The sequence below is a fragment of the Heptranchias perlo genome, chromosome 36 (genome assembly GCF_035084215.1).
Source record: "Heptranchias perlo isolate sHepPer1 chromosome 36, sHepPer1.hap1, whole genome shotgun sequence".
NCBI lineage: Eukaryota > Metazoa > Chordata > Chondrichthyes > Hexanchiformes > Hexanchidae > Heptranchias > Heptranchias perlo.
In genome coordinates this window covers 16,678,028-16,959,950 of record NC_090360.1, presented here as the reverse complement: position 1 = coordinate 16,959,950, position 281,923 = coordinate 16,678,028, and the positions used below count along the sequence as shown (strand labels likewise).

Sequence of the window (281,923 nt, the reverse complement as noted above, 5' to 3'; positions counted from 1 at the left end):
CCAGCAGAATGATCATGGGAAGGAATCATAGCAGAAATCGAGGTGGCCAGTTCTGGTGTGGAGTTTTGGCTGAGGTGCCCTGCCCCACTTCACTTGCCAGACCGCTACCTAAAAGTGAGTGGTTTTCATAAGGAAAGTCCAGGCCTTTATGTCAGCGGAAGTTGTGAACTGTCTGCTGCTCAGACCACACCTTAACTCCCTTGTGCAGTGCTGGTCACTGAGGCACAAGGGAACTACTGATGCGCTGTAGCCAGTGCATCGAAAAGCCAAAAGGAGGATCACTAGTTTAGGAGAAAACAACATAGATTCAATTGTAGTAATGATAAAGAAATCCCTCTTCACACAAAGAGGGATCAGTACTTGATTCAAGGCGAACCAAATGGCCTTGCTCATCCATAGTTATAAAACATAAGAAATAAGAGCAGGAGTAGGCCATACGGCCCCTCGGGACTGCTCCGCCATTCAATAAGATCATGGCTGATCTTCTACCTCAACTCCATTTTCCAATCCTATCCCCATATCCCTTGATTCCCTGAGTGTCCAAAAATCTATCTATCTCAGTCTTGAATATACTCAATGACCGAGCATCCATAGCCCTCTAGGGTAGAGAATTCCAAAGGTTCACAACCCCTTGAGTGAAGAAATTATTTCTCACCTTGGTCCTAAATAGCTGATCCCTTATCTTGAGACTGTAACCCTCTAGTTCTAGACTCTCCAGCCAGATCTCTTGTGATTTTTTTTTGAATGAAGAAAAGGAGCAATGGAAGGAGGATGAGCAGCATTCATAGGTGCACATAACCCTGCACGGGACAGCTGCAGGAGTGAAGAGAAGGCACTGCAGTTTTTGTTGCCTGTAATTCCCAACAGCTGTCGCCTATATTCCAAAAGACACTGTGCGTTATCTGCAGCTGTGGAGCAGAAGGCAATGCTGCTGACCGTTGGCCCCATACCTGTCTGTTATCTTTCCTGCAACTGTGGCTGTGGGTGCACTATTCCTACAAATCTTTATTTCGGTAGTCTTGAAACATGGTTAACCACACCATCCATCTCCAACGCCTCTCCTCCATTGTCCAGCTGAGTGGGAATGTCCTTGCTTTGTTCCACTATTACCTATCCAGTCGTAGCCAGAGAATCTCCTCCAATGGTTTCTCTTCCTGCCCCCGCACCGTTACCCCTGGAGTCCCACATGCCTTGGCCCCATCCTATTTCTCATCTACATGCTGCCCCTTGGTGACATCATCCGAAGACATGACCTCAGGTTCCACATGTTTACTGACAAAACCCAATTACCTCACCACCACCACCTATCTCGACCCCTTCACTGCCTCTGTGTTGTCAGACTGCTTGTCCAAAATCCAGTCCTGGATGAACTGCAAATTCTTCCAATTAATCACTGGGAAGACCAAAGACATTTGGCATGATTTTAGCTGGGAACCGGGAACCCAGCCCGTCTTTAGATATTCGCATGAGGAACCCGGAAGCCAAATGAGTGTGTTGCAATCTGCAATCACAACTCCACTGAAGGTAAGTATTTGTGCTTCCAGGTTTCCCACGTGCCAGGCAGCCAGATTGACAGGTTGACTGTCTGTTGGGAGGGAAAGGAGACACAAATTGGAGACGGGGGAGGAAGGGAGAGATCGTGGGCCCTGGAAGAAATCGGAGGGGCGGGGGAAGGTGAAGGGACGTGAGCCTTGGATAAGATCAGGGGGTCCAGCATTGGTGGTGGGGTGGGGTGGTTCCACCACCGGGGGAGGGAGGGAGGTTGGGATTCGGCCGTTCGTGGGATCATGTGAGCTTGTTGGGCCTGGAAGATGCACTCCTGCTCCTCCGGGCCCACAAGCAGTGCAATAAAGGCACTCACCTCATGGATCCGGCCCTTCCAGCCTGCTTTCACCTGACGTGAATCAGAAGCGATGGGAAACCCAACCAGGTAAGGTTAAAGTTGTTTTACTTTTGTAAAACACAAAAAATTAGGTACCTCAACTATCGTAATGAGGTGCATTGCCCCTTTAAGTATCGGCTTGCCGGCTTTAAGTGGGGCTGGGACTTTCGGGTGTCTGATGCGCGCATGCATCCAAACCCGGAAGTGAGGGCTTTGGAGCCGGGTGAGGACCCGCTCCAAAAATCCACTTTTTACTACCCACCCGCCACCAACCCACCCATTCTTCAGGGTTACAATTACCCCCATTGTCTTTGATCCCCACCACAAACTCCAGTCCCTTGCTACTGATTCCAACCCCTCCCTGGCCACTGTCTCAGGCTGAAACAGACTGTTCGCAACCCCGGCATCCTAATTGACCCTGAGCTGAGCTTCCAACCTTCACAAAGACCACCTGTCTTTCCCAGATGAGTGCTAAATGCTTTCTAGCAGCTGTCTCATAGTATAAGTAGCAGAGGTTTGAGAGCAGGTTGATTGGTCGTCCTCTCAGCTGGTGGGAAGTCCAGTATTTGGGAAGAAAACAGAGGGTCTTGATATAAAAAAATTCAAACGAAACCTATCTTTTTTTGTTTGCTGTGGCTTCAATCATACATGTCAGTTCTTGCTTGTCACATTATTAAAATAGGTGGCCTAAATGTATAAGGGAATATTTTATGTCAGTACAAAGGTGGTCTAGATGAATTGTTCCTACTGACAAACTGTTCAAAATTTAGGGGAATTACTATAAACATTTGGAAAATAGGAGTAAATGGGGAAATCTGGTAGAACTATTTCAGACAAAGGGCAACTGTTATATGGAGTAAATTACTATGGAATAGTATAAATAGGTTCAAGAGACAACTAGAAGTGTTTCTGGAGAAAACAGTGCAGGAGGTGAGAGAAAAAGTGATACAAAAGTATAGAAGGAGGAAAGTGGAGAAACACGTAAAGCAGTCAAGAGAAAGCATGAGAGAGAGAGAGAGAGAGAGAGATAAAGAGATATTTTTCCAGACATGCCAGTAGCATGAGAAACTGAGGTTTAGATAATCTACCCTCTTTCTGCCCAAATATCTGTGCAATCCTGGCAATTAGGGATGGGCAATAAATGCCGGCCTCGCCAGCGACGCCCACATCCCATGAACGATTTTTAAAAATGCGTGAGGGATGTGGTCCAATGCAATACCATCCAGTTTTGTATCTGTTGAGATTACTCTGCATAAGTGCTGGGAGCAACCAGTCATGTGCTCCAGCCACCATGAGTGTGGGCAGGCTTGATGGACCATCTGCCCGTCAATTTGTATCTTCATATGTTACACATACATCACAGCAACTATATTTAAATGAGGATGGAAAAACATTCTCCTCTCCCCAACATCCAACAGAAGACTCACCGGTAAAAAAAAATCGGCAGCCACAAACTCTGCAGCAGCTATAAAGACAGAAATAGCACTGGGGCTCCAAATTCAAAAAGAACTTCAGCTCAAGGTGAGAATACTTTGCCATTGGTACTGCTATTTTGCTTCAGGACTGCAGTAATCATGGTGGGGGTGGTTGCAAAAGCTGCTTTCTGTATCTCTTAAATGGAAATTATCCATAGCCAACAGGGCAAAATGTCATTCCCTTTAAGCTTTCCTTCATAACTATCTTCCTGAATGAATGGAAGAAGCCGTAGAGAAACCAGAAGAGGATCAGACTGCACGAGCGACTAAGGAGTGTCAGATAGTACACAGGCAGCAAGATATCTCGCAGCTCCTTCCTTCAACTTTCACAGAAGCAACTGTTTTCCTAGGGAAACCCTGCATAAGTTGAGCAAAATGCTGGAGCTGGACCTCAGAACATCCCCAAGCAGACCAACCGCACTGCTCGCAGAAGTTAAAGGGACATTGCATTGACTTTCTATACCTCTGGTTCTTTCCAGTCTGTAAGATTATACCGCCACCTGTGAAATCTGTATCAAACATGTAGTTTGGGCAATTCACCTTTTGTATATCTGATGATTGTTAACCAATGTATTGCTACAATCACATATGTACCTTGACTCATTGTACCACATGTATTTGGGACATGTACCTGTTGCTATCCTTATATGAATACATTTCTCTCTTTAATACTAAATAAGCAAGTATATAGTAATTAACCACTCAACCTAGAATCTATCAAGCTTTGCAAAAACCCTTCAAAATCCTTTATTCATAGAAACATAGAAAATAGGAGCAAGAGTAGGCCATTTGGCCCTTTGGGCCTGCTCCACCATTCAAAATGATCACGGCTGATCGTCTAACTCAGTACCCTGTTCCCACTTTTTCCCCATATCCCTTGATCCCTTTAGCATTAATAAATATATCTATCTCCTTCTTGAATACATCTAATGACTTGGCCTCCACTGCCTTCTGTGGTAGAGAGAATTCCACAGGTTCACCACCCTCTGGGTGAAGAAATTTCTCCTCATCTCAGTTCTAAATGGCATACCCCGTATCCTCAGACTGGACTCCCCAGCCATCAGGAGCATCCTCCCTACATCTAGTCTGTCTAGTCCTGTTAGAATTTTATATGTTTCGATGAGATCACCTTTCATTCTTCTAAACTCTAGTGAATATAGGCCTAGTTGACCCAATCTCTCCTCATATGTCAGTCCTGCCATCCCAGGAATCAGTCTGGGAAACCTTCAAACTAATAAAAGTATGAAAGTTGCTAGCAAAGCACATACACTGTAACCATAGCTACGTAAGACGTCCATATGAGGCAATAGAGTCTTAGGCTCCAATATTAGTGGGGAGGTGGGTTGGCAGCGGGGGGGGGGGGGGGGGGCGGGGGGCGATTGGGTGCATGGCATAAAAGGAGCACCCCTTGCTGGCATAAGGTTGTAGAGACTTAGCAGGAGTAACATAACTAAGGCTGACTTTGGAGGCCCACCAAACAGCTACTTGACAAACGATCCGGATCGACAGAAATAGGACTGAGGACAAGGTGTCCAAGAGGTCACCCCTGGCGAGGCTAAAGAGACATGTGAATCAAAATGGATGAGGGACCCCAGGCGGGGTGGAAACGCTTTCTTCTAGACTCCTGAGGTGGACACAACTCTATCCAGTGCGGAGCGGCTGGTATGATCTCTTGCTCTGTGCTGTAAACTACTGCCCCAACGCTACTTGTGTTGGTTCTTGTGTGAAATCTAATAAAGTATCTTTTTGCTAAATTGGGGTGTCATGTCAATCATCCAGCAACAGGGAATAAATAAAAATCCCTACAAGTCAAGTTCATGGGATTTCTGCAATTTCTTGCAGGCTGCTGTGCTCTGCAGCATCAGGGCAGTTTATCTTATTTATTGACTCAACATGAGAGGGCTGTAGGATTTTTCACAGTGCTAGGAGCTGTGGATGAGACCAATGTAGCCATATTAGTGCCATTCGTTGATGCAGTATCATGCATAACAGGAAGGGGCATCATTCCTTGAACATGCATCTGATTTGTGACCACATGCATGGAATTATGTATCTGGATGCACTTCATCCTGGCAGCTGCCATGATGCCTTCAGTACCAGCTCCCCTCAGAAACCAGTGGGAAGCATCAGGATAGCTTCTAGGTAATATAGGAAACCCCATGAAAATACCGATCATGACCTTGGTTAAGATTCCCATACTGAGGAAGCGGCAAAATATAATTTTTAGGTAATCATGGAAAACACTGGCGGGATCCTGAAGGCTTGTTTTTGCTGGTTGGGAAAATCTAATAATGCTCTCCACTTTTCTCCCACAAGTGCTGCATTCTCTATTATTATGCCTGGGAAAGCAGTAACAGGTTGCAAGAGGATGAAGTAGCAGTCCAGGCAAGTGAGCAGGATCTGGAAGGAGTCTACGAACCTTAGGAGCAGGAGGAGCCTGTGGCAGCATGCAGAAATGTTAGAAGTGTTCTCATGAAAGGACACATTCTCTTAGAAATCACAACTCAACATCCCCCATCCCCAGTGGGCCCACCCCAGTAGAACCATTTTACACAGCCTTCCCACTCTCCACACACACACACACACACACACACAATGGCCACAAACAGCATAATTTCACTTAAGACCCACACTCAGTCCTCATGTTTCCTCACTGCCTCCCCCCACCACCATCATGAATTTCTCCCAGCATACAAAGGAGCAATTTACGGTCAAATGCATTTATTGTGCTGTTTATTCCACGTGCAGAGAATCAGTTATATAATAATACAAAAGCAAAATACTGCAGATGCTGGAAATCTGAAATAAAAACAGAAAATGCTGCAAAACACTCAGCAGGTCAGGCAGCATCTGTGGACCTGAAACGTTAACTCTGTTTCTCTCTCCATACATGTTGCCTTACCTGAGTGTTTCCAGCATTTTCTGTTTTTATTTCAGATTTCAAGCATCCGCAGTATTTTGCTTTTGATTAGCTGGTGTGTTTGCCGAGTCTAATTTTTAATTGCTTTAAAAAAAATAAAAACTAACAACATGTTCAGGATGGTTCATCATTTTCAGCTGGTACGATCTTGACTATTAGTGCTGGTGACTGAGAAAGCTGAAAGCAGCGTCCTCAGGCAGCTGTGCTTTAGTGAGCAAACAGCACCTTCTAGAGGCCATCTAACTCCATTTAAAATCTTACTCAAAATTGACACATTCAGTAACAGCCAATCAAAATCAACCAAGTCTAATCAAATTGCAATAGGGACAAGTTTAATGTAATATTGAAAGCTTTATTCATATCTTCTAAATTCACATCAACAATTCGTTATTATTTTAGGGATACACAACAGTATATTTTTTCTCAGGGAATTGCTGACTTACAAAAAAAGTCATAGTTAATTAATTTGCAAGAAAGGACAATAAAATCTTGCAGCACAGAAGGAGGCCATTCGGCCCATTGTGCCTGTGCTGGTTCTTTGAAAGATCTAAGCAAATACATACGATACCCAATATCCAATACGAAATGCGAATTAAGAGCAGGAGTATGCCATTCGGTCTCTCGAGCCTGCTCTGCCATTTGATAAGATCATGGCTGATCTGATTGTGACCTCAACCCTACTTTCCCGTCTACCTACTATAACCTTTGACTCCCTCATTCCCACTCCCTTGCTCTTTCCCCATAGCCCTGCAATTTTCTCCCCTACAAGTATTTGTCCAATTCCCTTTTGAAAGTTACCATTGAATCTGCTTCCACCATCATTTCAAGCAGTGCATTCCAGATCATAATAACTCGCTGCTTAAAAAAAATTCTCCTCATCTTACCTCTGACGCTTTTGTCAATTACCTTAAATCTGTGTCCTCTGGTTACCGACCCTTTTGCCACTGGAAACAGTTTCTCCTTATTTACTCTATCAAAACACTTAATGATTTGAACGCCTCTGTTAAATCTCCCCTTAACCACCTCTACTCTAAGGGTAACAATACCAGTTTCTCTAATCTCGCCACATCACTGAAGTCCCTCATCGGGATCGGGCGGGAAAGTGAAATTGAGGTTGAAAGTCAGCCATGATCTTACTGAATGGCGAAGCAAGCTCGAGGGGCCGTCTGGCCTTCTTCTGCTCCTATTCTTATGTTCTTATGTTCTTATCCCTGGTACCATTCTAGTAAATCTCTTCTGTGCCCTTTCCAAGGCCATGCTATCTTTTCTAAAGTGTGGTGCCCAGAATTGGACACAATACTCCAGTTGAGACCTAACCAGTGATTTATAAAGGTTTAGCATAACTTCCTTGCTTTTGTACTCTATGCCTCTAATTATAAAGCCAAGGATTGAGTATGCTTTTTAACAGCCTTATCAACTTGTCTTGCCACCTTCAAAGATTTGTGAATGTAAACCCCCAGGTCTCTCTGTTCCTGAATCCCCTTTAACATTGCACCATTTAGATTATATCGCCTCTCCACATTCTTCCTTCCAAATTGCAAAATTTCACACTTCTCTGCGTTAAATTTCACCTGCCAGATATCTGCCCATTTCACCAGTCTGTTTATGTCCTCCTGAAGTCTGCCACTATCCTCCTCACTGTTTACTACTTTTCTGAGTTTTGTGTAATCTGCAAACTTTGAAATTGTACCCTGCACACCCAAGTCCAGGTCACTAATATGAAATGCTTTATTGTTGTAGCCACAGACTAGTTAAAGTTTGAATAAATATTGAATAAATTGTTTGAATTGCCTTCTAAAAATGATGTGTTTGTAGCCATCATTGAAGACCATACCATAGAATTGTGGAAAGAGTCCTTTGCATATTTTATGGTTATTGCCTATTTCTAAATGGGTATAATCTCATTTCCCAAGTACTTTACTCTGTTTACTTCACCAAATAGGAAATCTTAAAAGTGGATTTTTTTTAAAATGCAGATGTTAAGGGGACTCGGTGGTAAATCATTGCTAATATCAGGGATTTATTGCCCAAGTTTCTGTTAATGCGGTAATATTACTAGTCAAGATAAAATCTTGTCAGCTTAATACATGAGAATGAGTTGCTTGCCCTTTCTTCAGGTGTTTTTTATACCAGCAGTAAACCAGAGAAAAGAGCAGGAAAAACTCTTTAGATAAAATCACACTTCAGGGTGGATAAACTTGACATTTCAGTCAAAAACTTCATTAAAGAAAAAGAGGCCTATATGTTCCTTTAGAAGCCATACACCTACACTTAATGACAACCAGCATCCTGAGTAAAACCTGCTCCAACTGCAAAGTGTTGGTAACCAAAAGGCTGCTGAGGACTGTAGGAAATAAACTGAAAAGGGTTGCAAGTTATAAGGAGTGGGTAACAATAGCCTGAGATTAAAAGGCAAAAGGGAAGAATTAGATCAAAAATAGTTGCTGACAGTTACACAAAATAAGGGGGCCCTAGCCTTCCAAAGAATAAGGGGGGAGGAGACCACAGCTAGCTAGTCCTCAGAATCTGGTGAAGACATTGAACACGGTTATTACATTTAAAAATATATATTTTGGTAAGTTAAAAGGCAAGTATATTCTACTGAATGGCTCTATAATCTCTAAATGTTATAAAGAGTAAAGAGGAATAGCCATATACATACTGGTGTCTCTCAATTACGCATACAGCTGCTGAGATCGCAGTACAGCACCAGGCTTTCACTCATAATTAATTTGTTTTGAGATTCTTAAAGACCTTAAATCAGAATTCTTTAACTGAGGTTATATGCCATTCATGGGCTCTACACACACTGGAGTTTTAGTGTGCTGCAATGTGAAGTTAAACTGTTGAATCATGTGAACTAATAAACTGGCCAAAGATTGCTGTAGATATCTGTTAGGAGGCCTCTGAGCATAGAGCTGTCAGAGCTATCATCAAAGATATATTGGAGCATCTCCTTTGGGTTTTGCACACCCAATTAATGCCTTGACAAGGCATAATCAGATTAGGTGGAGATTGCTACCTGACCTGTGGAATAAAGCATCGGGCATCCGTTCTCCGTATCTATAGCTCTGCCATCAAGTTCTAAATAATAGGGACTTCCGTCTATTATAGATGGTTAAAAATCATCCATATTTCCTCAAATATAATTAAAGTAATCAGAGGAAAAACCACCGTCCTTTGAAAAGATACACCATTAGCTGTAGTTGAAAGGGCTGCTAAAGCTTCAAGCCAGATGACCAGGCGAGGGAATCGCTAGCTGAAGTCTATTATAAAACTTCATAAGCATTGACCTTGCTATCAAAAGTTTAAAACATAGAAGTTTGATGAATTAAAATTGGATGGATCTTAGATCCACCACAATCATCAACTATCCTACTATCATTGGTCTAAAGAGGAGGAGAAGGGAGATAAGTTCAAGGAGGAAGTGGGGGTGGTGGGTGCGGCAGCAGCATTGAAACACTGGACAACAATTCAGTTTAGTGAGAACAAAGTCTGCTGAATGAACTTAGCACTCCAACAAAGCTGCCTTAAAAAAATGAAGTCATCTTGGCCTTCACCTATAAAACAGAGAGCAACAAATTAGCTACACTGATCAAGAATTGCCTCCTCAATTTCTCTTAGCAGCCTTGAGGCAGGGAGTTCTCAAGGCTCACGACCAGGACAGTAGCCCAGAGTTAGAAAGTTTACTGAAGCAAAGATGGCACTTTAAGTATGCAAGTACGTGCATGATGTGCATTGATTGTTAACACATAAACATGCAGGTGTAAACCGTCAGTACAGATGCATAAGCGCATCAAAATTTACTATTTTGAGACACCACTGTATATTTTGAGACACTTTGTATAAAATGCCCAAAAAAAAAATCACAATTGCACTTTCTTACAAAGAGAAGAAGAAAGCCGAGTCATTAGCCTGTAAATGACCTCAAGATATGCATATTTACAGGAATTAGACTGTGGGCTTAAAAAGGATAGGCCAAATCAAACACACTCTACTATAGCAGCAAAATAATTATGTGTTGCATGGGGAAATGATTCTGTCTTCCTTAATATGAATAATACCATGAGAGACCTATATCCATATATAAGCTTCGGTTTCCTTGGACATCAACCAAAATAAGTTAGTGGGAAAAACTGCTGCACAGTGATATAAACCAGCTGAGTCAGGCAACAGGAGCTATGTTGTCTACTGCTTGCACGATTCAGGCAACTCCAAATTCTGGTCCACAGAGTCATTCAATATTATAAAAAAAAGTCAAATTCAGTAAATTAATATGAAAATCCAATCACTTTTGCAATTGTGTCAGCCGTTGCTTGGTGGTAGCATTCTCGCCTCTGAATCAGAAGGTTATGGGTTCAAATCCCACTCCAAAGACTTAAGAACAAAATCTAGGCTGATACTCCAGTGCAGTACTGAGGGAATGCTGCACTGTCTGTGTTGCCACCTTTCAGGTGAGATGTTATACCAAGATCCCATCTGCCCTTTCAGGTGGATGTAAAATATCCCATGGCAATATTTTGAAGAGTAGGGGAGTTCTCCCCGGTGTCCTGGCCAATGTTTATCCCTTGACCAACATCACGAAAAACAGATTATCTAGTCATTATCACATTGCTGTTTGTGGGACCTTGCTGTGTGCAAATTGGCTGCTGCATTTCCTACAATACACCAATGACTGCACTTCAAAAGTACTTAATTGGCTGCAAATCATTTTGGGACATCCTTGAGGTCGTGAAAGGCTCGATATAAATGCAAGTCTTTCTTTTTTCTTTTTACTAGACACAATAGCAGCATACCAGAAACAGTATCTTTATTTCCACCCACCTGAAATTCATTTACACTCAGTTGATGCCACCTCATCCAATTTTAGCCAGAGTCTTTGGGCCCGATATTAGGAGGGAGGTGGGTTGGCAGCGGGGGGGTCGACTGGGCGCGTGAGTAATGCGCCCAGTGAAATCGGGGTGCTCCGCACGCGATCGCAGCCTAATTGAAGGTACTTCCGGGTTTCCCGTTCCAGACCTACGCAGCGGACACACTGCGCACCCGCATCACAGGCTGTCAGCAGGAGGAACCCTATTTAAAGGGGCAGTCCTCCAATGCTCCTCCTGCAGCAAAGAACCATTTTGGAAGCATGGAGCTTCTCCAAGGTTCTCTGACTCCTCACTCCAGGTGCTGCTCGATGAGGGGTGAGGAGTAGGAGGGAAATTTTTTTCCTATCTAATGGGAGGAGGTGGCCTCCCTCTGCCACCAAAAAGCCCTGGCTGGAGGTGGCCGAGGAGGTCAGCAGCAATGTGTGCCGAATCTGGATCCAGTGCAGGAAGCGCTTTAATGACCTAACCAGGTCAGCCAAAGTGAGTATACTTACACATTCTCCCACACTCCATCTTCAACATCACCTCCACCACCACACAATTCCTTCTGCACTGCCACCACAACGCTCTCGCATCACTCCTCACATCCACTCAACCATCATCCTCACCTTGCCTGCACTTACTCACCGCCCCAGTTCCCATTCGAACACTACCACGCAACCCAATCCTCATACAATCTCATGGCTATGTCTCAAACGCACCCTCCCGTGCATCTCTCTCATGGTCACTCCCACCCACACCAATGCATGCAGTGGGTCATATGCAACCATCACTCAATCACGCCTCTCTGTGTTTTGCCTTGATAGGAGAAGAGATGCCAGAATGCCCGAGAGAGGGCAAGGACCAGAGGGGGCCCACCACACCAGGTGATCCTAACGGACGTGGAGCAGCAGGCATTGAAACTAAGCCGGACGCTGGAATGCCTGTCCGTGGTGGACGCCGAGACTAGGAGCGCACAAACGGCTGGTAACAGAAATCTAACACTCAGCACTCATGATAGAGAATGATCTTAGCATCACTTGGCATCTGCAGCACCTCAACATTTGTCCACATGCTTAATATTGCTTTCTGTTCTCTTGCAGGGCAATCTGCGACCACCGTGACTGCGGAGGGCGATTCCTCAGAGGGACTGCCGGCCTCTGAGGGTTTATCATCACATCTGAGCCAGCCATCCACCAGCGCAGATACACGCACTTCGATGGGTCCCCGTCCTCAGTTAGTTGGGCTTGCACATGGTGAGTCACCACGCACATGTGAGCACGAGCAGACCCTGGTGGCAGGGGCAGCCGTGGAGAGTCCACGTCGGTGTTAGCACTCTTCTCCAGGCTCGACTCAGCTGGACCCAGATGCTGAACCCTGGGGGCCAGTCATGAAAAGGAGAGTCATCAAGGGCCAGCAGCACATTGCCGAGGTACTGGAACAGTTGCCAGGCACACTCTCCACAATCGCGCAGAGGATGGAGGAGTCCAACTCCTGCATGAGTGGAATGGTGGCACAGGTACAGGAGGGTATCTCCAAGATACTGTCACAGGGACGTGAAGGCATCTCTCAGATAGTGTCGTGGGTAGGTGCGGGAATGTCTGCGATGGAGGAAAGGCTAGCCTCCATCGAGCTTCAAGCATGGCACAACAATGAGTCCATTCAGGCCCTGACAACGGCCATTCGGATTCAGGGTGAGCAACATTCTGCCGCCTTAAACAGGCTGACAGATACGTTACAACTGGCCTTCCAAGGCTTCACACAAGTCCTCCGAACTGTCGTCTAGCAGGGTGGAATGAGTGATGTGGGCCTGGGCCTGTAGAGGGATGATGGTGAAAGGGGATATGGAAGTGGGGACGCCACTCAAAGCGCTTCCACGTCTCACCCGTTGCCCCCCTCTCAACCAGTACCCGCAATGCTGCCTCCTCTCCGGGTGGCCGAGTCTGCTCCTGCACAGATGCAAGTGGAGCAGTCTTTGGAGGGGCCCTCACGGGCACCGAAACCCAGAGGGCGTCCGCGCAAAGCATCTCATTGGTCAGGGCACGGACAAGAGCAACCTGCCACTATCTCTGCTGAAGCCACAGTGATAGCACCACATAGGGGTTCCCGTAAACGTAAGGCGAAGGTTTAGTGAGTACAAAGGGGATGCACAAGAGTGTATGACAGAATGTTATGTTTTTGATTTAGTTTCGTTTGTTTTGCAAAGCACATTAAAATTTGTTATCACCACTACTGCCACGTCTTTGCAAATCCTGTCTGGTTTGTGCAATAATTCCCTTTCCTGAGGATCACCATGAAGATCCACACCTGATGCCACCCATTGTGTCACTGCAGAGTGGGTGTAGGTGTATTTGCAGGGCTCTTTTGTGCAGACAACTGAGAATTGCCGGCAATGTCCCCGGTGGCACGCTGGAAGGATCCGGAGGAGAAGTTGTTGAGGGCAGTGGTGACTTTGACAGCGACAGGTAAGAAGATGGTGCTCGGGCCAGCCGGGAGCAGCTCGGCATCAAGGAGGCTGCAGATGTCCACAACTACATGTCGAGTGACTCTGAGCCTCCGTGTGCACTGCTGCTCAGAGAAGTCCGGGAAGCTGAGCCTCGGTCTGTAGACCCTGTGGCGAGGGTAGTGCCTTCTGCGACGCATCTCTCTCTGCGGTTGCCCTCCCTCCTGCTGTGCAGGTGGATGTGTCACTGTGTTGTGGAGCTCCACATGTCAGAGGTGGATGGCACGGCCGGCGAAGCTGGTGATGCTGTTCATCCTCCGAGGAGGTCATGATTGCAGCTATGGCGGCCCCCATCCGGAAGGTGTACATTTGAGAGGGTCCGCACATGGGGGTTGAGGTTCTAAGTTGGTGAATTTTAGTGTTAGGAGGAGGGTGGTGCAGGGCAAACTTTGTCCAAAGTGACAGAGTGCCCTCCTGCAATGAGTAAGGGTCTCCCCCCGCCACCTGTCAAATGGACCTTTGCAGCTCCCACAGGCTGGTGGCTGCAACACGTCTGTTTCCCCAGTATGGGAAACACGCTCAGTTGATATGAAAATCCCACCCCTCCTAAAATATCTTCCCAATCAGGTCTGCAAACAACCTGAACTATCAAAATAATTGCTTTAAGTGGGATCCTGCCAGCTTTAATTGCCGGTGGGAGTCCCGCATGCGGGGGCTGCGCGTGCATCTAAGCGCGTCATTGGGGAACCCAGAAGTGGGCGAGTTGGAGCTGGGCTCCGGACCCGCCCCGGGAATCCCTCCCCGCCACGAACGCACCCACTCGGCCATCCTAAAATCGACCCCTTTATTGCCCTTTCACCTCGCTGCTGAGCCAGTTACTCAATAGTGTTGTGCACTGTCTATGGCATTTATCCACAATGGATAACTACCATGCATAATGCATTGTTAACTGTGCTATGAGATCTGTATGTTGGTGGCGTGAGGAGGAGGGGAAAGCCAGGTAGATTAGCTGGAAATTGTAATTAGATATATTTAACAGGTTGTTTTGTATTGCAGTTTGCATCTCATTCTCCAAGGCTGTCCTGGAGATATTATTAACTCTTTGCCATTTTTGGAATTTTAAAAATAATTCTTTCTTTGTCCTCCAAAAAATGACCTAATCCATTTAATATAGAGTGGCCTAGAATTTTCACATGGTTTTCAATGACAATAGCAACAACAACTTGCATTTATATAGCATCTATAATGTAGCAAAACGGCCTAAGGCGCTTCACAGGCGTGTTATCAAACAAAATTTGACAAGGAGCCACATAAAAAGATATTAGGACAGGCTGATCAAAGAGGTAGGTTTAAAGAAGCACCTTAAAGGAGGAGGTAGAGATAGGCGGAGATGTTTAGAGAGGGAATTCCAGAGCTTAACGCTTAGGCAGCTGAAGGCATGGCCACTAATGGTACAGCGGTGAAAATGGGGGCTGCGCAAGAGGCCAGAATTGGAAGAGTGCAGAGATCTCGGAGGGTTGTAGGGCTGGAGGAGGTCACAGAGATAGGGAGAGGCCAGGCCATGGAAGGAATTGAAAACAAGGATGAGAATTTTAAAATCGAGGTGAGCCAATGTAGGTCAACAAGCACAGAGGGTGATGGGTGAACGGGACTTTGTGCGAGTTAGGATACGGGCAGCAGGATGAGCTGAAGTTTACGAAGGGTGCAAGATGGGAGGCCGGCCAGGAGAGCATTGGGATAGTCGAGTCTAGAGGTAACAAAGGCATGGATGAGGGTTTCAGCAGCAGATGTGCTGAGGCAGGGGCGGAGACAGGCGATGTTATGGAGGTGGAAGTAGGCAGTCTTGGTGATGGAGAGGATATGGGGTTGGAAGCTCAGCTCAGGGTCAAATAAGATGCCAAGGTTGTGAACGATCTGGTTCAGCCTCAGACAATGGCCGGGAGAGGGATGGAGTCAGTGGTTAGGGAACGGAGTTTGTGACAGGTAATAAAAACAATGGCTTTGGTCTTCCCAATATATCATATTTACCGATATAAATATAGTCACATTCCTTCAAAAAGTAGTTTATTGTACAGAGTGCTTTGAGTCACTTTGACATGAAGAGGTGCTATATACATACAAGTATTTTGTTCCTTTTGTTACCTAGACACAGATAATCTCCAGGCTGTTATTCAATTACAGAAGCTTTCATCACAGTATTCAAGGCAGCTTGGGACAACAGAGCAGGTTACATAAGAACATAAGAAATAGGAGCAGGAGTAGGCCAATCAGCCCCTTGAGCCTGCTCCGCCATTCAATAAGATCATGGCTGATCTGATCCTAACCTCAAATTTAAATTCATGTCCAATTTCCTGCCCGCTCCCCGTAACCCCTAATTCCCTTTACTTCTAGGAAACTGTCTATTTCTGTTTTAAATTTATTTAATGATGTAGCTTCCACAGCTTCCTGGGGCAGCAAATTCCACAGACCTACTACCCTCTGAGTGAAGAAGTTTCTCCTCATCTCAGTTTTGAAAGAGCAGCCCCTTATTCTAAGATTATGCCCCCTAGTTCTAGTTTCACCCATCCTTGGGAACATCCTCACCGCATCCACCCGATCAAGCCCCTTCACAATCTTATATGTTTCAATAAGATCGCCTCTCATTCTTCTGAACTCCAATGAGTAGAGTCCCAATCTACTCAACCTCTCATCATATTTCCGCCCCCTCATCCCCGGGATTAACCGAGTGAACCTTCTTTGTACTGCCTCGAGAGCAAGTATGTCTTTTCTTAAGTATGGAGACCAAAACTGTATGCAGTATTCCAGGTGCGGTCTCACCAATACCTTATATAACTGCAGCAATACCTCCCTGTTTTTATATTCTATCCCCCTAGCAATAAAAGCCAACATTCCGTTGGCCTTCTTGATCACCTGCTGCACCTGCAAACAAACTTTTTGATTTTCTTGCACTCGGACCCCCAGATCCCTTTGTACTGCAGTACTTTCCAGTTTCTTGCCATTAAGATAATAACTTGCCCTCTGATTTTTCCTGCCAAAGTGCATAACCTCACATTTTCCAATATTGTATTGCATCTGCCAAATCTCTGCCCACTCACCCAGCCTGTCTATATCCCCTTGTAGGTTTTTTATGTCCTCCTCACTCTCTACTTTCCCTCCCATCTTTGTATCATCTGCAAACTTTGATATGTTACACTTGGTCCCCTCCTCCAAATCGTTAATATAGATTGTAAAGAGTTGGGAACCCAGCACTGACCCCTGCAGAACACCACTGGCTACTGGTTGCCAGTCCGAGAATGTACCATTTATCCCAACTCTCTGCTTCCTGTTAGATAACCAATCCTCCACCCATGCCAGAATATTACCCCCAATCCAGTGATTCTTTATCTTGAGCAATAATCTTTTATGTGGCACCTTGTCGAATGCCTTCTGGAAGTCTAAATACACTACATCCACTGGTTCCCCTTTATCCACCCTGTACGTTATGTCCTCAAAGAACTCAAGCAAATTTGTCAGACATGACTTCCCCTTCATAAAGCCATGCTGACTTTGTCCTATTAAATTATGTTTATCCAAATGTTCCGCTACTGTCTCCTTAATAATAGACTCCAAAATTTTACCCACCACAGATGTTAGGCTAACTGGTCTATAATTTCCAGCCTTCTGCCTACTACCCTTTTTAAATAAGGGTGTTACATTAGCAGTTTTCCAATCTGCCGGGACCTTTGCCGAGTCCAGAGAATTTTGGAAAATTATTACCAAAGCATCCACAATCCCCACTGCCACTTCCCTCAAGACCCTAGGATGTAAGCCATCAGGTCCAGGGGATTTATCCGCCTTGAGTCCCATTAATTTACTGAGTACCAATTCCTGAGTGATTTTAATCGTATTTAGCTCCTCCTCCCCTAGAGCCCCCTGTTTGTCCAGTGTTGGGATATTCTTAGTGTCCTCTACCGTAAAGACTGAAACAAAATATTTGTTCAGCATTTTTGCCATCTCCATGTTTCCCACCATTAATTTCCCAGTCTCATCCTCTAAGGGACCTTTGTTTGCCTTAGCCACCCTTTCTCTTTTTATATAACTGTAGAAACTCTTGCTATCTGTTTTTATATTTTTTGCTAATTTATTTTCATAATCTATCTTCCCTTTCTTAATCAATCCTTTAGTTACTTTTTGCTGTCTTTTGAAGACTTCCCAATCTTCTATCCTCCCACTAAGTTTGGCTACCTTATATGTCCTTGTTTTCAGTCGGATACTATCCTTAATTTCTTTACTTCGCCACGGATGGCTGTCATTTCTTTTACACCCTTTTTTCCTCAGTGGAATATATTTTTTTTGGAAGTTGTAAAATAACTCCTTAAATGAACACCGCTGCTCATGTACCATCTTACCCTTTAATCTATTATCCCAGTCCACTTTAATCAATTCCGCTCTCATACCATCATAGTCTCCTTTATTCAAGCTCAGTACGCGTGTTTGAGAACCAACCTTCTCACCCTCTAATTGGATATGGAATGTAACCATGTTATGGTCACTCATTCCAAGGGGATCCTTAACTAGGACATTATTAATTAATCCTGGCTCATTACACAGGACCAGGTCCAAGGTTGCTTGCCCCCTTGTAGGATCAGTTACATACTGCTCAAGAAATCCATCCCTAATACACTCAATAAACTCTTCCTCAAGGCTGCCCTGCCCAATTTGATTTGTCCAGTCAATATGATAGTTAAAATCCCCCATAATTATAGCTGTTCCCTTATTACATGCCCCGACTATTTCCTGATTAATACTTCTTCCAGCAGAGTTGCAACTATTAGGAGGCCTATATACTACGCCCACTAGTGTTTTATTCCCCTTATTATTCCTTATCTCTACCAAAACTGTTTCATTATCCTGATCCTTTGTCCCAATATCATTTCTCTGCATTACAGTGATTCCTTCCTTTATTAACATAGCCACCCCACCTCCCCTTGCTTCCTGCCTGACCTTCCTGATTGTTAAATACCCTGGCATATTTAATTCCCAGTCGTTGTCACCCTGCAGCCATGTTTCTGTAATGGCCACAAGATCATACCCATACGTAGTTATTTGTGCCGTTAACTCGTCCATTTTGTTACGAATGCTATGTGCATTCAGATAAAGAAATTTCAAATATGTTTTGTGACACTTAGTTCCTGCTTTTTCCTTTTTTAACACTTTACCTTTTACTCCATACCTTCTGTCCCTTCCTGACACGCTTTCCTCTGTCTCCCTGCTCAGGTTTCCAACCCCCTGCCACAGCTTTGATGCTGGGTTAATCGCCTTACGTCTTCTAGTTTTTATTTTATCTGTCGTGCCGAAAGTACACTTTCTTTCCGCTGCTCTACGCTTTTCCCTTTCACTTGTTCTTGAACAACTGTTTGTACTATTTGTATTGTAGATTTCCCCTGGGTCTTCCCCTCTCTTGCTGCTCTCAACTTTATTCCCTTCTGACTCCCCGCTCAGGTTCCCATCCCCTTGCCACTCTAGTTTAAACCTTCCCGAACAGCACTAGCAAACACCCCCGCGAGGACATTGGTCCCGGTCCTGCTCGGGTGTAATCCGTCACACTTGTACAGGTCCCACCTTCCCCAGAACCGGTCCCAATGTCCCAGGAATCTAAATCCCTCCCTCCTACACCATCCCTGCAGCCACGCATTCATCCTGTCTATTCTCCTGTTCCTATACTCACTAGCACGTGACACCGGTAGTAATCCTGAGATCACTACCTTTGAAGTCCTGCTTTTTAATTTATCTCCTAACTCCTTAAATTCACCTTGCAGGACCTCATCCCTTTTTTTACCTATGTCATTGGTACCAATATGGACCACGGCTACTGGCTGTTCACCCTCCCCCTCCAGAATGCCCTGCAGCGGCTCCGTGACATCCTTGACCCTAGCACCAGGGAGGCAACATACCATCCTGGAGTCACGTTTGCGGCCGCAGAAACGCCTAACAACAATTGAATCCCCTATCACTATAGCCCTGCCACTCTTCTTCCTCCCCTCCTGTGCAGCAGAGCCACCCGTGGTGCCCCGAACCTGGCTCTTGCTGCTTTCCCCTGATAAGCAATCTCCCCCAACAGTATCTAAAGCAGAATATCTGTTTGAGAGGGAGATGGCCCCAGGGGACTCCTGCTCTACCTGCCTAGTCCTTTTACTCTGCCTGGCGGTCACCCATTTCCTTTCTGCCTGCATAATCTTTACCTGCGGTGTGACCACCTCACTGAACGTGCTATCCACGATAGTCTCAGCATCTCGGATGCTCCACAGTGAATCCACCCGCAGCACCAGCTCCGAAAGACGGTTAGCCAGTAGCTGCAGCTGGACACACTTCCTGCACACATGGTCGCCAGGGACACTGGTAGTGTCCATGACTTCCCACATAGTGCAGGAGGAGCATATCACGGGTGCGAGCTGTGCTGCCATGACTTGCCTTAGACTCTCAGACTCTCCTCCTGCTCAAGGTCTCTCCTTTTATACTGTGCTCACCTCTCGGACTCTCCTGCCTCACCTGTGACGTCGCACAGTAGTTGTCTCTTTTTGCAGGTCTGCTGCTGCTTTTATTCCCCAATCTCAGTCTTCTACTCTCAGGTCCACTGCCGCTCTGGGGAAAAAGCAAGGCAAAACAGCACCTCCTTCCCCCACTTCACCGAACTCCCACACTTACCAAACTCTCCGTTCACACTGTGTTGTCCGCACACCGCCCAGTAGGTTAGCCTACTGATTGAAGTAATCCGTCCTTAGCCACTCTCCACCATGCAACAAAGGCATGTTATCAGTTAGACTTTACTTGAAATTCCAAATCACCAAACAAAACTATCAACCGTAATTGCTCTAAACTGGATATTTTCCTCTACATCTCTCCACTCTCTCACACAGTAACGCACAGAGTAAAAAAGTCGACAAATCATTACAGGTTTACCAGTTTCTCTTCATTCTCAGCCTCTCTTCTGCAACAAGATATGTAGCAGACCAGTAGGGGTGAGGATATCTCCATTCATAGCACTAGTGCAAGACACTTATTCCCTTCAGTGGTAACAATGGTGCCATAATAATCTGCTACTTTGAGGCCAAAAGGGAATGGTAGAACAAGTACGGAAGGAACATAAATGTGAGGGCATAGTGGGAATGGTGGAGGCAGGTAGGGAGTGGACAGGTGAAGTGGTAACAGGTATCAGCTTGGCTCAGTTTGGAGCACTCTTGCTTGAGTTAGAGCTTGTGGGTTCCAGCCCCATTTATGGACTTGAGCACATAATCTAAACCCACACTTCAGTGAAGAGCTGAGGAAATGCTGCCTTGTTAGAAGTGTTGTCTTTTGGATGAGAGGTTAAACCTGTACCTGGTTTACCTGCTCAGGTGGATGTAAATGATCCAAAACAATTATTCAAAGAAGGGCAAGGAATTCTCCTGATGTTCTGGCCAACATTCCTCCCTCAAACAACATCAGTAAAAACAGATTATCCAATCATTCTTTCATTTGTTGTTTGTAGCACCTGGTTTTGCTCTGTTAGCCTCGATAAGAGTGACTGCACTTCAAAAAGTGCTTTAGGTGTCCTTAGCACATGGAAGCTGTTATGTAAATACTAGCTCTTTCTTTCTTTCATGTAGGAGAAGAATTTGAGAGCCATTCTGTATGTGGGAGGAGTTTAAGGCTGATATGGGCAGACAACATAAAATAAGAAAATGGAGTGCTCCATTGCCAGATGTTTCCACGTTTTAGTTTATTTGTTCATGGGATGTGGGTGTCACTGGCAAGGCCAGCATTTATTGCCCATCCCTAATTGCCCTTCAGAAGGTGGTGGTGAGCCGCCTTCTTGAACCGCTGCAGTCCGTATGGTGAAGGTTCTCCCACAGTGCTGTTAGGAAGGGAGTTCCAGGATTTTGACCCAGCGACGATGAAGGAACGGCGATATATTTCCAAGTCAGGATGGTGTGTAACTTGGGGGGCAACGTGCAGGTGCTGTTGTTCCCATGTGCCTGCTGCCCTTGTCCAACTAGGTGGTAGAGATCGCGGGTTTGGGAGATACTGTCGAAGAAGCCTTGGCGAGTTGCTGCAGTACATCCTGTAGATGGTACACACTACAGCCACAGTGCGCCGGTGGTGAAGGGAGTGAATGTTTAGGGTGGTGGATGGGGTGCCAATCAAGCGGGCTGCTTTGGCCTGGATGGCGTCGAGCTTCTTGAGTGTTGTTGGGGCTGCATTCATCCAGGCAAGTGGAGAGTATTCCATCACACTCCTGACTTGTGCCTTGTAGATGGTGGAAAGGCTTTGGGGAGTCAGGAGGTGAGTCACTTGCTGCAGAGTACCCAGCCTCTGACCTGCTCTTGTAGCCACAGTATTTATGTGGCTGGTCCAGTTAAGTTTCTGGTCAATGGTGACCCCCAGGATGTTGATTTTGGGGGATTTGGCGATGGTAATGTAGTTGAATGTCAAGTGAGGTGGTTAGACTCTCGCTTGTTGGAGGTGGTCATAGCCTGGCACTTGTCTGGCACAAATGTTACTTGCCACTTATCAGCCTAAGCCTGGATGTTGTCCAGGTCTTGCTGCATGCGGGCACGGACTGCTTCATTATCTGAGGGGTTGCAAATGGAACTGAACACTGTGCAATTGTTAGCGAACATCCCTATTTCTGATCTTATGATGGAGGGAAGGTCATTGATGAAGCAGCTGAAGATGGTTGGGCCTAGGACATTGCCCCGAGGAACTCCTGCAGCAATGTCCTGGAGCTGAGATGATTGGCCTCCAACAACCACTACCATCTTCCTTTGTGCCAGGAATGACTCCAGCCACTGGCGAGTTTTCCCCCTGATTCCCATTGACTTCAATTTTACTAGGGCTCCTTGGTGCCACACTCGGTCAAATGCTGCCTTGATGTCAAGGGCAGTCACTCTCACCTCACCTCTGGAATTCAGCTCTTTTGTCCATGTTTGAACCAAGGCTGTAATGAGGTCTGGAGCCGTGTCGTCCTTGCGAAACCCAAACTGAGCATCGGCGAGCAGTCATTGGTGAATAAGTGCCACTTGATAGCACTGTCAACGACACCTTCCATCACTTTGCTGATGATTGAGAGTAGACCGATAGGGTGGTAATTGGCCAGATTGGATTTGTCCTGTTTTTTGTGCACAGGACATACCTGGGCAATTTTCCACATTGTCAGGTAGATGCCAGTTGAAAGCTGGAACAGCTTGACTAGAGGCACAGCTAGTTCTGGAGCACAAGTCTTCAGCACTACAGCCAGGATGTGGTCGGCGTCCATAGCCTTTGCTGTATCCAGTGCGTTCAGCCGTTTCTTGATATCACGTGGAGTGAATCGAATTGGCTGAAGAGCGGCTTCTGTGAGTGTTAGTCTTCCTAAGCATATGAAGATAATAAATGTAAATATGTAATATATTTATTATTTTCAAATTATTATGTTTATTTAATTAAAATGTTGATTTTCCCTCCCAGAAATTGGGCATAGCAGGAGTTAAAATGTAGCGGCTCAAATTCATGCCCCATTCCTAGTCTGTGGCGATTTTAATGCCACTATTTTTTCAGGTGGCCTTGGTGCCTGACTGAATTAGGTGGGAGCTTCATAAATGTACGTGAATCGGGGTACTATGAGGTACATAGGATCCTGATGGCATTTTAACTACGAACTGAGTGGGACTGCCACCATGGCCACTCACGGTGAAACGTGGTCTGCAGGAAGAAAAGTTTCTGTAAGGTGAGTATTAAACTTTTCTTTGTGGGGCCAGAAGGAGAAAGATTGATCCTCTGGGCCTTACAAGGAAAGTCCAGGCCTCAGCTGCCCTGGGATCCTCCCGCCTCCTCACTTTCCCACCCACGAGACCCCACTGAAATACCCACTGTGACTTACCTGAGTGCCAGCGGGCGTCTCTGGATTGCCTGATCGTCACCTGCTGGCAGTTGGATCTTTCCACCCGTTTCAGGCGGATAACTGACTGGCAGGTTGTAAATGAAGTTAAGATGTTAAAAATCAGCCAGGCCTCTCATTGCCGCTCCTAGGCCGGCCGCCAGCTTGCCCAGCCAGCTTCCCGCCTGGGAGTTAAAATTCCCCCTCATGATTTACATACCTTTGCCAGAGTTGTCAGCAAGGCCTGAAACTGCTTTAGGGTGCATGACAAAGTGCTTCTGGGGCAGAACATCAGACGATCAAGGGTCCGCCCCAAATTTCTGCCCCACAAAGGCACAAATCTAAAGTAATGCTCTCCCCCCAACTCAGAAATGTCAGGGCCAGTGAATCTGTTTCAAAATATGCTCACCATTTGAAACAGAATGTTAACAAGAACTGTAAACAAAATGTGTTTTTCTTTGAGGTGTATTCACATAAAGAAATCACATGGAGAACTGCGGCTGTATGAACAGCACTATATATGCTGTACTGTAGTTAATTTAATTACATCATAGCTCGCATAAAAACAGGCATTGCCTCACAGTCATCAAGAATGATTTTGTATAGGAAGTTAACACCCAGCTCCATTACGCTTACTACCAGCAGCAAAAAAAATGTATTTGTGAGCAATGTGGTTGAAAATGGAAACTGACCGCCCCCTTAATTATTGGTTAAATTGCTCCTAAGCTACGAAATTACTGCCATTACTTCCCACGTTTAACTTACAGTGCAAAATATGAACTGGTGCTAAATTTGGAGAATATTGAATTTCTGCTGCAAATTTCATATTATATCAGGCACTGTACCTTCCCAAATGTTACCTTACTTAAAATAATTTGCTTTGTTATCATTTTATATGGCTAACAAAACACAGTATATCTTTAAAAATATGCTCACCATTTGAATATGAGAATGTGAATAAGAACTAGAACTGGAAATTAGCTTAGTTTATTTGTTTTACTTTGGGGTGTATTCAAATAAAGCAGTCACATGAAGATCATAAATCATATATCATCACTGAACTTTGGAATCGATACCAGAGTTGATTTTAGAACAGCAGCTTTATGTTTGTCTTGTGCACAAAACTGAAATTAGATCAAGAAAATGATTTTAATGGATTAAATACCATCCGATTCCTTGGGCCTGATTTTAGCAGGCCTGCGGGTTTCCGGCGGGTTGGGTTTCGGGTGCGTGGCCTCCGCGCCCGGTGATATTAGTGGGTTGCCTGCGCGATCGTAGCAGGCAATCCACTAATTGGAATCATTTACCTGCTCCTCCGGGGTCCGCGCTGCTGGTCTGCGCGTCGGGCGGGCTGCGCATGCGCAGTACGATCTGTCAGCTGGAGGGTCTCTAGTTAAAGGGGCAATCCTCCACTGACAGATGCTGCAACCAATGGAACAAATTACAGCATGGAGCAGCCCAGGGGGAAGGCTGCTCCCAGTTTAATGATGCCTCACCCCAGGTATCATCAGATGGGGTGAGGAAGAGGGGGAGGACAGAGATCTTCCACCCGGCGGGCGGGAGGAAGCAGCCTGCCTCTGCCAACAAGAAGGACTGGCTCGAGGTGGCAGAGGGGATCACCTGCACCACCAACATATCGCCCACCTGCATACAGTGCAGGAGGCGCTCCAATGACCGCAGTAGGTCAGCCACAGTGAGAACACGTAGTCTTTCCCCTACACCCCTTCTGCCACAACACTGCCCCCACCCCACATCTCCTTCGGCACCGCTCATACCCACTCATACCCACTCAAACCTCATCCTCATCTTACCTGCACCGACTCACCTCGCCAGTACTCACCCCGCCACGAACACGCAACCCAATCCTCATACAATCTCATGGCTCTATCCCATACTCACCCTCTCGTGCATCTCCCTCACGGCCAGCCTCACTCAACCTGCCACCACCTGTGCTGCAGCCACAGGGCATGCATCGCATATGTGCAGTAGGCAGCGTACGGCAAACGTGTCGTGAGCATGAAGGGGATGCACAAGGGTGTCTGAGGGTTTGCCATGGGTGTTACCTATATTGAATTTCGGAGCAACAAACATCACACATTATATTGGCACCACCACTGCCATGTCTCCCCGAATCCTGTCTGTTGTGTGCAATAATGCCCGCTCCTGGGTATCACTATGAGGAGCCACCACTGATGCCACCCATTGTGTTACTGCAGAGTAGGTGCAGGTGTATTTGCAGGGCTCTTCCGCGCAGACGACTGAGAGACATCGGCGGTGTACCCGGCTGCACCCTGGAAGGATGCGGAGGAGAAGTTGTGGAGGGCAGTGGTGACTTTGGCAGCGACAGGTAAGCAGATGGTGCTGGGGCCAGCCAGGAGCAGCTCGGCATGAAAGAGGCTGCAGATGTCCACGACTACATGTCGAGTGAATCTGCGCCTCCGTGTGCACTGCTGCTCGGAGAGGTCCGGGGAGCTGCGCCTCGGTCTGTGGACCCTGTGGCGAGGGTAGTGCCCTCTGCGACGCGTCTCTCTCTGCGGTAGCCCTCCCTCCTGCTGTACAGGTGGATGTGTCACAGCACTCTGTTGTGGAGCTCCACGTGTCAGAGGTGGACGGCGTGGATGGCAAGGCTGGTGATGCTGTTCGCCCTCCGAGAGGGTCATGACTGCAGCTACGGCGGTCCCCATCCGCAATATGTACATCTGAGGGGGTCCGCAAGGTAGGCACATCTCTCCGGACCCCGGGGTGAGTGTGCAGGTTGGTGACTGTGACCGTCCGGAGGGGGGTGGTGGAGGCCACACTTTGTCCCAAGTGGCAGAGCGGCCTCCTGCAATGGGTGAGGGTCTCCCCCCCCCCACCTGTCAAATGGACCTTTGCAGCTGCCACAGGCTGACGGCTGCAACACGTCCAGTTCAACTAGGACTGTTTCCCCCAGTGTGTGAAACAGTCCCATGTTTCCCCAAAATCACACACAGTCCCTTAATCAGGTCAGTTAATGACCTAAACAAGCAAAATAAATAACCTCAAGTGGCATCCCGCTGGCTTTAATTGCCTGCGGGATTCCCACCAGCGGGGGCCACGCACGCACCCCCGCATGTCATCGGGGAACCCGGAAGTGGGCGGGATCGTGGCGCGATCCGGTCACGTGACTGGATATCGGGATTTTCGGGGCCCCCCCGCTGGAAACCCACAGGAAACCCGACGGTAAAATCGAGCTCCTTGAATCCCACAGGGCTTCTCAAGGGAGTTTTGAAAACTTTTAGCTGACGCTAGAAGGGATGCAACAAAGGTTCACTAGATTGATTCCTGAGATGAGAGGGTTTTCCTATGAGGAGAGATTGAGTAAAATGAGCAAATATTCTCCGGAATTTAGAAGAATGAGAGGTGATCTCATTGAAACATATAAAATTCTTAGATGGGTTGACAGGGTAGATGCTGAGAGGCTGTTTCCCCTGGCTGGAGAGTCCAGAACTAGGGGTCATAGTCTCAATATTTCTTACGTTCTTATGTTCTTATTTCTGTATTGTGTATTTATCCAAAAGTGATAAAGAACAGTTCAAATATTAGATTTAGGTACAAGGACATTGAAACTTTTTGTCAGTACTTTGTGTTCTGACTGATACAAAATGAAGCAAGAAGATGCCTGGATTCACCATTCTGAGGAGCACCTTGCAGTGATCTGGTAGTAACTCTTGAGAAAAGTTTTCAGCTATTCTTTAAGAGGGAACGGGAGAGTTAGAGCATTGGTGAAATCTGATTTCTCTGAACTTGAAATTTTCACTGTTAAAAGAATACCACTACATTAGATGCAACTGACAAAGTATGGTTGTGATTAGAGTCAAGTAAATGGGTGAGAAATATTATTTGACCAACGAGCATGCTGAAATAAAATACTTCTGGGTGACAGGTGCAATCAGATTTTTCTTGTATGTTATATACACAAGCCATTGAATTCTGCATGTTCTCCTGATCTTCTGCCATAACAGAAGATCAGCGGAGACGACCATTTACATCATTTCTCCAGGGTTTCTGTAGATCTTCTGCTGAATTTACAGCAGACAGAGAACCCCTGCTGAAATTCAACCCCACAGTGCTTTTTTTCACCTCAGTTCCTTGGGACATGTACCAAACAATGCAGTGTATAAAGCATGGTCATGAGATAACAGAATTCCCTAAATAAAATGAGAACTTTTGCCACCAACAATGCTTTTCAGCCACCTATTATCATTTTTAATGGCAGTGCTAAGGAATTTCCAGCTGTGACGATCAGCGGCAGTAGAAATTTAACCTAGGAAATAGGGCACTCTAGGACATCAAGATATCCCATTATCTGAATATGACACATGTTCACAATGTTTACAGTAGCTGAAAATAAACTCAAGGTGACACAATTTTACTGTTTGTAGTTAACACATACAAGTTACAAAAGACTCACAGCATTAAAGCTTGAACATAAAGTGAGAAAAATCTTTATTTATTTTGTTCCCTCAAGTTTTAGATGAAAAACAAACCTTAAATGAATGTATTTACTGCATGGAATATGTATTACTCAGGAAAAATTTGGTATGGCGATGAAAAACAGAATTGACAATAAATTGAAATAGCTGTCTAGGTGGGCAGTGATAGGAAAAGTTTAGCAGGAGTCTTTTCTGGGTCTTTCACTCTTCATGTTATTTATAAATGATATGGAGGAGAGTGTTTATAATAATATAAAATAACTGTTGACACCCAGCTATGTAATGAGGAGATGGGTATAAGGGAGATTGATAGCATTTAAATAAATCTGGACCAGTTAAGACGATGACCTAAGGAATAGCGATGGATTTTAATGTGGATAAATGCAAAATACTACACATTGGAACAGAAAATATGCACAAAGTGATGGTGTCCATTAGCAATGCTGGAAAGGAGAAGAGGATTTGGTGTCATTTGACCTGTCAATTTGAAACTGTTATCAACTAGGTAAATCATGTATTGGGATTCAAGCTCATTTGATTATAAGTCAAAACAAACTTTGCATGAGTCTTTGGCAAGGATGTAATTGGAATACTGTACGCAATTTTGAATGCTATCTTCAAAAGGTCATTCCTGCATTGGAGAAAGAATTCAAAGAAAATGGTAAGGATAATTCTGGATCTTCAACCACCAAGTTATGAAGACAGAATCAGCGAACTAAACTAATTTCCATTAAAGAAAAGAAAACTGAAAGGGGCCACAACTAGGTTTTAGGAGTACAGAGAGATTTGGATAATGCAAATGTAAACAATTTATTCAAGTTGGACGGTGATCATGAGGATTAGTGCAAAATCAGCAAACCTTATGTGAGGCTAAAGATTAGCAAAATATTTCTCCCCTCCTCAGAGTATTGATTTAAGGAACAGACTTAGTTAAACGACCACATTTTCATGAAAAAATTCCGTGGCAAAATTTTGTTTAATTTGTTTGCAAACAAATGAGTTAAATTTCGTCAAAATGCATTATCACATCATTTGTGCATGATGCCATTGTGACAAAATAACACTCAGATCTTTTGCTCTCCTCTCTTTCTCCAAACCATAAGGACAGTGCTTGTTTACTACTATTATGAACTACTATTATGAACACCACCTGAGGAAGGAGGAAGCCTCCAAAAGCTTGTGGAATTTAAAATAAATTTGTTGGACTATAACTTGGTGTTGTAAAATTGTTTACAGTTTTCTATTGAATAAGGTTAAGCAGACTGATGTAGGCAAAGAAAATCAAAACACTCTGTAGAACACAATGACTCCTGTGCTGTTGCGACCATGGAGATGTAATTTATGGAAAGCAACCAACCGATGTTGAATTAGATACGTTGTAAGGTTTAACTGATATCCAGAGTTTCATGCAATTTGAGGCCAGTGCAAAATTTTAGAGGACTTTCATTCAGGACAGTAAATGTATTAGGCAGAAGCCATGATAGTAGATGGTCCATAAAAGGAATGAGCCAAATTGCCTTTTCTTATTCCATGCTTTCATATTTTCAATGTGTGCTTTATTTATCCAATTGTGTAAATTTGTGCATATCAAATGACAGTAATTGACTATAAATAAATATTTGGATATAAATATTGTAATTACTAAAATATTAAATTTGCAACATCAATATCTTTTGTGGTTTATGTACGTTTACTTGAGTGTGACCCAATTCTGTGTCCTTATCATTCATTGCTGCCCTTTTGTTTGGCAAATGGCATCATGATTGTTAAATAGAAAACTGAGCCAGGCTGATGCGCCATATTAATCAGTGGTAAAATAAATAAGTTGTATGAATATACATATCTTTATCCCAAATAATGAAGTAAGAACACAAGAATTTCTGCATCTCCAAAGTGACATAAATAGAGACTGGAATAAAGAAGTTGAAGACCATCATGTAGGAGAGAAAGTTGGTAAACATCTTCACAAGCTTGTTGGGACACAAAATCTTCTGAAGCACAGAACGACATGCATGTATCTGCCTCAGCAGCTGGGTTGAAATGGACTGGCAAACCATTCGAAAAATGCTCTACACCCACAACCAGCTCTACTAATAAACCAACACTGATTTTCACATAATTAGTTAAATCTAACCTGAATTGAGTCCACAATTCTTTCACTTTAACTGTTCAAGACCACTCCAAAAGGACATTTATTCTGCCTTAAAGATGCTATATTAATGCAAATTGTTGTTGTTTAAATCAATACTCTAGAATAAGGCCTGACAGTAGATTCAAGTATTCTTATAGAAAATACTCTCAATGTAAGACAGAGAATACAATTATTTATATAAATTTTAGAAATGTATAAAATTTACTATGGTGTGAATGATGTCTAACTTGGAGGCATCTTCACTTAAGTTTCTGAGGCTAAGCACGTAAATTTGATGTTTGCTTAGTATCAGATCTCTGTAACCTCCTTTCCCCAACTCAGAATTGATACTATGTTATCATTACTCGTCTATTGAATGTGTGGCATCAAATCACAAATAGATTCTCATCAGTGGTTGAACAGTATTCTTTAAGATTTCATAAGTACTTGGCAATACTCACTCAAAGATCATTCTTCAGAAAATGTTTGAGTACACATTGCAATGCATTTTTTTCAAAAGTACTTGTCCAAACTAAAAATTTCTCATTAATATATGCACAATTCTTCCACGGGTTAATTTCAATCTTTTTTGTCTCTTTCTTCAGTACTGTTTTGATGGAGCTCAGATTGCTCTGATCTCCATTTTTCTGACCCTTCCCTAGTGATTGAGGGTTTGGTTTAGGATTAGGTTTACAGTGACAGAATACCTTTACTTCATTGCAAGAGGAAATGTTTCTTTTGAGGGAGGGTTTACTTTGAGGGAGGAGATATTTTGTGGCCCTCGTGGTGAAGGGAAACAGTAGCAACCCCATGTTCAGAATAGATTCCAGGGAGGCAACAGAGTCAGCATGGAGGAAAACAAGTGCAACAGGATGGTCAATGAAAGGGGAAACAAGGCATTAGGATCAATTATCTGCAGTAAAAGGGAAACGCACTAGTTTGGAAACATGCAGAAATCAGCACAGAAGAAGCAGAATTGAAGCAAGAACTTGCTAATTACATGAGATCATACTTAAACTTGATTGCTGTAGGTGAGTGGGGATCTCCCTCTTTTTTCAAAGGTAGGGTGGTGATCCTTGCCTCTTTCCTTCCAGAAAGTTGTTGACTTGCACACCTTGTTATTGACGCATACCACAAATGTTCCATTTTGGGGTGGAAAAAGTTCTGAATAAAGTCACTTGTATAGTTTGAAATTTGTAGATTTAGCTACTCATTTGCATTATTTCCTGCCACTCGTTACCACAGCCTCTACCTATAGAAAAGTTTCTCTAGGCTTCTGTACCACCAGGTGATGGGATTCCAAGCAAATACACGGAACTAAGTTTTCTCACAGTTCCAATGAAAAAAATCTAAAACCAGAAACTTCCTGAGAAGATCAAGAAGGGGTACTATAAAATACCCAGTTTGCCAAGAAATGAAACAATGTCCCAAACTGTTGCAACCCACTTTAATTCCTAATTCCAACGCTGTTCCACAGACCAAACACACAGGAAAATAAAGTCCAAGTCCATAAAATCTATCTTTTAGTCTCTTGGCTTTTTGACCAGTTTACTTTATCTGCTTTGAAATCTGTATCTCCAACTGCAAGCTCATTTCTTTTTCAACTTCTCATGTTACTTATTTGAACTTCTTGAATTTACTCCTCTGCACTCCACCTGTATTTCATATCCCCACATGTTTCTATTCTAGTTGCTATTCTTTTTTTAGCCGAACAATCTTTTAAATCAATAAAAAAAACCAATAATATAATTTACATCATGTCTTATTGCTTAAAGTGCAAATACATTTGAAGTACACTAACTGTTGTTACACAGGCCAATCTGCGTCCAAGCTGCCACACAGTATCATATGATGTCAGTGACATATCTGTCTGCTATTGCAGAAAAAGTTAATCCTCCTCAAATAAACCATGCCTTTGATCCAACCTTAGAAGAACATCCCTGACTGCAAAAGTGTGACAAAACAAGTTCAGTCTGCAGAAAGATACTTTGATTCTGGCCTAGACAGGGTCTCTGAGTTGAAAGGCAAATAGTGTAGACCACTGCACTGCACAATTCCGCCGCCCCCCCCCCCCCCCCACCCTCACCCCCACCTTTTAGATCTCCATTAAATTTTCCAGAATGCTGTCCTGTTCCAGTGTCAACAAAAATTATATTTTAAAAATATGTTTCTTTGAATTATATTATATAAATCTAATATTTTAAATAGTGACGGCAGTAGAATGTCATCTCTGACAACATACCTAAAACAGAGTTTTCAAAATTGGGATGTATGGGATTATAGATTGCAAGTTTTCATATAATCCTTTTTTGACTGTACTAAAATGAGAAGCACTTGAAAATATAGTGACTCTCCCTTTAGAATGAAGAATCTCGATACCAAGTCCATATTATACAGCTCAATCTTTGAATGGGAAAAGTCCCATATAAGAAACCTATCAGGTTAATAGATAGCCTGACTTATTTTTCCTGCAACAGTATTTACTGCTTTATAATACTATTCCACATTAAATATTTAATTTCACTTTTTAATGCTACTCTAGATTTGGGGTGACCACTTATTTTGTAATTTCTAGGGTCTTCCTGAATCTAGTGTTTGTGTCAAACTCTGAGCTGGCCTCTTGCCATATTGATGTACCTGGTTCTAAGAGCCCATAAGGGTAAGACCTAGCTTCCAGAAAGAACTCATCCATCTCTCATCATTTTTTAAAATTATCAGTTTAACAATGTTTTATGGGATGGTTTCCCTTGCTCCATGCATGAGAAGCCTTTAGGTGCAGTGAGGATCAGTTAGTACCACATTGTGCCCAGATGTCATTTTGGAGTTACAGTCCTTCAATTGATGTCTTTTCAGAAAATAACCACATTTACATATGGTTAAATATGCTTACAATCTCCCTCTAGCATTCCCTCTATGTTGAAAGTACTGACTTATCTGCACCCATTTCTGCCCAAGGATGGAACTGCTGATGCCAGTAGTTTGGTAATGACCTAGCTGACCCAAATTATAATGCTGGCAAAGTAAAATAAATTAAAGCATTCCTAATTTAAAATTATTGCACAAAGTGAAAACCCAATAAAACCACAAAGAAACAAAACCTGCATTTGTATTGCTCCTTATATCCTGAAGACATCCTAAAACACTTCAAGCATTATGTTTGAAGTGCAGTCATTGTTGCTTTGAAGGCAAACAAACCTGCCAATCCAGTTAATCTGTTTTATTTTTGGTGGTACTGTTGAGAAATTAATGTTCAGTCTGCAGAAAGATACTTTCATTCTGGCCTTTCATTCAGAGCACTCCTCTGATTTTCATCAGATACCACCATGAGATCTTTCATGTTCACTGGAACAGGTAGGCAGGTCTCCAGTTCAATGTCTCACCTGAAGAAGAGCACCTATGACAATGCAACACACCCTTGGTAATGCACTGAAGCTTAGATTATGTGCTCTAGTTCTGGTTGGGCTTCCACCCACAACTTTCTATCCCAGAGACGAGAGTGCTACCAATGGAGCTAAGCCTATACCTAGAGTTCGAAGCTCTGCTTGCAGAAGCTATCTGGGCTTGTGGGCCATATAGCTTGGATTTGCAACCTTCCTCTAGCAGTGCGTAGGACCTAGGTCACTTGGCTCCTGATATCCATGTCCCATGCAAGAGCTTTAGTTATTAGGGGATCCCTGCAGTTTGCACCTGTAATGAAGGCATTAACTCTACCTCTATTATGGTTTGTACTTAGTAGGAGTACTATATACTCAATAATTGTAGAACTAAATTGTATAGAAATGTTCTGGAAATTGTAAAGGATTTTAAACAGGTGCTCCTTGATGCTGGATGAGAGCCCTGTAGTATATAATAGATCAAATTGGATGGATTAATAGGATATAATACAGCTGACTCAGTAAAGGGATTGGGGTACAGGAGAAATTAATACAACACAAGCACTTCCTGATTTCAATCCTAAATGGCCTAGCTCTAATTTTAAGGTTATGCCCCCTTGTTCTGGATTCCCCCAGCAGAGGAAATAATTTATCTGTATCTACCTTATCAAATCCCTTTATAATTTTAAACACACATTGGATCACTCCTCAACCGTCTGAATTTAAGAGAGTCCAAGCCAAATTTACTTTACTTTCATTTACTTTAAACCCTGGTATAATTCAAATGAATCTGCACTGTACCTCCTCCAAGGCCAATATATTTTTTGTGACGTGCAGTGCCCAAAACTGAACTCAGTACTCCAGATGGGGTTTGACCAAGGCTTTGTACGACTGAAGGATCACTTCCTCCCCTTTGTATTCCAGCCCACTTGAGATAAAGGCTAACATTCCATTAGCCTTTTTGATTACATTTTGTACCTGTGCCCTAGCTTTTAGTGATTTGTGTACATGGATACCTAAGTCCCTTTGCTCCTTCACAGCTCCTGGTCTCTCACCATTAAGAAAATATTCTGATTTATCTTCTCAGACCCAAAGTGGATTTCCTCACACTTCCCCACATTCAATTCCACAGTTTGGCCCAATCACTTATTCTGTTCCTGTTCCTTTATAACTTCCTGCTCCCATTTACCCACATCTTACTGTGTTTCCACATTTCTGTCATCATGTAGATGGCAGAAGTACCAGTAGCTGATGAAAGACACTGATCACTTTGCAATTAATTTTTGAAAAGTTCTTTATTATAGAAATGAAGCATATTAGAGATATGGATGCATTGGACAAGTGTAGAGAAGAGCAACAAGAACGATCCCATACATAAATGGGATGGGCCATGAGGATTACAGAACCTTAAACTCTACATTTTAGAGAGAGGTTAATGGGGTACATAAAGTATTAAATGGCATAGATAGGATGAACCTGGAATATTATTTCAAGGTCAGTCAGACCAATAGGAGCAGAGGACATTAATTTAGTTAACTTAAAACAGAACTTAGAAAAAAACATATTTATTCGAAAGGGTGATAAAAATTTGAAATAATCTACAAAACAAGACAGTGGAATCAAAGATATTCTGCGAATTCAAAATGTAGTTGGACACCAGGCTGGGTAAGTTGCAATAATAAAGGGAGGAGCAACAGGTCCTTTCTTATCCTTGACTTTTTCGTTTCTTTTATGTTCTATTTTCACGGAGGGTTTCAGAGAAATTACATTTTAAACCATTGATATACATACAACACTAGTTTAAGGAGGCCCTGTGGCTTCACTGGGGAGTGTTCCATGAACAGCCTCCTCTGAAACCTTTAATAACTCCATAATAGCAAATGTGTAAATCAGCAGTCACTATCAGACCTGACAAATGAATGACAATCACGTGGTTTGGTTTAAAAATATTGTGTTTTTCACTCTTAAGATAAACATTGGCTGGATATGTTTAAGTGGTTTTGCAACCTGTGTGCCACTCTTACATAAATATAAAAAAGCATCCATCAAGGAAAGGCCATTTGCACCGTCGAGCTTATTCCTTCCAAAAATCACATGCAATGCAGTATACACAATGCAGTATGCACAATCTATCTCATCTCTTAAGAAAGGATTCTCTAAATGGTGCCATGTACTGGAAAGGTAAATTAAGCAAAACTGCATATTTATTGAATCTTATGTTATTCATTCCATTTTATATACCCAAGACTAGTTGGTTTCCTGGCATTTCATTTACCGTGTCCATTATGCTCTGCAAAGTCACCTCTATCCGTTTATATCCTTATAATCTTTGATCCTTTACCCGAGCAAATATTCATCCTTGCCAATTTCAAAAGTATTGATTAACACACATTAACTGCTTTAAACTATGAGTCTGTTTCAAATATCCACTGCTCTGCAGGGAAAAAAAATCCTTCTAATCTCAATTCCTGCTGGAGGCTTGTTAATTTTGTACTTGTGTCCTCTAATTTTGCCTTCATAGTCCAAACACAATAACTGGCTCGCATCTAATTTATTCATCCTTTTAACATTCGAAAACCTACATGTAAGATGAAAGTAAGTGGAGAAAATTAGCTTATTTTTCTACTTACTTCTGTCTTATGACACAAGTTAATAAGGTTTGTAATGAAATTCAATCAGAAGCAAGGCAAATATCAGAACTTACGCCATGATATTCCACCTTCTGCTCTCTGTCAAGTGCCAGAAATGGGATTATGGCCTAGGTTCTAATGTTTGCTTTGCTGTGGTTTGAATTTCATCACAAATCTTATTCCGTCTTGGCAAAAAGGGAGAACCCTAGATGTGGCAGTCTGTTTAACACCCCTTTAAGGACCACTAGTTAGGCCACTCCACATCTGGTACAAATTGGAGGAGCGTCACAGAACCCCTATTTGCATATTACAGGTAGCTTCCCACCTGAAACAGGTGTGCTTTCCAGCCACCCATCTCAGGACCCTAACCAAGTTGGCAGTAGCCTGAGTGCCGGTATAAACGTGATGGTAAATGATTCAACACCATTTTCGGGCTGCTACTGCCCCATTTACAGCAGGTAAAGCAAGTTAAAATTGGCTCTATTCAGTCAGGTGATGATTAGTGTTATGGTTATGTAGGGGCAAAGAGAGCTGATATGTTGTCATATTGTGGAACATCCACTAGATTGAAGGGATGTACCTTTATTTGAAGGTGGGGGAGAAGGAGATAAGTCACTGGTGTCAAAGATAGACTTTGTTACACAAGAGAAGATTTACGTGATAAAATGTGCTCAGATACCCCTTGCAGTAGTTACTAAGGTGTCTGCGAAGTGCAAGACATCATGTGTTCTCCTCTATGTAGTTCTGCCTCTAAAGCATCTAGGGTTGCCTTACTAGCATTGTCCAAATCCAGATCTTTTTGTTTGGTGAAGTTGTGTAGGGCATAACAGGCTATAATTATGCATTACACATGAACTGCAGTATTCTGCAGAACATCTCCCTACCTGTCTAGGTACCTCTTTAAAACTCCAATGGTTCTTTCAATGACCCCTCTTATAGAGGCACTTGCCTCATTATAGTGCTTCTCTGCTGCTCATAATGGGGTCATTATGCATGGAAGCAGGCGGTAGGCTTAGTCACTCAACAAGTCATTTGTTGACATGATTCTCTTTCCTAAAAAGGTCAAGGAGGGCCAAATTGTGACAGATGAATGCATCGTGAACTTCCAGCATATCTCATGTGTAGGATCCTTTGCTAGTTGTCACACACAATCTGTACATTCAGGGACTGGAAAACCTTCTTGTTGAGGTAGTTGAGATGATTTTCTGCCTGAGCTCATAAAGCAACATTGATGCCATCGATTGCACCTTGGCAACTCTGTAAAACTGGATGATCCTATCTCACTGCTGCCTTGCTGTGATGCCAAAGGTGATGAATTCCCCAGCTCCCCTACAAAGTGCACCAGTCACCTGTTCCCATATTGCATACTTACTCTTATTATATGCTAAATTAAGTCAAAAAAAGCATGAAAATTAAGAGCAATGCTCTTATTACTGACCCCTGGGGACACCACTGTTTACATCCCTCCAGTTTGAAAAACATCCATTGCCCATTACTCCCTGTCTTGTGTCCTTTAACCAACTTCCCATTCATGCTGCCACACTCACTTCAATAATATCACGTGCTTTCATTTTATTAACAGGTCTAAACAACACGTTCTCATGTGGTTTTTGAAAATCCATATACAAAACAGCGATTGCATTTCCTTCATCAACATATCCATACTTCCTCAAAAAATGTTATGAAGTTTGTCTACCATGCCTTGCCTTTTACAAATCGATTTTGGCTGTTCTTAATTAACTGCAGTCTTTCTAGATGTTTTCTCACCACATATGTTAAGCTGATTGATCTATAGTTACTGATGTATATCTTTCTCCCTTTTTGAACAGAGGTGTTCCATTGGCAACCTTTCAGTCCCCTGGCACAACCTCCATACTTTAAGACGATTGAAAGATTGTAACCAGAGTCTCTGCTATTTCCTCTCTGATTTTGAAGCTGTTCGGTTGGCGTGCCTGGATTAGGTGCTCCTTTGGGCGCCAGAAGTTTTGGATTGTCACAAGCCCTTCCTTTTGTTTGATAATACATTACAACAGTGATTACATTTCAAAAGTACTTCATTTGTCGTAAAGCGCTTTGGGAAATCCTGAAATCATGAAAGGCTTATAAAAATGCAAGTTCTTTCTTTCTGTTATTATCTCAATGCTGTTTGTGGGACCTTGCTCTGCGCAAATTGGCTGCCACGTTTCCTACATTACAACTATGCCTACACTTCAAAAAAGTACTTCATTGACTGTAAAGCGCTTTGGGACATCCTGAAAGGAGCTAGTTTTCTTACAAATTATTACCAGTAACAAATGGGATAAGTCCACAAATATTGAAAAAGGTGGGTTATACTTCAGAAATAAGGGGAGTTGGAAGGTTTGCCAACAGCAGTATGGAACGAGTTAAAGACATTACTGCTGACTAAGGAAAGTTGTCCTCTATGTGTGTGTTTTGAATGGGTGTATTTCCGCTTCCGGGAGAGGGGAGGAGCGGCTGGCAGCGAGCTCCAGGCTGCCGCATGTTTTCCTGACACACGCTCAGTCTGTCAGGTAAAAGGAGGGGATGCGCTACTTGCAAGAAAGAATTGAAAACACCAACCTGAGCTCGGAGGGGTTGCTGTCGGAGAGAGAGACGGCTTTCTGTTGAGGCGTATTACCGTCAGCATGCTGTCAGCAAGGTGGCATTGACGGGGAGGAAGAAAAGAAAAAGAAAGCCGGCGGCAGTGAGGGGAGGAAATTGTGTTTTTTTTTTTTGCTTTCACCTCCCGAGAGGATGAAGAAGTTTTTTGACGCTCGGAGAGAAGGCGCGGCCGCGGCTGGAGCGGTAGCGGGTGGCCAGTCTGGAAGTGCCGGCGGGTGGTCTTCCTTCCAGGGGAAAATGTACACGGTGGGCCGCTACCAGGTCACGGTGGAGGAGTTGATAGCGGAAGGTAAGGGAGGTGACCGGCGCTTGGCATCCGACTGTGAGGAGGGGAGAGAGAGGGGGGGGGGGGGGAAGCTGCCGTTAGACGGGCGGCGCGAGCCGCGCGGGTTTAAACTCGAACTCGAACCGAACGTTCCAAATTCGCGTTCTAGAATCAAGATTCGTTAAGTGTTGTCGGCTGGTCATGAATTGCGAGGCAAGGGAGGGCACATAGATTCATAGAAAGGTCACAGCACGGAAGGAAGCCATTCGGCCCATCGAGTCCGCGCTGGCTCTATGCAAGAGCGATCCAGCTAGTCCCACTCCCCTATCCCCCTAGCCCTGCAATTTTTTTTTTAACTTTCAGGTGCTTATCCAGTTCCCTTTTGAAGGCCACGATTAAATCTGCCTGCACACCCCCACCAGGCAGTGCATTCCAGATCCTCACCACTCCCTGTGTTTTAAAAAAAAAAGTTTTTTCCTCTTTTGGTTCTTTTGCTCATCACCCTAAATCTATGTCCTCTGGTTCTTGACCCTTCTGCCAATTGGAACAGTTTCTCTCTATCTACTCTGTCTAGATGTGGAGATGCCGGTGATGGACTGGGGTTGACAATTGTAAACAATTTTACAACACCAAGTTATAGTCCAGCAATTTTATTTTAAATTCACAAGCTTTCGGAGGCTTCCTCCTTCGTCATTTTCACATCGTTCACCTGACGAAGGAGGAAGCCTCCGAAAGCTTGTGAATTTAAAATAAAATTGCTGGACTACTCTGTCTAGACCCTTTTGTGATTTTGAATACCTCGATCAAATCTCCTCGCAACCATCTCTGTTCCAAGGAGAACAACCCCAGCTTCTCCAGTCTATCCACATAACTAAAATCCCTCATTCCTGGAATCATTCTAATAAATCTCTTTTGCACCCTTTCTAAGGCCGTCACATCTTTCCTAAAGTGCGGTGCCCAGAACTGGACACAATACTCCAGTTGTGGCCATTGTCAATCTAATGGAACAATTTACATGTATTCATCATGAATTTAAATATTCTTGAAGTGATACTTAGTTTGGAAGGGGTAAGATTTTTGAACGCATTGCTTTTTTTTTTAAAGAAAAGGACTGAACAGGCTGGGGCTCTTTTCTCTAGAAAATGGGTGACCTAATAGAGGTCTTCAAGATTGCAGGGTAGACTTAGAGAAGATGTGGGGGAGTACGAAACTAGGGGCTATAAATATAAGATAGTTAATAAATCCAATAAGGAATTCAGGCAAAACTTCTTTCCCCACAGAGTAGTGGAACTTGCTACCACAAGGAGTAGTTGAGGCAAATAGTAGAGATGCATTTAAGGGGAAGCTAGATAAGTACGTGAGAGAGAAGCAAATAGAAGGTTATGCAGATAGCATTAGATGAAGTAGGGTGGGAGGAGGCTTGGGTGGAGTATAAACACTGGCATAGACCAGTTGGGCTGAATGGCCTGTTTGTGCTGTAAATCTGTGTAAAACTTCGTTATTGTCTTTTTTTTAGTGCATTGCATTCAAAAATTCCCTCCTTTCTAATTTGAAAGATCACCAAGAATTTTGAGAGTGGGTGAAGGAAATAAAGTATTTTACGGCAATGCTTTTTAGAAGATATATTTCTGGTTTCTACTACCAGCGTCTCTAAAGCTGGGTTTGGTAACAGTCAAACTAGCACTGCTATTTTGTCAAAAAATGCTGATCTTGGTACGTTCAATGAGAACAATCCATACCTAAGTAGAAATAAAAAGAAAAGTGAATGCTGGAGGTCTGCAATTTAAAAACTGGAAATGCACAGCAGGTCGATCAGTATCTGCCCAAAGTTGAATTTTCAACTTTAACCCTTCATTGGTATTGGTTTCCAAGTAGTTTGGCACTATTTCTTTTTACTCGTCTGGTGTTTTGCTGATCTTGTTTTGTTTCTAATGTCATAACAGAGTAAATGGTGCCAGCAAGCATATCATTGCATCAGTTGCATGTGATAGTATTTGCACATGACTCTATCCCAAACCAAAAATTTACCAAACTCTATTTTTGTTAAACACTTTTATTTCAGATTATTTGGTTATATATGATGATTGCCATGAAAATTCAGTATTTTCCTTAATTTAGGATTTGTTGGACGGCCTGTGTCGGAATCTGAAATTTGTGACTTTTTTTAACTGGAACAATAAGTATCATGTTTGTGTTATCAGTGACTATTTGTGAAATTCTATTTTGAGTGCTTTTTTTTGTAATACTGTAATCCTACAAATGTTAAATTCTGGGAAACAAGCTTTAAGCTATGAATAAAATCTTTTCATCTTATCTCATCCACTCACTTAAGATTTCAGGCACTGTTGTTCATATTAATTTAATTATTTTCTTGTTCAAACAAACTTGATCCCAGCTCTAACAACTTTAGTCTTGTGTTTGTTACTTTTTATTAAAAGCATGTGATTGATAATTGCATTGCCCACATGAGCATGGGTTCACAGGTGTGAAAAAATGTGCCTTCTGTCGAGTACACAAAAAATGATGCCATGACAGCAGAGATTAATGGTTGGTAACTATTATCTGCTAATGAACATTCCAGCATGTTTAATCAACTCAGTCTCCTGTTCTGACATGAAGCTTGCTGAAATGCCATTGGTCAGTAAGTTTAAATATGCTTTCAACCTTTTGCTTGATGTTGCATTTAACTTAGATGCCTTTGATGGCATTCCTGTCTCTGGGGCAATTTAGACCCACCTTGAAATGTGGTTTCTCCAATCTCCTTAAGAACAGCAATGTGAACAGCCATCATAATTTTTCTTGGCAGAGTGGGCTGAGTGCTCAGCTAACCTCTACAGGCCAGCAATGATTCTTTCACATTTTTGGCCTGCATGGACCTTTGCCAGGTAGAGACAATAACAGTAGTTTTGGATACAAACAATAGTTTGTTGCCCCTGCAGCTGTGAAATTTTGTTTCATTAGTGACTGTCAGGCATAGGAAATGGATCACAAAATCAGCACTAGATTGGTAGTCATTAAATAGTCAGAAGGGTGGCTACTGTTGGGAGATGGCACCAAATCAGTGGTGCAGTAATGTGCTTGTTGGGGTTAAAGGAAACTACTGGGGCAGAGTAAGAGGGAGCATTTCATGCTCTACTTAGGAATGCTTGATGGCAAAACTGGGTACCAAAAGTTTTCTGTTCCCAGTATCAACGTTCTTCCACTAGATGAGTTCAGAGGGAAAAAAAACAGATCAGTACCATTAGTAGTAATTTCAATATGGCAGAGTATATTTACTTCAATGCTTTTGAAATGTCCAAATTAACTACATGGCAAGCTAACTACGTAAAAACTACCGTGCAGACAATGATGCCCTACGACTTGGTTGATTTCTTGCTGTCGATGGCAGCTTGTCATTGTATTTTCATTTAATGCTGCACAAACATTCTGGTATATAACTATAGCTTTTTTCCTTTTTTTAAGGAATGTTTTTGAAATATTTTAGATGAGTAAAAGTTTGAGTTCTTTTCTCAAGACTTTGAATTTCATTGGATCCTTATTCATGGGACACAGCTAAAAATGATATTGCACAACTTTCTGGGAGTGAAAATCTGGAGACATTTTACTGAATTATTATGCCACACCTGTTGGGTTACAGTGTTTCGATGTAAACATAACCCTTAACCCTGCCCTCTCAGGAATAGTACAGTAATTCTTTACTTCCGATGAGAGTATCCACAATTCTGTGTGATTGAATTACCTAGGAATCTAAATGACAAATGTATAATGTAACACCAACAGTCTATTCTAGTTTGATCTGGAGCTCATTCGAATATGCACGAGTTCAGCCAGTTAAACAAAAAAACTTGCATTTATATAGCACCTGAAATACAACTTAAAAAATGCTGGAAATACACAGGTCAGACAGCAGCTGTAAAGAGAAAAGACAGGTTATGGTGTTTTGGTTGGGGATTCTTTGTTAGATTTCAGATTTGCAGATTTGCTTTTTTTATTTTGTATGCTTATCACTTTTAATATGTGTCCCAAAAGTATCAAGAGCTTCAGACAGTGGAATACTTCAGAAGTGCAGTCTGAATGTGATAGCCATTTTGCTTGCAACAGGATGTCACTAACAGTAATGAGATGACTGACCACTTAAACAGTTTGGGTTTTGGTTGAAGAAGGAATATTGACCAGGGCACCGAGAAAACTCTTTCCTTTTGGAATAATGCCATGGGAGTGTTGGTATGCTATTCCATCACGAGGAACCACAGCTGAACCTGACTTTGCCCCTCTCTGTCCACTTGCACACTTCTGTTTGCTGTCCAGCAACTGCCAATATACATCCTCAGGGAGGGAAGAGACTCATGTGGAGCATAAATGCCAGCATAAGCCAGTTGGGTTGAATGGCCTGTTTCTGTGCTGTAGTTGCAATGTAACTCAAAGTAACCCAGCACAAATGAGAGATCAAATCTGGAACAATCTTGATCCGTGTGGCTCAGCTACTCACTGAACAAGCACTCAACCATTGAGGAAGTCAAATTTGATGTTTTGAACGAAATGCAAATCTTGTTCCGATTGTATGATTTGGACAGTGATTGATTACAATAGAAACATTTCATACATACTAACGATATCACAAGTGAGGAAGTCCAAGAAATAACTTGCAGTTCCTCCATCAGAGCATCTGATTTTTTTTATATGTTGCATTTTTGGACACATAACCCTCTGTACTTTGTTTCCCCTTATAAAAATGTAGTATGTTGAGAACTAGAAAAGGGAAGTACGTTTGAGTCCAGAGGAATAGGAAGTGAAACCTCAACCTGGTTGAGTGCAAATGGTGTTCCAATACAAGGAGCCTATTTTCCCAGTACACCACATGCGCTTGCTATTTTTCCCATAAATCTCATCTGTGGAAAATAACAAGAGGGAGTGAGAACTAGATTATGAAAACACAGTTGCGTCCAAGAAAACAGTAAATGAAGCTTCAGCCTTGGTTGAACATTGATTTTCCCATATCTCATATTTCCAGTTATCACTGCCTTTTTCAGTATTGCTGCTCAAAGAAAAAGCAGGGGTATAGTTAAACTGCATGCATGCTTTTCTTTCCCTGTTTTGCATTCATGTAAGCTTTTAAATCAGTAAGCAGATTTATTTAATAAAAAGTGCAATTAAATTATTGTATGTTAAATATAATTTAGAATGACTGACTTCTGTGAACTCCTCAATATGATATATTACTTATTTTTTTTCTTCCTGACTAAAAACTCTTCAAAACTATTGATAACTTGGAAATATATTGCCGTTCCTTCATTGTCGCTGGGTCAAAATCCTGGAACTCCCTACCTGACAGCACTGTGGGAGAACCTTCACCACACGGACTGCAGCGGTTCAAGAAGGCAGCTTACCACCACCTACTCTAGGGCAATTAGGGATAGGCAATAATTGCTGGCCTTGCCAGCGATGCCCAGATCCCATGAACGAATTTTATAAAAAAAAAGTGTTTAGAATGTAGACTGAGAAATCATGGCTTGTACTCTCAATTTTTTTTCAGTATTTAGTTTGGTACTGCAATAATCCCACACATACTAGTTTAATGTGGTTGGGTGACATTCCATTGTTTAAGCTTTACAAATGACTGAAAAATAATAGAGGCACAGGCTTTACAGCTGGAGTGGGAAAAGAGCCAGAACAACTGTCATTTTTTGTCACCATGTCAGAGTGGTGCGTTTGCACCACGTTGATGGATTTCAATAGTAATTGTATCTACATGCTCGTGTTTGGGGAAATAAAAATAAATTTGCCAAACACCACTTGCCTTTTTTTTAAATTTCCAATTATAACCTTTTGGCTAGTTTTTGAAGGATGCTGTGGTGGATGGAAGCACTTTAAGCATGCAGTATTACCATCCAGCTCTCTAAAATACTGTAGGCTAGATGTGGAGCAAAGATCTATTTTCACTGCCTCAATAAGTTACATTAGCAACAACCTTAATAGTGAGCTCCCTACTACACCAACATGGAATTTTACATTTCCTCCACCAGGTATCCCTATGGCTTCTTCGAATGAAATGGACAATTTGTGCAGTTACAGCCAGTTTTATGTTGTGGACCTATACTCATCAACTGGATTGAGACGACGGGTTTCCATTCAGTTAGGACCATTTACACTGTCGGGCTGAAGTCTTTTATGCTCAGGAGGGGGCTCTCTAGTGCCGTAAAATTTATATGCTTGGAGGCAATGTCCACATTGTTAAACGTTTACATTGACTCCAGGTAGGTTTAAAAAGTGTTCAGGAGGTCTAAAGGCTATCTTGTGCCTTTTGTAAAATCTGATTTGACATCGAATAACATTTCATACTTCCCATCTCCTTGTTTTTAAAGAATCAATCTTTTATAGGGTGGCTATTAGTATAGAGATATTAAATTACCCTTGTGATCATTTTTCCCAAAATTTTACATTGGTTTACCTATTCGTGGCAGAGTTTCACACTTTTTTGCTTTAATGGCATTTGCAGGAGTCTATGTTGATGAATGTCTGTTCGCATAGCTACATGAACTAGTACATTACAGTCTTGAAGTTCAGGATCTTTTTCTTGGCATTTGCTGTATTCAGTTTATTTCTCCCCCTCCCCCCCCCCCCCCCCCACCCCCCACCCTTCACCCCGGCACCTATCTCTTCTTTGAATGCAGTTGAATGGATGCTGGTGTCGGCAAAATTCTGTTGTATTTTTTACATTGGCTTGTGCCTCCCTTTATACAGATGCTTGAGGGGGAGGGGAAAATCTAGGGCCTCTAAATTTGCTGGGAGTCTTCTACACCATTTTCCCCCTACTGATCAAGCTCTAAGGATTGCAACACAAATTATATTTCTGTGCCATTGTCCATGATTTTAAGCTTGACTTAGATGGTGACACTCTTACGTTTGATTCATTCATTGGTTCAAGGCCCACTCTCAAGCATGTGATCTCGGCTGGCACTTGGGTACAGTACAGAAGGTGTGCTGGATCATCAGGTGCTGTATTTCTGTTGAGATGTTAAGCCAAAGCCTTGTCTACTTGCTCAAGAAGATGTAAAAAATCCAGTGGCTCTATTCAATGAAGAGCAGGGAGTTTTTCCAGTGTTCTGGACAACATTCATCTCGCAGCAGAAAACATCCAAAATACCAAATTAACTGACCTTTCTACTCACATGCTGTTTGTGGGATATTTCTGTGTGCAAATTGGCTGCCGCATTGCCTACAAAAGTGATTACTTTTTTTAAAAAAAAGTTTACTTTGGACATGAAGGTCTATGGAACATTCTAAGGATAAGGCACTGTATAATTATAACTTCCTTTCCTTCCTTCCCTCCCTTCTCTTCCCAATCTGCTGCCACAGTTGAGTAAGAACCATTTTGGAGGCTGGTTAACTGTATGTACAAGACCTATTTAACTGCATATGTGGTTCTATTGACCTTCACCTCCACATGCACTAAAACATTCTGATTGCAAGATTTTTATGTGGATTTCTGCCAATTTTATCATTTTATTGGAATCATTTATTTCCTGAAGGAAAATGTATACCTGTACATCAGTTAGATGAGCTAAATGTGTATCCGCACCTTATGAATTGTGACCACAATATGATGCAACTAGAAAGGGAAAAAGTCAGTCAAAAGCTAGAACACCAATTTGGTTTAGAGCAGATTTTAGAAAGATGAGGAGCGAGCCGGTTTTGAATTGAGGTAGAAGGAGATATTGGCACACAGGACTGTGGAGCAACAGTCAGATGTTTTTGGACATGAGATTGCAAAGTTACAGAATAAGTATTCCTTTTTTTTAAAAAAAGAAACTACAAATAGTTTTAGCATGTCATGGATAAATAAGGGTTTAGAAACCATTTAAAATTGAAGGACTATAATAATGAAAAAACTAAAAATGAGAAAATAAAAAGTAAAGAGCAAGTTAAGGAAAGCTAAGAGGAAAAACTTTTAAAAAAATCAAAAGCAACAGTGAAGTATTTTACAAGTAAAAAGAGAATTGTTAAAAGCGTGGTGGGACCCCTGTGAAGAAAGGATTGTCAATTTATAGATGATCAAAAAATGGTGGAAACATGAAAAACTTCATGGCGAGGAAGTGAATCTTGAAGTGGTTGAGAGCGAGATGCGTAATAATATGAAAGAGAAATTTTAGTTAGGCTATTGGAAGACAAAGTGTCAGGGCCTGACAGGATACATCCTAGGTTCCTGAGGGAGGAAATTGCTGATGCTCTAGAAATTCTATTTTGGGGTCTATTGAGTGTGGATGTGTGCTGGAGGACTGAAGAGTGGCCAATGTGGTAACCATTTTTAAAAAGGGAGACAGAGCTAATCTGGGTAATTACTGACCAGCTAGTTCAATATCTAGGGAAAATTTTAATCTTTAAGGATGAAATTACCATTTATCTAGATAAAAATAAATTAATTAGAATTATCCAGCACGGATTTCAAAAGGGATGATTGTGCTTAACAAACCATATAGAATTCTTTTGAAGAGGGAACAGATATGGTAGCTGGGGAAATGCAGTGGATGCAGTGTACATGGACTTTAGGAAAGCCTTTAACATGATAACAGATGGGATATTACTAAGGAAGATTAAGGGGTATGGATTTGAGGAAAACTGGTTTAAAAATTTGTGACAAGGGTGAGAACAGAGTAAGAATTAAGGTCAGTTTTTTCAGAGTGCTTGGAAGTGGATAGTGGTGTCCCAGAGTTCAGTTCTGGGGCCACTTCTGTTCACTGTGATTTGGATATAGATCTAGAGGGAGTGTTGTTGAAATTTGCCAGTGAAAGCAAAATAGGAGGTATGGTTAATTCTTAGACCAAAGGGATATTGATAAGGGGAGAATAAACTAAAAAATGGCAGATAGAATTCAGTGTCAGTAAATATGATATGATGTATTTTGGTTTAAAAAAATAAAAGTAATTATACTCCTGAATGAAAGTAGGCTCAGTCCTGTGGACGATCCGAGGGATTTGGTGGATCAGGCTCGCAGGACGTTAAAGGCAACGCCTCATGTTGATCAGACCATTAAAAAGGCTAATGGAATTCCAGGTTTTATCATGAGGTATAGAATATAAAAGCCAACAGGTAACTATAATAACACCTCAGTTAGAGTACTGTGTGCAATATTGGGTTACACACTGTGTAGGAAGGATATTGAGATTGAGAGAGGATACAATACAGATTCAATAGGAAGTTGCCTGATTTGAGTAGATATAAATACGAGGAATGACTTGAAAATGTGGAGCTTTTTTCGTTAGAACACAGATTACGGGGCAATATGGTGGAAGTGTTTAAAATTATGAAAGGATGGGAAAGGGTAGTTAGAAGCAGTTTCCGGTAGTTGAGGGGTCTAGAATGAGAAGCCATAGATACAAAATTAATTGAGATTTAAAAGAGGGCAGGAGAAACTTCTTCACACAATGTTATGAGGTTCACTTCTAGGGTTAGTGGTTGAAGCAGGAACCATCTCAACATTCAAGATCAGAGTAAATAGATGGATGAGGAAAAAGGGCGTGAAGGAATATAGGAGCAGGATCAGTAAATGTGATTAGTACTATTTCGTGTGGAGGGGTAATGCCAACATGGACTGGTTGGGCTGAATGGCTTGTTTCTGTGTTGTAACCTTGGTGTTCCTATAATTTTTTTTTTTAAAAATCTTAATTTCCTGGATATCTATAAGAAGGATTAGCTGAAAGCTGGGGAAAATATATTCTGCGAATCAATGCGTAAGGATTGTGGAGATGGACAGACTGAATGCTAATGGATTAGGTGGTAAAAGCCAGAAGAAATGTAGCCCCCATGTACATTTTCAATTATGAAACAAATTGATTGTATGCTGTAAATTTAAAATTCAATGTTTAAAGGTGAAGTAAATCTACTTATTACATTTAAAATAAATTGTGATGGATTTTGGAAGTTGCTTAATTAATATGCAACAATTATATTACCACCCACTCTATCTGTAGCAGTTGTGTAATATTTTGTCCGATAAAGCAATTATTCAATAGAAAATTAAAGATGTACTGAATAACAGTGCAGTGCCACATGTTTTAAGGGTAATGTAATTCTGGTTCAGGGTTGGCCCTGAGAACATTGTCATGACACATGCAGCAAGCTTGGAAATTAAGGTGACTTCCATGCATCAGCATACTCTTGTCATGATATTTTGTGCTCACAGGTGCATAAAGTAAGCTCAGCTTGTCCAAAGGGCCGGAAGAGGACGTGGTTAATCAAATGACAGATGGTGTAATTGTGGTGATGTCAGTTTTCCAAAAGTTGGGTAGCTTTTATATTTGGGAGCGCCATTAATGGAATGAGATCCCCAAATCTACAGACAGTGGCATTCCACCAACGGAAAAAAGCCTCTAGTCTTGGATGCCAAAAATCACTTGATTCACTAACATCTGGCCCATAGATGTTTTATCCAGATTTGTGGTGGGAGTTTTGCTGCAGCAGCAGGAGAATGGTGGACTCTTTCTTTGTGATATGTGTGCTTGGTTTTCATGTGTCTTTAGCTCTCCTCCACCATATGTAATTTGTAGAGGCAGGGGAAGAGCATCATGAGCCTGATCGCAACTTCTGTGGCATACTGCAGAGAGTTTTTATTGCAGGTTTCAGGACACTACAGTCAGTGGTTGTTGGAGGCCAATCATCTCAGCCCCAGGGCATTGCTGCAGGAGTTCCTCAGGGCAGTGTCCTAGGCCCAACCATCTTCAGCTGCTTCATCAATGACCTTCCCTCCATCATAAGGTCAGAAATGGGGATGTTCGCTGATGACTGCACAGTGTTCAGTTCCATTCGCAACGCCTCAAATAATGAAGCAGTCCGAGCCCGCATGCAGCAAGACCTGGACAACATCCAGGCTTGGGCTGATAAGTGGCAAGTAACATTCGTGCCAGATAAGTGCCAGGCAATGACCATCTCCAAGAAGAGAGAGTCTAACCACCTCCCCTTGACATTCAATGGCATTACCATCGCCGAATCCCCCACCATCAACATCCTGGGGGTCACCATTGACCAGAAACTTAACTGGACCAGCCATATAAATACTGTGGCTACGAGAGCAGGTCAGAGGCTGGGTATTCTGCGGCGAGTGACTCACCACCTGACTCCCCAAAGCTTTTCCACCATCTACAAGGCACAAGTCAGGAGTGTGATGGAATACTCTCCACTTGCTTGGATGAGTGCAGCTCCAACAACACTCAAGAAGCTCGACACCATCCAAGATAAAGCAGCCCGCTTGATTGGCACCCCATCCACCACTCTAAACATTCACTCCCTTCACCACCAGTGCACTGTGGCTGCAGTGTGTACCATCCACAGGATGCACTGCAGCAACTCGCCAAGACTTCTTCGACAGCACCTCCCAAACCCGCGACCTCTACCACCAAGAAGGACAAGAGCAGCAGGCACATGGGAACAACACCACCTGCACGTTCCCCTCCAAGTCAGACACCATCCCGACTTGGAAATATATCGCCGTTCCTTCATTGTCGCTGGGTCAAAATCCTGGAACTCCCTCCCTAACAGCACTGTGGGAGAACCGTCACCACACGGACTGCAGCGGTTCAAGAAGACGGCTCACCACCACCTTCTCGAGGGCAATTAGGGATGGGCAATAAATGCTGGCCTCGTCAGTGACGCCCGCATCCCATGAACGAATAAAAAAAAAGTCAGCTGGTGAGTAGGGAGTGTCTGGCCCCCTCCACACTCAAACTCATGTGAAAGTAGAGATATATCCTACTGCACTTCTTAATGATATTAGAGCACCCACAAGTACTGAATTTCAACATCACTGGACCTGTTAGTATTTTTTTGATTTACATGGTCTTAACTTAGTCATATTTAGGTCATGGTGGCTTGTACAACTCTACCTAATTAGTGGATCAACTTTTTTGTCTGTTCTCTGGTGTCACTTTTGTGTATCTATTGAGTATTTAGTCTATCTTTTAAATCATGCTTTAACATTCTTAAAGTTCCAATAAAGTGCATCTGAGGTATTGACAGATTTACTTCAACCTTCTTAGAATTGTAGCAGCATTTTGGGCAAAATGGAATGTTTTTTCTAATTCTTTTAAGATGTATTCATGCTCTGAGAAGCCACAACACGATGTGATGTGAATAAACACCTGTGCACTGAAAATATTATATTAATAGATTAAATGCAAATTAGTTACTGGTTTGAATAGTTCTGTTTTTGTCTTTTATTAAAAACTAAGACTAAAATTATTGAATTTATCACAATTTCTAGTCTGTTTCTAATAAGGCAGTTTTGAGCAGCATGGTAAGGCACCGTCTCCCTATTTAGGCTATTGCAAGCGCACATGTTTGGTAGAATGGCAGAGCACCAGTGTAAATCAGTTAATGCTTGTATTTTAGTATATTTTGCACCCTGAAATTGGTCCATTTTACCCCCATTTTCATGGGCACAACAAGGACTAATTTTTCTCCCTTTTTTTGCCACCTCATATCTACGTCAAGCCCTTCCAAGTCATGTTAGTAGAGACCACATGAAGCATAAACAGAGTAGAATTGATTGGGGGGGTTGGGGGGTTTTGGGTGAGAAATAGCTTGAAGACAATTTGTTTCAGCAGGATGTTTATTTCAGTGTGTCGTACATAATATTTTGAATTTATACCCTTGATAATTTCCCATAGCAAGAGACAATTTGCATTTATTTAGCACTTTGCACATCCTCAATGTCCTCAAGCTCTTCATATCTTCTGGATTACTCTTTGAAGCGTAGTCATTGTTTTGTAGGCAAAGATGGTGTTAACTGTCCAATACTATGGCAAATGTTTTTGTTTTACAAGAAATACCTTATTTTCCAACTTTATGTTTCGGATTTCTCTGTGGCACTTAACATTAGTTGAGAAGATAAATAGGTGATCTACTTCCAAGATTCTAGTGATTAGGAGAGAATCTTGCAGAATTAGCACTTGCAATGTTTCTACAGTTTGTAAGTTATTTTCCCTGTGCAAGGCCCTGTGTTGGCCTAGTGGCACTTCCAAATGCTAGTCTTAGGCCACTGACTGCTGAGATCTACTTGAGCAAATCAGCAATGTTTAACCAGTTTGTTAATTACTTTAATTTGAAAACCTAACGATGATAATGTAAAATGTACATCTTAATATTTCTGTGTTTCTAACCTAGTTATTTCAAGTAAATTAGTACTGCTTCAATAAAATGAATAGTGTCAGTGAATAAGTTAGGATCCATGCATCTGTTTTGTGATGCTTGTTTTATTTTGTTCTGAGAAATAGAACCTTCCATTTATATGATGTCTTATCGCATCTTTGGGATGTCCTGAAGCTCTTTATAACCCATGAATTACTTGCACTTGTGCAAGGGTAAGGATGAGCTAGGCCTCGGTTGTGGAACTGCATTCTACCAAAGAGTCAATACCTTTTCAGCAGAGGAGAAATTTAATGGGGGAAGGGGAGAAATATAGTACTATTTTTAAAAATGTGGGTGTAGGTGACCTTTTAGAGAGCACCTATAGTAGAATTATTTGAATAAGCACTTAGATGATTGTACAGTTTTTTATATGTAATCTTATTTATAGCCCCATAATATTTTCTAAATCCACATTAATATTTGTGCTGTGGTGTCCTTCATTACAGAACAAGATGACCTCTGCAGAAGGTTGTTTGTTCAAGCCCAGTACTATGGTTTGAGCTCATAATTTAGGCTGGCAATAAGGGAGTGCTATATTTTTTGGAGATGCCATTGTTCGAATGAGACTTTAAACTGAAGTCCTATTTGCTTCAGGTGGATGTTAAAGATCCTCTGACAAAGAACAGTGTGTGACCTGCCAACATTTCTCCCTCCAGTACCAGTGTGACAAAAATAGGAAGTTGTACCTTTTTGGTTTCATGTATTTTAAAAGCTATAGCAATGGAGGCTGCTTCTACATTTAAATTTGAAATGGTGGATTGGAGATGCTCTGTTCGCAGCGTTGGCGTTCACAGATGAGCAGATACAGGTTATCTTTGGGAGTGTGTTATGATTACATAATAGCCTGTTGAATATATTAATTTGATTGTTGTCATGAGTCATGATCATCTTCTGAAGATGTGGAACATCCCAGAATAGAGAATATAACTGTTACAAATCATTATACCATTGTTTGCTAAGACTATCAACATTTTGCGTGACTTCAAAAAGAAACTGTTGGAACCTCAAAGGCAAAATAATCCTTAAAACTCAATAAACATCTATGATTGAATAGATTTCTATTATCTTCACTGTTCTACATATTTGTGGAGCTCTGTAACTAACGGTAGTGTATTTACCACCAGTGACTGTACACTTGGAGCTGAAAGAACTCTTGAAACTGACAGCTCAGTAATACATGTAACTTATTGGGCTGCATAGTATTTTGTCCATGTGTCTGCTTCTGAGATTCATTTTTGGCTGCACCTATTACTCTTGCACACCAATTCGGAATAAGCAGTCAACAAAGGGATACCAATAAAAAGAGGACCCAATTAAATCACTCATATTTTGAAAATCTTGTTGGCTGCATCTTTCATGGTCAGCTCTTGGATGAGAGATAAGATTTTCAATATATAAAATAAAAATTCTATTACACTTCTACGTTAGAATCTGGCAGTTGAGTTTTGCTGCATTTTCAGGTCCTTAGACGAATAGGATTAAGCTAACCCTATCTCTCGGAAAGTACCATTGTCATTCTGTGCATATCAGATAGTGGACTACAACTCTCAGAATGCGCCAGTTTTGGTGTGTGTCGCTCTGATGAGACTATAACTTCCAGAATTAAACTTTCTTTCCTCAGTACAGTACTGGACAGGGATCAACAAACTTACAAACAGGAAGTCGTGGCTTGCTTTGTGAATGGCCAGTTTTGATCGTTTTTTAAAAAACAAATTCTGGCATTTTTAAAGACAAATTTCTTTTCGGCAAAATGCATAGATTTTTCTTTCGGATGCTTTTTCTGATTAGAAATTAAATCCAGAAGGGAGAAACATTTCTCAATGCCTGTCACCATGTCTAGCACTACTAAAAAGGTAAATCTCTACTTCTCTCGAGGTCCATTGCTTTCAGTTTTAAAGTTCTGATCGGTGGTTTGGATTGAAACTGTTAAATCTCTTAACTTTGCTCCAGACATCAAACTACTGTGAGCATGAGTGAGTTCTGCTACATAATATTGGGTATATGTCTTGTGCACACACATGTTAATTGACTCGATAGCAAAAATCAAGAACACACTTCTATCTCTGAGCACATCTCCCAAACTTCGTTCTAGTTCCTGTCAGCGGCCGGGTGCACACCTCTCGGCGTTCCCACACCTCTACCCTCCCTTCTGACAATATAACTTCCGACTTGCGTAGAGCAATACCATGGGAGATCTACTAATTTGTAAATAAGTCTGGACTGTAATTTAACATGTACAAAGTAGTCTAGTATTGTGAATACTTTCCGTGATGTAAGCTTACAGAAAAGTCAAAGGGCAAACTATATTCTCTCGTAGCAAATGACCATGATCAAGGTTAATTGTTAGACCTGGGCTGTACCATCTCAGTAAGGCAGATTAAAAGACACAGGTTTCAGTTTATGGGTGATGCCATCTATTTTTGGAAACCGTTGTCAACTGTTTACTTGCCCTCTCCAAGCTCATCTTGTCCATGAGACCCACCTCCTGCTCCCTTGACCCTATTTCCCCCTGCAAACTGCTGACCACCCAACTTACCCTCCTGGCGCTAATGTTAGCTGATATTGTTAACAGTTCCCTCTCCTCGGGTACTGTTCCCCCCCCCCCTCCCCATCAAATCACCATCATCACCCTGCTCCTCAAATAACCCGCCCTTGACCCCTATGTTCTTCCAAACTATGAACCCATCTCCAACCTCCCTTTCCTCTCCGAAGTCCTTGAACGTGTTGTTGCCTCCCAGATCCGTTCCATCTTTCCCCCAACTCCATGTCTGAATCCCTCTAATCAGGGTTCCGCCCTGCCACAGAACTGTAACGGTCCTTATCAAAGTCACAAATGACATCCTGTGTGACACTGATCATGGTAAACTATCCTTCCTCATCCTTGTCGACCTGTTTGCAGCTTTTGACACAGTTGAACTCACCATCTATCTATTCAGTCGTAGCCAGAGAATCACCTGCAATGACTTCTCTTCCAGCTCCTGCAAATTGTTGATCAGATCTGAACCATTAATGACCAGTGCTGCCAAGAGATATTAACTGGTCATTCACCTCATTGCTCTTTATAGGAGACTGCTGGCATAGAATGATTGTCCTATTTGCTGACATTAATTCAAAAGCCATTGTGTGAAGCACTTTGAGACACTTTGACATGAGATGGCACAATATGAATTCAAATATTAGTCCAAGTTTACTATAAAACTCATTGTGTGTAAGTCATGCCTTCAGGCACGTTTCTGTGATCCATAAACCTTTTGAGTGACTTTTATTGCAGTGGGAATTATCGTTTGCTAGTATTACGCTTGGTTTAAAATGTGTGGCTTTTGTTTTTTGAAAAGCTAGATGATCAAGATATTATTTCACAGTAACAGTTGGAATGGAAACTGTAGCTTGGCTCCACAAACATCATCGTCAAAAAATGCCTAATATGAATGCTGCTGAATTGTTATGCCATTCTTGATGCTTGTGTGTTCAGTTTAAATTTCCTTGCTGTTGAAGCCAGTAGTCTTATTTAACAATTGTTCTCGACACAACCACAAAATTAGAGTGCAGCTTTGGATTTTCCTAGAACAACCATTTCCACCTAAACCTAGCCTCCCAGACTACAATTGAAAGGCTGTACTAAAATCCGTGGAAGTTCCCATTGTGGGACATCTCCACCAAACTCCAACTTGCCCAAATCTCTGCCAACCACATCTCTCCTGCACTAAGTCATGCCTGGTCATCATCGCTGACGTCCATTTGGCTCCCTGTCTCCCAAAACACAGCATTCAAAATTCTTTCCATCTTTACAGACCTTCCTATGTCCTTGCCCTACCCTATAACGAAGTGAAATTTAACTTCTACACTATACCAAGGCACACATACTACTTAAACTGTTTGCGTGCATTCTGATGTTCAATAAAAAAATAATTTCTTAAATACATGTGGGGAAAATGTTTTACTCATGCGGCTTTTGATAGCCTGTCATTTTAACTGTAAACAGTTACTTTTCATGATACATTGCACAATATGGGCTTCTCCAAATAATATAATTCACTGGACTGCCAAGCCACAGTCACGTACATTCTATATTTGCCCCACTTTCAAGCTGTGTATGTCGTCTGTAATAGGCTGTAAGTTGAAGATTTCCTTCATTTCGTTCTGAATTACAGTACTCTGATTTAACCCATACTTAAAAATCTTCCAGTTCTTTTTTAAAAAATGAACACAGTAATTTGAAATGTTTTTGTTTGTATTTTAGATAATCATATGGCCGTGGCTAAAATGGGCTCCAGTCTGACCGCCTGTGGTTCTGACCATATAGTTGACTGTCGGCATTAAATGTAAACAAATGAAGATTGCAGCTTTTGTATGGGGGAGGGAAGAAAGAAATTCAAATGCAGGTGAACTTCCCCCACAACCCCATAGCGTATATTTTCTAATGAGGAATCTACATAGAATTGATGATGGGGGGGGGGGGGGGGGGAGGGATGGGGAATGATGAGTATTCATCGCTTATTGCATGAAACAGCATGCTTTGGCTGAAAATGACCATCATAGTTTTTCAGAATGAAAAAAAATGTCAAACACAGGTGCATTTTATATGCAGTAACTTTTACCAGCAAATTTATGTGGAAATATGAGGGCAATGTACAATTGAGGCTCTCAAATCGAGTGGAACACTTCTAATCCACACTAAAGAGTATAAATGAGGTTGGTGGCTTTAGGGGGGGAAAACACTTACTACAGGTGAAGCGAATACTTCAATTGTGGATAATGATACAGCCATTGTCAGCTCCTGAAGATTTTTTTTTAGTACACTTTTGTGAAATGTATATGCGCCTTGAATATTGACATTTGTCTATAAAATGCCTTTGGATTTAAATTTTAACACTACTCCAGAATCCATAGCATTTAGCTAGACACGAGACCAATGTAACTGGTCTGGCTGATGCATCAGGAAGATACCTTTTGTGGTTTTTTAATCATCATTAGCTTCGTAGTGGGACCTAGGACTGAAGTCAAAAAGGAGAGTTGTCATTTTAAATATCACCAAGGATAGGGAAATAAGCTCCACTGCATTCCCCATCAGCTGTTCCTGACCTGTTGCTCTGCTCCACTCTACTCTTGCAATGCTTCAATTAAATGGCAGTTTTCCCTCCTGATTGAAACTGTAAATGGATGCTCATGCTAGTATATTTTCTTTGGAGTCATCACTATCCTGTATATTGAATTTTGAGCAATGAATTGCTAATCTGAACATCTGTAAATCTTTAGGTTTTTGTAAAGTTGGAGACTTGAAGAATGGTTCCAATTTTATGACAGGGCTGTGATTGATTGCAGGATGTATGAAAGCAAAAGGTGTGATTGTTTTGACATATTTGCAAAACTTCTCATAGTCGAGATGTTTATATAAAGTATTTGATTTGTATTTAAATCAAGTTTTCATAATTTTTACCATGGCTTGTAGCTAATTCACAATGAGCTGAATAGTGAATAGCTTATATGCATCATTAGATTGCCTTTATTGGCTACCATTAATAGATCTGGTAACTGTTCAGTGTTCAGCTTAAATTGCCAATTTAGTGTTTGCTAAGTATCAATGCAGGTTTCCGCAGAACTCTCTTATAGTAAAAGTAGGATAAAGTATTATGACCCAAGGGAAATCACTTGTATCTCACTAGTGGAGATAATGATCAGTGCCAGAGAAGGCTATATCCCATATATCAAAACAGACTATTTTAACAGGTTTAATGCTGCACCATATGCCTTCAGTGATCTTCCTCCAGTGCAGCTGGAGTCGACGTGTGCGCTAATTGGTCTATTTTCATGTAGATTAATATTGTTTATTTTATCCATTGGAAATTTCCCTTCATAGGAGAAAGGATTCTAGGAATTGGAGTGTGGTGTTTTTATGGGATGTTCAAGACTTGAACACAGGCTATAGACTGATGCTCCAGTACAGTATTGAGGGAGTGCTGCTCCGTCAGAGATGCCGCTTTTTGATGACAACAGTCCTGTTCAGTGGTTCAAGTGTGCTTTAACGATTCCATGGTATTATTTGAGGAAGAGCAGTTTTGCCTGGTGCCCAGCCAATATCCTCAATCAACATCTCTCCAAAAAAAAAGTTAACTGATCATTTCATCTCATTACTTTTTGTGGGATCTTGCATTTGTGCAAAATAACAGTTGCACTTGCTTACCTGACAGTCACTTAATTTCAGAATAAAGTATGAAAACACTTTGGAATGTTAGAGCAACCCAAGATGCTATATAAATGCAAATTTTTCTGTCCTTGCCTGACATTTCTGCAGTGTGGTTCAAGTAACACTTGTATCCCTGGTGTTTTGGCAAGAATGTAGGTTGTTACTATGGAAACCTCCTAAAGGTTGGGAAGTTGTTTCCTGGAGAGTGAAGGAAAATGCAACAATCCCATTTAATTGTTTCTCACCTTGCTGCGTAAAGCCGAGTTCTGAAGTGATGTATTGTGCAATATAGGTAATGTCATAAATGCTTTAATAAAGTTGTAATCAGCTAGACACTCCAATTTAATAGCAATAAAAATTCCTAGTCCAGTACCAATCTGTAATTTATGCAATGGCATTTACAAATAGAAAAAGAAAAAACTTTTCCTTGTGTTGCCTCTCCTCTTTTTGGGTACTCTCAGGTTACTTGTGGCTTGCTTTATATGAAGGGATTTGTCCCAATAAGCAGTATGTGCCCAATATGTTGAGTATCTCACATTTTCAGCGCAGCACATGCAAACAACTGCATTCAGTACAAAACATAATGGTATGATGCATTGCCACGATCATCTCATTACACTTCCCTGAAACCAGCTTTGTTTGCAGCAGCTTTTCATTTTGGAATTTTGTCGTGCTTCGTTTTGATTTAAACAGTGGGTAGAAATGATGAAGTCCAAAATTTGATGGTAGCCTTAAGACAAAAAAGATGCAGCATCAGTTTCAATGTTTAGTCATTCTTTTCAGTATCCAATGCATGTGATGGAAGTAAAACACTGCCTCACTTCATCATATTAGAAAACTAGTCCGTTGGTCGTGCACAGGGGAAGTCGAGACCAAGTGTAATCATCAGAGGAAGCAGGATTAGTGGGCAGGGGAGAATTAAACAAGGGTGTGCAGATGTAATTCGGTTTGCATTTTAAAGTCAGTCATTTTGTCCTTATTTTTATATAATACTTTTGATTTGACATTGATAGTTAAATAGCAAAATTTATAACCATTTAGGAAGTAGAGAAGTAGAATTTGGTTTCAGCCTAGGAGTTTTCTCTGCAGTAGAGACTGAGGAGTTGGGAGATAAATACTGAGGCACTACAGTCACCACTGGTACGAGGATGCAATTTCAGCCTGACCAGTTTTCATGGGCTTTCCCCATTATAGGTGTAGACACAGGAATTTATAATGGGAAACATTGACACAGGACGTAAGTGCAGGCATAAAATTAGTATTATATAGATTTCTGCATAATGGCCCAGAAATTGCTCGGAGCAGCAAATCAACAGTGCTCACTGCTTCATAGATTTATACTAACCCACTAACTTGCTGGGTGCACTTCCTCTAATAGGAAGTGGAGAAGAGCCCAATGTTAACTCCAGCAAAGCTAGGACCCGTCAAAGGGAGAGAGGATTGCTCTTTCCCCTCGACAAATCAGATTGCAGCATTTTTGACAAGCTGCAAACGTTTTCTGCAAACTAGAATGTAAAATCCAGGAAGTGAAAGGTACAACACTCAAATCATTTGTAAAACCAGTTATATACAGTGGAAAAAAGTAAGAAATAGTTCAAGGGAAAAGGAATGAGCGAAAGAAGGGAACTGTATTTTTTAATAACCAAAAACTATTAAAATAAGGAGTAATGAGACTCCACATTTTTAAAAGTTAATGACTGCCAAACAACTAAAAATTAATACTTGCCACACTGTTAAAACTTAGTTTAGACCTGTTGTTGTTTTTAAGCGTACCTGTTTTGTGGCGATATTAGTGACTTTCCAGCTGGGCAGATGCGCAAGTTGGTGCTGTTTCCAGCTGGCATTATCTCTTTAATTTGAAGCTGTCATATTGCTGGTGAACCAAGAGGAGCGAGTTCTGGACTTCTGCGTTTCACTGCGAATGTGCAAACTCCGGAACTCGTTGCTCGATTCCGCCACTAACAGTGGTGAGCGCTGCTGAGCTCACCGTTCTCTTCTAAGCAATTTCTGGGCTAATTTCTTTTCATATGAAGTTTTAGCTTGGCCAAATAGTGTTATTTTAAAACTAAACCCTTGTAGCTATTTTCTGAGAGGAATGCTGTTGACTTAACTGGGGTAAATTGAATATATAGAATACTGTCTTATGCATTTCTGTGGCCAGGGGCAGGGTGGAGGGTGCTGTCCTAGTCTGCCTCCCAGAGAGAATTGTAAACAATATTACAACACCAAGTTATAGTCCAACGATTTTATTTTTAATCCCACAAGCTTGCGGGGGCTTTCCCCTTCCTCAGGCAGTGTGGAAAAGACAATTTCGAATCCTTTGCATTTTAAGATCACAGAACATTTTAAGATTACTGCCCGTTGCCTTGGCAACGGGCAGTAATCACCAGGCTTTGTTCTGTGATCTTAAAATGCAAAGGATTCGAAATTGTCTTTTCCACACTGCCTGAGGAAGGGGAAAGCCCCCGAAAGCTTGTGGGATTAAAAATAAAATCGTTGGACTATAAAAAAAAAACTTGGTGTTGTAAAATTGTTTACAATTGTTAACCCCAGTCCATCACCGGCATCTCCACATCATGGCTCCCAGAGAGAAGCCATTACATGTTAATTAAATCAGGAATTCTCTCCTGTCTTTGAAATACATGTTGCATGCAAAGCTTGCAGGCACATAATCATCACACACATTTGTTATCAAATAATTTGAGATGTATATCATCTCAAAATAACTTGCTGTCAAAGTATCAGGTTGCAGTTTACACCTTACCTGTCTAACTGCAATTGATTAAAAGCATGTTTGCATACCTAGTATGAAAGAAACACTTTCAAAGAAGCCGGTCTCCACTTCAGAAGAAGGGAGTTTCTTGGCATCTGTCCTAGATAGCTCGCCGCGACAGACATCAACTCGGTGAAAGACGTCCTTTGGTCGGCTCAAAACTTGCTGGTCTTCCAGTGCAAGGAGCTGTCCTTGACAGAGTGTTGCAGACTGGCACATTCCAAGATCCAGGACAAAGTGCGGAGGGACGCACTGAAGCTGGGTACAGCCGCCGCAAAGGCTCTGTGGGGAAAGGCCACCGTTTAGAGCCCTCCCGCCATTGTATACCGAGGGGCTGGAATCAGGGAAAAACCCTTCAGGCAGAATATAAAATAACAAATGAATGTAATGAAATTTAATGTAGCTGTATTGATTGTAATGCAATGAGGCACCCTAGAGTGTCATTAACTGTAATTATCATGCACGATGTGTAACTTTTGTTTGAATCATAAAAAATTTACAGGAGGCCATTCGGCCCATACTGTCCGAGCTGGCTGAAAAACAAGCCACCCAACCTAATCCCACCTAATCTTCAGGTGCACATCCAGGTATTTTTTAAATGAGTTGAGGGTTTCTGCCTCTACCACCCTCTCAGGCAGTGAATTCCAGACCCCCTCCGCTCTCTGGGTGAAAAAATGTTTTCCTCATTTCCGCTCTATTCCTTCTACCAGGGTCTGTGCCCCTGGTTATTGACCCCTCCGCTAAGGGAAATAAGTCCTTCCTATCCACTCTCTCTCGGCCCCTCATAATTTGTACACCTCAATTAAATCACCCCTCAGCCTCCTCTGTTCCAAGGAAAACAACCCCAGCCTATCCAATCTGTCATCATAGCTAAAATTCTCCAGTCCTGGCAACATCCTCGTAAATCTCCTCTGCACCCTCTCTAGTGCAATTACATCCTTCCTGTAATGTGGTGACCAGAACTGTGCGCAGTACTCAAGCTGTGGCCTAACTAGTGTTTTGTACAGTTCCAGCAAAGCATCCCTGCTTTTCTATGCCATCTTAACCACCTTATCGACCTGTCCTGCTACCTTCAGGGATCTGTGTACGTGCACTCCAAGGTCCCTCACTTCCTCTACACCTCTGTGTCCTCACATTTATTGTGTATTCCCTTGCCTTGTTTGCTCTCCCCAAACGCATTACCTCACACTTCTCTGGATTGAACTCCATTTGCCACTTTTCTGCCCATCTGACCAGTCCATTGATATCTTCCTGCAGTCTACAGCTTTCCTCCTCACTATGAACCACATGGCCTATTTTTGTGTCATCTGCAAATTTCTTAATCATGTCATCTACATTTAAGTCCAAATTGTTAATGTATACCACAAAAAGGAAAGGACCTAGTTCCGAGCCGTGCGGCACCCCACTGGAAACAGCCTCCCAGTCGCAAAAGCAGCTGTTGACCATTACACTTTGTTTCCTGCCACTGAGCCAATTTTGGATCCAATTTGCCACATTCCCTTAGATCCATGGGCCTTTTACTTTTTTGACCAATCTGCCTTGTGGGACCTTGTCAAAAGCCTTGGTAAAATCCATGTAGACTACATCAATTGCGCTACCCTCATCGATGCTCTTGTCACCTCCTCTCAAAATTCAATCAAGTTAGTCAGACACGACCTCCCCTTAATGCATCCGTGCTGATTGTCCTTTATTAGTCCGTGCCTTTCTAAGTGAGAGTTTATCCTGTCCCTCAGAATTGATTCCAATAATTTGCCCGCCACTGAGGTTAGGCTGACTGGCCTATAATTACTTGGTCTATCCTTTGCTCCCTTTTAAACACTACAATGTTAGCAGTCCTCCAATCCTCCGGCACTACGCCTGTATCCAGTGAAGTTTGGAAAATGTATTGTTAAAGCTCCCTGGTTTCTTTTAACAGCCTGGGATACATTTCATCGGGCCCTGGTGATTTATCCACTTTCAAAGATGCTAATCACCTTAATACTTCCCTTCTCGCTATGTTTATCCCATCCAATATTTCACACTCCTCCTCCTTAACTTCAACCCCTGTATCATCCCTCTCCTTTGTGAAGACAGATGCAAAGTATTCATTTAGAACCATACCCACATCTTCCACCTCCACACTTAGTTTACCTTTTTGGTCTCATAGGCCCTACTCTTTCCTTAGTTATCCTCTTGCTCTTCATGTATTTATAAAACATCTTTGGGTTTTCTTTGATTTTACCTGCTAATAATTTTTCATGCCCTCTTTGTTTTCCTAATTTCCTTTTTAACTTCACCCCTGCACTTTGTATACTCTAAACTTTGAACTTTACTTTAGATATCTTTCAAATTGTATAATTTGTATGGTCTATGTTTGAAATGTGATATGGCAATTGTACTGTACGAATTGTTACAAATTTCATGAATAAAGTATATTTTTGAAACAAAAAAAAATTGTCCTAGATTGGCGCTGATGCAGAACTTCTTGGATGTAGAAGCAATCTCCACAGTAGATTGGAGACAGGGTAACCATGATTTGTTTTTAAAAAAGTGACAAAGCAAGAGTGGAGAACCATAGACACGTCAGTCTTGTTTCAGTGCCAGGTAAATTAAGGGAATTGATTATTGGTAGTATACTTGAGGATTACCTAACCTAGAAAACAATCACCAGTAGGGATTCAGAAGGAAGAAAGCACCGTTATCTTAATGTTTTTTTTAAAAATATTTTTGTAAATTTTTTGTTGTAAATATGTTCATTAAAATTATTGATTTCAGATCCAATCTCCTTGACTTTTTTAATGAGGGTGTGGCATCTCAATTAGAATGTGGTATATCTAGACTTCCAAAAGGTTTTTGACAAAGCTCTGAAGGAAAGGCCACTAATTAAGGTTACAGAAATGATGATACAGGGTAAAATTTGGGAAATGGATAAGAAATTGATTGACAGTGAAAAGCAAAGTACTTGTTGGAGGAGTTATGTTATGAGATGGGTAAGTTCTGAGTGGCTATCCCAGGAATTGATGCTGTGACATCCCTACTTGTTTTAGATTTATATCAATAATCTTGACTCAGAAACCCAATGTGAATTGTTCAAATTCACACATTAATCTATGGCAGGTAGTTGGTTGAGACAGCTTGGGAAGTAAAAAGAAAGCTAGGGGTTTCAGTAGACTTGACACTCTTATGTGCTTGATCAATGTTGAGCAGCAGTCAAGAAAGCAAATAGAATGCTGAGTCATACAGCCAAAAGAGTAGAATACATATAGGTGAATGCTAAAACTGTGTGTTGCTATATTCCTTTCTGAATGTATAAGCCAATATGTGCTGAATGACCACCTCCTTGTGAATTTATTTTTTAATTCAAAGATTCAGCAGAAAGTTTCTAAAAGGGACTCTCTTTTTCAGATTTTGGAACAATTTATTTTCAAGTCCGGGTAGAATTATGTGTATGTTTAGTAGTGCATTTTGTTCGGCTATATTTGTTTTGCTTCTGTGTAATCCTAATGATTTGTAAATACATCCAACTGTTGCTTTAACCTGAATACTTTAGGCGGACGGTATGGTGTATTTCAGCATTTCAGAAAATACAGGACTGCATGATGGGTAGCCCAGCTGGAACTCCAGTGTGAACAGCAATACAACCATGATTGTTATTCCTGCAGCATGCTAACACATTCACTGTGTATATAAAGTTATAAACATAGAAAATAAACTTTTGCTCATAGATACAGGCTTGCCTATGGAAGCCAACTTTTGCTGTGAGCACAAATAGTGACTGTTGGCAATTGTAACACCTCTTCTCCTGAACAGTTACATTTTGATCGATTAGTGGTAAATATTTGGCATGCAAGCAGTACAAATTTGGAACTTTTCTGAGGGTTAAACGATTTGCTGCTATAATAAATCTTGGAGCTTTCCATCGACTTTATCATGTAAGGAATCTTACAACACCAGGTTATAGTCCATCAGTTTTATTTGAAAATCACAAGCTTTCGGAGGCTTTCTCCTTAGTCAGGTGAGTGTGGGATTCCATGAAAGGTACCTCATATATAGTCAGAGAACAATGCCTGGTGATTACAGATAATCTTTCCAACTGCCCATTATCAAGGCAATCAAAGGACTTGAATAGTGTTCAGACAGAGAGACGTTGCATACAAGACTACTGAATATACATACGGTCAGAATCCAGAGAGAGAGAGAGACATCTGAAAGGAAGAGAAAGGGAGAATGACCAGTTGTATTAAAAACAGAACTTTTTTTCGCTGGTGGGGTTACGTGTAGCGTGACATGAACCCAAGATCCCGGTTGAGGCCGTCCTCATGGGTGCGGAACTTGGCTATCAATTTCTGCTCGACGAACAGAACGAGACGCCCTCGTAAGAATGGGATATGACTCTCGACTCATCGATCGACTGTTCCGACGGGCCACAGCGAAAAATCGCATAGACCTCCTCAGAAGACAAACACGAGATGCAACCAACAGAGTACCCTTCGTCGTCCAGTACTTCCCCGGAGCGGAGAAACTACGCCATGTTCTCCGCAGCCTTCAACATGTCATCGATGATGACGAACACCTCACTAAGGCCACCCCCACGCCTCGACTGCTCGCCTTCAAACAGCCACCCAACCTCAAACAGACCATCGTTCGCAGCAAGTTACCCAGCTTTCAGGAGAACAGCGTCCACGACACCACACAACCCTGCCACGGCAACCTCTGCAAGACGTGCCAGATCATCGACACAGATACCACCATCACACGAGAGGACACCACCCACCAGGTACATGGTTCATACTCCTGTGACTCGGCCAACGTTGTCTACCTCATACGTTGCAGGAAAGGATGCCCCGGAGCATGGTACATTGGCGAGACCATACAGACACTGCGACAACGGATGAACGGACACCGCGCAACAATCGCCAGACCGGAGGGTTCCCTGCCAGTCGGGGAACACTTAGCAGTCAAGGACATTCAGCCACCGATCCTCGGGTAAGCGTTCTCCAAGACTACCTTCGAGACACACGACAACGCAAAATCGTTGAGCAGAAATTGATAGCCAAGTTCCGCACCCATGAGGACGGCCTCAACCGGGATCTTGGGTTCATGTCACGCTAGAAGTTATCTTTTTAATACAACTGATCATTCTCTCTCTTTCTCTTCCTTTCGGATGTCTCCCTGTGTCTCTGTTTCTGTCTCTCTCTCTGCCTTTGGGTTCTGACCGTTTGTGTATTCGGTGGTCCTGTGTGTGGTGTCTGAACACTATTCGACTCCTTTGATTGCCTTGACAACGGGCAGTTGGAAAGATTATCTGTAATCACCAGGCATTGTTCTCTGACTATATATGCGGTACCTTTCATGGAATCCCACACTCACCTGACGAAGGAGAAAGCCTCCGAAAGCTTGTGATTTTCAAATAAAACTGTTGGACTGTAACCTGGTGTTGTAAGATTCCTTACATTTGTCCACCCCAGTCCATCACCGGCATCTCCACATCATGGCTACTTTATCATGGACCAACCAGCGCCCTTATCTTTTGTATCAGTTCACCTTTTCCTTGCTTACTTGTGTAATTCTTCAATACTGTTTTGGTGGATAAGATGGCTGTTCAAGCCTTTCCAAGCTTTCTGCTGCCAATGCGGGAAACCACAAAAATTATATTGGTAAATGTGTGCAGCTGCCCTCTGTGATGATAAAGCCTGTAACAGAGGAAACCCTCTTAAAATTGAAAAAGGTCCATGTCCTTTCGACCTCCTGATGCTGTTATGATAGTGCCCGCCACTGAGAGATCCAGCTTGGAAGAGGGGGGAAGAATTGCAGCTGATAGTGGTCATGCAGGATTTATCCAGCCACATGTAGGGGAGAGGGATATACAGAAAACTATCACTCAGATACTTGCCTCTTCATTGTAAAGACTAGGACAATGATTGTCCTGTTTGTTTGTGTAGATTAGACTATAAGTTCATATAAAGGAAGGCTATATCTCTAATAGGTAAATTTAGCATTTTATCACAGGCTGTTTCTGTGCTGCAACATTCTATTTGGCCCATCAGGTCTGCAGTGTTGTTTTCCTCCACGTATCTAGTTTAAACCCATCTGCTCATTACCCATAACCTTTCGTACTCTTTCAATTATCTAATTCTGATTTAAAAGAATTTGGATTCTGCTTCAACAGTTTGTGGTAGAGAATTCAACCACTCAAGAATTTTTTTTCTAACATACACTTTTTTTGATTCTTTTTGTGATTTGTTAAATTTGTACCTCCTGATAAACATCATACCAACGAGTCCAAACAAGCTGCATTAACTTAACCCATCATAACTTCAAAGGTCTCTATCAGCAGACCTTTACATTTGCAGTAGTGAAAAAAGTCCTGACAAATGCCTTTATAATTGTAACTCCTCATTCCTAGTAGCATCCTAGTGAGTCTGTATGGTACCTTCTTTCTATGATTTTTTTTTCTCTTCCAATATCTGAGACCTATAATTGTGTATCTTAAGGAGGCTGTGTCAGCAATTATTCTCCAAGACCTGAAACTATTCTTTCTTGCTCAGCTCAGTTGGAAAAGTACTTGATGTTGAAGATACCTTCTCCTTTGACTTGTTTCACACTTGGAGCATTGTGGTGTAAGTTATACAAATAAACAAATGGAGTTTTCTTAGCATTTTGTTTTATTTCCAGTTGATTTCTTCTAAAGTTGATGGATATCCACGTAACATGTTTTTGTTTAATACGCTGTAGCTGTCTTGGTATCTATACCATCTTGTGCCTTAATAAATTACTTCCCAAAGATAGTGCTAAAGTGCTGTGATGGTGTGTTGACCATTCTTGCATCTAGAGTTCAATACTTTAAACTTTTAGTTGAATTGTGTCTGGCATCATCCATCCACTTGCTTAATCTAGCTGTCTTTTTGCAATTTTATGCTCTTTATATAATTCACTATAGAAACAGAGATCTGTCCTTTTTGAAATTATAAAATTAGAAGTTTTTATATGGAATTGTAACTGAGCCAATGTTGGCAAATTGCTGATTGTGGATGTAATTACAAGAAAAAATGCACAATTCTGTCTAGGGTGGTGATGTCCAATAGGCATTGCTGACTAGCATAGGTGTGGCTACAGCGACACCATTTTAGCCACATGCAATAGTTTTAATAGAAAATACTTTGCATATGCAATCACAATAGAAGTAAATATACTTTACATATATTTACTTAAAAAGATCTACCACCATTCAGTAACCAAGGAAGTAAAGCACTCACACTCTGCTTTTCATCTTACCATTTTGTCAATAAAAGCCCAAAAGTTTAAAATGCATATGCCATATGAATGAGTATTGGGAGCACATACCCAACAACGGTGATGATTACTCATTTTTTATTTACTAATCAGAAATGCAATTAGCCACATCTGGATTTCCGATTAGCCACGTGGCTCCTAGCTGTACTGTAATCTGTACTATATCCTGTATAATAATAACTATATCCAGTAAAAAGGTATATTGTTGGCCTTGAGGCATGCTACATCTTATTTGATACACAAAAGGTTAATTTTACGATTCGTAAAAGAGGCTTATGGAAGTTGCTTTTTGCAGTGAGCACAGCTAAAGAATGTTAGATGACATCAATGGTATCATCTCCAAGCTCTATTTCCAAACCCAAGTCATTTTGTGTAGTGTGAAAAGCTGAGGCCCCATTGCTGATATCTGGTGACAGCTTATTTCATTTTATTTCAACTCTTGGCTTTCTAACTCCCAATTAGTTTCCTATCCATGCCATAAGTTTGCCTACAAATTCATGTGCCTCAAATTTAGCTAATAATCTCTTAAATGGAATCTTATCAAAGAACTCTTAGATTAGTTAGATCTTTCACAAGCCATGCTAACTCTCTCTAAATCATTTTGTACTTTTCCAGGTGCTCACTTATTTTATAAGAACATAAGAAATAGGAGCAGGAGTAGGCCAATCGGCCCCTCGAGCCTGCTCCGCCATTCAATAAGATCATGGCTGGTCTGATCCTAACCTCAAATCTAAATTATGTCCAATTTCCTGCCCGCTCCCCGTAACCCCTAATTCCCTTTACTTCTAGGAAACTGTCTATTTCTGTTTTAAATTTATTTAATGATGTAGCTTCCACAGCTTCCTGGGGCAGCAAATTCCACAGACCTACTACCCTCTGAGTGAAGAAGTTTCTCCTCATCTCAGTTTTGAAAGAGCAGCCCCTTATTCGAAGATTATGCCCCCTAGTTCTAGTTTCACCCATCCTTGGGAACATCCTTACCGCATCCACCCGATCAAGCCCCTTCACAATCTTATATGTTTCAATAAGATCGCCTCTCATTCTTCTGAACTCCAATGAGTAGAGTCCCAATATACTCAACCTCTCCTCATATGTCCGCCCCCTCATCCCCGGGATTAACCGAGTGAACCTTCTTTGTACTGCCTCGAGAGCAAGTATGTCTTTTCTTAAGTATGGAGACCAAAACTGTATGCAGTATTCCAGGTGTGGTCTCACCAATACCTTACATAACTGCAGCAATACCTCCCTGTTTTTATATTCTATCCCCCTAGCAATAAAAGCCAACATTCCGTTGGCCTTCTTGATCACCTGCTGCACCTGCAAACAAACTTTTTGATTTTCTTGCACTAGGACCCCCAGATCCCTTTGTACTGCAGTACTTTCCAGTTTCTTGCCATTAAGATAATAACTTGCTCTCCGATTTTTCCTGCCAAAGTGCATAACCTCACGTTTTCCAATATTGTATTGCATCTGCCAAATCCCCGCCCACTCACCCAGCCTGTCTATATCCCCTTGTAGGTATTTTATGTCCTCCTCACTCTCTACTCCCCCCCCCCCCCCCCCCCCCCCCCATCATCTTTGTATCATCTGCAAACTTTGATATGTTACACTCGGTCCCCTCCTTCAAATCGTTAATATAGATTGTAAAGAGTTGGGGACCCAGCACCGACCCCTGCGGAACACCACTGGCTACAGGTTGCCAGTCCGAGAATGTACCATTTATCCCAACACTCTGCTTCCTGTTAGATAACCAATCCTCCACCCATGCCAGAATATTACCCCCAATCCAGTGATTCTTTATCTTGAGCAATAATCTTTTATGTGGCACCTTGTCGAATGTCTTCTGGAAGTCTAAATACACTACGTCCACTGGTTCCCCTTTATCCACCCTGTACGTTATGTCCTCAAAGAACTCAAGCAAATTTGTCAAACATGACTTCCCCTTCGTAAAGCCATGCTGACTTTGTCCTATTAAATTATGTTTATCCAAATGTTCCGCTACTGTCTGCTTAATAATGGACTCAAATTTTACCCACCACAGATGTTAAGCTTACTGGTCTATAATTTCCAGCCTTCTGCCTACTATTTTGTTCCTGATCATGGATTTTTAGCAATGTGAAAATGTATAATCAAAAATCTCATTTAAAAGCAGAGTCGTACCCCTGCAAAGACCTTCATGCCATATGTGGATAAGCTGAGTAGATTACTGCTGCATGTTGCTGCCCACTTGCAACCTGACCCAGTTTCTCAGATCACATGTGGGGCTTTGAGGTGCGAGGCTGACATTCACATCAGTCACTGCTGTGTGGAAACAGTGGAGGGAAGTGAGTCTAACTGAATTGAAGGATTGATTCTGACTATTATAGTATTTAAACGTAAAACAGTATCCTGTAGCCAACTAATGGCACAAGATATTGTACCCCTACTGGAAAGTGTTCAGGCAGGTTTATTTCCTGAAATAGCTTGCTCTGCAAAATCCATTTTTGACTCAACACATTGGTTGCACTCTGCACCATAAACTTTAGGAATGTGATTTTAATTTTAGTTGTATATTTTTCAAATAATTTTGCTGCTTGGCCAAAGTTATTGATATCACTTGTAAATAAAAAGGACTGAAAAGATTGGCCCGGCCACCCATGATTGCAATGAGGCTTCTTGGAAAAAATAAGGCGTAGCTCCTCTGATGACCTTGTGGATAAACTACTGCAGCACTGAGTCATACACATCAAAAGTTCCCAGATTTGATTCCTGGCCTGTGTTGAATTAGCTGATCTCAGCTGGGAGTAACAGTAGGGGTTTTACAATTGGCTGCAAGAGGGGGAAAATGAGCCATGGCTCCCATTCCTGATTGGTACTCAGTTTCCCTCAGGAAAACCTCATGTATATGGATGTAAAATAAAAACAGCATTAGGTCAGTGATTAGCCTCTCAACAACAATGCACTATCTTGGGTCGTACTTGAAGATTGGCCACTTGTACAGTGTGCTAGGGGCCTGGCATTCGTGAAACCATTCACCTCTTTTGGCAACGGGGGCTGAGGAAACATTTTTTAAAAAAGATAAGATCTACTTTTTACGGTTGACTGCTAGTGCTAGCAAAATCACTATTCCCCTTTTAGTTTCTATAGCATATGCCACTTCTACCGTGCAAAAGCTTTTAATACCCACCGTGACTTGGGTGAACTTTATTTTTCCCCAGAAGTAGAAGCAGAAGGAAGTCTGGTTGGAAGAGGTTAAGATGTGGGTATTCAGGGATACAAGGAATTGGTCAGAGATGGCGTTGTCAGTGATCGAGACGATAGAGGCCACGGGGCATGGCAAGATCAAGGGAACAGCTGCGAATATGGGTCAGAGAGTTTCTATGAAGAGCGAGACTTAGGGAAGACAATGATTTCGAAGGAGGGGGTTAAAGGGAGCTGAAATGGAGAGTGCAACCATCAAGGATGAAAAGTTACTCAGTGCAGAGGCTGAGGGAGAAAAGAGAGTATATCTCAGGATGTAGATGAGGAAATTGAGGGGTGGAACAAGAGATGCTTGAAGCAGAAGGTACCACAGGAGTAGATGGAAAGTCCAAGGTGTGACTTTGTGATAAGAACCACAGCCTGTTATGTATACTAATGCATAACAAACACAGATTTAAAAACTTTTGCACAGTAGAATTAGCACATGCTATAGAAACTAAAAGGGGAATAATGATTTTGCTAGCACTTCCAAACTCCCAACACTCTAGCCTTTAACCCTCCATTCACTACAATATTTCTACAGCTGTTGATTTGCTCAGTCACCCTCTCACCTGTGCGTTTTTTTTGCCCTTGTTCCCAGCAAAACCTGTTTAACCAACCTTTTGATCACCTCTTCTGTATCTCTTTCCTTAGCCAGGGTCCATTTATTTGATTACGCCTTTGTGTAACGCCTTTTCTAAATTAAATGTGTTGTATAAATGCAAATTATTGTTGGTAGTATTTTGCTATAGGAGCTTCTGTACAATGGCTTTGAGTCTACTATTGTGAAACCTTATAATGGAAGGGCTGGAATTTTGTTAAGTTGCTGCATTGCCAGGCTTTTCTTTGCTTCTAAATTATTACTTGTGGCACGCTAAAACCATTTAAAAAAAAATTGCTGATGATTCTGTTGGCAGACTTCCACAATCTGTTTTGTTTGGTGTGTTTGGAGCACTAGGTTTCGGTAAATCAATTGTTGTGCCTCTGAAGACTGCAAATGTAGAGATTAATCAGCAATATAGCTAAGAATGTCTGGAGTGGAAAGGTTCTCGCCTTGGGGGTACAGGTTTTTGTCATAGTTTCTACATAAGCATTCATCACTCTTTTGGTTTCACGATTTACTAATTGCTGACTAAAAAGGTGAACTACTGCTGGAAGAAATCCTGCATTACAAAACACAAAACATAACTGCAGCCAGGTCAGTCTGTGTTCTCTGAATTCCACAGTGAAATGGGAAGCATACAAATTGCATTCTGGTTGACTTTGTTAAAAGACTGCAATCCTTCGACCTTTTTTGAATAGTAGAAGATGGTACTGAGGCGGCTTAGTCTGAAAGGTAGAAAATACCTGGCTAGATAGAATTTGACAAAAAACTGACATTTCTCTTTCTCCCTTTTCTTATTCTCCTAACTTATCATTGAGTTACATCGAGTCTACAGCACAGAAACAGGCCATTTGGCCCAACTGGTCTTTGCTGGCATTTGTGTTCCACACGAGCCTCTTCCCTCCCGACTTCATCTACTCTTATCAGCATGCCCTTCTATTCCTTTCTCCTTTGCGTGCTTATCGAGCTTCCCCTTAAATGCATCTATGCTGTTTGCCTCAACTACTCCTTGTGGTAGCACATTCCATATTCTTACCACTCTCTGGGTAAAGAAGTATTTCTTGAATTCCCTATTGGATTTATGAGTGACTATCTTCTATTTATGACCTCTAGTTTTGGACTCCACACAAGTGGAAACATTTTATCGATGTCTCCCCTGTCAAACCCTTCCATTATCTTAAACCTCAATCAGGTCACCCCTCAGCCTTCTCTTTTCTAGAGACAAGCGCCCCAACTTGTTTAGTCTTTCCTGATAAGTATGTTCTCTCAGTTCTGCTATCATCCTTGTGAATCTTTTTTGCACTTTCTCCAATGCTTTCTATTTTCTTTTTATAATATGGAGACAGAACTCTGCACACTTCTCTCTTAATTGTGAAGGAGAGGCTGTTGCTTTTGATTTTTTTTTGTGCATCTGTTGAAATATTTCTGTTTAACATAGGAACAGAAGTAGGTTATTCAGCATCTCAAGCCTTTTATGCTATTAATTCGATTTATGATTTCAACTCCATTTACCCGTCATTGCTCTGTATCCCTTGATACCCTTAGCTAACAAAAATCTATCGATCCCAATCTTGAAAATTTCATTGACCAGCATTCGAAGCCTTTTAGTGGAGTGTTCCAGATTTCCATACATCCAAGCCACAGATTTATATCCACTTCAATACACACATTATGTTCAGGAGCTGCAGTTTTCTTGATATGGAACTGAAAGAATTATTGTGCAGCTTCTTGAGTGCAGTGTTTGAGACAGTTGTAGCTAGCCAATGAAGAACCTTAGATTAATCCTTTTTCATGTGTTAAATTGTTCCAACAACCTCATATCTAAATGAAAAATATAGTTGTATGATTTGTTGCTGGAAATAGAATGACAGAAGTTGAAGGGTCAAGTATGGAACAAAATTGTTCATCAAATGATTGTGAGGAACATTACTGCATTTGACTCTAGTTCCTTAAATTACTATTCCATGCTCAACACTGTCCGCTTCTTTATTTGGCACAAGGCTCCTCTTTTGTTGTAAATACACTCAAAGCATTACTTGTAAGAATTAACTAATAATGTTCATAAGGTGAAATACTACTTGTAATAAATCTTAAATATAAGAACTTGATTTTTAAAATATGTTGGCCTCATGTCTTTTTTAACTTGCTTGCAGGGTTCCATTTAACAGCAAAACTTCTCGAGGGTAGTATTGGAAAGGTATACTTAGAAGTGTGTACATACTAATGGCTAATTTGAATGGGAGACAGATTAAATTCTCTAAAATAAGGTTTGCAGAAGCTATTGGAGTGTATTTGCTCATAAGAACATAAATAGGAACAGGAGTAGGCCATACGGCCCCTCAAGCCTGCTCCGCCATTCAATCAAATCATGGCTGATCTTCGACCTCAATTCCCCTAGAGTCCAAAAATCTATCTATCTCAGCTTTGAATATATTCAGTGACTCAGCATCCACAGCCCTCTGGGGTAGAGAATTCCAAAGATTCACAACCCTCTCTGTGAAGAAGTGCCTCCTCATCTCAGTCTTGAATGGCCAACCCCTTATCCTACAACTACGCCTCCTAGTTCTAGACTCTCTAGCCAGGGGAAACAATCTCTCAGCATCTGCCCTGTCAAGCCCCCTGATGATATGTTTCAATGTGATCACCCCTCATTCTTCTAAACTCCAGAGAGAATAGGCCCATTCCACTCTACCTCTCCTCAGCGCAATGCTAAAATTATATTATACATTTGGAATTGGGCTCGTCAACTCTGGGGAGTGGTGTTGTGAAATTTCTGAAGGAGGGAGTCTTGCATGACTTCCATTTGGAAACTCAGAGCAGTGTAAAACAAGGTGTGTAAAGTCCCTCTGACCCCTCGAACACATTTTACACCTGTCTGCAATTAATTTAAATGTTCAGATGGTATGACTACTGCCACCTGCACTGGTTAAACATTTTAAAATGTAACTACCAGGAGATGGACTTGACTTGTCTGTGTAAACAGGCACGTGCAGGGCAACAGAATTCTGTTTTCAACTGAGGCAGTGTAAACAGGGCATTGCGTGGCTGAAACCAGCACTCCACCTACCAATTTTAGACCAATAGCTGCAGTGTAATTGTACCTTTTGGTTTAGTTAACTCTAACAGTTCCTCAATTTTGAGCTGTACCTTTTATTTATATTAGGCCATAATTTGATGTAGCAAGGCATCTAACAGGTCTGCTGTTAGTTAGACAGAGAGAGGGACAGAAAGATTGGATTAAGAGAGACAGAAAAAAGGGGGAAAAATGTAAACATTTTAAAATTTAAAATTTTTAAAATCATCAATAATTAATACCTGAAGGAATGAGTCTCCACACTTGTAATAGTTAATTTTCAGTGCCAGAGAAGTTGACTGGCAGTAATCATGGAGGTAAGGCTAAGAGCAATGATGCAGCTATAAGTGAGATCATTTAAAACTGACAGTTTTGTTATGACCTATTGTACTAGATCAGCAGCTAATAAAATGTATTGCCCTGGTCCAATACATTGGTTACTGTGGTAAATATAGATCACTAGGTTGGTACATGGCTTAGACACCCAAGAAAAAGATGCAGTCTAAATATTCAAAAAGGATCTTTGATATTTATTAATTACACAACTTAATGTAAATATAGTAAAATTCAAAAAAGCCCTTTGTCTACAAAATGAAAACACTGAATTTAATTGCCGATAAATGTGTTTCTAACCATATTGTTTTTCATTTGTTTAGGTGGATTTGCAATAGTGTTTTTAGCCAAGACTCACAATGGTGTAAGATGTGCTCTGAAACGAATGTATGTAAACAACGAACATGACCTCCAAGTTTGTAAGCAGGAAATAGCCATTATGGTAAGAAAAATGATGGTCACCATACAACTAACCTCTGATTGAAGCAACAAACTGGCTTCTGTTCCAGTCCGGTCTAAAGTACTTCTATGCCATTTGCTGTGCAATTTGTTGCAGAGGTCTACATGAGTAGATGCATTGAGACTCTTTATTAGAAGTTTCTTTTAATTCCAGCACTGAAGCAAATTCAACGGGTGCCTTTGGTAGCTGGAAAACTAGTAAAACAACTAGTCTCTGTTTACATTTGGAGACACCATTCAAGTTCAGATCCAAAAAGACGATGGTTGGCTCTAAGAGATTTGAAATAACAAGTGAACTGATTCTCATGGCCTATGTTTGTCTACAGCAAGAAAGGTGGATGTTAAAAGCATGGAGTGCACCTTATGTGTTCCCGAAGTGCAGAAGGAAGAGAATGTCAAGTTGTGACAGAGATGGGTATGGAGAGAGCAAAGCAGGCCAAAGGAGAATGTGCATTTACCAAATCTTACATTGACCTTTCAATAAATTTACATGAAAATAATATGTACTCCTTCATCTGTGCAGTAAAATTACATTTCCCAAAGTGGGGTTCCTGTAGGAGAAATTCATATTCTGCTGCTGTTCTTTTTGGCTTTCTACTGAATTGCAACCATATTTTCTTTTGTCCTAAATCCTGGTCTGTTCAGTTGCTGCCTGGAAAGGAGAACAAAATCGTTGATAGAAACAAGACCAGAAACTGAACTGCAAGGAAGTAAAGCTGAAGTCAGAACTAACAAGTGATAAGAAAAGCAAATTTATTAGGAGCTAGATAGATTTTTAGAAAGACTCTCTTTTTCTCTCTCTCTGCTTCCTTTTCAGGAAGTAAGGAGGAATCTTATCCTCACTTGATTAAAGTGCCCTTTGGCACAACTCTACAAGGTAAAGTTTGTAGGCATTCCTGGTGAAAGTGAGAAATGGCTTTCCTTGCTATTAGTGGTCTGACCTGTTGACCTGTAAGCTATAACACTATTGAGTGGTGGGAAGGAAAAATGTTCCTTTCTTTGGTGGTACTCAAAGATGAGGCACTTTTTAATGCCTTCATGTGATTGAGAGCTTGTTTGTCTCTGAAAATATATTGTTGAAGAAAAAATTTAGACTAGGTTTTTCCAATAAGCCGGATTTCACCGGGAGGAAATATTAAATAAACATTGAAAGTTGCGTAGTCAAGGAATAGGAGGAGGCCAAAGATAGAAACCTTAGGACATGCCAGATATGACCATGAGGGTATGGTAGAGTAAGCTATTTCAGGAAATGTGCTAACTATGTTGGGACAGGTAAGAATGGCACTAAGGGGGACAGTACCATGTAGGACAGTTGGTGGAGGAGGATGCTTGGTTGAGTGTATTGAAGGCCCTGGAGAGACTAGAGGACAGGAACAGATAATGTTCCATGGTTGCAGCCACACAAGATGCTGGTGAATTAGACCAAGGTAGTAGTCAATGCTGTGAGTAGCAGGAATTTGAACAGGAAGCGTTGAGAGAAATGAACATGCAGCTTGGTGGGCATGACTTATTCAAAAACCTCAAAAAGGGAGGTTAGAGATTGGTAGTAGTTGGGGAGGGTCACGGATGGATTTTTTTTTTAAGCAGACAGGAAGAGATGGGATCTGGAGATAACGGCCACACCACTACGGAGTTTTGGGGAGGGAATATATTGCCAAGCAGGGTGGCCTTGATGAAGGGGAAGGTGTCAACATTGGTTAGCCAGGTTTTGGTTAGGCCCAGATGTTAATAGACCTAATGTGGCAGCGGGAGTGGAGATCAGGGGAGTAGTGAGGTGGGGACTGCAAGAACATGTTGCAAAAGATAGAGAATGAAATGGGATGAATGGATCAAATTGGGGGGGGGGAGGGGTGGGGAGATGGGTAAGAGGGGAAGAGAGAGAGAACAGCAGAAGGAGCAGGACTGGTGAGATGGGTGGCAGAGAGGTAAAGAAGCTTGGGTCTAGAATGCACGCATGCAATTGGATACAGAATTGCTCCATGAGAACTTCGCAACCTCTTTCAATCCTACATTCCAGCTTGTGATCTTTGCCCTACTGCACCTCTATCCATTCTTCCGCTCTGCCATTAATGGCAAAGCTTTCAAACATCATGCGTGGCACTGTAAAATTCCTTTTCCTAACTCCCTCTACCTTGCTGCGTTGCTCCTCACCTTCAGAAACTTCTTTAAAACTTATCTTTTAGTCAGCTCTTTTAATTCTTTTAACTTCTGCTTAGTATCCATTTTCCCTTCTCTTTTCCCCATTCCCCATTCTTCATTCCCCCCCCCCCCCCCAAACCCCGTGAAGCACTTTGGAATGTATCTGTATGTTAAAAGTGCTGTAGAAGTACTTATCAGTACTACTTGCATGTCTGCTTTCAATATTGTTACAGAATATGTGGTTGCATTTAATTGCTGTTTTTTCAAGTAAATTATTTTTGATATGCTGAGATAGTTTGAAGGTTCGTGGGTACGCATACTTTGAACATATTTGCAGATAAGCTAATAATGGACAAGTTCAAAACTTTTTTTAAACCATCACATCTCTTATTAGGACTACATTATTGATAGATAGTGAACTGACTTTTGAGTGAATTTATGTGTCTGCATTAGAGCATTCCATTTTTAGCATGGCAACTGAATCGAAGTAATACTGTGTAAATGGACGTGAGCTGAAATCTGCACTTTAAAATTCAGCACTATATTATAATCCAGTCACTGCTTTTGTAGCCTCCTTCACTAAGCACTGCCATTGTGATGGCATTTGCTACAGTCCATAGTCATTCTGCACAGCTGCAACAAATATGAACTGAACTTAATGGTTTACCAAAAAATAAGTCACCAACTCAGTAGTTTACTTCGCTATAAACTATCAAATTGGGCCAGATGTCTTGTATGTGTTAAGTTTGACGAGGCATATTTGAAGAGGTTAGGGCACGTGTTGTGCTTTTGTGGGAAAGTGCCGGGGGTGTGTGTGAATTCTTGCTTGAAAATGAAGATGTGGTTGTTTGAAGCAATCTGGACTGTGCCTCTGAAGAAATTTCCACTGTGCAGGGAAAACCAAAGATAAAAATAGGATGGTTGAAGAAGAATAACAGCACGAGGAAGAGACTGAAACCATGCATAGAGTTGATGGATAAGAGATGGGCCATAGAAAGAGGTAGGAAGGAAAGGAGGAGATGGAGAAGAGCTATACCTGTTGCTGTTTATGACCGTCGACAGATTGACTGTGCACATTGTACGTGGACTGTTTGAAGGAAAAGGCTGGTTGGGTAGAATGGTTTGACATTTCTTTAGGCCATGTTTATGCAAGGAAATACATCCTATGGGGTGCGGTAGTATTGTGGTTATGGTACTGGACTAGAAACCCAAAGGATGGGAGTTCAAATCCCACCATGACAATTTATCAAATTGCATTCAATAAATCTGATAATTTAAGCCACAATTTGATCATTTTAGCTAATAAATATGATAATTTGAGTCAGCTAGTGAAAGCAATCAGATTTGCTGATGAGGATGCCTTGGATGCAGGCTCAATTGAAATTTTGAAGACTGTGATTGATAAATTTTTGTTAGGTAAGGACATTGTGGGATATGGAGCATAGACAGGTGATTGGAGTTGAAATTCCATGATCTAATTGAACGGTATGGCTGAATGGCTGAATCCTGTTCTTATCTTCCTATAATCTGATTCTGAATGGTATATGGTATAACCAATTTTCTAATCTCGTTTATATGCAGTTCTTTAATCCTGATGCATTTCACCCCTTGTAACATCACCTGCAGATGACATGTGCAAGGTGTGAAAGAGATATGCAACCTCATAGATATCAGCTCTTAAATTAATGGGTTTTGCAGAAACTCCAAACCCAGTATAGCAGATAAATGTACAAGGTGTGAATTGCATGAGGCTTAACAATTTGAATATTGGTGGGAATCATGTTGGTCCATTCAATGCCAGGTATTGGTTGAACATCTGCGTGGTTAAAAGTTTGAGGTGTTAAATGGCAGCTATTACTGTAAATAGCTAATCACATGGGAACTCAGGCCAAGTGCAAATATATTCATTATATTCAGACTGATATATCCCCTACCCATTGACAGATTTGCAATAGATTTTACATTCTCATGCTGCAGAATATATTTGAAGTGTAAATTACTAAGATTATCACACATTTTATATCTCAACCAAGTACTGTGCTGCCCTTGCCTAATCATACACATGCACTTCCAACAATGTTACTGGATAGTAACCAGGACCAGAAACTAGCTGATTTCCCTGTTGAAAGTGGGCTATTTAGCAGCTAAGCATGAATGAGGAAAGCCTTTTGGCTCGATCTAGAAAAACCTACAATCCTCTTCTCAAAAGTTACAGAATCCAAATGACTCCCAAGGTTTTGACTGCGTTACCTTACCCAGAAGTCCATTTGAAGTGTTGATCATTATTTCTATGGAGAAGATTCCTGACCTGAGTTACGAGTAAGTTTGCCCTATGTGACTAGTACCAAAGTCAGATTCTGTAACTTGTCCTTAGCTGTGAAATGTATTATACTACATAGTGTACTTACAGCACCATTGGGGTCAGCTAATTGCTGCCACCCTTGCATAAGGCAGTGATTATGTAGCATTGGGCAAGACTGCATACCTGTACAACATTACAACTCACCTCTCCATCGGTTGTATTTTGTTTATATTGTCCCTTCAGGATTTAAAAGTGGAGGGGGAAGAATCAACCCCTCCTATTTTCAATTACTTACGCACTTAATGTGATGTGAATACACTGGTCCAGAAATTGCTGGAAAAGCAATGGCGAGTTCACGGCACCCGCCATTACTATTGCGTTTTTAAAAAAACCCAGCAATTTGTGGCGAGGAAGAGGGACGCCATGAATTGTGAAGCGTCACAAATTGCTGAACCTTTTGCGACGCTCTGCCATTAGCCTTGCAAAAATGGGTGCTCACCGTCAACCTCCCCAGGAGTGTCATGAAATTGCTGGATTTGCGCCTTAAGTATGAATGAATCTCATCTGCAGCCATTTAGGGCTGCTATTTCATGTCATAAGGACCCAGTTAATGACTAGATGTCTGTTCCTGCAATACCACGCAACCTTGGAGGCCCAGAAAGGGAACAATTGAAACTGTGGAGTCTCATTCCTTCAGGTAGTAAATTGTTCGTTTTTAAAAAAAATTTACCTTTTTTTTTCCTTTTGTCTCTTTTTTCTCTCAAACCAATCTTTCTTTCCCTCTCTATTTCTATTTTTCTATATCTAATTTGACTCTCATTCACCCTATTTCCTTCTCTCGTTCTGTTTTTCTTTCTTTATCCTTAAATTTCATTGGTTAAAGAAATTGGACCCGATGTTCAGGAGGTCCCAGATGCCCCATTGACCTTGCTTATCCCCATTATCAACTTGCACTTCCAGCAATTTGTGGCACAAAATATGATCTAAAGGGTGAGGGAAAAACTCCAATTCACGGCGTTGATTGTGAGATGTGTCCCTCCAGCAATTTCTGGACTGTTGAAATCAGATAGCAATTGACAAAAGTTTAGTTTATAAAGTTTACAAAATGCAGTCTGCAGCAGTAATTATATAATGTTGCAAAAGCAAATTTTGCATGTGAGCATGGGTCTGAAGGTGAAAAAACAAAGCTTACACTTGTAAACTTCTCCGGGCTGACTGTTTAAGCAATGTCTTGATGTTTCTTAAGCTGTTCCTACTTTTAAAACAGGAAGTTTGCTTTTTAAATGTAGCAACATTTTATATGGGAATGAACAGAAAGAGATGTGAGTACAAGAAGTGGCAAGGATATGTATAAAATGGGCTACATTCTTGCACGGAGGAGGGGAAGAATTAGTCTGTTCTCATAACCAAGATCCTGTAGATACCACAAGATGTTGCAAATATGCTTCCCCTCTGCAATCTCCTGAGGCTGTCTGCCCACTGTTGCTCATGTTCAGGCATTCCTGCATGCAATCCTAGAATCTCAGTTTTGGGAGGAGTGACAGAACTTTCCAATTTAATATAATTGTGATCAATACTCATGCATGAATTGCAATGATATGCTGCAATTGCAGTTGATGGCATTAATGGATATGCTGGTAGGGTGGGAGGAGGCTAGTGTGGAGCGTGAATAATGGCATGGACCAGTTGGGCCAAATGGCCTGTTTCTGTGCTGTAAATTCTGTGTGATCAAGTTTCTGAATTTAAGCTGACTGTAAAAATGTATGAAGAAATTTATTTTTTTGAACTTGTGTAATCCTCCATAATTATCTTTACATCATATGACTAAGAAATTGATAGTTACTTTTTTTTGCAAAACATCATGACTAAAAATATATCCTTATCAATTATTTGTTACACCACTGAAAATATATTTCCCTGTATTAGATTTCAAAATCTTATCCTGTGTTACTGCTGTAAAATCACTTGATTCATTATTGCAAGATGTTTGTATCATGGAAACCTACTGCTCACTTTGACACCACCACCAGCAAAAGAAAAGGGATTCACAAGATTTGTCTACATTGTACAAAATAGTGACTTGTATGTTACAAGACAGTAAAGCATCTTTGGATTAAAATGACAATAACTCAACAGTGAAGCTCAAGCTATTTATATCATGTCTGTTACCGAGTGACACACACTATTTATATTCCACAAATTTATCAAGAGTATTTTCTAAAATAACATGGATTAGTGGACCTAATCAAAGCAGAATTGTGTAGAGAAATAAGATTGCTACACAAACTGTACCAGCAACGGAAGAACACTAACTTTAGTTACTTTTATATTCAAAGCAACACACAATCAAAGTTTATTTACACTCGTACACCAAGAATGTACTAAAATACTTTTCTCAGTTGATATGATTTGTAAAGCTTTATTTGCACGTTCATTAACATTGAGACTTTTAAGGTTAGGGTGTCGAAATCAGTTGGCAAAATGTTATTGATTATTTAATTCAAAGTTAAAATCCTGGTAGTCTGGCAGCTTCCTTTTAAACTATAACCAGCCCACTTTGAATCTTTTGAGAAGTGGTGCTCACCTGTGTTGTGGCGAGGATGGAGTTGGTATATCATTGATGCTTTTTAAAAGGAAAAGTCAGACCGCTGCAAAATTTCTGTTTCAGCATTCTCACTTTGAAACATATTCCATCTCTGCAGACTCAGCAATAATTATCTATTTGATTTTGCATGCCATAATAGCATAACACCATGCCTTTTGGTGAAATGGGAAAGCAATGCAATAATTTTTGTTTTACAAATAGGTAATCGGGATATTCGTTATATTGCCTGTGCGCATATAATCTATTAAATGTGTCGAATGGTTGTCCAAGTTCACTTCATGGGTATTAACATTTATATTAAAAGATTTCTATTTAAAACATTGAGCTTGGTTGAAATGTAAACAAATTGAGGTAGAAAAGTAGGTAATTTAGAGGCAACTGAAGCTTTTTGCTGTATAGCGGTTCAGGTAATCAGGTTCACTCCTCCACTACAAGATCCAAATTTGCAAAGAACAAGGTACACTACTTAATCTGTGGATAATCTCACTCATTGACAAAAATACATGGTAAACTGCCACTCCATCAGCATGTAGCAGTTATCGGTGTAGTAGTCTATTCTGGAAATGCCCTGGAGAGAAATTGCTCAACAACAAGGCAGCACCTGACCTAGATAATTCAGTCCCACAGCTATTTATAGTGTTGTCGCCAAGAAGTCTGAGTTTGGTTTTTTAAAATAAATCCTTACAATAACCTCTTCGGTTTCAAAATATAGTTAACTTTTTTCTCTGCACAAAGTTACTTCACTCCAGCATGAAAAATGTCTTGGAATAACATTCAGCGTACTAGTCATTAAATGGCAAGATTGCATCCCATGTGCCCAGATCTTAAATAATTGAACACAGGGTGGAGTTAGGCTAGTAATCCTGACTGTGGTCAAATCTTCCCCTTCCAGTTTATTCAGAAAAGAATCTCCCAATTAAAACTCCATACCTTTACCTTCCAAATCCAAATTGAAATTTGCTTCAGTAGTTTCCAGGCAATCCAAATCAGTGTAATAATTATGACAAATCAGAAAGGGACTTTGACCTCAACCCACTAGTTTGTGTATCATAGATTCTCCTCTTATCCATGATATAACACCCTGTCTAACTTGTTTTATGTTTCAGCTAACGTAATTGCGACACACTTGTGATTCTTGAATGGTTGTGTAATTTTTTGACTAACTGATAGCAGGAAGATCTTGGCAAAATAGTGTGGCAATAAGTAACTTGTAAATTTATAAACCTTGAATTTCAACATTTTACTGTAATGTTTGAAAGTAATACATAGTTGTTACATAGATGACAAAAAGCATCATTGTATTTTATCAATTGCATCAGTCACTTTTTCTGAGTTTCTCTATCTGTGCCTCAAAGGTGCCATCTTGCTCAGATGTAATTTCATCGGCAGTGATAGTCCTTCACTGTTGCCCAAGTTGCCACTCATTTCATATTCAGATCGTGTGTCTCAGGTTTTTTGACCATGGAGATACCAAAGCTGAGCCTCATGCTGTTCACTCTTTGTCATACCTCAAACATCATTGGGTTGGTCTTTTGCTTGGGAACTTCGAGAGAGTCCAGAGACAGCTTGTTTGCAAGTGGTGATGGGGTGGGGGAACAGGGTAGATTTACTGATTTTATAGGTGCAGTTTAGATCTGACCGGCTAAGTTTATTTTTAGATGGACACCAATCGAAGTGTGCTGTTTGCAGCCAATTGCTCAGCTCATTAGAAAACTTTTATTTGAAGATTAGTAGAGCAGAGAACATGGGAGGGTTGGGAAGTGAGTGGAGAGTGTGGATTGTCTGCATATACAGGTGTAAAAGACAGTCAGCCCAAAGAGGAAACGATGAGGTGTTTGAGTTTTTTTTATTCGGAATTGAGTTTTTTTCATTAACAAATTTTACTTTTGGAGGTCGATAGTGGGAAGGGTGAGGGCTGGCTTTATCTCAGAATTTTATTTTGCTGCAGGGTGATTGGGAAGATTTTGCTTTTGGTGTGATATGTTTGAGAATTTATTTTATGCAAAATGATTGCAAATAAAAGAAAATCAATTGACAGGAAATGCAAACTGCACCTGCCTAATTATTTAGGAAGAAGAAAATTAGCATGTTCACTATGCACATGGTATTTATTAGACACAAAACTTATTTTATATAAAGGTTTTGATAGCCTTGTGTCAGAAATGTTGAGGTGGAAATTTACAAGCACTTTGCAATCTACAAACTTCCCTTAGCAAACAATTAAATCCTGTGATCTTAGACTGTGTTTACTTGCAGAAATTAAACTTTGACCTTTTGAAAGGTTCAAGCCAATGAAAATAGCTCCATCTCAGCAGCAGAATAATACATTTGTCACATAGTGTACAACGCTATTGTCATTAGTGCATTATCTGTGAGTAATGCCTCTGAATGTATACATACTAGTAAATGGATATACAGTTAGATGTTGTAATACTCCTGAACAGCAATAATAACCAAAACCTTGATGGCAAAAGGTACAAACTGAAGTAGCAAAGATCTAGACTTCATGTGAAGTGTTCTACAAATAAGATGGCTGAGGGTTTTATGCTTCGTACGAGATGTTCAGATGTCAATTTAATATTGTTTGAAACTTGAGCATCTTGTACAATCTGTAAATAATAAACTGCACCTATAAATCAGCAAATCTGTAAATAATCTACATTCCAACAACGTTCACCTGAGGAAGGAGGAAGTCTCCGAAAGCTTGTGAATTTAAAATAAAATTGCTGGACTATAACTTGGTGTTGTAAAATTGTTTACATTTAATATACAGCATAGAGCCACAATTTGGTTGCACGATTGTTTTATTTAAAAATAAAAACCGTAGGGAAACCATACATGTCAGTCTCTGGGTTTGCATGTGAATTTCAGATGAGTTGACGTCTGTTTCTGGACCAGGTAGGGGAATGCATTTTAACCTGCAGACCTGAAATGAAACAACTGAAAACGCTAGAAACTGAAATAAACAGTGATGGAAATAAAACACATTGGTCAAGATCTGAAAAGATGGGATAACCTTTCAGGAGTAGACCGTTCATTGGAAGTATGTTTTCTGTATATAGGTGAATGTTTGTTTATACTGGATTCTGTCAATGCTGACAAAACCACCTGTGTTTTTGCAGCACTTTCTTTTATATTTTGAATAAAATGAACAATAAACTTTTCAAAACAATTGTTAAATGTTTACTTTCTTAGAAGTTGCTAAAAGTATCTCACTTTCTCTTTTTTTAAAAAACAGAAAGATCTGTCTGGACATAAAAATATTGTTAACTACCTGGATTCCAGTGTTACCTCGATAAATGCTAGTGATGTGTGGGAGGTCCTTATTCTAATGGAATACTGCAGAGGTTTGTTGATGTTTATTTATCTGTATAATCTATATACTTCTATGCATGCGTACGTGCACACACCGATAACAAGCACATTGTGCTTTGTAGTACGTTTAGCATCTTGAAATTTTCATATTCAAAAATTGAATAAATAAGAATAATAAACATAGAAAATAGGAGTAGGAGTAGGCCATTCGGCCCTTCGAGCCTGCTGCGCCATTCACTATGATCATGGCTGATCCTTTATCTCAATACCATATTCCCGCGCTCTCCCCATACCCCTTGATGCCTTTTGTGTCCAGAAATCGATCTAGCACCTTAAATATATTCAGTGACTTGGCCTCCACAGCCTTCTGTGGGAGAGAATTCCACAGGTTTGCCACCCTCTGAGTGAAGAAATTTCTCCTCATCTCAGTCCTATATGTCCTACCCTGTATCCTGAGACTATGACCCCTCCAGCCAGGGGAAACATCCTCCCTGCATCCAGCCTGTCTAGCCCTGTCAGAATTTTATGTTTCAATGAGATCCCCTCATTCTTCTAAACTCGAGTGAATACAGGCCGAGTCGACCCAATCTCTCCTCATACGACAGGAATCAGACTGGTGAACCTTTGCTGTATTCCCTCTATGGCAAGTATATCCTTTCTTAGGTAAGGAGACCAAAACTGCATACAATACTCCAGGTGTGGTCTCACCAAGGCCCTGTATAACTGCAGTAAGACATCCTTGCTCCTGTACTCACATCCTCTTGCAATGAAGGCCAACGTACCATTTGCCTTCCTAACTGCTTGCTGCACCTGCCTGTTTGCTTTCAGTGATTGGTGTACAAGGACACCCAGGTCCCTTTGTACATCAACATTTCCCAATCTATCACCATTTAAATAATGCTCTGCCTTTCTGTTTTTCCTTCCAAAGTGGATAACTTCACATTTATCCACATTAAACTGCATCTGCCATGTATTTGCCCATTCAGTCACCTTGTCTAAATCGCCTTGAAGCCTCTTTGCATCCTCCTCACAATCCCAACTAGTTTTGTGTCGTCAGCAAACTTGGAAAATTACATTTGGTTCCCTCATCCAAATCATTGATATATATTGTGAATAGCTGGGGCCCAAGCACTGATCCCTGCGATACCCCACTAGTCACCGCCTGCCACCCTGTAAAAGACTCATTTATTCCTACTCTCTGTTTCCTGTCTGTTAACCAATTTTTAATCCATGCCAGTATATTACCCCCAATCCCATGTGCTTTAATTTTTGCACACCAACCTCTTATGTGGGACTTTATCAAAGGCCTTCTGAAAATCCAAATAAACCACATCCACTGGTTCTCCCTTATACTCCCAGTTACATCCTCAAAAAACTCCAGTAGGTTTGTCAAACAATCTACTAATATGGAAAAGACAGAAACTATCATTCAAATATACTTGCCTTTTTTAAACTTTTAATTCAGCTGCTATTTTTTTCATAACTGAAATTACTAATGTGGAAATTAAGGTTTATAACACATTGACAACGTATAAAAATTATGTTTCACCATAACCTGATTAACTTACCTATAAATTTGTCTTTTGTGTTTGAGTACTTTTTATTTAATATTATTTAAGAGGCTTCACCCTCTCAAAAAGCTGGGGTTGGTATTGATGTTCTTTCCAGGGCTGCAGCTGAAGGTGAGACCAACTACACTTGATGCTGCAGTCTGTGCATGTGCAGAATGTTCCAGCCGTGTGTCTGTATGATTCAGTGCAATAACTGGAAGCATGTCTCCCTCGGCCTATAATTTCAAAATATTTGTATTTATAACTGTTTTTCCAAATATTATGTTTATAAGTTTTTCCTTTTTTCAAATAGTTTCAATGAGTGGAAGGATGAATTCTAGAACCTTTTGAGATAAAAAGTTCATGAGACTTTTAAGTGATTTTTTTTTACTTCAGGGAAAGCAAGAAACAGACTAACATTTATAATTAGACCTGTATAAGATTGCATCACATTGTAATCTGTTGAACTGGGAAGTGTTATAATTGTACAAAACAAAATTTATAAGTAGAAAACTGAATAAAGTAAAATGAATGCTGTTGCTGTTTTAATCATATGTAACAGATAATGCAGCAAGCTGCTAATGCAGCACAAACCTGTGTACTTTAGTAACTAAATAGGTAAAACTTCATTGTGCATGAATAACCAAATAACATGTATGAAGAGAAATCTAAAATATCTGGTGTAGAAAGTAGTTTTTCTTCAGATTGAGTCTGACTCTACTGTCCCCTAATTTAGTATTAGCTGTGAATTTGACAAGTTTGTTTTGTGTTTCTGAATCCAAGTCATTCTGATAAATTAGAAGCCCCAGTCCTGATTTGTGGAGTACTCTGCTCAGTCCCCCTTCCCACCACCCACCACCTGAAGTCTTTATTCCCCTAAAAAGTATCGTTTTCTTTCCTATAGCCAATTCTTTACCTGCATCCGGGTTTGACCCTGAATTTTCACTGCTTTAATTTTAATAATAGTCTTTTAATGAGTATTGAAGGCTTTTTGGAAATTTAAGTACACCACATCACATGGTTTTTCACCATTAGAATATCGCTTCCTCAAAAAAAAAGTTACACTGGTTAGTTATGCAAGATGTTCCCCCTGCTCTGGCCATGTTGACTGTTTGTTTACTAGATTGGTCTTATACAGATTTTTTTCCTAATATTCAATTCCATTATTTTACCAGATATTGATCTGTACTTACCTGGGTTAAATATACCTCTTTCCCTGTACGTGGGTACTACATTAGTTGCTTCTAATTTAGTAGTATCTCTTCAGTATTGAGTGATCATTGTCAGCACTTCACAAATGTCATCCCTAGACGGCCTTAGTACCCTGGGATGGAAAGCATTTGTTCCCAGGAATTTATTCATGTGTAAACCTGGCTAGATTGTCTTGATGTTGAAATTTGTAAATCTGCATTGATTATTTCTGTCAGTGCAGGGCACTTTACTGTTGTCTTCATTAAGTATATTAACCATTCTCTGCTCAACATTTTCATCCCCATTGGTACTGTATCTTTAACATTCTCACCTCTATCCACTTGCTTTTGTGGTACTGGAAAAATTTCTGTTTAGCATCAGCTGTAGTTTCCAGTTCCCTTTTTGCCATCCTGAATCACCCTTTAATAGCTTGAATATAACTAAGATATGGATTGAAACTAATAAGTTAAGACCTTAGACTAGGAGACCAGTACTTTTAATGGGCATTATGTAAAATATTTTTCAGTGTGGTCGAATTTTATTAAATCAAAAGTGAGCTTTAATAAATCAGATTTTTCTGTACTCCTAGGTGGTCAGGTTGTCAATTTGATGAACCAGCGATTGCAGTCTGGATTTAGTGAAACTGAAGTGCTGCAAATATTCTGTGATACTTGTGAAGCAGTGGCTAGGCTACATCAATGCAAACCTCCAATTATTCATAGAGACCTTAAGGTGAGAATTACTTGAGAAATATCAAACTCAAACTTCTAGCGCATAAATGTAGTGTTTGTTCAGTGCACTTTCTGTTTTGTTCTAGGTTGAAAATCTTCTACTTCACGATAGTGGTAGTTATGTCCTGTGTGATTTTGGAAGTGCAACAAACAGATTTATACGTCCTCACACTGGGGTTGGTGCAGTTGAGGAGGAAATAAAGAAGTATGTTTTTCTTCTCATATAAAATCCTGTACCTGCTGTTGAATTAGCTTTAAAGCTGAAAATACAATAAAACTTGCAAGGAACTATTTTTATCACTCCCTCTGCATAGTTGATTGCTATTGTTAACTGCTGATCCAGCTGTAACTACTGTAATGCATGCTAGCTTTGTAATTTAAAAATAATTACTCTATCCTCCTGTGGAATTTGCTTCAATTTATTTTTCAATGTATTTCCTGTAGCTTCTAGCATGATTGAACAGCTGTATTTATAAATGTTTTCAGAAGAAATCTGATTTAAATATTGTATTTAAGAATATTTTTTGGAGAGGGTAATTTTGTGATTTTTTTTTTAACATGATCGTCATAAGCTGTTGCTATTTACAGTTGGTACCCTTCGATTTAAACTGCAGCTTTATTCCCCCCCACACAATTTACCATTTGATGTCTTGTTAAATTCATGTGTTTAGCATTACTTTATTGCCACAGCTTCTACACATTTTCAACCTGTTGGAGCAGCCCTTCTACATTTCTCCGTTCCCTCATCTCTGGTTGATTTGTTGATGCTTATCAACTTTACCTTCGAGATGGAAAAAGTTCTACCCACCTTACATTTGCTCTGTATTGATTCAGTCATCCACTGTAAATGGCTCAAATGTACAATAAATCTCCCTATCACATGGCCCCAAGTTCTGACTACTCACTAACCAAATCCATCTGTCATCTCTGCTCCCTCTGCCATCTTTGTGAAGGCTTATATGTTTTCTATTTCCTTTTGGGATGAGTCACCATCTTTGTTCCAGCAGATAACTATGGCCTAAGTGGATGTGGACTTGCCTGCTTTTATTGAAATTAAATTACTGAATGAGGTCTGTGGGCATGTCATATATAGTTGCATGTGTAATTTAAAAAAAATTCTCAATGCATACAACAGTTCTGAGTTTTGTTAGTGAAATTGGCAGTAGTTATTATACTAGACTGTTTGAGGTATCATTGTAGAGTTTTACATTCTATGAGTTACTTCTACTATAGTTTTACAAATGCAAATGGTACTGTCCAATTCAAACAAGACTTTTGTTTTTCATAACATCTTTTTTGGTTTTGAAACTTTCATATATGAATATTGCATCTTTGAAAGTAGATAAATCACCAGAGCCGGATGAAATGTATCCCAGGCTGTTGAAAGAAACAAGGGAGGAAATAGCGGAGATTCTGACCATTTTCCAATCTTCACTGGATACAGGCGTGGTGCTGGAGGACTAGAGTACTGCTAACGTTGTACCTTTGTTTAAAAAGGGAGCGAAGGATAGACCAAGTAATTACAGGCCAGTCAGTCTAACCTCAGTGGTGGGCAAATTATTGGAATCAATTCTGAGGGACGCGATAAACTGTCACTAAGAAAGGTATGGCATAATCAAGGACAGGTTATCAAGTTAAGGGAAGGTTGTGTCTGACTAACTTGATTGAATTTTGTGAGGAGGTAACAAGGAGGGTCGATGAGGATAGTACATTTGATGTATTCTACATGGATTTTAGCAAGGCTTTTGACAAGGTCCCTACATGGCAGACTGGTCAAAAAAGTACAACCCCTTGGGATCCAAGGGAGAGTGGCAAGTTGGATCCAAAATTTGCTCAGTGGCTGGAAGCAAAGGGTAATGGTCGACGGCTGTTTTTGTGACTGGACGGCTATTTCCAGTATGATTCTGCAGGGCTCAGTACTAAGTCCCTTGCTTTTTGTGATTATATATTAATGATTTGGACTTAAATGTAGGAGGCATAATTAAGAAGTTTGCAGATGATACAACAATTGTCCATGTGGTTGATAGTGAGGAGGAAAGATGTAGACTGCAGGGAGAAATCAATGGAGTGGTTAGGTGGGCAGAAAAGTGGCAAATGGAATTCAATCCGGAGAAGTGTGAGGTAATGCATTTGGGGAGGGCAAACAAGGCAAGAGCGTACACAATAAATGGGAGGATACTGAAAGGTGTAGAGGAAGTGAGGGACCTTGGAGTGCATGTCCACAGATCCCTGAAGGTAGCAGGACAGATAGATAAGGTGGTTAAAAAGGCATATGGAAAACTTTCTTTTATTAGCTGAGGCATAGAATATAAGAGCAGGGAGGTTATGCTGGAACTGTATAAAACACTGGTTAGGCCACAGCTTGAGTACAGTGTACAGTTCTGGTCACCACATTACAGGAAGGATGTAATTGCACTAGAGAGGGTACAGAGGAGATTTACAAGGATGTTGCCAGGACTGGAGAATTTTAGCTATGAGAGAAAAATTGGATAAGCTGGGGTTGGTTTCTTTGGAACAGAAGAGGCTGAGGGGTTATTTAATTGTGTACAAAATTGAGGGGCCTCGATAGTGGATAGGAAGGACCTATTTCCCTTAGCAGAGAGGTCAATAACCATGGGGCATAGATTCAAAGTGATTGGTAGAAGGATTAGAGGGGAGCTGAGGAAAAAAATTTTTCACCGAGGGTGGTGAGGGTCTGGAACTCACTGCCTGAAAGGGTGGTAGAGGCAGAAACCCTCAACTCATTTAAAAAGTACTTGTATGTGCACCTGAAGTGCCGTGACCTACAAGGCTATGGATCGAGTGCTGGAAAATGGGATTAGGCTGGGTGGCTCATTTTCGGCTGGTGCGGACACGATGGGCTGAAGGCTACCTTCTGTGCTGTAAATTTTCTATGATTCTATGAAGCTAACCTTTAGTGTAAACACAAGCTGACATACAGAAAACCAACAGTGGGAAAAGTAGTTTCTCACAACAAGATAGTGCTTTGTTGCATGAATAATGTAATTTTCTCTAATTTTCAGATATACAACGCTGTCATACAGAGCACCAGAAATGGTTAACCTCTACAGTAGAAAGTCTATTACCACTAAAGCTGACGTATGGGTATGTAAGGATTGATCCGCTTCTGGGTACACATGTTGATGAGGACTATGTGTGATCCCATATGCTCTTTCTATCTCTCTCTCAATTTCTTAGAATTAATTTGACTTGCCTGTGTGCAATAAAGTTGCTGAATAGTTGATCTCTAGATTAACTTCCTTTATTTTTAATCTCTTAGGCACTTGGGTGTTTACTTTACAAACTGTGCTTCTTTACCTTGCCATTTGGAGAAAGCCAAGTAGCCATCTGTGATGGAAGTTTTACAATCCCGGATAATTCTAGATATTCCAATGAAATGCACTGTTTAATACGTAAGTAGTCCGCTCTTGTGATTCATTTTCCAAGTTAATTTTTTTTTGTTGCTACTTTGCCTAAATTTTCTTCATTTGCATAAACTGATAAAATGTTATCTTTTTGCAGGGTATATGCTCGAGGCAGACCCAGACAAGAGACCTGATATTTATCAGGTTTCTTTCTTTGCATTTAGGCTGTCAAAGAGGACATGTCCAGTTAAGAACATCGGTGTAAGTATGCTTTCTTACTGGGTTTCAATGAAACCACAAAGAAATAAATCTTTTGACAGGAATAATTAATTCTATGTAGAGCCCACTTTATACAGTCCTATGCAGATGGTGCTAGATTATCCAGATTGTGGTCGCCTATGCTAATGAATGTGGATGTTGTAAAATTTGCAAGTCAGTTATGTAGGTCATGCACAAATTGAGTTACAGGTGCTCTGTGATTCTAGTTGCAAGTTTGAGTTGTGCTCTAACTGTATAAAAGCTCAATGGGAAACATTCTTGTAGGAGTCGAGAGAAACTGAAACAACCGGGACATTTTTTGGGAGCTATAATTCTGCAGCACAAAATATCAGTTCTGCTTTGACCATGTCTAATGTAGCAGCACTACATGACAGTTTGATGTGATGTATCCTAGATTAACTGGCCATTTTTGTTAGGTAAATAGAATCTGACATTTAGAATGACACAAACTTGGAAAATCAGTTCTTGGCTTGAGCCCAGACATGGAAGTGTATTCTAAAAATTAGAAATAGGCTGGATGAAGATGCAGAAATACAGGTTTTTTAATATTGAGTGAGAAGAATGCTATAGGGGTAAGTATTGTATTAGGGATGGGCAATAAATGCCGGCCTTGCCAGCGACGCCCACATCCCGTGAACGAATAAAAAAAAAAAAAACTGCATTCAGTTCTGAGCACCGATCGCAAGGGAAACCTCCAACATCTGGCAACGAGGCTGTTCCCTAGTGCCAGAGGACTGAATTATCAGGAAAGGTTAAAAAACTAGGATTTTTCATCCTTTATAGACAGCAAATGAGAAATTATCTTAATAGAGGTATACAAAATACTAAGTGGAATTTTTTAAAAAAGGTTAATCCAGAGCACTATCTCAAATTAAACCAAGACAAAGGGAAGTTTGTACAAAGTGATGAAAGGCAAGTTCAGAACTCATGTCCGGTGCACCTCTTCACCATTATCAGTGGAGGCAAAATGCTGAGTTATTCAAGAAGCAAGTTAGATGTTGTGATGGGGGGAATCATAGGCTTCAATAAAAGGATGGACTCAAATGGCCTGCCTCATCTGTACTGTACTTTGTAATTTTAGTAAATACTTGTCCTTGTGTTTTTTTTCCTGTGCACATTCTGACCGTAGAAAGTTTGGAGGACTTTTTTTTGCAGCTCAGTAAATAAGGTCTGAAGATGGTCAGTGAAGCAGGTTCACTAGATATTAAGCAGGTTGGGTTTGCATAAAAGTAAAAGCAAATATAGACTTTGAAAGTGATGTTTCAAATTCACAAATCTTTACATCTGGTTTTGGGCGGGGGAGAAACTTGAGATTTGGAGCATTTTCCTTTGCTTTAAATTTCACAATCCTAGTATTTTGGATGATTACTTTCCTATTGAGGCAGTTTAATTTTAAAGTCAGCATTCTGTACTTTATCTTTTTTTTTAAGATGGAGCAGTAAATGTGCTTTGTGTTCAAGATGTGTTTTTGTTTTCCAGAATGCGCCGATTCCAGTGAAAATGCCAGTACCAGTAAAAGCTAGTGAAGTTGCTGTTAAAAAATCTCAACAAAGAGCAAGGTAAACTGGTCACTGCATTGTTGCTTCAGAATTTTGTTCCTTTTTAGCACCAATATAAGAAATTTCCTGATGCCTTTTAAACTGTAGTCCAAACTTGTATGTTCCACTGATTTTGTTTTTAAAAAGTGATGCAGCTTTTTTTAACTTGGATGTGAACTTATAAATTTACTCTTCATATTAACCTCTCTTAGGCTTACAGACCGAGTCCCTACTACAGAAACCTCAATAGCACCTCGCCAAAGGCCTAAAGCTGGCCAGCCAACTTTGTCTTCAAGCATTCTGACGATTCAGCCTGGTATGACTCCAAGGAAGAGAGCTACTGCACAGTTGGTCTCTCAACCAGCAACTGCACAGTTAGTCTCTCAACCAGCAGGTGTGTAGCACATTTTTATCATCACTGTTATATTATCTGATGAAGATACAAGTTTACATGTATTTCCTTCCACATTTTCACCCCCCCCCCCCCCCCCAACCCCACCAAAAAAAAAAGCAGCGGGTCTGTTTGGCAATCTTTTACAAAATAACAGTTTAGTTTTACAGTTGCAAGTGGCATTGAACCCACAATTTTTTTTTAACAAGTCACTTGACTTGTAACAGTTGCAGGTGCATCCTCAAATCATATCTTTATAGGTGACTCCCTGAAATGCTGGTTTCCTTTTGAAAATAAGCACACTGCAATCTGCCTGCTTTTGTTATGCACAGAGCTGAAAATTGACATGCGTGTGAAAAGTTGTAAATTGAGGAATGATTGTGAAGTGTCTGGCATTAATTTTTTTCAAGAATGTTTCCCCTAGAACTATGCTGCTAGATAGAGTGTGAACACGTTAATAAAAACAGCTGCACTCTGGATGAGAATTAACTAAAAATTTTTTTTAAAGCCTAGCTTGCCAAGAGTAGGTGCATTCTATACGCCAAACATTTAAAAAAAAGTCTATTTGCAATTCTTTCAGCAATTCACTGTACACAAAACCCAAAACATTTAAATGTGTCTTTTGACCAAAAATAATTCAACTTTTAAGTGTTTAGGTGGGCCTTGGCAGTAAATTGTGCTGAGAACCAATACCATAGCAATTGCAGGCCATTTCAAGCTAGGATAAAGATTTATTAATTTAAAGAAGTTAAGTGCAAGTGGAAATGTAATGTAAACTACTTTTCCCCCTCTCTTGGGAGGGGGGGGGAAACAAATAGTTGATAAAAATCACCTTAATTTTTGAAGTCTCCCTTGCAGAAGAAATTAGATTTACAATATGATCCGCAGTCCCTTGGAGACCAGCCAGGGAGCCACTCAGCTGACATTGGCCGTCTGTTCCATCAACAAGCAGTTCTATAGAGTCCAGTGGTGGTTGGAATCCAGGACCAAAAAGGACGCCTATTGTGCGGACTCAGACTGAAAAGCTCAGTACCAACTGGGTACTGTTATCTGTTCAGCTGGTACTGAATTTTCCAGCCTCTGACTCTTAGCAATAGTAATCCTTTTCAAAGCTGGATACCAACCACCACTGAACTCCAGAATTGCGTACTGATGGCAGAGCAGCCTTTGTGTTTGAGACCTGAAACGATAGTGGTGATAAACTTCTCAAGTTTGCTAACTTATCAGAGACTTTTATGGTTTAAAAAAAATAAATTGGAGTTCTTTCAATTTTCTGCAAAATATTGAGATTCTATATACAATGGAACTTCTATTGTCAGCCTTAATGATTGCTTTCTCTCTCTATCGTGCTGAATGATGAAAATTGCAATAATTGAGAGTCCCTAATTTAGTCTGATACAGTGAATTATCTTTAACTTCTGATTGGACAATTAGATTACTTACTCAAATTGCCAGGATGGTTTTTCATTTTGAAACTTAGATATTCTTGGGGGGGGAAGAAACATTTGCTGGCAGCCTGATTCCTGTTGGTCTCTTGGAACTGAAGTTGTGAAGGTGCCTTATCCAGAAGCTTTATCAGAGCTGGCAAGATGATAATATCTACCAAGTCCTTGATTTCCAGATAATAGCTGCTAGATCAAGAACTAGAGTCTGTGAAAAATCAAGTAAAAACATTCGGTTGTATTTCAACTGGTGTATGCAAAACGAAATCCTGACTACTACAAAAATTCTTGCAGATAATCAAGGATCTGCTTTATCGAAGTTTGATAAATCCAGACTCTATGGGGTTTGCAACAATACAAGTGTTCCACTCGTAACTTTTAGGCTGAGTGGTGAAAGAATTTTTGCAGTTCATTAAAGATCTGCTGGGAAAATAAACATTTTGAAATTCTTGGTTTGCACAGGAGCCGTGGCTGCAAGTAGTGGGCACATTGCTCAGTTACATGGTCAACAAGCACAAATTCAGCCAGCACAGCCCCAATCCCAGCCTCAGCTTCAGCTTCAGCCTCAGCAGCATCTGCAACCGAAACCACAGGCACATCTGTTACTTCAACAGCAGTATTTGCTGCACCAGCAACAAGCCTATTTCCAGCAACAGCAAATGCTTCAGGCAGCACAGGTAATACTCAATTTCATTTCAAACTGTACATTGTTTTTCTTCCCATACAATCACCAAAAGCAGATGGGTGCATTGTAAACAGCCCTTATCTGGTACTCGAATCTTCACTATTCATTTTCTAGAATTTCAGAAAAATAGTTAACTCACTTCACTTATTTCCTGATGTGGAGATGCCGGTGATGGACTGTGGTTGACAATTGTAAACAATTTTACAACACCAAGTTATAGTCCAGCAATTTTATTTTAAATTCACAAGCTTTCGGAGGCTTCCTCCTTCCTCAGGTGAACGATGTGGAAATGAAAAAATGTCATTTCCAACAACGTTCACCTGAGGAAGGAGGAAGCCTCCGAAAGCTTGTGAATTTAAAATAAAATTGCTGGACTATAACTTGGTGTTGTAAAATTGTTTACACTTATTTCCTGTTACCAGATTTTAACCAAACTTATTACATTTATCCTCTGGCAATGAGTTCTTTGAGAGGCTGAACATGCTTTGAACTGTGTACATGTCCTATTCCCAGGTATGTACAAATCAGTGTCTAATCAATATAAACTTCATAGATTTTCACTGAACCTATTGCTGCTTCACTCATCGATCCTCCAGGTACCAACAGGATAGTCCAAATGGACAGCCCCCTTTAAGATTTTGTGCCTTGCAAAATTTAATTGCACTATTTCACTTGCTCCAGAGCCATAATTGACTTTGACTTTGATTGTCCCTCAGTGCTTTTGCCTCATTGTAAGCTGTGCTGTTCTCAAGTCCTTTTTGTTCATTCATTGGAGATTCATAATCACTTTATATATAATCTGCTTGGTTCAGTGCACACCATGATTTTTTGGGAAACTTTTATTTTTCCATTAAACGTTCTTTCTTTTCAAGTCCCATCATGCTGTGCCTCGTGATGCAGTCCTTCAGACTGGGTCTATCTCAGTTGAAGCCTGTTTTGATCAATACTAGTGCCAGGATTTAAACTTTGCACATCTTTCTGGGCATTCCATGGTAATGAAAAAGTATTTTGTATTTGTCTTCCTACAAGCTGCAGCTTCTAGGAGTCGAGCCTCTGCTCATTTCTCTCAAAAATTACTTGATGTGACGATCAGAAACATTTATAGCCACCTCTAATGCTGATGCCACTTTCTCAGTCATCTTCCTGCTTTATCAAGTGCGAAGTTAGTCCATTTGATCAAAGGCCAACTGACGCTCAGGCCAGAGAGGTGTTGAGGACATAATCAGCTGCCCAATATCGCCAATCGGGAGATTGTGCACCACCCTGGGTGACGTCAAACAACAGCAAGTGCCGACAGCTGTGATTGAGGCTGCTATCTCTTAGAAGAGAGTAAGGTAGTGCTTCAACTTCTGTTGGCAGAGCAATGTCTGATATGCATTTCTAATGATGAAAAATTTATAGGGCCTGTGCTAATATTCTTGGTACCAGCCAGAGTGTTGGCTGATGCAGTGTGTCTGAGTTGCTTTGTTGCCCCAAGACCTAGAAAATAACCAGTAGGCAGCACCGGCTCACTAGTGGTCTCTGAGCATACTAAGCAAAAGCAGGCTATCGTGACAGTAAGCTGGGTAGCAGATCAACACTTGCTTCATCAGATGAAGTGCTCATCAGCAAAGAACCTTCAGCCAAGATGTTGGAGTCAGCCACAAACCATCTTACAAAAAAATTGCATACTTGAGGGATCATATTCAGGGGCAAACAGACACACACACACACACACACACACACTGGCAGACAATTTAAATTGTGGTTAGCTGTTAACTAAACAAGGTGTCTCGTGCTCTTTCACAGATGCTGAAAATCTGACATTGTTGGCAGATCTACTTGGTGTTCTCTGCCCAAGATCGATCGGGAATACAGAATGTGGCAGTAGAATTCCTAGGTAGAGTTAGGGTACACACCAGTGACTGGACTTTCCATCTTGATGCTGTGTAAATTGCCTTTCAGAGGTGGGCTTATTAGAACATAGACATTGTGGTTGTATTCCAAAACAGGAATTTGGTCAGGTTGTTTAGGATTTATGATAGCTGAATGTTTGTTTACTTTTAATGTCTTCATTTCTCGGGAGGGGATATGCCCTTAAACATTTCCTCTGTTTTATGGGATTATTCAGAACCTCAATTTGGCTGAAGACAACCTTTTTCCTCTGCCTTTCTGGAAACTTCTAAGCATCAGGTGACTTCTGTTCTCTGTGGTTAGATTTATTGCTCCAGATCTGCTGGTAACACTTGAGAGTTTCTGTTTACCAGCTGTAAGGTAATACCCCTTTAAGGTGGTCTTGCTTTGTTGTAGGTGATATAATATCAAAGAATTGCTTCACACCCCAAAGCATACATTATGAAATGGAAGAGGTTTTTTTTTGGTGCCAGGAAAATTATTTTCTTCATTTTGTACTTATTTCACCTCCAGTCCTTTGTTCCAGGGGCACTTGGTTTGCTTATGGTGCAACTGGTGGCCACCCATTAGTATTGAGGTTATAAAATATATCCAATCTATATCTATCAATATAGTAAAAACCTTGAATTTGTGTGCACTTCCTGGGACAACTGTTTCTAATCTAGATCCATATGTACTCATTTATAGCAGAAACTACTTATGCAAATGAGCCATTTTGATGCCAATGTTGGCATTGCAGCACCTCAGTTTTGCATTTCCCAGCTCCTCAGCATGTTAATACAGAGAAACTCCTATACTCCAACCAACTCTGCTACACACTGCTGTTATATTTTGCTATTTTTAACGACAAATATTAAATCGAAGTATTATATAAAAATAAGTACAGAATGTATGATTGTAAAGTGGGGACTGAATTACATCTGCATGCGCTGATCCCAATTAGCCTCTGACCTGAAGACTATACTTGGTCTTGACTTCCTATGTGCAACTCCACAGGTGACCAACTAAATACATTAGACATAGTAACATTCCCCTTTGTAATCACGATTCAAGCAAACTTAAGATTTTTGCGATTAAAACAGTAACATCTGTGTCGCTGTCATCTGCACATTGAGTTAATGAGCTTCATCTTGTGCTTGACCTAGCGTATTTGGTTTCGCAGTCCAATCAGTTACAGGTTTCCATGATTTTTTTTTTGCTTAAAATTGTCAGAACATAAATTACATTCCTGAGGTTTTTTTAACCTATTGGTGCATTCCTCCAATTGAGTACAGATATCATGGTTTGTCAGGCCTTGTATTTAGATTGGCCTGTGTCCTTAGTTCTAGGCAGTTACTTGTTTCTTTTGGAAATAAAGCTTTAGGTAATCCATCTCAATAGTATATTGCTACATTAATTATAGAATTTATCTTTGGAACTTATGGACAGAATGAAAGCTCATTCTTTTGTTGGGGGAGAGAGAAGGAAGGGAGGATTGAGTGGTGCAATAGGCTAGCATATGGTCCTTTTTATCTCTTGGACTTGTTTTAACTCAGCGCAGACTGATTAAATTAAATCCCCAGCTGCCTGCAAGGCCCCTAAATGAAATGATCGCTGTGATCCAAGCTAAACTGAATGCGTCTGAACCGAGAGCACACATCTGCCTGTAAATTGGCATCCTACCCAAAAAAGCAAAGTCCTTGCACGTGCAGATTTCGCGCCTTAGGCCCACATTTATCATAGTAGGTACAGCACAGGAGGAGGCCATTCAGCCCATCGTGGCTGTGCTGGATCTTTGAAAGAGCTATCCAATTAGTCCCATTCTCCTGCTCTTTCCCCATAGCCCTGTAAATCTTTTCCCCTCAAGCATTTATCCAATTCCCTTTTGAAAGTTACTATTGAATCTGCTTCCACCACCCTTTCAGGCAGTGCCTTCCAGATCATCATAACTTGCTGAGTTTAAAAAAAAAATGTTTCCTCATGTCGCCTCTGGCTCTTTTGCGGATCACCTTAAATTTGTGTCCACTGGTTACCGACCCTTCTGCCACTGGAAACAGTTTCTCCTTATTTATTCTATCAAAATCATTAACGGTTTTGAACAGCTCTATCAAATCTCTCCTTAACCTTCTCTGTTCTAAGGACAACAACCCCAGCTTCTCCAGTCTCTCCACATAACTGAAGTCTCTCATCCCTGGTACCATTCTAGTAAATCGCTTCTGCACCCTTTAAGGCCTTGACACCTTTCCTAAAGTGTGGTGCCCAGAATTGAACACAATACTCCAGCTGCAACCTAATCAGTGCTTTATAAAGGTTTACTATAACTTCCTTGCTTTTGTACTCTATGCCTCTATTAATAAAGCCCGGACCCCATATGCTTTTTTAACAGCCTTCTCAACTTGTCCTGCCACCTTCAAAGATTTGTGTACATACATCCCCAGGTCTCTTTATTCTTGCACTCCCTTCAAAATTGTACCATTTAGTTTGTATTGCCTCTCCTCATTCTTCCTACCAAAATGCATTCACGTCACACTTCTCTGCATTAAATTTCATCTGCCATATGTTTGCCCATTTCACCAGTCTATACCCTTCTGAAGTCTGTTACTATCTTCCACATTGTTTACTACATTTCCGAGTTTTATGTTATCTGCAAACTTTGAAATTATGCCCTCTATACCCAAGTCCAGGTCATTAATATATATCAAAAAGAGCAATGGTCATAATACTGACCCCTGGGGAACACCACTGTATACTTCCCTCCAGTCTGAAAAATAACCGTTCACCGCTACTCTCTGCTTTCTGTCCCTTAGCCAATTTTGTATCCAGGCTGCCACTGTCCCTTTTAATCCCATGGGCTTTAATTTTGCTAACAAGTCTATTAATATGGTACTCTCAGATGCCTTTTGAAAGTCCATATACATATCATCAACCACACTACCCTCATCAACTCTCTCCTTTACTTCATCAAAGAACTCAAATCAAGTTAGTCAAACACGGTTTTCCTTTAACAAATCCATGTTGGCTTTCGTTTATTAGCCCATATTTTTCCAGTGCCAATTTATTTTGTCCTGGATTATTGTCTCAAAGTTTCCCCACATTAGGCTGACTGGCCTATAACTGCCGGGTTTATCAGTCTCACCTTTGTTGAACAGGGGTGTAATATTTGCAATCCTCCAGTCCTCTGGCAGCATCCCCATAACGAAGGAGGATTGGAAGATTTTGCCAGAGCCTCCACCGTTTCCGCCCGTACTTCCCTCAGTAACCTAGGATGCATCCCATCTGGACCGGGTGACTTTTCTACTTTGAGTATTGCCAATCTTTTAAGAACCTCTTTATTTTTAGCCGATCCAATATTGGTATTTAAATGGGTTTCTCTTCATTGGATTTTTATTGAAACAGCTTCCATAATTTTCCCCAAACATTACTTGGATCTGTCTGCTAAGGAGAGATGTGCTGGCCATGTCCTTGTGCAGGAAATGAACAAATGAGGAGGAAAGTACCTCCATTATACAGACAGCAGAAACCATGGAATAGTCTGTCTCTTTTAAGAGCTCAAACTTTGAAAGGTTCCCATGGCTCCCCGTTCCTGTATATGACCTCTTTCCAGCCTTACCTGCTAAGCAAGGTGCAGTAAAGAGATGGAGAGAAATTTGCACAATAAGATTTAAAGAACCCCAAGAGGGGAGGGACTCTGTGAACGGTGAACCTCTGAAAATAGATCACACTGAAGATGGATAATTCTCCTATGTTTCTTTTGTAAAGGGCCATAAGTAGAGTAGTGCATCAAGCTGTGTCCATAAGTACTGTACTTTAAAAAAAAATTCAATTGGACCGTTTGATTGTTTTGATATTACGTTAGTTTGAAACCAGACGTTGGGGGTAGAGTTTCCACTTTGGATGCAGTCGGGAAATTGCGGCCAAAATGTGCTTAAAATTGCACTGGTTAGGTTGCAGTTCAAGTTTCTGCTTTTAAAAAAAAAAATTTGCATAATCACAAACGTGAAATCTTTCCTGAACCAGCGCAATTGGGCATTGTAATAGAACGTAATTGATTTTTGTACTTTCCATTAAAATGTATTCCTTGATTTATTTAAAAGTTGTAACCTGGTGTAGTTTTATTAATACAGCTGAAAATGGGTTTATCAGCAAAAATAAGCATTTTTAATAAGGGTGTTTAGTCCTCCACCTGTGAGTAACCTGACTTTAAAATCACTGAAATTGACACGATTCTGTCATCGGGCCCAGAACGCAATTTTAACCGCAGCCTGAGTGCGGAAGCTGGTGTAGCTTTCCTGCCAGGTGAAGACAGCGGGAAAAGGATCTGATCTGGGACCAGAAGAGGCCATTTAAGGTTTCTTTCTTTCGTGGGGTTAGAAGGAGCAGAAGTGCTCCTTTGGGGCCCACATGAAAGGTTTAGGCCTCCCTCTCCGGGGTTCCCTCCCGAAAACCTCTCCCCGAGACATGCCTTCTCTCCGTGCCGCCCGTTTCGGGCAGGCAGCTGACTGGTAACGTGCTGATGAGTTAAAATTGCCTGAGTCTTATACTACTGAGGTCGGGGTGGGGTTTGGCGTTCACCTCACGCCTCTGCTCAAATCCCTCTCCAAGTTAAAATGGAATAATGTGAGTATGTTAGAAGCTCCCAAAAAATGATAAGTCGTCAAATAATTTTTCCTTCTCTAAAGCAAACTTTTATGTTTCATGGTCACATTGCTGATAAGTGTTTGTAAATATCCACTGTTACTTTATTCAGAAAAACAAACAGGCCAGGCAACAGATACAGCATTGATGTATCCATTTTTTGCTCTTATGAATTTTTAAAATGACTTTCCAGAAAGTTTAAAAACTTATTCTACCTTTTTATTATACAGTTAGAACTAGATTCATTCGTACATACTCACGCACAGAAGTCTATGGACTCCGTTTATACAGCATGATTTCTTTCTGCCTCCCCTGTTGTTCTCAGACTTTTCTCTTTTACCCCAATGAGTCATCCTGGAACAGTCTTCCATGAGGGTGAACAGCCCTCCAGTATCTAGCCCAAATGACAGTTCTTTGTGTGAACCTGAACAGTGAATTTAGAGAGACTATTTGCCCCTGAGCCAGCATGCCCTAGCTCAGTTCTGGCATTCACACACATCACTTCCACCAAGGTTTCACTGAATAATGATCAGGACTGGGAAAAGGTTGATTTGTAGCACCCTTCTCATTTTTCTCCCCCCACTCCCCCCAAGGCGACATTGGCTTTAAGACATTGGACTGGTCCAAGTTGCGGCTCTATTGAAAAACATTTGGAGAATCTTTATGCCAGACTTCGGCTAGCAAAACACTTATTCCAAATTGATCATTTGTAGCTGTACAGATTTTGTTTGTAAAGTACAGCAGCTGTACTAACATGTAGCCATGAATGAAACCGTAGTATGTGCTGTTTATGGAACAAGGCTGATGACTTTTATTGCTGTAGTTGGAAGAATCCCTGTTTTAAAAATGTATAGTAATGGCTCATCTTTTTCAAACCTAAAGAACTTCTACTAATGCTGTACTGTGTATTGGAATAGCGCTACCAGGTGATGCAGCAGGCCCAGCAGCAAATGATGCAGAATTACTACCTTCAACAGCAGTATGCAACAGCCATGCAGCAGCAAACAGCTTTGCGGCAGATGATGGCACAAGTGTCTGTTCAGCAGCAGGTGGCACAGCAGATGGCTCTGCAGCAACAGCAACAAGCTCTTGTAAGAACTTTATTTAATTTAAATTATTCATGTTTTTAATTTGTTCTTTTAATACTTTAGGTACATAATTACACTTTTGCTAATCTATATACCAGTTTTAAAAATGTCTGCAAACAATACAGGGGTCGGGTGATGATGGTTTTAGTTTACAATGTTTCTGGTTTCAGTACATTATTGATCTAATATTAAAGACTTCTGTCCTATCTATGGAGCCCAGTAAGCCTGAGATTCCATTTTAGATTCAAAAAGAAACACGCACTTTGTACGTAATCCCAAAAAACAGCACCTTTCTTTACTTCTAACCCATACAAAGGCATGTTTCAGGATGTGAGAATGGGCACCACACTCCCCTCCGGACAAGTTATAAAAGTTTGAATTTTTCCTCCTCAGTCTGGGCTTAATGTAATGCTGGTGTTGGGGAACAGTATTGTAACTTTTGCCAGGTTAATTTGCACTCACTCTATTTCACTTGGTGATATGCAGCAAATGTGTCATTTCTCAGCACGCTGGAAAAATTTGCTTCCTATCTGAATCTTGGGACAACAACAACTACTTGCATTTATATAGCACCGTGGGACATTCACGGGCGTTATCAAACAAAATTTGACACCGAGGCACACAGAGATATTAGGACAGATGGCCAAAAACTTGGTCAGAGGTAGGTTTTAAGGAGCATCTTAAAGGAGGGGAGAGAGGCGGAGAGGGAATTCCAGAGCTTGGGGCCTAGGCAACTGAAGGCACGGCTACCAATCGTGGAGCGATTAAAAACGGGGGTGCGCAAGAGGCCTGAATTGGAGGAACACAGAGATCTCTGAGGGTTGCAGGGCTGGAGGAGGTTACAGAGACTAGGAGGGGTGAGGCCATGGAGGAATTTGAAAACAAGGATGAGAACTTTAAAATCGAGGTGTTGCCGGACTGGGAGCCAATATAGGTCAGCAAGCACAAGGGTGATGGGTGAACGGGACTTGGTGCGAGTTAGAATACAGACAGCAGAGCTTTGGATGAGCTCAAGGTACGGATGATGCATGGTGGAAGGTCGGCCAGGATAGCATTGGGATAGTCCAGTCTGGAGGTAGCCATTTAAAATCAGGTAAGAGGTTCAGGCAAGCGTGAATAAAATGTGCCTGATCGTGATCTGGATATATTTCATACTTTTTTAAACAATATCTTAAAGAAATCCATGTCCAGTGACCTGTCAACCAAATATCTAACATTTTCCTGTTGGCAAAATCGAAGCATTGCCTTCGACCACAGCATCCTAACTAGCAATTTCCTTGATGCTCATCGTTTCTGTGGAAAATGGCCAGTACACTACACTGAAAAATAATCTGGGAGATTAGCTGATCATGATCTAGTAAATCATATACATTTTATTTACCAGTAAATCTTTCATTTTTATTTAGTAACAGTTCACATTTGATAGGAACTGAAATGATTGCTAGCTTTTGGAGCACTTTGAGATGTTTGTCTGACTAGCAGAAGAATGTTATTAAGTGCATTTTTCAATACAAATAATTTCACAGGTATCTATCTATTAATGTGCTGCCAGAGTAATTGTGTGTAACAGCACCCTCCAGTGGCAAAGTGATGCAGTATGTTTTATGGCAGAAACAAAATGCTTCCAACTACAAAGTTGTCTTTCTCTGATCATCTTTATTTTTTTCGCTTTACAGTTTTTTGGTTTATATATTTCTTTAAAATTAATGTATCTTTTCTGTTCTTCAACATCAGTAATGGTTTTGACTCTGAATGGATGCTTAACTCTTGGAGCGATGTCGTTCTAAGTCACTATTACTGCACTCTTTGTCGGGGGGGTGGGGGTTGGTAACGTGATTGCTGGTCTCTTGGCCAGTAGCCTTTTAAAATTGGAGCTCTGGTGAGGTACCAGGTGTCCTATTGTATTTTTTTCAAAATATAATTTGGCACACTGCTTCCAGTAGAATTGCAGTGTTAATTATTCTGCTGCTAACAATATATATAACAATAACAAGAATACAGCTAATTTAAACCACTCAAACTTGTCTAAGTACCATCCTTCAACTTTTTTTTTAAACCTGCTCATGATGAAATGTTCAAAACCAGTCACTAGGAGATTTGCAACAATAGTCCGGGGATAGTTTTTTCCGCCTCAATATTTACAATTGATGCTAGTAACTAAACACGTCGGGGAATAGTTGTTTTCTTTCCGTCACCATGTGTTGGTGTTCCAACATGCTACCTTGTTTCGTATCTAGTCATGCAATATACCCTCAAGCAGTTTTGCATTGACAACAACTACTCATTATATTACTATTTCTATACTTATTTTTAAAATAAACTTCATATCTGGTCACTATATCTTTAATCGTATTTTCACTACCCTTGCACTATAAAATTAGCACAATTTAGGTACGGTGTCCAAAAGAATTTTAATACATTTCAGAATCACCCAACATGTTTTGACACTGTACTACACTTGAAGATATAATTGTCCACGACTTGATGGACATTTTGTTGCTGTGTGTCTTGGATTTCTCAAGTAGTCCTTTTCCTCCTGTCCATTTTCTACTTCTCTTCCTCTGCTAATGTTTTTCAGTCAGGGGTTTCTAATCTTCATCTGTTTTGAGTGGAGTGAAATCATGTACTGAATTGCAAAATCTGACTGATTGAGTGAGTCATAATGACCCAATATTAAAATTGTATCACGAAAAAGTGACAATTTCATAGTGTCCTGATAAAGTTCACTGAAATGGATCAAAACCTGTAACTCCTCGCTATTAACATGCTGCTTTCTTTTTTAATGGTGCACATTTTAAAAATCTGTATTCCAATAACTTGATAGCCGCATGTCTTAATTTAATAACATACCCGCAACTCTAGGTTCAAAACTAGGTTGTATATCTAAACATTTTAATGGTTTTCAACATTAATGTTTGTAATTCCATTGAATATTGTAATACAAAGAAATATAGTGTAAACCACTTAAAATCAATTATGGTAAGATTAAATTCAGATTGTTTGCATTTTATCCATTGTTTTAAAAGTTAAATCCTACTTAAGTTACTCTCTCATAAACCAAAGTTTGTCCATAGTAATTTTAGGATAACATTTTCTACTATTTAATACTGTGACTTGTCACTCTGAGATAATGTCCAAAATGGCTTTGCAAAGTATATCAGGATCACTTGCTAAAAGTATTCCCACATGTATTTTTGTTGCCACTCTCTCAAAAGTGAAATCCTCTAAATATCAGGAAGAGGAGTGCATCAGAGTAGATATCTGTGTCCCAATTCAAATCGGCGGAAGCAGAAATATCTCTGCCTTATAAGGGAAATCCTAATACAGATCTAGCAGCTATCAGCGCTGATGAAGCCTGTTCGGCAATGCTGATGACTGCAGCCAATGCTGTTTGGTGCAGACTGTGGATATAACTATGGATATGTCAAGCAGCATTTTTCTATTAGTGCTAAAGTGCATTTCTCAGTGCCACTTGCACCAAGGGTGTAGATTATTAGTTTTAATCTACTTTTGGTTGTGTTTTTCAGCACTGGTTTAGCGAGATTGTGGAATGACTGCATGGAAAAGCAGTCGAAACACTCATTAAATAAATGTTATTTAAAAAAAGAGGGCAGCTTTTTTGGGGGGGTGGGGTGGAGGGAGGGCAGTTTTTATTTTGGAGGTAGGGAGGAGTGTGATCCCCTCAAACTAAGTTTAAGATTCAGGTAGTGGCATAACCCAAACATAACTGACCAGTCCTCACTAAATACATTGTGAAGTACTTCAGCATTTAGTTTTTCTTAGAATTCATTGTTACCTTGTACACACAACCAAATGAAAATGGATGCACACAAAATATAATTGACTTGTGTGCAGTTACAGGCACATATGCAGCAAAAGCTTCAAGCTCAACAAGTTCAACCCCAGTCTCCGCAGACAGCCAAGCTGTTGTCGCTAACGCCGCCATCTTCACCAAAAGTACAGCGAGCCGGCCACAGGAGAATCCTCAGTGACGTCACTTTCAGTAGTGTGTTTGGAGTCCCGGCCAGTCATTCCTCCCAACAACTGGCAGCAGCTGCTGCTGAGGCAAACCTTCATAAATCAAAGTGAGTTCATCACAACACCCGTATTGGTTAAGGTTATACTTTGACATTCACAGAAAAGAAAGTCCAGAGGGATCGGCACTTTTTGTTCAAAATCACCCATCCCACCACCATTTTGTAGAGTTAAATGATAGAATATAGAGACTCCACTCTGGTGAAATTGACATTTTACAAAACATCACCACTCTCCCAAGTCTATTTTACTTTTCTACAATGGAGTACTTGGAACAAAAGGGACCCCCACCCCCACCAGACTTTACATGGCCCTTAAGGTCCAAAAATTTGGAATTTTGCAGCACAAATATTGTAAGTATTGACTGTGTTAATTGAAGTGAGAGAAATTTTGTTTCCTGCAGAATAAAACCTGTTTGGTTGCAATGTCGAGGTTGATTTACATAATGTAAATGGAATATTTTTGCTTGATTTATATAGAAGATACTGTTGGTAATGAGAGGGATTGGTGCGTGATAGTTATTGTTCTGTTGAGTTTCTGGGACTTAGTCTCTGCAGCCACTTTCCAACTTCTGGTGAATGAGTTCCCCATTCTGGGACTCAGTCTCTGCTTTGTTTGTGAGATGCCACGTGTACATTATAGGTAAATCTCTGTATTCGTGAGCTGTAAGTTACTGCATTTTCGAATGCTTTATTTCTGGACAATTTTATCCTAGGTCAGCCTCTACAAGTCCGGCAGGATCCCCCAAAGCTTCACAGCAAAACATTTACAACCCACCAGATATTTCTATGTGGAATCCTTTTGGAGATGACAATTTTTCCAAGCTAACCGCAGAGGAACTTCTAGGTATGGAGTTTGCTGAACTTTGACATGGTGGTTGTTTTATGCAATTTTGAGGAGGTGCACTCTGCTCACTCTTCATAAATTGCTGCATGTGACACTGTTCCTTTTCCTTTGAATACCACTGAGGCTAAGCATGGGACATTAATGGGGCAAATCACAAGGGTAGTTCTACATTTGGATGTTTGTAGCACTAAGCATGGGATTGCCTGCTTCCAGCTTCACTTGGCCTGTAACTTGCCCACATTGGGTCAAGTCATTGAGTTTTTTTTTCTTATTTTGTTGGGCAGAGATTTAAAAAATGCTCGAAATACTAGACATCCCCAGTATTATGGGATTATTCTTTGTGCTGAAACAGGATTGGTTTCCTGATTTGGAAGTTTCTCTGTGTGTCGATCAGGGCTGCCTTCACTGGAAAGTGTCCCTGAAAGACTGCAAGACCACACGGGACTTGGAGAAGCTATAAATAAGTTGTTGGAGTTGATCTCATTGAAGACCCAGCAGACTCCAACAGCTGAAGGAAACCCCCATAAGCTCCACTAAGATGTGGCTCAATCAAGCCAGCAGCAGGGAAATGCCACTTTGCGATGCTGCCAATTCACTGACTGCTATTCCGCTCCCCCCCACGGTTAAAAATATGAACCGAAGGTGATCCACAGTAACTAATCCCTTTCATTAAAACTGTCCTGACAGATAAAACTGCAGAACTGAAGAAAGTATCGACTGAAAATGTAGTTTCAGGATTTCATACCAGCATGACTCCGCCCCAGACAGACGTGTTTGGGGCGTCACCCTTTGCATCTGGGGCAGGTTTGTATTAGGATTTGTATAATCAATCAGCAGCTGTAGACTCCTTATAATTTTGCTATCATTATTGGTTGCAAGTCAGTATTTATTTGGCAAACCTCTATTGAATGCAACACATAAAACTGTTAGGATTTTTCGGTATTTCAACAGCAATGAACCAATATGATAGAAAAGTTTAAGGGAGCCCACAGTAAAAGTTATAAATTGATGCATTTAAGCCTCTTTGTAATTCAGTTTATATTTTTAATTGTAATCACTGATGCACAGCTTGCCTATCACTAGAATGCATGAAATTTTCTCTACTTCTTTCTCATACTATTTTCTTTCTTCCTACTGTTTTCTTTTATACTTCGTAAGAAGCTAAAATATCAGTGGAAGCTTCAGTTCTAGACTCTAGCTCATCAGCTGCTATTTCTGATCCTTTTATACATGTACCACTATCTGACTTCCCAGGTAAGGATGAATAAATAATAATGCTTACAGTTTTGGCCTCTTGAGGATTATCCTAATGAATGAGGTGGGGGGGGACAGTTTGCCCAGAATAGGTCCAGATTTTATTTTGAAATATGCTGTAGTAATTTTTATACGCTTTGAAACGTATACATCAAGAACATTTCAGCCTACACTTAATCTCAAGTAGTAAGCCTTAAAAGATAAGGGTGTGAATATTTAGCTAGTAAGATATATTTACAGTACGTTTTCTGGAATTAGTGTTACAATACGCAGTGGAAAAGACCTGGCTGTAGTTTCTTTCATAAATAAAGAATTATTTCAAGTTGTTATTAAAACCACCATAACTTTATCCTTATGCTGCATGACCAGATTTAAAAAAATATTTAATGCTTTTAAAACATGGAGATAATCAGTCTCGTATTGGGAAAACTTTAATTTTGGAATCTGGTGTCCAAAAGCCACAGTATTTCAGGATGTGTCTAGTGCAACACTTCAGTAACCTGTTTTACACATTGGGGTGTTGGGCAGTGCCAAGGTAAAGAATTTAAGAAAAAAACCTTGAGACTTGGGCCAAAATTAAGTCAATTGTGTCTTTGCAAATCTTGGGAGTGGCAGAAGCAGATGTCACATGGGTCCTGGTGTGCTAACAGGTGAACACAACCACATTATGTAGGGGTGACTGTCTGTCTATCGTTCTGAAGGTAAAATAAGTCTTTGTTTAACTTTCTTTATGCTGTCAAACAGTTGACCTGTTGATTTGTTTTGGAAACGGTAAGGAGAACCTTTACCTTGTTACATAAAATCTAACTAGAAAAATGGATGGTCAGGGATTCACTAAAATGGAAAGTGTGGTTCCAAGTTATCAAAAGTTTTCAGTAATCCATACCCCGCAGGATGCATGAAATATGTACAGCATACTTGTATCTAAAGATTGTTTATATATCCTTTAGTATCATGGTGTGTAGAGTAATTGGTTGACCATAGTTTGTAGTTGAGGTTAGAATTGCTAGACAACAGGAAAATTTCAACATTGTGACACCCAAAATATACTTTTTTTTCAAGGTTCTGTTGGGAATTTAAAAAAAAATTCCTGCCAATTTTTCTTCTCTTTCCACATGCGTAAGGACATGAACTCCTTGCTGGAGTATAATTCCGTGTGTGACATTCATCCCTTAAGTAGCCATTATTCATACATGAGCCTTGACTGTTCATGTTGATAGGCTATTTGACTGAGGGGGTCTCACAGCTGATCCCGATCCTGTCCCATATATGTACATTTTCAGTAGAACACGTTGCACTCTGATCAGGAACAGAGACCCTGTTCAATTGTAGCACGCTTACGGTTAACAGATCAGTTAATGTCACCGTAGATTCGAGATGGAACCCGGGGACCTTTCTAGTCTGTAAGGGTCAGCTGCTCACCGAATAAATTCGCTGAGCCATCAGGGCAGCCATGTTTACTTTTCTACAGAAGTGGGGCCCATATGATGTGCCTTAAAACTAGATCTAAGTTTGTTTGAATATTGAATGTTTGTCAATTTCTTCCACCTTAAATGGATGTGAATTTCCATTGTTGTTTGCGTTCTTGAACTGATATTTGAAAAATGAATTAACCTGGTGGCTATCAATGGATAACTTTTTGTGGAGTTTTTTGCTTGAGCGTAAAATTCCAATGTACTTTGATTACACATACTTGAGACAAATTTCATAAACATAAAAATAAAATTTAATAATTACACTAACATTTTGGGCCAACTCCCTACCTAGTAGATTCAGATTACCAGATATGATTCTAATTTTCTAAACTGGGTTATATAACTTATTTTTGTGGCAACTTTTGCAAAACATTAACATTTTAAAGGAAACTCTCGTGCTGCATGTTCTAGAGTATTTTTTGCTATATTTTTGCTAACTTTTCTGTCTTGCAACCTCTTCTGAGCCATCTTGTTCTTTCCTCTGCTATTCCTGTTGCACTTTCTCAGATAACTGTAGTGGGGCTGACTCTGTTTCAAATCCCAGAATCCTTCCTGCTGCTTCAGTTGACAGCGCTGACCCTTTTACCCCTGTTGTATCTTCTAATCAGACTGGTAAGAGGAGCAGACGATTTGATTTTATAAGTGATGCATATGATGAACACGGAACACCAATCAATTTCCAGGTAATATGGAAAAGTGTACAAAAAAACCCAAAATATTCAATTGGCTGTAATTGGAAGCCTAGAAAATGCATTTATTGTGATGATTCTATGCTGGTGTGAGGTACAACCACCACAGAAGATATGATTTTCCATATTATTGAAAAGATGTCTTTATGTAATTTCTCAGTGTTATATAGGCCTGGGATTGACTGAACAGTATTGCATCTCGTTACAGGCCTATTGTATTGTGAATCATTTTACCACGATACTGGTGTAAATTCATTGTAGCTGTGCCATTCTCTCCTGTTCCTGCTGCTTTCAGTCCAGTTTTTGCCATTCCTTTTTTTCTTCTCTTGGTCCCATCTCAGTGTCCATGGTCAACTGCTTTTACATTCTTTTTGCCTTTGTTCAGCACTCCTGACCACTGTCCTTTTTATCTGTCAACAGCTAGTGATTCCAACTCTGGTGGTGTGAGTGCAATTAGGAATAATATAAAATAGTTCACAAAATCCAGCTGTATGTGTTGCATAAAATAACCTAGTAAAGTGATATTTTTTACTTTTCTAGGTGGTCATTCAAAGAACCGCAGTGGGAGTTCAGAGAACAGTCTTCCTGGTCTAGCTAGATCTTTTCTGCTTGTGGATCAGCTGATAGACCTATAATGACCCCCCATTAACTTATCTGCATATTAATTACCTGCACCCTCCAGTAGAAATCCCTTTCCAAAGAAAGCATGGTAAAATCAGTAGTATACCTCACTTGAATGCCACGCCTACAAGACATGATTGTAACAAGATGCAATGGAGATGCTACTAAAAAATAAACGACTATTCATCAAGGCTTTCCTTCACCTTGTATCTGCCTGTGTTCCGTTAATATGCATATACAAGAAAAACTGCTTGGACATCCCTCCACTTTTAAAACCTGCTGAAATCCTCTTCCTACCTTCCCGTCTTGTGTTGAAATGTTTTCCTGCAGGACCTTGGCTCGATATACCTCAGCATTTTTGAGCGTTGTATGGTAAAACTGTGCATAGCTACAATACCCTTTAGTTGCGCAAAGTGATTAGCAAATTTGAAAATGCAGCACCTATACCCTGTTTTTTTTTTTTTGGTTTAATTTTGTAGCTTGGGAACTATTTAAGCTAACACTGCCTGGATTCTAGTACTTGAAGTTGTAGTGGCATTGAGGTCTGGCGTGTTAACTCGCATGACACTTAACTACATACTGATGTGAAAACATGCAGTTCCTTTTGCACTGCCCTGCTTTAATTGCTTTGCCTTAGTTTGCAGTGAGTTAAGTATGCTCTTCAGTTGTTTGGGGCATTTTTGCTTTTAACCTTTCTGTAAAGATAATTCAACCTGATCATTTTCTTTGCTAAGAAACAAATTGTTTTTAGCCTCATCATACAAATTGAATGCGGATGGCAGCACTTCACCTATTTAGTTTTACAACTTCCCTCCATTTGTTAATTTGTTTTGAATTTTAACTTGAGTATCCTGTTTTTAACTTGATGTACAGACACACAAGTGACGTGCCATCTAGTCATATAGGGCTAAGCAGCAGTGAGTGCGATACCTCAGTGCTGTGCACGAGTAGTCTTCTGTAACATGATTTAAAAAAAACTTTTTATTTGCAGTAAGGCATTCATTTTCTACTAAAGACATTAAAGCAACCTTGGTGGTCGGTTGAAGTTCTAAAAATGTATATGCGTTATATGCACAAAGTTGTCTAATTTTGTCTTTCCTGTATTTTGTTCTTAGTCACATAAATAAGGACTATGGGCTTTTAATTCAGGCTTAATTAAGTCCCTAAAATTTATTGCACAACTCTGATGTAAAAGAAAAGAAATCATTTCCATTTAATTCAGCATAGAATCTGATTCTTAATTTAGTCTGGTAGATTTAGAAACGGTCACATTTTTCACATTTTTATTTAACTAAGATTAACTTTTTGTAGGACCGTTGATCAATATAGCTGTAACGAATACCAAAATAGAAACGTAGTTACTTAAATGATGGCTATTGTGTGTCTAAACTGGGTGGTGAGCTTTTACAAAGTGTGTCTTGGGTAACTTTACTAGATTTTTAAAAATTATATATATATATATATATATATATAAATGAAGCAACAGTAAAGTTACAAACTCTAAGCTAGCTGTAAATATTTCAAACAGAGTGAAGATAATGATGGAGTGGTCACCTTCCTGATGTCTCTTAATGCCTAATGTGAGGACTGTTACTAGGTGTCTCAGTGTGCAATGTTGACTATTTAATAAATTGCTTAGTTTTGACAGGGTTTTTACAATATAAAGCTTTGCACTATATTTTCCATTGTGCTTAAATCTCAGGATATATCCTGCCTCCCTGTTTATCAAGTAGCCGTTACTGGCATGTGTGAGCCTAAAATATGTTGCATTATTTCTGCACTAGTTATTTTGAATGTCCTACCACCAGGCTAGTCTTGAACGACTGCAACAAATGGATGACTAACGTGATTATTTAAAGCATATATACTGTAAATAAATTTGAAAAAATTTTCACATTTACACTAAACACTGCTTTTCTGGTTTATTAATTTGTATATCTGCATCATGCTATTAGTGCACTGTCCAAAAGAGCTTTGTTACAGATAGTTTTGTGCAAGAACAAATATGAATGTAAGTTATGTATGTTGCGTATAGAATTATGATATTCCAAATGAACAATGTCATACAGGGAGAATGCTTTTAGCTTTCTTTAAAAAATTCATTCTCTGGATATGGGTATTGCTAGTGAGGCTGGCGTTTATTGCCCATCCCGTGTTGCCCTTGAGAAGGTGGTGGTGAGCTGTCGTCTTGAACCGCTGCAGTCCATGTGGTGAAGGTTCTCCCACAATGCTGTTAGGTAGGGAGTTCCAAGATTTTGACCCAGCGACGATGAAGGACAGTGATATATTTCCAAGTCGGGATGGGGTGTGACTTGGGGGGGGGGGGGGGGGGCGGAACTTGGAGGTGATGGTGTTCCCATGCACTTGCTGCCCTTGTCCTGCTCGTTGGTGGAGGTTCTGGGTTTGAGGTGCTGGTGAAGAAGCTACATGATTTTTGTAGTACGTAATTCATCATCTTCTGACCAACAACACATTTGACTGAAAATACATTTGTATTCTTTCTAGGATATTTGTAATTGTAAAAAAAAATGCTATGAAACAGTATTAACATTTTATATAGCAAATTCCATATTTAAAATCATCTTTGGCAGTGATTTTAAAAATGGATACAAATGTTACTTTCTGGAAACCACTTGAAAGAGTTGTCTCACTCGTGATAACTTTAGATGACTTCCTGTATATAAAATGCCCTTAAGCTTGCTAGTGACTATAGAACTTGAAAAATGTCAATTTCACCAAAGAGCTGCCATTACAGAGCATCACTGGTGAGAATATTTTCTTTTACCCCAGATAATGTTGGCGAATAAAAGTAAATCTAAATGCTGACCATGTTTTCAGACTTTACAAATGAAACCAAATCCCTTCATTTATTCATCATGGGACATTCCTATGTGGCTTTCATTACTTATTTTTGTGCTGTTGATATTCACCTGATTTGATTTCAAACAAAGAAAAAGTCCTTGCGTCATTCTACCTGTTGGGTTCTTTTTAATAGAGCAGGTTCCTGAGCATACTCAGTATTTTTATCAAACCGATTTGATTCTTACTGCATTTGTGCCAGTCTTTCAAAGAAAGATTTCATTGGCAGAAAAAAGTGATTTGGTAGATGAGGTCTACATTGGCCAAAGCACAAGAACAATGGCAAGTTATCCCACAACAGACACTTCACTTCCATGAGAAAAAAAACTAGGCAAGAAACCTTGGCATATATAAAAATTCAAATTAGAATCCTTTTGTTTAATCCAGTGCCATTGGTGTAACTAATACATTTCAAAGGAGTCTTATTTGGGGTCAGATTGTCAGCTTGGCTGAGTTGATAGGCTCTGAGTCAGAAGGCTATGGGTTTAAACCCTACTCCAGGACTTAAGCACATAATTTAGACTGATGTGATACTGAGTGCTTTGTCAGAGGTGCTATCCTTCAGATGCAATGTTAAAACCAAGGCCTTGTCTATCTGTTCCTGTGGATTTGGCAGATGTTAACGATTCCATGGCATTTTTGGTCTCCATACTTAAGAAAAGACATACTTGCTCTCGGCAGTACAAAGGAGGTTCACTCGGTTAATCCCGGGGATGAGGGGGCGGACATATGAGGAGAGGTTGAGTAGATTGGGACTCTACTCATTGGAGTTCAGAAGAATGAGAGGCGATCTTATTGAAACATGTAAGATTGTGAAGGGGCTTGATCGGGTGGATGCGGTAAGGATGTTCCCAAGGATGGGTGAAACTAGCACTAGGGGGCATAATCTTAGAATAAGGGGCTGCTCTTTCAAAACTGAGATGAGGAGAAACTTCTTCACTCAGAGGGTGGTAGGTCTGTGGAATTTGCTGCCCCAGGAAGCTGTGGAAGCTACATCATTAGATAAATTTAAAACAGAAATAGACAGTTTCCTAGAAGTACAGGGAATTAGGGGTTACGGGGAGCGGGCAGGAAATTGGACATGAATTTAAATTTGAGGTTAGGATCAGACCAACCATGATCTTATTGAATGGCGGAGCAGGCTCGAGGGGCCGATTGGCCTACTCCTGCTCCTATTTCTTATGTTCTTATTATTCGAAGAACAGCAGGGAGTTCTGGTGTTCTAGCCAACATTTCTCCTTCAACCAGTGCCACCAAAAATAGATTGATCATTCACCTCATTACTGTCTAAGGGATCTCTCCACATGCAGAATTGCTACTGTTTTTGCCTATAGCTGCTGCACTTCAACCTAATTCATTATACATAAAGCCTTTGAAAGATTGAGATGTCAAGGCCCTATTTAAATGTCTTTTTCTATGCTGTTGCTTGTTTCGATCGATATGTCTCCAAAGGGACTATTATTTTTCTGTTAATCCTACTGCAGAACCAATATTTGGGTTTGGCATCCTCCCCAAAATCAGGGAAATCCAGGAAACTAAATGCAGTGGAATGCAGAGACAATCTGGAGAGCAAGCTTTAGGTGTCCTGGGTTAACTTGTACTGTCAAATAGACCAGCTAAGTGACTTATTGAAGACCCTGCAAGTATCAACTCTCAATATAGTTCTGACTGTTGGAGATGCTGTGCAACCAATGATGCTGCAGTTACAGGGTACTCTTGTCATGCAAAATGTGGGCATGAGCTCTGGAACTGAGTCTAATTATAGGTTAAAACATTGTGGACAGCCCCCTAAACATTAAGCATCAAATTACAGAGATGCCTTTTCTCTCAGCAAAGGCATCTTTATCGAGTTTAATTGCCCATTTTGTGTCCCCAGAAAATCTTAAAATAGCCAATAATTATACGGCCTAGAACTCCTACTTGTCCCAGGACTCAACTTTTTACCTTCTCCTTTCTCCACCACCCCCACCCCACTAGTAGTGTTGATGGGAGAAACTTTATCCAAGACTTTATTTAACTTTATTTAAGACTCCAGCCAGATATTCTTTCTACAGAAACACATTTTTAGCCCAATTGGGTAAGAAAGCAAGAAACATTTGGCTCCGTCAAGTCTGTGCATGATGCCTGTAGAAGCAATAATCAGCCCTGTGGTGAATGCTCCCCAACTCATTTAATTTCCTGAGAAGTTTTCTCTCTACTCCACCCTCCAGCCATTAAATGAAAATCTAGAATTGCTTTTTAACCTTGAATCCTGAGTAGTAGTCTTTGCAGATTTTCTTGACATGACATTTCTATCATCTTAGTTCAGGAACAAATTTCTATCTAAGTTATATAGGAATCTGCACAGATGGAATATGATGCAGCAATTGAAGTAATCGCTCGCTTACAAGTTTATACTGTGGAGAAGGAGGTGGTTAGAGTCCTGAGGTTCTCGTACGGGAGCTTTTCACTGAATACAGTAAAAATTGAGTACTTACACAACTCTACACAAAGTATTTTGAATGTGTTAGGGGAGGGCACAATGAAGGGAAAGAAGAGTTGACCTTTATTAAGTCAATTCCCTGAGCCCTGGAGTTGAGAGAAAAAGTCTCACTGCTTCTCCCAGCACTCTGGCTTACTTAGTTGCAGACTGGGCGTTCACCTATTCGAAAGCTCAACAGCTTGCTGTCCTGGGAACAGCTCATTCTGTATTATGTAATAAGACTTTACAGTCCCTAATTCTACCTGAATGATCTTCTAACTTCCCCCTACCAAATAAAAGCCCCAGAAGTTATACTAATAATTCCCTGGGAAGATGTATGCAGTTGTTGTCTATACTTTCTCTAAATTATGGCATTACCTATGAGAAGACACCCAAAATTATTGAAGTTTGATTGTCTTGAACTGCTTTCAGTGCTGTTGGAGTTCATGTATATTCCCCTAATTTTTACTAGTGGCCTTTGAATTACCTGATTTTTTTTATTACTGTAACCATGGGACAGTCACTATACTGGAGTTGTAATCAACAGAGCCTTCATTCTTTCGCTTTTTCACCGATTTTGCTTACCACAACCCCACCACCCAACTCCAGCTGTTAGCCCAAATTGCTGCGTGGGAGATAGTAAGAGCTTTAGGATACTTGGTCATTATGATGCTGTTTTCCATAATGGGGTTGAGCTCTTTCCCATAGAGCCTGGAGTCCGAGTGATGTGCGTAGACCCAATTAGTGTTTGAGAAAGCTAATTGATCTTTTTTAGCATCAAGGCTTCGTAATGGAGTTCTTGCTGAGTACATGAAGGATTCTAATCTTAACCAATGGGTAGAGGAAGGAATCCAGCCAGTCACATTTAGAATAACACCCTAATGGAACTTAGTTTTGCTGTTTAGACCGTTCATACAAGCTGCTTTGTAGTAAACTTGTAGCTCAAACGGGACCTTTTGAATCTTGGCTTTGGTTTAAAATTGCTGAATCTACAACTTTGTCTGCCAGACACTCTGGGAAGTTTTGAGCCGATCCCCGCTGATCATCACTTGCAGTTTAATGAATGGGTAGTTTGATTTCAACGCCTAACCTTATCTCTCTTCCAGCCTCAATACAGTGATGGGCATTTCACAAGGCTGGAGTGAAAACTTTGCTTGTAGATACTTTTTAAATATGTATTTCCAACAGGGAGTTTCAAGCAAGCTGGACCTATTTTTATTGATGTGAACAAACTGAGTTTTGTGAATCATGGAAAGCGCTAGATTTATTCAAGATTTTTAAAGTAAACGGCAGCCATTGCAAAAAAAAACTCTGGTTCAATTCTCCATAGTTCCATAGTAACACCACAGCTTTAGTTTTTTTGGTGAGTAAAAGAAGCAGGCCTCCATTCTTATAGGTTCATCGCAATGATTGTTTGCACCTGAATCCATTATGTTGAACACCATCAAAAAATGTTTCTTTAAAAAAAAATTTAATTAATCAAATGCCCCCCTCCCAATTTTCGATTGTATGGTTTTATTTCAGGCTGTGGAAGTGTAGTATCAGTGAAGCTTATAAAGCAAAGCATACTGCCTGCTGTTGTTGGATGCACGTCAGAGGATGGAATGGAACTGACTTGTGAAGAAATGGTGCATTTTATTGGACGTTGCTTATCAGCACCAATAACTGAGGAACATTCAAGTGATCTCACCCCGTCTACAGGGACTTTTCACAGCAGCGATGAGGAGGAGGGTAAAAGTGATGAGATGACTATCAAACTGGAAGACCAAAACAATTCCATGCCTGCTCTTGCAGATCTAAAACAGGATTATGACCTAGAACTGAGAAATTATGATCTGGACCTGCATGACCAACCTGAGGACGAAGGAGAGTATCCCGCCCAAGATATTTCTATAGAAGGTGATCGTGAGCTATGTAAAATGGGGTTATCTGATTCTACTTCCAGCATCCAAGATACTGAAGTCTTGCAAGATTCCACAGTGGGTTATTTGGAAACTAAGACTCTACCATTTACAGCTGATGATTTATGTGCAGAAACACGTAATGTGGCTGATAGTGAGGAAGCAGATGTATTTAAAAAAGCACCATTTATACCCAAGATGAATTTTGAAAGTGGTGAAGATGAATCTCAGATTTTCACAAATGTGCCATTTGGAAGCAAAACTGCCCTTGGTACATGCTTGCAATCTGTTCATTCAGTGCAAACAGATTTATTTGGTCAGGTCCCTTTTGAAAAAGTTCCTGTTGAAAGTGGAAGGTCCTCTGTAGAAACATGCCACTTTAAGTTAATCAGTGGAAGTACAAATGACACAGAGGAATATATGCATTCACCTGGAGAAGGAATGATGTGCAAGATCAGGAACGTGGGACAAAACATTGAACTAAATAGGGAACAGCATGAACTACCGTTGGGTGAAAAATCAGAAGACACTAATTCTTTAGAGTATAGGAAAACTGAATTGTTTTCAAAAGTTCCTTCTGTATTAAATCCTTTTAGTCAAAATTGCTATTCTGAATACTCGGACTGTAATAATAAAGTGAGCGTAAGCTGCCAAAACCTGGCTTTGAGAAATTTGGGACAGCTACAATCTGATGGAATGGCTGATGCAGAGCAACCTGCATGTTCAAACTCACCCCAGCATATAGACAATGATGACCCATTTACTGCTGCACCTTTCTCGAGGAAGGGATATGTAAATATTCAAACAAGTGGCTCAAAGTAGAGTGAATAAGATGGTGCCCACCACTGTGACTTTCTGCAATTTGACTTGTGAACATAGGAAGAAGAAAAAAGGGCAAACCTTTGCCTATAAATAATTCAGTTGACTTCTCGAAGGGCATAAATTAAAACTTGAAAATATCTCTAGGCAGACTCTGTTATATTTTTTTTTAAATCATCTAATCTTGCCTTTTGTTCTTTTGGTGGTCTTCAAATTATGCTGTCTTGTTACCACATCACCAACCTGTGGAAGTATTTTTCCCTATTTACCTTTTCAAAACTCCAGATCTCTAATTAGCTGTCACAGTTCTAGTGAAAAAAGCCCCAGATTCTCTAGCCTTGCCTCATACTAATGCTTGTCTTCATCATAGTAAATTTCTTCTGTACCCTTACCATGGTCTTGACATAGTTCCTAAAATAGAGCACTCTAAACTGGACACAATATTGGAACTGGCAAACCTATGATTTGTATAGGTTTACTTTTGCTTTTGTACACTTATGTCCCTATTTTAAAGCATGTTTTTTTCACAACTTTATCAACTTGCCCTCCTACTTTAAGGTCTCTATCTGAGCCTTAAGGTTTCACTATTTAGTGTACAGTATTTCTCTCTATTCTTCCCTTAAATGTATCCCCCCTCCCATTTCTCTGCAGTAAATGTCATGCATTATACATCTGCCTAATCTACTATTTACACCCCTCCAATCAGAAAATTCCATTAACCACTTCTCTGTTTAACTTCCTTTCCATGTTTCCACATTCCCTTTAATACCATGTCCTCATTTTATCAATAAGTCTCCTCCTATGTGACACTTTATCAAATGCTTCTTGAAAATCTTTATATCCAACCTCCATTACATTTCCTTTATCAATAAGCTTTACTTCCTCAAAGAACTCAAATGTCAGCCATGTCTTGCATTTTAATAAATCTTTGCTGTATGTCCTTAGTTAACCCATATCTTTCTAAGTAAATATTATCCCACATTATGGTGTTGAGAAGCTCACTCACTATCAGCCTGATTAGTCTGTCATTACCTGTAGTCCCCTCCCACCTTTCGCACAACGCCATTTGAACCTCTCCAATCAGGTTTCTGCCCCTGCTAAGCACAGAAACCAAAGTCATAAATTACATTTTCGCTAACTGATTATGGTACATTATCTTTCCTCATCCTCTCTGCAGCCTTTGATACTGTCGACAACACCATCCTCATTCAAAGCCTCTCCTCCATTGTCCCACTCAGTAGGACCGCTCACGCTTGGTTCTACTCATACGCATCTGATCATAGCCAAAGCATCTTCCGCAATGGGTTCTATTCCCATCTTGCATCGTTGTCTCTGAAGGATCTATCTCCTCCTCTTCCTCATCTACATGTTGCCCCTTGGCCACATTATCCACAGACAAGGGATCAGCTTCCACACGTACGCTGATGGCACCCAGCCCTACCTCTCCTGACCCCTTCCATTGCCTCGGTCGTCAGACTGCTTGTCCAACATTCAGTCTTGTAATTTCTTCCATGGGTAAAGCCATCATCTTTTGCCCCTGCTACAAACTCCATACCCTTGCCACCAATTCCATCCCCCACTGCCTCAGGTTGAACCAGACTGCTTGCAACCGTAGCATTTTATTTGACGCTGAGCTGAATATTCTCTCCGCCACAAAGACTGCCTACTTCCACCTCTCTTATAGTAAAATGGCTGTTCATGTCTGTAATGCATTGTGTGAACAGCAGTCTGATGTGACTACCTCAGCCCATCCGTTGAAACACCCATGCCTTTGTCCCCTCCAGACTGAACTTTTCCAATGTGCCACTGGCAGGCCTGTTAGCCTTCACAAACTTCCACTAATCTGTAAAGCTGCTGCCTGTATCCTATGTTGCTCACCAATCTCACATCCTTGCTGACCTACATTGGCTTCTGATCTCCCAAAGCATTAAAATTCTCATCATGTTTAAATCCCTTCATCCCCTCACCCCTGCCTACCTCTATAACTTCCTCCAGTCTTAAACGCCCTTCAAACTCTCCATTCTTCTGTCTCTGGCCTTCATCCACCAAGGACCTATGTTATAGAATCATAGAAGTTACAACATGGAAACAGGCCCTTCGGCCCAACATGTCCATGTCGCCCAGTTTATACCACTAAGCTAGTCCCAATTGCCTGCACTTGGCCCATATCCCTCTATACCCATCTTACCCATGTAACTGTCCAAATGCTTTTTAAAAGACAAAATTGTCCCCGCCTCTACTACTGCCTCTGGCAGCTCGTTCCAGACACTCACCACCCTTTGAGTGAAAAAATTGCCCCTCTGGACCCTTTTGTATCTCTCCCCTCTCACCTTAAATCTATGTCCCCTCGTTATAGACTCCCCTACCTTTGGGAAAAGATTTTGACTATCTACCTTATCTATGCCCCTCATTATTTTATAGACTTCTATAAGATCACCCCTTAACCTCCTACTCTCCAGGGAAAAAAGTCCCAGTCTATCTAACCTCTCCCTATAAGTCAAACCATCAAGTCCCGGTAGCATCCTAGTAAATCTTTTCTGCACTCTTTCTAGTTTAATAATATCCTTTCTATAATATGTTCTGGACCTTTCTCCCTAAACCCCTACCCTATCCTCTTATGAAAGCAAACCACTTCGCCCAAGATTCTGATCGCCTGTCCTGATAGCACAGTGTCCATTTTTTGATTACATATCTGTGAAGCACCGTGGGTTATTTTGCTACGTTAAAGGTGCTATATAAACGCAAGATATTGTTGATTTATCCCTTTTCAGCTTTTACAGGGGTGTTACGTCAGCAATACTCCACTCCTGTAACAACTCCGAGTTCCAAGGATGTTTGAAGTATTTGATTGGAGCCTCTGCTAGTTCCTCTGACTTCTCTCAGCATTATAGGATGCATATCAGGGTCTAATGCCCTTTCCACTGTTTCACAAACCTTTTCAGTAATTTTGTTACTAGTTATCCTATCTAACTGTTTCACCACCTCCTCTTCTACCCTTTCATTCCCATTATCGCACTCTTTTAGGTATTTCTGCATTTCTTTTCATCTCTAATTGACCTTTTTCTTCAATATTTTATTTATTTTTTTCTAAACTGTTTAAAAATACTTTACCATTTCTCTATGTTGCTGGTTGTCTGTCTTCATTCCCCCTTTTGGCCTGTTTTTTTGCTTCTCCTCTGCATTTTCTAAACTTTGCTTGATTTTCTTATGAGAAATCTAGGGCTAATAAAACATCTGCTTCTAAGTCTCATTTTAGTTTTAATTTCTCCACTCATCCAAGGAACTCAAGATTTGTTGCACCTTCTTCAATCTTGTGGGAATATATCTAGTTTGTACCCAAATCATCTTGTTTTAACTATTTAAGTTACCTCCCTTTCCATCTCATTTTTCCAGTCAAATATCATTGCATTCAATAAGTAACCAATATTAGCTAATGCCCATATCCCCACTTACTGTAATTTATCTTGATGTAGAATTCAACCCAATAATAAACCACATTGCGCAATGCCATTAAACTAATGTATCAGTCCTGTACTTTTCAATGGTTGGGCATGGCCCTTTTTTCTATACCCAATGCCTCATCCTAATCTTAATTTACAGGTCTTGAAAATTAATATCCTTGAGCAAAGTCTGTCCTCAGTTTATGGTAAGGAATGAAGGTAGAAATACTCGGTCTATATCTCAAAACAATTGCTACCTTTTGAGTAATAGTGTGGGTTAATATTACTCACCCTCACTTTCTACTTTCTGAACAAATGTCAAATTACAAATGCAAGACAATGTAATTTATTCAAAATATTGTACTGTAACAAAGTTTACATTTCCATAGTCTCACTTCAGCTGTACTGTATTAAAGACCTCACTTGTGCTGATCAATGCAATGCTAATCTATTCATTACTGTGTATTCAACAGTGCATTACTATGGTGTTTTGAATTCAGTTTGTGTTGTATTAAGTCAACATTTGTGTTTGTGTACCAAACAGCAAATTAAGAATTCAAAGCTCATTTCCTGCTGAACCACTTCCTAAAACAGCACACAGAAAACTGGCAGAAGATTGCAGATAACTGCTGCTTTAGTGATCAATAGTGAAGCCTGCAGGGAGCAAGTCAAGTTTCGTGCATCTTGGGAGCCCTGACTTATGCCTCTGGCTACATTCAGTAGAGACATATTTCAGTGCAAATGGAGTAATGTCAATATGAGTGTCTTAAATTAAATCACAACTTTAACTGTGGTTACAATGGATTAGTGATCCCTGTTACACTAGATTTTCTTTTGGCCATGCTGATGTAACATTCCATTCTACTTGTGCATCAAGAATATTCTGAAATTTGTTTTTTTTTAAAATGCAACAGCCAGCACATCAACTCTAGATTTTCCACACAAAATGGAATGTTGGTAGAAGACACAAGGAAGCAAACTACATCAAAAGTCTTTATTGAAGATGCAACATTCAGGTTTATAAACATTTTCAAAACAATACTCAAGTAATATCAAAAGACAAAAATGGTTAAAGTAGCAAAACAAACAAAAACACAATGTTGTCTCATGTTACAAGCATATACTGATTGGAGTAGCTCTATCCCCAAGTCAACATGGTTGGAGGGACTGAGCTGAATACTTTGATAATAGACCAACTGCAATAGTTGGATAAATTTGGCACTAGGAGCATTGCAACACAACACTGACCCAAATGAAGAATAATGAAGCACAACTATACGTTATTAATCTCAAAACTACAGTACCAAGAAAAAGAAAAAGCATTTTTTTAATCTGGAGTTTCAAAGGGCCTCTTGTAAAGGAACTGCAAGAGAGCTATTGGAGTAGGTGGGGAGAAAGTGTTGTTTAACTGGGATAGCACTGAGTGAAGGTGACATGCTACTTTGTAAGTGTGCACTGTCAACCTACCAATCAGCTGATGATCAGTTCAGGGGGAAGACTAATTGCAAAATTTTGTCATTCAGCCACTCCATACTGTAATCATTTTGATTTGATCTTCACGACTGCAGTGACCAAATGGACTTGAATTTCATGACCACTTTCTCAGAACCGAAGCTATCTAACCCCACAATTTTTACTGCAGGAATTCTCAAATCAATGAGTACCTGTAACATTCTGGTTTTATTTGTGAATTAATTGATCGTCCTTGTGCTGTGAATATTTCAGTCAATACATCAACATCATGAAATCAATGGATTTTTTTTCTTATTCATTTGTCTCTGGGCACTTCTGTGCATTTTAACTACCATGCCCACTTAATAGATCAGAAGGCATCCCTGCTAAGAAATGTTTTAAGGTGTCCCTATGTATTATCAATGCATAACTATATCAGATCAAATTGGATTAATTAATTGCAAGTTTTTCTTCAAGAAAAGGTTAATCTTCATGGAGTATAATAGATTTAGACTACACTTTTACTGGCAATTAAGATAATGTAGATAAATCAAACTATATACAATTTGACTCTAGGAAAAAAAAAACACACTTCCAGTTATAGTGCTTAAGCTGACAAACACGAACCATACAGCCTAATTAATGAGGCTTTCTTTCAGATCTCAGCCTACTGTGGTACCGGATCTTTAAGAAAATTCAGGCTTAGCACAAGACCAATGCACCATTTTAGTTATCAAATAGTGTATAAGTCACATTCCTATTTTACATTAGCCTTTCCAGTAAAAGCCATATAATTTGCACCCCTATGTTTCAAGAGATTAAAACATGCACCCAATAGCCATCATGTCTTAAGTTTTACAGTAATCATATTGCAACTTTGAAACTCCTTGTTCATTTGCTCTTCATGTAAATGGGAACATAAAACAAATTGCATGTTTAACGTATCCTGGAGTCTTAAAATAGTTTATAATACTTACCAACAAAAATGGGCCAGGACAATATTTCAGAAAAAACTTTACATCAAAATGGTGCCAGGGATACAATGTCCAAAGATTAACATGAAATTTCCCCATTTAAAAAAATAAAAAGTTGAATAACTTTCCCCTCCTTTTTCCGTCTCCCTCTTAAAATTTATGTCCCATATAACTTTTTTTTAAAAATGAAGTGATTTTACAAGATCAAATTATGAATCGGTCTCCTGTATTAAAACAGTTAGTGCATGTGTCTTTCCCAATTAATTGGTTACTTCATAACATAAGCCATAGTTAGTGGTTATTGAACTTGTCATCGAGTATTAAATATCAGGAAAAATATTACTGTTCAGGAGGGGACATGGATTAGGCCTTGTAAACATTTATAATGTGTTACTTTGCATGCAGTATAATTGCTTTTCTGTCCTCTAGCTATATTAAATTTGCAGCATACATTTTACAGTACATATTAAATCATTTCTACAAAATGTAGACCAATGAACAAAGCAGGCATTATTATTCACCCAAAAAGACAATTCAATAAATACAGTTTGTACTTTACAAATACATGCATTGACTTTGTTAAAAGGCATTTTATTGTAGCTGCCTTACTGCACCTTGAGTTTGTGATACCTAGTAGTTACTGGCACAATCCAAGTGTTAGAAAAGTGGGCAGCCAACAATTTGGCTCATTAGAAAGGCTTCTTCATGCAACAATAAGTCTGAGGAACCGTTGAGTAGGTGTCACAGTACCAGTATGTACCACAGTACAATCTTCAAACTTACAGCACATGATCGAGACACATTCAGTTTTAAGTAAATTAGAAGGCAATCATGCAGTTGGTTAGAAGACTCGTAGAACTGAAGAATTGGTTAGTAGAATTGATTTTTTTTGTGTGTGTGTCCTTAACTGGAAAGCAGTCCTCTTGAGGAAATGCTGAAAAACTTGTAACTTAAAGTTTACTTAGTTATTTTTAGACATGGCTGCTCATGTCTATAATGCATTATGTGAACAGCAGTCTGATGCCACCAATAGAACATTAAAACTACCAAGAAATGCCACCACTGGTGACTACAGCCAAAGTAATTCAAGTATCCACCTAGAAAACAAGAACTTTTATTAGAATGCAAATTGCAAAACAAAAAGGAAGGAATAACTGACCATCTGCACAATACATATTCTGTTTTTAAACCCAAACACATAATGCTTCACTCTTCCCTTTAGTTCCATATATGAATACACCCAACTGTGTCGTTACAGAGAACATTGTTATAAATAGTGAAATGTTACTAAATCCTACAACATTTCCCATCCAATAAGGCTTCTTCCTTATTGCATGTTGTGATGTCTAAACCTAAATAGCTAGTGGCTAAACATAGCACTGGTCATGTTTCAACAAAACATTGTTTTTATGACACAGCATCAGTTTTCTCCCTTGACCCTTCCTTCCTTCCTTCCTTCCTTGAAGGCAATTATCCATTGTTGAGTTATTGCTTTGTAGATGGCAGCAGACCTCCAGTGCCCAGCCCAGGGGTCCACTCTTGTGTGAGCCTAGCACAAGTATCACTTCTTGGTTTTTCTCCCCTCCCTATGCCAAGAACGTCAAATCAATTGTAGCATCCCTACTGTTGACCTGCTGGAGATTAGCCAATTCATTACATGCCAATAATTGAACCCTAAACTGAATTTTACATTAAATATCCTAGGTTGTCCTACACGTTCTCTTTTACAAGAAAAATACTTTAAATCTGATGAATCTCTGATAGCACAGAACATACCTTTCCATCAACCAGTATTAATTCTCACTATCCTACTTGACAGGTCTTCTGTGTGTCTCCTTTGACACACTGCACAATTTACCATAGTGCTAAGATTGAGCGAGGGAGGCCAGTAAAGTGCGGTTCTCCCCATTTTAAGTTCTCCTCCCTGAGCTGGCCTGCTCTGGTGCTGTGCAGCGATCCATCCACTAGCCCAGTTAAGAACAAAAGAAATAATAACTGAGAACAGATGTTGACCAAGCCTAAAATTCAATTTTATAACCCTTAATCTGGTCACCAGACTAATAGGACCATGAGAGTTTACAACACAGAAGAAAGCCTTTAGGCTCAGTGTCTGCACCAGCTCTTTGCTAATCTCATTTTCTTGCTCTCCCCACAGCCCTGCATTTTCCTCTGCTTCAAATATCTAACCACTTTTCCTTTAAATGATCTCTGCTTCAACTATTACCTCCAACATCTCTCAATGCATAGAAAATTCAGCTAGCCTGTCTCCTCACTCTCACTGAGGATTGATCACCCGTCGTTACTGATTTCCAAAGTAGAGGAAACCTTTCCTTAACCATTCCGAGAGGGTGAATAATAATTTTAAAAACCTCTCTTAAATCTCCTCTCAGATTTCTCTGCTCTAGGGACGTGGTTCCAGAATCTCAAGTCTCTCCTCATAAGTAAAGATTTTCATCCTCGATATTATCCTGGTGAATCTACACCGTACACATACTATAGTTTAATGTTCTTTCTAGAATGGGGTGCCCAAAACTGCACATTCTACTCATACTGTGGCTTAACCATTGCTTTGTACAAACTTAATACCTCTTTGCTTTTGAACTTTATGCCCTTATATAAAACTAAAAAAAATGTTGTCCTATTTATGGCTTTATTTATCCACACTGACACTTTCCAAGAATTATATATTTGAATCCCTAGGTTTCACTCTTCATCCACATCCTTCAGTGTCTGTCCATTAAACGTATGCTCCCATTTCTTGTTTTTCCTCCCCACATGTATTACCTCACACTCTTCCACAATAAATTGCATTTGCCACCTGCCTGCCCATTCCACTAACTTGTCTATGTCCTCATGAGCCTTTTACAGTCATTGTTTGCCAAATTCCCTACTTCTGTATCATCAGAACACTTCAATATGCCCAAGTTTAGTGAGCGCTAAAAGGAACTCACTATGTCGTACCTTTGCTTCTGCCTGTGCTTTATTGGGTTTGTGATAGAATCTGATATTTAGTTTCTACAGGAAGAAAAGTAAGTGAACCATTAAAACATACGCAGAAAGATTAGTTCAAATTTTAAATACACAACCTTTGCTGTCCTGACACCCACGGATTAGAAGAGAACTTGTAATTCTGGAGTGTCAGTATATAAAACATTCTTAAAATTTTACTGTTGTAAAGCAATAAGCTTGAAGGTACAGTAAATACCCAAAATTTGCAATGACTGAGTGGATTTCTAGGCCATTTCATAGGACAGTTAAGAGTAAACCAAATTGGTATAGGACTGGAGTCATAGGCCAGACCAGGTAAGGACGTCAGGTTTCATTCCCTAAAGGACTTTAGTGAACCAGATGGGTTTTTACAACAATCTGACAGTTTCATGGTCATTTTTACGGATACCAGCTTTTTTTAAAACTGAATTCAAGTTCTCAAACTGCCAAGGTGGATTTGAATTTATGTTCTCTGGGTTATTATTCCAAGCCTCTGGATTACTAGTCTGGTAACATAACCACTGCACTACCGTTATCAAACTAAATACCTAGGGTGTATTCACCAAGGTGCGTACCATAAAGCCTGGAGGCCACAAATAAAGTTTAAATCCAGGTTTTCTCAAGTTGCTGACACTAACAGAATTTCATGTTCCGAATAGGATTTTATCCACCAGCGAGGCAACAGTATTAAAATCTCCAGTTCCACACAACGCAAACAGGACAAACGAGTAAGAAATGCAAAAGCAAGTAAAGAAAGAAAGAACTTGCATTTATATAGCGCCTTTCACGACCTCAGGACGTCTCAAAGTGCTTTACAGCCAATGAAGTAATTTTGAACTGTAATCACTGTTGTAATGTGGGAAACGCAACAGCCAATTTACGCACAGCAAGGTCCCACAAATAGGACCGAGTTGCCTAGGCTTCGAGGGCCCAATTGAAAAGGCTTGAAGGGTGTTTGCATTATAGGCCTGCAGGTTGGATACTCCTACAGTGCACCACAGCAAACACTAACAGAACAGCCCCATCTTTACCAATGTTGCAAACAATCAGAGCTTATAACTCAGCTCTGAATTCCCGCAGAGCCTACCCTGTGCTTGCCCTAGTTCCGACTATCCAGATAGCTCAGTTACCCCCCCCAGTAAACTTGAGCTCATCCAAAACTCTGCTGCCCATGTCCTAACTCGCACAAAGTCCCATTCGCCCATCACCCCTGTGCTCACTGACCTACATCGACTCCCGGTCTGGCAATGCCTCGATTTTAAAATTCTCATCCTTGTTTTCAAATCCCTCCATGGCCTCGCTCCTCCCTATTTCTGTAACCTCCTCCAGCCCTACAACCCTCCAAAATTTCCCAGACTGGCCTCTTGCCCATCCCTAATTTTCATTGTTCCACCATGGCGGCTGTGCTTTCAGCTGCCTAGGCCTTAAGCTCGGGAATTCCCTCCATAAACCTCTCCGCCTCTCTCCCTTTCTCTCCTCCTTTAAAGCGCTCCTTAAAACTACCTCTTTGACCAAGCTTTTGATCACCTGTCCTAATATATCCTTATGTGGCTCGGTCTAAAATTTTGTTTGATAATCGCTCCTGTGAATCACCTTGGGCCAGTTTACTATGTTAAAAACTCTATATAAATGCAAGTAGTTGTTGTTACCAAGGAGGAAAGAAATTCTGCAGTTCATTCACACAAAGGAATTGCCCTAGGGTACTGTGCAGTATTTAAATAATAGTGTGGAATCATTATACAATTTAAAAATAAAATTCTCTAACATAGTCTCAATCTGACTTGGGGAACATTTTCACTTGTCTGAATTGGAGACACTGATGATAGTTTCAAGCATTAAATTAGTTTGTAGCAGAGTAGTTTGACCGTCATTTCTTAGTGAGCCTTACCACATGGAACTTCCTCCCTTGAAGTAACAAGGCAGTCAGTCAGCCCAGTGGTGGAAAAATACTAAACAAAATAGTCACTGCAAAACACTCCATTCCTTGTGGACAGCACAGTAAGATTATACCCTGGGGCATAGGCAGCCTATAATGAGGGAGAGATTGTGGGTTTATTCTGGGAATTCAGACTGTCTTGACACAAGGTGAAGCTGAGCTGGATTATATTCTATGATATACATGGGAAACCTCCCCACCTGATCATGAAAGGGCAAGGGATGGGTAAGAAGGGAAGACGGATAATGTAATAAAATACTATTGTGCATAAGAAGCTGTCTCAGTTCACATCGGGATTCTGTAGCCTGGATTTCACTCACTTAAGAAGTTTGTATGGATCCAGTTATTACAGAGTAATAATATAGTAGAAGCCTTTTAAACCAAGGAATCTGGAGAAGGAAAGTCTGGGGGTTGGGGCAGGGGGGGGGGGGGGGGGGGAGTGTGGATAGGGTGATATTTCTTATGCATAGCACGCCCTTATCCTATTTTCAAAAATATATAACTTCATTAAAAAGTATCCCTTTCTTCTTTGAAAATAATAGTTAGATCTTTACATCTTTACTTTCACAAAGACCCCCCAGTTCAGGTCTCCTACACATTGAGAGGGACTACATGTCCCCACCAATGGCAAATGTCCCCGAGTGGCTCCATTGCATGCAATGAGGGTAGTGACCGTGGACTGGCCAAACAACAACAACAACTTGCATTTATATAGCGCCTTTAAAGTAGTAAAACATCCCAAGGTGCTTCACAGGAGCGTTATCAAACAACACCGAGCCACATAAAGCGATATTAGGACAGGTGACCATAAGCTTGGTCAAAGAGGTAGTTTTAAGGAGCGTCTAAAGGAGAGAGAGGTAGAGAGGCGGAGAGGTTAGGGAAGGGAATTCCAGAGCTTAGGACCTTGGCAGCTGAAGGCTCGATCCACTGCTTCCTGAGTCCAGGAACGATTACTGCTGACTGGGTACTCTGCTTTCTCAGGGTACAGCAGTTTTGGGTCGGCTCTTTTCTAATTTCAACACTAGCGTTTGGAGGCCAGTTAGCAGATCTGTGTGAATATGTAATACATGCAGCTCCACTTTCCTCAGTTCAAGAATAGCATTGAGTGGGCAGTAAAGATCCACACGGCTTGCTTGTCCCACTCTAAAATGGTATCATGGTAGGTACCAACGTGGGCAGGGGGGTAGATTCTCATCATCAGCACTCCTTTGTGTGCCAGGAATATTTTTTCCATCCATGGGAGGCACACACTCAAATTCCTGATAGGCGTGCCCAGTGTGAAAAGCTCTGCACCAGAAGAGCTGAAGATGAAAATTAACCCCAGTATTTCTGAGTTGTTACCCCAGAAGCAGTAAGTTGAATTGGCCTTTACTATTTTTCATTCTAATGCCAGTTGTTAGGAAGTCAGAAGTTTCCAGTGAATACGAGAGGCAAAATATATCCAGCATATACAGCAGATTAAAAATACCAAGAGAGAGAGAGACTTACCAGGAAAGTATCTTTCAGGTACTTTACTATAATAAAACAAAAATGCCAAACTTGCTAGTAGATACATAACACCTACTCTGGGCGCAAATACCTAGGAGAAAAGGAAGCGGATGTTTCAAAAAATGTGGAAAGATTCAGGATGAAGGGGCAAATTCAACACTATACCACATTTAAATATCATGGTTTTAATCCAGAGTGAGTGTGGTCAGATTCTAAAACATTTGTAGCGTAAACCCTGCCTTTTACACACTCATTCCATAACTGTGAGTAAAGGTGTCACACTGGTGGCCCTGAACATCACCTCACTAATATCTTCTTGATGACAGAAGGATTCAGACATACAGAATGCCATCTGGAAGCCGAGTTTCCCTGCTGTGAGGCAGGGACTACTGGAAGCATCCACTCCAAACTACCTGTAGCCCATGCAACAGGTGAATCACAAAATGCAAGCCCCATGTTAATACAGATTAAGCTTTTAAGTTGCATGACTCTGTAACTACTTACTTCAATTCTTAGAATAATAAAAATTATCCTGTATTGTTTTGAAAGATATCAAATTCTGGAAAAAAATACACACAGGCACGAAACACAGCATAGAGACACTTTCTCAAACATGTGGTGCAATGCTCCATTTGCTCCACCCATTAGATGGATTAGTTTCCTACCAACCAACCTTGATTGTAAAATATTGGTTATTAGGCTCAAGGGGTTGGTCCCTCAATTAGCAAAGCACCCTCAGATATCTGAATGTACTCTCATGATAATGCTCGATGGTTCTTCAAAATATTCCATTGTTCTATGGATAACCTTGACCCTCTGTTGATATTGTAATTGACCACTCAAAAGAAGCTTGATTGGTTTGAGTGGATCTTCTCAAAAAGAGTCCTAGTTAGGATGGGCTTTAGTCCATCCTTCTTGCATTGGATGTAGATTACTTATTCTGGACTGTAGTCCTCATTGTAGTGGGTGTTGGCATCATGCAGTTTTCCAGTGTATCAGTGTAAAGCACAAGTACCCACTGTCACTGAATTTGTTCACCCATCTATTGAAACTCTGGCAGTTGCCATTAGAAACTTGTGTGCAGAATTCACATGGGAGTCTCAGAGTGTCACATTTCTTATACACAGATGGTGTTATAGAGTCATAGAGTCATAGAGTTATACAGCACGGATAGAGGCCCTTCGGCCCATCGTGTCCGCGCCGGCCATCAGCCCTGTCTACTCTAATCCCATATTCCAGCATTTGGTCCGTAGCCTTGTATGCTATGGCATTTCAAGTGCTCATCCAAATGCTTCTTGAATGTTGTGAGGGTTCCTGCCTCCACAACCCTTTCAGGCAGTGAGTTCCAGACTCCAACCACCCTCTGGGTGAAAAAGTTCTTTCTCAAATCCCCTCTAAACCTCCCGCCTTTTACCTTGAATCTATGTCCCCTTGTTATAGTACCCTCAACGAAGGGAAAAAGCTCCTCAGTATCCATCCTATCTGTGCCCCTCATAATTTTGTACACCTCAATCATGTCCCCCCTCAGCCTCCTCTGCTCCAAGGAAAACAAACCCAATCTTCCCAGTCTCTCTTCATAGCTGAAGCGCTCCAGCCCTGGTAACATCCTGGTGAATCTCCTCTGCACCCTCTCCAAAGCGATCACATCCTTCCTGTAGTGTGGCGACCAGAACTGCACACAGTACTCCAGCTGTGGCCTAACCAGTGTTTTATACAGCTCCATCATAACCTCCTTGCTCTTATATTCTATGCCTCGGCTAATAAAGGCAAGTATCCCATATGCCTTCTTTACCACCTTATCTACCTGTTCCGCCGCCTTCAGGGATCTGTGAACTTGCACACCAACTCTGACCCTCTGTCTTGCCTAGGGTCCTCCCATTCATTGTGTATTCCCTTGCCTTGTTAGTCCCTCCAAAGTGCATCACCTCGCACTTTTCCGGGTTAAATTCCATTTGCCACTGTTCCGCCCATCTGACCAACCCATCTATATCGTCCTGCAGACTGAGGCTATCCTCCTCGCTATTTACCACCCTACCAATTTTTGTATCATCAGCGAACTTACTGATCATACCTTTTACATTCATATCCAAGTCATTAATGTAGACCACAAACAGCAAGGGACCCAGCACCGATCCCTGTGGTACCCCACTGGCCACAGGCTTCCAGTCACAAAAACAACCTTCGACCATCACCCTCTGCCTTCTGCCACTAAGCCAGTTTTGTATCCAAAGTGCCAAGGCACCCTGGATTCCATGGGCTCGTACCTTCTTGACCAGTCTCCTGTGCGGGACTTTATCGAAGGCCTTACTGAAATCCATGTATACCACATCCACTGCGTTACCCTCATCCACACGCCTAGTCACCCCCTCAAAAAATTCAATCAAATTAGTCAGACATGATCTTCCCTTGACAAAGCCATGTTGACTATCCCTGATTAATCCTTGCTTCTCCAAGTGGAGACTAATTTTGTCCTTCAGAATTTTTTCCAATAATTTTCCTACCACTGATGTTAGGCTCACTGGCCTGTAGTTCCCCGGTTTTTCCCTACTCCCCTTCTTGAATAATGGTATTACATTAGCGGTTCTCCAGTCCTCTGGCACATCCCCTGTGGCCAGAGAGGTTCTGAATATATGTGTCAGAGCCCCCGCAATCTCCTCCTTTGCCTCACACAGTAGCCTGGGATACATTTCATCCGGGCCTGGGGATTTATCCATTTTTAGGCCTGCTAAAACCGCCAATACCTCCTCCCGCTCGATGTTAATATGTTCGAGTATATCACAGTCCCCCTGCCGTATTTCTATGTCTACATCGTCCTTCTCCATAGTGAAAACAGATGCAAAAAATTCATTTAGAACCCCTCCTACATCTGCCGGCTCCACACACAGATTGCCATTTTTGTCCCTAATGGGCCCTATTTTTTCCCTAGTCATCCTCTTACCCTTAATATACTTATAAAACATCTTAGGATTTTCCTTTATTTTGCTCGCCAGTGTTATTTCATGGCCCCTCCTTGATCTCCTAATTTCTTTTTTAAGTATCCCCCTGCACTTTTTGTACTCCTCTAGGGCTTCCTCTGTCTTTAGCCTTTTGTATCTGCCAAAAGCCCTCCTTTTTTTCCTAATCCATTCTCGTATATCCCCTGACATCCAAGGTTCCCTGGAGTTCTTGGAACCACCCTTGACCTTTACGGGAACATGTTGCCATTGTATGGTCTCAATCTCCCTTCTGAAAGACTCCCATTGCTCCGATGCGGATTTTCCTACAAGCAGCTGATCCCAGTCCATTTTGGCCAGATCCTGCCTTATCCTATTAAAATCGGCCTTCCCCCAATTTAGAACCTTTATTTCCGGCCCCTCCCTGTCCTTTTCCATGACCACCTTAAATCTCACCAAATTATGGTCACTGTCACCAAAGTGCTCACCTACTAGCACTTCTTCCACTTGGCCGGCCACATTCCCTAGAATTAGGTCCAGTACCGCCCCCTCTCTTGTAGGACTTTCTACATGCTGGCTCAAAAAGCTCTCCTGGATGCACGTTAAGAATTTTGTACCCTCGAAGCCTTTTACACTCTGAGTATCCCAGTTAATATTGGGGAAGTTGAAATCCCCCACTATTATTACCCTATTATTTGCACAATTTTCTGAGATTTGCCTACATATCTGTTCCTCTATCTCCCCCTGACTGTTTGGGGGCCTATAGTACACTCCCATCAAAGTGCTTGCCCCCTTTTTGTTTTTAAGCTCCACCCATATGGCCTCATTTGAGGAACCTGCTAATATATCATCCCTCCTTATGGCAGTAATTGATTCTTTAATTAATATTGCGACCCCCCCTCCTCTTATACCTCCCCCTCTGTCTCGCCTGAAGATTCTGTACCCCGGAATATTGAGCTGCCAGTCTTGCCCCTCCCTCAACCATGTCTCTGTGACAGCAACAATATCATACTCCCATGTGTTTATCAACACCTTCAGTTCATCCACCTTATTCGCAAGACTCCTTGCATTAAAATAGATGCCATCCAGCCTTGCCCTCACATATTTGCCCTGTCTTCCAAGCTGACTTATTTTTTTCTCTATATTTGGCTGCACATCACCCCCTATTGTAGCTCCACTCTGTATCCCATCCCCCTGCCAAGTTGTCCTATTTCCCAAGCCTCTCTCCAGCATTATAGTTATTTACTGCAAAGTGCAAGGCAGAAGGCCTCATCTCAATGATTCAGGGACTCTTTCCCCTTTCAGTACCATGCAAATTCAGGTTCTCAGCATTAATGCTGTGCTGAAATTGGGGATAGGAGCTCAGAGGAGATTTCTCATAATGTGACATAAAAGACGGAGCGACACATTCTTATCACAAACTGCAGACAGCTCACAATCCTGCAAGGGTGATTTTTATGATATCTCCAAATGAAACATTTGCTGACTCAGACACGTGTGCAGACAAAAATTACCAGACTGCTCACGAGTGAATTAAGAATCTGAGCTCATGCACACGTCAACTATTTTCATTCCATTAATTCCTTTTGTGTTTTGAAAAAAAAATCTGATCCAAAATGTGCAAAATGGTCATTTGCATAGTATGTCAGCACAGTAGGAGTTATAGGACAGAAAGCTCTCCATTTTCACTGTGTTTATTCTACCCCTGACTGGCTCTGCAGCTGTAAAGCATTTGTTCCCGTAACTTGCTGAAGGAATGGCATTGCTTTGGGTATCCTGTATCATATTTTGTTGACCTGTCCAAGTATGCATTCTAATTGGGCAGGAATCCTCCTGACCAGATCCATGAAATCCTTCGCTTATTTTTGATCTTTGAACCCAAACATCATCATTGGGCTCTCAGGTAGGCAGTCACAGAAACCCTTATCTACAAGAGCCAACAAGTAGTAGGCCTGGCAGCAAGAAGGGGCCCTTTGGCAGGGCATATCTGGAATGACATTGTACATCCAAGCACTAACAGTTCAGTAATAGCACAGGAAGTGGGAAAAGGAAAAAAAGAACCACAGAGATAAAGCAATGACCCATGTAGTTTTATTCTACTACAGGAGTTTTGGCTCTGTGTAGGTTTTATGTTCTGACATGTCCATTGTTCAAATACTTTTCTTGCCTACCCATGTTATTGACATATTCAAAGGAAAATAGATTAAAAACACAAAGGATACGCACAGGTGTTTCATTAAGGAGTCAGTTGATCTTGATATCGAATATCCTCAAAACAAAATTGCACATCAAACCAAACATGACAAAGGGTGACATTTAACACATATTCACCTCCTCCTTCAATCCACAATGTAAAGGTCATGAGTGCATCCAGTCAACCTCTGAACAAAACCTTACTGATATTATAGAAGACTCACTATAAGCAATAAAATCAAGGTTAAAGCTACCTCTACAATATACACTATGAAATTAACAGATACGTGGGAGTGATTTCAAACCAGTCCTCTCAGGAGTGACATGAATTCTCAAGTGATTTGAGTTTTCTTTGAGGTTTCTGGTGTTTACTGAACACCTCAATAACATAACTGCCTGAGAATCACTCCTATATTTATACGAGATTTAAAATTTCCAGGGAAAGGGTCTCATTTTTCTTGACAAGCGTATGTCACAATCAGCATAAAAATCATTGCATGTTAAGGATATGAACCAAACTAATGCAATACAAAATGGAATAAATCCCTTACAAAAAATTGAAATGTATTTATATATTAGGTGGCCTCCAATGGCTTTGCACATGGGGTCTGGTGAAGAACTGTGACATTTAGTTGCTAAGCTGCATTACAAATTGAATAGTCAGGTGGTGAAGGATAGAATACTAGAGCCTGGTCTTCAGTTGCTTCCAAGCCTTTATTCACAGAGATCAAACAACCCACATCCTAGATAGACTCTCTTATAAATGGATACAAGTGTTCCCAATTGATACACACCACCTGAATACAATTAACACTAATTGATGTAAATCACATGGATACAATTAACAAGCTGCTCAAGTACACCCTGTACCTAAGTGGTCTAAATAGGTCCTGAGCTTATTTCCTGAGCAGAAATTGATAGCCAAGTTCCGCACCCATGAGGACGGCCTCAACCGGGATCTTGGGTTCATGTCACGCTACAGCAAAGGGAAAAAAAAGTTATCTGTTTTTAATATTCTCTCTCTCTCTCTCTCTCTGCCATTTGGGTCTCTTTCTCTCTGTCTGTATAATTTGACACAATGTATGTTCAGTGTACTGGGACGTACTGTTCTCCGTGGCTAATCTGTCTGAACACCAACGACACCTTTTGATTGGTGTGATGGTGTCCCAGCCCAATATAAGATATGCGATTTGAGAACCTTTCACTCATTCACCTGACGAAGGGGATAATCTCTGAAAGCTTGTGATTTTAAAATAAATTTGTTGGACTATAACCTGGTGTTGTAAGATTCCTTACATTTGTCCACCCCAGTCCATCACCGGCATCTCCACATCATATTTCTGTTTTGGTGAGAGAAGTTCGCAGATTGCCAGCTTCTTGTATATTTCTGGCTCCAGTTCAGGAAAACAAAAAGCATGCTTTTGTTTTTCTTTTTTTTAATACTTTTGACACTTCAAGATGTGATGTCTGGATTGTGATTTCTGCAGGGCGATGATCACTTTCAAAACCTTTATATACATTGATAGATTATACATTATACAGAGAATAATTTTAAGGCAGGAATCTGACCTTGTGGTTACTTCTTGAACCTCACTTTGTTCATGGAGTCACTTAAGACCTGTTCTAATGCCTTGGTAATTGCTCTCAGTTGCCCATAATTCACAATAAGCTAGTGCCCTACATTATTTAACAGATACATTCATAATGTATCAAAGCATATTATGATTGGTAATTTTTCTTTCTCCTTCCAATTTTCTTCCGCCCCCCGCCCCCCGCCCACCCTGAAAGCAGTGACTTGCACTGGGATACAGTTCCATGGTGCTGGCAACTTGGCCGTTTATCATGAAAGGGCCAAGACAGAGAGTGCAAACAGGAGGTCAGACCATGTGGAAACCCAATCCTGTCCTTGCCCAGTATACACATCTTCTAGCAGGGGCACTGGACAGTGATCAAAGGTCCAAAATCTGGTTAGGTTTTTCTCTCTCCAGCACATGCTAATTGTAGTCCAGCTGAGAGATGAACCAACTCAGGACAGAACAAGGATTGAACCTAGGATCTTCCTGGTCTCTAAGGCTCATTACCATGCTGGGTAACGCACAAACCTACATAATGTTTATGGAATTCCCAATAAATAATCATAATAAAAAAAAATCTACAGTGTGTCACCGCATAGTTTGGATTTCACAGAAAGAATCACAAAAACTGGAACTGCAACAGAATCCTTCCTACCTTAACAACTGGTTCCCCAATGCCTCCATTCTGAAATATCCAGTGAACTGTGGGGATTAATCCATAGGCAGCGATAAAACAGAAGAGCAGAATGCGCAGCTTGTGGCAATGCTGGGAGGCATACTGTGGATGGATTTGTGTGAGGAACATCACAAAAATCATGGCCAGCACGGTTATAAGGTACACTTGTCTCCAATACTGCTTTGAGAAGGAAAAAAAAGACACGTAATTACACTGTTAATACTAGGGGCTATTTCATTGCATTATTAGATGCTATGATGCTCTTTATCAATGACAAATTTTCAAATGTTTTCTTATGCATATTACTAATATCCACCAGGCATTAACACTTCATCAGAGTTTGAAAAAACTAAACATAACTTTAAAAAAGAAAATGCTCCACCTGCCAATATCACTTTCAAGCAGCAATACATTTTAATAATTTGATTACTGAACTGAATCAGATCAGAACACATTTATCTGTGACAGAACTTTGACCAATAGCTTCACTGATTAAGCACGCAAAATCACTTTTGTTTGATTCTTTGGATGATGTGGATCGAATGGAATTACTTTGAGTTCTGAAGACTTTCTTCAATTGACATACATCCCGTAATTACCCCACCCTTGATCAGTTGCCCTGCTCAGTGTCTACTTCCCTCCCTTGTACAGCATTCTGAACCATTCTACTATGTGCAACACTATATAAGTGTAAGTGATTCTTAGAAAGGGGTGATTTTGAATAGTTTTAATTTGTTTCAAGCATTGGTTAGTGAGTGGTTTAACACTCTGTCAGAGTACAAGAATAATCATATAAATGGACAGGCCTTGGATTCATTATTAAGTCAACAAGGCTGGTTTCCTTTTAAGCTGGATTCAAATATTTAGTGGCCCTCGTCTTCTTTATAAACCTATGTTCTCCCCCAATATTCAGGTCGTTGATTAATGGTCTACATTTCTCTCATCTTTAACGGGAAAGGCAGCGCTTTGAAAATTAATGTTCTCAAACAACTGTTGTAACTTTTTGAAATTCTTCAAACGCAGGTACATCGAGTCATCTTTTACGGTACATATCATCTCATTCTTCAGGCTCTATGAAAGGGTAAGTGACCTTGTATTAAATTGTCTTGGACAGCTCAGATATGCCCGCTCTGAACTGGGTACATGTGCTGGATGAGTATGTGCAAGTGGTGTGAAGCAGGAATGCTCCCTGTTTATTTCTATTGCTAATCTCGTGTCTAAGTCTAGCCTATTACTTGCTGTAAGTCTTACCCTACCATTTGGGCTGGAACCAAATATGTGCAAATTCACATTTCCTACATAACCACAACCTTCACACTTCACAGTAATTCAACTCTTGCGTGAAGCACTTTGAGACATTTCTGAGAAGAGTGGTAAGACGTACTATAAATACAAGTTGCCTTTTTATAAATTAAGGGAGAGTTTCTGGTGTGGGTTTATGCCAATGAAGATTGTGCAAAGTCACATTTCACTTAAGACTTTTACAGTTATCGGACAGAGAAGACTTTGATCTCATCAGTCTGTGCTGGATTTGAATCAAGGTCCCAGCAGCGAAAGGTCTATGTACCATCAGTCCCACTAAGGTCTACTATCTATATGTTCATATATCAGTCACCAACTGAGAGGTTACGATAATTATGTTGAGAGTACTTTTTAATAAGTCAACAGTTACTCTTTTTTTAAGAAAAAAATCTACTCACCTCAGCACAGTAAAAGGCATAAAAGACTCCTGGAACATAACATCCCAGCATTCCTACTGAGACGCCAGCATAGTCAAGAGCAAGCCACTGCTGGCTGGTTTTCTCTGAGTGGTGGCAGCAGAAGAGGTGGTAGCCCGCAGAGCAGAGCATGCAGAACTGCGGATGATACCAAACCAATCAACAGTTACACAGTGTTAAATTTCAGGCTTAACCCACAATATCCCGCCATAGACAAACAAAAATGATCACAGGCCCGTTCAGTTTTAAATACATGCTGATCAGGGCCTAGAAGTGAATTTCTAACAAAACTGGAATTAGAGGAACGTTGTGATAACATTTGTACCCCACGTGTGATGATTTGATCGATTGGGGCTTGAGTGACTTCCAAGTTAGTTATATGGTCAATGCCAATATATGGGATGTAAATGATATCCCAGAACTCATTTACCAGTTATACAATTATAATTAAATGTAAATAATGACTTTAAATTCAAACAATATTGTTCTGTGGATTCTGGCAAAGTCAGTGTGAATCTTTCTCTCTATTTTCACCAAACTCCCCAACACATTGTGCTGTCTGCTGTCAATTATAGGCAGCAAATAAAACATGAAAAATATTTCTCATCACATGAAGTATAATTTAATATTAACTGGGACTTGGTTCTTCTATTGCGAAACCTAGTTATATAATACTGAATTTGAACACGATGTGGGCAATCATAGGGGGTCATTTTAACCCCCAAGGATGGATGGGAAGCTAAAAATTGTAAGAATGTAAAACCCAACACTAATCTGCCCACTTCCGGTTTTAACAGAGACGGGTCAGTCAGTAGAATGTTTTAAGGAGGCTGCGTGCCTCCACATTAATAGCTTTTTTTATTTGCAACTCCTGAGGGACAGGATTTCCGGGCCTTATGATTCTTGCCACGTATGAGGAGGCGAGAAGGGCTGGGTCAACAGTTAAGTGCTTTTATTGCACTGCTCGTGGGCCAGAAGGAACAGGAGTATTTCCTCCAGGCCCAACAAGCTTACCCTCCGCGATCTGACGCCGCCCCCGCCCCCCACAAGTCCGACCTCCTCCCCCATGATGTCCGAACCTCCCACACCACGGATGTTCCACATCCCGGTGTCCGAAACCCCCCATGCGATATCGGACACCCCCGCCATGACTGACCCTCTTCCCTGATCTCCGGCCCCAAGCCCCCCAATGTCAGATTTAGCTCGTGGTTGGTTCCAAGTCTGCTGGGGGGGGGGGGGGGGAGGGGTCGGTTGGACGGCAGGGGTCAGAAGGGTGGGGGGATGGACTGACGCGGGGCGGGGGGGGTGACGGACGGGCGCGGGGCGGGGGGGGTGACGGACGGGCGCGGGGCGGGGGGGGTGACGGACGGGCGCGGGGCGGGGGGGGTGACGGACGGGCGCGGGGCGGGGGGGGTGACGGACGGGCGCGGGGCGGGGGGGTGACGGACGGGCGCGGGGCGGGGGGGTGACGGACGGGCGCGGGGCGGGGGGGTGACGGACGGGCGCGGGGCGGGGGGGTGACGGACGGGCGCGGGGCGGGGGGGTGACGGACGGGCGCGGGGCGGGGGGGTGACGGACGGGCGCGGGGCGGGGGGGTGACGGACGGGCGCGGGGCGGGGGGGTGACGGACGGGCGCGGGGCGGGGGGGTGACGGACGGGCGCGGGGCGGGGGGGTGACGGACGGGCGCGGGGCGGGGGGGTGACGGACGGGCGCGGGGCGGGGGGGTGACGGACGGGCGCGGGGCGGGGGGGTGACGGACGGGCGCGGGGCGGGGGGGTGACGGACGGGCGCGGGGCGGGGGGGTGACGGACGGGCGCGGGGCGGGGGGGTGACGGACGGGCGCGGGGCGGGGGGGTGACGGACGGGCGCGGGGCGGGGGGGTGACGGACGGGCGCGGGGCGGGGGGGTGACGGACGGGCGCGGGGCGGGGGGGTGACGGACGGGCGCGGGGCGGGGGGGTGACGGACGGGCGCGGGGCGGGGGGGTGACGGACGGGCGCGGGGCGGGGGGGGTGACGGACGGGCGCGGGGCGGGGGGGTGACGGACGGGCGCGGGGCGGGGGGGTGACGGACGGGCGCGGGGCGGGGGGGTGACGGACGGGCGCGGGGCGGGGGGGTGACGGACGGGCGCGGGGCGGGGGGGGTGACGGACGGGCGCGGGGCGGGGGGGTGACGGACGGGCGCGGGGCGGGGGGGTGACGGACGGGCGCGGGGCGGGGGGGTGACGGACGGGCGCGGGGCGGGGGGGTGACGGACGGGCGCGGGGCGGGGGGGTGACGGACGGGCGCGGGGCGGGGGGGTGACGGACGGGCGCGGGGCGGGGGGGTGACGGACGGGCGCGGGGCGGGGGGGTGACGGACGGGCGCGGGGCGGGGGGGTGACGGACGGGCGCGGGGCGGGGGGGTGACGGACGGGCGCGGGGCGGGGGGGTGACGGACGGGCGCGGGGCGGGGGGGTGACGGACGGGCGCGGGGCGGGGGGGTGACGGACGGGCGCGGGGCGGGGGGGTGACGGACGGGCGCGGGGCGGGGGGGTGACGGACGGGCGCGGGGCGGGGGGGTGACGGACGGGCGCGGGGCGGGGGGGTGACGGACGGGCGCGGGGCGGTGACGGACGGGCGCGGGCGGGGTGACGGACGGGCGCGGGGCGGGGGGGTGACGGACGGGCGCGGGGCGGGGGGGTGACGGACGGGCGCGGGGCGGGGGGGTGACGGACGGGCGCGGGGCGGGGGGGTGACGGACGGGCGCGGGGCGGGGGGGTGACGGACGGGCGCGGGGCGGGGGGGTGACGGACGGGCGCGGGGCGGGGGGGTGACGGACGGGCGCGGGGCGGGGGGGTGACGGACGGGCGCGGGGCGGGGGGGTGACGGACGGGCGCGGGGCGGGGGGGTGACGGACGGGCGCGGGGCGGGGGGGTGACGGACGGGCGCGGGGCGGGGGGGTGACGGACGGGCGCGGGGCGGGGGGTGACGGACGGGCGCGGGGCGGGGGGGTGACGGACGGGCGCGGGGCGGGGGGGTGACGGACGGGCGCGGGGCGGGGGGGTGACGGACGGGCGCGGGGCGGGGGGGTGACGGACGGGCGCGGGGCGGGGGGGTGACGGACGGGCGCGGGGCGGGGGGGTGACGGACGGGCGCGGGGCGGGGGGGTGACGGACGGGCGCGGGGCGGGGGGGTGACGGACGGGCGCGGGGCGGGGGGGTGACGGACGGGCGCGGGGCGGGGGGGTGACGGACGGGCGCGGGGCGGGGGGGTGACGGACGGGCGCGGGGCGGGGGGGTGACGGACGGGCGCGGGGCGGGGGGGTGACGGACGGGCGCGGGGCGGGGGGGTGACGGACGGGCGCGGGGCGGGGGGGTGACGGACGGGCGCGGGGCGGGGGGGTGACGGACGGGCGCGGGGCGGGGGGGTGACGGACGGGCGCGGGGCGGGGGGGTGACGGACGGGCGCGGGGCGGGGGGGTGACGGACGGGCGCGGGGCGGGGGGGTGACGGACGGGCGCGGGGCGGGGGGGTGACGGACGGGCGCGGGGCGGGGGGGTGACGGACGGGCGCGGGGCGGGGGGGTGACGGACGGGCGCGGGGCGGGGGGGGTGACGGACGGGCGCGGGGCGGGGGGGTGACGGACGGGCGCGGGGCGGGGGGGTGACGGACGGGCGCGGGGCGGGGGGGTGACGGACGGGCGCGGGGCGGGGGGGTGACGGACGGGCGCGGGGCGGGGGGGTGACGGACGGGCGCGGGGCGGGGGGGTGACGGACGGGCGCGGGGCGGGGGGGTGACGGACGGGCGCGGGGCGGGGGGGTGACGGACGGGCGCGGGGCGGGGGGGTGACGGACGGGCGCGGGGCGGGGGGGTGACGGACGGGCGCGGGGCGGGGGGGTGACGGACGGGCGCGGGGCGGGGGGGTGACGGACGGGCGCGGGGCGGGGGGGTGACGGACGGGCGCGGGGCGGGGGGGTGACGGACGGGCGCGGGGCGGGGGGGGACGGACGGGCGCGGGGCGGGGGGGGACGGACGGGCGCGGGGCGGGGGGGGACGGACGGGCGCGGGGCGGGGGGGGACGGACGGGCGCGGGGCGGGGGGGGACGGACGGGCGCGGGGCGGGGGGGGACGGACGGGCGCGGGGCGGGGGGGGACGGACGGGCGCGGGGCGGGGGGGGACGGACGGGCGCGGGGCGGGGGGGGACGGACGGGCGCGGGGCGGGGGGGGACGGACGGGCGCGGGGCGGGGGGGGACGGACGGGCGCGGGGCGGGGGGGGACGGACGGGCGCGGGGCGGGGGGGGACGGACGGGCGCGGGGCGGGGGGGGACGGACGGGCGCGGGGCGGGGGGGGACGGACGGGCGCGGGGCGGGGGGGGACGGACGGGCGCGGGGCGGGGGGGGACGGACGGGCGCGGGGCGGGGGGGGACGGACGGGCGCGGGGCGGGGGGGGACGGACGGGCGCGGGGCGGGGGGGGACGGACGGGCGCGGGGCAGGGGGGGACGGACGGGCGCGGGGCAGGGGGGGACGGACGGGCGCGGGGCAGGGGGGGACGGACGGGCGCGGGGCAGGGGGGGACGGACGGGCGCGGGGCAGGGGGGGACGGACGGGCGCGGGGCAGGGGGGGACGGACGGGCGCGGGGGACGGACGGGCGCGGGGGACGGACGGGCGCGGGGGACGGACGGGCGCGGGGCGGGGGGGACGGACGGGCGCGGGGCGGGGGGGACGGACGGGCGCGGGGCGGGGGGGACGGACGGGCGCGGGGCGGGGGGGACGGACGGGCGCGGGGCAGGGGGGGACGGACGGGCGCGGGGCGGGGGGTACGGACGGGCGCGGGGCTGGGGGTACGGACGGGCGTGGGGCGGGGGGTACGGACGGGCGCGGGGGACGGACGGGCGCGGGGCGGGGGAGACGGACGGGCGCGGGGCGGGGGAGACGGACGGGCGCGGGGCGGGGGGGGACGGACGGGCGCGGGGCGGGGGGGACGGACGGGAGCGGGGCGGGGGGGACGGACGGGCGCGGGGCGGGGGGGACGGACGGGCGCGGGGCAGGGTGGGACGGACGGGCGCGGGGCGGGGGGGACGGACGGGCGCGGGGCGGGGGGGACGGACGGGCGCGGGGCGGGGGGGACGGACGGGCGCGGGGCAGGGGGGGACGGACGGGCGCGGGGCGGGGGGGGACGGACGGGCGCGGGGCGGGGGGGGACGGACGGGCGCGGGGCGGGGGGGGACGGACGGGCGCGGGGCGGGGGGGGACGGACGGGCGCGGGGCGGGGGGGACGGACGGGCGCGGGGCGGGGGGGGACGGACGGGCGCGGGGCGGGGGGGGACGGACGGGCGCGGGGCAGGGGGGGACGGACGGGCGCGGGGCAGGGGGGGACGGACGGGCGCGGGGCAGGGGGGGACGGACGGGCGCGGGGCAGGGGGGGACGGACGGGCGCGGGGCAGGGGGGGACGGACGGGCGCGGGGCAGGGGGGGACGGACGGGCGCGGGGCAGGGGGGGACGGACGGGCGCGGGGGACGGACGGGCGCGGGGGACGGACGGGCGCGGGGGACGGACGGGCGCGGGGCGGGGGGGACGGACGGGCGCGGGGCGGGGGGGACGGACGGGCGCGGGGCGGGGGGGACGGACGGGCGCGGGGCGGGGGGGACGGACGGGCGCGGGGCAGGGGGGGACGGACGGGCGCGGGGCGGGGGGTACGGACGGGCGCGGGGCTGGGGGTACGGACGGGCGTGGGGCGGGGGGTACGGACGGGCGCGGGGGACGGACGGGCGCGGGGCGGGGGAGACGGACGGGCGCGGGGCGGGGGAGACGGACGGGCGCGGGGCGGGGGGGGACGGACGGGCGCGGGGCGGGGGGGACGGACGGGAGCGGGGCGGGGGGGACGGACGGGCGCGGGGCGGGGGGGACGGACGGGCGCGGGGCAGGGTGGGACGGACGGGCGCGGGGCGGGGGGGACGGACGGGCGCGGGGCGGGGGGGACGGACGGGCGCGGGGCGGGGGGGACGGACGGGCGCGGGGCAGGGGGGGACGGACGGGCGCGGGGCGGGGGGTACGGACGGGCGTGGGGCGGGGGGTACGGACGGGGGCGGGGGGTACGGACGGGCGCGGGGGACGGACGGGCGCGGGGCGGGGGGGACGGACGGGCGCGGGGCGGGGGAGACGGACGGGCGCGGGGCGGGGGAGACGGACGGGCGCGGGGCGGGGGGGGACGGACGGGCGCGGGGCGGGGGGGACGGACGGGAGCGGGGCGGGGGGGACGGACGGGCGCGGGGCGGGGGGGACGGACGGGCGCGGGGCGGGGGGGACGGACGGGCGCGGGGGACGGACCGGCGCGGGGGGACGGACCGGCGCGGGGGGACGGACGGGCGCGGGGGGACGGACGGGCGCGGGGGGACGGACGGGCGCGGGGGGACGGACGGGCGCGGGGGGACGGACGGGCGCGGGGGGACGGACGGGCGCGGGGGGACGGACGGGCGCGGGGGGATGGACGGGCATGGGGCGGGGCGGACAGCGGCGGGGCAGGGTTGGGATGGGGTCGGGTCAGATGGGGTCGGGTGGCGGCCTGTCTATCTGGCTGCTTGTTGGGCAGGAAACCTCTTAAAAAAATTTAAAAGACATCCTGGCATGAAAATGGTCAGGACGTCTGGGAAATCCTTAGGTCCAGGTTTCCCGTCCGGAAATGCTCCCCAGCTCCAAATCAAAATCAGGGCCATTGAATCTGATGCAGAATATTAAACGCAAAATTGTATGTATGCACTAAATGTGGATCAATACTGAAACCTCCCAACATTCAGAACAATAGCTTTAGGGAGATGTATGGAGTCGACGCCGAGGAAGTGCCCCGTTTGACTTTCCCTCCTTTGGGACTCACAGCCCCCACTTATCACTGCCCATAGCTGTGTGCCCAAGACCAAAACGCATGTTGCACCAATCTTGGGCATTGGTGTGCTAACGTGCAATTTCTTCGACCCCCTGCCCCTTGCCCTCTTCCCCGCTTACTTATACCTTTTTAAGCATACACTTACCTGAAAACAAAAGCCAAAAATAATGAAAACAATGTAGTCATCCCTGGTGCTATTCGATGACGGTAACAGGAAGCAAGTATCATGTAGACCCATGAGGAAGAACAAGAAAAACCCCAGCAAGTGGCTCCATATATTCACACTCTCGTTGGACAAAACAAAGAGGCTGTTTTCAATAAGAGCAGATTGAAAACACAACAATGTAAGTGAAATACATGCTTGTTACATTTGAATGCTGTAAGATTTAGATTAGATAGATGCGTAATGTGGACATGAAAGATACTTTGTATTCAAATCACCCACATTCTCAAATAAATATCATTTTGGAAAACAAATTATTATTATGGCGACACCAAATTAGCTAAAAATAGACATACTACAGCAAAAATACACCAACTGCCCTCAGAGACCATGGAAAACACAGCCAGGGTTTGCATTCCTGATGGGAGTGCACATATGTGGACGCTGGGCGAGGGCAGGATCAGGCTTGGTAGAGATTACTGTGCAAGAGGACAGGGCTCTAAAAATCCAGGATTAAAACATTAAACGGTGGGGTTAAGGATGGGGAGATGGAGACAACAACTGGATTTCAGCTAAAGACCAGAGAGTTGTGGATTTGAACCTGATACCATGAGTCTGACAACTCAGTACATTGCGGGTGGACAGTTGCACTGTTGGATGAGATGTGAAATTGAGACTCTCTCTATCTGTCCTGGTGGTTCAGATAAAAGATCCCTTCGCACTATACAAAGAAAAACAGGGAATAACATTACTCCCTCAGCCAATACCACCCTGGTTATTCATCTCATTGCTGTTGTGGAATCTTGCTGTCTGCAAAACTACCACTATGTTTCCCTACATAAGTCACTGCACTTCAAAATTGACAGCATACGAAGCTTGGAGACTTTCCTCGGGGCTGTGAAAAGGTGCTACATACATTATTCTTCAGTGCACCCATCCAGAATGAGATGGTCAAATGGAGAATGCCTTGTTTAAGAGATAACGGACAATTTGCAGAGTGGGTAGTAGGCGATGGGCAGCCAAAGAGTCGCTGATGGGTTGGGGGATTGGGGGTGTGGGGTTGATGATGGGTCAGAGATTGAAGAAGTTGATCCCGAAAGAACGTAGTGGACATTCAGAGAGGCCTTAGGAGGAAGACAAGCAACAGCAGCTTACTTTAGAGGGCCATGTGATGATAGCTAATAACGGGAGGGCAAGGGAGTTAGAGTCTCATGCTAATATTCGTAAGCCTTTGCCAAATATATTTCTTGTCAACTTTAACCCTTAATTCTTTCACATTCAGATTAAATCTGTGCTCGTCTCATCATATTTCTGTCAGTTGTGGCTTTGCAAACATACCTTCTGATACACAAACTTGACGGTAAGTATGCCCTGTATCCATCAGTGATGTAAGGATTGCCCTTTAAAAAGGTCGGGATTTCTTCATAGCTGTAAAGACGAATTCCAATTTGCGAAAAGAGCGGCCAGTAGTTGTATCCACCAAGTTCAACTCGATGTAAACTCTTTAGTATATTGTGAGTCATCTTGTTTTGACAACCTAAATCTAAGGAGGCAAAACCAGGTTACTTTTATCATAAAGAACAAAACATAAAATCAACCCATTATTATGTTTAAAACTAAGACTAATCTCCGAGATCATAACTGGAATATGACAGTGTTGTCATCAGGCTCCTTTAGCATATTATGAAGAAAACATCTATGTTAAGCTTCAATACTCTTTAATAGGATTCTTCTGTTACATTGTTTATTTAAACACTTCAAATTGCCTCCACCACTAGCACGAGTGCAGGACCTGTAACCAATAATACTTCCATCTTAGCATTAATATATAATTCATTATGCTCTCACCAGACACAACCCAACTTTGGAAGGACAAAATACACAAGGTGTATTTCACTTCATTAGAATTCCAATGACGTTGGTGTCAAGTCCAAAGGTGTTGGAACATATTCACAAGCTATGGCATGTGCACTGCACTATCCCATAATGCACAAAACATTGTTCCTAATGTTTCGTGAAACACCAGTGTAACGGTGCAGGATGCATATTTTTGAATTTCCATTGGCAAGCCAAGGACTTTTGCCATTTACTTATTCTACAGCCTTGATTTCAAGCCCTATATTGTCTTGTAAGGCTATCCAAATCCTAAATTTATCTGATCAAAATACATAGTGGAAATTTTCACATTATGATGAGCTACTTGTGAACCTTAGTGTGGTGAGGACTAAAGGATTTTACACGACTGTACAGTGAAACAAGGCTCACTATTCTGGAAAAAAACATGGGACTGATCAGAATTATTTTAAAGATAATATTATTGTGGATACATAATTGGACTATTTCCAGCAGCTGCTGTCTATCCCCAAGCTATCACTCCACAGAGGAGGCGTAACATTTAACAAAACTGTTATTTTTATTTTAAAGAATGCTCCATAGTAAAGAGAAAATATATATGTTATGGTGCAATTCTAGTGTTACTGAAAAGTGGTTTCTACTTAACAGCAGTATGGATTCACAAACCTGATTCCAGAGAGAAGAAGGGTGCGATTCCCTAGAGCAGGTAGCTTCACACTGCCTAAGGTTGACGCTGCAGGGACTGTAATCTTAGTGGGGTATCAAACCGGGTTTAAAAAGTATAGAGGGGTCTATTAGACTCTTCTTAAACCTACCTAGAGTTAATCTCAATGCTTAGACAGTGCTGAGGTTCCCGCCTTTACCCTCTCACCATTAAATATTAATTGTAGAAGGGGAACTCTATGAGTGCAACCATGCAAGTACAGAATCCTCCCCTCAGCAGGAGAACTGCTGTTTTGTTTTATTCGTTCATGGGATGTGGACGTCGCTGGCGAGGCCAGCATTTATTGCCCATCCCTAATTGCCCTTGAGAAAACAGCTAGGCAGTGTGAAAGGGTTACTGCCTGGATGGAGCGGATATGGCAGCTACTGTTCTCGGGCTGATAGCTGTAATACAAATGTAACTTTGACTCTGTCGAATATCCATTCTTCATTTTATTGCCTCCTGTCTGATTATAGAGAAGCCCCACCCCCCCCTCCCTCCCATATGGAGGTTAGTTGCCACATTATCATCTAATGCCCTTCCTGTACAACGTATCCAAACGTCACAGAAAGTTGCTTCTGTGCTTTCATGGAGTGCCCAAGGAGAAAAAAATTATATATATAATAGCTCAGAAATGAAATAGTTTTGCAATATATTTTCATCTCACTGTTCTTTAAACAGTGTATTCATGAAGATCACTCACAAGTTTTGAGGTCTTGCTCACTGTTGGAATAACAATACTCCATTGTTCAATCTTTGCTTCAAGCACAGAAGTATGAAGTGGCGATTTTTGTCTGATTACGCTTCAGTGAAGCGCCTTGAACGGTTTTCTATGCTAAAAGCATTATATAAATGCTCGCTGTTGTTGTTAATGAGGTAGTCTGGGAGTTTTAAGTTCATCTCTCGTCTGACTCACAATCCTTGCAAACTGCAGTCTCTATGGTACAGTGTGTTATCAACTCCGCGCAAGTACAGAATGGCTGGCACCATTACCCAGTCGATTCTGAAATTTTTTATTGGATTATGGTTGTGTCACAAGATGAGGATTAGCACAAATCAGACAACAGTAACCTCTATCAGAAATTTAAGTGCTGATTAGCAACAGTGGCACTGGGAAAACTGAAAACGAATCTGGATTAACCCACATTTAAAGTGCTCTTCGACACCTAGAATTGAATACAATTTGTAAAATGAGACCAGCCGCAATCCATCAGTTAAGGCAGTGATGTCCATTCCTGTACCCTCAAGTTTTGTAAAGATTGGATTTGCTAGTTTATTTTAATCTATGTGAGATTTAAATTGATACTACGTTCTGAGCACTCACTATTCCAGCCTTGGTTTTAAATTGCTGCATTTAATCACAGTATCATCTTGATTATCCAGCAATCCCATTACCTGTGCAACATTTTTTTACAGCAGTTGCTCAGGATTAGTATTATATTTTCTGTTAGCTTTTGCATCTAGTTTTTCTTTAGCATCCATATATAATATGGCAGCATTCTCCCTGGTCCCAGTTCCAGTATATGGGATTGAGTAGGACTCTATCTATATACATTTATTAATATTTTTTATAGCCAGGACTACCTGCCCCTCTCCTTGCTAGTGCTACTGAACTTCATTTTAAAGCCATGGTGGTTCTGTAATGAGTGGACTAGACAGACTAGATGCAGGGAGGATGTTTCCGATGGATGGGGAATCCATAACCGGGGTCACAGTCTCAGGATACGGGGTATGCCATTTAGAACCGAGGTGAGGAGAAAATTCTTCACTCAGAGGGTGGAGAACCTGTGGAATTCTCTACCACAGAAGGCAGTAGAGGCCAAATCATTAAATATATTCAAGAAGGAGATAGATATATTTCTTAATGCTAAAGGGATCAAGGGATATGGGGAAAAAGCGGGAACAGGGTACTGAGTTAGACGATCAGCCATGATCATTTTGAATGGCGGAACAGGCCTGAAGGGCCGAATGGCCTACTCTTGCTCCTATTTTCTGTGATTCTATGTTTACTACTAAGGGTACAGCAATTGATTTTCAAAATGGATGTTCAGGGCATGAGGTTGGGAAGCCACAGAGAGTCTTGCCCAGATGCGAGACAGCAGGGGTCAAGGTTTGGTGGAGGGAAAATAAAAGCGAAAAAAACTTTTAAGTAGAAATGCAGCTCTGAACAAAAGTTACTCTTTGCAATAAAAGGAAAAGCAAAAGGTGCAAGCAAATTAATAACTTTAGAGAATCTAAGCATTGTACAATGGAACTTTGATTATCTGCCAATTTTCATGATCCACCAGGGATACCACGGTGGATAATCAAGGTTTCAATGTAAACTTTTCTTGAAGTAAACTATACCCTTTTTTCTTAAACACTTGTCACAAATTATATAAACTGCAGGAACAATAACTTCACAAACCATTAGGTCTGAGTAATTCAAATACATGTCCATTAATATGTGCCCAAAGTCTTGTGCCTAGCATGTGCCCATCACATTTTAGATAAACCATATTGACAGATCACAACTGAATATATTTTAAAAATAATCAAGTGAAAGAAATCCAGTTATTTCCTGCCATTTTTTTGACCTTGAGATAACCTGACCAAATTGTTGAGATAAAGAGAGGTGTCAAGTAGCTGCCAGTATAAATAAATTTCCAATGATTAACCATAGAACCTATTTTGGTACTTCCCCGCAGGTACTACCTAAGCAGTTGACTTCAAGATAGAGTCCAGATTAGCAGTTAAATATTGCAACAGTGATTGAGACCCAAAACTAGCAGTGAGCAAAACCCACAGTGTGTTAATTACAGCACCATATAAAAGGCCTACTCTCCTTCTGCATGTAGGCACAAAAAAGCCAATAGTACTAGTTGTATATTGGTTCTTAAACTGCTTTTGTAAAACAACCAGACATTTCTTACAGGGTCTTCCTGGCTGCCAGTGTTAGCAATCCTCGTAGTTTTACCTTTGAGTTGCAGCTGGCTGCATGAGATTTGTGCATCTGGGCCTCAAATAGTATTGAAGCAGCTAGAGATCTTGTATAACTTAATGTTTGAGCTCATGGAAATCAAGTGTCTATCCACATATGCATAAGTAAATCAGACCCAATCTGTACACTGTATTCATTCATAAATGCTAATCATAATTAGAATCATTGATGTTTGAAATGTAATAGAAAGGCTGTTCATATGTACATTAAGTTTCACTACATAAGTTGCAAATTACCTTTTACATCCTAATAACTGTACTCAAGTTTTGTAAAGACAGGATTTATTGTCTATGAAGCAGCATTTTGAAAATTTGTAATTACCAAATCACTTTTTTCACCTGCTGCACAAAACCTGTTACTGTACACTGACCAGGCTAAAAATACAATATACTGAATTTTGAACAAAAATACTGAAAGGAGACAATAGATCTCTTCAAAACAGTGCGTTTTGAGAAAGTTTGTATTTTATGCAGCGTGAAAAATAAACACACAGAGCTCTAAAGATCTGTCATATTCACCACTTACTGAAATGAAGCCCTGACTTTAAATTTGAAAGGGTAAAAAAAAAACATGAATTCCATTTTAAGATTAGTCTCCAGTTCACTCACACACACAAAAAAAAAACAAAACCCTGCAAAAAAAATAAATAAATAAAGCTACAGTATCCCCGCTTCCCAGTGACATATCTCGAGGAGTTACTTTGTGAACAAATATGTAGCAAATCTTTTCTCACCGTCCAGGAATAATGAATGAATGGATGGATGGATGGATGGCTGGAGGAGGAAGCCTGGTGGTGCTGTGTGCGCGCGCTCGCGCTCGCTCGCTCGCTCCGCGCGGGCTGGCTGGCGGGCTGGCTGGCGGGCGGGCGGCGCGGGCGCGGGCGCGCGCCTGCACTGAAGTGCCCGCGCGGAGCCGCACATCCAACATCTCCACCAAGCAACAAAAACACCGTGCAATCACATTGCAATCCCGCCGGCGGCCTTTTTTTTTACACCGATTAAAAAAATCTTTCCAACAGCAGTAACTCACACATATAAAAATAATCAAAATTTACCAAAGGCATTTTGCATTTTTTTTTGTTTTTGTTTTTTGTTACCGTGCTGTTTGCAAACCCGCTCTCATACTGCCTTGCAAAAGGGAGGAAGAAATCAGTCAGAAACCATCGGGGCCTTACAACCTTTCGAGTCGTCTCTAATGTGCCTGATTTTTGTATATTCATTTATGAAACTATAGATTGTTAAATTATGGAATTAGGTGAATTAGTACGTCGCAGTTTGTGTTATTTGATGGTGAGTCTTTACAGGACGAAAAGAGAAAGGCGTCGGTTAAGCGGCAGTGGCGGGGTCCTTCTCCCACACCGAGCGATGGCGGCGCTGGGCAGGAGGAGGTTGGAGTTGCTGCTATGGCGATGGCGGCCTGTGAGCGGGTGCGTGACCGGCCCTGGGCTCTCCCAGGGACATATTAAGTGTGACTTTTAATATTCCAGTCGGGATCGAGGTTGTTGGTGGGGGCTGTCAGCATCAGGAAAGTGAGGCCGGTCTTACACCCGCCCAAACATTGGGAAGCTCTGTTTATGTTTTGAAATGTTCTCCTGTCCCAGATGCTATATATTCTCAGCAATTTCTGTTTTTATTTTATATTAAAACCAATATAATCTTGGGTTTACACATAGCTATTGGGTTTCTAATAAGTTAGTATTGGGGCAGTTCCTGTATAGCTTCCTGTGGTTAATTAACTTTCTTAATTGATTTATTTATTTTTGTGGAGTTTCAAACTTTAAAAAAAAAACCATTCCTCCCGTTGTCCACCTGGCCTGATAGCTGCTGCTGAAGGTGTGTGGACATCCTGTCCAGACCGCCGCCTCTAGCTTGTCAGGCAGGGATTGCTCAAACGTGTCTGCCCTCTTCAATTTATTTCTCTTCCTTCCTGGGAGTTTCCTTATACCAACTGCACATTCTTCCTAAATGATTGTTCAGTTCTGTTTTTTTTTTTAACATTTTATTAATTGTTCACATTTTGGGGAATGTAGCAGATGTGCCAGAGCTGTCAACTGATGTTTATTTAAAGGGTGCATCTGATGACCACAGTGTTATCAATGGCAGTTTCTAACCCTAGCCCCTCTAATCACTAAACCTGTAACCAATAACTCTTATCCCATCCACTGACCCCTAATAACCCCAACCCTAACTCTAACCACTAATTCTAAATCGTGTGGTGCCAATAGCATGATGCAGGTTGGCCATGCTGTCAACAGTTGCTCTGTTATTTTAAATCATAAAACTCATTGATTTAGCTGCTTTCTTTGGTTGCTTATTCTGGCTGAAATTCTGGCTAATTATGTACATGTGACTGACACAGATATGAGAGAAATAATATGTCAGGGAAAATTGGAAACAGTGTTTAAGCTGACTTGTCAAGTGTCCCTCATTTTGATTTAAAGATGTAACCTTTGTATCAGTGGTATCCATAATGTGGCGCAGAAGACATTTGAGTTCCAACTCCTCGCATTTGGCAATCAATAAACCTGTTCCCGATGTATCTCTGGATCTTGGTTCGCCAGTGTGATTTGGGGTGTGAGAGGCTGCTGCTTGATGGCCTTTACTTTTTCTTCTGTTATGTCTGTACTGAAGATTGTGGCCCTTTAATCTCAGTCTGGGAGAAAAAAAAGTAGTGGGGGGGAAGAGGAAGTTTTCTTTTGCTGAATACCTTAAACATCTCCAAATCATGAGGCAGAACTAAGTGAAAAATATTTTTCATTTTAAAAGCAGAGGATATATCTTGCTGTGTGTGTAAATTATTTTATTAAACTGTAATAACAGTTTAGTGAATGAATTTTATAATTTACACACAGATTGAAATATATCACATGTTTTTGATGTCTGATTTATTAGAAATTTCTGGACAGTTCAGTCAAAAATGAGACTGGTTATAATTGTCAATTTTGTAAGTTCAACATGGGTATTATTGAGGGAAATCTTGCTTTTTTTCAACCTAATTTCATGGGTAAGAAAAACGCAGTATTGTCACTTGGCTTATTTAGCATAAAAATACATTTTTAAATAGAATGTGTGATCACAATTTCTAAAAGGTGACTTGATCATTCTGAGGTTGTTATCTTTCTGCATTGATGGAATCTTCTTTTCTGTAGAGGCTGTTTTGCAGATCTTCAATTGGAAGCACTTTTGTTAAAAGGTCTTTTTTGCAATGATGTAATGATTTTCAATTGTTTGAGGCCACTTATCCATGGTCTTCCCGTCCTCCCAAATGCACACACATCTGGCACTGAGTAATTAGATTATAGAATCCCCAATGACTATAACCTTTCTATTCTGATCCTCCCCCTCCAGACCGCCTCATGCTCCACAGTGTCATGATCTGCATTCTGGGCATCCTCTCTGCAGCCAGCAAGTACCTTGTACCTGTTGGATAGAACCATTGTTTGCTGGACCTCCTTCTTTGCCTCCCCATTTCTTATTTGTTGGAGTGTCTCTAACTTGCACTCCAACTCAAAGACTCTGAGCCGGAGTGTCTCAAGCCAGAGACGTTTACTGTAGATGTGGCAATCCAGGACAGTCTCACTGTCCACAGACTGTCATATGTTACAGTCCCGACACACAGCCTGTACTGCCATTTCTAGTTTTTATTTATTTATTTATTATCAGTAATTTATTTCTAGGACTAATAGAATCACTTGAGATCTAAATTATATTTAGTAAATGGATTTAGCTTGATTTCAAAATAATTAGTAATTATTTAGTCTTTTTATTTTATGTATTTTTATTTACATTTTAAAAGTTGGTAGATTAGTTTATAGTCCCTTGGTTTAAAGCACTTAGCTTCACCTTCGCCCTCTGCACTTAATTGCCACACTCACCAAATTCCCAGTTGAAAGTCCTCACTCTGAGCAATTCACTGCATAGCCGCTCACTCTCTGCCCTTACCTGTGCTCAAGCTCTGTGCTTTTGCAAAGAGCCTTATAATATATACCTTTCTGACACATCCTAGTTACAACTAGTTAGTCAACTTCCAGCCATAATAATTAACACCTAGTCAGGGACCTACCTGTGACTGTTAACCGTTTCTCTTTTAAGTCCTCAGTGTTAGCAATTCACTCCGTTAGAAGTTGAATCTCTGTCCTTATCTATCTGTGCTCAAGCTCAGATATAGAAGATGTGAAAATGGGAAGATGCAGCATAGAAGATTTGATAGTCACAAGTTGAACTATTTTGCAACATCCTCTTCTAAGTCTAGTTTTTACAGAAGTTGACACCATTGCTGCTATGACTAACAGAAACTGCAGTTTAAAGTTTGTATCTGCAGAAAGCAAGCATTGCTTATGGCGGAGCGAACGCCACGTTTGATGTGCAAATTTTATCTTTGTTTTAACGGCATTTGTTGATTAGTTAAAAGTTAATAGAGCTTTTGACATCCTAATTTTCCTAGCTTAAAAAAAATCATGCAATGAACATTTACTTTTAATCTGACTCTCAGATTCCTGTTCTCTTCCTTAACCTTAGAACAAATCATGCTGGTTCTTGACCTGTCATGGCCGCTACTTGAGCTTTATAGAGGGGACCTAAAATAAATGATGAAGACAACTTTAAAATATACCAGCTTTTGATGTGATGCTACTATGTAGAAAGTTACGCATAAAAAAAATGTTTCTGATGACCTGAAGCCACATAGCATCAGCATAGCATCCAAGTCAGAAACCAGTATGGACAGTACATGTTGATAATGGGACTCTTTTTAAGACATTATGGTGAAATCTTTCTACAGCATACTCTGGGTAATATCATTGGAAATCCAGAATCCTGTATCCGCTGATATCAGTTTACAGTGACAAACTGGCCTCACGCAAGTTCCTTTGGGCTGTGTTACAATATAATAGTACGTTTATTAAAATATCAATACCGAGCAATTGAAAACATGCAAGAGCTTCAAATAGAACCCAGTACAACAAGCAGCGAGATAATAAGTTCGTCACCTGGGAGTACAACAAGCAGCGAGATAATAAGTTCGTCACCTGGGAGTACGGCACTATGTATCATGCTATGTAGTTTGCAAAAAGGAGTTGTCTTCGTTGGAGATCGTGCCCTCAAGATTTCCGTGTATGCTTAGAGAACTGTCCCCTCAACAGTGAGAGACTGCCCTCCAGTCTATATTATCAACGTTTAGTAAATTAATTTAGTTTGACCGGTTGCTCTTCACAACGCCTAAGTTCTCTTGTGAAAGGGAAAGTAAGATTCGGTGGGGATGGAAGTGGGGGAGGGGGCGTTGCTGTCTCCTCAGCAGAATTTGAAAACTGAGTGTGCAGCTCTAGACATGAGTCTGTGTAATTTTGTTGAGGGAATGTACAGTTAATATTATGTAGAATTGGAATTTTCAGCTTTGTGTGTGTTTCTGTTTGGTCCTTATTTCTAGTTAACTAACTATGTGCAGTATTGATTGTTTTATTTCCTGGCCATTAGATGTGGCTAGTAAATTAAATTAGATCTAGTTCCAGTAAAGACAGTGCAAAAAGGATACTGTGTGAACTTCAACTTTTGGTCATAGGATATTGTCTTGGTATTGTGACTAGGATTTCGGTAAAGGTGGGTGTGTGAATTTTTTGTACTATGCCCATTTGAACTGTGGGAAAATACCCAGTAGTGCAAATCATAGATTTTGTCCTTCCAAAGATTGTATATTTTAGTCTGGAGAGCATTTTGAGCTATAAAATGATAGGATGAGGCATTAATTTTTTTTAAGAGATTCTCCACTAGTGACAGCAGCAATTTGATTTAAGATATCAAAGAAGAAATACACTGGCACAACATTGAATTAGATGGCATAAGTGTGACTTTTTTTCAAAGGCATATTGATACTGAGACGCTATGTAAGTTGAGTGACAATATTTTGTTTTTCTGAACTACTCTTATTTTCATTTGTCATAGGGATGTGAGGGAAGTGTTGATGTACAGTTTATGCAAACAGGGTTTAGTGCTTCTTTTGCACAGACTCACTATAGATGTTTTAATTATAACCCTTTATGAGGCCAAAAATATATATCTCTATAATTGCTTCTATTTCTAGCCTTTCCAGCAAGATAAAAGTGCTAGGAAATAGTAGCCTGATAAATAATATTCAAGTGTGTGTGTGATTCTTTAAAATAAAACTAATTAAAAAGTGATGGTGCAAACACATCACTCTCCACAGTTCCTACCTCTTCCCCCATTCCTCGTTTCCCCCACCTATCCCCTACACCAGCCAGTATTTTTTAAGCCCGAACTCTTAATACAATAGTCTACTAAACAGCTCGGAAAGCATAGCCTAGTGTTTTGATTCTAATGCGAAAGTGTGGTTCACAAACTATTGCAGTCGGATTTGCTAGGATTGTGCAATTTCATTTTGTTTATTTTAAATTTTAGACCATTCTCCACAACCAGCCTGAGACATGTTCACTCTGCCATGAGTTCAACTTCGAGATGCATAGAGAAAACAAAGTTTGTGATTCCATCTGGAGCACAGTTTGCCTCTGGTATGTTTATTGCGCACTATGTTGCTGTACCATCTTTGATTTTATGCCATACGTGAGGAGAGCAGTGATGGTTTGTTCGTGACAGTGCAGGTGTGCCACAAACTGTTGGCTGAGCTCTGTCTGAACTTTTGTGCAGAGGTATGTTGAAAGGCATTAGCGAGCGACTCTATTGCCAATGTGAATCTGTGGATGGACAAACGAGATACAGAAATGGTCTTAACTTATTTCAGGTGAAATATTGTGAAAATTTTAGATCTTCACTATCTATACTTCAATTTTAACTTCAGGAAGATTCCTCTGTTTGCTATTTTGTTAAAATCCTAAACTTGTTCCTTTTTTTGCTTTTATAATCTTGCTGCAAATGGAAAGAAGAAATCGTGCCCCTAGTTTAACACAGATTGGTTAAAATACAATGCAGAGCCTTATTAAACAATCTGCAAAAGTGGGAGAAGTAGTAAAAGTTCAGGGCAATAGTATTATTTGGTGTATAAGTCGATCTGTATTATATACCTTAAAAATATGATCTTAATGGGAGCAAGAAAATCTGGATATGCTGTGGGTTTGGGAACTTTCTTGTTTCCTCTGAAGGAAGTTGGCTGGTGGAAGTAGTTTTCTACGTGTTTAAAGGCAATGGGTGACCAAAATAGTTCTGGACAGTCAGCAGTAATGTGCAGAAAATCTGTAGAAATATATATCGGGGGAATTTTAAAGTACACGTAAGGTGCAAGTAAAGTATCTCCTGTGCATGCAAGTCATGGGTGATTGATGTATGTGCTGTATTTGTTCCTTGTTTTAAAAATGCAGCCTATTGTAGACTTATGAAATATGAATGGTTGTAAAACAACCTAAATGTACAACATACACAGGAGTACTTTTTTTTCTGTGCAAATATCGTGCGCAACAAAAAAACGGATGTTAGTCTGGGGAATCAGAACATTTTTCACTTCAAGCATTTGCAAGTCAAATATAATCAATACTGCCTTAACCGCCTCCACTGCATTTGATTTGCCATGCTGCTTGTCTGACATCCAGTATTGAATGAGCAGAAACTCCCTCTAATTAAATATTGGGAAGACCAAAGTCATTGTCTTCGGTGCCCGCCACAAACCCTGTTCCCTCGCCACCGACTCCATCCCTCTCCTTGGCCACTGTCTGATGCTGAACCACACTGTTCAAACTTCGGCGTCCTATTTGACCCAGAGCTGAGCGTCCAACCCCATTTCCTCTCCATCACCAAGACCACCTACTTCCATCTCCGTAACATCTCTGCCTTAGCCCATCTGCTGCGGGAGCCCTCATCCGTGCTTTTGTTACCTCCAGACTCGACTGTTCCAATGCTCTTCTGGCCGGCTTCCCATCTCCCATCCTCCGTAAACTTGACCTTATCCGAAACTCTGCTGCCTGTATATTAACTCGCACCAAGTCCTGTTCACCCCATCACCCCTGTGCTCGCTGACCTACATTGGCTCCCGGTCCAGCAGCACCTTCATTTTAAATTTCTCATCCTTGTGCTCAAATCCCTTTGTGGCCTTGCCCATCCCTTTCTCTGTAACCTCCCCCAGCCTTACAACCCTCCAGAGAACTCTGAGTTCCCCTAATTCTAGCCTCTTGTGCATCCCTGATTTCCTTTGCCCCTCTATTGGTGACTGTGTATTCAGTTGTCTAGACCCTAAGCTCTGTAATTCCCTCCCTAAATCTCTCTACACCTCTCTCCTTTAAGACGCTCCTTAAAACCTACCTCTGACCAAGCTTTTAGTCGCCTCTCCTAATATCTCATGTGGCTTGGTGTCAAATTTTATCTGATTACGCTGCTGTGAAGCACCTTGGGATGTTTTACTACATTAAAGGTGCTAAAATAAATGCAGTTTGATGATGTTGTCAACCTTGGCTCAGTGTTGACGCTCTCGCCTCTGAGTCAGAAGGTCATAGCGTCAAGGCCCACTCCAGGAACTTGAGCACATAATCTAGGCTGACACTTCAATGCAGTACTGAGGGAGTGCTGCACTGTCAGAGCTGCCATCTTTCAGATGAGACATTAAACTGAAGCTCCGTCTTAGGTGGATGTAAGAGATCTCAAGACAGCATTGGAGAAAGAGCAGGGGAGTTCTCTTGGTGTCATGGCCAACATTTCAATCAACACCATTAAAACGGATTATCTGGTCATTTATTTCATTGCTGTTTACTGAGCGCAAATTGGCTGCATCAACTCCTTACATTACCAACAATGTCTGCATTTTAGAAATATTTTGATGGCTGTGAAGCGCTTTGAGATGTCCTGAGGACGTGAAAGGCGCTATATAAATGCAAATCCTTTCTTTTTTCCCCTTTCCTTTACCTATGCTGCAGCCCCAAGGTAAAAAGAGGACAGCCCCTGCTTGCGATGGTGAGATATTTTTCCATTTCCCATACTAAACATCCTTTGGCCTTTTTTTAATGCCAAATAAGTGGCAGTTTTGTGCTGTGCCATTAGGAACTGTATTGACACTACCCAAACTCCTTAGGATCTTTGTAGGGAAGGGAGATGTTCATCCCATCAATTTGGGATGGATCTGAACCTAGGTCCCAGAGGTTTCGGGCTACTATCTAATCTACTGCACTATCCAGTCCTCTGTTGATGTGCTTTTTAACAATGTTCTGGAATTATTTACATGTAGGTGGTGAAATCACGAGAGAAAATCCATTGTGCATTCAGGATTATATGTGTTTGAATCTGCACATGTAGTTCTAGACTTCCTTGAAGATTCCAGCAAGTGACTGCTCTTGTTCTTGTGAAGACAATATGACCAAGACCAATTGTGTTTTTATAAAATTACACTTACAATAATTTTGAAATTGTGATACCTAAATATTGTGTGATCCACCATTAAATCTGCAGAACATTTAAGTACACACCTGTAATGTATATATGTGAATGTGAATGTATAAAACCTTTATGTCCATCTACGATTTTACCATTATTTGCAATTTTTTTTGGTGTGAACTTTTGCACTTTTCAGGTTGGTGCTGGGAAAGTAAGTATTTTTTTCACTTTCAAACACGCTCATGACTGCTTTAACACATCCCACATTCCCTCCATTCTGGCCCAGCAACATGACTTAACCCCAATATCCGAACAGCAGACCCTACTCTGCCAGTTTGATATTTCTGTTTCTCACATCAGGCATCTTTCCGGCCTCATTGAATGTTGGTGCCAAATTATAGATATTTTCTGCTCACTATTGGAATGAGATTGCCCAGACTCATTTCAACAGTGTGTTATTGTCAGCAAAGAAAGGAGATTTTCATCCCATCTAGTGGGCTGGATTATACCACCAGGAAAAAGCAGTGTTCTAACTCACCATTACCCGTGTTCTAGTTTTGTGGCTAAAATAATGCTACTCAATCTAGACCAATAATGTACGATAATAATTCAAACATAGAATAACAAGGGAAAAAATGCAGTTTCCTTCGAGAGGATATGGACAGTAGAAACTTGCAATGTCATGCTAGTTGAGACCCAGCCAAACAGTACATTATAGTGCATGGTATAAATAACATTTACCACGCAAAGAACTATGCACCATTCCTGAGGCTGAGCTGCTTTCTCTGCATTGCTTTGATGCAAGTTCCCTGACAGCAAAAAGGGATGAATAATGAGTTTTTGCTGCTGGTGTAATTAGATTAAAAATAACGCTACTAGAAATTGACAGTTATAGTACCAAATTGAAAGCTGACAGAAGATTGGTAAATATCGCAGCTAGCAGCGCAGTGGACCACGTGTGGCTTGTCGAGATTAAGAACAGTAGATTAAGTAAGCTGTTGCCTAATGTACAGACAGAACACTATATTAATACTGATGGGACAGCGCTGTCTATAAGGGAAATTCAGAAGCCATTGTTGTAACCAGAGAGGTAGGGGCAGGTATGGTCCTTTGTGAGAATCTGTTTTTATAACTGGGCCTCTTCAGCGAGTAGAATTTCCGATTCTGCTGGACTGATTGTAAACATGTTGGAGCCACACTCCAAGAATCTTGAAGTTGGTATTTTGAAGGTGGTAGTTGAGAGAGATTAAAACACCAGGGTTACATAAGTAGACATGTAGTATTCTCGGCTAAAATTAGCAAACAGAGGAAAACGTATTCCTACATTGAAGGCACCCAATGTCAGCATCATGCACTCCAGCTCAGGTATAGCAACGTGCCATCCAGTTCCTTGGTAGGCAGTTTGTTGTAAAAGAGCAAACAGAATTTTGGCAGACATAAAAGTCCGTGAGTGTATGGGGCCAATGTATTCTGTGCACAACATCTCCTCCCAAAAGGTGCATCTCAAGACTCCACATATAGTACCCAGGAATAAGAAAAGGCTCAGCTGATTGATCCAACAAAAGAGGAAAGCAGCAAACTGAAAAGGGTAGATTATCCTTTGAACTTTCTTTTTAGATACGTTTTGCAATTATTGTGCTATTTAGAGTTTTGCTTGTGTTTTCCTTTCTGTGAATCATTTTTCATTATATGTAATTTAGCCTGTACAAAGTAGCCTAGAATTGTGATATTTTCCTTCTTTCAAAGTGACACGAGGCATAATGGGCATCCTATGTGGTCTCTGGTAAGCAATGATCAGGGTTAATTGTTAGACCCGGGTTATGCTATCTTAATGCGGCAGAAAACAAAAGATGCAAAATTCAACATAAAATTTGCACTACACAGAAAAGAAAATTAAATGAAACCACCTACTGTAATGCAACCGATCATTTATGATGAAGAATTTGTTCTTGCTGCTACCAGTGAATAAAATCCAATGGACTAATTTAGTTACAGAAATACCACTATATTTCTCAGTTTGCTTAAAATGTATCTTTGTGCTACATGCCATGCAGTGTATTTTATATGTATCCATGCATGTATATCGCTGTGTGTGCTATGGGTAACAATCTTGCATTGAACTAAATGCATTTTCCTTTGCCTGCATTTGTAATGTAAGCAGAAAATTACCAGTAGCTGGTGCTAGAGGGCAGTAAAAATTCACTGCCAGAAGGTTTTTCATCCTGTTGGACATACAGTAGTAATCTGAAGCATAATAGTTTTCAAGAGCAAAGGGCTATTGATAGGTTGCTGGGTTTGACATGACACAAAAATGACTTGCAACTGTTAGTGTATTGTCTACAGACATGATTAAAATGGGAATTACAACTTGGGGGTTTTGTAAAACTTAAAGTATGATATTATATTGAAATTTGTATTTCATGCAATTCCATGCTACTAGATGTCCATTGTTAACATTAAGATTGGATTATGTATGCTGAGATGAAGCATGCAAGGGAATTATTGGAATTTGAGGATTTTTGGCTCCTAGCTATAAAACAGCAGCAATGTGTGAAAAGTGATTAAATAAATAAAATTGTAGCATCCTCTTATAGAAAAGGGATCATTTCCACATGTAAAAAGAGTAAACAAGTCCCAAACCTGTAATAAGGGTGCTAAATCTACAAATTGATCTGGTGTTGGATTTGTCATTGATATGTAAAATTTTCAGGTATCAATGATCCTTAATTTTATTTTTGTGGCTTATATGTACAAGTAGATCTGCTGTAGTGATGCACACAGGTAGTCAAGGACTTTGAGCACGGTTCCTGATGCTCATTCTGGTCCAGCTCCTTCATGTAGCACAAAGTGTAACTGCAGCGCCACCTAGAAGAATGGACGTGGAAGATGCAATTTCCATGAGTAACAGCCCCACCTATGGTGGGAGGATGGAAAGACAAGTATAATGGTAAATATGGAGTTTGGCTTACTTAGATAAGTGTTACTCAGGCACAATAGGGCCATGAGAAAGTGTGACAGCAGGAATTGTATGCGCATGCAAGACTTAATATAAAATACAGACGTGTACATGCACATATATATCCTGTGGCATTGCTCATGATGAGTCAAAGAATGTGCAAAACTTTAACTGACAGGAAGTGCCCACTATATTCATAACTAATTGGGAACTGCTTTTACTCATATCCTGTGAAACTATTGAGACAATCCATGTCACACAAACAAATAGTAAAGTATCCTTCAACTGAGCCCGGGAGTTCTAGTTCCTGATGACAAATTCTGTGAGCGAGAAATGCTCATTTATAAATTTTACCCCTTTCCTGTGAACCAGAATACCTGGAGTACACTACAACAATGTCACAACCAAGTTCATACACGCAACAGAATAAAAACATTTTATATAGTTTAAACTGTTGAATAAAAAAATTCTGAGCTTAAGCTGCTATTTAAGATAGTTTTCTTTCCATCATTGAGGGCAACTGGTGTTTGCACCAGGGCTGGAGGAGTATGTTTATAATGCATTTTGATGTGGAGCTCAGATTTTGTAGCTGAGGGAATCATTCAGCCCTGAACCATGGTAAATGGCCATCTCGTAAAGTGCTGGTCACTGGAGACTCAACAGTAGCAAGAATTACAAATCTATTGTGAAGAATTATGCGGAGAAACAAAATATATTTTATAATTGTGTGAATAACTGAGGAAAAAAGGTTTAAATGAGGGAAGAGGGATGAATGAATAAAAGTACTCATGTAAATAATGCAGAAACACAATCTGCCAAAATATTAATCTACTAAATATTATTAAAGATCTTGCATAGGGTCCGGATTTCCTGTTCACAAAGCTTATTTTCTGCTGTCATGGTTTTTGGTCACTTTTTTCTGGTGACCCTTGTAAACTGCGACATCAACATTTCTCATTCAATTTTGCTGTTGACTGTCACAGTGTAGTTGCAGGTTCTGGCCACTGGGCAGCACTTTGGAATGAGCTTCTAAAGTCTCTCTCCCAATTTAGTTGTCATCTTATATATAAAAAAACTTATATTTAACAGCTGACCATGGGCAATGCCACAGGTGATTTATTAGTATACGTTATAATTAAGAGGTTTTGAGGATGAAACAATATAGGAACAGGGGTAGGCCATTCAACTACCTCTAGCCTGTTCTGCTGTTCAATCAGATCGTGCCGATCTGTACCTCAACTCAATTTGCCTGCCTTTGATCCATATCCCTTGATACCCTTACCTAACAACAATCTATCAAAATTTCAATTGACCCAGTATCCGCAGCCTTTTGAGGGAGTAAGTTCCAGATTTCCACTCTCCCTTGAAAAAGTGCTTCCTAATTTAACTCCTGAATAGCCTAGCTCTAATTTTAAGATTATGCCCCCTTGTTCTGGATTCCCCCACCAGAGGAAATAGTTTTGATATATTTACCCTATCGAATCCCTTTATCATTTTAAACATCTCAATTAGATCACCCCTCAACCTTCTAAACACAAGGGAACACAAGCCATGTTTATGCAACTTACCTTCATAATTTAACCCTTAATTTTGGTGAATCTGTTCTGCATCCCCTCCAAAGCCAATATATCTTTCCTGAGGTGTGGTGCTCAAGACTGAATGCAGTAATTCAGATGGGGTCTGACCATGGTTCTGTACAACTGAAGCATTACTTCCTCCCCTTTGTATTCCATCCCCTTAAGATAAAGGCTAACATTCCATTGGCTTTTCTGATTACTTTTTGTACCCAAGAACCACGATGCTTGCAATTTGAGCAAGTTTTGAAATTTGGTAGATAACTTATTAAATCAGTGAGGTCTACATTTTTCAGTAACAACACATTGGTTCAGTAAATTTGCTGTGTTACAGTGATAGGGAAAGCTCTGATGTATTTAGATTGCTCCAGGAGCTGCACCAGGGTGAGCATCAGAAACCGTGTTTGAAGTACTTGACTACCCGTGAGTATCACTACAGCAGATCTACTCGTACATATAAACCATGAAAATAAAATTAAGGCATCATTGATACCTGCAAACACCAGTTGCCCTCAATGATTTGGGTGCGTGTGTGGGGGTGGTGGGGTGAGGGGGGGTGGTGGTTGGGGGGGTGGGGGGGGAACAACCCTGAATAAAATAAATTCTGAGCTTAAGCTGTTACTTAACAGTTTAAACTATATAAAACTTTTTGTTTAAATTAACTTTTTTTTCTGCCCTGTGTGTGTACTTGGTTGTTGTGATATTGTTGTAGTGTACTCCGGGTATTATAGTTCCACAGGAAAGGAGTGAAATTTATAAATAAGCATTTCTCGCTCACAGAATTTGTCAACAGGAACTAGAACTCCCTGGCTCAGTTGAAGGAATCTTTACTGTTTGGTTGTTGTGTGACATGGATTATCTCAATAGTTTCACAGGATAAGGGTAAAAGCAGTTCCCAATTAGTTATGAATAAAGCAGGCAAAGTTTAGCACATTCTTTGATTTATCTTGAGCAGTGCTACAGGATATATATGTGCTTGTATGTATGTACACGTGCATGTCTGTGTTTTATATTAAATCTTGCATCCGCATGCAGTTCCTGCTGTCACACTTTCTCACGACCCTATTGTGCCTGAGTAACACTTAACTAAGTAAGCGAAACTCCATATTTACCATTCTAGTTGTCCTTGCATCCTCCCACCATAGGTGGGGCTGTTACTCATGGAAATTGCGTCTTCCATGTCCATTCTTCGAGGTGATGCAGCAGTTACACTGCATTTTCCAATGTTCATTTTAATTTCAACTTCAATTTTTAAGGTTTTAAATCCTCATTTTTTTGGCATGTACTGCTATCGCCTCTCCTGGCCTTCCTGCCACCTATTTTAGTAAATTGCCCAAGTCTCTTTCCCATGCCCACGTACTCCCCTTTACCCGTTTCTGACTTCTGTAGACTGCTGTTTCTCCTTGGGCCTGCCACCTCCCCTTCCCACCCATCAGTCTGGTTTCCTATCACTGCTGGGCCTCTGCCTTTGCCTTTCCCTAGGCCTGTGGTTTCCCACCCCCATACCCGTTTTATCCCTCTGCTGTGCTGCCATGTTACTGTTCCCTGCCCCTGAGTCCACTGAACTTCCATGGTTTTACCAGCACATTAGTTTTCAAACTGCTATCAACACATGATGTATTTGCCAACTTCTACATTATAAGCTTTCTTTGAAAGCAAAACTGTTGTCTGAAATTGGTGAAGATCAGTCAGCAGCTGCAGGGAAGGGATTAATCATCTTGCAGAACTTTGGGATGATGCTGTGGGGTGTATAGGTGAAGGGGTTCAGATGCGAGGGTTAGGAAGGACAGGAAAAAGGAAATGGAAGAAGCTGAGTATACGATGAGTGATTCAGAATGGCTTGTGGAAAAGTGCTTGACTTGATGGCATCCAGCACCGCAGGGACTGCAGTGCATAGTCAATACTGGAAATAATATTTAATTTGAAAAGTATCCTTTTTTCTTTTGTATGATTTGGGTGTCAATTAGTTGTGCCCCTCATTTTTAAAAAAAGGGGCACTTTTGTTAGATTTTTTGAGTTGATGACATTGGTATCTCCTTATGGGTTAACCAAAAGAGGCATACAGGAAGGTGGTAAGGTTGACATGCGATCAGTGGATTTGTGGGGCATTGGGTGAACTGCTGCAGTTGTCAGGTCATGGGAGGAGGTGCAAGTGATTGAGTAAGGGATAGAATTTTTAGTGCGAAAGCAGTAAGAGGTTAACCAGCAGAGGCTGGAAAAATGGCAGCACTGCAGAACTGAAGCAACAAAATGGGACACAGGCAAGAGTAGGGTGGATAGTGAAAGATATAGGAGCAGGAAGGCTATAGGGCAAAACCCAATGTTAGAGTGGAACCAACAATGCATAGAGTATAGCAAAGTAGAAGTGATGAGCTAGGAAGAGTTGGATTGTGCAGGAAGATGCCAGTGAGGATTATTTCCCCAAGGACCTATGAGAAGCTCTCTTCTTGATCCTGCTATTTTCTTATAAGGCTCGCTTCCGAGCTTGGTTTTTCTTTCCCAACCTGTCCCTTTCCAGCTCAGTTCCACAGATTGCCAAAGGTGGTCTTTTCCCCGCCCACCCATCCTGACCCAACAGGCCCAAGCCCTACACTTCAAAAGGCATATGCCTTGCCCCAACCAGGAACTGGCTGTTGGACTGCAGGGACGGCATTCCTTAAATGGTTCTCCACATCCTTGGGGAAAACCCTGTTATTCAAAGCATTTGCAACTTAAGATAAGGGCCAATAGATCTCCTGACATTTTGTGAACCAGGTTTGACACCACATTGATTTGCACTGTATAAGGTGTCAAACTGAAGTGGTTTGAGATTACCACCTCCATGGAGTTTCAATTTGCTTCATTCCGGATTAGGTCAGATTTACACTGCAAGTTTAACATCAGTACAAAGCAAATTGCTTTGCCCTGGCACTAAACATCCTGTGTAAATATACCCTGAGAGAGTTCAATTCTAAGCTTCAGGAACTGTTTCTAGTCAATACCTTCCTTAATTATATCAGCAGGTGATGTTTAAACAAAAGTATTCAAATATGGCAAAGGGATTACGTTCTGTAACGTAAAAAGGATTCTGAGGCTTTCCCCTTTAAAGTATATTTTGCACGGACTCCTTACTGTGGTGCTCAGCCACACAGGTCACAAGTTCGAACCCTGATCTGGGATACCTGACCTTGGTTGGAGCCACAGTGGAGCTGCTATAATTGGCTTTGAAGCATCTGGGCCAGGAAGGGAGGGGGTGGGGAGGAACATGGTTCCTGTTCCTGATGACCATCTAATGAATACCACTGGAAAGTATGTGTGGATGTTGAGCGAGGACAAGGTTTGGCTCTTGTGATGCTCTGGAGTAGCCTGCTGATATTGTTCAGGCTCACACACTAAGAATAGCTATTTGGTCAAGGTACTACAAGGCTGCTGGCACCCATGGAACTGTACCCCAGCAAGAGTCAGAGCTTTCAGAAGAGGAGAGGACAGAGAAATAGGAGTAAAACATCTTTTGCTGTTAATACAGTTAATCCTAGTTTCACTTATATAAATAGGTTAATTGATTACAAATTGTTAAGTGAACAGATACTGACTGAGGCCATTCAGAGGGGAAAAACATTCATTTTAAGATTGTTTTGCATTTGTAAAAAAACTGTGATGTTTGAATGTGCTAATGAGCCATTTATAATATGTTATTTGCAAATCTTCCATGTTACTACTCATGATAAAACCCAATGTATTCTGCTAAAGTGTAGGGGTGTCTAGTTGCTGTTGAGGAAACACTGAGTAAGTTCCTACAATAGTCAGTTAAAAGGCTGCATATATTCTGGCTCTGATGTTTTGGCTCTTGGAGAGTTCCTTTTTTTAAAAAAAGTATGACAAATGTGAGTATGACACTACAAGTGTGATGGACAAGAAATGTGCACTTTTTTGTAACATAGATTTATATGTATATGTGTGAATAATGTGGATTCTGAAATAATTGAATACATTATAAATGTTAACACAACTTTCTTTTGAGGAGTGACCGCTAATGTATGTTCAAGTATCATCTGTTCCATTTCCTTGTATTGAGAATAAATAATTGTTTACACAAGTGTCATAGGTATTTGCAGCTTATTCTCAACGTAATGTAGATGGCAACAATTGATTTTTAATCCAAAGTGATGTAGGAATGTTTTAAAACAAATCCAAATGACTGATTACAATGCTGATAACTGATTTGCCTTTCTATTTTGACTATTATGATGTACCAGCTACTTTTAAACAGATTTGCCTTTCCGTCTTAGACATTATGGATGATTTAATATGGCCTAAAATGAAGATTACTGTTATGAAGTGTAGATTATGTAGACTCCCATCCTGTTGGCTTTAAATGCGCAACTTTTGTTGAAAACCTCATTTATCTTTGTAAACATCAAGCCTTAATGAAAACTTTCAAAGCGAGTTAAAATACTGATGAAGTTTATTGACAGCCTGTCATGGTAGCTGACATTCATGTTAGTCAGCACGTAGCCTTTGCTATTGAGCTGTCATGTGAATGTTACCATATTAGTCCAAATGGCAGCAAAATGCCAGCAGATATTTAAAAGAACATTATTTTTCATTTACATATTCATTAATTGGCATTTACCCTTTGAAAGCATGAATGATGCCCTTGGTTAAGATTCAATGTAAGTCTCAGTATAACATTCAAGTGTGTTAGATTTAATTGATTTTGACTGATTTTGTTGTTCCGCTGTACCATGGCAGTCCTGTGTCTGTACGAGATGATACCCCGACTAATCATCGACATGCATTCTTCCTATTACATTTTCAGCGGTGTGTGATATTTCTGTCAATGTGTTAAGGAGCTTGTCTCTCCTAAAGCAACTTACCATACATCACAGCACTGTTCGTTGATGGAGTAAATCTCTGTTCAGTGAAAGGGTGTCAATTTGCATCAGAGATGCTGCAGAGCTTAAGTACAACTTAATTCTTTTGCCATTTTCATATTCATGCACTTAAAGATTTATCAAAGTGCCATGATTAAAGTTACAGTGTAACTAAATCATTCATAGGCAATATTGCAGAGTCTAATGCTTTGCTATACAAAAATGTTTTATTTTTAAAAGTGACACATTGAAAAATGTCAACTGCAGTTTTTCCATTTAATTCCTTATATTTAAAATATATTTTGTGAAAGTTTTTGTTGCACTTTACACTACAAGAAGTTCCATGCAATTCTGCTTTTTTAATATTGATCTGCAGCCACTAGTTGCAGCCACTAGATGGTAGAGATAGCTCATCTTGTCAGTAAATTACGATTGTATGCAATACTGACCACTCTCACCCATAGTTGTAATGTGGCTTAATCTTGATTAGGTAATTTTATTTTATTGGTAAAATATCACAATGAAACCTCTGGCGATTTTGCTTATTTTAGCAGGACAGAATTTTTCTTTTTATGAATAGCTTAGTGAGTATGCAGCAATGTATTTTTGGGGACGAGGGGAGGAAAGTGTCTGGTTAAGGTGTAGGCAGACTCAAATTGACATCGTCAATATCGCTCACATGAAGAAGAGACCATATATATTTCTTTATGCTACATCCCTATAAATTAGATTTCCATGTATAAGTAGCATGCTTGGCTGCCAGAAATATTTTAAATTGTTTTCAATGTGACTGGGTCAAAATATCACTGGGTCAAAATCCTGGAACTCCCTACCTAACAGCACTGTGGGAGAACCTTCACCACACGGACTGCACCGGTTCAAGGCAGCGCCTCACCACCACCTTCTCAAGGGCAATTAGGAATGGGCAATAAATGCTGGCCTTGCCAGCGACGTCCACATCCCATGAATGAATTTTAAAAAAAACACACAGGTGAGCTGCAAAAATGCTCAAATTCTAATAAATGTTCTGATATTAAATATTGGAATGAAAGTGTGTTATGGGTACTTTCAGCAGCGCAGTTATTACTCAGACTCACTACTGATATCTGCTCCATAAACTGATTTGTAACATAACCTAAACGTAGAACAATTGTTTGACTATTGTCAATAATGCCCAGCAGCAGGAAAAAGCAAGATGTGGAGCATGTGCTGATATGAAGAGCTTTAAAGGCTCTCTGGTTTTCCCAAATTCCCTGTCACTTGTTTAAATAGCAGATTAAGTATACCTATTGATTATGGCTGTACAGAAAGAAGCAAAGATTTAACAGAAGATTACAACTCCTTTTAAATCTGTCTGTAGCCTACAAAATAATCTACCAGGCTTGCCACTAGGATAAAGGAAAAAAAATTGAGGCGAAAAATTTGTAATTCTTTACAACTACTATTGATGGCCTAGAATAAATTATATTTCCATTTATACAGAACCTAATTAGATTGCAACGCAATGAATTACTTTTGAGGTGCAATGACTGCTGTTATGTAAGCAAACGTGACCTCTATTCCACACCAAGCAATGTTTCACAAACAGCAGTGAGATGAATGGCCAGTTATTTTGTTTTGGGTGGTGTTGGTAGAGGGGCATGGCTTCTTCAACATCAACAGCGATAACTTGCATTTATGTAGCACCTTCTGTATACTGCTGAAAAAGTGCTGCATTTCGTCTTTCGGATGAGACGTTAAACCGAGTCCCTGTTTGTCTGTTTGGGTAGACGTAAAAGATCCCATGGCACTATTCAGAGAAGAGTAGGTGGTTCTCCCGGTGTCCTGGCCAACATTCTTTCCTCAATCAACACCACCTAAAGCATTATCATTCATTCATTTGCTGTTTGTCGGGCTATGCTGTTGCAAATTGGCTGCCATGTTCGACTATATAATAATAGTGTCAATACTTCATCAGTTACTCTGCTGAGCTCAACAACAAACATATCTTTGAAGCCAAGAATTGTAGCTGAGATCTGGTAACTCTTATGACCTACTGCACCCCTTTTTTTTGCCCTGATGAAGCAGTGAATTATGGAAACTTGTTAACTGCATAAATTAGGTAGCAACCATTTGAATGATTAATCCCCAATTTTATTGTTTATCTGACTGAATTCTGGATTGCAATTCCATGTTGTCACTTACTCAAGATGCCGGCAACTATCTGTGATGGTTGGAATCTTGCAGTGAAGGGCGGTCCTGGAACCGTTTATATAAATTAATTCTGCGCTTTTTTGCAGATTTCTGGCAGCAGTAATGTCATTGAGAGTTGATTGTACCTTTTTGAGACACCTTAGGGATTTCAGAAAGTTGCCTCAGTCTCGAGAGAGCTGTCTAACTCCCTCCATTTACATGGGAATAGTGCAGTTTTTTCTCAAATGCCTACCCTGTGAACTTTGCAGGTGCACAGACTGTGATAGTTCGGCCAGTGCACAGGCATGATGTACTGAGGTTATGATATTAAGACCAGTAAACATGCTGGTGCTGCTAGATCAACACATTAACTCGCTCAAGGAAGACCCAGTTTTAAAGAATAGCCCAAGTCTTCTGGGCACTAATTTAAAAAATATATATTTTTTAAAAATCTGCATTGTTCAGCTTTTGGGTACCGCTGGTTGCACTAGATCTGCACCTTGAGAGTTGACAGCACAAGAAAAACATAAAAGCAGCTTATGCCCATTCATACCTTGACTGCCCAACCCTTCATCTGGGATTAGATCAGTTTGGGGCCCTAGCATGTGCTGGGTTGGAGCAGTGAGATGCTGGCTGATTCTATTCAGGTCAGGATCTATATGTGTTGGCAGAGGCTGACCCAAAGTTCTCCAGTGGGTTCTAAAGAGGAGAATTGAGTGTTACCCGTTCTCATACTAGAAATGGAATGTTGTTTGCGGACACCAAGGTTTTATATTTTGATTACTGTGATTGGACATCGATTGTTGGCGATTTATTGATCCTAGCATTAATATGGGGTGGAACGAGGAGACCATTTTTTAGGCCAACTGCACCTCTGATGTCATTTGTATAGGACCCAGAAAAATTAGAGCGAAGTCTAATACTTGGTATTGGATGGAGAATTTGGGGCAGAGGTAGAGTTCCCTGGAAAGACAATATACCTTGTGTTTACATTCGCAATCGCCTCTGGGAAGAATTGTCCAATACCTAAATAAAAATTGTATCTTTTCTTTGCCTTGAATTTTTTCTTATTTTTTGGTCCTACACCTGCTTCCCTGAAGGTGGTGGCTCCGACTCAACTGCTTTTGCCAATCAAAATAGAGTCTATAAAAAGGACCCGTCACGTCAAGTTTCCTGGCAGAAAAGGTCTATTCGGTGACTTATCTGGGTTGATCTCCAGCTGGTTCAGAGCATTACGTATCAGCTTAGCTTAGCTGGTCATGCTCTCCACTCTGATGCTGTGGGTTTGAGCCAAACGGCCAAGACCTATGTACTGAAGGAGTACCGCATTGTCGGTGGTTATTCAGGTGTTTTGGTGGTTCAGGTATATGTTAAAGATCTCATGACTCTTAAGAGCTGGGAGTTCACCTAGTATCTTGACCAACATCACAAAAAGTGGATTGACAAGTCATTTATTGCATTGCTGTTTGTGGGACCTTGCTGAGTACAAATTGGCTGCCGTGTTCCCTACATTTCAACTGTGACTACATCTCAAAAGTGCTTCATTAGATGTGAAGCAATTTGGGATGTCCTGAGGTCAAGAAAGGTCCTAGGTAAATGCAAGTTCTTTCTTTCCTTCTAAATTTTAATGTTTGATGACTATCTTAGAGGCAAAAGCAAACTTGCACTTTTGCAGTAGGCATTGCAAAATAATGCGACGGCAACAATGCAAAGTCTGTAGCAAACTGGATTAGTTGCCTTGTGATTGTTAATTCTGGAACTTTGTAATAAACTGAAGTAAAACTGCTGCATCCAGGCTGTACAACATCTCAATCAGGAGTTCAAATGTCCTTGTTCTACTTCTGTGCCACATCATTGGATTGGAACATCTTAAGCTCTTAAATGCATCTTTACTCAGTACTTTGTGTAGCTGGAATAAAAATAAGTATTACAAATGGCATGCTATGATTTATTTTTAGTACCTAGTGTCTTTGGGAACTTTTTTTGCCAGGATCATTTTTTATTTGTAACAAGTTATCGATTGTTCTCATTAGTGAGAGATGGTTGGTTTGAGCAGTGAATGGAACTAGAAAGTTATTCTTTGTGAAGCACTGATGAATTACACGGTATAAAATTTGTTTCTTTTTTCTGTCTCACCTGTTACCAAGATAAAGGAAGGGCAATGCTTGGGAACTTGAAACATTGCTACAGACCAAATGCAGAGTAAAGTTCCTAATTTGCTTCAATCTCCATCCTCAGAAGAGCAACGTCGAGTACAACAGTGCAAGTTCTCTTTTCGCGCAAAAGCTGTCTAATAGCCGCTCTGAGATTGTCAGCAAGGTCTTAGAATTTACTGTAAAATGGAACCTCCATTATCCATCAGAATGGAGAATTAAAATTCGATAATGGGAGTACCCAAAACCAACTAACTATTGATCGGCAGTAGTGTCTGTCAACATGTCTGTCCATTCCTGGCCAGGATTAACTGATGCAGTGCTTTAGTATCTGGAAGATTCTGGCAGAATGCAGCAATGGCCACTGCTGAAACCTCTCAAAGTAGCAAGTGGAATGGCAATGTAGTTGGAGGCCATCCCGATCGCAGCTGTTCAAAATGCACTGGTAAAAACAAGAGTCACGATTGTAGCACAATTACCAGTTCCTTCACTACGCTCAGTATAGAGTCTGCCCAAGGCCTGGTTAAAAGGATTGGCCTCTTCCTGCTGCATGTTGAAGTACAATTTTATCTTGCTGGAAAGATTGGCGGATAATTGGACAAATGATTGAAGTCTCGTGTGTGTGTGTGTGTGTGCGCACACGTGCACATTTATTTACTATTGCTGTGTACTCAGATGTTAGGAAACTGATGGATACACCAATTAACATGATGGAATGTAAGAATCCAGCTGTAGTAAATATTCTGAAGTGTAATATTTTCTTTTATAGTACGATTCATGGCGATACAGACCCAGGACACACCAAATCCTAACAGCATAAAGTTTCTTACTGGTCGTGAAATTGTATCATCGGGAAGCATTGATTTTCCAAATGTCAGTGCCGCTCACTGCTCACCTCTAGCCAAGTAAGTATAGCCAGTTTAACCTAGGTAGGGCTGCAAGATGTGGGGCCTTATGGTACTGTTGTAAAAAGAAAGAAAGACTTGCATTTATGTAGTGCATTTTACCACCTCAATGTCCCAAAGCTCTTTACAGCCAATTAAGTACTTATGAAGGGTATTCACCGATGTAATGTAGAAAACGCAGCATCCAATTTGCACACAGCAAGGTCCCACAAACAGCAATGAAACAAATGACCAGATAATTTTGGTTAAGGGATAAATGTTGGCCAGGACACTGGGAAAACTCCCCTGCTCTTCATGGAATCTTTAATGTCCACTTGAGAGGGCAGGCAGGGCCTCAGTGTACTGTCTCATCCAAAAGACAGCACCTCCAACAGTGTAGCACTCCCTCAGTACTGCGCTGAAGTGCTAGCTTAGATTATGTGCTTAAGTCTATGGAGTGGGAGTTGTACCCATGACCTTCTGGCTCCGAAGCGAGCCCACTGAGTCACGGCTGAGACCTAATGTTGACCCTTGTCTTATAAGTGGGTCATACATCTTTGGAGATTTTTGGATTGGAATGTAGGGGGCTTATCTTGTATGTGGAATGCGGCATACGCAAGTATATTTTTGTATACCTTAAGGAATACCTCGGGTTCTCTTGAAGTCTCTTCCAGAGAATTCAGGTACCATTGGCTAACCAAACCTTGGTTTCTCTGACAATGTAACCTTATCATCTTTCTACATATAGGTTTCTTACTTGGGCAGGGGGGGAAACCGGTATAGAATTTAAAATTGTAGCGGATAGCCTTGTCACTGAAAGGAATAACTTCAGGTTGTTTGGCACCTAAACAACCTGCTACTGCTCTCTTGTAAAAAGCCCATGTTATCTCTGTCCTACAATGTTTTAAATCATTTTACGATGTGTACTGTGGCACCTAATCACAGTTTTCATTGGAGCAGATTCTAGACTTTCTGCATTCAGGTCATAAAAGAATTTCCTGTTTGCATCGTCAAGCTGCATAGTCCAGTTGCTATAAGGAGAGATCCAAACATCCTGTGTGCTTTTACCCTAATTTCTTTTAAGTTTCTCGGCAGAAATGTTGTGTTTTGGCACAAATATAAATCTTCCCTTCCAAATCAAAATCATAAGTGGCCAGAGCTGCAGCTTGTAACGGGGGAGTTAAAATTATAATATGGTGTGAATGTACAATGAGCAGAAAATAGTAATGGTGTTTAACCATGTAGAAAGTGTTCAATATTGAATTGAAAGGCAAGCTGTTCAGACTTTTGGAAGAGGCACTCATATGACTATATTTTTTTCAGGCAGCTATTCCAAATAGAAGGGGTTAAAAGCGTGTTTTTTGGGCCGGATTTCATTACAATAACAAGGGTAAGCATTACTATTGACCCTCATTATTGTATTTTGCTCTTTATTTAAAATATGCACATAGCACAGAAGATTAATTTAATTAAAGCGTTAAATATTCACAGGAAAGTGAAGTGGAATGGAAAGTTCTAACGCCTCAAGTTTTTGCAATCCTTGTGGATTTCTTTGCTAGCGGGCTTCCGTTAATGACAGATGTGCCACAATCTGATTCTGGTAAGGATTTGCCTTTGCGCTTTTTAGAAATTTGAATTAGAACTGATTAATCCAGTGTTGCACTGGTTCTTGCCTGAACCCTTTGTTACAGCCATGTGAGTACTATGATGAGATGAATTAAATGGGAGCAAATTTTTAAGCGTGTCATGAGCTTCCCATGCAAACACACTCGTACAATTTGGCAATTTTTCATGGGTGTTTACAAAGAGACTGCTTTCACATTTGGTCATCCCCATTGTTTTTTTCATTCTTTCCCCTCTAAATTTTCTCCTTACCAGGAGTCTCTCTATCATGCTTCCTGCAGGCCAAATAATGAGTGCTGGGCCATGGAAGTTCCAGTTCCTGTCAAATGCCAACAATAAACCATTCAGGGATGTGTGTCACATAGGATGAGATGAAGAATGACTGTTTGTTTATCTTTTTTTCATTTTCCTAACTGGATACTATTTCAGATATCTGGCAGCCTGTGTAGAATTTACTACACTCATGCACAAAATGAGGAATCTAATGAAATAAGAACAAAAAATGCAGGAAACACTCAGCAGGGTAGGCAGCATTTGTGGAGAGAGGAATGTTAACAGGTTAACGTTTCAGATCGATAATCCTGGATTCAAATGACATGTAGCCCTGTACGTTTATTGGGGAGAGGGATGTCATTGAACTGTTGAAATATGAAGATATTTTGTGCAATTTTACAGCATCAACTCTTCAGTTTAGACTGAAGTTATCACCTCACTTTTGGCTCCCTTAGAATCTAATCACATTATTGGCAGAAAGTTAAGCCTTCTGATCAAATTATTGGCACTTTGCTCTCTTATGCATGTAAATGCATTTAACCTAACAACATGACTAATCACACTAATATTAATACATTTGCAAAATGTCATCTGAAATTTTAACTAGAACATAAAAAACACAAGGATGAGTAAAACCATTTGACCCATTGAAGCTCACCCCTCTAGTTCCTTAACTCTCCTTTCATAACATCCTCCTCTGTTTGAATGGTCCTGATGCTTTTATCTCTGACTTTGCCTGACTGAATATTCCATTTTCTTAGAATAATTTTTTTTTCTTCTCTACACTCTCTACCGTGCATGTTTATGCTTTATTGTGGTGTGGTGATCAGAACTGAACACAGTAAATAAAGGAAGAACTTGCATTTATATAGTGCCTTTCACAACCTTGGCATATCCCAAAGAGCTTCACAGCCATTGAAGTACTTTTGAAATGCAGTCTCTGTTGTAATGAAACGTGGTAGCAAATTTGCACACAGCAAGGTTCCAAAAATGGCAATAGAATAAATGACCTATAATTTGTTTTGGTAATGTTGGTTGAGGGATCATTGTTGGCCAGGACACTGGGAGAACTCCTCTGCTCTTCTTCATGAGACCTTTTACGTCCACCTGACAGGGCAGACGGGGCCTCGGTTTAACGTATCATCCAAAAGATGGCACTTCCAACAAAAATACTTGTTTTCAATAGCAATGTGGAAAGATTCTAGATTTTTTTTTAAAAAAGGAAATTGTAGATGTGTAAATGAGAGTGGTGATCCAGTATGCCGGAGGGCCAGTACACAGTGCCACATATTTATTAGTGTTAAATTTAATTTGCTATCTTTCCACGCAATCGCTTGACATATATGAATCTTCAAATCTTTTGCTCTATCCCCTATCTCTGCAGCTCTTCCCATTTTAATGTTAGCAAATTTAAGATTACATTTGTTTTAATGTCCAGATTACTAATTTAGATTAAAAACAGGGGCCCCATGTACTGACTCGTGTGGGAGTCCATTCAACACCTGCCCCCGTTTGATGTTGGTCATCTCAAGAGTACTCAGTATCCTATTTTTATTAAACTGACTTCTTATCCAGTCTGACATTCTACTCTGGATTTTTGTGCCTTTCAGTTTAATAAATCTTTAATATGGAGCTTTGTTGAAAATTTTCTGAAGTTCAATTAAACTATTGTAGGGAGTTTTAATCTACATAATATGTTGAACAAGTCAAGCAGTATTGTCAGGAACTTCTGCTTTTAGAACCATGCGAGCCATTTTGAATTCTCTTGTATGAATAGCTGAGGTTATATTTACATAATTTGATCGACCTGTAAATATTCACCTGAAGCTCACTAAATAAAAATAATAATTTTTGCCTGGACAGTTTAACATTGCCACATCACCAAGTAAAAATGTGAAGTTAAAATGCATTCATAGATACTTTGATATCGTGGATAAAAGCATAGTTTAGTTAGGTGAAAGTAAATCAAAGATTCAACACTATAGTACTGTAACAGGCATGTCTACCCATTATGTTTTTCTCCCACAAGTCACCCAGTCTAATCCCACTCTTGCTTGCTCAACATAACATTTAGTATTGCTCTTTTTCAAGTTACTATCTAATTCCCTTTTTAAAAATGCGAAATCTTATCTTTACTTTCATCTGAGTAAATAAGGCCTTGATCCATACGTTGAAGTGTTAAAAGATACAGCTCATTTATTATGTATCCTTTTTAATTTTTGTTTTGGGAGTTTTGTCGATGGGGAAAACATTTTAAATATATTGCTTCAAATTCAGATTTTTTTTTTGCTCGAGGTGAGAGATGTTGGTGCTTGAAAATGGGCACCCATCAAGCTGATGGTTAGTTGCAGTGTAAAACTCCCTCTACTATCCCCCAATAATAGTCCTCGGCCTCTAACATCGGGGGAGCACTCCATACTGCACCGTGACATAATTCAATTCCTACAGCTTTCATCCTCTGTCTCTGAGTGAAATTGCCAATTAGTTCTAAATTAGGAGCAGTTTTGTGCAGTGGGTGAAACTGGAATTAGAATTGAAGAAATAACATTATCATAAGTAGCAGGAATCTCCTGAGTCTTTTGTGGCCCGTGGTCTGTGTAACAATGGCCAATCTCGTATAGATATAAATGCTTTTCCAATGAACATGTAATTTATTCCATTGGTAGTTTCACCACTGATGGTCAGCATCAACAGTATGTACCAAGTTCAGATTCTTGTGAGAAATTTTGACACTCACTTGTTGCTGGAGATTAATTTTTAGTTATTTTACAATTTAGAAATATTTATTTGGGGGGTGGGGGTGGGGGGTGCAAGGGAGCAAAGAGTTATACCAAAGGATTTTATCTTTTTTTTAATATCGTTTAGCCCCTTCAGAGGAGAGCGACGAGGATGAAGAAGTGGTTGCAATGATTAAGGAACTGCTGGACACAAGAATAAGGTAATTGGTTTTTTTGTATACTTTTTGTTCTTCGGATGTGGGCAGCAAGGCCACATTTATTGCCCATCCCTGGTTGCCCCGAGACGGTGGTGGTGGGCCTTCTCTTTGAATCACTGCAGTTCTTGTGATTGTGACACTCCCACCATGGTGTTAGATACAGAATTCCAGGATATTGACAATGAATGAATGATATGTGTCCAAGTCAGGATGGTGTGTGACAAGGAGGGGACCTTGCAGTTGTTTGCAGGATGTTGCTGCTCACCCTTGGTGATCTAGGTCGCAGTGGTGGAAGTGCTATCAAAGTAACCTTGGTGAGTTGCTGTAATACACCCAGTAGATTCTACATACTGCAGTCACAGGTGGTGGAGGGGGTCGATATTGAGTCTGCTGGGGCACCGATCAAGCAAGCTGCTCTGTTCTAGATGGTATCAAACATCTTGAGTGTTGTTGTTGCTGCACCCTTCCAGTCGAGTGGCTAATATTCCATTACACTCCTGATTTGAACCTTGTAAACAGTAGAGAGGCCTTGAGAGGTTAGGAGGTGAGCTAGTTGTTGCAGAGTCTCTACCCTGTGCTTGTAGCCACGGTGCCAGTCCAGTTCAGGGAGAATTTGGTGATGGTGGTGCAGTTGAAGGTCAGAGAGAGATGGCTGCGCTTTCTCTGGTTCAAGATGATCATTACCTGGCACTTGTGTGACGCAAATAATACCTGCCACTTATCAGCCCGAGCCTGGATCTTATCCAGGTCCTGCTGAAGATTGGCATTATTGGACGAATTGTGAATGGAAGCAGCTGAAGAAAGTTGGGTGAAGGACATGTTCCTGAGGTCCTCCTGCAATAATATCCTGGGGCTGTGATGACTGGCCTCCGACAACCACGACCATCTTTCTTTGCATCAAGTATGACTATAGCCACTGATTGACCAGTTTTGTTAGGGCTCCTTGGTACCATACTTGGTTGAATGTTGCTTTGTTGTTAAGGGGCGACTCTGACCTCTCCTCTGGCGTTCAACTCTTGCATGCATGTTTGGATCAAGGCAACGATGAGGCCTGGAGCAGTGTGATACTTCCGGAATCTGAACTAAGCATTGATGCACAGGTTGTTGGTGAGTGCGTTGCTTGATGGCACTACTGACGACTCCGTCCTTTACTTTACTGATGATTGGAAGGAGTTTGATGGGTAGTAATTGGCCAGATTGGATTTATCCTGTTTTTTTGTGGATTGGATGTACGTTGGGCACTGTTCCACATTGTTGAGTAGATGCCAGTGTCATAGTTGTACTGGAACAGCTTGGCTTGGGGAGCAGCTAGCTCTGATGCACAGGTCTTCAGCACTATAGCCGGGGTGTTGTTTGGGGCCATGGCCTGTGTTGTGTCCAATACACATCTTAATGTCACATGGAGTGAACCAAATTGGTTCAACACTGTTATCTCTGATAGGGACCTCGGGAGGAGGACAAAAAGGATCATCCATTTGACATTTTTGGCTGAAGACACTTGCAAATACAGCCTTGTTTCTTGCACTCACATGCTGGGCTCCACCATGATTGAGATTGGGGCTGATCATGGAGCTTCCCCCTGTTAGTTGCATTGTTGTCCGCCACCATTCTCAACTGGATGTGGTAGGGCTACAGAGCTTTGCTGTGATCCAGTCAGTGGTGATACTACCAAACCACTCTTAGTGGTCAACATTGAAAACCTCCACCCAGAGAACATTCTGTGCCATTGCTTCCCTTAGAGCTTCCTCCAAATGAAGTTCAACATGGAGGTGTATTGATTGATCATTTCATGGATGCAGTAGGTAGTGATCAGTAAATTTCCTTGACCTTGGTTGACCTGAAGCCATGAGGTTTCATGAGATGTGGAATCAATGTTGAGAACCATCAGGGCCACTCCCATACAACTGTATATCACCTTGCCCCACCTCTGCTGGATCTATCCTGCTGGTTGGACAAGACATGCCCAGGGATAGTGATGGAGGAGTCTGATGTTGGTTGATATAGGAACGTAGGAATTTCTACCATTCTGATAGTCGCATGATACAATGATAATGGAGTTGTTGACTAATCATAGCAATCAATCTCTATCAATTAGTCTACAACAGACCCAGAAATGACGCGAGGAAAACCCCGGTGGTGGAGAGCTTTGGGAATCTTGGGTCCAAAGTCACCTTTTTCCTCCCGAGCATGCTACACTTACCACATGTCATGTCTCAAATGACTCATGTACTGTATCCCAAAATGTTATAGATAGTTATGATTCTTTGAATATGACTGTCAGGCTGTTGCTTGACTAGTCTGTGGGATAGTTCTCTCAAATTGAGCACCAGTCCCAAATATTAGTGAGGAGGACTTGCAAAGTGATACATTTCGATAGGAAGAATGAGGAGAGGCAATATAAACTAGAGGGCACAACTCTAAAAGGGGTACAGGAACAGAGAGATTTGGGGGTATATGTGCACAAATCATTGAAGGTGGCAGGGCAGGTTGAGAAAGTGGTTAACAAAGCATATGGGATCCTGGGCTTTATAAATAGAGGCATGGAGTACAAAAGCAAGGAAGTCGCGATGAACCTTTATAAAACACTGGTTTGGCCACAACTGAAGTATTGTGTCCAGTTCTGGGTAGCGCATTTCAGGAAAGATGTGAAGGCCGTAGAGAGAGTGCAGAAGAGATTTACTAGAATGATTCCAGGGATGAGGGACTTTAGTTACATGGATAGACTGGAGAAGCTGGGGTTGTTCTCCTTGGAACAGAGACGGTTGCGAGGAGATTTGATAGAGGTATTCAAAATCATGAATGGTTTAGACAGAGTAGATAGAGAGAAACTGTTCCCATTGGCGGAAGGGTCAAGGACCAGAGGACATAGCTTTAAAGTGATTGGTAAAAGAACCAAAGGTGACATGAGGAAAAACTTTTTTACACAGCGAGTGGTTAGGATCTGGAATGCACTGCCTGAGGGGTGGTGGTGGCAGATTCAATCATGGTCTTCAAAAGGGAATTGGATAAGTACTTGAAAGGAAAAAATTTGCAGGACCACGGGGAAAGGGCCGGGAGTGGGACTAGCTGGATTGCTCATGCATAGAGCCGGCGCGGACTCGATGGGCCAAATAGCCTCCTTCCGTGCTGTAACCTTTCTATGATTCTTTGACTTTGCAGGATTGACTGAGCTGAGATTGCCTCAATCTTATCCTGATTCAATGCCGTTTAGTTGCTGATAGGTCCGTCTGATTTTCTTCTTATTAAAGCCAATTGTTTACAACTGTTGGCTTGCTAGGCAACTTTAAGGGGCATTAAGAGTCAATCACGTTTGTGTGGAACTGGAGTCACATGTAGGCCAGATTGTTTGTGGACAGTAGACTTCCTTCCCTGAAGGATATTATTTCACTACCAAATATTGGCTGTGTTCCTGTATCTACCCAACAAAGAATTTACTTGCTCTGTAATTGCACTGATCTGTGTAAAGCTGCGTCTTGTGTCCGAAGTGCTTTGCATAGTGCTTTGTACACTGTGCAGGTCTACCAAGTCCCATCTTTGTTTTTATTTTTCCTGCGGCCTTGCACAGCTAATTAAATACTTAGGATTAGACCAGAACTCAAAAATGCTGTTCCGACCTTGTGTTGATATCACTGGTGAAGCCACATTTGGAATACTGTGCACAGTTTAGGCACTGTTTTCTTGAAAAGGGCATTGCTGCAATGGAGAGGATTCAGTTAGGAGACAAAAATGATCCCAAGACTCGTTTGCACTGAAAAAAAAGATTAAGTGAAGACATGAACCTGATCTCAAAATGAAAATTTAAAGATTTAGCTTATTTAAGATTTATCCTTTTAACACTTCGATGTGAAGCTGAAGTTGGTGCCTCTTGCACTGATTGCCCAAGTTCAGTTATTACTTTTTAAAAAAAAATGGATTCCAAAGAATGTTACCATTTTATGTGTACCATCTCTGTCAGGAGGAGGAAAAAGGTTCATGTCTATTTTCATTTGAGGCTTTGACTTGGCATATATTTTTTGAGCCCTAAAACCTATGTGAAGCACTTTGGGATGTTTTTCTACATTAAAGGTGCTATTTATATACATTTTAAACCTGTGTCCTCCAGGTCTAACAGCCTAAGATACAAAGCCTGCTTACATCTACACCTCAGCATTCACAAAAAAATCTGAACTTGATTTGCAGTATTATGCAAGATTGAAATATTTTTAAAAGGTGTTTCCCTTCCAAAAATACTGAAAAAAACTCAAAATATAGAGAGAAAGAGAAGTATAAAATAAAGAAGGGAGAAGATAAGAAACCAGATAGAAATGTTCAAGAGGAAAGAAAAAGTAAATGTTTTACAGCAAACTACATTTTCAGAGTCTTAACATTATTTTTCCATTTTTCACCATGACCACCACCATTAAATCTCTTGAAAGGATAGGCACTTTTACCCTTTGAGTTTGATTTGATTAAAATATATAGAAGGTAATATTTAAAGATTGAGAGCTGGGACCTCAGATAATGATTTTTAATTTTGTACATTTTTAATGTACAATATTTAAACAGCTCACCAGTTGTAATGATAGCATAAAAGATTAAGATGCTGTCTTCTCTTTCAAACTTACAGGCCTACAGTGCAGGAGGATGGAGGAGATATCATTTTTAAGGGTTTTGAGAATGGCATTGTGAAGCTGAAGTTGGTGGGTTCTTGTACTGGTTGCCCAAGTTCAATTATTACTTTAAAAAGTGGAATCCAAAATATGTTACAGTTTTACATTCCTGAAGTTGATGAAGTAGAACAGGTAAAGTATGAAAATAATTTGCATGAAGAATTGTTATAAGTAAGTTGTTCGGAATTTAATGTTGAAGGATTTGCCTTTGGAAGGGTTGGGTCAAATTATTTCTAAAGAATCATTGTTTTCCCAAACAATTACATAACTAAAATCTATGTGGCAAACCACATTGGAACATGAACATTGGAACAACACCAAGATGCCAAATGTTCATTTTAAAAATGGATAGATTGGGTAGGACAGTGGGTTAATACATGGCTGTTTTATCACAGGGACCTTGTGTGAATCCAATCCATGTGAATGTGCAAAAGTCTCCTTTGTAAGGGGGTTTAATAAAATGGGTTTGAGTAATCTTGATCCAGTTTTGAGGTGGGTATGGGTCCATTGCATAAAACAGCTCCTAATTTGTCACTAAATTGTTCCTTTTACTAGAATAGCTGGTTTGGGAAGTTGTCATGTCACACTGATGTAATCTAAGACTGTTCTACCCAAGATATGCTGCAACTTAATGTGTTTGCCCAGACGCAGATGGTCTGTGATTGGGGCTTAAGCACATTTTTAGGGCCGAATAAAGGGAGCTTTACTCTGCAGCTGGTCTCGCTAATGTTGACACAGGAGTGCTTGTTGTTGACACCAGGTGCCCGAAATGAGATCGTGATCCATTCCCAAGGGCAAACTTCTTCCACCTCATATTTAGATCCTCTTTTGAGGATGGTATCGGACTGTTGTTTTGGCAGGTAAAAGTAAGTTGCAGCGTAACTTACTAGACCAGCGCCTGTCTGGAAATAAAGATTAGCTTTATAAAATGTGACATCAAGAGCATCTTCTGTAAAAGCTTCTATAGGTATGTAAAAAGGAAAAGACTAGCGAAGGTAAATGTGGGTCCCTTACAGATAGAGACGGGAGAATTTATATGGGGAATTAAGGAAATGGCAGAGAAATTGAATAAATACTTTGTGTCTGTCTTCACGGGAGAAGACACAAAAAACCTCCCAGAAATATTAGAGAACCAAGGGTCTGGCAAGAATGAGGAACTGAAGGAAATTAGTATTAGTAAAAAAAAGTACTAGAGAAATTAATGGGACTGAAAGTCGATAAATCCCAAGGACCTGATAATCTACATCCCAGGGTTTTGAAAGAGGTGGCTATAGAGATAGTGGATGCATTGGTTGTCATCTTCCAAAATTCTATAGATTCTGGAACGGTTCCTGCACGTTGGAGGGTAGTAAATGTAACCCCACTATTTAAGAAAAGGAGTTAGAGAGAAAACAGGGAACAAAAGATCTATTAGCCTGACATCAGTAGTAGGGAAAATGCTAGAATCTATTATAAAGGATGTGATAACAGGACACTTGAAAATAATAGGATATGGCAGGGTCAACGTGGATTTATGAAAGGGAAATCATGTTTGACAAACCTATTGGAGTTCTTTGAGGATGTAACTAATAGAATAGATAAGGAGGAACCAGTGGATGTGGTGTATTTGGATTTTCAGAAGGCTTTTGATAAGGTTCAACACAGGTGGTTGGTGAACAAAGTTAGAGCACAAGGAATTGGGGGTAATATACTGGCATGGATTGAGAATTGTTTAACAGACAGGAAACAGAGAGTAGGAATAAATGGGTCTTTTTCAGGTTGGCAGACTGTGACTAGTGGGGTACTGCAGGGATCGGTGCTTGGGCCCTTGCTATTCACAATCTATATTAATGATTTGGATGAGGGGACCAAATGTAATATTTCCAAATTTGCTGATGAAACATTCAAAATTCTTACACGGCTCGACAGGGTAGATGCAAGGAGGATGTTTCCCTTGGCTGGGGAGTCTAGAACCAGGGGTCACCGACTCAGAATAGAGGGTAGGCCATTTAGGACTGAGATGAGGAGAAATTTCTTCATTCAGAGGGTGGTGAATCTTTGGAATTCTCTACCCCAGAGGGCTATAGAGGCATAGTCATTGAGTACATTCAAAACAGAGATCGATAGATTTCTAGATATTAAAAGCATCAAGGGATATGGGGATGGTGCAGGAAAATGGCGTTGAGGTAGACGATCAGCCATGATCTTGTTGAATGGCGGAGCAGGCTCGAGGGGCTGGATGGCCTACTCCTGCTCCTATTTCTTCTGTTCTTGTGTTCTTGTTTCACTCTGAAGCTCCTGGTTATACAAAGTCTAGTGCTTATCTGGAACATCTTAGGAACGATTTACCTAGTAAAATTTGGAAATGGCCAAGATTTGGTCAAGCTGCTCTGCTGCACGCCTAACCCCAACTTTGATTTTGGTCACAGTGACCTTTGCCGTTTATTTGCTTCTGTCAGTTTGTATATTGGACTACATGTTTTCTGTGCCAAACTATCAGGTGCATCACGTTCAGTAGCTTTCAGAATGATAATTCAATACATTTTCTGCTCACTTTTAAATTCAGCTTGGCTCCAATCTATTCATCATCCTTTCTGTTCCCTGCTGTATCCAATTATGTTTATCAGCTTCCTCCATTGCCTTTGTGCTTTTGCCTTTCCATTTCTCCTTATCTGTGATAACTTCCAACTGCGGTCAGTAGCCTGGCCCTTTTGGTTTCTTTTACTTACTGCTTCCAGCCATTATTGTTTGTATTGTTGTTATCTATCACCATTGTGTATAATCTGTGCGGAAAGACTTGTGCTGATTTTCAGAATTAACTCTGAAATGAACCAATAGTTTAGGAAAAACTAGTTGCTTTGAAATGAAAGTATTGAAGAGCGAATTGTATTCATCCATTTTAACTATCTTCAACTGTAAGCCTTTGTTTTCTTTTTATTGAGCTAGCTTTATCCTTCGTTCTTAAAAATACTCCCAGGTTTCCAATATTGCCTACTTGCATAATTATAATGCTTCTAGTCCTCTCTTCCCCTCTTCGAAGCCTTGATTATTATACCAGAAAATGAATTTTCCATTTCATTCAAGTGATGTGATGTGGGGGTGGGGGAGTGGTGGTCATGAACAACTTGACCATTGATGGATTATAAAAACTTATGTTTTATTAAACTTTACATTTATGGAAACTTCGTGTTTTTGTTTCTAGGTTGAACTGTAGTCTGTACAAGAATGGCTTAGAAATTCTTTTTTTTTTGGTAACTTCTCATTTGATCCTTTTTTTAATGCAGGTCCAAGATGAAGTAGATGAAGCAAACATTAAAGCATTTTCAGAATTGGAGAAGAAATTAAAAGATTTGTAAATTGTTTAGCTGAATTTTTCAGAATTGGATTGAGAAGTTTGATTTTAAAAAGGTTTCTCTCTTGTGCTAGAGATTCAATTTGATCCCCTATCAGCTGAGTCTCATTTATTGTTTGAAACGTAATTTATGTCATAGGAAATATTGACTGGCGCAAATCGGCACTCTGCAATTGGTTTTCTTTCTTTCTGTTATCCTGTATTTCCCTTATTTGCATAGTTCCTTCCCGTTTGTCTATCTTCATGGGAGAAGGGCAAATCCCATTCCTATACCAATTTCTGAGACGAATACCTGGTTGCACCTTGATAGACTTTATCATGAAGGGAATAAAGTATTTTACATTTTGCCTGATTTTCCTTTAGGATGGGGAGGGAATGGTCCTGTTTTGTTTTGGGTCATTCATGTGCATCGGGTCTCACCTTAAGACCTGCTGCAATCCATTATTACGATAGAGTATGCACCAAAGCCACAGCCATGTGAACTGAACATTTGAATAATTATTTGGCAATTCAGTTCCATGCACTTCCTACAAGGAAATTAACTTGCTCTTCAGTTTGATGGTGCCTGTGCACTGTTTGAAAAATATTTTTTTTGCCATTTTCTTTGTTAGCCTCTGAACCCAACATAGCAAGAAAGAGTGAACTATGGAGCTCAAAATATTTTGGTTACCTATCAACATGAACCACCAGTATTGTAGGGCATAAAATGCTGGCTACCCTGTCAAAAACTAAATGTAGAGAGCACCATATAAAATGAGGGAGCAAGTACCATGGAAGCAAGATGTATAAAATGCAGTTTTACTGGCATCTCTGTACATATATAGTAGAAAAAAAATACAATACTTAAATACTTATTTTTGATGGATGAACAACATATGCCTATAAAAGGCCTAAGAGAAGTATGTTTGCTGTACATAAGTTAAAAGAAAATGAGCTGTTCGCGGTGTTTAATGAAAGCTTTGGGTTAGTAATACTGTTGAAGTTTTAAACTGTTCACGAGACTAATACTGAATACTGATATTGACAGTGCAGTAACTCATTTTCCTGTATTGTACAGTAGTGGCAAAGCTTGTGAATTGAAAGATTGTAAAATGGTTGTATATTATTACAGTTGAAATAAATATATTAAAGCTTTAATGTAATTGAGTTTTATTTAAAGGAAACACATCATTTCCACTACACGCAGCAATTGGAGGCAGCTTCATGGACTGTATTGGTAATTTTGGTGTTGCATATTGCAATTATTCAGACTTAGCATCACACCCTTACTTTGGCCAAAGCTTCAGTGCCATGGTACAACTTATCCAACGACATGCAGACCAACTAAGTAGAGTCATCCTTATCATGGGATCCATTCTTAAGGGGGACCTAAATAAGCTACAGGTTACCACCCACATTTAATGTTCAATATGTAATTTTTTTTTGTATTTTGGAGATGAGGTCAGATATCTCTGTAACTGAGCTAGAGTGTGAGGAGGGAGAAATTAGTGTCACATTAGAAAAGCAGTACAAAATGACACTAGCTGATCTGTGTTTGGAGCAAATTCACCATTTGAATCTAGACAATGAATGCTGGTAAGTAATTTGACCCATAGAGGAAGCTGCTGTGCTCAAAGTAGCAGTTCCTGACTTGAGAGGAAGATGTCATAGCTAACCACCAATATACATTTGTTCCTAAGGCAGAGATCTACATTGGTCTATTGCCACCATCCCTTTGAAATGAGGTCAAACGACAAGGATAGGTTACCTAACTATTAAGTGCCATCTGGAATGAATGGGGTAAAATGGATTTAGAATGAGCTCCCTATACATCTCCAATTGCTCCAGATCTCTGACACTGCACTCCCAGTACATCCACACTAAGGAACTCCCCTCCCCTAAGCAGCACCAGAACTATCGTAATGTTCCCACACCCCTGCCAGTTCTTCTGGAACAATCCGACTCCCCCTCCTCTTGAGATTGAAGGACTCCCCCAATATTCCCACACTGTTGCTATTGTCCCACACCCAACCATCCTTACTAGTAACACACTCCAGAACCCCCTCCTAAGACTGTGAAAACCCAATCCTACCGGAGTTCTAACACATCAAAGGATATCATCATTCCTGCACACACCAGCACCCTTCTAAGTGCTTCCAGCCCCTGTGGCCCTCAAACTTGGTATCTTCTCCCAGAACCTGCTTTCCCATGCTGCTTCCAGACCTCAGTATTGTTTAACAGTAGAGAGATACCACCACTGAACCTACTAAAGCCCAGTCCTGCTGGTAGGGGGTTGCGAGTCAGGGTAACGACCTGTCCACATAAAAATGCTTTTCATTACGGAAACAGCCTAGGGACAAGATGAGTCTATCTACAAAGTTATGAGTCTATCTACAAAGCTCAGCATCCCCTACACCACACAAGCCCCTCCTCATTACTTTAAAATTCCGCATACACACCTTCAGTCGACTACAATTTGCCTATTGTCTTCCTGTTTATGCTGTGAGTTAAGATAAAAAATGAAATCTATAGCTAAAACATATAAGAAAAATCAAGGCCACTGATTTATCCTTTTCACAAAGTAAACAGAACCTTGGCATTAAATCTCTTAAAACCTCAATAAAAATCCTCGAATACCTTGTAATAAAATCAGAAATTGGCTTTTATAGCCACTGTAAAATGGTGGCCCTGAATGCATTGTGCATTACATGGAATAACACAGATTGGTGTAAAACACATAAACTCTGACTCATTGAGGGAACCTCACCCATGGGAGATTGGTTAGTACATGTGTGTGTATGTATAGTATATATAATGTCACTAGGCTGCTGCCTGGTATGAGGAAAGAAAGACCTGAAAAATTAGGGCTTTTTTGTTCGAACAACACAGATTATGGGATGATATGACAGAAATTAAAATTATGAAAGAATGGGACACAGTATTTAGAAGCAGACTGTTTTCAGTAGTTGAGGGGCCTGGACAGGGAGGGTATAATTACAACATTGAAAGTAATAGATTTAGAACAGAGAACAAGAAAACTTCTTTACACCGAGTTATGAGGCTGTGGAATTCACTTCTGGGATCAGTGAATGAGGCAGAAAGTATGTCAACATTCAAGATGAGATTAAATAGATGGATGAAGATAAAGGGATATGGGAACATGGACTAGTTGGGCTTAATGGCAGTTGTAACTTCTATGAACTTAATGCTGACATGCATTTTACTCCAAGCAGGTAACAGGCACAACTCTGCTTCAATTGTTTCGTGAAATGACAACTTTAAATGCCCGCAACCGAGATAGAAATTTAAATTAGGTGCTTTTAAGGAAATATTCAGCAGATCTCCACAACTGATTAAATTTTGCAAATGAGACTAACGAACAAAAGAAATTGGAGCAGGAGTAGGCCATACGGCCCATCGAGCCTGCTCCACCATTCAATAAGATCATGACTGATCTTCTACCTCAACTCCACTTTCCTGCCCCATCCTGATATCCCTTGATTTCCCTAGAGTCCAAAAGTCTTATCTATCTCAGTCTTGGAAATACTCAACGACTCAGCATTCACAGCCTTCTGGGGTACAGAATTCGAAAGATTCACAACCCTCTAAGTGAAGAAATTCCTCCTCATCTCAGTCTTAAATGGCAACCCCTTATCCTGAGACTATGCCCCCTAGTTCTAGACTCTCCAGCCAGGGAAACAACCTCTCAGCATCTACCCTGTCAAGCCCCCTCAGAATCTTATATGTTTCAATGTGATCACTTCTCATTCTTCTAAACTCCAGAAAATATAGGCCCATTTTACTCAATCTCTCATCGTAGGACAGGCCTCTCATCCCAGGAATCAATCTAGTGAACCTTCATTGGACCGCCTCTCAGGTAAGTATATCCTTCCTTAGATAAGGAGACCAAAACTGTGCACAGTACTCCAGGTGTAGTATCACCAAAGCTCTGTACAATTGTAGCACGACTTCCTTACTCTTGAACTCCAACCCCCTTGTAATAAAGGCCAACCTGCCATTTGCCTTCCTAATTGTTTGCTGTACCTGCATGCTAACTTTCTATGTTTCTTGTACGAGGAAACCCAGATCTCTCTGAACACTAACATTTAATAGTTTCTCACCAGTTAAAAAATATCCCTACCAAAGTGAATAACCTCACATTTCCCCACATTATACTCCATCTGCCACCTTCTTGCCCGCTCACTTAACCTGTCTATATCCCTTTGCAGACTCCTTGTGTCTTTCTCACAGCTAACTTTCCTACCTACCTTTACATCGTCAGCAAACTTGGATACGTTACATTCGGTCCCTTCATCTAAGACATTAGTATAGATTGTAAATAGCTGCGGCAACCTATTAGTTACAGCTTGCCAACCTGAAAATGACCCGTTTATCCCTACTCTCTATTTTCTGTTTGTTAACCAATCCTCTATCCATGCTAATATATTGCCCCCTAACCCCATAAGCCCTTATCTTGCGTAACAACCATTTTTGTGGCACCTTATAGAATGCCTTTTGAAAATCCAAATATACTACATCCACTGGTTCCCCTTTATCCACCCTCCTAGTTACATCCTCAAAGAACTCTAATAAATTTGTTAAACACAATTTCCCTTTCATAAAACCATGTTGACTCTGCCTAATCATATTGCGATTCTCTAAGTGCCCTGTTGCCACGTCCTTAATAATGAAATCCAGCATTTTCTCTATGACTGATGTCAGGCTAACTGATCTGTAGCTCCCTGTTTTCTCTCTCCCTCCTTTCTCGAATAGCGGAGTTACATTTGCTACCTTCCAATCTGCTGGGACCATTCTAGAATCTGGGGAATTTTGGAAGATCACAACCAATGCATCCACTAACTCTGCAGCCACCTCTTTTAGAACCCTAGGATGTAGTCCATCAGGCCCAGGGGATTGGTCGGCTTTTAGTCCCATTAGTTTATCTAGTCTTTTTTCTCTACTGATATTAATTGCTTTAAGTTCCTCACTCTCATTATCTCCTTGGTTCCCCACTATTTTTGGTATGCTTTTTGTGTCTTCCACTGTGAAGACAGATACAAAATATTTGTTTAACATGTCTGCCATTTCCTTATTCCATATTATAATTTTTGCTGTCTCAGCCTCCAAGTGACCAACATTTACTTTTGCTACTCGCTTCCTTTTTACATACTTGTAGAAGCTCTTACAATCTGTTTCTATATTTCTTGCAAATTTACTCTCATATTCTATTTTCTCCCTTTTATCAATTTTTTGGTCATCCTTTGCTGGTTTTTACTACTATTCTTTGCAACATTATAAGCCTCTTCTTTTAATCTAATACTATCCTTAACTTCTTTCGTTAGCCACGGATAGATCACTTTCCCCGTGAAGTTTTTATTTCTCAATGGAATTTTTATTTATTAAATGTCTGTCACTGCTTATCTACTGTCATACCTTTTAATCTAATTTCCCAATCTACCTTAGCCAGCTCACCCCTCATACTTATATAATTGGCTTTATTTAAGTTTAAGACTCTAGTTTCCGACTCAAGTATGTCACCCTCAAACTCAATGTGAAATTCTATCATATGATCACTCTTCCCCAGAGAATCCTTTACTATGAGATTACTAATTAATCCTGTCTTATTATACATTACAAGATTTAAAATGGCCTGTTCCCTGGTTGGTTCCATGACGTATTGTTCTAGGAAGCTGTCTCGAATGCATTCCATTAATTCGTCCTTCAGGCTACCTTTGCCAATTAAAATCCCCTGGGGTTATTGCATTACCTTTGTTACAAGCTCCTAATATTTCTTGATTAATACTCTGTCCATCGGTATAACTACAGTTAGGGGGCCTATAAACTACTCCCACCAGTGTTTTCTGCCCCTTGTTATTTCTTATCTCTGCCAATACTGATACTACTTGCTGATCTTCCGAGCCAAGGTCCTGTCTCACTATTGTCCTTATGTCATCCTTTATTATCAGAGCTACCATCCCTCCTTTTCCATTCTGCCTGTCTTTCTGAAATGACATATTAATGACAAAAATATTTTTAAATGGTCAAAAATCAGCAAGCAAGGCAAAGCTAATTAAGCATAATTTGGGGATTTAAAAAAAATCTTGGCTAATGGTAAAGTGAGTAATTTTTTAAATTTATTCATGGGATGTGGGTGTCACTGGCAAGGCCAGCATTTATTGCCCATCCCTAATTGCCCTTGAGAAGGTGGTGGTGAGCCGCCTTCTGTGTGGTGAAGGTTCTCTCACAGTGCTGTTAGGAAGAGAGTTCCAGGATTTTGACCCAGAAACGATGAAGGAACGGCGATATATTTCCAAGTCAGGACGGTGTGTGACTTGGAGGGGATCGTGCAGGTGATGGTGTTCCCATACGTCTGCTGCCCTTGTCCTTCTAGGTGGTAGAGGTCGCGGGTTTGGGAGGTGCTGTCGAAGAAGCCTTAGCGAGTTGCTGTGCTGTACAAAGCAGGATGCTGGTCCCTCTATTGCGCTGTTATTTGATGTACTGCCCATGATTAGGAATCAAGAAGACACTTGCCTTTGGTGGGCTTCTGTACGACTGTTGTACTTGAATCACTGCCCAGTTGGACATTTCTGGACCCTTTCCTGATCTGAACCCCTTTCTCACAACATTCCACTATCCCATTTTCTTCCAGAAAGAGCAGCAGTGTTTAATCCTAAATTTTAAAATCTGATCCCTTTTTTTTGAGCCCTTAATCAAAATAAACAGCCTCCACACTGAGCAAGGCTGGTTAGTCGTCTGCTCGGCCAGTACTAGCTGATGCATTTGCCCACTAAATATTGAGGTAGCATCCCCCTATTATTAGGTCAGCTCCCTTTTGTTATTTTTTTTTAGGAAATAAGGGAGAACGGATGGAAACTCGTTGAAACTTTGAGCCATTTCAAGGAGAATATGACAACAGCAAAACAACCACATGTAGAACAAATAGATTCAGTAAATCTTGACATGCGACAGAAAGAGAGAGAAGGCAACAATGCAGATTATAGCACGCCATCTGTGCAAGCAGAGGCCAGGCCAGGCCAGGCCCACAGCAACTCATCCATCGTCACCGGGCGCGCCTGATGAAGGTGGAGCGGCCGCTGTGACGTGAGGGGGGAAATCTTCCGCACGTAGAATGTTGTGACAGAAAGTTACGAGAGGTCGCGCAGCAACAGCGGTGACAAAGGAGTCTGAACGTTCGAAAAAAAGAATGTGCGGTAAGAGTCAGCTGGGGAGGGGGAAGACACCGCGGCTTCCTCTTAAAAGTGGCCTCGGCTTCTCCTTTAACACAAGCTGCCCCTGGGTAAAGGGAGACAAAGCCTGTCCTTTCCAAGGGCATAAAACCGCTTGCAGCCTTTTTTTTCAGTTCATTTTTTTTGGGGGGTGCCATAAGGTGGTGTTCATCCGTTTCTGTTCGTGTTAGAGTTAATGCAAGTTATGGTGAAGTTGCTTTTAGTTAAATCCTGACTTCCCCCCCCCCCCCCCCCATACTCAGGCCTGCTTTAATTTCTTAAATGGGAGTGCCGAATTTGTTTTCTTCTGGCACTATAGATTTTGAAAACTGTGCTAGGCGGAGGTGGACGATGGAAAACTGTACAAGTGCATCAAAATGTAGTTTCGTTTTTAAATTTGAAAATTAGTCACTGTGTGCCCAGACTTTCCATATGGCAACAAAAAATCTTAATACATTTGGGAGAGGAGTGACTTATTTTCGATGATGGTCATACCAGCAAAGTTTGGATAAGGAAAATAACTCCAAATGGTTTCTGATGTAAGGGGTTTTGAATTGGTGCCCAGAGACACACATAACTGGGGTACAAATCAAATATGCAACCTAAAATGTTGCAGAATTTGCATGGGTACAATACGCCCAAACCTCCTCGATCATCAATCGATCCCTCTGCCCGAACAAATTTCTGCCCAGAAAACTGGCCCCATGCCCAAGTTAGAGAGCCTCATCTACAAGTTTCCTGCAATTGCGATTGTTCAGAGGCTTTCTTCAAATTACGACCAGATTTTCAGGTGCAGCAGGAAACAGTCATTTTTCTGGTGTCCTATTGCCTTTTTTGAGCGGTTGTTTTTAAAATTTATCCTCACTGATACCTGAACTGTATTTTCTGTTTCTTTGAATGCATTTTTATGGTCTCAGTATAAGTGATATTAAAATTGAAAAGCTGCCACGATTACAAGTTGCCTGATCTGCATGAATAGTTAGATGGCTTGAAACTTCAATTTTCATACTTAAAGAAGGAATATATAGTGTGATCAATTAGATCATGGCTGATCTTAACCTCAACTTCATTTACCGCCTTAGATCCATATCCCTTGATACCCTTACCTAACAAAAATCTATCGAGCCAGCCTATAATCAATTCTACAAATTGTAAGTGGCTATCTGTAGTTGAAGATTTTAACATGTATTAAGGCATAGCTGTATTGCATATAGTCATTTCTGATACTTCTGGAATACAAGAAATGGCCTTAATGATCACTGGGAAAGAGAAGGGGCCGTTAGAAATACTCCAGTACTTGAGAGGGTGGTCGGGGGGAGAGGAATATCTGGATAGTTCGCTTCAGACCTGGGTTCTCCTTACTCCGATAGTGGACGGAGTAAGGAGAACCCAGGTGAGATAATGAGGATCCGCAGAAACTGATCCTATCCAACAGGGGTACAATGTACTTGCTACCTGTGAGGATAAGGATAAAGACAGTCGGAAGGACAGCCAGAATGCTGACGACGACGTCCTGGAGCAGGAGGCTGTCCAAAGGGGGAGGGGGAGGAGGAGGAGCGTGGTGTGGTAGCTTTTGGGGATTCAATAATTAGGGGGACAGATAGCATCCTTTGTAAGCAGGATCAAGAGTCCTACATGGTATGTTGCCTACCTGGTGCCAGGATGAGGGACATCTTGAAACGGCTTGAAAGGATATTGGAGAGTGAGGGGGAGGATCCAGTTGTTATGGTCCATGTTTGGACCAATAACATAGGAAAGAGTAGGCAAGGGGTCTTGTTCAGAGAGTGCTAGGAGCTAAATTAAAAACACAGGACCACAAGGGTTATAATCTCTGGATTATTACCTGAGCTACCTGCAAATTGGTGTAGGGATAAGCAGATTAGGGAGGCGAACACGTGGCTGAAGGAGTGGTGTGGGAAAGAGGGGTTCCATTTCATGGGACACTGGCACCAGTACTGGGACAGGAATGTACTGTACCATTGGGACAGGCTGGGACCAAGGTCTGTGGAAAGAATAAATAGGGTGGTCACAAGGACTTTAAACTATTAAATGGAGGGGGGGTGATGTCAGGTGGAAAATGTACATAAGAACATAAGAACATAAGAAATTGGAGCAGGAGTAGGCCAATCGGCCCCTCGAGCCTGCTCCGCCATTCAATAAGATCATGGCTGATCTGATCCCAACCACAAATCTAAAGAACACAAGAAGTCGGAGCAGGACCCGGCCACATAGCCCCTGGGCCCTCTCCGCCACCCACAGGGCATTGACCGATCCGAACTCAGCTTCATGTCCAATTTCCTGCCCGCTCCCCATAACCCCTAATTCCCTTTACTTCTAGGAAACTGTCTATTTCTGTTTTAAATTTATCTAATGATGTAGCTTCCACAGCTTCCTGGGGCAGCATATTCCACAGACCTACCACCCTCTGAGTGAAGAAGTTTCTCCTCATCTCAGTTTTGAAAGAGCAGCCCCTTATTCTAAGATTATGCCCCCTAGTTCTAGTTTCACCCATCTTTGGGAACATCCTGACTGCATCCACCCGATCAAGACCCTTCACAATCTTATATGTTTCAATAAGATCGCCTCTCATTCTTCTGAACTCCAATGAGTAGAGTCCCAATCTACTCAACCTCTCCTCATATGTCCGCCCCCTCATCCCCGGGATTAACCGAGTGAACCTTCTTTGTACTGCCTCGAGAGCAAGTATGTCTTTTCTTAAGTATGGAGACCAAAACTGTATGCAGTATTCCAGGTGCGGTCTCACCAATACCTTATATAACTGCAGCAATACCTCCTTGTTTTTATATTCTATCCCCCTAGCAATAAAAGCCAACATTCCGTTGGCTTTCTTGATCACCTGCTGCACCTGCATACCAACTTTTTGATTTTCTTGCACTAGGACCCCCAGATCCCTTTGTACTGCAGTACTTTCCAGTCTCTCGCCATTAAGAAAATAACTTGCTCTCTGATTTTTCCTGCCAAAGTGCATAACCTCACATTTTCCAATATTATATTGCATCTGCCAAATCTCCGCCCACTCACCCAGCCTGTCTATATCCCCTTGCAGGTTTTTTATGTCCTCCTCACTCTCTACTTTCCCTCCCATCTTTGTATCATCTGCAAATTTTGATATGTTGCACTCGGTCCCCTCCTCCAAATCGTTAATATAGATTGTAAAGAGTTGGGGACCCAGCACCGACCCCTGTGGAACACCACTGGTTACTGGTTGCCAGTCCGAAAATGAACCATTTATCCCAACTCTCTGCTTCCTGTTTGATAACCAATCCTCCACCCATGCCAGAATATTACCCCCAATCCTGTGATTTTTTATCTTAAGTAATAATCTTTTATGTGGCACCTTGTCGAATGCCTTCTGGAAGTCTAAATACACTACGTCCACTGGTTCCCCTTTATCCACCCTATACGTTATATCCTCGAAGAACTCAAGCAAATTTGTCAGACATGACTTCCCCTTCATGAAGCCATGCTGACTTTGTCCTATTAAATTATGCTTATCTAAATGTTCCGTTACTGTCTCCTTAATAATAGACTCCAAAATTTTACCCACCACAGATGTTAAGCTAACTGGCCTATAATTTCCAGCCTTCTGCCTACTACCCTTTTTAAATAACGGTGTTACATTAGCAGTTTTCCAATCTGCCGGGACCTCTCCTGAGTCCAGGGAATTTTGGAAAACTATCACCAAAGCATCCACAATCCCTACTGCCACTTCCCTCAAGACCCTAGGATGGAAGCCATCCTAGGGTCTTGAGGGAAGTGGCAGTAGGGATTGTAGTATGTGTAATAAGTCTAAAACAAACGCAAAGGAAGAGAGTAGAGTAATAATCAGCAATTATGCTCTAGGCACTACAGGTAAAGGGAAAAATGAAAGATGCAAAGTAATTAAATCAGCAGAGGGAAATAAGAAATGTGTAAGAAAAACATTAGAGCAGAAGGACAGGTTAGGGTGTTTGGCCCAAATAAGGATTTAAGACTCTAGTGGGAGTTGTGTATAGGCCTCCTGGTAGCAGCTGTTAAGTGGCAGAATATATAAATACAGGGATTAGATAAGCATGTAGCAAAGGCAGAGCGGTTTTAGTGGGGGATTTTAACTTTCATATACATTGGAATAAGCAGACGAGGTCATGTCAGAAAGGTAATAAGTTTCTTGAGTGTGTTCAGGATAGCTTTCTGCAACATTATGTCCAGATTACATTTAATAATGAATAATGAGCCAGATTTAGTTAACAGCCTAAAGGTGCGTGAACATTTATCTAATAGCGGTCATAATATGATCGAGTTCAACGTTATGTTTGAAAAGGACAAACCCGTAACAGCTACTAAGATCCTAAATTTAGGTTCGGCCGACGTCAACAGGATGAGCCAGAGACTGTCCACAGTAAACTGGGCAAATCTGTTAATGGGTAAAATGACAGAAGATCAGTGGGAGGTGTTCAAAAAATATCTTAACATGATACAGAACCAGTTTATAGCCCTAAGTGGCAAGAGCTCTACTTGCCAAAAAAAAAGCCATGGACAACAAAAGAGATAAGGGACAATATAAAATTAAGAGAAAAAGCATACAAAAATGCAAAAAATAGCACAGATCCTGGCAACTGGGAGAGATGCAAAGGGTGACAAAACAGATAGTAGGAACTACAAAAAGGAAGTATGAAAAGGAACTTGCAAGGGATATTAAAATCAACACACACAACTTTTACAATTACATTAGGAAAAAGAGGGTGGTCAAGAGCAATGTGGGCCCCTTAAAAACTGATAATGGTGATATTGTAAATGAAAATAAGGAAATGGCGGACATGTTAAATAATTGTTTTGCGTCCGCATTTACAGTAGAGGAAGAAGATAGCATGCTGGATACCCCAAGGAAACTAATTTTGAATCGGGGATGGGACTCACCCTAATTAACGTAAGCAAATTAACGGTAATGAAGAAAATAATGGCACTAAAGGCTGACACGTCCCCAGGACCAGATGGTTTCCATCCCAGGGTTTTAAAGGAAATAGGTGAGAACATTGCAGAAGCCCTAACTATAATCTCCCAAAGTTCTCTTGATTCAGGAACCATTCCTTTAGATTGGAAAATTGCACATGTCACTCTGCTATTTAAGAAAGGTGAGAGAGGGAAACCAGGGAATTATAAACCAGTTAGCCTGACAACTGTTGTCGGGAATTACTAGAGTCTTTAATTAAGGATTGAGTGACTGAACACCTTGAATATTTTCAGCTGATTAGAGAGAGCCAGCATGGATTTGTAAAGGGTAGGTCATGCCTGACGAACCTGATTGAATTTTTTTGAAGAGGTGACTAAAGTAGTGGACAGGGGAATGCCTATGGATGTTGTTTATATGGACTTCCAGAAGGCATTCGATAAAGTCCCTCATAAAAGACTGTTAGCTAAAGTTGAAGCTCATGGAATTGAGGGCAAATTATTGACCTGGTTAGGAAATTGGCTGAGCGGCAGGAGACAGAGAGTAGGGATAATGGGCAGATACTCATAATGGCAGGATGTGACTAGTGGTGTCCCACAGGGATCTGTGTTGGGGCCTCAACTATTCACTGTATTTATTAATGACTTAGATGTCAGGATAGAGAGCCACATATCCAAGTTTGCCAATGACACAAAGATAGGCAGCATTGTAAGCAATGTAAATGGATGCATAAAATTATAGAAAGATATTAATAGATTAACTGAATGGGCAAAACTGTGGCAAATGGATTTCATTGTAGGCAGGGGTGAGGTCATCCATTTTGGACCTGTAAAGGATAGATCAGATACTTTCTAAATGGGGAAAATCTCGAAACAGTGGAGGTCCAAAGAGACTTAGAGTCCATGTACATAGATCATCATTAAAATGACAGGGACAGGTACAGGGAAAATAATTAAAAAGGCTAATGGAATGCTGGCCTTTATATCTAGAGGAGTAGAATATAAGGGGATAGAAGTTATGCTGCAGCTATATAAAGCTCTGGTTAGACCAGAGTACTGTGTTCAGTTCTGGGCACCGCACTTTAGGAAGGATATATTGGCCTTGGAGGGAGTGCAATGTAGATTTACAAGAATGACAGCTGGACTCCAAGGGTTAAATTACGAGGAGAGATTACACAAACTAGGGTTGTATTTCCTGGAATTTAGAAGGTTAAGGGGTGATTTATCAAAGTTTTCAAGATATTAAGGAGAACTGATAGGGTAGATAGAGAAAAACTATTTCTGCTGGTTGGGGAGTTTAGGACTAGGGGACATAGCCTAAATATTAGAGCCAGGACTTCCAGGAGTGAAGTTAGGAAACACTTCTACATGCAAAGGGTGGTAGAAGTTTGGAACTCTCTTCCACAAACAGCAGTTGATGCTAGCTCAATTGTTAATTTTAAATCTGAGATTGATAGATTTTTGTTAACCAAAGCAATCAAGTGATATGGGGCTAAGGTGAGTATATGGAGTTAGGTCACAGATAAGCCATGATCTCATTGAATGGCGGGAAAGGCATGAGAGGCTAAATGGTCTACTCATGTTCCTATGTTCAGCACAGCTTCTGAAAAGGTGATGTCTTACAAACTTGACTGAATTTTTTGAAGAATTCACTATGGTAGTGGATGAGGGAAATCTGGTAGACATTGTCTACCTGGACTTTCAGAAAGCTTTTGATAAGGTACCTCACAATAGGTTACTTCAGAAAATAGAATCTTGTGGTATCAGTGGAAATTTGATATGCTGGATTAGGAATTGGCTCCAATCCCACAGACAAAACGTTGTCGTTAATGGATGTGGTTCAGCCAGGAGGCACGTTACTAGTGGTGTCCCCCTGGGATTGGTCCTAGGCCTGCTACTGTTCACTGTTTTTATTAATGACCTGGACAGCGGTGTTGGCAGCAAGACCAATACAAAGTACACATCATTTACAGGGAATAATGCTGAAAGAGGTTGAGAGAAAAAGATCCAGGTGTTATTGTGCACAGATCACTGAAGGTTCATGACCAATGCAGAGAAGCTGTAGCTAAAGCTAACAGGGTATTGGGTTGTATTATTAGAACTATTCAGTACAAATCAAAGGACACCATTCTGTCATTATACAGGTCACTGGTTAGACCGCATCTGGAGTACTGTGCCCAATTTTGGTCCCCTCACAGTGGCCTTGGAAAAGATTCAGAGGAGAGCGATTCCTAACTTAAAAGAACTTCAATTACTCAGATAGGCTTAAGGAGCTGGATCTATTTACTTTAGAGCCGCGTAGTCTAAGAGGTGACCTGATAGAGGTTTATAAAATAATGAAAGGGCTGGATAGCATGCCTATTGATAAATTGTTCCAGTTTGAAAGATTGAGGAGGACCACGGGACATGCATTTAAACCATGCAAGACTAGGAATAGACTGGATATTAGGTGGTTCTTCTTTTCCCAGAGAGCAGTGAGCCTCTGGAATGCATTGTTGGCTGGTGTGGTGAGTGCTGACTCTCTGCATGCCTTCAAGAGGGAGCTAGACTGGTTCTTGACTGGGTTAGAGATTGCATCGTAGATAACACTTGGTCCATGTAGTCTTCTGAACTGGTAACGATTGCCTGAGGGGGTCATAAAGGAATTTTCCAGAGTACTTTCGAGAACCACGAATTTTTCTCTCTTTTTGCCTCTCCCAGGAGATTACATGGCTGTGGGGGTGGGGGTGGGACATAGGAAGTGCCAATCCATGATGTTCCAGCCATCATGAGTGTGGGGCAGGCTTGATGGACCAGCAGGTCTTTTCCTGCCCGTCAATGGTAGAGTTACATTGTTGATCCCTGGTTCCGCTCTTTGTGTTCTGTGCTCAGCAGCTGATTAATTGTTAATGTTAGGGGAGTGCGAGTTGGGTGCCTTTCCGACTGCCTCTCGGACTGAGATCAGCTAGCTCAGTACCAACCCGTGAGATTGACCCTCAGACCTTTGTGATCCATACGACTCAGCTGCCCACTGCTTAAACCTACTAAACTTCCAGGGTTGATTGGAGATAGCATCAGCATTACTCCAAAACGTGATGTCGTCATTAGTGATCACCTCTAAATCCTGAACAGTAAACATCCAACGTCAGCTCAAAGTTTAACATAGAAACTTTTTAATATTTCAGTATCTTTCTTTTATACTTAGTAACCAGTTGCTACATTAAAGTAAAACTGCAAACCGTACTTTGATAAAAGGAGACATCTTTTTAAAAGTATTAGGAAATTACCTGTGGTGCTGCCCGCAATGAGTTGATAATTTAAAAAAATATTTAAGATAGCAATGGAGTTAGGAAGAGGCTTTGGTAACTTGCTTCACAGAGCCACCTAGTGGTAAGGGCTGCAACTGCATCGTGACAGTTGACATAGCAAAATTGAATGGGAAATGTTGACATTAATTTACAATGGTAAATGTTGACGGAAAAGCATAACAAAAATTGTAAAGTTTGTGGACAAGCAGCACACCACAGGCCCTGCACAAAATTTTTAGTATCTAGAGTTTAGAATTTTGGTACATTTAAAAAAAAATGAACAAATACAAGTAGTGTATGCGGATGCATGAAATAAATTATTTGGGCAGACCTTGCTGAAGGACAGTAGTGTAGGGAGAAAGGATAGTGCAGTAGGGTTAGAATGCTTAATGTTTCCAGTAAATGGGGTCCATGGGATCGTTAGCAACTTGAGAAAAAAAATCTTGCAATTATATAGCTTAGCAGCAGTGCTTTGGAATGTCTTATGTAGTTGTACGAGGCGGGCAATTTGCAGAGCAAGTCCCCACAAATAGTAATGCGATGAATGACCAGTTAGCCTATTTTTGGCCACTGCCTCTGCTTATTGTTTACACGTTTACAGCGGTTGTCTGGAGAAACGCACGAATGGTCAGCGAGTGTTTGATGGAGTGCAGATTCTGTTGGGGTGGGTCACTGTAGGAATGCATCTCGCTTTAGGGGGCAAAAATAATCCTCGGGGTTTTATTAATAATGTTGTATGGTCTCATTTCTGCAACACTGGGTTTTTCATTGCATCCACTCCTAAATGCAAATTGTAGCCCCCAGTTGGAAAATTTGCGTTCTATTTTATGCACGTGTGTGTGTGTGAAATATAATGTGTATTCTAGCAGTTGGCCGGTGGCATTGCTCACAGTTGAGCAAGCAGATACCCATTTTAATAACAAGAGTATTATCAACAGTGTTACATGAAGTAAGTTTGCACACAATATGTAAGACAGAGAATATTATAATGGTTTTATGAGGTATATCCATCAAGATCTTTGAAATGAAATTATTCCTGAAACGTAACACCTAGGTCATCCTTTTTATTTTCAAGGAATTTTTGCCTACCTTAACTACCATGTTCCCCAGACCAGAAGAGAAATTATTGAAATCTTGTTCAAGGGATTGCAGAGACTTGAATACAGAGGTTACGATTCTGCAGGTAAGTTGGTTTTATATTGACTAATGATCTTGTATTAAAGAGAGAAGGAACTTGCATTTGTATAGCGCCTTTCATGTCCTCGGGATATCCCAAAGTGCTTCACAGTGAAGTATTGTAGGGAAACCAGGCTGCTAATTTGTGCACAGCAAGATTCCACAAACAACCTTGAGATTAATCTGTTTTAGTGATGTTGGCTGAGGGATAATGTTGGCCAGGACAGCCTGTTCTTCTTCAAGTAGTACCATGGAACTTTTTAAGTCCAACTGAGTCGGCAGACAGGGGCGTCAGTTTAACGTTTTGTCTGAATGACGGCGCCTCCAGCAGTGCAGCATGCCCTCAGTACTACAGCCTAGACTGTGCGCTTGAATTGCCAGAGTGGGGCTTGAACCCACAATCTTCTGACTCGGAGGCTGACAACTGCAGATTTTGCATTTGTAAAACTGTTGTCTGTTATATACCCAGCTGCAGCATTCTGCTGAGGAAGGTTTATGAGTTAGGGAGTTAGTATTAAATATGTCTTAAAGGGACACTGTATTTATGTAAAAGTGTTTGGCAAACTTTTTTCTAATTAGGGAGGAAGAAGTCCTGTTCATCATGGTTGTCACAATGAGGTCCAGTATTGTGACGATACATTTCAATGGCGTTTAAGTCCTTCCATTGTTTATTTGCAAACAAGTGAAAAAGGCTTGTCAGATGCCTTTGATGAAAAATGTGCCTTTTTTTTGCAGAAGTAGCTTTCTTAGAAGGTAGTATTTAAAGAGTAGGACTTACCTTCGGCTGTCTAATTGGTGTCAGTACTGCTGCAATAGTATCATTTGCTACATATACCCTCAGTTTTATTACTTTAAATAAAATTGAGGAGGCATTTTTCCCTGCTTTAAATTTGTACATTCAGCAAGCTGGGAGAAGTCAGCACTGTAGAGTGGAACATATTCGTTTTTGAGGACTCCTAAGGTCAGGCACAGCACAGGCCAAATATTAGGGCTATACAGAGGGAGCTTTACTCTGTGATGTGGCTTAACCCACAGCCTCAGAAGAACATTCCCAACTGCACCAACTATTTTTTTTTCCATTTCCTGCCACAGCCATTTCCTGTCCTGTCTGGGTGACGTTTGCCCATTTGTGCCAAATTACGGACATTTTCGTGTTGCGACCCTGTTGGGGAGGGAGAGAGTTGAGCCTCTCCCAACTCATTTTATGTGGGACTTTTGGAATCAGCGGAGGTGAGAGACTTTCATCCAGTCAGTCTGGGCTGGATTCAAGTCCAGATTCCAGGTGACAGGACAGTGTGATTAACTGCACTGCCCACTCATTTAGTCAAAGCTTTGAAAAGAAAGCAAAATTTCACTGATTTGAAATTAGAGTGCGGCCTACATAAATTTCAGTGAAATTAAGGCACTGTGTACTTTTCAATCTAGCACATAAAGAAGAAAAAAGTAATCTATCGCTGCAGCTAAAACTTTTCCTAATCACCAGTGCCTTTGACTCATTGAGTACACTGGTACATGTTACAGTCTCCTCCTTTCTGCTTGTGTCACAATCTTGAGGCAGTGCAGTGATATTTCCCTGCCTGGATCTGAAAGCTATCATTACGGTGATTATTGCTCTCTTTATACTGGCGATCAGACGTGATACCCAAACTGAAATTCACTTTCTTCTTGCCAGTATAAACTCTGCGTCCTATGCTCTTGAATCCTCTCTCTCTTCACATATATCCACCTCTTGAGATAGTTTCCATTGTTGGGAACTGATTTGGAGATAGCATAGTCTAATGTTTTGACTTGAAACCTCCCTGTCTCTTAAATTTCCACCCGATGACTAGCACCTACCTGACATCCTTTCTGCACGACATAAAGACAAAGAAAGAAAGACATCCATTTACATAGTGCCTTTCACGAATTTTTCAGCCAATGCAGCACTTTTGAAGTGCCGTCACTGTTGCAATTTAGGAGACGCAGCAGCCAATTTGCACTCCCACAAACAGCAATATGATAATGACCAGATAATCTGTTTTAGTGATGTTGGTTGAGGGATAAATATTGGCCAGAAGACCTCCCCTGCTCTTCTTCGAAAAGTGCCATGGGATCTTTTGCGTCCACCTGAGAGGACAGACGGGGCTTCGGTTTAACGTCTCATCCGAAAGACGCCACCTCCAACATTGCAGCGTTCCCTCGGTACTGCACTGGAGCGCCAGCCTAGATTTTGTGCTCAAGCCTCTGGAGTGGGTCTTGAACCCACAACTTTCTGACTCAGAGGTGAGAGTGCTACCCACTGTGGCCATGGCTGACATAAAAAAAAGATAAGTCCTTGCTCTCGTCTCTCTTTTGAGTGTACATGCATGCATTGTTTACTTGCAATCATGCAGCTCATGTATATGCAGAGATACACCCATCAAAATACTTTGCTGAGGGCCACCTATATCAAAGGAATAGGGTCACTCCAGGTGGATTTGTTTTTTGAGTCTGCAGTAAAGCACCAGGTGCTTTTATCAACACGGCCTGCAAGATCCCATGATACTGCGTGTTCTGGGGGTTGGTGCCACAACAGATTTGTGCCTCTCCTGGCCTCGGATGTGCTTGTAACACTGCTGGGACTTGCCAGACTTCCACTGGACTGCTAGAGGTTCACCTTGCAATTGTTTTTTGATGCTTCGGCTGCAGTTTGGCTGCAGCCAGCTCATTGGCCAGTGTTTGCCTACTTAACACAATGCTAACACTTTGAAAACAAATAGCAATTCATTGGCGGTGAAGCACTTTGGGACAACCTGAGGTGGTGAAAGACGTTATATAAATGCAAGCTTTAAATCAACTGGCCTCTTGTACCACCACTGTTTTCTAATGATTGAGAATTGCCAATTACCCAGTTAGCTGTTCTTAATCAGCTGAAAATACAGGAGTACAAGAAGCTGCTAAATTGTGCTCAGCCTGTGTTTAAATGCTCTCAGACAGAGCTCCTTCACAGTATAACTGGATGCTTCCCCAGTTGCACTGTTACAGTAATGTTCCCAGAACTGTCCCAGTGCCACTGCCACCCTGAAGAGTACGAGATTATGGGTTCCAGTCCCAGCATCGATGGACAGTTGACATTTACGGACAACGTGTCACGCTCGATGACATCCGCCTGTCACACTCGATAACATCAGCACACAATAGCTGATGAAGTATAGTGATGATTTTGGTGATGTAGATTCAGGAATTAATCTGGAGGACATGTTGATAGGTTTAGATGAAGTAAGGTGGGAGGAGGGTTATGTGGAGTATAAAAACCGGCATAGACAAGTTGGGCCGAATGGCCTGTTTCTGCACTGTTAAATTCTATGTAATTCTATTTAATCTGCCGCTAGTATGTATCGCCAATTGGAATCCTAATCAAAAAGTGCCAGCCAGATAAGTGGGGTTGGGTGGTGGCCAGGCCTCACTAGCACTGGGACGAAGGGCTGCGGCCCGGAATGGCAGTGCCTCGGTTTTGTGAGGCACTCCCGCTCCTCCCAGCCCCGCGAACATAAAGAGGAACGTTCCTTTGGAACCCTCTCCGGTCGGACCGCCAGCTGATGCTTGGTCGGAGCGGGTGCGACGCAGGCAGGACGGGGGCACAGACATAAGTCCTTTAATATGTTGTCGGTATTCAAACACTGCTTTGCCTGTGGAATATAATTCAATCTATGGAAAATGGAATTGCGTTAAAGGGCAGTGTAGCTTTCTGCTGATTTCAAAATTGGATCCTGTGGGCCATTAACAGGTATTTATTGAAACTTCAAAGAGTCAAATTTGGTCTTAATGAGCCATCAAAATTTGATAACATTAATACGAGGCTCCGTCATGACATTCGTGTTGTGATTGAATCTAGAATTACATAAGGAGTAATTTGACTTCAATGCAGGGTACAATCGGGCGGGGTGTAAAATGGGCAACCGACCCAAACCCGCCTGTTGCCCGCCCGACGGGTGCAGCTAAGCTTGGCCCTGTAGAATGTATAACAGGATGTTCGGCCCAACCAGTCTGGGTTGGTGTTTCTCCTCCACGTGAGCAGGAATTCCCGGCAAGATTATCACTAAACGCCCGGATTAAAGCGCTCTAATTCCCGGGTCTCCCAATTATCGTATTTGACACGAAGGAGTTGGGAAAATAAAAGTTGTCTTCTCTCAATCCTATTGTTGGCAAATGGAGCAGGGGCGGGGCGGGGCGGGGCGGGGTGGGGTGGGGGGGGGGGGGGAGGGAGAGGGAGAGGGAGAGGGAGAGGGAGATGAGGAAACATTTTATTTTTACGCAACGAGTTGTTACGATCTGGAATGCGCTGCATGAAAGGGTGGTGGAAGCAGAGTCAATATTAACTTCCAAAACGGGAATTGGATAATTACTTGACAAGGAAAACTTTTCAGAGCTGTGGGGAATGAGTAGGGGTGGGGGTGTGATTAATTGGATAGCTCTTTCAAAATGCCGGCACAGGCATGATGGGCCGAATGGCCTCCTGTGCTGTAAGATTCTATGATTCTATTTTTTTACGCACACCAGGCTGTCGATTCAAATAGCTGTTGGAAGGAGAGCAAACTTTGCCCGTCTTTAACCTGCAGGAAGTGTATCTGCTGTTGGGTGAGCACAGAACAGTGCTGGCATTGACTGAAATGGGAGAGCCAGTTTGCTTATGCTCCTGGAGTTTGAAGCAAGCATGAAAATTGAGTGACTTTGACTTCGTAGAACAAATTGAAGTTGAACACAAAGAAGTGATGATATCTCCAGAGGGATTGGGTGTACTGTACCCGGATTGGCAACAGAGAGGTCATGGTTCAGGGTCATTGTATAGTAATTGATCTGTAGCCCTGATTTTAAAGGTTTCACATTTTAATTCTATCCAAGTTTTAAGAGGTTAATAGTGTAAGTACCAGGCCTAGATCAGTTGCTGCTGAATTAACTAAGCACTGGGTTAGATTGCGGTATTCGCCCCTATATGCATCAAATCACACGAGCTGGTTTGGTGCTAATTTTCCATGAGGTATTTTTTGGGCTAAATTTCCCTTTTCTTTTGTAACTTTCCTTTTCTTCATCTGGCCTGGTGCCTACAGATGAGAGCTTAGCTTGCTCTGAGGCCCCTGCATCAGATTACTGGAGAGGTGCCACAGATTGCTGAGGCATCCCCCTCCCCTCCCGATTTTTCTCCGCTGGGAGAGACCACAGCTTTAATTTGGCTCAGACTGGGAGTGAGCGACGCAGGGTTCAAAACTGCATCTGCTCTGCGGCCCTTCACCTGGTTTCCTTCTAATCTGTGGTGAAATTTGGCCAAATATCTTATAAAAGAACATTCTTAACACTTTTCACTTTTCTTTTGATCCCTTCTAAACCCTGACTTCTCACTGAATGAATTGCAATGTGTTTTAAAATTTTACAGTGTCAGCCGTGGCTCAGTGGTACCACTCTCGCCTCTGAGTCGGAAGATTGTGGGTTCAAGTATCACTCTAGAGACTTGAGCACATAATCTAGGCTGACCCTCCAGTACAGTACTGAGGGGAGGGAATGCTGCACTGTCGGACATGCTGTTATTCGGATGAGATTCTAAACCGAGGCCCCGTCTGCCCTCTCAGATGGACGTTAAAAATCTATTCAAAGAAGAGAAAGAAAGAACTTGCATTTATGTAGCACCTTTCATGACCTCAGGATGTCCTAAAGCCCTTTACAGCCGATTAAATATTTTTGAAGTGTAGTCACTGTTGTAATAATGTAGAAGGGGAGATTATCCCTGTTGTCCAGGCCAAGTTATCCCTGGTGTCCTGGCCTAGTTATCCCTCAGCCAACACCCAAAATAGATGATCTGGTCATTTATTTCATTGCTGTTTGAGAGAGCTTGCTGTGCGCAAATTGGCTGCCACGTTTTCCAACAATGACTACGCTTTAAAAAGTACTTAATTGGCTGTAAAACGCTTTGGGATACCCTAAACTCATGAAAGGTGCTATATAAATGCCCTTCTTTCTTTCTTTTTAATTGATACACCATATTTTTGCTACTAGTCTCCTAGAGAGCATGATGCAGAATAAATGTTATTGTAATGTGCAATGGGGCTACATAATTGAACTTATCCACGCACCAGCTAAAGATTTGTCTAGCTCTCCTCATGGCTCTTTTGGTAAGTGCACTGTCCAGTGTAAACCTGAATCATACGGTCTGCAGAGGCCTTGGGTTTGATCCCTGGCCTGTGCCGAGTTAGCACTTGAGGCCCTACAATGGCTGTCAACCTTGGGCGAAGAGACCCATTCTTGATTACATTCAAGGTGAAGATAGAATTGGGAGTAGCCACGATGCCTCCCATGGTTGAACAGCTGCTGACGCTCACTGTCTGGGCTCATTCTTCAGTGGCCTTGGTTCTACTCTCTGATACTTCCCCCACCCCCGCCCCACCCCCAAACCCTCTGCTTTTCTAATTCTCTCATTGCCTTTAAAAGCCTTCTCAAACTCTTACCTTTTTGACTTTGTCACTCCTCCCAACTCCCCCATTACCGCTAGTCGACCGTTCTCTCCCATGCCCATTTTGGGATGGGATATAGGAGGTAAGCTATTCAGCCCCTCAAGCCTGACCCACCATTCAATTAGATCATGGTTGGTGGGATAGTTCATTATGTTAAGGCACTATATAAATGCAAATTGCTGTTGAATGTAAATTTCTCTGAATTCCTTACTAGGAATAGGAATTGATGGAGGAAATAACAAGGAATGGGAAGATAAAGGGAAGCAAATCTGTATCATTAAAAGGAATGGGAAAATAAAGACCTTGGAAGAGGAAGTGAACAGTAAGTGCAACGGGAAAGTTAAGTTGTAAGATCACTGATGTAACATGGAATGTGTTTCCTCTATCATATGTCCCAGTTGTCTGTTTTTTAAAAAGCTGCAAAAAATATACAGATTATGTGACCTAAATTTATTTTCTAAAACAAAATTACATAAAATTTTACAGCACAGAAAGAGGCCATTCGGCCCAACAGGTCCATGCCGGTGTTTATGCTCCACATGAGCCTCCTCCCACCCTTCTTCATTTAACCCTTTCAACATATCCTTCTATCCCTTTTTCCATCAAGGAGTTAATTTTGTTGCTTCTACCATTTTCCTTCCAGTAACTGAAGCTAGTTTCACATTTTATATTTAAAAGGAAACTTAAGTTTGAGAACAAAGCAGTTCTTGGGGTTATTTTGGTCTGACTAAACCCTGTGTTTAATTAAAGCAACATCACCCCACAAATGAAACATGCTCATTTTTCTGAACAAAAAGTAAAAAGAACTGTAAGCAAAAATTCTCATTTTCTTCTGCGTTTCCACAATGAAAAGGTGTCTCACTATCAGCTGAACTTGAAAAACGAGTGGTTTGTGAGATTTTCAATTTCACAAGTTAAAGTGAGGAACTTCAACATGCATTTTATTAACAAATCAGATGTAATAAGCAGTGCAAAGTGTGGAAATTAGTTACAACTGTCGACATTGGCGTGCACTGCTGTCGGTTTCTCACACGCCTGTAAAAACAAATAGTGCACGTTTGGAACGTGCTGAATTTTATACAGTGCCAGGGAATAGCAACACCATTCAATCATTAAAAGTATCTCTTTTATTAGTATTTTGTGTGACATTGAAGCTTTGTGTCAATAGCATTGAGTATAGGTTTAAACACTTTTATAAGTGTCTGTATAAACGTTTTGTCTTTCATACATATTGTAATAGGGGTAATTTGTGTTTGCATAATTCCACTGTTGTCACTGTGGTGTATGTTAATTATTGTTCAAACTTTCTTTTAGAACAAGAAGATGTTGACTTTGACGTAGAATTTGAAACGCATTTAGGGATTGCACACACTCGCTGGGCAACACATGGCGTCCCGAATTTCGTCAATAGTCATCCCCAGCGGTCAGATAAGGACAACGGTGAGTGTATTCTCCAGCACCGTTATGTTGTGACAATGAAACCTTTCAGTTACGCCTCAGAGATAAATGGTTCGGGTAATCTAAGGAGTTTGTGACACAGTTCAATGTTTAAAGGTATTGCCATAATCATTATATCATTATGTTCAATATTTGTAGACCTTGTTAACCTTGGTGTTTTTAAAACTGCTTGGTCAATGCTTTCTGTTATCTCTGCTGGGATAGTTTGATGCACTTTTATAACTGAAATTGATCTTCAATTACAACAGATTGCTATACATTACATTCATTATATAAGATATACTTTGTGTAATTTACATGATGCAGTGTGATGGCAAGTAAATCGCACATGTCTTTTGCGAATGGCCCTGGGGATCGGTGGTAGAGGGAGGTGTACCCTGGAGACTGTCTGTGGGGATCGGTGGTAGAGGGAGGTGTACCCTGGAGACTGTCTGTGGGGATCGGCGGTAGAGGGAGGTGTACCCTGGAGACTGTCACTAAGGGTTGGTGGTAGAGTTTGTGTATATTGCTGCACTTGCCCATTAAGTCAATGTTTGATGGGTTTCCTTGTGATACTGCAACATTCTGAATGATTATATTTGGCTGGGGTGAACCACATTCTCTTCATGTGAGGCTCATTCTATATAGGGAGTGTTACCACTGTGCTAGCCAGTCACTGGCCAGGAAGAGATAGCAGATTTAGAAAACTTCCCAAGGTGTGTCACAAGCGTTACCAGACAAAATTTGACACAGAGCCACATGAGATATTAGGACAGGTGACCAAAAGTTTGGTCACAGAGGCATGTTTTAAGGAGCAACTTAAAGGTGTTGGAGAGATTTAGGGAGGGAATTCCAGAGCTTAAGGCCTAGACGGCTGAAGGCACGGCCCCCAGAGGTGGGGCAAAGGAAGTGGGGGATGCACAAGAGGCCAGAGTTGGAGAAACAAAGTTCTCGGAGGGTTGTAGGACTGGAGGAGGTGACAGAGATAGGGAGGGGCGAGGCGAGGCCATGGATGGATTTAAAAATGAGGATGAAAATTTTAAAATCGAGGCATTGATGGGCCAATGTAGGTCAAGAAGCACAGGGATGATGGGTGAGCGGGACTTGGTGCGAGTTAGGATACGGGCAGCAGAGTTTTGGATGAGCTCAAGTTTATGGGGGGTGGGGGATGGAAGATGGGAGGCCGGCCAGGCAGCATTGGAATAGTCGAGTCTGGAGGTAACAAAGGCCATGGATGAGGGTTTCAGCAGTAGATGGGCTGAGGCAGGGGCGGAGACGGGCAATGTTACCGAAGTGGAAGTAGATAGTCTTTGTGGTGGAGACCGAATCAGGTTATGATGCACGGTGCAAAACTGCCCCTGATTGACCATCGCAGTTGGAAGGAGTGTAAGGATGGCTGGTAATGAAAATGGAAATGATCATATTGGTGCTGTAGAGATGTAACAGATTCGGAGGTGACACCAATTGGTAATCAATGTCTCATTTATTAATAGTCAAATCAAACATGTAAAGGTATCAAATATTTAGACACCAAAGATCAAAACAATATTACCCTGTTTGATCTATGGGCAGAGGTCGTAATTAAGTTGGCGACGTAGTTGTTTCAAGTTTTCCCACAGTCTTCTGATAGTCAGTTGTTCATCTGATAGTGGTATCGTCTTCAGACAGCTGGGAGGTCTTCGCTGATTCCTCTGCCCTGATCCCAAAAGACATTGGGTTTTTATATTCAGCCTGGCAGGAAACTCTCACTATATATGGGACAACACTCATAAGACGCTTATAGATTAACGAAGTTGTTTTTCAAAGAATTCAAGCTGGTCAGCTTGTTTTAACATTATTCATTTAACCACAAGACCCTTTTCAAGGTAGTTTTTCAAGGTGGCCAGTTTGCGTGTCTGCATTGTCTCGCTATCCAGCCATGGCCCCAGTTTTGTTACTATCTTTGGATTATCATTCCGCTTTTTGGGTCATTGTTCCTCTTTTATCACATAGCTGTCTTGTCTAGCAATGAGGGCGACATGGAGTCAGGCACTAGTCAAAGGTTAACAGTTTACAATTCAGCAAAATACGCAGCACAGTCTGCAGAGCATGATAGTTAGTAGTAGTATTAAAAATATTTCAATTTTTCCCTATTTCCAACATTCTTACAGGGGGTGGGCTTTAAGTGTTTAGAGTAAGTAATTGATATTGTTGTGGCAGAGAAGGGGAAGCTTTACTGCACAGTTGGCTGTGCTGAACCTAAGCTGAGAGTGCTTGATGGTAACATTGTCTGCCCAAATGGGAAAGAGTTCCATTCTTCAGTGCTAACATTATTCACCTTGATGAGAACCAAAATGTACCAAGAAAGGCTTGATTAAAGTGGGTTGAAAGTTCAGCAGAATTGTTATATTAAAAAGGACTCCTCAGTTTCTTAGAACTGATAAGGTAGCATGTGAAATCATGATTTTATATTCCGTACAAGCTCCCCAATCTACCTGGGCGAATGCTGAATGGCCTGTCTTGTATCACGGACGGATCACAATGGCTTCACATCTGCCAGCTTGGTTTGAATGAATTTGAGTTGCGAGATCTGGCTGCCAAGCGCCTGGCACGTAAGGCAGGTCATTTGCCCGTTTCAGCTGGCTTCCAGAGCAATTCCCGCGCCCAGGATCGGGGTCTTCTCCCATCAGCACACCCACACCGACTGGGACTCACCCGTCCTTCCAGCTCCCAATATTGGACACTAATCTATTCCACCGATTACACTGCTGCATTGCCAGGTCTGGAACCTGGTTTGCAACATTAGGAGTCGAGAGGTGACACAGGTAACTTGTATTCACCCGAACGACTGGTAAAGATGTACTGTTGCTGAAGGTGGTTAAACAGATTTACCAGAATGATAAGGGGCTAAAAGGGTTAAAATATGTGCACAGGTTGCCTACACTAGGCTTGTATTCTGTCCAGTATAGAAGATTAAGGGGTGATCTAATTGAGGTGTTCAAGATGATTAAAGGATTTGATAGGGTTGATAGAGAGAAACTACTTCCTCTGGTGGGGAAGTCCAGTACAAGGAGGCATAACCTTAAAATTAGAGCTAGGCCGTTCAGGGGTGATGTCAGGAAGCACTTCTTCACACAAAGGGTAGTGGAAATCTGGAATTCACTCCCCCAAAAAGCTGTTGAGGCTGGGGGGTCAATTGAAAATGTCAAAACTGAGTTTGATAGATTTTTGTTCGGCAAAGGTATGAAGGGTTACAGAACCAAGGCGGGTAGATGGAGTTAAGATACAGATCAGCCATGATCTAATTGAATGGCGGAACAGGCCCGAGGGGTTGAATGGCCAACTCCTGTTCCTATGTAAACCAGTGCTGCCATTGCAGTTATCACTGTTACCAAAAGCTGCTTTAACACTGTGCAAAGTCCATTCCCTGCTGCTGATGCCTGAAGCGTGCGGCTCATGCAGATGTCTCCGAGCCGCCAAATGTAAAATTGCCCGTTCTGCGTAGAACAGAAATTCGCCAGAAACAGGTTTTCCTGGCAGTCGGTTTAACAAGTCCTGGCAGTTTGGTACTGAGCTCGTAAACAGCCGCACTTGACCTGGCCCTGGGGGAAGGGATAGTCTCAGAGCAGAAAGTCAAAAGCAGCTAATTTATTAGATCTATCGTGCAGAGATATTGAGGCCTCAGTAGTTCAGCCTCAAGGCCAGGTGAAAGTGCCTGCAGAGCTGTTGGAGACATATATGGTTATTTCTGCATTGCTATAGTCTGCATCAATATTTGCTTGGTTTGCCTTCACGGCCACTGGTCAAACACTATCCCTGTAGATGGAAGAACACTCGCTTGTATACAAATAAGGTGAATGGAGGTGCTAAGCAGGAGCTGGCAGGTACTTAAGTAAACACAGTGCTGTGGTAGGAATCTTGCTTTAAACATTAGGGAATATATTATTTTTTATATCGAAAGAAAGACTTGCATTTATATAGCACCTTACATGACCTCAGGACGTCCCAAAGTGCTTCACAGCCAATGAAGTACTTTTGAAGTGTAGTCACTGTTGTAATGTAGGAACTGTGGCAGCCAATTTGCGTACAGCAAGGTCCCACAAACAGCAATGAGATATTGACCAGATAACCTGTTTTAGTCATGTTGGTTGAGGGATAAACATTGGCCAGGACGCCGGGAAGAACTCCCCTCCTCTTCTTGAAATAGTGCCGTGGGATCTTTTACGTCCACCTGAGGGAACAGACGGGGCCTCTGTTTAACGTCTCATCCAAAAGGCAGCACCTCTGACAGTGCAGCACACCCTCAGTGGTACATTGGAGTGTCAGCCTAGATTTCCCTGGAGTGGGACTTGAACTCACAACGTTCTGACACAGAGGCGAGAGTGCTACCCACTGAGCCACGGCTGACGCTATATACAGGATAGGTACATAATATAATTTTGTATTGTGAATTGTGTTAAATCTACATTGGCTTTTAAAAAGAAATTGTGAATACAGCATGTGAAAGAAAAGAACTTGCACTTCCATAGCGTTTCATGACCTCAGGACGTCCCAAAGCGCTTTACTGCCAATTAAGTATGTTTAAAGTCTAGTCACTGTTGTGGGAAAGTAGCACTACAGCTTGGCCAACAACTCCATTATCATTATGAGAGCACTACAGTGATTTCAAAAAACAGTCATGCCACAGCTTTATTGTAAGTTTGGTGTCAGTGTTGTGTGATGCAAAGTGTAGATTAATAAGGAGACTCCACCACCAGCCATGCATGTTGGGAAATTGTGGATGCCATTATAGATGGAACAACATAGGCAGCAGCCTGGGATGTCCCAATGGTCAGCAGTGGGGGTGGGGGGAAGAGAGGAAGGGAGGGGCTTGCACATTCAGAGAATGGGCCCTAATATGTGGCTCCCGAGGGTCCATGGTATGGAGCTGTGTGACCTATGTAAACATCCCCAGGATGTGGGAGTTCTGAGGTGTGACAGTTTAAAGTTGTCTTTAATTGACAGCAGAGCAATGAAAAATCACAGCATTGCAGTTGTTTGTGGTACTTATTGTTTGATGGAACCAGTTGCAGGAGGGAAGCAGGACACCAGGGAATGCTCTTGTTTCAAATACATTGCTGCATTTTAAAACTTATTGCCAGGGCTGCTTTGGATTCCAGTTTTCAATAACCAAGGAATATGTAGCACAGTTTTTTTTTTTCCCTTCCACAACTTTATAAACAATATTTTTCCCTCCAATTTTCTGCGCTCTGTTTCTCACTGGCTGAGGGCACCCTGTGCAATGTCCACTGCTCAGTACCTCACACAAGTGGCTAATCTTCATGTGTGAGCTGGCACCTTGAGTGTTGGAGACTAGGTGGAGGGGAGGGGGAGCCATCACAGCTGAATCTACTGGTCTAACTAATCTGTGGAAACAATATGTCAGTCAGTGAGCGAGTGGTCAATCCATGGAACAGGCTCCCTGGGGAGACGATGGAAGCAGTTAGTATGGATTAATTCAGTTGCAAATTAGATAAGATTTCTTTCAGAAAATAACATTCTGGGACACAGTGCATGAGTAATTTGAGACACGACATGGTGAGTGCAGAGGAGGAACAGGTGACTTTGGACCTACGGTTCCCAAGCTGTCCACCACTGGGGTTTTCCTCACCTCATGTCTGTTGTGGACTAATTGATAGAGATTGATTGCTTTGATTAGTCAACAACTCCATTATCATTGTATCATGCAACATTTTTTTAATATTTCAAAATATACTTTATTTCATTAAAATTTAAAGTTACACACAGTTAAATGTAAAAGAACACAATTTCAAACAATATGGTTCGAACCAACACAATGCAGATTGTACACATTATGATCTCATTATTACAATTCAAAACAAAGTACATATCTTCTAATACATTCTGTACAATGCAAAGTGGGATGGCCTTACACGGTGGTCTTTCCCCATAGAGCCTTTGCATAGGTCACACCTCACTTCAGTGCGTCCCACAGCACATACTCCTGCACCTAGGAGTGTGCCTGTCGGCATCTCTCGGTCGTGGACAGCTCCTTCAGCTGGAAGACCAACAGGTTTCGGGTGGACCAAAGGGCCTCTTTCACCGAGATGGTCTTCCAGCAGCAGTTGATATCTGTCTCGGTGCGCGTCCCAGGGAACAACCCTTAGAGCACAGCGCCCTGTGTTTCCGAGCTGTTGGGGATGAACCGGGACAGATACCAACGCATCTCTCTCCACACCCTCTGCGAGTAGGGCCGGTCCATCAGGAGGTGGACGACAGTCTTGTCCCTTCTGCGGCCTCAAGGGCATCTCGCGGAATCAGGCGACTTCCAGGATGGTAGAAGGTGAACTGGATGGAACTTGGTCTTTTTTCATCTAGCAATTCCTATGTTCCTAACTTCTCACATGCAATTTTCAGTTCAGGATAGGTGTGAAGAGCCTTGATAATTTGTTTTTTCTCTTCTGTCGTCTTATCCTAGGGGGACTAAGGACTATCATGTCAACCCCTTCTCTCCCAGTTCTCCCCCTACTCCCCCTCACCCCCAACTCTCCTTCCTCAGCTGAGATCAACTGACTCCTCCGAGGCCGGAATTTGAACCTGGGATCTTCCCGCTCTGTATGGCTCTGTTCCACACCTGTTGGGCTGTGGCCAACTGAACCATTGAGGCAGGAAACTTCTTTTCATTTTAAAAAAAAGATAATACCGAATCCATTCCCACTTTGTATAGAGAGTTTGTTTACTCGACCAAGAGTATTGGTATCATTGCTTAGAGTAACACATGCAGCCTTTCAAACAGAAATGGATATTGTTAGAAAACAGTTGATCAATATATCCAGGCATCTCCTTTGTTATATGAGACGGCACTTTCTGGTTGAATAATCTGATGCACAACTAGTAGCTGTAATTGGGGGGGGGGGGGGAGAGAGGGAGAGATGTACTAGTGTATATGGACCAAGGTTTTCTGATTCCGCACTCGTCCACCTGTGGTTTTCCCATTCATTAAAACAAATTGGGGAAAATTCTGGACTGCTGAGCATGCAAATGTAAAGACTCTGACCGTTGACTTCAAAACCAAAGCCTTCATTAAGGAATTTCAGGTGAACGTAACGTGCTGTCAGGGCTGGGGCTGTGCCCTAATGTTGCTGCATCATCCTGGGGGGCTACATGATGTCTGTTGGTTGAGGGGTGATCGAATCGAGGTCTTTAAAACGATAAAGGCACTCGATAGGGTGGATACAGAGAAACTTTATCCTCTGGCGGGGGAATCCAGAACAAAGGGGCACAATCTTAAAATTAGAGCTAGGCCATTTAGGAGTGAAATCAAGAAGCACTTTTCCATACAAAGGGTAGTAGAAATTTGGAATTCTCTCCCTCATAAGGCTGTGGACGCTGGGGCAATTGAAATTCACAAGACTGAGATCGATAGATTATCGAAGGGTAAGGGTATGGAAGGATATGGGGAAAAGGTGGGTAAATGGAGTTGAAGTACAGATCAGCCATGATCTAATTGAATGGCGGAACAGGCTCGAGGGGCTGAATGGCCTATTCCTGTTCCTATGTTAGCCAAACTTGAGTTGTTCTCCAATGTGATCCAAAGTTCAGAAGTCTTATTTAGCCCTGCAATGCATTCTTAGACATCTTGTTCTTTTTCCTTCTCTCGTATTGTCAAGCTGCTTACCAGCGTGTTATACAAACAAGAACAGACATGCCCTACACAGGTCTAAAGTACCTGACGTCAGCAGGGTGTCTCGGCTATTGTGAAATGTCAGTCTGCCTCGGGCTGTGAAGCATCATTTTGCCAATGTTCAGAGGTAGGATTAACTCAAGAGTGTCTGAGACATAAAAGGATAAGAGGCCATCGGCATGCCTTTTTTGACGAAGGTATGAAAAGTATTCTCTCTAACTGCTCCCAAGAGCCTACCCTCTTCCTGAACCCCAATAAGAACTCTTGCTGTAGTGATCAGATGTCCTGGTTGAAGAAGACAGACAGGATTTTTAGTTACCTGTCTTGGTATCATGACAGATTGTTACTAATCTGTGTCAGTTGTACTTGCATACACCTACAGACTGTGCTGGATTAGCAAAAGGGCCATTTCCCTCATTGGCTTCACTTTTCACTTCATTCACTTGTCCTCTTCAGTCCGTGTTGACTGTTTCAGATTAACGTCCTTAGAAGAAGTTGTATTTTGGTGGTAGTCAAGACCAAAAGGGGAAACACCATCTGCAAATGGATTGTATGTTAACTCTTTCAGCAAGTCCCATTTTACCCTATACTGTACTCCTAGTGGTCCAAGGATGAAGGATATTGGAAATAGAAACAGAAAACCCTGTGAATGCACAACAGGTCGATCAGGGAGTTGGTTCACCCAATGTGCATTTCCAATATTTTCTGCTATTATTTGTCATTTCTAGAATTTGTGGTTTTTCCTCTTCAGAGACTGTGAGCAGGGGGAGGAACCCGAGGACCATCAGGTAAAAGCTGGAGCAACAAGAGGTTGTTTCAGATTAACGTCCTTAGAAGAAGTTGTATTTTCACAGCCCGAGGCAGACTGACATTTCACAATAGCCGAGACACCCTGCTGACGTCAGGTACTTTAGACCTGTGTAGGGCATGTCTGTTCTTGTTTGTATAACACGCTGGTAAGCAGCTTGACAATACGAGAGAAGGAAAAAGAACCATGAACTGACTGCCCGCCGCCCACTTTGGGGGTGGGATTACTGCTGCTTGGCCCTTTTACAGGCCTCTCGGCAGCAGCGGTCAATCTTCAAATTAAACTGGGGCATCAGATTTCAACCCTTGTACCAGCTAACCTCATTGACCTTCAAGATGTCGGCTAGATGAAACCAATCCAAAGGTCGGCTCAGCAACAGATAGTGTTTCCTTTACACCAAGCCTCAGTGAGCACATAATCTAGGCTGACACTCCAGTGCAGTGCTGAGGGAGTGTTGCGCTGTCAGAGGTACCATCTTTTGGGTGAGACATTAAATCGAGTCTCCGTCTGCCCTCTTAGGCGGACATGAAAGATCCCACGGCACTTTTTGAAGAAGAGCAGGGAAGTTCTCCCCAGTGTCCTGACCAATATTTATCCCTCAACCAACAGATTATCTGGTCATTGGTTGTTTGTGGGACCTTGCTGTGCGTAAATTGGCTGCCGTGTTTCCCCCTACATTACAATAGTGACCGCACTTGAAAAGTACCCCACTGGTTGTGAAGTGCTTTGGGACGTACTGCGATTGTGAAAGGTGCTTTATAAATGCAAGTACTTTCTTTACTAGGAGAGGGCGATTAAAACGCAGTGAGTTGTTATGATTTGGAATGAACTGTCTGAAAGGGTGATGGAAACAGATTCAATAATAACTTTCAAAAGGGAATTGAATATATACTTGAAAAGGAAAAAATTTGCAGGGCTGCGGGGAAAGAGCAGGGGAGTGGTACTAATTGGATAGCTCTTTCGAAGAGCCAGCACAGGCACGATGGGCTGAATGGCCTCCTTCTATTCTGCATGATTCTAAGACAGGGCAATGTGAGCATTTGGACAGGCATTACTACTGTAATCCATTATATCAATAAACAGAGGGGGGGGTCTCGATGCTCCTGTGCACTGCCAGGATGCAGGGCAAACTGGCACAATGTTGTTTTGCCCATGGGATGTCTCTCTCCGCTCCGTAGTAGGCGAGTGGTCAACTGTACTTCAGACCCCACTCAGTCATCTTATAGTCCATCCGCACAAATGGAGGATCCGCACTGAGATAGCTCAGGATATTCGAGGATTGGCCAAAGAGGTGACATTCACATTCCCGGACAACCATAGACTTCCTTGTTTCCACTCCAGGACAAGGAAGCTGGACGCCTTCTATTCCTGGACACAGACGTTCCTCGAATCATTTCTTTTATTTGACCCATACCCCAGCGTTCGATCTTGTTTAATAGATTGTGCATTTCTTATCCCCTGTTTTACATTAATTTTTTTTTAAATTGCAGAGTTTATTGTCATTCATAATGGCATCATTACAAACCACAAGAATCTGCGGCAGTTCCTGGTAAGCTCTCAATAACCCTCTACTATTGGCGTTTACATTTTTGTCCGATTTAATTCCTCTCCTGAATGTTTTCTAAAATGACTAAAGTCAATAAAGTTAACTTAATGGTCAGATATGTGAAGATGCTTTAGTAAATTATATTTCAAGCTAAACAAAAGAGCGTTTCAGTGGTGCATACTGAGGCAAACACGGTTTCTGCTGGACATACACCCTGATGTTGCTATTTTGCCAATTTCTCCCCTCTCCTCTGAAGTGACGTTCTTGTATATTTGCAGTTTTTTAATCATAGTAAGGAGTCACTTTCAGCCAACCCAATTTAGTATTAAACATATTTGCAATTAAACTGTGGGCGGTAGATATCCTGGAGCCTTTGCATTCAATGCTCTTCACATGTTGAGCTTTCCCAATTTTCCCATCAGATTCTCAGGATATTCCTGGACTCCCTTAAACATCCTTGTTTTGTATGATCCTGTAATCCATGTTTAAAATCATTAAAGAGTATATGGGATAAAGTTTATATTGAAAATTGGAATGAGCACTGTTAAAACATGGTGCACCAGTTGGGCTGCTGTTATGTGCCTATTTAGGCCCTTTTGTATATCAGTAGGAAAGTTTACACAGCTATTTGTAAAATGGGGGAGTGACTGATGCACTACCCTCTATGGTACTGTGACGTAACAATTATTAGTCTCAGCGGTAACGTTCTTGCCTCTGAATCAGAAGGTCATGGGTTCAAACCGCACTCCTTGGATTTGAGTACATCATCTAGGCTGACACTCCAGTTCAGCGCTGAGAGAGTGCTGTAATGTCAGAGGTGCCGTCTGTAGGATGAGCGGCGTTAACCGGTCATTTATTGTGGGATCTTGCTGTGCACAAATTGCCTACGCAACAGCAGTGACTACAGTTCAAAATAATGCGTTGCCGTGAAGTGCGTTGACATCCTGAGGACACGAAAGGCCCTATATAAATGCAAGTCTGTTAATTCTTGTGTACTCTTAAACTGGGGGAGTAACATCACTTTGTGTAGATAATGGTACTCAACTGATTTATTGGGGGGAATAGTGAAAGTTACATTGTCAGATCCTACTGGTAACAATATTAAGTTTTGACAGACAGAATTGTTCCTCTGATTCTGGCCATCTATTCATCCTCCCTTCTTTTGCCTCACTGTTGGTGGTTGAGCTTTTAGCTGCCTTGCAATTCCCGCTCTCTGGAATTCCCTCCTTTGAGCTCCCCTCCCCTCGCTTCTCCACCTCTTAAAAGCCTTCTCAAATCCCATCCCTTCAGCCTCTCCTAATCTCTCTCATCCCGGCTCCTGACTTCCATTTCCTACACCCTTTCGTGAGGCACCCTCGGACACTCCTTATGTAGAAATTCCAGTTGTTGCTGTCAGCGTAATTAACTATTTCATGTGCTTTGACCTTCAGGAAAGCAAAGGGTATGAGTTTGAGTCTGAAACAGATACAGAATCGATTGCAAAACTGGTCAAATATATATATGATAACAGCGAGAATGAGAACATCAGCTTTGCCACCTTGGTAGAGAGAGTCATCCAACAGCTGGTAAGTGACTGCCTGTGAGTCACAGAGAGGTTCTGCTTATTTGAGGTTTTGTTTTTGAAATTAAGGGTGAGGTAGGGTTATATTTTCTGCTTTTTAAAAAAAAAGTTTAATGAGCAGGCATGTAAAATTGTACCCTCACAAAGTAATATTTGTCCAATTGTAGGGCATATTTTTCATTTCATGTGGTCACTGGCGCTGCCATGAAATGAGCCAGCAGGGGCCAGGAAAGCAGGCAGCGATGTGCTTTGCCAGATCAGCGTGCATTTTGCGGAGTGCGAGATCTTCTGGCTGGCGTTCGATGTCTTAGCACAAAATGTGCACGAGCTTCTTTCAAGCAAATGGTGACAGTGGTGTAATGAACTCACCCTATTGAAGTTGGTGATTGAGGATCAGGATTGTTCTGGGCAGATAACGAATGACCGCTTGACGGGGAGAATCAACTGGATTTTTCTCATCGTTTCTGAAATTGGATCTCTGAGAACTGGATTTTGGATTTTTGTCGTTTCTTTTTGTATTTATCCCCCTGCCCCCCACCCTGGAATTTTAGTTGTACCATTTTTTATTGACCCATTAAAAATCTGAAATGGAAATTCCTTTGGGCTCTCGCTCTCTCTCGCACTCTCTCTCTCTTTCACTCATTTGGAAGAGAGGTAAGTTCTCTTACACCAGACATGGACTCCCCCCAAATCCAATTTGCCAACAGATCCAGGCATAGCTACTGTCGAATTTTCCTAGGAAAACTATCATTGCACATTCTGATTCACCAGAGACATACTGAGTTGTGCTGTCTGCTGGAATCTGATCTGCCGACAACCAGAGGGACGGCACTGCCATTGTCAATCGAGGTCACCATAGCCATGAACTTTTATTCCCCAGGCTCGTTCCAAGCTACTGCAAGGAACATCAGTCAATCAGCAGTGCACAGATGTATCAATCTGAGCTGCTGGTGGAGGGTGACATTGGCTGAAGTCTGAGAGCAGGTCACTTCACCCTCTTGGATGAGCTGCGATGCACAGGGGAGGCATTAAAAACAGATGGAAAAATAAGTTTTAGAAAGTAAAACTTAAAAAGAAAAATCAACAACTTTCATCAGTTAATATAAATAAACTAAAATTGTTACTTAATAAACTTGAAATATGTACTGACATTTTTGTTTACAAATACACTTTAATGTATATTAATGAATATGCCTGTTTAAAATTTTACAGGAAGGTGCTTTCGCCTTAGTTTTCAAGAGTGTTCACTTCCCCGGACAAGCTGTCTGCACCAGGTAAAGTACTGTGACTCTGTACTTTAGAGACAAGTTTGCATATCAGTAAATAGCTTATTAAATGGCAGCCCACCCGGTTTTAGATTAGGAAGATCCCATCTGTCCAAACTCCTCGACTTTTTTGGGGAATTGACTTACAAATCGACGATGGAACGGGCTTGATGGACCTTTCTCATTTTAGAATTTCTTTTGTTCCCTTCTGGAAAACCCAACGTTGTAGCGTACCTACAGTTTCAGAAAGCCATCCATGTAAAGAGCTGCTACTCAATCTTAATGCATGGGTATTCCTATCTAACAATTTCTTATCCACCTCCAAATTTTGTCTAAACCCTTAGCTGCTACAGTAGGTTAGAAACAGTAGGGGCTCCAGGTGGATCAGGAATGAGCTGATAGAGAAGAATCAGCAGTACTAGTTAGAGGAGTGATGTCAGGCTGGTAAGATACAATGGAGTGCCCCTGAGGTCAGTACTGGTGTCCCATGTTTCCAATCTACATAAGCGTCCTGCTTTCAGAAGCACAATGCAAGTTGGTCAAACTTGCAGATACTAAAGCAGCCGAAGGCTGATGAAACAGCAAAGGAACTACAGCGGGCCTAGAAATTCAATACAAAGTAATGCAGAGTGTTACACATTAAAGGAAAAAGTGGGGATGCACTCAATGAATGGAGTCAAAATTAGCTGGACAACTGGTTCAGATAGATCTGGGAGTTGACGCCCTCAGCACTTAACCATGTCCAGTCATTGAGGAACAGCAATCAACAAGCACATAGAATGCGAAGCCATAATGCCAGATCAGGAAAAGAAAGAAAACAAAGAAAGACTTGCATTTATATAGCACCTTTTATAACCTCAGTCCCAAAGCACTTTACAACCAATGAAGTAATTTTGAAGTGTAGTCACTTTGCAATATAGGAAATGTAGCAGCTAATTTGCGCACAGCGAGGTCCCACAAACAGCAATGAGACAATGAACATATAATGTTTTTTTTAGTGATGTTGTTTGAGAGATAAATATTGGCCAGGACTCCAGGGAGAACTCCCTTGCTCTTCGAAATAGTGTGATGATACCTTTTACATCCACCTTAGAGGGCAGACAGGGCCTCGGTTTAATGTCTCATCTAAAAGACGGCACCTCCGACAGTGCAGCACTCCCTCAGTAGTGCACTGAAATTTCATTTTATGTGTTCAAGTCCCTGGAGTGGGACTTGAACTCACAACCTTCTGATTCAGAGGCGAGAGCACTACCACTGAACCAAAGCTAACACCTAAAAGAGAATGTGAGGACATCATACTGAAGCTGTATAGTGTTATGGTCAGACCGCACTATCAGTACAGCTTTCATTCTGGTCTCCGCAGCATCCAAGGCCTGGAAGAGGTGCAAAGATGGGAACACCAAGCTGACCCTTGGTGGCAGAGAACTGCATTATGAGGAAAGGAGACAAAAGCTCCATTCTCTCGTCACCGATTCCATCGCCCTCTCTGGCCACTGTCTCAGGCCGAACCAGACTGTTCACAATCTCTGAGTCCTATTTGACCCTTAGCTGAGCTTCCTACCCCATATCCTCTCCATCACAAAGGCCGCCTACTTCCACCGCCGTAATCTTGCCCATTTCCACCCCTGCCTCAGCTCATCTGCTGCTGAAATCCTCACCCATGCTTTTGTTACCTCCAGATTCGACTATTCCAGTGCTCTCCTGGCCGGCCTCCCATCTTCCACCAGCTCATCCAAAACTCTGCTGCCCGTACCAAGTCCCGTTCACCCTGTGCTCATTGACCCACACTGGCTCCCATTCCACTAACGCCTCAATTTTAAAATTCTCATCCTCATGTTCAAATCCCTCCATGGGCTCGCCCCTCCCTAGCTCTGTAAGCCCCACCAGCCCTACCACCCTCCAAAAACCCTGCGTTCCTCCAACTCTGGCCTCTTGCTCATCCCCCTCTTCTTTCACCCCCTTATTGGCGACTGTGCCTAGGCCCTAAGCTCTAGAATTGCCTCTCTAAACCTCTCCGCCCTTCTCTCCTCCTTTAGGAAACACCTTAAAACTGTAAAGTTACAGGCTATATAAAGTGGAATAGAAAGGGTTAATCCAGAGCACCATTTCAATTTAAACCATGACTATAGGACAAGGGGCCATAGTACAAACTAGTAAAAGGCAAATTCAGGTCTAACTCCAGATCACTTCTTCATACAATGTGTGATTATTACCTGGAATGGTTTCTGGATAAGTGGAGGCACAGATTCTGGAATTATTCAAGATGTAGTGATAGGAATTTTGTAGGTTCCTATTGAAGGATGAGCTGCATAGGCCGAATGGCCTCCCTCATTTGTACTTCTCTTTGTGGCCGTGCTCATTTTTACTCAAAAATATATAAGGATGCGAGTAATTTATTTGTAAATGGCCCCTGAACTGTCCGAATGGGATATCAGCCTGTTCACCGTGCACTTTCAGATTTCAGGACCTGTTAACTACCAGTCTAACCTGCTGAAAAACTGGATGGAAAGATTTAGTAAATGATGGAAATTCTTGCCAAAATGTATGTATCTGTTGGCAAATCCACAGGAATTTTAGCAGAGTTGCCACCCTGCGTATCTCCACATAACCAGTCACTCTCTGTTTACCCTTGTGGTTGATGTGTATGTTTTTTGCTGTGCAGGTATGGGCAAGATAAACTAATCTCCAAAACCAACTGAAATCTGCAAGGTTTGGTCAATGGAGCCTAAGAGTAACAGGAATATTCTCAGGAAGTAATTGAATGCTTTAAAGTTATTTTTATAATTTTGTTCAACTTTCAATGCAAATCTTTTAGGAATCTGAGGCTCACTGTCCCTATAATACTGCAGTCTGGGATTTATTACTTAAACCGCTCCTAAGTAGCAAGAGCCACTTCACCGTTTTTAACAAGGAGCTTCAAAGATTTTGGCTTTTCCCTTCCAATTTTTGTTGCTAGTTGTGAAATTATTTCACCTTTACAATAGTGTAAAGTACAATTTTATTGATTGGGCATTTGGAAGTTCATAAAGTTTTTTTAAAAATTCATTCTTGGGATATGGGTGTCGCTGGCAAGGTCGTCATTTATTCCTCATCCTTAGTTGCTCCTGAGAAGGTGGTGGTGGGTTTTCTTCTTGAACCACTGCAGTCCGTGTGGTGAAGGTGCTCCCACAGTGCTGCTAGATAGGGAGTTCCAGGATTTAGACCCAGCGACTATGAAGGAACGGCGATATATGTCAGGGTGGTGTGTGACTTGGAGGTGATGGTGTTCCCATGCACCTGCTATCCTTGTCCTTCTAGATGGTGAAGGTCGTTGGTTTGGGAGGTGCTGCTGTAGAAACCTCGGTGAGTTGCTGCAGTGCATCCTGTAGATAGTACACACTGCAGCCACGGTGCGCCGGTGGTGGAGGTTTAAGGTGGTGGGTGGGGTGGCAATCGAGCGGACTCCTTTGTCCTGGATGGTGTTGAACTTCTTGAGTGTTGTTGGAGCTGCACTCATCCAGGCAAGTGCAGAGTATTCTATCACACTCCTGACTTGTGCCTTGTGGGTGATAGGGAGGCTTTGGGGAGTCAGGAGGTGAGCCACTTGCCACATAATACCCAGCCTCTGACCTGCTCTAGTAGTCATGGCATTTATGTGGCTGGTCCAGTTCAGTTTAGGTTTCTTACAGAACATCTGAAACCTGCTTCCATATCTTACTCGGGGTCAAATATTCACCTTTCCATGAAGCTCCCTATCTTGGTGCAGATGGATTTCCAGAAAGTCAAGTCTAAATTTAAGTCCTGCTCTTTCTTTCTGGCTTTTTGTTCTTTATCTAAGCTGCAATTTCTTATCCAACAGGAAAGCATGAATTGCAGTTGAAATTGTAGAGTACTGGACTTAGCTGACTGGGCCCTTTCTGCAATCAGAAAAGTCTCCAGTTGAGACCATATCTGCCCAAATTTTCTTTTTATTGCTGAAGGAGGTCCACTCCAACCATCATCTTCCCTGCTGGACCACATTGCTCTTCAGAATATGGCTCATCTGAGTGTTAGGAATCTGTCTATTATTCCTCAAGATAAATCACCATTAACAAAAACAACTTTCATTTTTATGGCACTTTTAACGTAGTAAAACATCCCAAGGCGCTTCACAGGAGCGTTATCAGACAAAATCTGACACCGAGCCACATAAGGACAGGTGACCAAAGCTTGGTCAAAGAGGTAGGTTTTAAAGAGTGTCTTAAAGGAGGAGAGAGAGGCAAGAGAGGTTTAGAGAGGGAATTCCAAAGCTTAGGGCCTAGACAGCCAAAGGCACAGCTGCCACTGGCGGGGCGAAGGAAATCGGGGATGCACAAGAGGCCATAATTGGAGAAACGCAGAGGTTTCAGAGGGTTGGAGGAGGTTAGAGAGATATTGAGGGGTGAGGCCATGGAGGGATTTGAACACAAGGATGAGAATTTTAAATTAGGTTCCCAAATGAATCCCTTCATCAGTCTGTTCCGTAACGGCATCGACAGAACTGGCCGACTGGGATTGACATGGCTTTTGCACGTGTCCAGGATGACTGGCAGAAGCCTCAACAACTGGATTTCTCATTTTAATTCTCAAGTTCCCTTCTAAAAGAAACTCCACCCCCACCCTCAGGCATCACCTCCTCAAGCCCCAAATGCGTGGGTCTTGATAGCAGGTGCGTTTACAATTTAAAATGATTAAATTTACAGACCAAACTCTAAATAATTGGATCTAGAAAGTGTTAAAAAATCTTCCCTCAAGCCCTGAAACTTTAAGATTCAGATTTTCACCTTTGGTCTGCCCCAAGTGGACACCAGGAGATTCATTCTAATAGCTATGACAATGTATTCACAAATGACAGTCGATGGTCTTTATGGGTCATAACATCTGCCTTGATCATATCCAAGGAAGAACTGAGGAAAGCTACAGCACCTGAGAAAGTCCTTTCATTTAGGAGTTAGATATTTAGTATTCAAGTCTGGAGTAAAATCTGCTCTAAGTTAAAATCTGACCGAAGTTTAAAAGTGCACATAGGAGAACAAAAAGCAAAACACCTTTAACATGCTTGTCTCTGAGTCAAAAGGTTGTGGGTTTGAGCCCCACTCCAGAGACTTGAGCACATAATCTAGGCTGACACTCCACTGCAGTACTGAGGGAGTGCTGTACTGTCGGCAGTGCCGTATTTCGGATGAGACGTTAAACTGAGGTCCTGCCTACCCTCTCGGGTGGACGTAGAAGATCCCATGGCACTATTTCGAAGAAGAGCAGGGGATTTCTCCCCGATGTCCTGGTCCACATTTATCCCTCAACCAACATCACCAAAAACAGATTATCTGGTCAGTGATCTCGTTGCTTGGGATTTTACTGTGTGCAAATTGGCTGCCATGTTTTCTTACACAGCAGCAGGTCAAAATACTTGATTGGCTGTGGGATATCCTAAAGTCATGAAAGGTCCTATATAAATGCAAGTCCTTGCTTTAATTTTACAAAAATGTTGACATTTACATCTTTTAAGTGATATTTGTACACATCACACATGGAACATTTAGGACTGTATGCTTTTTTTTTTATTTAGACGGGGAAGCCCTCTGATGATTGGTGTGAGAAGCATACACAAACTTTCTACAGATCACATACCAATTCTGTATCGTACATGTAAGTAACATCAGAGCTACAGGTAGGGATGTTCATTCTTTACATGATGCATTTGAGGTTATAGGTCATTGAATATCTAAAAGCAGTTTATTGCCCTTCATAATTTTATATTGACTCATTTAGTATAGTACTACATTGACTCATTTAGTATAGTATTACATTGACTCATTTAGTGTAGTATTACATTGACTCTTACATTGGTGCACTTAAAGAATCTAATAAAATAATTGAAGGCGAAGTTAGGTGATTCAGTAAATGCCTGCTCCAAATTGCTCTTGGACTCCAAACCCAATGATACCAAAATAGTGAAGCAGATTCATTACAAGGGAATCCCTTTATCTTGCATCAACCCAGCTCATACATTTATGTTTTCAGCACAAAATGCATGGTGTAGGTCGGTAATACAAATATTTAAGTACTTGTCCACTCACCTTCTCCTGTTAACGTTGTGCCTATTGACATGTCCTACTATTTTGTGTTGATCTTTCACTTGTGTGGGTTGGGGAGGGGAGTGGGTAATGATGTAATTCTCTCCTGAGTTTTGATGTGAGATATTTGAATGATGTTAGCAGGTAAAGAAGTGAAGACAAGCTGCCCTGTCCCTTGCAATGATGGTTCTACCTCTTTGTACCCTGTTGGGGAAGAGAAGTCGGTCGAGTACTACTTTGCGTCGGATGCCAGGTGAACATTTTGATCTTCTAAGCTTTAGTACTTTGATTTAGATGGAAATGAATGGTCAGAAAATTATGGGCAAAGTGTTTCTAAGATACACAACTGGTAAGTGAGGAGTCCTAATGGCAGCATGTTCTTGTAAGATTTCCCCTTGTATTTAAGCCTTTGTGGCATTGTTCATGGGAAGCATGCAGCCCAGTTGTGCTGTTTAGCTGCTAAGATGGAGCTTGGTTAACCTGGCCTGTCCTTTTAGGCCGACCACTTGAGTACTCCCTCTGGATAAGTGGTTTAAATAAGCAATGGCAGATAATCGAAGCTACTTGTAAATTTCTGGCTCCAGATCAGAAGAATCCATCAGGGAAACGACAGCCGTGTATTTTTTAAGATTATTTTATACTTCTAACAAAGTATGACTTGCTTGAGACAGCTGGGGAGAGAAAAAGTACTTTTACTAGTGAATCTCCTGTGCCATTGCTCAAGGAAAGTCAGACAATGCCCTATTTAAAAAGGACAGGGACATTATAGCTTATCATGCACAATGTAATACTCTGCTAAGGTAAAGTTGTGTCCCATCAAAGTCACAAAGTTGAATTGTTATTAAGTAAACACTTGATGAGGTCAATCAGAGTTCAATTGCTGTTTGGTGAGGGACATTTGCAGATTGGCGGCTTCTAGCAAATTTCGGGCTGAAATGCTTGATTTTCTTTCTCTTTAATTGTGACTGCTAAGGACAGTCAGACAGTATAGAGATTCTGACTTCAATAAGGTATTTAGTGTTGTTGGGTGAGTTTCAAATGATTGACTTCCTCTTTATTTATGAAGTGCGATCTAGAAGTTTGCAAATGGACAAACCACGTGATAGTGGTTCACCAACGGTACGCTCACATCAGAGAATTCAATGTTTTTGAAGGGTAGGGTTAATACCTCATGTAAAACTCTGTCACATGTACCGCAGCACTGGAGGAAGTGGGGAAGGGGCACGTGAAGCAAAAAATGGGCAAAAAATGGTTAGAAAAAATCCTACACGATAAAAACAAATAGGAAAAAGGCAAATATTAGCCCCAATTTCAGATGCAGGGAATGCAAAATCATCAAACATGGATGCACAATGGTGCTGTGCAATTTTTTAATGGAAAAAAATATTAAAATTGCACAGTGAATGCTTCCCAATGGTGGGATAACATGAGAGGGTCTTGTTTTAAGTCCAAACCCAACCTCACTGGGATTTAACAAGTGCCTACTCGAAAACGGGGAACATGAAAGGGTCCCTTTTTGAAGCAGGCATGTTTAAATGCAAAGCCAGGCAAAGCCCAGCTCCATGGCGACGGTCAAGCACCTCCCCTTAAAGGGGTGACCCCTCTGAAATTTCCAAGATGGGTTTAGCCCACCCAAACTGATTTTTGAAACAAAATGAAACAAAAATAACAAACTAAATCGACGGGATAAACTCCGGGGAAATCACAGCAAGAACGCCATGACCTGCCCACCAGTCACGGAGGGTGTGCAGCGAGCCGGGAGATACCAATAAAAGGGTCTCCACTGGTAGAGGCCTTAAAGGGTCTGAGAGCAATCATTGGATTACACGTTGAAAGCATCTGGTCAGTTTGAAACAGTCATCAATAATGCAGATTGGATAGTGGGGTGCACCTGGAGAGCACTGGGTTTCAAGTCAGAGCAAGTTGTACTGGAATCATGGAGATCCACTCTGGCCAGGATGATTCTCAATCTTAGAGGACTAAATTATGAAGAAAGGCTAAAATAACTAAACTTGCTCTTGTTGTTGAAAAGACTGAGGGGGAATGTGATGCATGTCTTTAAAACACTTGAAAGGTATAGTTAAGATTGAAGAAAGCAAGCTACTTTATTTGGACAATGAGCATAGAACTCAAAAACACAAGTACAGAATTCACAAGCCTTGTCAAAGGTTAGAATTTGGAATTGATATCTGTGTAACCTCAATCCTGCTTCTTAACAGATAGCAGTCGAGCTACTATTAAAGATGACCCTGAACCAGCTACCTACTCTGAGTGTCTATTTCGCACGTCCACAGGCTAGTGGAACAGACAACAGGGAAGGTAACTGGGTTGGGGCCAGTTGACACTTTTAGAAGTAGCTGGATTGATATCTGTTGAACAGCGGGACTGAGTGTAATGGAGCTGCCAATAGCACGGCTTGATCTTTTTTTCAGGTGAAGAAATTAGGAGGGCTGTCAGTTAATCGCAGTTAACTTTTGTGATTAATGGGTTTAGTGTTTTTGGCAATTAATTTTTTAGCACGTTAATCATAGGTGGAGAGGAGGCAACAGGATGAGAAAAGGATACAGGGAGGGAAAGCCTGAGAGAGGAGGGAGCAGGGTGAGGATGGGAATGGGATACAGGGAGGGAAAGCCTGGATGGAGGGAGCAGGGCAAGGGTGGGAACGGGAAAACCTGAACTACTTGGAAGCAGAGTTCAGGGTCGAAAAGGATGCCATCCAGTCAGTTACACTGCAGCCACTTTTTTTCGTATAAAGCTAGTCGTCATAAATGTTTTTTGTTGGAGATTTCATTAAAAATTTAAAACAAAGTCAACTCTGCAAGATATGCATACACAGCACAGAGCAAAAGAGAGCCATTTGGCCCATTCATGCCCCTCAATTCGTGTCAGCTGTGCCTCAGTGGTAGCACTTTTGCCTCTGAATCAGAAGGTTGTGGGTCCAAGTCCCTCTGCAGAGACTTGAGCACAAAATCCAGGCTCACACTTCAGTGCAGTACCGAGGGAGTGCTGCACTGTTGGAGGTGCCGTCTTTCGGTTGAAAAATTAAGCCGAGGCCCTGACTGCCCTCTCATGGACGTAAAAGAACCCAAGGCACTATTTCGAAGAAGAGCAGAGGAGTTCTTCACGGTGGCCTGGCCATTATTCGTCCCTTAACCAACGTCACTGAAAAGGAGCTGTATAAATACGTCTTTCTTTTAGAAAATGACTTTTTTCAGTTTAATTTATGGTTAGAACTCCTGATGTTCTATGGTAGGTGGATGGGATTTCCGCAGGTTTTATGTATGAAAAGTTCCTATTGGAAGTATTGTTCATTCATGGGAATTTTTCACGAGTATTGTTCATTCACGGAGGGATTTGTCACGAGTATTGTTCATTAGCGGGGGCTTGTCACGAGCGTTGTTCGTTCGCGGGGGCTTGTCGCGAGCGTTGTTCGTTCGCGGGGGCTTGTCATGAGTATTGTTCATTCGCGGAAGGCGGGGTTTTTCACGAGTGTTCATTCGCAGGGGTTTGTCACGAGTGTTCATTCGCGAGGGTTTGTCACGAGTATTCATTTGCGGGGGTTTGTCACGAGTATTGTTCATAGAGGGATTTATCACGAGCGCTGTTCGTTCGCGGGGGCTTGTCACGAGCGCTGTTCGTTCGCGGGGGCTTGTCACGAGCGCTGTTCGTTCGCGGGGGCTTGTCACGAGTATTGTTCATTCACGGGAGGCGGAGTTTGTCACGAGTGTTCATTCGCGGGGGTTTGTCACGAGTATTGTTCGTTCGCGGGGGGCGGGGTTTGTCACGAGTATTGTTCATTTTCGCGGTTTGTCACTGTGGGGTTTGATTTTTACAGCGTTATCATTGAGCACACAAACCGAGCGATTTTCCTGGAGGATGATGATGTAGCGGCGGTGGTCGAGGGCTGCCTCTCTATTCACCGGGTCAAGCGCGCGGCAAGTGACTATCCAGCGCGCGGTATCCAGACGCTGCAGGTGGAGCTGCAGCAGATGATGAAAGGTAAGGGCAGAGGCAAAATCGGACGGAATCTGGTGCTGACTGAGGCGAGGAGCAGCAGTCCTGGCGAATGGGGCACCCAGCCATCCCATAAGATGGTTAGATACACCACCGTTGTGCCTCGGCCTCACCTCAGAAGAACGTCCTGTAATACGATGGTGAGACTATTTGCAATTCACCGCACCATCTGTCGTGTGGCCTCTGAGTGACTGCACCAAACAATCAGCGACAATGTTTGTCCAGATGCTTAGAAATGTTTATAAGAAAGTAATCTGAGCGACAGGTTGAGTGATACTAATGTATGAAGGTCTTGGGTTTTATAACTATTGTCTGATCCTCAGTATTGTAGAATCATAGAATATTACAGCACAGAAGGAGGCCATTCAGCCCATCGTGCCTGTGCTGGCTCTCTGAAAGAGTTATCCAATTAGTCCCACTCCCTCACTCTTTTCCGCATAGCAAATTTTTCCTTTTCAAATATATATCCAATTCCCTTTTGAAAGTTGCCATTGAATCTGCTTGCACAACCCTTTCAGGCAGTGCATTCCAGATCACAACAGCTTGCTGCATTCAAAAAAAAATTCTCCTTATCTCCCCTGTTCAACTCCCTTCCAGGAGCTGGGGCAAAAATCAGGGAGAGCAGAAATGTAGAGGAAACGGTTGAATTCATCAATGCTAGCAGTATGAAATAAATGAGTAGCAAAAGAAGGGGGTGGCGAACAGAATTAAAGACAAGCGAATATCAATTTTAAAATCAAATATATTATGTAAAAAATGTGCAAAAAAAACCATAACTGGATCTTTTTTTGCTACCGGTTAGGAATTTAAAGAAAAACACAGATTGCCGGATGTTGGTATGTAATTTTATGTTTTGTTGAGGGAGTTGCATAGTGTTTGAATGTAGACGGAGCAGGAATGAGAAAAGGTCGTCCGACCCTTCCAGCTCGTCATTCACCTCCTACTCTCACTCCCATTGAATTCTTGCATTTCCTTTATTTGAAGTCTTCATTTGAGTCACTCTTCCAGTGGCAACCTACCCTATAGGTTCACATTTGATCGATCTACTGGTTTTACCCCAGTACCATTTTTAGACCATTGCACTTGGGAATGGAAGAGTAGTTTGGAGTATAGTTTCAGGCTCTCTGATTATGATTGCAATTCTGTGAATCTTCTGTTCCTACGTATTGACTAAAAACTAGGAAGTGTCTGTCCTTGAATATATAAAATGTGCGGAATAACGGTTTAGATAAATGTGAGGTGATGCATTTTGGTAGATCGAATCGGGCCAGGACCTACTCCGTTAATGGTAGGGCGTTGGAGAGAGTTATAGAACAAAGAGATCTAGGAGTACAGGTTCATAACTCCTTGAAAGTGGAGTCACAGGTGGATAGGGTGGTGAAGAAGGCATTCAGCATGCTTGGTTTCATTGGTCAGAACATTGAATACAGGAGTTGGGATGTCTTGTTGAAGTTGTACAAGACATTAGTAAGGCCACACTTGGAATACTGTGTACAGTTCTGGTCACCCTATTATAGAAAGGATATTATTAAACTAGAAAGAGTGCAGAAAAGATTTACTAGGATGCTACCGGCACTTGATGGTTTGACTTATAGGGAGAGGTTGGATAGACTGGGACTTTTTTCCCTGGAGAAAGGGGTGATCTTATAGAAGTCTATAAAATAATGAGGGGCATAGATAAGGTAGATAGTCAAAATCTTTTCCCAAAGGTAGGGGAGTCTATAACGAGGGGGCATAGATTTAAGGTGAGAGGGGAGAGATACAAAAGGGTCCAGAGGGGCAATTTTTTCACTCAAAGGGTGGTGAGTGTCTGGAACGAGCTGCCAGAGGCAGTAGTAGAGGCGGGTACAATTTTGTCTTTTAAAAAGCATTTGAACAGTTACGTGGGTAAGATGGGTATAGAGGGATATGGGCCAAGTGCAGGCAATTGGGACTAGCTTAGTGGTATAAACTGGGCGACATGGACATGTTGGGCCGAAGGGCCTGTTTCCATGTTGCAACTTCTATGATAACGGTGAAAATTCCTGTAAAGTCTGGAGGCTGGATCTGACCTGACAGTTATATAATAATGTCATAATTTGGCCAAACACTGCAGCCCGAGTCCTGGAGGAGGGAGTCTTGCTCTGCTTTATTTTTTCTTGAGCTGTGCGTGACATTGGCTAGGCAGCATATATTGCCTATCCCTAGTTGCCTATTAAGGGTTAGCTTGGGACTGGAGACACATGTAGGCCAGATTGAGTAGGGGCAGCAGATTGCTTCCCTGAAGGACATTAGTGAACCAGTTGGGATTTGATGATAAATCCAGCAGCTTTTACATTCACTTTTTCTGTTGCTAGCTCACAAGTGACCAGAATTATTGATAAATTCATAACTTGCCATGGTGGGATTTGAGATTGTGATCTCTTGAGTTTTTTTCATTCGTTCATAGGATGTGGGCGTCGCTGGTGAGGCCGGCATTTATTGCCCATCCCTAATTGCCCTTGAGAAGGTGGTGGTGAGCCGCCTTCTTGAACCGCTGCAGTCCGTGTGGTGAAGGTTCTCCCACAGTGCTGTTAGGAAGGGATTTTGACCCAGCGACAATGAAGGAACGGCGATATATTTCCAAGTCGGGATGGTGTGTGACTTGGAGGGGAACGTGCAGGTGGTGTTGTTCCCATGTACCTGCTGCTCTTGTCCTTCTAGGTGGTAGAGGTCGCGTGTTTGGGAGGTGCTGTCGAAGAAGCCTTGGCGAGTTGCTGCAGTGCATCCTGTGGATGGTACACACTGCAGCCACTGTGCGCCGGTGGTGAAAGGAGTGAATGTTTAGGGTGGTGGATGGGGTGCCAATCAAGCAGGCTGCTTTGTCCTGGATGGTGTCGAGCTTCTTGAGTGTTCATTACTAGAACCAGCAACTGTGGGGTCTCCTCGCCTCTCCCAACGGCGGGGGCCCCTCGCCTCCCCCAACGGCGGGGACTAGGCTACCATGCCTATAGTAGCTGCTTTGCACTGAAACTAAATTTGTTGTCAGTGCACCCTAAAATGAGACTCAAATGTCAAGCCTTAAAACGCACACATTTAACTTAATTTTGACAGTGAGGGGTACCTACTGAATTGCGAATAGTAACCATGGGCCTGGCATAGGATCTTGATAAATTATTACAAGCATAGCCTTGAGACTTTGTTGTCCTCCTACACAAAATCTTCTGACCTTTTTTATTAAATACATTTTCATGTGATTATTCTGCCTGACCTTTTTGTAGGAAGCTACAGTTCCTTTATGCAGAAAGAAATCTTTGAACAGCCAGAATCTGTGGTAAACACAATGAGAGGAAGAGTCAATTTTGAAAATAACGCAGGTAAGAGTGAATACTTAAAAGTTCAGTGAACGCACATTTTCAACATTCAACTTCTTTGAAGTAATGCAATTAGTTTCATTTTCTATGGCGTTGACTTAAAAACTGGAAAATGTCTGTTTTTGAATCTATAAAGTGTGCGGATAGTGGTGAAAATTCCTGGGAACCAATGTTCCCTCTAATTTTTTCAGCCATGTGCGGAATGAATTTGGATTTGTGCTCCGATATAAAAATCACAACTTTAAATAGAACATCTTTTTAGAAAACATTATTCCCGGTAAATAACAAACAGATCAAATGTACAAAATAATGGATAATTGTAACAATTCAATGTTATATTGGCTGATAAATTTATATAATTTATGAAATGGGTTTCTTAAGTTGCACTAGGATTGAGCAGACAGTCTCGTTATATTTTATTAAAAATGATCTGATGGGAATCATTCCCATCAGATTTTTGTTGAATCAGCTTAATGACTCTGATTCAAACAGAAATAAATCGTGTGCAATCAGAATTTTTAAATTGAGTCAGAAATACAAAACAGCTGTCAAATCAGTCAGTGTGAATTTGGGGATAGGGAACAGTTTAATTAAACCCCACCCCTGCCCCATTGAATCCTCAGCAGGGTTTAAAAAATTATTGCATTACAGTTGTACATTTTGCAGCTCTCATTAGTTTTGGCTGCCTTTATGTAAGGCAGGGAGCAGTTTGGTCATGAAGAACCTGAACTGAGGGAGGCAATGGACAAAGATAAAAAGAGACAATCCTTGGGGCAACTGAGGGCTTTTGGATAGCAGTTATATAAAACAATTTAAATCATCTTCATTGTTTTGATTACAATGTGCCATTGTGATTGGAAAGTACATTTTAGCAAAATTGTAGAAGGATCTTTAATAACAGTTACACGTGATCTGTGTCAGAATTACTTAATTTGTAAATATGAAAAGTGGAAATTGATAAATGATTATTACAGTATGCCAGGTAATTTGGTTTAATTTGTTGTTTACTTCAGAAGCTAAAGTTGAATAGGATGGTGACAAAAACTGTTAATTGCGCTAATCGTAGACTCCCTCCAATGTTATTTGCTACCAATGCCTTAAATATGTTTGTCTTCAAACTAAAGTAACAGTTCTCCACAATTCGCACTAGAGGTGAAAAGCTTTCATTTAATTGAATGTATCTCCTCACTGAATCTTTACCGAATCCTCGTGTGCTGAAGTTTTCTGATTGGAAACTCAAATCAGTTACATCATGAAGGGATGGAAATGTGTATGAATATATGTATATGAATAGATACATATAAACAAACTTTTACACTAGTTGTCCAATGAATGAATATGTATATATATATATATAAACATTTACACTATTTCTTCTAGAAAAATATAAACTGTTACACTATTTCTTTAATATACATTTTATATATATATATACCCTATTTGTCCAATGAATATACACACACATTATATAATGTGTGTGTGCGTGTGTGTGTGTATATATATCCATCCATCAGACTGTATACTATTTGTGGACACTGGTCTCTGAGCAGCTGTACCACTGACCTGCACTAGACACCGACATCTGCAGTACAATGGTCCCATCCAACTATTACACTATTTTCCCAACACTCCCATCCAACTATTACACTATTTTCCCAATGAATATATATACATAAATTGTTACACTATCTATTTGTGGACACCGGTCCCAGAGCAGCTGTACCACTGACCCGCAACAGACAGTACAACGCTCCCGTCCAACTTAACCTTAATTCCCGCCCTTGCTGCAAAGTGATTGGTAGCTGACGTCACCTCAGTAGCATCTCCGCTAGAGAGCACTGGTTTGATGCACGGACGGAATGATGACGTGCGCAGCTTACAGGGAATGGTGGAGGGGGTGCGCAGGGGTGAAGAGGGGAGAGAGAGAAAGAATTGCATAGATGCCTGTCCCTTTAAGAGATGTTTGAGCTGGAACCACTTCTGACAATGAGTGCCATTTGATGACCATCTTCAGAACACAAAAAGCATGACCTATTCTTTTAAAAATACAATTGTTTATTTTTAATTTGCTCTCGGAATGTAAGTGACGCTTTCAAGGCAGCCTTTATTGCCATCCCTAGTTGCCCTGAGGGCATTAAGAGTCTACTTGTGACTCCAGACCGGGTAGGGGTGGCAGGCTCCCTTCCTTGAAGGGCATTAGTGAACCAGTTGGGTTTTATGACAATCCAGGTCATTGTGTCTGATACCAGCCCACAAATTACCAGATTTTTTTTAAAATTCAGTTTCACAACTTGGTGTGGTGGGATTTGTTTCTATACAAGGCAGGGAGAATCACAACATTAGGATCATAATCAAGCTTGTTGCAGCCAAATGTGTTAGTTTAGTTGGTTTAATGGGACATAGTTACCTTACAAGGTAGAGTGACCTGGCCACCTGACCTTAGCAGCCAAACTAGCACTACAGTTGGTTGTTCATTATTTTTGTCAACCACAGTGGAGCTGGAACAAACTGGGAGGCATAATTTATAGTACTAAGTGGTGTGCTCTTCTCTTGTCCCAGTTAGAAAGAGAAAGAAAAACACAGGACATCCCAAAGTGCTTTACAGCCAAAGAAGTACTTTTTGAAGTTAGTCACTGTTGTAATATAGGAAACGTGGCAGCCAATTTGCGCACAGCAAGGTCCCACAAACAGCAGTGTGATAATGACCAGATAATCTGTTTTAGTGATGTTGGTTGAGGGATAAATATTGGCCAGGACACCGGGGGGGAACTGCCCTGCTCTTACAGTAGTATAATGGGATCTTTCACATCTGCCTGAGAGGGCAGACAGGGCCTCGGTTTAACATCTCATCCGAAAGATGGCACCTCCGACAATGCAGCGCTCCCTCAGTATTGCACTGAAGTGTCAGCCTAGATTTTGTGCTTAAGTCTCTGGAGTAGAACTTTGCTGGATGGATCCCATCTTATTCAGCCATTAACATCTCCTCCGATATCTCCCAGCAACTCATCACTTCCTCAGTGCTGTGCTGTAGCGTCAACGGGGACTTTGTGCGAATGTCCTGAAGTGGGACTTGAACTCATAACCTTCTGATTTGAGAGATGAGCATGCTGCCACTAGGTCAAATTGATGCAGTGAGAAAAGCTGGCTATCCTACTGTCTCTTCTCAATCTTTAGCAGTTTCACTGACATTTGGGGTTTTGCCCATGGAGTTCTCTCCTTTCCTACGTCCAGCAGTAGTGTGAGCAGCCAGTACAATCACAACTAGCAACAGCGGCTAGTGTGGTGCAGTAGCCTTATTGAGGCACTCGTTCCAGTGTAGCAACAATGAGTATTTACTCTTCACCTGTCCCCTTAAACAAACTGGTCCTTACACATGCTGGCCCTGAAATACCAGGGAGGTCCTCTGACCTCCTGTCGTAACTTCAGCGGGAGATTGGCGGAACTCTCAGATAAATGGCGTAAAGAGCCATCGCCGCTGTTTCTCTGGAGGGCTACCGCTGGTCTCCCGCCAAAGCAACGGTGGGAGAAAGAGAGAACTTGAGCGGAAATTCCAGGCCGTTCTCTTTATCGAATCGTAAGCTAAGATACCTCGGTAGTTTAAGGTACAGAAGGAGTGGTTTCATGGGACACAGCAGGGGAGGTCTTGTGGACCATGCCTGAAAACGTCTCTGAAAGGGACCAGCACCTCTGGGGCTTGAGGTACAGTTAATGACTTTTACCCCTGGCATGGACTATGAAGTATCATCCATTTAAAGAATAACAACACCACCTAAAGATAAGTTTGTGCAGTATTGGTTTCCTGTCACTAGGAGTCTCTAATACATATTGTAATTAATCTACAATGTTCTATCTATCGTGTATACCAACATCTTGTAGTCGAGAACCAGTAACGTACAAGGTTACACTCTTAAAATGGAGTCCTGTGCAACATTCCCAACCCTCCCCCCGCCCCCCCCCCCCCAGATCCTGCACGTGAAAAGGCAAAGATTTTAAAATTTTATATGCTTTGTTTACTCCCCTCTTCCCTCTTTTTCCCTCAGAGTGGGATTTGGGGCTGGACAATCTTTTCATTAAACACTGTCCCACTCAGAAGATTTTCAGGAGAGAAGCCAGTCACTTCTGGCAGCAGGCAAAGTGCAGATTCACATAATGGCATAACTCAATGTAAAAGGCATTTGAAACTGAACCCTTATAACGCTACTCATTCAACCTAAATAATTTAACTAGCTCTACAAATATTATAATTGGAGCGTGCTCATGGAGAGGAGTGAATTTCATTCATCTAACTTCTCTCTCCACTTGTGAGCCAACGCAAAATTTTGGATTATTCATTATCCTTTTTTTAACTCTCACTTCATTTTCATTTAGTTGTACAGGTCGTATAGCAATATTTTTATTGTAAAATTAGGTGACAATTGTTGTTTAGTGCTTTATGTTTTACCACATAATGCAATTGCAAACCAAGCACAAAGTATTGGTCATGTGATATTGCTGAGACTGTCCTGTATGTTTTTCAAATGTTTTTTCTCTTCATGAATTTTTTTTTGGATGAATTTTGTGCTCAGCAAGTTAAGAATTATTAGTGCTTAGATCTGAACACTTTCCTACTTCTGGCTGCCAGTGCCCGCATTAAGCAATCCCAGTCCAGGTACCGTACAGCCAGCTGGCTGACGACTGAAGCTCTCTCTCTACTTTTACATAGAACGTACAGCACAGAAATAAGCCATTTGGACCAACAGGTCCATGCCGGTGTTTATGCTTCACACAAGCCTCCTCCCACCCTTCTTCATCTAACCCCATCAACATATCCTTCTAATCCTTTCTCCCTCATGTGTTTACCTGGCTTCCCCTTAAATGCATCTACCCTAGTCGCCTCAACTACCCCTTGTGGTTACGAGTTCCATATTCTAAGCACTCTCTGGGTAAAGAAAGTTCTCTTGAATTCCCCATTGGATTTGTTAGTGACTATCTCATATTTATGGCCCCTAGTCTGCCACAACATTGCGCCATTTTTCCACTTCTTGACTCAGCTACACCGTGGTGTCTCTGAATGAGATCAGCTTTTTAGTGTCCAATTCCTAACAGTTTTTGTACTGGGCCCATGTCCACCAGGGACCAATTTGAGACTGCCTGAACTCATTTCACATACAATCCAAATCCTTATAGAGTGGCATCTTGGCTCAATTTGTAGCACTCACCTCTGAGTCAGAAGATCGTAAATCAATGCTCTCCTCTGGGATTGAAGCCCATAGTCCCAGCAGACATTCCTGAGGGAGTTGGGGGCGTGGCCAGTGTTTGTGGGTGGAGATTCGTTCGGATGGAAGGTTTGATGGACGAAGGTAAAAGAACGAGGAGATTTGGGCAAATTGTAGTTGCGTCCAAATTTCCGTGCTCTCTTAAAGCCACACAATTGGCTTGTGTTGAGATTACAGGTGTGTCTGGGCACGAAGGAGGAGGAAATTCCAGACCTATCATTTTCTTAATGCACCAACTAATTCCAAAATCCCAATGACCAATTTAAAAAATATGTATTTTCCTTGCTGATAACGCGTAGAGATGGTGATGTCGGACTACTCTCTTATTGATGAAGATCCATAGGGACAGTGCGATCTTGAGATTTATAGTCATTCAGAGAGGAAAAATATCTGAGTGGTTTCTAGTGACACCACACAAGTTGACCACCAGTATGTTTGTTTCAGCCTTAATATTGTAACTTGTATCTCTGTTGCCTTTTGCCTCTTAGTGATCCTTGGAGGATTAAAGGATTCAATTAAGGAAATCAGAAGATGCAGACGCTTATTAATTATTGCTTGTGGAACAAGTTATCATACTGGACTGGCGGTATGTTTTCATTATTGTCTTTGAAATCTTATACCTTGGACAAAAATGTTACATAAGGAGACTTAATTGAGGTTTTGCTAAGACGATTTCATGACAATTTCAACGTTACTTACAGTCCAACTTATTTTCTATTTGATCTATATGTACATGGTTATTTTTGTTTTATATTGATTTTCTGGGCTTCGCTGGCAAGGCCGGCATTTTTTGCCCATCCTTAGTCACCCTGAGAAGATGGCAGTGGGCCGACTTGAAATGGTTTGATACAACTTAGTGTCTTGCTCGGCCACTTCAGAGGGCAGTTGAGAGTCAGCCACTTTGCTATGGGACTGGAGTCACATATAGGCCAGACTGGGCAAGGAAGGCAGGTTTGCTTCCCTAAAGGACATTAGTGAACCAATTGGGGTTTTTTCCCGACAATTCGACAGTTTTATGGTCAATTTTACTTCACGTTTTTTTTAAACTAAATTCAAATTCTCCAACTGCCCTGGTGGGATTTGGGATCTCATTCTCTGGATTACTAGTCCAGTAACATAACCACTGCACTGCCCTTTGTAATTCTCAACAATTTAGTTAGGGTGCCAATTTTCTCCTCTTCATGTTGCAATATAGTTCTGTGCAGTAGTTAGTGAAATTTGTTGTGTGTCTCCCTCTCGCTCTCTCTCTCTCTCATTTTATATAGACACACACCTAGATATATGTATCTAAACAAACACGCACGCACACAATTTTTATAACTCCAAAAGCAAACACCCATTACGTACATGTCCTAAATCTGGTTTAAATATTAAACAAACTTCCACCACAAACCACATCCACACAATTGAAAATTACTCAGTTTTCTCTGAAAAGGGGAGCCTCTCATGATGAGGTTGACCGAATAATTCCCTATTTGTAAATTTCCCAACCGACCTGGCATCGGCACTCTTAAATTTAAGCACATTTGGGAAAAATGAACTCCAGAGTAACTTAAACCACTGTGTCTGTGTGTCTGTGTGTGCGCACCCTTGTTAATCTATCCTCTCGTTGCATTAAAATGATTCTTAGCAGTAAGAAAATATTTCACTTGTTTTGAGGGCATCAACGAGCTCTCCGGGCCAAACAAAGTTTTCTTTATAAAGCTGCAGCTCCACACAGCGTGCTGTTCATCCGAAGATTGGTGAGTCGAGCCCGAGCCCCATACACGACGAGCTGGGGATCTCACCCTGTCGGGGGCTGTCGGAGCACGCCCAGCTAAATTGGAACGTGAGTCTGTTTTTGACCATCACGCAGCTCCTCCGGCCAATTACAGAGTAATGTTACAAGAGACCTAGGTATTAATGGCCTGCCCCTGGGGTAGGATGGCCTACTCTGGTTGGACGTATTCCTGGCGGTTTCATCACATGACCTGCCCCGCCTCCACCATTGGTCTACCAACACGTCCATCCTCGCGATTGGCCTTCCCACGGCCAATTGAGAAGCGAACGGACTCTGCATTACCCAATTGGATGATTCTCAACTTCAGTCAAACAGCCTTTTTTTTCTCATCGCCAACTCTTTCTAACCAATAAGCGAAAGTGTTCAAAGAAAATGTTAAAAAGCGCACAATTTTTTTTAAACGTCGCTATGATTTGCCTCCCGGGTTTGCTCGCAGCAATGTCCTGGAGGTTAAACTTCAATTCCTGGAGACTCCAGGGAATTCCTGGAGACTCCAGGGCAATCCTGGAGAGTTGGCAACCCTGCCTGGGGGAGGGGGATTGGGGAGATGGGAGAAAAACAAAATGACAGTCCAGTTTATTTAAGTGACTACATTTTTGTGTTGCACTATGTATTTTCTTCATTCTGTCCAATCAATGTCCAATATTTGCAGCCAGTAATTTGCTGCGTTGCGGAAAACCAGTGTTTATTTTAAAGGCTGTTCAGCATTCATAGGGTCCTTGTGCAGTTCTAAATGTATGTGGATGTGTTCACATGTTAATGGTTAATTTATCACGGTTCTGTATCTGGAGTGTACCTCACACAGCTGGCATCGTCTGTTGTCTAATAGCGACAAATTGTCTCCTGTTTGAAAAGAGCTGGGTGGGGAGCTGTTTCACGCTAAACAGTACCGCACATTGATGGCCCGCATGCCTCATTAATCCTGCTCAATTATAATGAGACAATTATCTCCCCAGAAATTGAATTCATATGTAAATCATGATGCAGTCAAGCTCCACAAAGTGCCTGCTTCCCCACCCCCCAAAAAACAAACTGATTCACTGTCACAAAACGGAACAGAGCAGAAATAATTGTTAGTTTGCTGCAGGATAATCTTGTTTCTGTACTTTGCCAGCTTGAGTTTTGAGTAGTTAGGCTGATTGATTAAACCTCTGCTTGTTTACGTCGTGGGTCGTCTGGCAGCATTAGTTGAAGTTGGGGCTTTTTTTTTTAGTCCTGTAACGCAATCTATTGCAACTCATGTCTGTATTTGGATGCTTTCTTGGAACATGTGAAATCACTCAGTGAGTGGTCATATCCGGGTTTTCACTGACGTTTTGCTGAGGATCACCGTCCCAACTCGTGCCTTTCTCAAGGATCATAAGAAACCTAAGGAATAGGAGCAGGAGTAGGTCATACGGCCCCTCGAGCCTGCTCCGCTATTCATTAAGATCATGGCTGATCTTCGACCTCAATTCCACTTTCTCGCCTGATCCCCATATCTCTTGATTCCCCTGGAGTCCAAAAATCTATCGATCTCAGCCTTGAATATACTCAACGACTGAACATCTGCAGCCCTCTGGGGTAGAGAATTCCAAATATTCACGACCCTCTGGGTGAAGAAATTCCTCCTCGTCTCAGTCCTAAATTGCCGGCCCCTTATCCTCAGACTATGCCCCCTAGTTCTAGACTCTCCGGCCAGGGGAAACATCCTCTCAGCATCTACCCTGTCAAGCCCTCTTAGAATCTTATATGTTTCAATGAGATCACCTCTCATTCTTCTAAACTCCAGAGATTATAGGCCCATTCTACTCAATCTTTCCTCATAGGACAACCCTCTCATTCCAGGAATCAATCTAGTGAACCTTTGTTGTACCGCCTCTAAGGCAAGTATATCCTTCCTTAGGTAAGGAGACCAGAACTGCACACAGTGCTCCGGGTGTGGTCTCACCAGAGCCCGATATCATTGCAGCAAGCTCTTGTACTCCAACCCCCTTGCAATAAAGGCCAACATACCATTTGCCTTTCTCATTGCTTGCTGTACCTGCATGTTAACTTTCTGTGTTTTGTGTACAAGGACACTGAAATCCCTCTGAACACCAACATTCAATAGTTGCAGACCATTTAAAAAATATTCTGCATTTTTGTTTTTCTTACCAAAGTGAATAACCTCACATTTCCCCACATTATACTCCATCTGCCACCTTCTTGCCCACTCACGTAACCTGTCTGTATCCCTTTGCAGACTCTTTGTGTCCTCCTCACAGTTTACTTTCCCATCGAGCTTTGTATCCTCAAACTTAGATACATTATACTCGATCCCTTCATCTAAGTCATTAATATAGAATGTAAATAGCTGAGGCCCAAGCACTGATCCCTGTGGCACCCCACTAGTTACAAGCTGCCAACTCAAAAATGACCCGTTTATTCCTACTCTCTATTTTCTGTCCGTTAACCAATTCCCAATCCATACTAATATATTACCCCCAATCCCATGAGCCCTAATCTTGTGTAACAACATGTTGCACCTTATCGAATGCCTTTTGAAAATCCAAATATACTACATCCACTGGTTCCCCCTTATCTACCCTGCTAATTACACCCTCAAAAAACTCTAATCGATTTGTCAAACACGATTTCCCAAACACGATTTCCCTTTCATAAAACCATGTTGATTCTGCCTAATCATATTATGATTTTCTAAGTGCCCTGTTACTATTTCCTTAATAATAGATTCTAGCGTTTTCCCTACTACTGATGTCAGGCTAACTGGCCTGTAGTTCCCTGTTTTCTCTCTTCCCTCCTTTCTTGAATAGTGGGGTTACATTTGCTACCTTCCAATCCACAGGGACCATCTAAAATCTAGGGAATTCTGGAAGATCAAAACATCCACGATCTCTGCAACCACCTCTTTTAAAACTCTAGGATGTAGGCCATCAGGCCCAGGAGAATTGTCGGCATTTAATCCTATTAATGTTTCTAAAACTTTTTATTTACTAATCTTAATTACTTTAAATTCCTCGCTCTCATTAGACCCTTGGTTCCCCACTATTTCCGGTATGTTTTTTGTGTCTTCTACTGTGAAGACAGATATAAAATATTTGTTTAACGTCTCTGCCATTTCCTTATTCCCCATTATAATTTCTCCTATCTCTGCCTCTAAGGGACCTACGTTTACTTTTGCTAATCTCTTCCTTTTTACGTACTTGTAGAAGCTCTTACAATCTAGTTTACTCTCAGGCAGGCTAGATCACTCTCGGGAGGGCTGTAACACACAGTGCCGTAGTTTCCCACAGGAAGAGAGGAAAGCACTAGTGGGTCTAATCCCCGATGGCTCAGCTGGCCAAAGCAGCGAGTTGCTGAACCAGACTCTTGCAAATTGTGAAATAAAAACAGAAAATGCTGGAAAACGCTCAGCAGGTCAGGCAGCATCCGTGGAGAGAGAAACAGGGTTAACATTTCGAGTCGATGACCTTTCATCAGAACTGGAAGATGTTAGAGATTAATGGTTTTTAAGTAGGTACACAGCCAGGAAAAAGGGGGGAGGAAAGAACAAAAGGGAAGGTCTGATAGAGTGGAGGGCAGGAGTGATTAGATGACAAAAGGGATGATGGTGCGAGGCAAAAAGGGGTGGTCATCCCTTTTTGTCTTATCTAGTGCAGACTCGCAATTTATATCCGCTCAGCTTTGGTGTCACCAAAAGCAGATCCTGCATAACCTCCTTCTCCCTCTTGTTCACCAACTGAAGGCTTGACTTCAGACCGCCTCTCTTCCATCCTTGTCTGGGGATTGGCCAGCTGAGCTGCCAATTAACCGACCACCACCGTCTTAGAAACTAGCTCCTGAGCTCAAATTGCATAGAATGTACAGCACAGAATCAGGCCATTCGGCCCTACAGGTACATGCCGGTGTTTATGCTCCACATGAGCCTCCTGCCTCCCTACTTCATCTACCTAAATGAATGAGGCATCCCAACACCTAATGGATGTGGATGTTAGAAGGTTTCCATACAACATCTATTGACTCCAATTGAAGTGCAGTTTGGAACTCCATCGAGATTGGCTTATCTTGAGCCAATCCATATGCCGAGCCATGTCTGTTCTGTGGATTTAATCCCTGCCCAACTTAATAGCAACATTTTAATATAAATGACACAAAACTTCTTTCCGTGGCCAAGCAATTAAAAATCCTGAAACGTGACACATAAAAAGAAACAAAGGAACTTTTATTTATATAGCGCCTTTCATGACCTCAGGACGTCCAAAAGTGCTTCAGAGCCAATGAAGTATTTTTGAAGTGTAGTCACTATTGTAATGTAGGAAATGTGGCAGCCAATTTGCATAATGGTCCACAAACAGCAATATGAGAATGTCTAAATAATTTGTTTTAGTGATGTTGGTTGAAGGATAAATGTTCGCCAGGACACTGGGGAGAACTCCCCTGCTCTTCTTCGAAATAGTGCCATGGGATCTTTTATGTCCATCTGAGAGGGCAGTCTGTGCCTTGGTTTAACGTCTCATCCAAAAGGCGGCACCTCCAATAGTGCAGCACTCCCTCAATACTGCACTGGAGTACCAGCCTGGATTATGTGCTCGGGTGTCTGGACTGGAGCTTGACATACTGATTATGAAGGTCCCAGGTTCAGTCTCCAATCCACGCTGAGTTATAAGAACATAAGAAATAGGAGCAGGAGTAGGCCAATCGGCCCCTCGAGCCTGCTCCGCCATTCAATAAGATCATGGCTGATCTGATCCTAACCTCAAATCTAAATTCATGTCCAATTTCCTGCCCGCTCCCTGTAACCCCTAATTCCCTTTACTTCTAGGAAACTGTCGATTTCCGTTTTAAATTTATTTAATGATGTAGCTTCCACAGCTTCCTGGGGCAGCAAATTCCACAGACCTACTACCCTCTGAGTGAAGAAGTTTCTCCTCATCTCAGTTTTGAAAGAGCAGCCCCTTATTCAAAGATTATGCCCCCTAGTTCTAGTTTCACCCATCCTTGGGAACATCCTTACCGCATCCACCCGATCAAGCCCCTTCACAATCTTATATGTTTCAATAAGATCGCCTCTCATTCTTCTGAACTCCAATGAGTAGAGTCCCAATCTACTCAACCTCTCCTCAAGTTGTAGGAGTTGCCTCCTCTCAGTTTGGGTGGGAGCAGGAAAATCGGGCAAGGTTCCTGCTCCTGATTGCTGTCCAGAGACCCCTGCTGAAGGCGTGCTTGTATGGGTGTCAGATGAGAGCAGGCTTGGCTGTGATGACCCACGTGGTCCAATAGTTCACCCAAATACGCAAATCTGAGATAAACAAATTCCCGTTAAAACTGCGGCAAAAACAACTTTTCAGAAATTGCTTAGTTCCTTAATCAACACCAGAGTGTCCCTTTCTGTCCAATCCAAGTCCGTTTAATTCGATGCTTTATTTTCCCTTCATTCTGTCCATTGAATGTTAAAATTTAACTTGCACGTGTGCATAAAAAATCATCGTAAAGCCCTTAATAAGACCCCGGTATTAGTATTAACGAAACACTGGCATTCTACAGCCTTTCACTGAGATCAGAAGAGTTAAGGCTTGCGACTGCAGTTTTGAAATAATATTGTTATGTTAACTATAAGAAAAGCATGTGGAATTTTGTAGGAAGACTGTTGCATTAAAGAGGACACGCGATGAAATCTGTCTTAAGTTCAAGTGAAGAATAGCCCCTTGGTTGAGATGCTAGAGTACGGTCGACCCTCTGGGAACTATACCCAAAGCAAGAGTGAGTGCGTTCAGGAGGGTTGGGGGGGAGTAGGGGGGTGTGGTGAGGTGGAGAAAATTGAGATAAAAATACAAAATTTGTCTTCGTAGTTTAGTGTCCGACTCTGGTCCTGACGGATTTGACCTAATTTCCACCTGTGTCTTGGTTCCTCTCTCAGACGCGCCAAATCCTGGAGGAGCTGACGGAGCTGCCAGTCATGGTGGAACTTTCTAGCGATTTCTTGGATCGCGGGACGCCAGTCTTCCGGGATGACGTGTGCTTTTTCCTCAGCCAATCAGGTACTGCGCAGCATGTGTAAAGCAAATTTCCAGATGTGAAATAATTTTCATAGTTACTAATGCACCTTGGTGAAGATTATCCTGTGTTTGGCTGCCCCTGAACCTTTTCTTTTATTTATTCTCGGGATGTGGGCATCGCTGGCAAAGCTGGCATTTGTTGCCCTGAGAAGGTGCTGGTGAGCCGCCTTCTTGAAGCACTGCAGTCCATTCTTTCAAACGGTTTGGTACAACTGAGTGACTTGCTAGGTCACTTAAAGGGGCAGTTAAGAGTCAACCACGTTGGTATGGGATTGGAGTCACATATAGGCCAGACTAGGTAAGGACGTCTGGTTCCCTCCCCTAAAAAGGACCAGTGGGTTTTTACGACAGCTTCATGGTCACTTTTGCTGACATCAGTTTTTCTATTTCCAGATTTTTTAAAAACTGAAATCAAATTCTCAAACTGCCATGGTGGGATTTGAACTCGCCTCTCAGGATTGTAGTCCAGGCCTCTGGATTAGTGCTCCGGGAATATAACGACTGAACTACCGTATTTCAGTAGCTTGTTTTTATGGAGTATTGTGTTGAGGGCCTATTTGTATATTTTTGCATTTCGCTGGCCTGACGTCAGGAGTCGAGATGGTGATATGCAGTCCGATACCTGGCCACTGCCTGTGGCTGTGTAGATGGCCAGAGAGAGTGCCTAGGCTCAAAGGGGGTCATACCCTCTACTCTGTGCTGAGTTAGCTGCTTTCTGATGGGGTGACAGTAGTGACCCCACGATTGTTCTCCGCATCCTTGGGTTAGAGTGGAGTTGGGGTGGGCGGAGGTGGTGGTAAAGTGGACCAGTGTTCCTGATCGCTCCCCAGGAACCCTTGCAGGAAGTGGGCAAGTGGACGCCAGGCGAGGACACGATCTGCCTCAGCTTTGTTGCCTCCATTTCTCCGGTCAAATAGTCTGCTGACGTTCCATGTCAATCTTCTCACGGTAATCATAGTCACTTGGGAGGAGGCCCCCAGCAAGGAGTTAATGCCTTTGGAGAGAAAGGGTCGAAATGTTAAAAGTAGTTGACGTTTCTGCTCATTTTTGAGCTATTACTCTGTGGCTTCTCATTAAATCTGTGCTGGTGTTTCAGGCCAATTATCAATGAGAAATTAACTCTAAATATGTTAATTAAGTTACCTACATTTGTGCTTTTGTGTACCACAAATGTAGGTAACTTAATTAACATTTAGAATCATAGTGTTACAGCACAGAAGGAGGCCGTTCAGCCCCTCATGCATGTGCCAACTCTCTGAAAGAGCTATCCACTTAGACCCATTCCCCTGCTCTTTTTGCCACACTTTTTATTTTTTTTATTTTTCAGATAATGATACACTTCCTTTTAAAAGCCATTTATAGATTCAACATCAACCATTGTTTCCAGTGGGACATTTTTAATTCCTAACGATCTTCTGCGGGAAAAAAAACTGATCACTTTTGGTGGACGTAGTTTTTCCCCTATTCACCTTTATCAAAACTTTTTATAATTTTGACACTTTTGTCAGATCTCCTCTTAACCTGATCAGTTTTAATGAAAAGGAGTTTAGTTTCTCTTGTCTTTTCCCACAACTAAAGCCTCTCACCCCTGGTATCATCTAAGTGAATCTGTGTGTGTGTGTGTGTGTGTGTGTGTGTGTGTGTGTGTGTGTGTGTGTGTGTAGATAAAATATTGGTGGTTTACAAATAAATCACCCGTATGTGGTCAGTGTAACAGACTAGCACTTGCAGGTCTTATGCGTTATGGGACAAGTTTACTTTCTATAAACTGCCAGTCCCTGACTTGGATACAAATACCAATTACTTTTGATCTTTTGATGCGAAATGTTTGAGAACTAGCTGCTGTGCTATTACAATGCTGAGAGCATTCTTGTACATTAAAGGTTACGGCTGTAGCATAAAGGCAAAATTCTGGCTTATTTTATCATGCCTGTGGGCTGCAGCAACTTAACCCAACCGTTAACAAGGTTAACTGACAGTCAGCCTGCTGAATGAACATTTCAACTTGTGGTCATTTTAAGCCTCACATATACAACTTCTGTTTTTGAAGTAAATATGGTTTGGTTAACTATTTGAACCAAAAGGAGATGAGCAGTAGTAAATTGTTAAAGGAGCTCCTTGACCTGGCATCTGAGCAAATAGTTAACTTTTTGACCTGTTTAATGCATTAATACTTTTTTAATATTGTATCTGATTTACACATTGTCCCTTGTTGGCATTTTATTTTGCATTTTGACCTGCTATTTGCATACATGCAATTCAGTGAATAATTCACTCTTCACTCCGGTACATTGGACTTACCGACCCATTGCCATCTATCAGATCGGCTGTTAAGCTTCAGCTGTAGTGTAAAGGTACAGCCTTTAAATCTGCTGCTGGTTTGACTTATGTTGGTCTGTGGCTGGTGCACTGTAAATGGGAACTCGCCTTCCCCTCACCACCCCCCCCCCCACCCCCCCCAAGGAAAGCCTGGGCCGCTGGTAGCTCATACAGACACCTCAGGCTGTGCCCTTAACCATATCAAAAAACAACATTCATATAGCTTCTTTTATTGTAGAAGATCATCCCAAGGCTATTCACAGAGTAAGAAAGGAACAGACGCGAGCTGCAGTGGGAGAGTTCCAAGGTGATGACTGAGAAACTTGGGTCGAAGAGATGGGCTTTAGATGTCAGCCGTGGCTCAGTTGGTAGCACTCGCACCTCTAAGTCAGAAGGTTGTGGGTTCGAGTCCCACTCCGGGGACTTGAGCACAAAATCTAGGCTGGTACTTCCGTGCAGTACTGTCGGAGACATTAAACCGAGGCCCCGTCTGCCCCCTCAGGTGGACGTAAAAGATCTCACGGCACTATTTCGAAGAACAGCAGGGGGATTCTTCTCGGTGTCTTGGCCAATATTTATCCCTCAATCAACGTGATTAAAATAGAATAATGGATCATTATCTCATTGCTGTTTGTGGGACCTTACTGTGCCCAAATTGGCAGGCACATTTCCTACATTACAACGGTGACTACACTTCAAAAGCATTTCATTGGCTGCAAGCACTTTGGGGCATCCAGAGGTCGTGAAAGGCGCTATAAAAGCAATCTTTCTTTTAAATATTTTTTAAGGAGGCTTTCAAAGGCAGAGAGACAGGGAGAGAGGCGGAGGGGTTTAGGGAGGTAGTTCCAGAGTTAGGACTGAGACAACTGAAAGCTCTCCCACCAATGGTGGAGCAGAGGGAGAGTGAACAGAAGGCCAAACTCAGAAGACCCTGGAGAGGAGACTCCATGATGTGGTTGGGGGAGAAAGATAAAAAGTGGGAAAAACATTTTTTTTTGACAAACCTGGGGTGTAGGACCATAGCTTCTAGTGCAGACTTCAGCTGTAAGAGACTGTAGATTATAGGATAATGGGAAGACTGAGGGAGTTCAACACATTTGAGGCCCTAGGAAGATGATAGAGCAGGAGATGGTGCAATGAGTTATGGTTTCAATGTAACGAGGATGTGGGGAGAGGAAATGAGGGAAAGCATGGACGACAGTGCATTTGGAGTTTGAGAAACAAGCTAAAATGAATATCAGTCCAAATGAGTGAAATTTGGCAGGTCTTAACAAATGGAGATAATGGATACACAATGGACCTTTTAAAGAAGTGAAAACTAAAATAACTGTTTAATGAGTAGAATTAAAGGGAATTGCTATGAAGGTTTTATCATCATACCCAAAGGTATATTATAACAGCAAGAAGCCTTTATATAGCAGCATTAACGTAGAAAAATGTCCCAAGATTTATGTGACTATGCCAGTGAACATGATGCTCGAGTTGTATTTTGTGCGATAAGACACGTGACAAGTTTTCTGCTGAGACTTTTTCTAGGAGAAAAAAAGAGCTTCCACCAGGGGTCACCGGGTAATGATCAAGGGTAACTTAATTTTCATGTAATGTGCAGCGATGTTTCATACTCCTGAAGTAAGTCACAATGGCCAGAAACTCCGCTGGTATCTCTATCCAGCAGCTCTTTCTTGGACATATGTGTGTTGGACTTTATATAAGGACAGCACTAGACTCGGCTGTTGATGGCCTCAAGGTGGATTAGCCCACCCATATTCATTACCCAGGGACGGACGTGAAAAATAGCCACTTGCATACAGCTGCCACTCGTGGAACGGTATGCCCGCACATGTCAAGAGAGAGACAAGGGGAGAACAGCCAGGAGAAACTGGAGGAGAAAAGTGTGCTCACTGACCTACATTGGCTCCCAGTCCAGCAACACCTCAAATTTAAAATTCTCATCCTTGTGTTCATTTCCCTCCATGGCCTCACCTCCCCCCCCACCCCCCCTCCCCCAACCCTGTAACCTCTGCCAGCCCTACAACCCTCCAATTTCTCTGCGACCCTCTAATTCTGACCTCTCGTGCGTCCTCGATTTCCTTTGCCCCACCACTGATGGCCTAGGTCCTAAGCTCTAGAATTCTCTCCCTGAACCTCCACTTCTCCTCCTTAAAACCTACCTCTAGGACCAAGCTTTTGGTCACCTGTCCCAATATCTGCTTATGTGGCTCAGTGTCAATTTTTGTCTGATAATCGCTCCTGTGATGCGTCTTGGAGCATTTTACTACGTTAAAGGCGCCATATAAATGCAAGTTGTTGTTGTTGATAGTCCCCTTTCTCACTCTCCCTTTAAATCAATGGATGTATACTCCCGGCCGAGGCTCAGAGGAAGCTGTGAAGCATTCCAGCTTCTTTCTCACATTTTGACATCCTTTAAAACCCTTAAGTGTATTAAAACTTTGTAACTGACTCCCACCATCTGTCTCCTTTAAAATAACAAAGTGACACATACAGTGTATTAAATTTTACTGGACAAAACTCAATGGTATAACATGACATCTGAGCCTAATCATGAGAACCATCAACAGTGGATTCCAGTCTTCCCCTTGCGTAATGTCCAAACCCAGACATTTCGAAGCAGGAGGTTGCATTGGTGTCTTCAATGACCTACTATATCTTTAGATTACTGGACTTAGCGAAGATTTCTTTCTGTGGATAAGAAGGGTTTATGTTTTAAATTTTGTGAACCACAATAATTTAAGTTTTTATAAATTAGTCCATGTTAAACACCCTTGGGGCCAAATAAATGTATCTGTCCTTAAAAATAAATTAAAAGAAATTGGAAATCTTGTTTGCATTTTCATATTTGCCTGCACAGAATATTGATCAAATAATTTGCATGCCATATCTTGGTATACTTTGTTTTTATTAGACTATTAGATCCTGATTCTAGATGTTTTGAACATTTGCAAGATATAGTCTACTCTTATTTCAAAGTTGCTTAATTTAGTTTATCTGATGTTCCAGTTTTTTTTTTAAAGAGAGAAAGGCTTACATTTATATAGCGCCTTTCACGACCTCAGGAGGCCCCAAAGGGCTTTACAGCCAATTAAGTACTTTTGAAGTGTAGTCACTATTGTAATGTAGGAAATGCGGCAACCAAATTGCTCACAGCAAAGTCCCACAAATAGCAATGTGATAATGACCAGATAATCTGTTTTGGTGATGTTGGTTGAAGGATAAATATTGGCCAGGACACCGGGGGAGAACTCCCCTGCTCTTCTTCGAAATAGTGCCATGGGACCTTTTGTGTCAACCTGAGAGGGCAGACGGGGCCTTGGTTTAACATCTCATCTGAAAGACAGCACCTCTGACAATGCAGCACTCCCTCACTACTGCACTGGAATGTCAGCCTAGATTTTGTGCTCAAGTCTCTGGAGTGGGACTTGAACTCACAACCTTCAGCGAGAGTGTGGGAATTTTAGCACTAAATTCCCACTATGCTGTGTTATTTACATTGCTTCATTTAAATTATTACATCATTCAAGTTACTTTGCACAAAAATGAATTATCAGGAGTTGACAGTATAGCATTAGGTGCTCAATATTTATCTGACCAACCTAGATAGGTGAGAGGAATGTGAATTGCTGTATTAATTTGCTACTTGTTTTATGTCCTGAACTGTTGCTAAATTTATTGCAAGGTCACTTTATGGAATGCACTCTGGAAGCAAGTGAGATACAACAGCAATGATCTTGATCTATAAGCCCGGCAACTGGCCAGCTGTGGGTAACCTGCTCTTCATTGTTCTCCAGGTGAAACTGCTGATACTTTAATGGCCTTGAGGTACTGTAAAGGGAGAAGAGCCCTGACTCTCGGCATCACCAACACGGTGGGCAGCTCAATCTCTCGAGAGACTGACTGCGGCGTTCACATCAATGCCGGACCAGAAATTGGCGTAGCAAGTACGAAGGTATGAGGCTGAATGGCTATGAGGTGCCCGGATGCCGAGTGATGTATTAAAACCAAACTCTTGTCTGCCGTCAGGTAGAATCACAGGTCAGTTGGGAACTCTTCTGACTCAATGACCTAGTGACAGAGAAGAAATATTGGGTTTGTGCACTGTACGTATGCTCTGGATCCAATTATTTTGTGCAGATCACGGAATAGAATCTTACAGCACAGAAGAAGGCCATTTGGCCCATCGTGCCTGTGAAAGAGCTATCCAATTAGTCCCACTCCCTTGCTATTTCCTCATAGCCCTGCAAATTTTTCCTTTTCCAAATCCAATATCCAATTTCCTTTTGAAAGCTAATATTGAATCTGCTTCCACCACCCTTTTGGGTGTGTATTCCAGATCATAGTAACTTGCTGTGTAAAAAAAAACAATTCCTCATCTCCCCTCTGGTTCTTTTGCCTACTATCTTAAATCTGTGTCTTCTGGTTACTGACTCTCCTGCCAGTAGAAACAGTGCTTGCCTATCTACTCTATCAAAATCCTTTATAATTTTGAACACCTCTATTAAATTTCTTCTTTAACCTCTTTGCTCTAAGGAGAACACTCCCAGCTTCTCCAGTCTCTCCACATAACCGAAGTCCCTCATCCCTGGTACCATTCTAGTAAATCTCCTTTGCACCCTCTCCAAGGCCTCGGCATCCTTCCTAAAGTATGGTGCCCAGAATTGGACTCAGTACTCCGCTGAGGCCTAACCATTGATTTATAAACGTTTACCATAACTTCCTTGCTTTTGTACTCCTTGCCTCTATTTATAATGCCAAGGATTTTGTTCACTTTTTTAACAGCAGAGCTGAAATAAATGCCTGGACTTTGTCTGATTGCTATTCTCAGTTCACTATTACTAAAAAGCAAGAACAAACTAGCCAACAATGACACACCTTGGAACAAAGAAATAAGGGCAAAATTGAACCTAAAGAAAAAGACATACACTAAGTATATAGACAACAAAGGAGAAGATGACAAAAGGGAGTAAGAAAAGGTTGGGAAAGAAGTGAGAAAGAACAATTGGGAAGACAAAGAGAAACTACAAAATTAAATTATCAAGGAATACAAAAAGAAATATTAAAATATTCTACAAACACATAAATAACAAAAGAAAAATCAGGATAGGGATAAGGCCACCAGGGGATACACACGATAAACTCACAGTGAAATGGCAGAAATAGTAAATAATTAATTTGTCTCAGTGTTTACCAGGGAGACTAACATGGTGGGCATGATATTAGAAAATAGATCAAAAAAAGATATAAAGACATTTAAGATAGAAAGGGGAAGAGATAATTGGTAAACTAATCAAACTTAAGAGAGGATAAACCCCCTGGTCCGGATGGATTGCATCCGCACATATTAAAAGAAATTAGGGAAGAGATAACAGAGGCATTATTTTATATATATATATATATATATAAAATTCATTAGAAAAGAGAACAGTGCCAGAGGACTGGCGGACAGCTAATGTGATTCCTGTATTTAAAAAGGGAGATAGAACAAGTCCAGGGAACTATAAACCAATTAGCTTAACCTCGGTGGTAGGAAAGATAATGGAATCTTTCCTCAAAGATGTAAGAGAAAAACATCTAGAAACCAGAAATATAAAGAATAGTCAGCATGGATTTCAAAAGGGAAGGTCATGCTTGTCCAACCTTATTGAACTCTTTTTGAAGAAGTAACAGGGTAGACAAGAGTAATGCAGTAGATGTAATATATTTGGATTTTCAAAAGGTCTTCGATAAGGCCTTCATTGTAGACTCGTGACTAAAGTCAGAGCGTGTGGAGTCAGGAGACATGTAGCAGAATGGATAGCAAGCTGGCTACAAAACACAAAATAGAGATTAGTGGTTAAAGGTGGTTACTCAGACTGGCAAAAGGTGGGAAATGGTGTTCCACAAGGATCGGTGCTGGGGCCACTGTTGTTCACCATTTACATAAACAATTTGGACTCTGCAATCGGAAATACAATTTCAAAATTTGCAGACGGCACCAAATTGGTTAATACTGAAGAGGACTGTGACAAAATACAGGAAGACATTAATAAACTTGCAGAATAGGGGTGTAATTGGCAAATAAATTCCAATATAGATAAGCGTGAGGTGGTACATTTTGGTAGGAAGAATAAGGATGCCACATAATCGTTGGAAAGTAAGAGTCTAAATGGGGTAGAGTAGCAGAGGGATCTGGGTTTACAGATACACAAATCACTAAAAGTAGTGACGCAGGTTAATAAGGCCATAAATAAGCAAACCAAGAATTGGGGTTCATTTCCAGAGGGATGGAATTGAAAAGCAGGGAAGTTATGTTAAACTTGTATAGAACCTTTGTTAGACCACACATGGAGTACTGTGAACAGTTCTGGTCTCCATATTATAAAAAGGATATAGATGCACTGGAGAAGGTGCAAAAAAGATTTACTAGGGTGATACCAGAACTGAGAGGTTACATTTATCAGGAAAGATTGAACAGGCTGGGGCTCTTTTCTCTAGAAAAGAGAAGATGAAGGGGTGACCTGATAGAGGCCTTCAAGATTATGAAAGGGTTTGATGGGGTAGATGTAGAGAAAATATTTCCACTTGCGGGAGACCAAAACTAGGGGCCATTAATATAGGATAGCCACTAATAAATCCAATAGGGAATTCAGGAGAAATTTCTTTCCCCAGAGGGTGTTGAGAACGTGGAATTCGTTGCCACAAGGAGTAGTTGAGGCGACTAGCATAGATGCATTTAAGGGGAAGCTAGATTAAACACATGAAGGAGGGAGAAAGGAATAGAAGGATAGGGTGAGATGAAGTAGAGAGGGAGGAGGCTCGTGTGGAGCATAAACACTGGCATAGACCAGTTGGGTTAAATGGTCTGTTTCTGTGCTGTACATTCTATGTAATTCTATGCACTGTCCATTATTAGTATGCCATTATAGTTTATATTGCTGGTGGAAACACTAACAACTGATTCTTTGCATCCTTCAGAACTCTCTGATATTTGCTGGAAGTGGGGGATGGGCTTGAAAGGGGCAACATAATCAGAACGTTTACTGCATCAATCCTCCTTGTCCTAGCATTGTAATGTAACTTTCTCTGTTTGTGCACTGTTTTCTTTTAAAAAGATGGGTTTTTCTGCTCATATAGTTGAGGGATGTTCGTGCTGGGAAACGTAACACTTTCCCATTCCCATGACGCAGTGTTAGTATCAAGTCCTTGCTGATCAGTTATGGCAGGATTAGAGGCTGAGTAAAGTTCCCTCTGCTCTGTCACAATAATGAGCGTCAGTCCCCGCCTCGGGACCCCTTGTTTCACCTTTCCCCTGACAGTCATTCTGTGGCCTCTCTGAGCGAGATGGTCACTGTGAGGCTGTATTAGAGGCAGCTCTACAGTACAAACTTGTGTTACCCAGGAACTGGGTGGAGACTGTCCAAAATAATTTCAAGTGGAGCCATTGGACAGAGGCAACCTTAATCTCTAAAGAATTCAGGCTGGAACTGAAACCCAGGACCAGAGGCGAGAGTCCACTTAACTAACTCAATGCTTCACCCAGTTACCCCAGAGTTACTTTATACATTGAGAGCACCTTCCTTTGACTTCCTCTCATTCTGATATGAGCAATTCTGACATGCATCGTAAGATAGAACTATAGTAGTTTGCAGCACGTAAGGAGGCCATTTGGCTCATGGTGTCTGTGTCAGCACTTTGCTAGAGTAATCCAAAAATAATCCTGTGCACCACTATCTCCCGATAGGCTTGTATCCTCCTTGGCTTCAAATATTGATCCAATTTTTCCTTAAAAGATACAATGGTCTCTGTTTCAATCACTCTGTGTCAAAGCATTCCATGCTTCAACAACCCTCTGTGTAAAGAAATGTCCTTGCCCCTGTACTCTTAGTGATAATTTTAAATGGCTAACCCCTTGTGATGGACTCCGCAACCAGAGAAAATAGTCTTTCCCCATTCACTATTACTCTTTATAATTTAAAAAATCTGTTAAATCTCTTCTTAGCCTTCTCTTATCCAGTGGAAATCCTTCCAGTATCTCAATGATGTCCTCATAACTATTGTGTCCTATCCCTGGCATCATCCTGGTGAATCAATGCTGTATGCTCTCTATGGCTTTAATGTCCTTTCTATAATCATAGTACAGTTTATATGAACAAATATTTATCTTTCTTTTAAACTGGAAAGCAAGACTCCCTTTTCCCACCACCATTTATTTATCTGTAGTGACCCACCAACCATGGACTAGTGACCTCCTGTCAGGAATTCAACAGATCAGTTTTATTTTAGGGTGCAGTGGCGGTCAGAATGAGATATGAGTGAAGATAAGCAATCAGAAGATCCCCTATCAGGAATTGAGAATAAACAAGTTAACCTGAAGGACAGGACATTAGGCCATGCCCGTTATTACTGTCTGATTTCAGTTTCTAATACTGTTTCACTTTCTGGTATTTTGCATCTTTTGGGGATTTCTGACTTAGACAAACGGTAGCAGAGATTTCTTCATTGCGTCAGATAAACTGAAGAGGATGATTAGTTGAGACCTTGTTGCATGTATGAGCATTTGAGGGTATACTTATCAGGCTTGGCTGTCCCGATGGAGTTTCAGTGTACATCATCCACCAAATACTGTGATCAATAACGGACAGGTTCGGGCAGCATTCAGTACACTGTATCTGTCGGTAATGTCGGTTGTACAACATTTTTCAGATAATGTGACCATATAATGCTTGTGCAAGTACCACAGATGTTACACAGTGTTTGTGCAAATACCAATCAGGTTACACAGTGCTTGTGCACATACCAGTGAGGTTATGCAGTGCTAATGCCTGTACATGCACCAATGTGGTTAGATAATACTTGTGCATTGCACCAATGTGGTTAAGTATTGTTTGTGCATGCACCAAAGTGCTCAGATTTTGCTTGTGCTTGTGCATTGCACCAATGTGGTTAAGTATTGTTTGTGCATGCACCAAAGTGCTCAGATTTTGCTTGTGCTTGTGCTTGCACCAATGTGGTTGCAAAGTGCTTGTACTTCTACCGGTGTCACCATACAGTGCTTGTGTGCATACCAATGTTTTTTTCCTCAGTTTTCAACTCTGCATTTCTTCACCTGGTGAGCATGAACATCGCGAGGGGCTGTGAGCCAGTTTTGGGACAGCCATGAGATAGTAAAGATGTTCCACTTAGTCCCATTCCCTTGCCCCTTCCCCTTCCCCCATTGTATGAGATTACATTCCATTTAAAGTGGACGGATAATGCAATATTAAATGAAGTGTAATCTCATACATTGTGGAAGAGGAATGGGACTAAACAGATATCTCGATCAGAAAGCTGGCACAGGTGCGGTGGGCCGAATGGCCTTCTCGTGTGCTATAAGATTCTATGATTCCATAATAACCTTCACAGTAACTCTTGTATTTTGAGGCTTTTACGTTACTCCGACGCCATTGACTCCTGACATGCAGACCTCATGACCGATATAAACTCTGGTTACACTGTGTGTGACCACACTGTGCTCTCCACACATCTGGAATCAGATATTCACCTTTTCATGGGTTTCCCAACCTGCTGCCAGGACTATGATTTCCCAGTTAGCTTTGTGAATGCATTGAGTGAGTGCACTGAATCAGCACACAGACGTCAAGGCGCAAGCATACATGACTGGCCGAGTGTCAGGAGTCCTTCACATCAGGCAGTGTGGCAAGTGTCACCAAGTCAGCAGATGAGAACCAGGCAAGGGCGGGACAGTAAGTCCTCAAATTATAGAGACCGGAACTAATTAAATGAGCAAACACTGGAGAACAGTGCTCGGAGATTCCTCTCCGAGATCTGAACCCTGACGAAAGCTAAACCCCCACTCCCCATAACGAAAGAAAGAACTTGCATTTATATACAATAGTGCCTTTCATTCCTCAGGATGTCTCAAAGTGCTTCATAGCCAATTAATTACTTTTTTGAAAATATAGGCAAACATGACAGCCAAATTGATGCTCAGCAAGATTCCCCAAATCAGATTTTTGGTGGTGTTGGTTGAGGGAAGAATTTTGGCCAGGGCACCAGGAGAACTCCCTGCTTTTCTTCAAATAGTGCCGTGGAATCTTTTATGTTCAACTGAACAGGCAGACAGTTCATTGTCTCATCCAAACGACAGCACCTCTGACAATGCAACATTCCCACAGTACTACACTGGACTGTCGGCCAAAATTGAGGCTTGAACCCACAACCTTCCGACTCAGAAGTAAGCTGGCCCAACTAACACAGTTTCTGGGCAATGATCCTTAATGTGGTTGCAACATTCACATTGTCATCATGTTCTAGTGTAAATGTTTTTAGTACAATTCCGCAAAATAAGAAAACCGTTGGTCTTTTGCTTAGTTTATGTTCAGGTTTCCCAGTGAACGTGAAACAAACTGAGGAATAATTGCTAAAAATAACTTCAGACAATTTGAGTTGAGCGTTGTAAAGGATTAATGACTTCACAGAAGATTACATAGCAAAGACCCTGTTCAGCATGGTTTGGCTTCCTGTGATTCATGTGAACTGGAGGCTGATTGGCCATTCTATTCCTATGAGGGATTTGATTGCTTGGAGCACATCTGTTTGGAGTTAAGTGACTGGATATGGTAGGCTCCAGTATCCCACCATGTTAACAGCTTTGTGTCTCATCATTGTGACCTGCAGTAGCCTTCTCAACACTTAATCCGAGTTCTCAGGTTAATAGTTTACTTCTCCAAAGCAGAGCACGGTAAATTAGTATTCCCGGTTAAAAATGACATGGAATCTACCAGCTCATAAAGAAAATCCGTTATGGCCTTATTCTGTAACTCCTACCCAATTGCTCACTTTCACCTTTGTGGCTAGCCTGCCTTGGTATTATTCAATGAGCAGAGCCATCAGGAATAGGCGGTTGCTGATTTTCTCGGAAAATATGCATCGTTCCAAGGATTTAAAGTCTTGAAAAAAGAAACATGTGTAAATTGGTCACTTTATTGCTGAATACTGGAAGATGATCATTCCAGCTTTGGTTAAAGGCAGCTGCCTTCCAGGTGCAGTTTGAGTACTGTATTGGCCATACAGTGGTTGGGATCTTGCTGTGTATTCAGCCCAATTGCTGTGCATTTCTGGTAAGGGGGGGCAAATGGAGAACGCCACCCCAAGTTGCAATGCATTGTCCTTGGCTTATTTTTGCAAGTTTAAAAAAAATATAGTTCCTGAACGCTGTTGTGGTATTGGAGCTTGTTAAATAAACCCAATACAGCACCTCAACCTCTGTTAATATTTTGCATGTACAAGAAGAATTGAAATGTCGCCAGGCATTTGGTGACACTGCAACGAGTGATCGGCTGTAAAGAATATTTTCACAAGCCTTGCAAATTTTTTATTTTTCATACTGGCTGGGAGTTTGAAATTAGCAATAATCTGCCCCTCCCAGAAATGTTCAATTGGGTTTTATTTACTCTTTAAAAAAAATAGTAATGAGAATTTTCACCATTTTATGTGGCAAATGCTTTAACCAGATGGAGCGTTTTATAGTTCCCATGAATGTGATATGTTTTACTACTGGGAATTGCACCAGGTTGGGACCTGTTAGAATGTGTTATTCCTGATGAATTCTGACATTGGTCTGTGCCGATTCAGTTCTTGATCTGTCTTGGGTGGGATTCAAATCAAATTAGTGACTTAATTTTAACATACTTCTCTGCAGGTTTACACGAGCCAGTTTGTGGCTCTGGTGATGTTTGCTCTCATGATGTCTGAGGACCGAATATCCATGCAGAAAAGGCGGAGAGAAATCATTCAGGGTCTACAGACTCTGCCAGGTAACCTGATCCAGCGAGAAAATTCAACTCTATCTAATCCAGCTCTGGTTTCTCAGGAAGGGATTTAATTCACCACGCTTCTGTATTTTGTAGCGACATTACAAATTATGTTTTTGCACTGTTTCAAAAAAAAAAATACATGCAGTTTTGAAGTTTCCAGCTGAATCTTTGTTCTGATGTATTATTCCATAGTAAGGAAGAAAAAGAATCAGACTTTCAAAGGAACATTTATGGAGTATGATTTTTGAAGCAGTACCTTTTGGGAAGGGGAATTAAGTGAAAAGAAAGAAGGAAGAAAGAACTTGCATTTATTTTGTGCTTTTCTCGACCTCAGGATGTCCCAAAGCACTTTTTAGCCAGTAAAGTACTTTTGAAGTATAGTCACTGTTGTAATGCAGGAAGCTGTCCGGGTTCAAGAATTCAACTTTAAGACTTCAGTATTGCTCAAGTATACTTGTGAACTCTTGTAATTATACGGTCTTTTTTCTGACAATTATAGTTGAGTTGTTTTTTCCAGTGGTCCACCAGCGCATCAATTTTAAAGTTCATATCCTCGTGTTCAGTTCCCTCCATGGCCTTGCCTCTCCCTATCTCTGTGACCTCCTTCAGCCCTACAGCTGTCCGAGATCTCTGCTTTCCTCCATTTCTGGTCTCTTGTGCATCCTCCACTTCCTTTGCCTCACCATTGGCAGCCGTGCCTTCAGCTGTCTAGGCCTTAAGCTCTGGAATTCCCTCCCTAAACCTCTCCACCTCTCTCTTCTTCTTTTAAGACGCTGCTTAAACCCTATCTCTTTGACCATGCTTTTGGTCATCTGTCCTAATAGCTCCTTCTTTGACTCAACTTGATTTTTGTCTGATCACGCTCCCGTGAAGAGCCTTGGGATGTTTTACTACATTAAAGGTGCTATATAAATGCAAGTTGTTGTTGTTGTGTGATTCACAGCTTTACTCTGTGTTTTAAAGCATTTGTTCCATGGCAGATTGCAAGCTGCTTAACGCATAAATATTCCTGCTGACAATGCACCAATGCTTTGTCGTACTTCATGTTACAGAATACCCTCTCTGTGCATTTCCGATAATGGACTAAAAATAAGCTGCTCCTTGACAGTAATGCTGATTTCTGCTTTTTCCCTCTTGTTGTTTTTGTAGACCTAATAAAGGAAGTTCTGAGTTTGGATGAGGAGGTCCAGAGATTAGCGAGCGAGCTGTATCAGCAGAAGTCTGTGCTCATTATGGGTCGTGGTTACCAGTATGCCACTTGCCTGGAGGGGGCGCTGGTGAGTAGCACACGAGCTTCAGTCAGGACAGAATGAAGGCTCTCGATTCTGTTAAAGAAGAAATTCCTTTACAGCTAACACCTTAAATATTTGCACTGACTTTTTAAAATTTAATTTCCATTAATTATCTATTAACTGGGTAACATTTTCAATAACATCAAAATCTTCTTAAATATGAGGATTGGGTTTAAAGATGGGGCCCACTGCTAATGCATATTATCTAATCTAGATATTGGCTTCAGATCTTTATAAAGATAATGCTAAATACTTACTTTATTAAATGCCATATTTTGTCACAGGCTGATCATTGATATAAGTTCACACGAGTGATACAGTGCAAAAAGGTCCATGCATTTGTTTTTTTTTTCAATCTTACTGTAAACCATCTCTGCCGCCATCGGTACCCACAGTGGAAATGAACTTTGCCTCTTCTGAAATGTTTATTGCAGAAAATTAAGGAAATTACATTCATGCACTCGGAGGGAATCTTGGCAGGAGAGTTGAAGCACGGTCCCCTGGCATTAGTGGACCATCGAATGCCAGTCATCATGGTGGTCATGAGAGATCCCACGTTTGTCAAATGTCAGAACGCCTTGCAACAGGTGGTGGCTCGCCAGGTAACGACCCCGCAGATTCAGGGCCGATTCCATGATCCCAGCGCTCACAGGCAAAGAACCCGTGATTTACTGACCATTAAAAATGGGTGGGAAACCAGAGGTGCCTGCGATTTCCCAAGATCCTCCACAGAATTGTGAAATCGCCCCTGTCATCTTAAACTTGCGACTTAGTAACCAGAGAGAGATTTTAAAATATATCTTTTTTCCCCCTTTCTTAATGACAGTGGGACCACAGAATGCCAGAGTAATTTGAAATGCTGTGGAAGGGTGGGCCCTAGAGGTTTGGTGTAAAATTGGTCTCCTTGCAGTAAAGACTTTTGAAATTGTTCTAGTTTGTTCTGGCATTTCTATAGTCCGACCTGCCAAACTCAAGAAAGGAGGCGCTGAGATTGAGTTGCAGATTTAGTGCCGATCACTGTCTAGGAATTTTTAATGTTTGCATTTTTTTTAAGAAACAGGAGTTTGTGTGACTTTGTGCTTCCTTTGGTTAAACACAACCTTTACAGTTTTGGGAGAAAGTTCTAAGAGTGCCCTTTGTTCCACATAAATTCCACAAATCCGGATTTTCTTCTTGGCTGGGTTTCCCTGTGTGATGGGAGCAGTCAGGAGACTCAATAGTGGACTGACTTGTTCAATTTGTTTGTCTCTTACTATCCATGAGTGTTCCTACTCAATGTATCTCATTCAAAATAATGAACCTAATAAGGATAATAGACTCCCTATGACTTCCTGTGTAAGGTTGGAAAGCCAGTGGGAGATGCATGTGTGCGTCACCATGTTGAGATATTAGATGTTTTAACTAAGATTAGAAGTGTCAAAATTCGTCCCACATATAGGTAATCGGATTGGAATCAAACTCATCTTTTCCAGATCTGCGACCGTAGGAGGTTTAGTCAGAAGCTCCCAGGAAGCATCTTAGGATTGTCCCTTAGCAAAGACTCTAGTATTGGGGGTAGAGGTTGGGGACAATTTGAAACAAAAACAGAAAATGCTGGAGACACTCAGCAGGTCAGGCAGCATCTGTGGAGAGACTGGGCAAGTTATCGATGCAGGTGTGGATCCTTCATCGGTTGGGGGGCGGGGGCGGGGTGCAAAACTTAGAGAATAAGCTTAGATTTGGCATCCACACCAAGGACGCCCAAATTAGGAAAAATATGAGTTACGTGCAGAGTAAGCCTTCATGTGATCGTCCCAACAATGTGTCTTAACTCCAAGCTAAGAGCACCCTGTGCTGAACCAATTCCACTTCTCAGACCAGCATCTTTCTGCTAAGTAATTTTCACTCCTGAACTGTGGAATCACTGCCCAATGGGAAGTGGGATGGAACTGCCCAAACTCATTTTTTTCTCACCAAGGATTCTTGGCCTTTTATCTCATCAATCCAGACTAGATTTACAAAGACCCAGGAATGAAAGGTTAGCATTTGAATTCCTAGTACTCAAACGAAATATCTAGGACCCATCAATTGTTCCCTGTTTGTTTCATTGAAGGTTTCATTTTTCGTATAATTAAAGTGCTGGACCAGGAGCACCAAACAACATGGAAGCTCAACTGTGAGTTTGGAAGAGTGTAGGTGGTACAACAGATACTGTGCAGAGACCAGGTTAAGTCACACAGCTGTTTCTGTTCCGGTTATAGGGGCGGCCCATCCTGATCTGTGAGCAGGACGATGAGGAGACGATGAAGAACGCCTACCGAGCAATCAAAGTTCCTCACACGGTGGATTGCCTGCAAGGAATCCTTAGTGTTATCCCTCTGCAGCTTCTCGCCTTCCACCTCGCTGTCCTTAGAGGCTACGATGTGAGTAGCTGCTTTATCCAAATACGACGCATTATGGTTCTTGTGATGGGCTTTGGGTTTGGGTGAACAATCGAGAGGTTTATCTATTTCATTTTGTTGCTCTGCTTTGCGTTGTGATATACAGACGGCATCACGTGTATGGTCCTAAATTCTAAGAATTTACTGTAATTTCTACAATGGCAAATGCATTCATGCAAATTACATTCAAATAGAGGTTTTTCATTCCACTCAGGAGGGGACCATTTTGATCTCCGTAGTAAAATTGGACGTGCTGCTTGAATTCTCGAACAGATTGAATAATGTGCTGTCTGACTGGTGATGGTCACTCCCAGCTACATCAGTAATAGTTTCTCAAAATGGCCATCCTAAAGAAAGAAAGACTTGCATTTCTGTAGTGCCTTTCACGATCTCAGGACGTCCCAAAGCGCTTTACAGCCGATGAAGTACTTTTGAAATGTAATTACTGTTGAAATAGTGCCATTGGGTACTTTTACATCCACCTGAGGGGGCAGACGGGGCCTTGGTTTAACCTCTCATCCGAAACACAGTACCTCCAATACTGCAGGACTCTCTCATTGCTGCCCTGAAGCGTCAACCTGGATTATGTGCTCAAGTCTCTGGAGTGGGACTTGAACCCACAACCTTCTGACTCGGAGGCGAGTGTGCTACAAAGAGAGCCACGGCTATCACTTAAATGCAGGCTTGTCAGCCTCGCCTACGTCCCAAGAATAAATATTAATTTAAAAACTGGTATTGGTGGAAAGAGCTTTCCTATAAATCCAGAGTCGGGTCCTGATCTGACACCAGAGCGGTGTGAGACTACCTGGAGGAGTTAATCTCGATCCACTTCACCTTGGAGTTTAAACACCTGATTTACAATACACAAGTTTAACGTCAGTGCAAAGGTGAAGCCACCAACTTCTAGTGGAAATGCACGCCTAGTCTGTGGCTCTGTTGTGCAGTACACTGGGAGAGCCTGAACAGTGGCTTTCACTATGCTTTGTAAAGTTTTGAGTGCTAAGTTGCCCTCAAAATGCTTTGAAACTCTCTGCTATTTGTAGTGTAAGCAAAACCTCCCACACATTGTAAACAGCTGGTTTTCCCCCAGCTGTTTGCAAATGATTTCTTGAGAAACAGGATATTTTGATGGAACCAAAGAGGCTCGAATGGATTGTGTAAGGGCTCATGTCCTGTTTTTCTTTTAATCCTTTTACATGGCTGATCTGCACTGGTTGTCTTCTCACACACGCATCTTCCGACTGTTTCTCAAACGCTGGATCGCATTCTCTACTGGACAATTACAATTTCACCAACTCGAGGTGGACGACAATAAGCGACTGAGGAAGATAGAAGCCGATTACGAGCCTATGTGAGGTTTCTCGTAAATCGTGGACCTTGGAGAATATGGCCAAACACTGTGTCAACTATTTGGGGGCTCATCTGATCTACTTGAAACAGAAGGTCGCTGAACTATGTAAACTTTACGATGCACAGTCTACTCTTAATTGGGATTATTGGATAATAGGAATTTATTTTTAAGTGCAAAGAAAATGACAGAATTATCAGGAGTAGACTGTCCTTGAAATCATTCAGTGCAGAATAGTTTTCTAGTCTATTACTACTTTATGCATAGGACATTTTCAAAACTTTTTCTCATACCAAATTGTTTGGCCACAGACTGTTGCTATAACGGAGACAGTACTTTAAATATTTCAGTGAGAGGGCAGTGGTTTTTTGTGACGAACACAATGTGTGATCGGGGGAATACATTTGATCAACTTTCTCAATTTTAAATTGGGGACTGGGCCTTTTTTTGTGCATAAATACCATTTTTGCCAATTCTTCCATTGGCGCAAAGACAAGGGCGGCTTCAAATAACGTTTCAAAGAATTACAAAGTATTTGCATCACAGAAACAGGCCATTGGGACAACTGGTCTATGCCAGTGTCTGCTCTTCACTCGAGTCTCCTCCCTCCCTACTTCTTCTAACCCTGTCTGCATAACCTTCTATTCCTTTCTCCCTCATGTACCTATCTAGCTTCCCCTTAAAGGCATCCATTGTTAGGAAATACATGGGAAAAGCTGAAACAAGAAGCCATTACATTTAAGGGTTAATTCATGAGATTGTGCTCTGGGCAGAGGGCTTCACCCTTCTGGAGCTCATATCAGGAATAGGGGGGGGGGATGTGCACTCCATCCATGGCTGGAAAATTGTGGCGAGCACATGCCTGAATTCCCCGGTATGTGCTCCCGGAAGGCAAGGCTCCCTACCGGAAGAACAGATTCAAAAAGTTACCCCTACAGTGCTAATCTTGCCGAACGCTGGAGAAGGCTGAAATGCCACATAAGCCCACTTTGCTAGGAAATGTTGCTTGTCTCTTTTTCAAAGTGGTTCACAGTCGTTTACCAAACCTCCTTGTTTTCTGCATGTATAAAAATACTTATTTTTCTGCCTGGCATTTATGCCTGTTCTAGGTGTCTCCTGCTATTGACTTTCCGCACAGTGCAAAGTTCGAGCTGGATTTTACACAGCTTCTTCTTGGAAACCAATTCACACAGGCTCTTTTTTATTTCCTGTGGTACTGCCACTAATTCAGCACATTTACCCAAGTTTTAATCTCCCCCAAATAGATTAAATTGGATTTGATTTTATTTCATTCACCTTTTGCCCAATTGCCCCAAGGTCACAAGTTGGTCACTGGTTCCCACCTCCAGTTCTATGACCTCCTTAATGAGATCGGAAAAGTTATCACCTTGCCTGACTAATTGAGAGTTATTTTTAATTAATACGTTACACGTGAAGCCATGAAGTCATCTTGTCACAGCTGTTTACCAAGCCTCCGTGCTTTTCTGCATGTTTAAAAAATAAAAACTTGCAGGGCACAGTGCCATGAGCAAGTCAGGCCGTGTCACTAATAGTTGCCTCGCTCCCTCCAGCTTCTTCCCCTCCTCTCCTGCTTCTGCTGGGATTGAGTTCCCCTCATGCCAGCTGCCCTGTGGTACCTTGCACAAGTGGCCATTCTTCAGTTGGACGGGTACTCCATTGTGACTCCACGGTCGAAGACAGTCGTGTCTTCATCCAGCATCCACACGTGCACTTTCACTGGATAGTGACCAAGAGCCAGAACCTTGGCTAATGTTTCTTTTATTTCCCCTTCCAAGGCCAATTGTAGCATCCCCTACAGTCAGTAATTTGAAAACATTAATGCTAATAGCATACCAACCGCATAGTGCTGACAGCACAGACGCAGTGTTCCTTCCATTGACCGATATTTACATGCACCTGAATACACCTCGACATTACCCAGGTCAAAGCAGTCCACTTGATCAGCACACCGTGCACTGGTTTAAATATCCACTCCCTCCATCACCGTGGCTACAATGTGTACTATCCACAGGATGCACTGCAGCAACTCGCTAAGGCTTCCTCAGCAGCACCTCCCAAACCCGCGACCTCCACCAATTTGGAAGGACAAGGGCAGCAGGCGCGAGTTCCCCTCCAAGTCACACACCATCCCGACTTGGACATGTAGCGGCCGTTCCTTCATCGTCGCTGGGTCAAAATCCTGGAACTGCCAGCACTGTGGGAGAACCTTCACCGCACGGACTGCAGCGGTTCAAGAAGGCGGCTCACCACCACCTTCTCGGGCAATTAGGGATGGGCAATAAATGCTGGTTTTGCCAGCGACGCCCACATCCCGAGGATGAAACAAAAAAAGCCAGAAGGGCAGGCCTTTCAAGGATTCTTTTTACCATCTTGAGACCTTTTCTTTCCTTTTTCCTCTTCCCTGTCTTCCAGGTCCCGTGATTAGGGGCCTAGCTGCGTGCTGTGAGGAAGACCCTCCTTGGTCCTTTTAAGTAGTGCCGTCAAACCAAGGTCAAATCCTCCTGCAAAAGTATCTCAGTTTCCAGCAAATATCTGTTCAATGTTACAGACTCTACTTTGCACTACCAAATCAAATCACATTTCCACAGCACGATACCCTGGATTACACGGTGATCAGAATTTGCACGGGAAGAAACACAAATAAATAAAATTCTGGGAAAGGTCTATATAGAAACCACTTCAGGGTTACATAATCCCACACTCCAGCATGTTGGAATTCTAAAGGTATTTATTTACGATAGTTTTTGGTGAATTTGTTAAACTACCTCCAGTGTACATTAAATACATGAACCGTACATGTCGCAGCAAATCTTTACAGTAAGAAGGAAATTGAAGGTTTTTTTCCTTCTGTTATTTCTTGGCCCAGAGAGTGGAACATTCAAAATTCTCCACAGCTCATCACTCTTCATTCTCCAGTCAGCCGAGACATACATTTTAAAGAGTGGAATTCTTGTCTTTTGGAGCTTTGAAACTTACCCGCTTGGGAATAACTGAAACAGACGCGAGTTTGCTGCCCTTCAGTAACAGGCGAAGAACAAGTCTGAAATACGCAGCTGTGCGTGTGTGGTAGCCTGCAACTGAAACTAGGGAGTAACGTCAGGCTTAGAGTATTGTGTGGGGCCTATGAGGTAATGTTCCACAAGCCACTGCTTCTCCCAGTAACGTATCTGACTCGTACTGCGTGGTTTTTGTGTTTTAAATTGATCTTTTAAGAAGGGCTCACGATTCGCCAAAAGAAACTCTGGGCGATTCGGCCAGACTGTGTCCTCTACTAAAACATTCCTTGGTTGTTTTTGGCTGGGTTCAATTTTTATTTTCTCTTACGGAGGTTAATCTAATTTCATCTGATTTTAAATTTGCCTAGCTCCACACTGTTGATAGTAGGCATTTCATAAGATATCCCGTATTAAGTACAAATCTCCTCAGGGTGCATTGCATACACAGACACAGACTGAAATGCAAAGTAGGTGGGTACTTAAGTCTCTCTCTGAACAATCTGGTTGACTTTCTAAACTCAATAAAAAAAAATAAAAGTTTTGAATCAACACACTTAGCATTTAAGTTTTCTTTTGAAATAGTTGTATATCATCTGAAGCTTGAAAGCATACCACAGAAAACACTGAAGGCATTTCTAGTACTGTGGTCAGACAGTCGGGAAAGAAAAATCACATTACTGATATAGGCAGCATAATTGAATTAACAATATGTAATAGGAATTTGATTCCAGGACCATGTGAGTGATTTAGAGATTCCAACAAATTCACTTTGGCGAACAAATTTTGGCTGCATTGTGTACAATCGACAAGATGCACTGCAGCAACTCGCCAAGGCTTCGTCGACAGCGCCTCCCAAACCCGCAATCTACATCACCTAGAAGGACAAGGGCAGCAGATGCATGGGAACACTGCCACCTCCAAGTCACACATCATCCTGACTTGGAAATAGGAACCAGGAGATATGCTCACGGAACTGCTGTGCAACATCTGGAATCAGTAGATTAAGCATGGGAGCATGGAAAGACTGAACAGGCTGAGGCTCTTTTCTCTAGAAAAGAGAAGACTGAGAGGTGACCTGATGGAGGTCTGTAAAATTATGAAGGGGTTTGATACGGTAGACTTAAGAGATGTTTCCACTTATGGGGGAGTCCAAAACTAGGGATCATAAATACAAGATATTCACTAATGAATCCAATAAGAATTCAGAAGAAACTTCTTTACCGTGAAAATGTGGAACTTGCTACCACATGGAGTGGTTGAGGCGAATAGTATAGATGCATTTAAGGGGAAACTGGATAAGTACATGAGGGAGAAAGGAATGGAAGGATATATTGATAGACTGAGATGAAGTATGGTGGGAGGAGGTTTGTGTGGAGCATAAACACCGCCGAGTATAGACCGTTTGGGCCGAATGGCCTGTTCCTTGTGCTGTATAATTCGATGTAATTTTTTGTTCATCTTTATAGTGCTAGGTCTTCTCACAGTCCAAAGTGTCTTTTCCATGACAACACATTATCAGGCATGTGGTATCCTGTATACAGTAATGAACTGAGGGGGTGTGACATGACATCATGACACCATTATATTACATGAGGTGTGCGGTATCCTGGATTCAATAATTAGATGAGAGAGAATTTGGTGGGAGAGACATTCTGATTAATGGTTGTGGCCATTCAAAATGGCTTATATACTGACACATAGAATGGAAAGCACAATCAGAAAAAAAAGTGAGAGTGAGCAGTAAAGAAAGAACAAACTTGTATTTATATATCACCTTTAACGTGGAAAATCATCCCAAGATGCTTTACAGAGACATATGGGGGGACAAAAATGGATGTTGAGCCGAGGAAGAAGATATTAGGAGGGCCGACCAAAAGTTTGGTCAGAAGTGGGTTTTAAAGGAGGAGAGGAAGAGGCGGTGGGGTTTAGGGTGGGAATTCTGTAGCATGAATCCTAGGTGACTGAAGCCACAACTGCCAATGGGGGGGGGAAAAGGGAGGGAGGTGATACACAAGAGGCCAGAGTTAGAGGAGAGTGTTTGGGGAGGATGTAGTGCTGGAGAAGGTTACGGAGACGGGAAGGAGAAAGTCATGGAAGGATTTAAATATGGGGATATGAATTTTAAAGTGAGGTGTTGTGGGACTAGGAGCCTGTGTAGATCAGCAAGGACAGGGGTGATGTAGAAGCAGGACTTAGTGCGGGATAGGATAGGGGCAGCAGAGTTTTGGAGGAGCTAAGGTTCACAAGGGGTTGGGGATGGGAGTTTGGCCAGGAGAGCATTGGAATAACAACAACTACTACTTGCATTTATATAGTGCCTTTAATGGAGTAAAATGTCCCGAGGTGCTCCATAGGAGCGTTATCAAACAAAATTTGACCCTGAGCCACATAAGGAGGTATTAGGGCAGGTGACCAAAAGCTTGGTCAAAGAGATAGGTTTTAAGGAGCATCTTAAAGGAGGAGAGAGAGAGGTAGAGAGTCGGAGAGGTTTAGGGAGGGAATTCCAGAGCTTAGGGCCTAGACAGCTGAAGGTTCATCCACCAACGGTGGAGAAATTAAAATCAGGGATGACCAAGAGGCAAGAATGGGAGGAGCGCGGAGATCTCGGAGGGCTGTAGGGCTGGAGAAGGTCACAGAGAAAGGGAAGGACGAGGCCATGGAGGGATTTGAAACCAAGGATGATAATTTTGAAATCTAGGCATTCCCGGACCGGGAGCCAATGTAGGTCAGCGAGCACAGGGGTAAAGGGAGAACAGGACTTAGTGCGAGTTAGGATACGGGTAGCAGAGTTTTGGATGAGCTCAAGTTTATGGAGGGTGGAAGATGGGAGGCCAGCCAGGAGAGCATTGGAATAGTCCAGTCTGGAGGTAACAAAGACAGGGATGAGGGTTTCAGCAGCAGATGAGCTGAGGCAGGGACAGAGACGGGCGATGTTACGGAGGTGGAAGTAGGCGGTCTTGGTGATGGAGCGGATATGTGGTCGGAAGCTCATCTCAGGTTCAAATAGGACGCCAAGGTTGCAAACGGTCTGGTTCAGCCTCAGACTGTGTCCAGGGAGAGGGATGGAGTTGGTGGCTAGAGAACGGAGTTTGCAGCAGGGACCA

At 42.1% G+C, this 281,923-nt stretch overlaps 4 protein-coding genes across 10 annotated transcripts; 3 read left to right on the top strand and 1 right to left on the bottom strand.

The window, feature by feature from the left end:
• The first annotated feature begins 38,496 nt into the window (after nt 1-38,496).
• On the top strand, nt 38,497-115,971 carry LOC137304147 (AP2-associated protein kinase 1-like). 2 transcript variants are annotated; one of them, XM_067972647.1, is made up of 16 exons: nt 38,497-38,944; nt 75,881-75,999; nt 86,301-86,409; nt 89,708-89,850; nt 89,936-90,054; nt 92,873-92,954; nt 93,130-93,262; nt 93,372-93,475; nt 94,973-95,052; nt 95,244-95,425; nt 97,327-97,541; nt 104,974-105,147; nt 109,000-109,229; nt 109,895-110,025; nt 110,713-110,829; nt 113,984-115,971. In XM_067972647.1, exons 1-16 carry the CDS (start codon nt 38,788-38,790, stop codon nt 114,076-114,078), a joined length of 2,190 nt encoding a protein of 729 aa, XP_067828748.1. In that variant the 5' UTR covers nt 38,497-38,787; the 3' UTR covers nt 114,079-115,971. The 2 variants fall into 2 exon arrangements, with proteins under 2 accessions (XP_067828748.1, XP_067828749.1); XM_067972648.1 differs by lacking the exon at nt 113,984-115,971 and adding an exon at nt 112,024-112,127.
• Nucleotides 115,972-126,524: 10,553 nt separating this feature from the next.
• On the bottom strand, nt 126,525-157,207 carry LOC137304145 (progestin and adipoQ receptor family member 3-like). Of its 3 annotated transcripts, none has more exons than XM_067972642.1 (7): nt 157,096-157,207; nt 151,843-152,047; nt 150,487-150,649; nt 143,459-143,614; nt 141,738-141,938; nt 134,383-134,473; nt 126,525-129,067 (listed from the first exon to the last, which is right to left on the bottom strand). In XM_067972642.1, exons 1-7 carry the CDS (start codon nt 157,109-157,111, stop codon nt 128,928-128,930), a joined length of 972 nt encoding a protein of 323 aa, XP_067828743.1. In that variant the 5' UTR covers nt 157,112-157,207; the 3' UTR covers nt 126,525-128,927. The 3 variants fall into 3 exon arrangements, with proteins under 3 accessions (XP_067828743.1, XP_067828744.1, XP_067828745.1); XM_067972643.1 differs by having other exon boundaries at nt 141,738-141,935; XM_067972644.1 differs by lacking the exon at nt 157,096-157,207 and adding an exon at nt 156,775-156,824.
• A 159-nt stretch (nt 157,208-157,366) lies between these two features.
• Nucleotides 157,367-193,901, top strand: LOC137304146 (NFU1 iron-sulfur cluster scaffold homolog, mitochondrial-like). 2 transcript variants are annotated; one of them, XM_067972646.1, is made up of 8 exons: nt 157,367-157,467; nt 162,452-162,561; nt 179,839-179,974; nt 181,277-181,343; nt 181,445-181,553; nt 184,715-184,787; nt 189,391-189,463; nt 192,697-193,901. In XM_067972646.1, the coding sequence occupies exons 1-8, from the start codon at nt 157,406-157,408 to the stop codon at nt 192,766-192,768; spliced, it is 702 nt and encodes a 233-aa protein (XP_067828747.1). In that variant the 5' UTR covers nt 157,367-157,405; the 3' UTR covers nt 192,769-193,901. The 2 variants fall into 2 exon arrangements, with proteins under 2 accessions (XP_067828747.1, XP_067828746.1); XM_067972645.1 differs by having other exon boundaries at nt 189,391-189,565.
• A 5,909-nt stretch (nt 193,902-199,810) lies between these two features.
• LOC137304143 (glutamine--fructose-6-phosphate aminotransferase [isomerizing] 1-like) lies at nt 199,811-279,368 on the top strand. Of its 3 annotated transcripts, none has more exons than XM_067972640.1 (19): nt 199,811-199,954; nt 209,279-209,386; nt 216,055-216,162; nt 217,155-217,280; nt 227,239-227,297; nt 228,725-228,859; nt 230,068-230,129; nt 235,687-235,766; nt 236,339-236,447; nt 240,030-240,193; nt 243,448-243,543; nt 249,284-249,381; nt 256,475-256,595; nt 262,739-262,896; nt 270,628-270,742; nt 271,892-272,019; nt 272,469-272,636; nt 274,275-274,436; nt 275,756-279,368. In XM_067972640.1, exons 1-19 carry the CDS (start codon nt 199,948-199,950, stop codon nt 275,807-275,809), a joined length of 2,058 nt encoding a protein of 685 aa, XP_067828741.1. In that variant the 5' UTR covers nt 199,811-199,947; the 3' UTR covers nt 275,810-279,368. The 3 variants fall into 3 exon arrangements, with proteins under 3 accessions (XP_067828741.1, XP_067828740.1, XP_067828742.1); XM_067972639.1 differs by having other exon boundaries at nt 236,336-236,447; XM_067972641.1 differs by lacking the exon at nt 199,811-199,954 and adding an exon at nt 213,957-214,161 and having other exon boundaries at nt 209,303-209,386; nt 236,336-236,447.
• The last annotated feature ends 2,555 nt before the right edge of the window (nt 279,369-281,923 follow it).

Bases quoted from the DNA above. Each gene is read 5' to 3' on its own strand.
- LOC137304145 (XM_067972642.1), bottom strand. The intron at 150,650-151,842 runs GTATGTTTGCAA...TATTGAAAACAG, and splicing joins TCAAGTTTGTGTATCAGAAG to CCTCTTTGTTTTGTCCAACG. The intron at 143,615-150,486 runs GTAAGTGTATGC...TATCATCCGCAG, and splicing joins TTTTTGGCTTTTGTTTTCAG to TTCTGCATGCTCTGCTCTGC.
- LOC137304146 (XM_067972645.1), top strand. From the start codon at position 157,406: ATGGCGGCGCTGGGCAGGAGGAGGTTGGAGTTGCTGCTATGGCGATGG. The intron at 157,468-162,451 runs GTGCGTGACCGG...TTTAAATTTTAG, and splicing joins CGATGGCGGCCTGTGAGCGG to ACCATTCTCCACAACCAGCC. The intron at 162,562-179,838 runs GTATGTTTATTG...TTTCTTTTATAG, and splicing joins TGGAGCACAGTTTGCCTCTG to TACGATTCATGGCGATACAG.
- LOC137304143 (XM_067972639.1), top strand. The intron at 209,387-216,054 runs GTAAGTTGGTTT...ATTCCTTACTAG, and splicing joins CAGAGGTTACGATTCTGCAG to GAATAGGAATTGATGGAGGA. The intron at 227,298-228,724 runs GTAAGCTCTCAA...TTTGACCTTCAG, and splicing joins AGAATCTGCGGCAGTTCCTG to GAAAGCAAAGGGTATGAGTT.
- LOC137304147 (XM_067972647.1), top strand. From the start codon at position 38,788: ATGAAGAAGTTTTTTGACGCTCGGAGAGAAGGCGCGGCCGCGGCTGGA. The intron at 38,945-75,880 runs GTAAGGGAGGTG...TCATTTGTTTAG, and splicing joins GGAGGAGTTGATAGCGGAAG to GTGGATTTGCAATAGTGTTT. The intron at 95,053-95,243 runs GTAAACTGGTCA...AACCTCTCTTAG, and splicing joins AAATCTCAACAAAGAGCAAG to GCTTACAGACCGAGTCCCTA.